The sequence below is a fragment of the Phragmites australis genome, chromosome 13 (assembly GCF_958298935.1).
Source record: "Phragmites australis chromosome 13, lpPhrAust1.1, whole genome shotgun sequence".
Taxonomy (NCBI): Eukaryota; Viridiplantae; Streptophyta; class Magnoliopsida; order Poales; family Poaceae; genus Phragmites; species Phragmites australis.
In genome coordinates, this window is record NC_084933.1 from 18,771,337 (window position 1) to 19,049,924 (window position 278,588).

General features: G+C 45.1%; 24 protein-coding genes, 1 non-coding gene and 1 pseudogene across 45 annotated transcripts; 20 read left to right on the forward strand and 6 right to left on the reverse strand.

Moving 5' to 3' along the window:
* Positions 1-522: 522 nt before the first annotated feature.
* LOC133888245 (mitochondrial phosphate carrier protein 3, mitochondrial-like) lies at positions 523-5,098 on the forward strand. Its single transcript, XM_062328410.1, has 6 exons — positions 523-1,014; positions 1,377-1,738; positions 1,811-1,854; positions 4,188-4,402; positions 4,487-4,611; positions 4,703-5,098. Exons 1-6 carry the CDS (start codon positions 718-720, stop codon positions 4,767-4,769), a joined length of 1,110 nt encoding a protein of 369 aa, XP_062184394.1. The 5' UTR covers positions 523-717; the 3' UTR covers positions 4,770-5,098.
* A 974-nt stretch (positions 5,099-6,072) lies between these two features.
* Positions 6,073-12,638, forward strand: LOC133888242 (zeaxanthin epoxidase, chloroplastic-like). Of its 6 annotated transcripts, none has more exons than XR_009903766.1 (17): positions 6,073-6,820; positions 8,662-8,824; positions 8,922-8,996; positions 9,079-9,179; positions 9,278-9,393; positions 9,516-9,727; positions 9,832-9,923; positions 10,103-10,217; positions 10,457-10,560; positions 10,936-10,981; positions 11,059-11,123; positions 11,237-11,323; positions 11,412-11,466; positions 11,693-11,781; positions 11,871-11,958; positions 12,128-12,268; positions 12,336-12,638. XR_009903766.1 is itself a non-coding variant. In XM_062328405.1 (16 exons), the coding sequence occupies exons 1-16, from the start codon at positions 6,309-6,311 to the stop codon at positions 12,212-12,214; spliced, it is 2,007 nt and encodes a 668-aa protein (XP_062184389.1). In that variant the 5' UTR covers positions 6,073-6,308; the 3' UTR covers positions 12,215-12,329. The 6 variants fall into 6 exon arrangements, 4 of the variants coding, with proteins under 4 accessions (XP_062184389.1, XP_062184390.1, XP_062184391.1 ...); XR_009903767.1 differs by having other exon boundaries at positions 12,390-12,638; XM_062328405.1 differs by lacking the exon at positions 12,336-12,638 and having other exon boundaries at positions 12,128-12,329.
* A 209-nt stretch (positions 12,639-12,847) lies between these two features.
* On the forward strand, positions 12,848-15,483 carry LOC133888244 (mitochondrial uncoupling protein 3). The gene is made up of 2 exons (XM_062328409.1): positions 12,848-13,382; positions 14,815-15,483. Exons 1-2 carry the CDS (start codon positions 13,008-13,010, stop codon positions 15,349-15,351), a joined length of 912 nt encoding a protein of 303 aa, XP_062184393.1. The 5' UTR covers positions 12,848-13,007; the 3' UTR covers positions 15,352-15,483.
* A 404-nt stretch (positions 15,484-15,887) lies between these two features.
* LOC133889844 (probable fucosyltransferase 7) lies at positions 15,888-18,245 on the reverse strand. Its single transcript, XM_062330325.1, has 2 exons — positions 17,564-18,245; positions 15,888-17,450 (listed from the first exon to the last, which is right to left on the reverse strand). The coding sequence occupies exons 1-2, from the start codon at positions 17,802-17,804 to the stop codon at positions 15,997-15,999; spliced, it is 1,695 nt and encodes a 564-aa protein (XP_062186309.1). The 5' UTR covers positions 17,805-18,245; the 3' UTR covers positions 15,888-15,996.
* Positions 18,246-19,083: 838 nt separating this feature from the next.
* On the forward strand, positions 19,084-19,222 carry LOC133889873 (small nucleolar RNA Z247). Its single transcript, XR_009903954.1, has one exon. It is a non-coding gene; the product is annotated as a small nucleolar RNA Z247 (small nucleolar RNA).
* Positions 19,223-23,170: 3,948 nt separating this feature from the next.
* LOC133889845 (probable protein phosphatase 2C 40) lies at positions 23,171-27,813 on the reverse strand. Its single transcript, XM_062330326.1, has 9 exons — positions 27,109-27,813; positions 26,829-27,000; positions 26,457-26,607; positions 26,307-26,370; positions 25,686-25,793; positions 25,109-25,234; positions 24,778-25,025; positions 23,777-23,979; positions 23,171-23,688 (listed from the first exon to the last, which is right to left on the reverse strand). The coding sequence occupies exons 1-9, from the start codon at positions 27,337-27,339 to the stop codon at positions 23,654-23,656; spliced, it is 1,338 nt and encodes a 445-aa protein (XP_062186310.1). The 5' UTR covers positions 27,340-27,813; the 3' UTR covers positions 23,171-23,653.
* A 1,447-nt stretch (positions 27,814-29,260) lies between these two features.
* On the reverse strand, positions 29,261-33,998 carry LOC133888454 (uncharacterized membrane protein At3g27390-like). The gene is made up of 9 exons (XM_062328709.1): positions 33,477-33,998; positions 33,244-33,352; positions 32,818-33,013; positions 32,577-32,710; positions 31,968-32,256; positions 31,758-31,864; positions 31,457-31,634; positions 30,100-30,545; positions 29,261-29,705 (listed from the first exon to the last, which is right to left on the reverse strand). Exons 1-9 carry the CDS (start codon positions 33,601-33,603, stop codon positions 29,537-29,539), a joined length of 1,755 nt encoding a protein of 584 aa, XP_062184693.1. The 5' UTR covers positions 33,604-33,998; the 3' UTR covers positions 29,261-29,536.
* Positions 33,999-48,180: 14,182 nt separating this feature from the next.
* On the forward strand, positions 48,181-49,572 carry LOC133889700 (probable carboxylesterase 12). The gene has a single exon (XM_062330156.1). It carries the CDS (start codon positions 48,196-48,198, stop codon positions 49,276-49,278), a length of 1,083 nt encoding a protein of 360 aa, XP_062186140.1. The 5' UTR covers positions 48,181-48,195; the 3' UTR covers positions 49,279-49,572.
* Positions 49,573-83,360: 33,788 nt separating this feature from the next.
* On the forward strand, positions 83,361-90,828 carry LOC133887990 (polyadenylate-binding protein RBP47-like). The gene is made up of 6 exons (XM_062328064.1): positions 83,361-83,794; positions 84,841-85,294; positions 88,665-88,720; positions 88,801-88,931; positions 89,023-89,119; positions 90,428-90,828. Exons 1-6 carry the CDS (start codon positions 83,429-83,431, stop codon positions 90,584-90,586), a joined length of 1,263 nt encoding a protein of 420 aa, XP_062184048.1. The 5' UTR covers positions 83,361-83,428; the 3' UTR covers positions 90,587-90,828.
* A 3,778-nt stretch (positions 90,829-94,606) lies between these two features.
* LOC133888625 (uncharacterized) lies at positions 94,607-95,407 on the forward strand. The gene has a single exon (XM_062328935.1). The coding sequence runs from the start codon at positions 94,711-94,713 to the stop codon at positions 95,227-95,229; it is 519 nt and encodes a 172-aa protein (XP_062184919.1). The 5' UTR covers positions 94,607-94,710; the 3' UTR covers positions 95,230-95,407.
* Positions 95,408-98,813: 3,406 nt separating this feature from the next.
* Positions 98,814-101,155, forward strand: LOC133889273 (dihydrofolate reductase-like). Its single transcript, XM_062329781.1, has 6 exons — positions 98,814-99,163; positions 99,339-99,437; positions 99,530-99,571; positions 99,697-99,826; positions 100,427-100,528; positions 100,876-101,155. The coding sequence occupies exons 1-6, from the start codon at positions 98,933-98,935 to the stop codon at positions 100,980-100,982; spliced, it is 711 nt and encodes a 236-aa protein (XP_062185765.1). The 5' UTR covers positions 98,814-98,932; the 3' UTR covers positions 100,983-101,155.
* A 227-nt stretch (positions 101,156-101,382) lies between these two features.
* LOC133889275 (rhodanese-like domain-containing protein 6) lies at positions 101,383-139,090 on the forward strand. The gene is made up of 6 exons (XM_062329782.1): positions 101,383-102,832; positions 103,219-108,955; positions 109,079-109,177; positions 109,269-109,310; positions 109,453-109,582; positions 138,818-139,090. Exons 2-6 carry the CDS (start codon positions 108,767-108,769, stop codon positions 138,928-138,930), a joined length of 573 nt encoding a protein of 190 aa, XP_062185766.1. The 5' UTR covers positions 101,383-102,832; positions 103,219-108,766; the 3' UTR covers positions 138,931-139,090.
* A 105-nt stretch (positions 139,091-139,195) lies between these two features.
* Positions 139,196-142,225, forward strand: LOC133889272 (pentatricopeptide repeat-containing protein At5g09450, mitochondrial-like; annotated as a pseudogene).
* Positions 142,226-159,526: 17,301 nt separating this feature from the next.
* Positions 159,527-161,065, forward strand: LOC133889741 (E3 ubiquitin-protein ligase ATL6-like). The gene has a single exon (XM_062330204.1). The coding sequence runs from the start codon at positions 159,734-159,736 to the stop codon at positions 160,820-160,822; it is 1,089 nt and encodes a 362-aa protein (XP_062186188.1). The 5' UTR covers positions 159,527-159,733; the 3' UTR covers positions 160,823-161,065.
* Positions 161,066-162,469: 1,404 nt separating this feature from the next.
* LOC133889710 (uncharacterized) lies at positions 162,470-163,223 on the forward strand. The gene is made up of 2 exons (XM_062330167.1): positions 162,470-162,872; positions 162,969-163,223. The coding sequence occupies exons 1-2, from the start codon at positions 162,768-162,770 to the stop codon at positions 163,221-163,223; spliced, it is 360 nt and encodes a 119-aa protein (XP_062186151.1). The 5' UTR covers positions 162,470-162,767.
* A 7,618-nt stretch (positions 163,224-170,841) lies between these two features.
* Positions 170,842-177,372, forward strand: LOC133888447 (uncharacterized). 9 transcript variants are annotated; one of them, XM_062328698.1, is made up of 12 exons: positions 170,843-171,223; positions 171,367-171,508; positions 171,810-171,911; positions 172,405-172,520; positions 173,025-173,290; positions 173,376-173,466; positions 173,541-174,706; positions 175,383-175,675; positions 175,859-175,930; positions 176,041-176,108; positions 176,188-176,377; positions 177,012-177,372. In XM_062328698.1, the coding sequence occupies exons 1-7, from the start codon at positions 171,110-171,112 to the stop codon at positions 173,913-173,915; spliced, it is 1,206 nt and encodes a 401-aa protein (XP_062184682.1). In that variant the 5' UTR covers positions 170,843-171,109; the 3' UTR covers positions 173,916-174,706; positions 175,383-175,675; positions 175,859-175,930; positions 176,041-176,108; positions 176,188-176,377; positions 177,012-177,372. The 9 variants fall into 9 exon arrangements, with proteins under 9 accessions (XP_062184686.1, XP_062184687.1, XP_062184682.1 ...); XM_062328696.1 differs by having other exon boundaries at positions 175,392-175,675; XM_062328699.1 differs by having other exon boundaries at positions 173,541-174,583; positions 175,392-175,675.
* LOC133889492 (uncharacterized) lies at positions 175,626-177,032 on the forward strand. Its single transcript, XM_062329994.1, has 5 exons — positions 175,626-175,675; positions 175,859-175,930; positions 176,041-176,108; positions 176,193-176,377; positions 177,012-177,032. The coding sequence occupies exons 1-5, from the start codon at positions 175,626-175,628 to the stop codon at positions 177,030-177,032; spliced, it is 396 nt and encodes a 131-aa protein (XP_062185978.1).
* Positions 177,373-187,536: 10,164 nt separating the features above from the next.
* LOC133888481 (histone H3.3) lies at positions 187,537-190,241 on the forward strand. The gene is made up of 5 exons (XM_062328750.1): positions 187,537-187,690; positions 189,160-189,252; positions 189,430-189,506; positions 189,592-189,682; positions 189,780-190,241. Exons 2-5 carry the CDS (start codon positions 189,181-189,183, stop codon positions 189,948-189,950), a joined length of 411 nt encoding a protein of 136 aa, XP_062184734.1. The 5' UTR covers positions 187,537-187,690; positions 189,160-189,180; the 3' UTR covers positions 189,951-190,241.
* A 6,679-nt stretch (positions 190,242-196,920) lies between these two features.
* Positions 196,921-199,356, reverse strand: LOC133889776 (putative WEB family protein At1g65010, chloroplastic). 2 transcript variants are annotated; one of them, XM_062330248.1, is made up of 3 exons: positions 198,883-199,356; positions 198,583-198,712; positions 196,921-198,461 (listed from the first exon to the last, which is right to left on the reverse strand). In XM_062330248.1, exons 1-3 carry the CDS (start codon positions 198,900-198,902, stop codon positions 196,995-196,997), a joined length of 1,617 nt encoding a protein of 538 aa, XP_062186232.1. In that variant the 5' UTR covers positions 198,903-199,356; the 3' UTR covers positions 196,921-196,994. The 2 variants fall into 2 exon arrangements, with proteins under 2 accessions (XP_062186232.1, XP_062186231.1); XM_062330247.1 differs by lacking the exon at positions 198,883-199,356 and having other exon boundaries at positions 198,583-198,875.
* A 9,608-nt stretch (positions 199,357-208,964) lies between these two features.
* On the forward strand, positions 208,965-220,610 carry LOC133888700 (uncharacterized). Of its 5 annotated transcripts, XR_009903814.1 has the most exons (16): positions 208,965-209,186; positions 210,108-210,173; positions 210,267-210,315; positions 210,425-210,564; positions 210,909-211,010; positions 211,093-211,152; positions 211,286-211,386; positions 211,477-211,558; positions 211,864-211,956; positions 212,049-212,113; positions 212,234-212,246; positions 212,334-212,414; positions 216,614-217,043; positions 217,141-217,261; positions 217,504-217,619; positions 219,923-220,031. XR_009903814.1 is itself a non-coding variant. In XM_062329037.1 (14 exons), the coding sequence occupies exons 1-14, from the start codon at positions 209,058-209,060 to the stop codon at positions 220,247-220,249; spliced, it is 1,212 nt and encodes a 403-aa protein (XP_062185021.1). In that variant the 5' UTR covers positions 208,965-209,057; the 3' UTR covers positions 220,250-220,610. The 5 variants fall into 5 exon arrangements, 1 of the variants encoding a protein (XP_062185021.1); XR_009903815.1 differs by lacking the exons at positions 216,614-217,043; positions 217,141-217,261; positions 217,504-217,619 and adding an exon at positions 220,128-220,610 and having other exon boundaries at positions 219,834-220,031; XR_009903816.1 differs by lacking the exons at positions 216,614-217,043; positions 217,141-217,261.
* Positions 220,611-224,642: 4,032 nt separating this feature from the next.
* On the forward strand, positions 224,643-226,657 carry LOC133889657 (7-deoxyloganetin glucosyltransferase-like). The gene is made up of 2 exons (XM_062330105.1): positions 224,643-225,364; positions 225,454-226,657. Exons 1-2 carry the CDS (start codon positions 224,851-224,853, stop codon positions 226,410-226,412), a joined length of 1,473 nt encoding a protein of 490 aa, XP_062186089.1. The 5' UTR covers positions 224,643-224,850; the 3' UTR covers positions 226,413-226,657.
* A 10,041-nt stretch (positions 226,658-236,698) lies between these two features.
* On the forward strand, positions 236,699-237,076 carry LOC133889493 (uncharacterized). Its single transcript, XM_062329995.1, has one exon. The coding sequence runs from the start codon at positions 236,699-236,701 to the stop codon at positions 237,074-237,076; it is 378 nt and encodes a 125-aa protein (XP_062185979.1).
* A 2,084-nt stretch (positions 237,077-239,160) lies between these two features.
* Positions 239,161-239,917, forward strand: LOC133887771 (uncharacterized). Its single transcript, XM_062327745.1, has one exon. It carries the CDS (start codon positions 239,232-239,234, stop codon positions 239,646-239,648), a length of 417 nt encoding a protein of 138 aa, XP_062183729.1. The 5' UTR covers positions 239,161-239,231; the 3' UTR covers positions 239,649-239,917.
* Positions 239,918-247,260: 7,343 nt separating this feature from the next.
* On the reverse strand, positions 247,261-251,121 carry LOC133888148 (probable protein phosphatase 2C 41). Its single transcript, XM_062328291.1, has 6 exons — positions 250,960-251,121; positions 250,624-250,837; positions 249,862-250,104; positions 249,507-249,783; positions 247,858-248,012; positions 247,261-247,758 (listed from the first exon to the last, which is right to left on the reverse strand). Exons 2-6 carry the CDS (start codon positions 250,660-250,662, stop codon positions 247,618-247,620), a joined length of 855 nt encoding a protein of 284 aa, XP_062184275.1. The 5' UTR covers positions 250,663-250,837; positions 250,960-251,121; the 3' UTR covers positions 247,261-247,617.
* An 8,645-nt stretch (positions 251,122-259,766) lies between these two features.
* Positions 259,767-263,795, forward strand: LOC133888697 (cryptochrome-1-like). 3 transcript variants are annotated; one of them, XM_062329029.1, is made up of 5 exons: positions 259,767-260,454; positions 261,088-261,306; positions 261,598-262,304; positions 262,409-263,130; positions 263,460-263,795. In XM_062329029.1, the coding sequence occupies exons 1-5, from the start codon at positions 260,106-260,108 to the stop codon at positions 263,509-263,511; spliced, it is 2,049 nt and encodes a 682-aa protein (XP_062185013.1). In that variant the 5' UTR covers positions 259,767-260,105; the 3' UTR covers positions 263,512-263,795. The 3 variants fall into 3 exon arrangements, with proteins under 3 accessions (XP_062185013.1, XP_062185014.1, XP_062185016.1); XM_062329030.1 differs by having other exon boundaries at positions 259,769-260,454; positions 262,409-263,156; XM_062329032.1 differs by lacking the exon at positions 259,767-260,454 and adding an exon at positions 260,481-260,931.
* An 834-nt stretch (positions 263,796-264,629) lies between these two features.
* Positions 264,630-270,104, reverse strand: LOC133888698 (ubiquitin carboxyl-terminal hydrolase 4-like). Its single transcript, XM_062329033.1, has 6 exons — positions 269,633-270,104; positions 267,812-267,928; positions 266,539-266,637; positions 266,037-266,222; positions 265,766-265,947; positions 264,630-265,451 (listed from the first exon to the last, which is right to left on the reverse strand). The coding sequence occupies exons 1-6, from the start codon at positions 269,753-269,755 to the stop codon at positions 265,052-265,054; spliced, it is 1,107 nt and encodes a 368-aa protein (XP_062185017.1). The 5' UTR covers positions 269,756-270,104; the 3' UTR covers positions 264,630-265,051.
* Positions 270,105-278,588: the final 8,484 nt, after the last annotated feature.

The following is a 278,588-nucleotide window of genomic DNA, read 5'->3' on the forward strand; positions in this document are numbered from 1 at the left end:
GTTAGCAAAGACAAAAATAAAAATGCCAATTACGGGAAAAGGCCTCAAAATAGCAAACAAGTAAGTTTTTTGACATCTAAATAGTATTTTAACATAGCATCTCAAGTGAGTGTTTTTTTTAAATATATCCTCTAAAATGAAAAAAAATTAATCAACCCGCAGTCCGGAGCTCCACCCGCGTCGTGGAGCGGAGGCGCTAGCATATACTTCAGTTTTTCGAGTTCATCAGTTCGGGAGGTGCGGGGCTACGAGTACACGGGGACACAACGGTCTTAATGGCCGCATTTCACTTACACGTGGGGTAGACAGGTGGTGGGGCCACGGATCCCAGAGGTATTTTTGCAAATTTTCGATTTAAGAAATATAAAAATAAAAATTCTATTTACGCCAGGCCTGGTGTTTTAACTGGGCTGGATCAGTTGGGTTCCTGCTTAACGTTAGGCCGGCCTATTAGGCCATTAAAACACCCGTAGGCCCATCGATGCTTCCTATAAAAGCAAACTCCTCTCTGGTGGCGGGGAGGCGGGGTGCCCTAACAACCCGCGGAGCCACCGGTCTCTCCCCTCCCCCGAGAGAGTGGCGGCGGGCCTCACGCCCTCACGTACAAAAGCAGCGTGCGCTCACCGCCGCTGCACACCCACCTCTCCGAGCCCCAGGCTTCGCCCCAACCCTAGCCCCGTAGGGAGGCAATCAAACAGAGCGAACCAGCCCGCCGCCATGGCCGTCTCCGAGAGCTCGCGGGATGCGCTGCTCCCCAGCTTCCTCTACGCGGCCCCGGCCGCGTCCTCCCATTCCCCATTTGCGGCCGCAGCTGGCGTGGGCGGCAGCCCTGTCGCCGCGCCGTCGGCGGCCGCGGGCCCCGCGGTGTGGGCGCGGGCGCCGAGCGAGCCGAGCAGGAGGATCGAGATGTACTCGCCGGCGTTCTACGCTGCGTGCACCGCCGGCGGCATCGCCAGCTGCGGGCTCACGCACATGGCCGTCACGCCGCTCGACCTCGTCAAGTGCAACATGCAGGTGAGCGTCTCCCGGAGCTCTGTTCGCGTAGTGGCTCGCCATGTTTCTTGAGTCTTTCGAATGTTGGTTCGTTTCGGATTGATGAGCGCGCGCGCCATCGATTGTGTGTTTTGTTTTTGTATCTGTTTGTTTGGTCAGTCGCATCGCTCGTGAGACCCATTTAATGATTCGTAGGGCTAGTTATGATGTGATCTGTCCGTGTATGGTTCGTCGGCATCAGTTGTTTGATGCGAGTATGTGATACTTGAAGCTGATACTGTACTTTTTGTGCAACGCTCAATAAATATGCCATCTCATTTTCAAGGAATAGCTGTCCTTGTGAACTGATTACTAATGAAATATTGTATTGGTTGATTTCTCAGATAGATCCAGCCAAGTACAAGAGCATCTCATCTGGGTTTGGTGTTCTATTGAAAGAGCAAGGAGCGAGGGGTTTCTTCAGGGGATGGGTACCTACCCTTCTTGGATACAGTGCGCAAGGCGCGTGCAAGTTTGGCTTCTACGAGTTCTTTAAGAAGTATTACTCCGACATTGCTGGTCCTGAGTATGCAGCCAAGTACAAGACTTTGATTTACCTTGCGGGATCTGCTTCGGCTGAGGTCATTGCAGATGTTGCCCTCTGCCCTATGGAGGCTGTGAAGGTCCGTGTGCAGACACAGCCCGGCTTTGCGAGAGGTTTATCTGATGGTCTCCCGAAGTTTGTGAAAGCTGAAGGCTATGCTGGGTGAGTTGAAGTGTGTGAACATTATTTCTGTACCTGTGCCCTCACTTTTCTAACACTATGTGGATTATGCAGACTGTATAAAGGAATTGTTCCACTCTGGGGCCGACAAATTCCTTGTAAGTACACATTTCCTGCCCCATTGTCACGAAAAAAAATCTCTTTCCTTCCTAATTTTTATAATGTTCGTGCTCCCTAGGAATCATCTATTGGCATATATAGTATATGAATTTTGAAAACTAGACTTAGTATAATAACATGGTGATCTAACTTATCTTGTCATTCAAGGATGACCTGTGCTCCTCTAGAGATGCTTACATTTGTTGTGATTATAATCTTATCTGTAATGTCAGTGATGCAATGGAAATGCATTAATATTATCTTAGAGACTCAATGATTTATTCTTAACTCTTGTATGTTATATCATACATATTTAATTCACTAAGATTGTGCCACTAGTTCTGTTGACACACATGTCTTGCGTTTGCGTGCACCTAGTTCTTGAGACCATATTATGATTCAAAATTGCAAATATAGATATTTCCAAACTGTAGCATCTCCGTTATAACTGGACCTAAGTCCAATCAGATGGTTTATATTGCTTAAGCAATTTTTATGCTTTAGAGTTCATGGATCATCAGCTGTGAATAATGGTGTCGTTTCTTACTGATGACAAGTCTTGCCGTCATTCATCAATGTTTATTTCACATTTTTTTATTATGGTGTGAAATGTTAGTTTTGCTAGAATATTAGTTCTGGTGCACATAGTTCTTCTTGAAATTGTACAATGATTTCCAAGATTTTATGTGTGCATATATAGATATTTCCACACTGCTTGAGTCATCTCCATTATAACTAGACATAGACTCCAATGAGATGGTGTATATTGCTTAAGTGATTTTTATGCTTTTGAATGCATGGGTCATCAGCTCTGAATAATGATCTCGATTTTTTACCAATGATAAGTCTTTTCGATGTACATCTTTTTTTTTATATCTCATGTTTTCTTACTATGACATAGCATTTGGTTTTGCCAGAATATTAGTTCTGGTGCACATAGTTCTTCTTGAAATTGTATAATGATTTCCAAGATTTTATGTGTGCATATATAGATATTTCCACACTGCTTGAGTCATCTCCATTATAACTGGACATAGACTCCAATGAGATGGTGTATATTGCTTAAGTGATTTTTATGCTTTTGAATGCATGAGTCATCAGGTATGAATAATGATCTCGATTTTTTTACCAACAATAAGTTTTTTCGATGTTCATCTTTTTTTATATATCTCGTGTTTTCTTATTATGACATAGCATTTGCTTTTGCGAGAATGTTAGTTCTGGTGCACATAGTTCTTCTTGAAATTGTACAATGATTTCCAAGATTTTATGTGTGCATATATAGATATTTCCACACTGCTTGAGTCATCTCCATTATAACTAGACATAGACTCCAATGAGATGGTGTATATTGCTTAAGTGATTTTTATGCTTTTGAATGCATGGGTCATCAGCTCTGAATAATGATCTCGATTTTTTACCAATGATAAGTCTTTTCGATGTACATCTTTTTTTTTATATCTCATGTTTTCTTACTATGACATAGCATTTGGTTTTGCCAGAATATTAGTTCTGGTGCACATAGTTCTTCTTGAAATTGTATAATGATTTCCAAGATTTTATGTGTGCATATATAGATATTTCCACACTGCTTGAGTCATCTCCTTTATAACTGGACATAGACTCCAATGGGATGGTGTATATTGCTTAATTGCTTAAGTGATTTTTATGCTTTTGAATGCATGGATCATCAGCTATGAATAATGATCTTGATTTTTTTTACCAACGATAAGTCTTTGATGTTCATATTTTTTTATATCTCATGTTTTCTTATTATGGCATCACATTTGGTTTTGACGGAATATTAGTTCTGGTGCACATAGTTCTTCTTGAAATCGTATATGATTTTCAAGATTTTATGTGTGCATATATAAATTATCCACACTGCTTAAGTTCTCTCTGCTGTTCTAGAGCTAGACTCCAATGAAGTGGTGTACATTTAAAAAAAAGCTTATCAGGTTCATGTTCTAGAGCTAGACCTTTTTAAAAAAATTTGCTGCGAATGAACACGGTTTAACAATGAATCAGGCAATACCTTGAGCATTGGAATTTTATGCTGTTTGTTGGCCCAAGTTTTTTTTTTGCTACCACAGTAATCTCTGAGAATTATTGCAGAATTAGATCTCCCTTGTGTGTAGGGTGTGTGCTATCTTTGTTGGGACTTCGAACATATGAATTTACTTGCTTTCTTGGACATATGTTTCCTTTTCTTTTGCTTTGATATTGAACACTGAGCTGTCAGCGAGCTATAGCACTTAAAGTGCTACTTCGATGTGAATCTTGAATACTTAGAAGGCTGGTCTTCTCCATCTTACGATTTTACACAATGCAGACACTATGATGAAATTTGCCTCTTTCGAGGCTGTTGTTGAGATGATCTACAAGTACGCAATCCCTGCCCCCAAGAGCGAGTGCAGCAAGCCTCTCCAACTTGGAGTGAGCTTCGCAGGTGGCTACATTGCTGGAGTGTTCTGTGCAATTGTTTCTCACCCAGCTGACAACCTCGTTTCCTTCCTCAACAATGCTAAGGGGGCAACTGTCAGCGATGTAAGTTTTATAATTATTGTCTTCAGCTCAAGAACACATGTTTGTCTTGGATTTTCACTTACCATAAATTTGTCGCTTGCACAGGCTGTGAAGAAGATCGGTCTGGTTGGGCTTTTTACACGTGGGCTCCCTTTGCGTATCGTGATGATCGGTACCCTTACCGGAGCCCAGTGGGGTATCTATGACGCATTTAAAGTCATGGTTGGACTGTAAGTATTTCTTTCTGTTGATACTGGCTCCTCGTCAACACATTAGCCATTAAGTTGTTTATGACAATCTTTTTTTTTCTATTTCGTCCAGGCCAACTACAGGTGGCGTTGCTCCAACACCTGCTGCCGCTGGAGAGCGGTTGGAGGCTAAGGCCTGATTCTACACTACCATATTTCTAACAACATTTTTTGCGCCATCCTGGATGAGATGACCAAATAGCTCACCATTCCCTGTCTTAGGAGCAATTTGTTAATTCTTTAGGAACGCTTAATTGCGTGCCTGCTAAAATCCGAGATGAGCTGCAAGCTCCATACTCGGTACTAATTAGAAGACGAGACATTTAGGAACATATTTAGTAGATGACCGTCAGGTGCATTATGATTGCTATGGAAACCATGGCATCCTTTTCTTTTTCTCATGTCACGATTTTGGAAGTAAAAAAAAATGTAGTGCTGCCTTGATCAAAGGTAGCTTTTGCTGGTTTGATCTGTCGTCGCTTTCTCGAGTATACTCATCGTTTTATTATTTTCTGAGTGTTGCTCGATGTCGAGCAGATTGTAATGATCGTGCTGTTATATCATTGTACTTCACTGAATGTTGCTCGGTGTCCGAACTAGTTAGAAGACAGGCTTGAGCTGTTGCCACTTTCTGCAGTATATTCATCGTTTGTGAGGGTTGATCTTGGAAGAAAATTATATGAGGTCCTTTGCAGAAAGGTTTTTGTGAGATTTTGATTCATGCTGTTTGTTCTGGATCGATCTGATTGAACACATATGAGAGAACTTTATATGTTATATAGAGATGAGAGTTTTTCTGTGAGATTCGATCTCGTATAATTGATCTAGCAGGCTGTTAAGGTCTTGCAGTTGATATTAGTGCGATGCTTGTTCTTGCCTTTCCTGTGTATATAATGGTACTTGTTTATCTCTTTCCTTTTTTATCTGTTGGACGTCGAAGAAGCAGAGCCGTGCTGTTTCCTTGGTTATCGATGCCGAGCAAAGTACGCGATGCAAGGAAGATCAAATATCTTGTAACTGTTACACTCAGAAGCGAGCCCAATGTCAGGAGAATCGGGTGGTGGCATACGGCTCTGGCGAAAGATCCCCAAACTCACCTGTGACGTAGCAACTTGCCACGTCTCCACGCGTGCTTCTCTTGTTGTCTCGGTGATCTTTTGTGGCAGCTTAATGCTACATGAACGTTTGCTACCTGCAGGAGCTATGCAAAATCTTTTCTTCAATCCTTCAGAGATATGGAGCGACTATAAATAGTTGACACAGAATTGTGAATGCACAGATAGTATTATTACTCGCTACTCAGTAACTGGGTCGTCACTATGGCTACCGAGTTCACTTGGTAAATTACGCTACGCTCAGCTACAGAGTTGCCACAACACCAGAGTTACACGCACAGAGGATGGTGAGGACATGGCAAGATAAAATCCTGGGCCAGCATGATCCGACCTTCTATAAGGTGATTGGCTCCGGTTCCTCCTCCCCTCACCACCACCTGTCCGCTCCAACTCCTCCCTCCTAGTCCTCCTCCACAACACCAACCCAATGGCAAGGTTCTAGAAGCAAAGAAACGCGGCCTCGAGCTTAACTCCTCCACTGCTTCGACTCCAATTGCTCAACGCCTTCTCCAACGCAAGCTTCTAGCTAGGTACGTAGCTGCCGCTCGGTGTGCGTGCGCGCCCATGGCGCTGCTCTCCGCCACCTCCCCCGCCAAGGCGCACTTCTCGGCGCTCTTCCTCTGCCACGACGAGCCGCAGCACGGCCAGCACCAGCACGCGCTCTCGGCCCCGCACCCGCAGTGCTTCGGCGGCAAGGCTAGGCAGCGGGCGCGCGGCAGGTGCGCGGCGGCAATGCGGCCGCCGGACGCGCCCGCGGTCGCGCAGACGGCGCCAGCGCCGGCGCCCGCGGGGGGTGAGGTGGGGAGGAAGCCGCGGGTGCTGGTGGCGGGCGGCGGCATCGGCGGGCTGGTGTTCGCGCTGGCGGCGAGGCGGAAGGGGTACGAGGTGACGGTGTTCGAGCGTGACATGAGCGCGGTGCGCGGGGAGGGACAGTACCGCGGGCCCATCCAGATCCAGAGCAACGCGCTCGCCGCGCTGGAGGCCATCGACTTGGCCGTCGCCGAGGATGTCATGCGCGCCGGCTGCGTCACCGGGGACAGGATCAACGGCCTCGTCGACGGCATCTCCGGCTCCTGGTACGCCCATTTCTCCCTGCAGCTTGACGTTTCGTTCACGTTCACTTGCTCTGTTGCTGTGTGCCCGTGTCTTTATACTCAAGTCAGTCAAGTGTGTAGTGTACTTGCCGTTCAGAAGCCGTAGGTACTACTACGCTGCTTGAGCCTTTGCATCTGTCGTCTGGCACTTGCAGCACCGTGGAACGTGGCAATCAATTCAGTAACCTGACCAGATGGGTCGCACAAGCATGCCACGCAGAGTAATCTAATCTATTCGCCGCCGTGCGTAATTTAGTCTGGCCATACGATTATTATTAGCCAGAACTTACAGGCATCGCCGACCTCACATCGACCACCACACGTGGTGCGCGCGGCGCACAAAACCAACCAGGGCGCAAAGCACCGTGTCGCCACGGCTATCGGGCCGCCCCGCCCGACGGGACCAAACGATCGAGTTGCCGCTGCTGCCATGGCAGTATGCCAGTATGGGTGCTTGGCCACCGCGGCGCGCGGCCTGGTCGGCCGGAAACGGCGCTCATTCTCCTTTCCCAGCAAGCAACCGGCCCCCGCCACGTCCCCTTCTCCACTCCACGACCGCCCAACCGCACCGGGCAAAGTTTCCACCAATGCGGCCTCACTTGTCGGTACGGCCCCTCTGCTCTACACGAGCCGAAAGCGAGACCGCAGTTTTGGCGCAGCTGAAAATTCCCTTCTTCTCGTACGCGTACGCCTTGTGTCTCTGCCACCCCCCACCCATAAAATTCGTTCTCTGATCTGGTGCGTTCATTAGAGAAGAGTTCATCAGGCTTGCCTCTTGAGGTGATTCCAACTCGCTGAAAACTTGGGCGGCTGCGTAGGACTCTAGCTCAGTTCCTCAGGTGAGCTGCTGAGGTTGACTAGAGCACTAGTAGTCAGCATCCCACCAAGAAAAGCTTCCGTTCCACCGCCATGCGGGCCTCTCCGACGGCGACCTCGCTCCCCTCCACCTCCCCGGCGTCCCGCTGCACCCGAACGCTCCGCCTGCTCGCCCTCCCCTCCCCCTCCGCGTCCACTCGGCAAAGGCGCGGCCTTTTCCCTCCTGGCCGCGCGAGGCTCGTTGCCACCGCGGCAATGCCGGCACCGGAGCCCAAGGCGCGGGTCCTGGTGGCTGGCGGCGGCATCGGCGGCTTGGTGTTCGCGCTCGCGGCCAAGCGGAAGGGGTTCGAGGTGCTGGTGCTGGAGCGGGACATGAGCGCCATCCGTGGGGAAGGGAGGTACCGCGGCCCGATCCAGCTTCAGAGCAACGCGCTCGCGGCGCTCGAGGCCGCCGACGCCGCCGCGGCCGACGAGGTTATGGACGCCGGGTGCGTCACGGGGGACCGCGTCAACGGCATCGTCGACGGCATCTCCGGCTCCTGGTAAGGGAGGAAAGGTCGTTCCGGAGTCAGAGCAAACTTCTTACACCAAGTCATCGAGGATTTGTTTGTTTTTGACTCTACGTCGAAAAAGGCTGAACCTTTTTTGGCTCGTTCTAGTGGAATTTTGGTGTCAAAGGGTTCATTGGTCTGCTGTGTTGGCAGTTAGTACGAGCCAATTGGTAGTCGTTTATGCTGACCTGCTTCACTAGATCATATCGTATTTGTTGTCGACACGCAAGTCTCTTACTTGTTCAGTTGTTCTCGAAAAAATGGTACATTTCCTGACAAAAAAAAAAGAAATGTTGCTTCTTTACTTGTGTTGATCTTAATGTAGTAGAAATCTTTTGGTGCTTATTCTACCACATTTGTCTGCATTTCCTTGCTATGTCTCCTTGTTGTTTTTGCTTTAAGATGGCAATTCATTTGCTGGAGGCATCCATTTGACAGTGCCAAGTTGGTATTCAGGTACATCAAGTTTGATACGTTTACTCCTGCAGCTGAGCGAGGGCTCCCAGTCACAAGGGTCATTAGCCGCATGACGCTGCAGCAGATTCTTGCCCGTGCGGTTGGTGATGATGCCATATTGAATGAAAGCCACGTTGTCGATTTTATAGATGATGGCAACAAGGTGAATGAGCAAATATATTTTAGTGGCCATGTCCGCAGAAATTTGGCTAAAAATGTTGCAGTTCTCTGACGTTGCAATGTTTGTCGGATGAGTGTAGGTTACTGCCATATTGGAGGATGGTCGAAGATTTGAAGGTGATCTTTTGGTTGGTGCCGATGGAATACGGTCAAAGGTAATGTGATTACTTCACCTTTTGGTCAGAAACAGGCACAGAAGAGAGACCTGATTTGCTTGAGGTTTTCTTCACTGGATAGGTGAGGAAGACACTATTCGGGTATACAGAAGCCACGTATTCAGGTTACACTTGCTACACTGGAATTGCAGACTTTGTGCCTCCTGATATTGACACAGTTGGGTATGTCGCATAGATCCTGGAATGATTAGTGTTATTTTCAGAGATTGTGAACTTTCATTGTGGTATAACAATGTGCTCCTCTTTTTGCTCTCGTGAAGGTACCGAGTATTTCTTGGTCACAAACAATACTTCGTCTCGTCAGATGTCGGCGCTGGTAAAATGCAATGGTATGCTTTTCACAAAGAAGCTGCTGGTGGCGCCGACCCTGAAAATGGTGAGTGCTTAGAGTGAAATGTTCGTGCTTAATTAGTGAGATGGACATCATAAGTTATGATGAAAATGAGACCAGTACTTTTGATATGCCCCGCACGTTTATCATCTGCTAAACACTGACAGGCAAAAAGAAAAGATTGCTTGAGATATTCAGCGGTTGGTGCGATAATGTCGTAGATCTGATAAATGCAACTGAAGAGGACGCGATTCTTCGCCGGGATATATATGACCGCCCACCTACTATGAATTGGGGAAAAGGTCGTGTCACCTTGCTTGGTGATTCTGTCCATGCTATGCAGCCAAATCTGGGTCAAGGTGGCTGCATGGCTATTGAGGTATGCAATGTTTTAGTTTGCCATGGCTATGGAATCTGATGGATATGTTTTGGTGTTGAGATCTAGTACTTATTGCAACAACACCCTTGCACTTGTCTTCATAGGATGGCTACCAGCTGGCTATAGAACTTGAGAATGCCTGGCAGGAGAGTGTCAAGTCTGGAACTCCTATGGACATAGTTTCCTCCTTGAAGCGGTAATTGCTTTGTATATTGTAGCAACTTAGTTTTATTTACACAGTATTGATTTGAGCATCCACTGGATTTTCTTCCAAAGATATCCTTTTCTTGTATGAATTTTGAGGTGTGGTCCGTACTAATATATTTAGTAACTTGACTGACAGACACAATATTTTTTTGCATATTGGGGCTGCAGTTATGAGAAGGAGAGAAGGCTGCGTGTTGCTATTATACATGGATTGGCAAGAATGGCAGCCATCATGGCTACCACTTATAGACCATATTTGGGTGTTGGTCTGGGACCTTTGTCAGTATGTCATAAACTTACGGCTTTATACTACTCAATGCATAGAGTTCGTTTCTGTCTGTCATCCGGACTAAAAATTAGTCTTCAAGTATGCTGCTAACAATTTTATTGGATTTCTGAAACAAGGTTTAGATTGTCTAATTATCATGCTCCTAAGAGCATCACTGAAGAACTGTATACTGAAATTATTTGAACTGCATACTAAAACTATTTGATCTTTATGAGGAAATTTGTCATCTGTAGTTTTTGACGAAGTTGAGGATACCACACCCTGGAAGAGTTGGCGGGCGATTCTTCATCAAGTACGGAATGCCTATGATGCTGAGCTGGGTGCTAGGTGGAAACAGGTAATTCTCATTTCAAGCACATGTGCAAATAGTACTCCCTCCGTAAAAAATGCAAGGTGTATTTTATTTTGGAGAAATCAAAATTCGTATATTTTGACCAACAATTACTCAAATTATAGGTATGTTTAGCGTATAAATATTATACAATTATATTCATATTTCAAAATGCTTTCACACTATATTGATTTTGTAGTTATAAATGATATATTTTGTGAGAAAACAAGTCAAAGTCTAATTTTCAAGACCATGCCACAATAAAATACGCCTTGTATTCTTGGACAGAGGTAGTAATAGATTTTCACTAGTGTTAAATGACCCGTTCCTGCTTAGCACATGTTACTCATCATGGAGATGAAAATTTCCATTGATGTACAGCTCAAAGCTAGAAGGAAGACCTTTAAGCTGCCGACTATCTGACAAGGTATGTTTTTATATGAACTATAGATATGAGTCAGTACCATCATTTAATATTTACTGACATTTAGAATCATGCTGAAGGCAAACGACCAGCTTCATCGATGGTTTGAGGATGACGATGCGTTGGAAGAAGCTATGGGTGGAGAGTACGCTCTTTGCTTCTTCTCTAGTTTCATTTTAGCTAAACAAAATGTTTGATTTATTCCTTGATTTCAGCACCTTTGACAAAAAATATTTATAAGACTAACACTATTTGCAGATGGTACCTCTTCCCCGCAAGCTCAGGAAACAGCAACTTGCATCCCATTTGTTTAATCAGGGGCGAACAGAGGACACTCTCTGTTGGGTAGGTCTAAGTGGCAAAATCATTTTCTTTCCTAATTGCAATCAATCAAGGCTTTCTGGAATAAAACACATGTCCTTTTTTTTGGCATAAGCAGATCAGATCCCAGTGACTCTGCTTCTTCCCTGGCATTGCCCTTGCCACAGGTTAGTTAAGCAAAATGATGACAGAGTTTTTTTAATGGAACTTCTTTCAGACTTAGTACTGAACTGTAATTGAGCAGCCACAGGATGACTGCTTCAGACTTAAGTCTCACTAACACTTGATTTTCTTCCTTTTGTCAATAAACATATTACCATCACATACACTATAAGCCTTTTTTGTCTATAAACATAATAGTACCAGCCTTTAATTTTCTGAACTTCCTTGCAGATATCAGAAACCCATGCTACTATCACGTGCAAAAATAAGGCTTTCTATCTGACTGATCTCGGAAGCGAACACGGTACCTGGATTACCGAGTAAGTTCTGAAAGCAGCATGGTGCTATGATCTTCCTCTATAATTTCAGTAACAAAGCTTTGCTCATTCACTTTCATGTGACTATCCAGCAACGAAGGTAGACGTTACCGCGTGCCTCCAAACTTCCCAGTTCGTTTCCACCCCTCCGATGTCATTGAGTTCGGTTCTGATAAGAAGGTAGCTAATTTTACTCCCTCTTACCGCCTTTTGCCTTTTTTCTTCACTTCTCTTTGGTTTGTTCCCCTTATGTGGTGAATCATTCAGCTGATGGAGTTCATCTCGTTGAGACCTGGATTGTTGTCAAACCTTTTCTTCTGATTTCTGATCGGCTTGAGCAAACCTGCAGGCCATGTTCCGGTTGAAGGTGCTGAACACGCTCCCATACGAATCCACAAGAAGAGGGGGACAGCAGCAAGTCCTTCAAGCAGCATGAATGGAGACATCAACCACGACTCCAGTCATCAGCCACAGTACTGTACAGCATTCGGTAAGCACGGGACACTGCATCACAGAAAAGGAGATAGAAGATACGTTGAAAAAGATCATTCATCCAGATCCCGAACCAGATTTTGAGTACTTGCGTCTAACGAATTGGAATTTCATTTCAGTTCTACGAAAAGAGCTGAGTTGTACAATTGGAATAGGCAATTTAGCTGTTGCCGGCTGTGTACATTGTTGTACCATCAAAGAAAATACTGCACATCAAGAAAGCAGATTGTAATTACGGCACGGACACTGTAACACAATGATCATGTAATATACGGATGTTATAGTACTTAGCATCGAGTCATATAAGATATATCAGTGTCCTTTGTCGAGCACTATCTCTTTGAAACACGGGAATTTCCTTTGACTCATGCGGGAATTGAAACTGTTTTCCTATAAATTTCTTGGAAAGTCCTGCAGAATTTACACATTCCATACCGAAAAATCATCCACGGGGAGTAGGAGTCCGTGCATCGATGGGACGACGTGGTTGCCATCGCCATGCGTCGCAGCCTCGCAGGCAGCCGCCGGGTCCACCGGTTCACGTCCTCCGCTCGCCGCCGTGGAGACGAGCCCATTGACGTGAAGGAACGACCACTGCTGGGTGAGTGGGCGCAGAGGATTTACGTGGACCGTTGGATCACTTTTGCTCGGTCTAGATTGACCCACATCCGGCTGGTAGAAACCCAGCGCTACACCGCGGGGAGTCAGCCGTCTACCAGCTCCCAGTTCACAGAGCCATGTCAGCCCGCGCCGCGGCCGGCGGCGAGGGCGGCGGCCGCCACGGGACCCTCTCCAAGGTCTCCCTCTCGTCGGTCTCGGCCGCCGCAGCGGAGGCCGCCACCTTCCCCATCGACGCCGTCAAGACGCGCCTCCAGCTCCACCGCAGCCCGGGGGGCGGGGGAGGGGGCGGCGTCATCCGCGTCGCCGGCGAGCTCTTCCGCGACGGCGGGATGTACCGGGGCCTCTCTCCCGCCGTCCTCCGCCACCTCTTTTACACCCCGCTCCGCATCGTGGGATACGAGCACTTCCGGTCCTCTCTCGCCAGCGGGGGGCGGGAGGTGGGCCTTCTCGAGAAGGCGCTCGCCGGGGGACTCTCCGGCATTGGCGCCCAGGTGAAATTTTCTTAGGTCGCTTCACTTTTCGTTTTCATTAGATCAACATCCAACCAAACAACCCATTGATCTACATACAAATACAATGGTCACAAAAGGTGACTTAGACTTGAGAAAGTCAGGGGAGTTATGAATAACAAATTCTAAATTCTAAATGAGAATTTGTAGATAGGTTGTGATGTCCTCACTCTCACAGTGTGACAAGTGAGACTTCTTCGCCTAGGAGCTTAAAATTTCCAAAATTTCAGAGAGTGTTGAGGGGGGGGGGGGGGCGCTTAAAATTTCCAAAATTTCAGAAGAGAGTTGGCAAAATGTTGATGCAAACCATACTTGATTCACATGCTTCTGTTTATTTTCAAGCTATCCATTTCAAACAAAGCTAAGTATCATCCTTTTCTTGCCTACCTATTTAATTACACATGGACACACATTTTAGCCAATAAAAGAGAGGCACTTTAATTGATCTCTGTAATTTATTCATCATCAGCCTCAATATTTAAGTAGCATTGTGGATGATGAAGCAGCAGATGTCTTGGATTTGTTCTTCGGTTGTTGTATGGTACAATGAGTCAATGACCACATCGAGCAGTAGCAGCAGTGAGAGCCAAGAAGCCGAGAACATCAGAATATGCTCAACCATCTATATGTGCTTGTATTCTTCATTACCCCCATACCATGACCATTGGTCCGAACACCCTCCGGTCCTACCTGAAACTTCGAGCTGCTGATAGGGCCATCTTGATAAAGGTACTTACCTCAATCAGGTCCTTCGGTTATAAAGATGGTTGGACAAAATATAAAAAGATGGCTTGATTAGAACTGGAGGGCAACAAATATAGAGTTAGATGCGGTGATACTGGAGAAGCTGGTGGTGCCCATGATGGTTATAAAGATGGTTGGACAAAATATAAAAAGATGGCTTGATTAGAACTCTCATGCAGGCCTAGACTAGTCCTCTCTGCTAGGTTTACCAACGGAACAGGAAATCAAAATAGACATCCTAAATAGGTCTTGATATGAGGTATTTTTTGTTGGTCAAATGAAAACGGATACGTCAGCAGATCAGCATATGCATTAGTCATCTATGCTTGACTAGGCATTTTTTTCCACAGAGTTCATTGCTAAACTATAGGGACAATCAGCATACTCTATTTTTCTTATGATAAAATGATATTAGTAGGAGACGTTCTAAAATCAGTATGGCATGGCATTGCTATTAGCTGACTGCTTGAAGTAAAATTAGGATCGTTACGATAAAATGATATTAGTAGAAGGGGACGTTCAAAATCAGTATGTCATGGCATTGGTATTAGCTGATTGCTTGAAGTAAAATTAGGATAGTTTAAAAGTTGCTAGCTGCTACAATTTCTTTGCGCATTGTATTGCTATGTAACACAATAGGTAATTTTCTTCCTGCTGCTCTGCAGTGCAGGTGGTGTCAAGCCCTGCTGATCTTATAAAGGTAAGGATGCAAGCAGACAGCAGACTGTTAAGCCAAGGTATTCAACCACGGTACACCGGAATCGCAAATGCCTTCACAAAAATCATACGAGCTGAGGGCTTTCTAGGACTTTGGAAGGGGGTTGTTCCAAATGCGCAACGGGCATTTCTTGTCAACATGGGTGAATTGACATGCTATGATCAAGCAAAGCATCTCATTATCCGCAAGCAGATTTGTGATGATAATCTGTACGCTCACACATTGGCCTCTGTCGCCTCTGGACTGTCTGCGACAACCTTGAGCTGCCCAGCGGATGTAATCAAAACTAGGATGATGAATCAGGGCAGAGAGGGAAAAGCTCTATACAGGAATTCTTATGATTGTTTGGTAACTACCGTCAGACATGAGGGCGTAACGGCACTGTGGAAGGGTTTCTTGCCTACGTGGGCGAGGCTTGGCCCGTGGCAGTTTGTGTTCTGGGTTTCCTACGAGAAATTGCGCCAAGCATCAGGTATCTCATCATTCTGATAATGACGGGTGGTTCTTATACGAGAGAGGCTTTTAGATCAAATAAATTTACGTTTCTGCACCTTCATTGCGGCTTCATATACGATATAAACCTGTTCATGCTCATTTACTTGACCGTGGGCTTTTATCATGAACCGTCGCTGCGGGAAATTGTGGATAAAATTGCTATGCTTCGCATTGTATTTTGACAATTTACAAAACTCCCCATAAATAGAAACGCCGTTGCTCCTTATTCGCTTGACCACATTCAGTGGCGGACCCAAGGATTTCAGGGAGCCTGGGCTGAGCGCAGGCCGTGCCTATACGAGCTAGATTTTGCCCAAAATTTGATCGGCTCAATTTACGAATTTCCTCATAACCTATATAGAAGTATAGAGGCGGGTTGAGACGGAGCCCGGGCGGGCGCCCAGGGTCGCCGGGCCCTGGGTCCGCCACTGACCACATTGTTTGCTCAAGCTCAGCATTTTTCTCATACCTTGCTGACATGCAAATTTTTTATGACTGATAACCTCACGTGCGAAGTTATGCCCTCCAAATTCTATCATATGTGTTTATTCATCACCTTTAATCACAGTATAATGGGAAAACACATGAAGGTATGGTGTCATGTATGGAACGCCATAACAGTATGTCAGGAGCTCTCACTCACTCCACCAACTGGACACCCTGCGGGAAGTCCTCGCAGTGCCGGATGTGGCGGACCATTCTGCCGGTGTCAGATTTGGCCTTCGCCCGGCAGTCATAGTTCGGCGGCGCGTGGAAGCACGGCTCGATGGTGGGGGCCAGCCGGCACGGCGTGTCGGGCGCCTTCCCGTGGGCAGGGCGCATGAGCACCCACGGCCTCAGCCCAGCCAGCCCCTGGCCGACGTACCCGAACGTCGAGACGGCGGTGGTGACCGCCACGTCCGAGAAGCTGAGCAGCACCATCTCCGCGAGCGCCTTCTGGTTCTGCTGCCGGTCACCGAAGTGTTGCGCGCCCAGGTGCGTCGGCTGGAACACGCTCACCGCCTCCCCTCCCGCCGCACCGTGCTCGTGGTACAGGTCCCTGAGCTTCTCGGAGTACTCGCTGTACAGGGACACGAAGACAACCGCCTTGCGTTTCTCCGGCTGGCCGTCTGAGCCCCCAGTGGTGGCGTTGGCAGCGCGCACGCCGACGCCGGGCAGGATGTTCTCGCGGTGCGCGCACGAGAGGATCTGGCCGTAGAGCTCGTCGGTGGAGATGGGCGCCCACTTGAACTTGCGCACCTGGATGCCCACGCGCTCGTCCGCCTTGGCGAAGTAGGAGTCGTGGTACCGCGTCACCATGCCCCAGACCGTGTTGCTCGGGTGGAACAGGTAACGGCCGAGGTGGTGGAACACGGCGTCGCGGCGCGGGAACATGCGCGCGAGCTCCCGCTCGTGCCGCCGGATAAGGAACAGGCCCGGCGCGAAGTAGTTGTCCGCCTGGAACACGAGCCAGGGCACGCGCGGCAGCTCGCTCTGCACGTCGTCGCAGAAGAAGAGCCGGTCGTGGGCCTTGTAGTTGTGCAGCAGGTGCACGTACAGCCACGGCGCCCCGCCGGGCGCCTCGCCACGGCTCAGCGTGTTACCGAGGCTCTCGCGGGTGTCGATGGTGAATCGCTCACGGATGGCGAAGTCCTTCTGCGGCAGGATCCACGTGGAGCCGGGGAACGGCTCGCAGAAGAGGTCGTCGAGGTCGTCGCCGCTGCTGTGGAGGAGGAGCACGCGGTCGGTGAGGAGAGCGTACAGGAAGGCGGAGGTGATGGAGAGAATGCGGTTGCCGAGGCCCGCGGTCGGGGTCCACACGACGTAGCTGCACCCGGAGGAGGGAGCTGAGGCGTTGGGCGGCGCGCGCAGGCGTTCGACGGCGCGTGCGTAGGCAGGGGCGCCGGGGGCGCAGAGGCGGTGGAGGGACTCGTAGCGGCGGAGGGCGGAGACGAGGTGGGGCGAGAGGGCGTGCAACGACGTCCGGCGGTAGAGCGCAACGCGGTAGCGGCTGAGGCAGGAGCTGTCGTCGAAGTCCGGCGAGAGGAGGCCGCCCAGGAGCCGGTCGCGGGGGTCCGGCACCGTCGCCAACGGACCGGCACCTTGCTGGGATCCTACCACACAGACCAGGAGATTAGGAAACCGCTAACAATTGCATGCATGTAGCTTAACAATTCCGGAGTCGGACTAGCTTGTGATCAAGTGGGAATATCAGTTTTAGACGTACCGGCGTTCAGGACGGCGCGGACACTGGCCGAGACCCAGGTGCCGGCGTCGCTGGAGGGCGTCCACCGGACGCCGAAGAGGACTGTCAGGAGCAGCGCGGCCATCACGCCCACCGCGATCACCACCGCCGTCCACCGAACCTCCGAGGAGTGTCCTGGTTTGATTTTGCTCGGCAGCCGCCGCGCTACCGTGCCATGACACAACGACGGGCGGGAATGGGATCCAAGCTTCTTTGCATCCATCACTGCCTACTGCTAGGAACGTTCGTTGCTGGCTACTAGGCGGGAATGGGTGTAAGTTCTCTCTCTCTCTCTCTCTCTCTCTCTCTCTCTCTCTCTCTCTCTCTTCTTCTCTTTTTTTTTTTACGGAAAGTGCACTTAAAGTGAAGCTTGCTGATTAGTTATTAGATTGCGGAGTTGCAGGGTCAATGCTTCGATCGTGACAAAGTCCATGTGGGCGCAGAGACATGCCGAACAGTACAAGTAACATTCAGTAATTTGAGCGTAATATATTTGTCAATGAACAAAGTCTGTACTCAAGAACCAGCACCTCACATACCAAATGCTTAGCAAAGCAGAGTAGTACAGAGTACAGACAGGCATGGCTGCACTGATCGTCACTCTTCGGAGAGAGAAGTGGCAGCATCAACATGAAACTATGCAAGGCGGAACGGAGCAAACATTTCCAAGTGTTGGAATACAAGGTATATTTGTGTACGTGTTGCATACGGCTGCAGATTGTGCATCGTTGTCTTGAGTCCTGACGATAGATATCCTCCTGTGTTAGATATTAAAGATCACCTAGAGATAAGATTCTATATCTAGGATAGTTTGTTTCCCAGTTAGTTTATTCAATCCCTGGAATCCAGGAGGACGTACGTTGTCAGATCTCTCTCTGTAAACGCCAAGGTAGATGTTGTTTCTACCCTATATAAACACGTACCCGGTGACAGATGAAGTCACCGCTTACCACGAACTTCACATGTTAATCAGAGCCTTTGCCTTTACCCCGCTAGATCGCATCTGAAGGTCCGCCATGGCTACTTCGTCCTCGAGTGCAGCAGCCATGAATCCGTTGCTTGGCCACCCGATGACAGAGAAGCTCGGCAAGACCAACCACGCTCTCTGGAAGGCACAGATCAGTGCTACCATACGTGGGGCTCGGCTCCAAGGATATCTCACCGGTGCTGCAAAGGCGCCGGAACCGGAGATTGCTACCATGGCGGATGGGAAGACGGTGAAAACGCCGAACCTGGCGTATGAAGATTGGGAGGCCTCGGACCAACAGGTCTTGGGGTACATCCTCTCGTCCTTAACACAGGACGTCTTGACGCAAGTCGCTGCGTGCAAAACCGCAGCCGAGGCGTGGAGTACGATTGAACAGATATATTCGTCGCATACTCGAGCGAGGTCGGTGAACACTCGTATTGCTCTCGCTACGACGCAGAAGGGCAACATGACGATCACTGAGTATGTTGCAAAGATGAAGGCTCTTGGCGATGAGATGGCTGCCAGTGGTCGGCCACTCGACGACGAAGAGCTGGTCCAGTATATCATTACTGGCCTAGATGAGGACTTCAGCCCCATCGTCTCCGCCATATGCGCCAGGATCGAGCCGATCATAGTCGGTGAGTTGTATTCACAACTTCTCAATTTTGAGACACGGCAGGAACTCTACCGAGGCGACACACAGGGCGGCTTTGCCAATGCCGCCAATCGTGGTCGAGGTACCATGCGCGGAGGTGGCACCAGCACGCGTGGCAACGGCTTTGGCGGCAGAGGTGCACAGCAGCAGCAGCGTGGGCGTGGCCGCGACAGTGGAGTTCGTGGTCGCGGGCGCAATGGAGGCACAGACAACCGTCCTGTCTGCTAAGTTTGCTCCAAGCGAGGTCATATTGCTATTGATTATTGGCATAGATATGATGAAAATTACATTACAGATCAGAAACAGGTTGCCATCGCCACAAACTCCTATGGAGTAGACTCAAACTGGTACATAGATACCGGTGCTACCGATCACATCACTGGAGAGTTGGAGAAACTTACTGTCAAGGAAAAATACAACGGCGGAGATCAGATCCACACAGCTAGTGGAGCAGGTATGGATATTAGTCATATTGGTCATACTACTGTTCATACCCCCAATCGTGATATTCATCTTAAAAATGTTCTTTATGTTCCACAAGACAAAAAGAACCTTGTTTCTGTTCACCGTCTAGCCGCTGATAATTGTGCTTTCCTTGAACTCTACCCTGATTTCTTTTCTATTAAGGATCAGATCACCAGGAACACGCTTCTTAGAGGGAGGTCTCGAAACGGGCTCTATCCTCTTCCCAGAGCATCCATCAAGCAAGCCTATGGCGCCTACAAAATTCCTTTCTCTCGGTGGCATGGGCGGCTAGGTCATCCCTCTCACTCCATTGTCAAACAAGTAGTCACTAAAAATAATCTCCCTTGCTTAGAAGAGTCTGTTAGTGAGTCAGTCTGTAATGCTTGTCAGCAAGCAAAGAGTCATCAGTTGCCCTATCCTACCTCATATAGTGTGTCTACTGTTCCTTTGGAACTCGTTTTCTCTGATGTTTGGGGTCCTACTCCTGAGTCTGTAGGGAGAAAGAAATACTATGTGAGCTTTATTGATGATTTCAATAAATTTACCTGGATCTATTTGTTGAAGCATAAATCTGATGTTTTCCAGAAATTTCAGGAATTTCAGACTCTAGTAGAAAGGTTGTTTAATAGAAAAATTCTTACTATGCAGACTGACTGGGGAGGAGAGTATCAGAAACTCAATTCCTTTTTCTCAAAAATTGGCATTACACATTATGTTTCTTGTCCTCATACACATCAACAAAATGGGTCTGCTGAGAGAAAGCATCGCCACATAGTTGAAGTTGGTCTCTCCCTTCTATCTCATGCTGCTATGCCCTTGAAATTCTGGGATGAAGCTTTCCTAGCCGCCACATATCTCATCAACCGTGTGCCTAGCAAAACCATTCAAAATGTCTCGCCTTTGGAACGTCTATTTCATCAAAAATCTGACACTCTTTGAGAATCTTTGGGTGCGCATGCTGGCCTCACTTGCGCCCATATAATTCCCATAAACTTTAGTTCCGATCCAAGAGATGTGTTTTTCTTGGTTTCAGTGATATGCACAAAGGTTTTAAGTATTTAGATGTTTCTTCTGGCCGTATATATATATCAAGAGATGTAGTCTTTGATGAAAATGTGTTTCCTTTCTCTGAGCTACATCCAAATGCCGGGGCTAGGCTTCGATCAGAAATTTTACTCCTATCCCCTAACCTTGTTGATCGCACCTCTTCTGGTCATGGGGGTGAACAAGATGTTGATCATATGACTGATAGTCCATTACCTTCTAATTTATCTGTGCCTAATGCTACTGACATTCTTTGTGAAGAAAACAATACAGAACCTGGAAGTTCAATGCAGGAATGGGGGGTCAGTCAGTGATTCACACGGCGGCAAACGGTGCTGATCTCTGTCCTGCTGTGCAAATCACTCAGGGTTCTACGCCGGTGGTATTAGGAGACGACGGTCCTGCTGATGTCGCTATCAATGATGCTGCTCCGCAAGGCTCCAGTGCCGATGACAGCAGTACGTCGAGGGAGACAATGGGACCTGCAACGGCAGTGGCTGATCAGTTGGTCTCCAGGCCGAGGACTCGTCTTCAAAGTGGTATTCGCAAAGAGAAGGTATATACTGATGGCACTATTAGATATAGTTGTTTCACTTCTACTGGAGAACCATCTAATCATATTGAGGCTTTGGGAGATGAAAATTGGAAAAATACTATGGCAGTAGAGTATGATGCTTTGATGAAAAATAATACCTGGCACCTAGTTCCACCTAAAACAGGACAAAATGTCATAGGATGTAAGTGGGTGTACAAAGTTAAAAGGAAGTCTGATGGTACTTTAGACAGATATAAAGCTCGTTTAGTAGCTAAAGGATTTAAACAGAGATATGGGATAGATTATGAAGACACTTTCAGTCCAGTAGTTAAGGCAGCTACAATTAGAATTATTCTGTCTATTGATGTATCTAGAGGTTGGAATCTTAGGCAACTGGATGTTCAAAATGCCTTTTTACATGGGTTATTAGAGGAAGAAGTTTACATGCAACAACCTCCTGGCTTTGAAGTTTCATCCAAACCGACACATGTATGCAAGCTAGATAAAGCTTTGTATGGTCTGAAGCATGCCCCAAGAGCTTGGTATTCTCGTTTGAGTAAGAAACTCCATGAACTTGGCTTTCAGTCCTCCAAGGCAGATAGTTCTCTGTTCTACTTTAACAAGGGAGGTGTTACAATCTTTGTATTGGTTTATGTTGATGATATAATTATGGCAAGTTCTACAGAAAAGGGGACCATAGCTCTATTGGAGGACCTAAAGGAAGATTTTGCGCTCAAGGATCTTGGTGATCTTCACTACTTCTTTGGAATTGAGGTGAATAAGGTAAACAATGGTATTGTTCTAACACATGAAAAATATGCCAATGATTTATTGAAAAGAGTTAATATGGCAACCTGTAAACCGGTTAGCACACCTCTTTCTGTTAGTGAAAAGTTATCTCTTCATGAAGGTTCACCTTTGAGTCCTAATGATGCGACACAGTATAGAAGTATAGTAGGTGCTTTACAGTACTTAACATTGACTAGATCGGATATATCTTTTTCTGTGAATAAAGTCTGTCAGTTTCTTCATGCTCCTACTACAATCCACTGGGCAGCAGTGAAGAGAATACTTCGGTATCTAAAGCAATGCACAAGGTTGGGACTTAAAATACATAGATGTTCAGAGACCCTTGTCAGTGGGTTTTCAGATGCAGACTGGGCAGGTAACATTGATGACAGAAGATCTACTGAAGTATTTGCAATTTTTCTAGGTTCAAACCTTGTGTCATGGAGTGCCCGTAAGCAGGCTACAGTGTCGAGGTCCAGTACAGAAGCTGAGTATAAAGCAGTTGCTAATGCCACAGCTGAGATCATGTGGGTGCAGACTTTGCTTGCTGAGCTAGGGATTAAGGCTCCACAAGCTGCTAAATTATGGTGTGATAATATTAGTGCAAAGTATCTATCTGCTAACCCAGTTTTTCATGCTAGGACTAAACACATAGAGGTGGACTACCACTTTGTGAGAGAACGGGTATCACATAAGCTGTTAGAAATTGAGTTTGTTCCTTCAGGAGATCAAGTTGCTGATGGCTTTACAAAGGCTTTGTCTGTGCGGCTGCTACAGAGCTTCAAACACAATCTCAATTTGGTAAAGTTGTGATTGAGGAAGGCTGTTGGAATACAAGGTATATTTGTGTACGTGTTGCATACGGCTGCAGATTGTGCATCATTGTCTTCGTCCTGACGATAGATATCCTCCTATGTTAAATATTAAAGATCATCTAGAGATAAGATTCTATATCTAGGATATTCTATATCTAGGATAGTTTGTTCCCTAGTTAGTTTATTCGATCCCTGGAATCCAGAGGACGTACGTTGTCAGATCTCTCTCTGTAAACGCCAAGGTAGAGGCTGTTTCTATCCTATATAAACACGTACCCGGTGACAGATGAAGTCACCGCTTACCACAAACTTCACACCAAGCACCTTGCTCATTTGCATTGTACGCTTGTCAAAATCTGCCTTGCCCAGGAATCATAGCGGTTTGCAAAAATCACCTTAAGATGTTAATTACAGAGTTGGATCATGAGAAATAGGGCAAGATTCTACAAGAGAACGGGCTACCTTGACCTTTAATTTAAGGTCTGCCCAGACGAATTACATGATCTCATACCTCTATACGATGAAGAATTTACATGCTCACTGGAGGTTGTGGACACTCTTTTACTAGCAAGCTCCTGGCCTGTATACGCAACTGCCAGAACCCCACTGAAGATGTTGGTTGTGCGAATTGCTTCCTACACTTCAGTACTGTATAACTCTCCCAACAGCTGACCTAATTCCATGCTATGGATCCGAATCCCTTCCATGAGAATCCATGTAACCAAGAAGTTCAAGAATGCCACAAATGCATTAGCACATTGTTAGGTGATTGCCTCATGATAACTCTTGGCCTTGGTCACTAATCACTTGACCCGCTATTTCTTGACGAGGAATCTGCAGATACGGGAATAGTAATATTTCACTACAAATGTGCCATCGGAATTGATAAATAGTATGAAAAGAAACTGGAACAAGGTCATACCTCGTGAATGACGCTTTCCCTCCATTGCCTCTTTCTTCTCCTGGCAACTGTGACAAAGGAAAGGACCGTCCCAGGGGCGCAGCTTTCCTGGCTTTGACACAACCTTGTGTATGGATATCCCCTGACCAGACTCTAACTCAATTTGACAAATTGCACATGCAAAGAGTTTGAACATATTCCGGACTGGATATTCAGAATCTAGCCTGCATTAACCGGAAATCAAATGTCAGACATGGCACCATGATCTAAAATTTTGGATGCTTCCGAGCCTCCCAACTCCACATGATGTTTTGAGAAGACGCTTGACAAAATCGCCATGACCAATAATTACTTCTTAAAGAGCTAGTGTTGTTGCCAATCAAACATCTATTTGTATTTTCTTTAATTATTGATGTTGAGGAATTCCAAAAAGAAAATACATGGAAACACTACAAAAGCACTAAAAGCTATGCCTTAGATTGAGAAGTGTGGGAGGAAGATTGCCTGCTTGATGAAATGTTAGCATAACAGCATGTACTAGTATAGCACCCAGAGGCCCACATTGTAACACTACCTGTATTAACCTCGCTTTAGCAATTTGGCCCAAAAGTGCTACACCCTGGTTTCTTTGAATAGTTTTTACAGGCGTTATATACTTGACAACCACATTCATTAGGCTCTATCAGGAACTAAACTTTATAGTCGAGGTATGGCATCCATCATTGTCAAATAATTTAACATAGTTTATGTTTCGGCACATACAATTTCTGCATCCAGAAGAGGTCCCTTCAGTTGAAGATGACAAGGTGTTCCGTGAAAAGGTAAAAACTTCCAGCTCAAATGGCATCACACAAATAACAAGAAATACCAAACCTTTTTGACTAACTACATGCATATTAGGACCACTAGTGAAAAGTGCTCCCTAAATGTCAATTCAACATTTGGAAAGCTTAGTGATATGATTATGGGTGAACTATTGTGCATCTGTTGTCAAGATGGGGTAAAAGGTACGAAGTACAAACCTCCTTGAAAGGGACGGGCATCCGTCCTCAAATATTTCCTCCACCAAACTTGGCTCAGAGCAATTTTCTTTATCGGGAAGAGATAATGGGTCAGATGTCATTTTCCTGAAAAGGAAATTTTTTAGAAGGACAAGGCCTTTTCCTGGCATTCCTGGAGATTCTATAGCGCATTTTGGTTTTTCTGGTGGTATTATGTCAATTACAATACAAGTTGTATCATCTCTCAATCCTTTTGATTCCACGGCTTCCTGCAAACAATGCACCAGTAAGGAACAGTATAATCAGAGGATTTGATTATACATGTTAAAAGGGGTGGAGTGGGGTACTATACTTTGACAATTTGATCCGCTGCAGCCTCTGGAGGAAGCCCTCGTGCACAACTAAAAGCCATTTCCGCAGTCAAAGCATCCCAAACACCATCACTTGAAATAATAAGCCGACCTCCAGCACTAGACAGCTACAGCAAGCATTACTAGACAATATTATTTTTCAAATATAGTCAAAATTATAACGGACAAAGTATTACTTCAGAGAAGATCACAGAACTACTGAATAATCCTCAGAAAGAAAACATAATTACAGACCTACAACAATGAACAAACTTTGGAAACAAAGAAAATGGGCTTGAAACAACCAGCAGTCAGTTTATGAATAATTCAAGATATCCAGATTGACAAAATGAGCCAACATCTGAATATGGTTGTAAATAATCTGAAGATACATGAAAATGTTTAGTTTGACCTCAAATTCCAGCAAACTTAACAAGGAAGATCTCACAATGAAAAAAATGTACAGATGATAAGAATATCAAAACAGCAGAACTTCTGGTACTTGAATCTGCTATCACTATGTTAAGTAGAATTCGGTTTCTCCAGAAATGGTGTGAAGATACTTATAGGACAGTTTACCTTCATCTGCTTCACATGAGGAACAGGAATGATAAATTCACCTACGTCCTGATCACCGATCGATCTTGATAGGCATAAACCACCAGGCCAACACCTAAGGGGGCCAATCTGGATAGATAGGAAAGGAAACAAGAATCAAGAAAAAGGCATGAATCAGACCCACAAACCAAATGGTTCTACTGTAAAGGAGAATCTATGGACGACATATAATAGATATGGGTATGGAAATGTGCAACGATGGTACTCATAGGTAGGTTGATTGATTAGTCACATAAATTCAAAAAATAATAATAAAACAAATAGATTGAAGAGTAGTTGCAGAAACATATATTTCTCAGTCAATCCAAGTGCATGCAGCTACCCTCCAGCAATAAATGAAGCCCCACTCACGCATTGAAAATACTACACGTCGAAAATAGCTCGCTATACACCAAATCAGTCACTAACAGAAAGCAAACTGCACAAGGCTCCAACTATAACAATTATATTGAACACTGCACCGAAAAAATCAACAATAGAAAGCACCTTTGCTATTTATCAAAAAATAAAAGCTCCTTTTGGCAGCCAACAGCATAAATTAGATAGAAAAACTTGAGTGACCACAAAAAGCAAAGAGCAAACCTCAGCTCCACCGACAACATTTAGCCTTCCAACTTCACCTCCACATTCCGTTACACGTCCAACCCTGTGAATCAAAGGCAACAAGTGATAAGAGCCAAACATATTATCCACGAGAGAACAACAGTAAACTGTGTGACAAAGCAATCTTACTCCTCTTCGCTAGCATCAAAACGGTGGTCAGCCGACAAATAGTATATGGAACCCTCAGCTTCAAGAACGCAACGTGAATCGCCAACTGATGCAACGGTTACAATGGACCCATCAATTATGACAAGGGTCACTGTTGTCCCCGACGAGTGCGCTGAAACACATACACCGAGCAGAGAAGGAAGGCTCAGCTCCTCTAGTACTAATGTACGGTGTACCACCAAACAATGCATACATATAATTTGAATCGCCTAAATATGGTTGGCCATAGAGATGCACAGTGGAGTAACAGATGTGGTGGTACTAAACTAGTACAGGTAGTACTAGCTAGGAAGGGCATCAATTACTCCCTTCCATCTATGGGAAGAATCTTACCTCTTGTTTGGAAATCCTTGTCGGTCTTGACGAAGCCGGCGACGAGCGCCCTCGGGAGCGCGGCGACCCACTCGTCCCTGCTCAGATCGGCAGGGACGCAGCTGAGCACATTGGTGAGGAGGTTCTCCTTGGCGTAGACCGCAGCGGCACTCCCGTTGTGTCCGTCGAACAGCTGCAACACCAAACCAAAGCAAGCACCGGCCCCGTCTCAGAACCCGAAGCATAGCATTGCGACGTCGAGCCGGGGAGCGAGTGGATCGAGAGGGGAGGGCGCGCTTACGGCGAAGGCGGAGAAGGAGGTGGACGGCGCACCGGGCTGGCGCTCGCAGCCGGGCTTGAGGAGCGCGAAGTCCTCGCCCTTCTTGGCCCGCCCGGCCTGCCCCGCCGCGACCCTTGGCCGCTCGCCCCCCGCCGCCGCGGACCGCTCCGCTGACGCCTCCCGCCGCAGCAGGTCCCCGAGCGCCACGCTCCCGGGCCGCCTCCTGCTCGCCGCGCCCCGCGACGCCGACATCCTCAGCCGCAGTCAGATCCCGGGCGCCCTCTGCGGCATCGGCCACTCGCGCTGGCGCTGGCCTAGTCCGGTCGGGGAGCGCGCACTCGCCCTCCCTTTCCACCTGTGCCGCGGCTGCTGCCTCCTCGCCTTTTTAGTGTTTGGCCGGGACCCCGCCCCAGCTCGGCGCGTTGCTGCTGCTTTGCGGGATGGGATGGTATGGGAGAGGAGAGGCGAGCGACCCGTCACATGGGGCGCGCGGTACAGGACGCGCAAATCCAGCCCGCTCCCACGCGCGCCGGCCTCGCCCTCGCCCTCGCCTCGGGATAAATGAAATCCCGCAAAAGTTGCAGGGTGGGGGGAGCCGGGAGCGCGCACTAATGACTGAGCCCGTGCTACACTGCGCGCTACTCTACTGGTTGGGTGTGGGAGCACAGACCCAGCACGGGTCGGGTCGGTCGTCTTCCAGCGCATGCGCGGAGGCGGTCTTCGCCGCGGACGAGGACGCAGTTTTTTTAAGGCTTCTCTCATCTGGTGTCGACTAGTCCGGGTCTTCCCGTGAGAACAAACAGCACTTGTCCTCGCAAATGCTGGGCTGGCGCTTGGTAATCTAACGCCGAGTCGCATCTGCCATTATGCTGTGCTGTTGGTGTGAAACTGTGGACCGATGGAACTCATGGAAACTAAGGTTGAAAGGGAAGCTAATCGAGAAGAGCTTTTCTTCCGGTTTTTCTTTTTGTATTTTGCGAGGATGCAACCAAGGGATTGACCGTCCGATTTTGCTTCGCGTCAACTTGGAGGCATCGATGCGAGCTGCCTCCATGACTCGATCCAGTAGCAACAATTTTGTACTGTTCCTGTCACCTCACTTTCGAGATTGGAACTGCAAAGCCTCTTGTTTATATTCTTCAAAGCCTCGAGTCATGCCTCTGCGTGTTCTCTTATTGGTTATCTTTGATGTTTCCTGCCAAGTTGTTGTCTCTATTTACGACTCGGTTGTGCAGGGCTGGCTGCTGATGGCCATGGCATGGAACGTTTCTGTGGGGGCACGTCAGCAGTAGCTCACGCTGCCCTGGTCTGATGGGTGATAGATGTAACGAGACTTTGTCGCCTACTGTTACTATCAAGCTGTTGATCTGTTTTACTACAGGATTTTCATAGGAGTTTCAGGCGATGAAACATCTCTTAGTGACAGCAGGCCAGGCATAACCAAGAAGAAGTTTGGTTTTGTGCGCCACTTTCAACAGCAAATCCTAGCTCTCCAGCTGGTGTCCTCTGTGTCCTTAACGCGGCAGATTCCAAATGGACACGCAAGAAAACACTACTGGCAGACGAGCAAATGACAGACGACACCATGGTCTAAAAAAAAGGATAGACGACACCAGGCCGGCGTAATTCCCCGTGAATCTCGCCAGGATTGGTAGAACGGAGAAGGAAATCGTTTAACAAAACCAGGAATGGATAAGACCGATCCAGCTATTGGATGGCAGTTGGTTACTTCGAAGCAGGTTGACAAATTAGATAGACTTTTGACAACTGGCTGGGTCAATAATCACATACTAATTTAGTGAAATTCAATAAAAAGATCAAATTTTTGAATTTTAATTTGATCAATAACCACTTGATTTCTAAATATGATGCAGACTAAATTGACCGATTACCGAGCAGTTACCGTAGAAGTCGAGGCAACCAAGCACAGGTTTCTCTGAAGATTTTGTATGGTTTTGGGCCTTTGGCACCGTCAAACTCAGCGAGTTCTTGCTTGCTCCTGTAGTGCATGCCAGGTGCCACCGTGCCAGCTTTAGACAGGCGCTCACAGAATCTCAGGCTCCTAGCATAGACATTGAATGAACCCGTGGGACAAAATGTTGCTACTTGCAAGAGCTGAACAACACATGTGCAAGAGGAAAAAGGATGCTACGAGCCTACGACTTGCAGGAGGTAAAGAACAACACATGTGCGTTGGATCGACAAGCAGTATATACAGAACTGTACAGTGCAATGACTGACTTGTGTCTGAAGCCTTGGCACATAAACGGCTCAGCATGTGCAACGGGCCTTTCTCCTGTAACGACTAGTACAAAACCTCCTAGGCTTGAAATACACAGGCACTGGCAAAACGGTGTGCGCTATTTACTGAAGAAAAAGAACAAATAAAGAAACTGGAAGCTATCTGATTCTAAAATGGCTTAATTACACTTCGAGATTGCTTCAATAATCACACTTCGAGTTGTGTTATTTCGAAGAACGAAATCGAGTGGCTTGATGCCGATGATCTGCATGAACTTTCCCTCTCGATGGAGTAGGCCATCAGCAGCTTCACGACCTGCCTGTATCTCCTCCTGTACGTTGGGAACTTTGACAAACTCCTCACAATTCCAACCATCCTGCCAATACACCAACCAGCAGCATTAGAACAAGGAGTGCCGGCATACATGAGGAGCATGATTACATGGAAGTATTTGTATTCACCGATAGATATGTGATGAACGGTATTCCACATTTGTACACAATTAATCCAAATATGATGCTGTTTCTTCATATTATATTACTAACATAAACAATCAAGTCGAATGGCCTTAGAAAAGGCATAAATATTGCTTGAATTTTTTTTTTTTGTGACTCAGGATAATAAGCTCATCGAAACAGCAATGGATTATACACAGAAGATGACGAAATTATCAGGATATCCCACTGTTTGTCATAAGAACTGCGTATAACAGTTCTACTGAAATGAACAGAAAGTATGGGTTTCAGAAGAAAACATAAGAGACAGAATACCTTCTACTGATGGCCTGAATTTGCGCTGTCCTCACAGGATCTTGGGGAATTTGGGCGCCATTATCCCACCCATTTGCGCTCGCGACATTACCAACGAAAACGGTCAACTTCTCCAAGAACCTCACTTCTTCCTCTGTTATATTCAGCGCTTGTATTTGCTCTTTCAGCACCAGGACAGGATGGAAGAACCAATCCAGCAACCGATCTTGGGGCCTGTTATGTTGGTTGACCTCGACACCATTGCCTAGCAATAGCCCTCCAGAACCAGCCTTGATTGATTGCAGTACAGAGCACAGCAAAGAATAAGAAGGTAGACCCAGGCTTATAGTTTCATGGTCACTTTCCTTTGCCCTTAACCACTCACTCAGATCAGCAGTTGTTATAACATTCAAATTCAAAAGATCCCTGCCCCTCTGTTCACATGACTTCATAATATTTTCCCATATCTGTAAATCAAGGAGCTAAATTAGGACTTCAGGCATGACTTAAGTTGGGGCACATTGTAAATTGTAAATCTATCTAATTTATAACTTCTTTGTTGTAGTAAATAATGAGGTATCAACAGTTTGCCAGTTTTGCACCCACAACTTGTAAAATATAGCAAAATATGGCCTATGGGGTTTGGAAATTGATATAAGAAATCCCTATGCTTTGCATGGTAGGAACATCTAGCGATCCTAAAAGAATTCCCATTAACAAATGTATGGGAATTGCTTGTTTTGTTGGCTTCCTTTCATCGATGAATCATGGTATTGCTTCGATTACAACTAGCTCACCTAAATCTATGATATCATCAATGCAACAATTAAAATGTCAACCTATCCCTATTCTTGTGTGTCCATTTCATTCATGACATTGCCTCAATTAGAACTAGCTCACCTACCTAAGATAGAGTGACACAGCAACACAAATTTGTTTGACTATCCCTTGTTTCACTGTTTCAAAGCGTCCTTTCATTTCTGGCATTTTTTTTTTCTTCTCAAAAACGCAGGAGTACTGCGATTTCATTTATGGCATAACCTCAATTGGAGCAAGCAAAGCTAATCTAAGATAGCGTGGACACAACAATAGATACTCCTATGTGCTTCTTTCTTTTACTTACGAGGGAATAAGGAATAGGCCCTTTGAAAGATGTCGGCTAATCTACTCCGTAGCTCTACATTGCCTTTACTCCGAGGACAGGGAAAATTTTGAGAAGTCCCAAATTGTACACATTTTAGTAGTTTACAAAAATTCCAGCAAGTTTCAGAGAATTTTCTAAGAGGGAAGTGTGAAAAATGACGTGTCTTAATAATTCGTGTGCAGACTGCAGGCAAGTTGGGAATGTTAAGAATCTAACTCATTACAAGGAACAGACCTGGACCATTTTGACTTCTTGTATAGCCTCTCTTACTGATCTTGCCGGAGCCAAATTTGGAACCAACATTGCTGGTGCTTCACTGGGACCAGTAGGATATTCAGCTCCTTTAACAGAGGCATTGGTTCTGACTGAGAATTCTGTGGAATTGGATGGTTTTCTCTTTCTGTAGGACGGCCTAATTGTTTGAAAAAAAGTTAAGCAAGGAAATGTTCAAGATATATAAGCAGATTGCGAGGAAGCAGCACATGACAAGTATATAAGAATGTTCAAGATCATAACAATCAAGGAAATGCAGTACTTTGGAAGAATTGTCCCTTCACGGAGGTAAAGCCAGTCATTGGTGTACTCATCAAACTCTGCAACCATGGCCACCACATAGGAAACTCCCCTCCGGAACGACTTCTCCTGCAATAGTGAGACAGCACGATCGTAAGTACATCACATAATCTTTCACACAGTAAGTGGTTCATAAGGACTAGCAATAATTCGTTGATGGTAAGGTAGCAACCTGGTAGACAATGACTGCTCCGTAGAGCCCCACGAAAATGCTTGAGACAATAGCTAACAGGACGCTCCCAACCACCACTAGGGGCCAGAAAAGGATAGCCAGGCCAGCAATCGGCACACAAACTGTTTCAAGGAATGGACCTTCGCGGCTTATAAGGTCGTGCAGCAATCTCTGCCAGCCTTTGAAGAGCATATAGGGGCTCTTTATCAGCGCAATCACCGTGTAAAGCGGTATGTCCACAATTAACCCCAGGAGGCCAACAGCAATACATGAGGGCACATCCAGCAACCTGCAGAAAATATTCAAGATGATCACGCATGCATCCAGCAGTTGCATTTTCCCCCTTTTTTTAAATCTACCAACTGCGATATTAAGTTTCAAGAAACTGTAATGTGTGTTGCGCAAGGATCATGATGATGGGATTGCTGCAGAATATGCTTCACTAACAGTGTAGCACGAGACATGACACACTACCAGAACAGGGTATTCTATGACAAAAGGCTAAGCATGTCATTGTCATGACAAACCAATCAATCCTTTTCGATAGGATTACAACACGTAGCTAATCCTAAACAACCAAGGAGTGGCAAGTAGTAGGAGGACAAATACCTTATCGAATGCGGCTCACGATTCAGGGAGCTCTCGCGCAGCTCCTCCAGGTAAACTGGATAGGAGTGGAAGCATATGTCCGCGAAGTCCCTAACCACCGTGCAGCTGCCCTTGATCGTCCCCCACGTCCCGTCCTGCTCAAACCGAATCATCAAGGCGTTGTTGGGAGGCATACCAAACATTGACAGCACCTAACTAATTTCAACTGTATTGTGCAGGAGATGCTCTTATTTTGTCTTACCACAATGCCATGCACGAACTTCTTTGTCTCGCTCTCCTGCCTGAACGCCTCGAAGGTGGAGATCCATGGCGTGAAGAAGCCGTACCCAAGAGCCACCAGCGCGCTCCCGAAGATGCCGAGCCCCAGCCAGAGACCGAACAGGACGGGCAGCGCGATGAGCACGGCTAATTTCAGGCCCGCGTTGATACGGTCAGTCCTGGATAAAGAATGCAGAGCAACAATGATCAGTCAAACAGTATGACCATTTATTCTCGCAAAGATGCAATTGCCAACAAATTAATCTCGAAAACCAAGGGAAAAGCAAAATCAATACTTGCCACCAAAACATTCAGAAGTAAAAAAGGATCGCAACAAAAGAAGAAAAAAACTTTTCTGGAGTAATTATTAAATCAAGAACACAGCGACAAGAGTTGTTCGGCGGCTTACTTGATGAGCGAGTAGATTGTCCACCAAACGTGCGCCGGGAAGAGCACGAGGATCACTCCGACGTTGCCCAGAATCATCAGCGCCGCGGCTACGGGGCCGACCACCATGGCTGCACATCAATTGAGTTGCCAAGAAAATAAGCACACGCAGGCGCAGCGGCGCGGAACCCCAAGCACGGCTCCAAATTGAATAAACATGGCAAGACGTGATTGCAATTTACAAGAAGGGCATGCCTTTGATGCCGCCGAGGAAGAAGGCGGCGCAGAAGGAGAAGACCACGTACGCGACCTGCAGCGACTGCTGCATCGACGCCATGGGCTCCGCGTAGTTGGCCGCCGCCCACGCCTTCACCGAGTCCATCGATCGGACGCCACCCGCGGCGCCCCCCTCGCATCCACCGCCGCCGCCAAGAACGGAAACGACGCCTCCGCGAGAACAAAGAAAATCCAACCTTGACCCGCCGCTTTTGCGGAACGGACGGAAAGCGCAAGGGAAGCGATAACAGGGAAAGAAGCGCCGCCGGACCTCTCGGGGGAATCTGCGACCGACCGAGCGGGCAGAGGCGGCCGGGGCGGGAAAAATTCAGCGGCGTGAGCGACAAGCCGTCCCTGGAGAAACCGCTTTATAGAGCTCGCTGCGGGTCAACTCGAGCCGGCGGCCGCGCCCCCCCGCTCGCGCGCCCTCGTGTTCTTGCTGGAGCAGAGGAAGAGAAACTGGGGAGAGAAGGTTCGCGGTTTTACTTTTTCGGAGTTTTTTTTTTGCGTGGGACGTTAACTGTCCAGATTCCAGAAGGGGTAGTTTTGTCTGTGCTTTTGGTGGGCCTCGGAGCGACTGACGGCGTCAGTTAGAAGAGAATTGGAGTTAACGGCGCACCTGGTAAAGCCGTAAGACCATCCCAGCGGTGGAAGCAAATTTGTAGAATCGATTTTTAGTGCTACAGTGCTATGGAGAGAAGATGGGCCAATACAGTAGCAATAATGTTCACGGATGCTGATAACGGGACCGGAGAGAGAAAAAGAGGAATAGAAAGTAAGAAATAGGGTAACGGCTGGATATGAAAAAAATAAAGGATACTGTAATAGTGATAGAGGATGCTGTAATAGTATTTTTTAGGATGAAAATTTAAGGTAGCTGCTGGAGATGGCTTAAGAGCGATACGATACTGGTGTTTATCATTTTTTTTTTCTTCTAAAAAACCCAGAATAACATAATAACATGCAGTACTCACGCAACGTCTACCAAGTACCGGACATATATAGTTTGAAGATTGATAAAGTTATCATATAAGTTTTGTTGTTAACGTATTATTTACCACGTAAAGAAATTTTTACATAAGAAGTAAACATATAGTTTAATCTCTTGTAGATAGAGGTATAACTAACTCCATAACTAACCAAGCCTTGTCACAAGCAATGAGTTGATATGCATCTTATCATGCATGTTGGGATTAATCTCTGGCTGTTGCAACTCAAAAATAAATAAATCTCTGGTTCTTGAATGTCTGTGATGTTGAATTTTTGGATGTTGCAGCTGCACAGAACATCTCCTTGTTCCTTTCATACCAACTGTTAAGTTTCTGGCGTGTAATCAACTTTTTTGTTGTTGTCAAAGTAGGCATATATCTTGTAATCTTCACACTTTGTAAGAACCACATAATATTTACATTGACTTGTAGCCACTTGCTGTCGACTCATATGTTTGTTCTGATGGCACTAGTTATCTCATCAATCAATCCGTTAAGCATCTTTGGCTTCCTCCTTGTAGCCTTCAGGGCTATGGGTAAAATCTCCTTCCATTAGTATGAAATTTGGTGCAATCTCATGCCGGTTTCGTTATAGAAGTAATCTATTAAGTATCTCGACTAGATTACTCAAATGCATTATCTAGCAGATTGCTTACATCTAAGGGATTTTAAGAGTTACCACCGATCCTTTTTTTATTTAACCAATAATAGTAATTTTCTCAAATTGAACAATTTTTGGAAAAATCAATGTTATTGGTTGAACTAAAAAATCGGTGAATAAACTTAAATTCACCAATTTACCCCCTACTTACGTGGATCAGTGCAGTTCAGGACAGGAGCAGTACAAAAGTTTGTGAGAGAATCTTGTCATCACCGGGTAGACTCATCCGGTCGGGTAACGGCGTTAGCTCGTCCGTGCGACTCGCCACCCTGCGTCCTTGGAGCCCGATTTGTCGTGACCCTGCACGGTCGCTTGTTCGCTCCTCTGGCTCGTGTGCCAGGTGCTGGGCGAGCACTGCTACGGCCTACGGCCCCTCAAGTGGTTGACACGTGCATCTCCTTTCGGCTTCGACAACTGTGGCATGGAACTTGTTGCGAGTACGATGCCACTGTACTGCTTCAGGGCCGAGGTATTCGAGCGCAGGACAGATTTACCAGGGGCACAGCACCCACAGGGCCAAGTGGATCGTGTAAAATCACCGTACAAGAGTTTTCACGTGAAACGACTTAACCCTTCACGAGGGCACGAAGATAGTTGATATTTTTTTAATTGAGAGAGTATATTTCTTAATATTATAATTAATATGTTTTTTTTATATTTTACAGAGAAGAAGGAGGAGAAAGTACTGTTCTCGAAGAGGAGAGATAGAGAGTTAATATTTGTAAGTTATTTTAGCAGTTCTCTACTCTACGAGATATAAAAAATTATAAATGGTGAAATTCGTATAAATTTTAAAAAGTATGATATCTCAGATAAAAGATAGTAGCTATCTATAATTATTGGAAATGCTTGTACTTACAAAAAATTTCTAGTTGCTAGTACGTAATGGTTCTTCAGGCTTATATTTTATATGGCGATCTCTCGAAGTGCTTGAGAAAATTTGTTTGCGAGTTGCAAATTCTCCCGATGCAATCTCGTAATGATCGCTCGCATGGTGGATTGTCAAAGAGCGAAGCGAAGGCGATTCAGCTTGTAACTCTGATTTTGCTGGTTCTCCATCGCGCCTCTAGCTCCAAAGGAGTAAGGGAACCACGATTTCGAGGGTCGGTGTGTATATTACCTATTATTATTCTAGAATCTAGTTAGGGTAAGATTAGGTTTTCCCATATGGATGAGTTCATATGGAAATTTTTGTTTGCTCTGCTTCTTCTCTAGCTTTGATGGAGTGTGCAACTCCATCCCTGATGAGGAGAGCAGGAGGTTAGTTTCCCTTAACCCTTCTACGAAGGGCTAGAAGGATCGACACTTTCTTGGGAGTGTTTTGTTTGGGTTCTTGAGGTCACTTTCGGTAATAATGGTGTGCTCTGGGTTATCCAGGTTCACTTTGTCGACATCGTTTTCTTGCCCGTCCAAATTAATCAACTGTCTACTCGGAATCCTTAGTATAGCTTCTGAATCCTAGTATAGACATCTCTTCTTCATCCATGACGAGTGGTGGATGGTGTACGGATTGAGCGATGATACTCTTGGAAGAGGGGTTCTTGATCTGTTTGTAATTTTTGTCATTTCTAAAATAACTTCTGTAAAACAAAGATGTTGTAATATGCTCCTTTAATATAATCGGGTTTCTAGCCCCTTCCGGGGGAAAAAAAAAGCGTCATCCGAGGTCCAGATGACCAAAACAATGACAAAGTACTATACGAAGATAATGACCACAAGCGGTTGGGATAAAATAAGCTGCCGTCAACGACAGCACAAAGATTGAACTAGCTTCGACCAACAGGTGACGCAACCTACCTTCAGTGTCCCTCTAGAAAACTGCGCGTTGAATTTTCTCCAGCTGCTCCTGTCACAAGGAAGAGATCTCCAAGTTGCAGAGAAGCTTCTTTGGAAACACCTGTCGATTCGCCTGCAGAAACATCACGGACTCGCATTCTGCCGACTTCTCCACAGTTTGGAGTAGTTTTTCTGGAATAGTTTGTGTTCTTCGGTTCTTCCTCCCAGTGAAAACGCGCCTTCACAGGCTCACACGGGCATTTAAAATTCCTTTTGGTTTTGGGTTGACGCGCGTAGGCGAGTCAGAACGAGCGTAGGAGGACTTGAGGTCTTGAGTCTTGATGATGTTACCTTGCTCCGCACTCCAGTCTGGGAAGAAAGCCAGGGATGGTGGAATGGGAAGTGGAAGAAAGGGAAATGCAACTTCACATACATTTGTGGATATATAAATTATTCAGTTCGTCTATTCAACCTATCTAATATCTATTTATCCATTAACTCTATAATTTTTCACACGTCACTTCATTATAAATGAATAGTGATGATAAGCACTACTAGACCAATGGAAATTTCCCTTCTCAGGGAGAGCTCAAAGCGAATGGTCGATTCACGCTTGAGAGATTTGCGGCAAGGAATTGTCGCGTCATTTCTTGACACCGAGTTTCAGCTCCTTTTATGACTCCGTGCTGACATTGCACTTGGGCACTCCGGCAATTTATAGGGACTAAGGTTATCTCTAGTAACTATCTTAAATTTTTATTCTCAAAAATACTATTACAGCATCATCTATCACTATTACAGCATCCTTTATTTTTTCATCTCCAGCAGCTACTCTATTTTCTACTTCTACTCTTTTTTTCTCTCTTCGGTCCCGCTGGTAGCCTCTGTCTACAGTGCTGCTACAGTGTCGCTAAGTACTGATACAGTACTGACATTATTTTCTTCCTCGACCCACTGACAGCTATGTGAACAGTGTTGCTACAGCTACAGTATGTGAATATGCTCTCTTCGCAGCACTGTAGCAACACTGTAGTACTGGATACCGATTCTGATGGAGTTGCTCCCTAGGGTTGTGGTCGTCGCTTCTTCACCTATCGTGGTCCTCGCGCATGGCACCGACCCTAGCAGCACTCCAGCCACGACCGAGGCACGCAGCGTCAACCTGAGGCCACCTCCGTGCGTCATCGGTTTATGCTCAATTCACGGACTAGTGTCGCTCTCCTTCAGCCCAACGATGAGCACTGCCAACCCACCGCCATCAGAAGTCCATATCCCCATCGACGTCGCCTCGGAGTTGCCATCCCCAACACCTGCGTTGGTCGTCTCGATGGCACTAGGGTCGGGCCGCCCTAGCCTCATAGCCGCCACGGTGGTGCGCTGCTCCGCCTCCGGTAGCGCCGCGCCTACGATCGACATTGTCCTGCTGACGACCTTCCCGACGATGCCTGACTCCGACCTCAAGATTAACCTAAATTGCACCATGACAGCTCGCCGTGGGATTCCTCCCTACTACACCGATGCGGCCGCCGGATCTGCTCACAACGACACCGAGGCCATCCCTAGTGCTCCGGCTTGCCGGATCCTCTGCCGCTTCGCAATAGTAGTTGTGAACCGCCGTCACAACCTCCGCCCAGGATCTTAGACCCCAACGACCATGGACCTTCGCATCAGGGCCCACACTGACAGCAGCAGCGACGACCTGACCTCCTCCTCCGATGGGGAGGAGTACATGTCATGTTGAGCGGCGCGATGGAGCAAACGAGGTGGTGCGGTGGCATAGCAGAGGCCTGGGTGCCGCGGCTGGGGCGGGGAAACACTAACCCTCACCGTCTCCCCCAACCCTTTATACTCGTTGCACGCATGCCTCCTTTGGGTCAGTTGAAAGGCCAATCATGCCCATGCCTAGGCACCTTTGCCTGCTTTTCCCTACGTCCCCGCACCTGGCCACATGGGCCAAAAGGTGTCTGGGCTGTGGCCCAAGTTGCTTGCGCCTCATCACGCCAGCGCCCTCTAATGGAGCCTAAGCCATTTTTGCATAAAACCCCCTAGGTTTCTATGCAAAATAGTCCAACTACCAGTACTGTTTACGTAATTAATTATCATGTTTATGCCCCTGGAGTTACTATAATTATATCATGTATTATTTAACGTTGTAATTTAACATTCCAGACCCTTTTTTTTGAAATATTATGTAATGTTGAATGTGTTTGCTTCATGTAATCCCTATAATATGCTATTGTATTTACGATCGTGTTAATTTTGCAATTGAGATTATTTTCTTGTAGAATTACATATTAATTCAAGCATATTAAAATGCAAAATCAGATGCAATGATTACTTTAATTTAATATTTGTGAAACACAAGGTAATTAAACTATGCGATCAATTGCACATTTGCAGATTATCCATAATTATAAGGTCTATATTTTGTCATCTTGACTTAATGACTACCTTAAAAGTATTCTTTCAAATATTATTCTTAGCATGACACAAGGTAATAGGAACAAAAGTGTCTACTGACAAATGTCAGATTATGCCTCCTCCTACTGAGAGATCTGCATCACATTTGGTGATTATTTTCAACGTGTTAGCTATATAATTTGAGGTCTACACAATGTAATTCAAGTCTCAACTTGACTTTACAAATTTTGCATCATTATTATAATATTACCATGATGATTTGTAATTTACCTATAGTAAATTAATCAAATCTATGTAGGTCAAGATGACCGGCAAAGAGTTCGATGAACTTGGGCTCGATGGTCACAACTACCCAACATGGGCTATGAACATCAAGGTCAGTCTTACATCATGTGGTATTGTAGCGCCACTCCAACCTCCCCAAGAGGGATATCAACTGCTAGAAGATCGAGTTAAATATGGTGCATTATACGTAATAAGGCACAATATCCATCCAGATCTCAAATCTGAGTATCTAATTGAAGAAAATTAGAGTATTCTATGTCTAGCTCTGAAAACAAGATATGAATGGCAGAAAGCAGTCATCTTGCATGATGCAAGTCATGAATAGACACATCTCCGACTTCAAAATTTCAAATCCGTCGGAGATTACAATCATGATGTTCATAAAATATGTTCTAAGTTGTCTTTTGTGAAAAAGAACCTACAATGCGGAAAAGATAGAGAAAACCTTATCTACTATACTTCCTGCTGATAAGATCTTACAACAACAATATCGTTCAAGAGAATACCAAGTTTATTATAACTTAATACATGTATTACTTCAGATGAAAAATTATGATGAACTCATTCTAAGGAATCATCATCAACATCTAATTGGCACAACTTCTTTACCTGAAGTACATTCTAATATATAGAATAACAACAAGTTTGATGGCTCTTTTAGACGCCAACCAACTAACTTTAAAGGTAAACACCAACGCAATAAGAAGCATAAGCCACGTGCACCGGAAAAGGGGAAAGGCATTTCTAAACCCAAATTGGCAAATCTAATATTTGTCGCAAGTGTGGATACTATAAGCACACCACTAAGAAATGCTGCATCTCGAGACATTTAATTGATCTGTATTTATAATCTGAGGGACATAACTGACCTTCTCGAGAACAAAGATATGAAGCACAATTCAATCTTCAAACTGATATCACAAATAAGGCTAGTTGTTCCTAACAAGTTTCATAAGAACCAAGTAACAACTAGGCTATTCATCGGCCAGAAGATCCCATAAGCACAGGAAGCATGATCGTCGAATTTGCTTCACATGATATGTTTCGAGACCTTATCTAATTTCTCAATTCCTTTGATATCATGTTATCTACGTCTATTAGTTGTTGTAATAATAAGTTACCATCATATTATATGCCATAATATTGTATCAGCACTTATGATACTAAATAAAGTTTATATATATTATATATATCTGATAAATAATTTCATATTAAAATTTTTATCTCTATATATAGATTTTTACAAGAGTTAATCCGACGGAGGAGGAAATATGTCTTATGGACAGTTACACCATAAATTCTATACTTAGAGAAATAAAATATTTACAAGCTGTTACTAAGAGACAGAGAAATATTTTGATAATCACTGGATGCGATGCAGTGATTGTTGGCTCCGATCATGTCATAACTACTCTCCATATGGGTACTCAAGTCATAATCGATGATGCTCTATTGTATCTCGATTCAACTCGTACTTTACTAAGTTATAGATATATCTGTTAGAATGGTTTCTATATTGAAACTCATGATGACAACAAAGAGAAATATCTTCTCTTAATGAAAAACAACGAATATGGTAAACAAGTACTTGAGGAAATTCTCTTTTTATCGTCAGGATTGTACTACACATACATCAAACTCATAGCAAATATTACATACAAGTTAATTTTTCAGAATATAAATGCATTCCAAACTTGGCATGATCGCCTTAGTCATCCTAGCCTAGGGATGATACAAAAAATTATCAGTAATTCCATTGATCATGATTTAAGTGATGCTAAATTCTCACAATATTTGAATTTTATGTGCACTGCATGTGCCACAGGAAAGTTAATTTTAAAGCCATCTTACCTTAAAATTCAAGTGAAACCACTCAAATTCCTTGAACGCATTCAAGACAATATATGTGATCATGTTTAACCATTAACTGGACTATTCAGGTAGCATGGTTCTTATATATGCATCTACACAATGGTCTCATATGTGTCTCTTGTCCACACGAAACCATGCATTTGCTAAAATAATATCTCAAATTATTAAATTTTGAGCACATTATCCTGGACATCGAATTCAATTATTTCGAATGGACAATGCTGCAAAATTCACCTCATGTAACTTCAATTACTATTGTATGGCACTATGAATTCAAGTTCAACATTTTGTCCCATACATCCAAACTCAAAATGATTTGACAGAGTCTCTTATCAAGAGAATTAAGCTCATTGCATGACATTTATTACAGAATTACAATTTACCAACCTCGTGTTGGTGTCATGAAATTTTCCACGCTGTTGACTTAATTCAATTGCGACCTACTGCATATCATAATACTTTTCCTCTACAATTAGTTCACAAAAATCAACCAAGTATTTTTCATCTGTGTAAATTCGATTGCGCTACATACGTATCAATATCACCACCATAGCGTACATCCATGGGCCCATACTGAAAATTGGGGATCGACGTGAGGTATCAATCTTCATCGATCATTAAATACCTTAAGCACTTCATAGGGGACCTATTCACACCCCAGTATGCTGACTATATATTCAATTAGGATCATTTTTCAGCATTAGAGCGAGATTTCAAGTAACAGAAAGAATGTTAGAAAATCAAATGTAATGTCAAAGATATTTCCGCCTCAAATCCATATGCTCAAGAATCTGAACTCCAAATTCAGAAAATCACCAATTTGCAACATATTGCAAACAGCATACCAGATACATTTACTGACTACAAATATGTCACAAAATCCTATAATCCTGCAAAAAAAAATATGCCCGAAAGAGTGGAGATACCAAGTAAAACCACTCAAGTCCATATTCAAAATAAGAGGAGGAGAAGTATGGTCACAAATGTGGATACAACTTCTCGCAAACGCCAAAAGAAATGGAGGAAGAAACCCTTTGAAGCAGTAAGTGCAAGTTAACCTCAAGTTGATAGACACCAAATGGGTAGTATACACCCAGTGGATGGGAAACATCCACAATCCAGCTTAATAGTGTACTCAATTCGTGATGCTGGGACATCGGAATATCCCGATCCAATCGTATTAGAAAATCACGAACAATCACCAAGGGTATAAGAGTTTTCCACTAACTATCTAGACATTGGAGAATCATATGACCAAAACACTATAATTGTCAACCCATACTTCTCCACAATGATTCAAGACCATGACAAAGTCTGAAAAATGCTTGGACTGGACTCAATAAAATGATGCAATCTAAGCAGGATAGCCTCGCTCACAAAGAGAGAGTTATTCACAAAAGTAATACATATACCTCCAAATATCTTTCCTGTGGGATACAAATGAGTTTTCTTCTAGAAACGGAATGAGAACAACGAGGTAATGAGATACAAAGCAAGGCTTATAGCACAAGGATTCACATAGAGACCTGATATTGATTTCAATGAAACCTATTCTCCACTCATGAGTAGAATCACATTCCGATATCTGATCTCATTAGTAGTTCAAAATCATCTATCTGTACAGTTGATGGATGTGGTGATCACATATCTATATGAGTCACTTGATTCGAACAGATACATGAACGTTTCTAATGGAATCCAAATGTAAATCGCAACATATATTATATGAAGATTAATAAGTCACTATATGGCTTAAAATAGTCGTGATGCATGTGGTACAATCAACTTAGTAAGTTACTTTTACAGAAGGGTTACTCCAACAATGATGATTGTCCATACGCGTTTATCTAGAAATCCTAGACAGGATTTTGTATTATCTCAGTGTATGTTGATGACCTAAATATTGTTGGCAACACATAAGATATCAATGAAGCACTGATCATCTAAATATGGAATTTGAGATGAAGGATTTGAATAAAACTAAATTTTGTTTCGGTTTACAACTCGAGCACATTCCCTCAAGAATTCTAGTACACCAAGCTGCCTATATCCAGAAAATATTGGAGAAATTCAATATTGACAAATCATATCTGTCGGTGAATCAGGAACCAGGGGTCCCCGAATCCCGAGGTCAGGCCAGCAATCCGCCACGTGGCGCCATCCCGCGGGGTCTCCTCTGCGAGGTAAAAAAGACTAAGTCCCGGGAGAGGGCGCTCGGGGCCACAGTCAGTGGTCCCCGAGTACCCAGGTTCCCCGATGATCTGTGAAGACTAAGTGACGGGAAAAAAGTGCTCAGGGAGGTAAACGATGACCCCCGAGCACCCAAGTCCCCCGACGACCAGGAGAACCAAGTACCGGGGAGGTAAACGGTGACCCCCGAGCACCCGAGCACCCCGAGGGCCCGCTGAAGGAAGTTCCGGGAGAGAGTGCTCGGGGCTGCGAGCCGCGGCCCCCGAGAACTCGGTTCCCCGAGGATCCGTACAAACATGCCCGGGAGAGAGTGCTCGGGGAGGTGAACAGTGGCACTCGGTTCCCCGAGGACCAAGAAAATGGCTTTTTCGGGAGAGAGTGCTCGGGGAGGTGAACAGTGACCCCCAAGCACTCGGTTCCTCGACGACCCAGGAAGCCCCTCCGTCAGTGGCCCCCACAGGGGTCCAGCGATGAGGTGTCAGCAGGTGAAAGGCCCGAGGTCGCATTTAAGAGCGCGCGTGGCCTCTCACCTCCAACTGCTCCCGCCACGCTCGGTGTCAGTTCCTGCCATATTCTGGCAGAATGGCGTGGGGACATTAAATGCACGGGTCCCATCCCGTGCCATCCGGCGCGCCTCGGGATAACGTCGCAAGGGCCGAAGCGTTCCGTCTGCCGCGCTACTGTGGCAGGAGAACAAGATAGGGCGGGCACGCCGGGCCGCTCTGCGGCTGCCCGGTGGGCCCTCTCCACGGCGCCCGTTGCCAGTGCCATTATGGCGACTGATGATCGGACGCGGGGAGCGTTTTCAACCCCTGGTCACTTCGCACAGAGGCTATGATGACGCCCTTTCCATTTATGGTGACTTGGAACTCGTGCCCTCCCATTCGGGGCACGCTATTGCCGGCGGGTATTTAAAGCAGCCGGCAGCACGGACAAAGACAAGTTGAAGTTGAAGCGAGACAGAAGTGAAGATCTCTCGACAAGCGAAACAAGTCTGGGAACTCTGCACGGTTGAAGAAGTTAAGGAAGTAGAGAAGATCGAGAAGTCCAAGAGCCCCCAAAAGCCAACAGATACACACAGACCGAAGAACAAGGAGCCCTAGGCTCTAGGATAGACAAACATTCTTGTAACCAGCAACATCCTTGATGGACATTCTCAGGGCATTTATAGCATCCATACAGGAGTAGGGTGTTACGCCTCCGTGCGGTCCGAACCTGTCTAAACCCCCAGTACATTTACTTCATTCCGCACTAGATCATTTCACCCAGCCAACCATCGCATTCATATCCATTTATTTCTCCGGCAAACATATTCAGAATCATCCCCCCGGCCGCATCTCTAAAAAGGGGTCCCTCAGGATCCTTACGACAGTAGTTAACCCTCCGATAATATCCATATAAAACATCTATAGTTGTTCAATATCTAGATATGGAGAAAGATCTATTTAAATCACGGGATGATGGAGAAGAGATATTGGGACTTGATGTTCCATATCTAAGTTGTCGGTGACACAGGAACCGGGGGTCCCCGAGTTCCGAGGCCAGAACAGCAGAGTGCCACGTGGCGCCCTCCCTCGGGGATTATCTTCCTGAGGTTCGAGAAGACCAAGTTCCGGGAGAGGGTGCTCGGGGTCATGAACAGTGGTCCCCGAGTACCCGAGTTCCCCGATGACCTGAGAAGGCCAAGTGCCGGGAAGAGGGTGCTCGGGGTTGCGAGAAGTGGCCCCCGAGCACCCAAGTTCCTCGATGATAAGAAAAGCTAAGTTCCAGGAGAGAGTGCTCGGGGCTATGAACAGTGGCCCCCGAGCACTCGGTTCCCCGAGGACCAAGAAAGGGCATATCCGAGAGAGAGTGCTCGGGGCTACGAACAGTGGCCCCTGAGCACTCGGTTCCCCGAGGGCCTGAGAAGTCCTTCGCCGGTGGTCCCCACAAAGGCCCAGCGGTGAGGTGTCAACTGGTGAGAGGCCCGATGCTGCATTTAAGAGGGCGCGTGGCATGTCACTTCCAACTGCTCCCTCCACGATTGTTGTCAGCCCCTGCCACGGCCTGGCGGAGAGGCGTGGGGATATTTAATGCACAGGTCCCATCGCGCGTCATCCGACACGCCTCGGGATAACGTAGCAGAGCCCGAGGCGCCCCGCCTGCCGCCCTGCTGTGTCAGGCTTGCTCTGACCGTGCGGACACATCGGGCTGCTCGGTGGGCCCTCCCTGCAGCGCCCGTAGAAAAACGACATGATGACGAACAAGACCGGACGGGGGCGCGTTTTCAACCCTCTCCGTCACCTCGCGCAGCAGCCCATGATGGTTGCTTTCCATTTATAGCGTCTTGGAACTCGCGCCATCCTTTTTGGGCACGCTACCGCCCCGGTCGATATATAAGCGGGGCGGGCTCCCCGGAGAAAGACAATTCAAGTTCAGCCAAGGACAAGTCTAGGAGCCTTGACGAGCACCAAAGCATAGAAGACAGATCAACTGAAGAACAAGGAGCCCGAAGCTCTAGACTTAGACAAATATTCTTGTAACACAGTAGATACCCAGAGAGACATTCTCAGAGCATTTATAGCATACACACAAGAGTAGAGTGTTACGCTCAGTGCGGCCCGAATCTGTCTAAAAATCCCCTGAGCATTTACTCCTTCCTGCATCCGATCATTCCACCTCCACATGCATCTCATTTACTCCCATTTGTTTCACCTACGAAGCGGATTCAGAATCACCCCCCCCCCGACCGAATCTCATAGGGGTCCCTCCAGATCCCCGCTTGAGGAGTTCATACTCCGACATCAGTGCCATTGGAGCTCTCATATGTATCTTGCAAATTGCACCAGGTCTGATCGTATTTGCAGTGAACTTGTTAGCTAGATACAACACTGCTCTAACTAAACCCCATTAGGTAGAAGTCAAGAATATCCTTAGATATCTCCAAAGCACCAAAGATCTTGACTTATTTCTTTCAATTTTTAAGAAACCAGGATCCAAATATGATTAAATATTGACGCTAGGTACTTATCAGATCCTTATAATATTATATTACAGATAGACTTCCAAAAAAAAAAAGATCTACCCTTCCATATCTTGGATAAATAGAGAGGGAGGGCATTGGTGGTGTTCTTACATGGTAAAACAATCATATCATAGAAGTCTTTAAAAAAACTATAGTGGCTACATCTAGCATCATTCTAAAATAATTATATTATATGAGGTATTACGTGAATGCGTGTAGCTTCGTAGAATAATAAACCACATACAATAGTCATGTGATATTGATTCCATTTGATCACCTACCATTATCTACGAAGATAATGCTATTTGGGTTGCTCGGATGCAAACATGTTACATAAAGAGCAATATCACTAAGCATATTGCCCCTAAATTGTTTTATCCTCATGAATTACAACAAAGTGGGGAGATAAATATTTTGCAAATTAAATCTTGTGATAGCCTCGCAGATTTATTCACAAAGTCCTTACCAACTTTGACATTACAAAAGTATATTTATAGAACTGGTGTGCGATGACTTCGAAATTTGTAAGGATCAGGAGGAGTCTCCTCATGAATTTAACATGTTCATACATCATATTGCACTCTTTTTCTTTATGAGTTTTACTTACAAATTTTCTCATAAGTGGTTTTTAATGAGGCAATATCTATACAAGATCATATATCATATCTTCTATTTTCTCTACTGGAGTTTTAAAAGAGGTATACAAAATATATCTATTGTTCTCTAAACTCACTTATGAGTTTTTTCCTTTTAAAATATTTTCTCATATGAGTGTACAATGAGACAATAATTAATATATCATGTATCATTTTCTCCTTATTTTTCTACTGAGTTTTAAAGGAGTTTTAACATCATATCACTATTACTCTTCTCTTTTCTTTCCATATGTTTTTAAAGGAGCTTTTAAGATAATATGTATACACATATACTAGCATCGATCAAGAGTGTTAGATATCAAACGATCTATGCTAACAAATTTAACAATATATTATTATTACTCTTCTCATATTTTTACCACTGATTTTTGAAGGAGCTTTGAAGGTGGTAGCTGAACTTCGTACGCTACGTACGTGTCGAGGCAATCGGTGCGTCTCACCCTATACGTCGAGAGGCGCAGCAGGGACATGTCTGCGTCGCAGAGATCCGTGCATCAACTGGTTACAATTACAACCCATTTTCCAGAACATGTGATCCGTGATCGCGAAGAGGAGGTATAAACCGATGAACGTATGATCGAGATCCACATGATGTGCATCTGTGGCCTCGTCATCCGCGCACCGGCCGGGCCGGGAAGTCTGTCGAAGTTTCCAGAAGCAGATGCGATGGAAAAGCAAGCTCGATCGGTGGAATTTCCCGGTTCTAGACGCGCATGCGTCGATTGTCAGCTAGCTCGGGCCGGTAGGGCAGAGTTTTGTGGTGGGTGGGAGCTTAGCTGCCCTGGGAAGTGACAGCATCCGTGACTCACCTGCGCCTGCGAACAGTCACGCATGACGTCGCGCGATGTGCGAATATCCTCGTAGTCTCCGGACAAGTGTTCTACAAATAGCTGCACCGCTCCAAACCGACGACGGACGCACGCCCTCGATCGCGCCGAGCCGCACCGGACAGTCGGGTAACACAATGTTGGCCGCTGCGGGGAACGACGGCACCGGCGATGACGAGGTCGTCCACGACTTCGCCCCACTCATCCGGGTCTACAGGAGCGGCCGCCTCGAGCGGCCCCTGGCCATGCCGTCCGTCCCGCCCGGCCGCGACGCCGCCACGGGCGTCGTGTCCAAGGACGTGCCACTCTCGCCCCACTCCTTCGTGCGCCTCTACCTCCCGCCCGCAGCCAGCGCGGGCGGGGGCCAGAAACTCCCCGTCGTCGTCTACTTCCACGGCGGCGGATTCGTGATCGGGTCGGCCGCGTCGGCCGTGTACCACCGGTGCCTCAACGACCTCGCCGTAGCCTGCCCCGCCGTCGTTGTCTCCGTTGACTACCGCCTGGCGCCGGAGCACCCGCTCCCCGCCGCGTACGAGGACTCCATCGCGGCCCTGAAGTGGGCGCTCTCGTCCACCGACCCGTGGCTCGCCGCGCACGGCGATCCCGCCCGCGTGTTCCTCGCCGGCGACAGCGCGGGCGGCAACATCTGCCACCACCTCGCCACGCACCCGGACATCCGAGACGCTGGCCTGAAAGGCATCGTGCTCATCCACCCGTGGTTCTGGGGCAAGGAGCCCATCGGCGGGGAGCCCCGGAGAGCCGCTAAGAACGGCGTGGGCCACAAGGAACTGTGGGAGTTCGTGTGGCCCGGCGCAGCGGACGGCGCGGACGACCCCGGGATGAACCCGATGGCGCCGGGGGCGCCGGGGCTGGAGAACCTGGCGTGCGGGAAGGTGATGGTGTGCGTTGCCGAGGGTGACGTGCTGCGGTGGCGCGGGAAGGCGTACGCGGAGGAGGCGTCGCGGGCGAGGGGGGCCGAGCCGGCGGTGGAGCTGTTCGAGTCGGAGGGGGTCGGGCACGTGTTCTACCTGTTTGAGCCCGCGTTGGAGAAGGCCAAGGAGCTGCTCGACAGGATCGCGGCGTTCGTCAGTGCAGACTAATGCAGAGTGAGCGTGAGTGCACGCGAGTGTGAGTAGAAGAAGGTGCACGCACGTCGCGGGTACGTGGCGCGACGCATCGATTCGTTCGTTTGCCGAGTGCCGCGTGCAGCCGACCAGACGTGCACGTGCGTACGTTAATAGAGATGGACACTTGATTTTTTTTTTTTTTACTCCTAGGGGGCAATGAACCGATAATTCTATCATCACGCTGAAACAACATTGCGCTTCGACACTTAAATGTATACGTAAGTGTCATCTATACAATAAGGCTAGGGTCCTTTGATGGAACCTGAACATCCTGGGTTTGAGTCTCTGATTCATTACGGATGCAGACATTTACAAAATGACTGTATATATATTATTAGTGTCCTGTTGATACAAAGACTAAAAGTTATACTTATTTCATCTAAAAAATAGCTGTGACCGATTAAGCCGTCGTTGTCTACTTACTCTACCGTCTTTCCCTTGTGAAAGGATTGGAAATGATCAATTGACAATCTCCAAACAGGTGGCTTGCCAATTCTCGAGTCCGTAGTGCGCCGCCGTCCGCTTGAGTTAACGCCAGCGCATGGGTGATGGAGGACGTGAGGCCACGAGGCTGCATGCAAAAGCCGTTGAACACTAGCGATGCGTTCGCCATCCAGGCTCCATCCCTTCGCACCGGCGGAATGCCGTCCTGCAGTGCGAGAAATGCAACTATAGCAGTGCAGTTCCTTCGCAAAATCTAAAGCAGTGCAGCTGCAATGAGCGAGTTTTTTTATTTTTATATTTTTTCGAGTTTAAATTTAAATAAATAGATTCCTGGTGAAAAGATTTGCAAAAGTAGGCGTCCACCGCCCTCTCAGAGAGCGGGTACGGGTGCTAACCGCCCCTTGAGAGGGCGGTAGGCCTTTCCGCCCGGGCCCCACAGCTAACCGCCCCCTCAGGGGGCGGGTAGAGGTCCTTACCGCCCCCTGAGAGGGCGGTAAGGGCGCCTCCCACCCGCCGCCCCGCGCCGGCCCTCCTGCGCCCTGAGTCTATATAAACCCCGAAAATTGGAGAAAGATCAGAAAATTCGGAAAAAAAGAAAAATTGAGAAGAGAGAGGAGAAGAGAGGAGAGGAGAGGGGAGGAAGAGAGATCGGCGAAGCCCTGCTGCATTTGGGCTGCGGATTTGGAAAAAATTTCAGGTCAATCTTTTTATCCTTTTTATTGTTGTTAATTAGTGCAGTAGTAGTATATGACATAGATTTTAGATAGTTAGATCTAGGGTTTAGAAAATTATAAAATTTAGTTAGAAAATTAGTACATTATTTTCAATTTGTTACCTGTAGTATATTATTTGTAGTATATTATTTTCAGTATGTTGTTTGTAGTATATAGTTTATAGTATATTACTTGTACATGCAGACGTATGAGTCAACAGTAGATGATAATTTACGAACCTAGGGTAGCATTTAAAAACTATTTTATCCGATAATCAGAAATATAGTTTGTTGTCTTAATATGTGTTATGTTTGCGGGTGTTTCCAGGAATGGGAGATAAATTAATTTTTCAGATATATTATGGTGAGGGTGAAATTATGTACGGTTCCAATGGTGTAGATCTCTCTGGATTTCGTCATGTTATGAAGGGGCTTAGTAAGGCTAATGAGAGGACTATTGTGGGGGTGTGCAAATGGCTCATGCGGTTTTTCCAACTGGATCCGCAATAATATGAGCTGAAGTTGAAAGGTGTTCTGAGCCGTGCTAGTCATGGATACTTTGGTGAGCTTGTTCCCATCGAAGCCACATCAACTTGGAGGTAGTATGTAGATATATGCTGTGAACGTGGCATGCCGCTTGTTTTATTAGCTGCGACGTACCTGAAAGATCAAAATGAGGTGAACTCTGAAGAAGCAGTAGCAGGACCAAGTGAGGCAGTGGAAGATGAGTCAGAGGCGGCTAATGTAGGGTCCAGAGAGGAGGTTGGTGATGTTCCAGACCTGGAGTCGATGGGTGTAGCTGATGAAGGGGAGCACATCCCTAGCATCATTGAAGATATGGATTTGGAGGATGAAGAGTTGGAGGAAGGCCTTGCCGATGGGGATTCTTCTGATGAGGAGGGTAATGCTGCAGTTCCTGCGGAGTGGCGGGATCAAGAATTTTCGAAGTTGGTGGTTAGCGAGGCTGACCAGACACCGTGGCCATACCATGAGAATGAGGTGTCACATGGTGCTATGTACCTTACAAAAGAGGCAGTTATTGATGCTGTGAAATTCTGATCGTTGTCTCTTCATAGGCAATTCAAGGTTGTTAAATCAAGTAAAAGAGAGTACGATGTGAAGTGCTTGGTTCCTGAGTGCCCTTGGCGGGTGCACGCATTTAGAGGGAAATGGGCAGACTATTGGCAATGCTCAATAGTTAAGGAACATAATTGTCATATTGAGGAAATAGAGTTCGCCCATCGGAACCTGTCTTTCTGCTTTCATTGCAAATGTTATGTACGGAGAGATTGTGGACAACCTAAGGTATGAGCCACGATCAATAATCCGTGCTATTGAGCAAAGGTTCCAGTACACAATAAATTATGCGAAGGCATGGAGGGCGAAACAAAAGGCTATTGAGATTAGGTTCGGTACATATGAAGATTCGTATCACAATCTACCTCGTCAATTAGCCACAATTTGTGCAAGAAATCCAGGCAGCTACTATGATATCAAGCATTACCCCTCTACTGATGTGGAGTACAACGGAAAAAGAGTGTTGCAGCGTGCTTTCTTTGCATTTGGTGCAACTATCAAAGCATTTAGATATTGCCGACCCATCATATGCCTAGATGGAACATTCCTAACTGGGAAGTATAAAGGGCAGATATTGTCTGCAATAGGGGTCGACGGTAACAACCAAGTGCTGCCACTAGGGTTTGCGTTCGTGGAGAGTGAGAATGGGGACAGCTGGTATTGGTTCCTAGAGCGGGTGAAGTATGCAATTGTTCTTGACCGACCAGCTGTGTGTCTCATTCATGATAGACATGCAGGATTGTTGCAGGCTTTGCTGGATATGCAACACGGTAGCGTGCGACGGGGTGTACCAGTACAGTGGCCAGATCTCAAAAGCAGGTGGTGCATGCGCCATATGGGTGCGAACTTCTACAGACAGTTTAAAAACAAAGAGTTAATGAAGCTCTTCAAGAAGTTGTGCAGTCAGAACCAACAACGTAAGTTCAACGCATTATGGGCAAGACTTGATGAACTGACTCTTAAACAAACTGCAGAGGCCGCACCTAACCGTGAGAAACCAATAGCTCTCGGTCGGCTCCCAACCGATACTCCACAGATTGTACGGAGATCTGGCTCATCTATTAGGAGCTTTTCACAGTGGATACGCAATGAGCCCAATGAAAAATGGGCTCTGCTGTACGACAGTGGTTGTGCCAGGTATGGAGTGATGACTACAAACCTTGCAGAGGTTTATAACTGGGTCATGAGAGGAATGAGGTCCCTACCACTAGTTGGAATTGTAGAAGGCATTTTGCATGGCACCTGCAAGTACTTCATTGATCGGTTTGCAGCTGCTACGGTTGTAATGGAGGACAATCGTATGCTTTATGGCCGGATGCTATGTGAGTACATGGAGAAGGTAAATAGGAAGGCCCACATGCATCGCGCAAATCAAGAGGGCACAGCAGAGCATAGGTTCAGTGTCTAGTGTCGGGATAAGGGTCGGAGGGGGGGTAGACGTGAGCGGCATGTTCAAGAGTGTGTGCTAAGGAGTGGGACATGCATATGTAGTTGTCAGAAGCCACAATTACTCCACAAACCTTGTACACATGTCATAGCTGCGTGCGCGGAGCACCATATGCTTCCAAGGCAATATGTGTCACAATATTTCATGAAAGATCAAGTACTGAACACCTAGAACCAGGAGCTGTATGGTTACGGCATTGTTGACACTTTTACAAGTAACCCAGGGCCTTCAAGAATATATGTGCCTGATTTGGGAAAGATGAAGAACGCACCGGGCCGAAGACAATCTCGGCGGATTCGTAACGATATGGATGAATCCGAGGATGGCCCTAGGATGCAGCGATGCAGTCAGTGCAATGAAGTAGGTCACACTTACAAATATTGTCCCAAAAGTGCAGGCGGTGATGCATCTGTTGTGTAGGTCAGCTAGTTTTGTACTTTGTATTAATATGTGTTAATTTCGCGTACGGTTAATTTGCAATCGAAGTTTGTTGTTCTTGTATTTATTTCTCAATGTACTAATGTACATGTCTTTCAAATGCAGAGATGGCTCAGCCTTCGACCCCAGAGCTTTTGGACCCTGCCCTGGACAAGAAGCATCGCAGCTTCTTATCCGCCGAGCACCAGACGGACCTAGGAGTGTTTCGCCCACGAGGCCCTCGAGAGCTGCTGACGGTAGACGAGCGCTGGACCCACAGGTACTTAGAAAAGCTGATGGTGTTACATATCATTTCGCTGTTGTTGTTACATATTATTGATGTACTGCAATACTTATAGGTTGGGAGCGGCCGGACTCCTACCGCTTTGCCGGTTGGTCGAGGCCCGAACGACGGAGGACCCCGAGGTTGCGGCCCGTCGTTTCTACTTCGATCGGTCGCTGATAGCAGCACTGGTCGACCGTTGGAGGCCAGAGACACATACGTTCCACCTACCGTGGGGAGAGATGACCCCGACCCTGTAGGACGTCTCCTACCTCTTAGGCCTTCCTTGTGCGGGAGCTGCGGTTGGGGTGATCGATATGCAGGCTGACTGGATGAACGACATGCATCAGCGATTTGGGCCGGTGGAGCGAAAGGAGGATGCACCCCCGTACGTGCCTGAGTTCTTAGCCGATGCACGAGGGCCAACGAAGAAGTGAATCCTATAGTTTCAGGTATGGTAACATGCAACCTATCGATTTCTAACAAATTATGTCGTAATGATTATTTCTGACACCAGTCATATATGCAGCCGACGTACATCCACCCACAAGCCAACGCATACGCGGTCTCGAGACATTTGGAGGCCTACCTCCTTTGGTTGTTTGGGTGGGTGATGTTCACTAGTGGCCAAGGCCACCTGGTTACGAGGACCCTTGTGCCGTACGCCTGGTCGATAGCGGACGCGCATGCAGAGGATGTACCGCAGTTCAGCTGGGCATCAGCTGTTCTTGCTGCGACGTATCGGGCGCTCTGCGACGCATGCATGAAGAAGGAGGCGCTAGCCACTTTTGCCGGGTGCCCACTTCTTCTTCAGCTATGGTCGTACGAGCATTTCGCCATAGGTAGGCCGGTGGTGGATCGCTCCCCGTACCCAGAGGAGTGGTATGGCGAGATGGAAGAGGACGCGCCGACAATGGCCTCGCTGTGGTGTCGTCGACGGGTACGTAATTTACATTAACAGTTTCGTTCGTACTATGTTACTCTCTAAATATCTGTATTGATATTTGTCACTCAGCCACACTGGGCCCACGAGCAGCTTCGCAGCGCGTACGAGCATTTTCGTACCCAGTTTGACAGGCTACGTCCTAACGATGTGGTATGGGATCCATACAACGTTCGGGCCGTTCATACACGTGCAGGGTCGGGATTGTCACCCTTGTGCACCCGTGACGAGGAGTACTGGCTCACCAAGGCGCCCCTTGTCTTCGACATCTACGTCGAAGAGTACTCACCACAGCGCGTCATGCGGCAGTTTGGCCGTCACCAGGCATTCCCGCTCGTCCCCATCCGTACAGTCCCCTTGCACGTCCACAGGTACATTTGATAAATTTTTGTTTGAGCGACCTTCGTTTCAGTTTGCCTTACATTTACCGTGGTTTCAATGCAGGTACACGCGGAAAGGCCAGCCAGCTGGCCACCTCTGGGCGGACCGCTTGGCCCCTTACGTGGCAACATGGACCTAAGTGCTACAGGACGTCGTTGATGAGGCGCGTCCCCACACCGAGGGAAACTTTACGGAGTACCTACGGTGGTACGTACCTCGTACGCGGACTCGTGTCACCTACACCCCTGATGATGTCCGGGGCCACGTCGCATCAACAACGGAGACATACCCGGTGCATTGTGACGAGGATGCCGCTTTAGCAGTAAGTCATTTTCTGAAGTCCGTACTACATATTGAATGAACATAACCGTATACTTTAATTGTTTACTATTGTTCGTATCCGCAGACAGATATCATTTATGATGTAAATAGGGATGCAGCTGCTGCCATGGACCGCGTCCGGCAAGGGCATCACCTAAGTGCGTCGGATGTTGCGAGCTTCATTAGACGGGTTTTCGATAAGACGACGCGCGCCCTGAAACTCACCTCCTGCCGATCTACCACAGATGCAGCAGGGCCGCCTCCCAGGATGAGTGGTGCACACGCCGAGTCGTCTCGGCCGTCAGACGTGCACCGACGTTCTTCAGTGTCGGCACCCACACGACCCCTACTATCACGTCTTGGAGGGTCCGAGCAACATGGTACGAATTATACTTTTGAAAATTATTGATCAATATCCTTTACTTATTGTTATTAAACATTCATTAGGTCCGTCTGCACAAGTCTCGACGCAGCCTCGCAGATTGAGCCCTGTACGTCCACAGTCAGGTACTCCGGGAACCCTTCTTCCTAATTTCTAGTACTTTCAGCAAAATAAGTTAGAACTGTGCTCAGGTTACTTCGGTGACAAGGCCGGTCCATCTTCGGCGGCCCCACACCCTACCCCCCCCCCCCGCAACGTACTACGGCACGTCAGCGTGGCCTTCTTCTGCTGCACCGCCGTACCACGCAGGTACAATTATACATTTTTTACTACTACTTTCAATACCATATTTGTTCGTATCTAACGTGATTATTTGTTCACAGGCCCCTCCAGCCAGTACACATGGACGCCTGCCGAGCCTTCACAGTCCTCCTACCCTAGTCAGGAGGATGAGGCTGGCCCCGACACCGCATACGACATCGTCCGTGACTTCTTCGGGGGCACACCTGACTACGACGTCCTTCAGCGGTCCCAGGTTTCTAGTGCACCGCTTCGGACCCAGCCCACGCATGACGAGCCCTCGACACCGGTGGTCCCTACTAGGCCTAGCAGACACGTCGGCCCACCTGACCCCCTCACCTACTCCAGGGGGCACGTGAGGGTTAACCAGCGGCATCGGGACCACGATGGGGCGCACGGACGACGACAACGAGGGAGGCATGAGTAGCATTTTACATTTTTTGTAACTAACATATGCGTATTCGCTTCGTGATGTGCTCATATGTATTAAGACACGTTCACTTTGTATGGTCGACTTAGCATTTCGTAAATGCATTTCATATTCAGACACGTTCAATGAACAAGTGACCACACCACTAAACTTTAACTATGACTTGACAACACAATGTGACAACACTACCTAGCTTTTTCAAATCAGTAAATGACAACACGTGTACCAATAAACGTGGAATCTCTGACCATGGGCAACGACAAAACTGTCCTATTCTTCAAGATGGAATCCGATGCTCCTCCCGCCAGCTACGCCCATGCCCTAATTCCTTTCTTTAAGAGCGAATCCAATGCTCCTGCCTCCCCCAACTATAAGTAGCCAAACCTCCTTACGGAGAAGCATCGCTCATTTCTCATATCTCTCAAGTGCAATATCTTCTTCAGCTCCATCGAGCCCACCAAAGAAACATTGGGGGACTACCGTATCTGAAGGTCTCGAACCACCAATGTGCTTCTATGGTGACCTTTGTAAGCTCCGCGAGTCGCAGGACATCTCATACACCTATGGACTACGCTTCTTCATGTGTGCCAACTACGAGTATGACAAGCCTCGCAATGCAACAACTGGTTATCGACCGGTACGGTAACAGATGTCCGCCTCATCTCTTCCGATTACGCACCCTCTTTTACTAACCGCTCATCGTGTTCCATTTGTTCAGTCCCCTCCACCGCTCTGTGATTTTATTCAGTGGCTCGACAATGAGCAAAATGACTCACAGAAGCTGTGGGTCGACATGAACATGAGGTGGAGAAGGGAAGCGTACGCACGTCGGGAGTATGAGCAACAGCAAGAGGAACTTCGTCTCAAGCGGGAGGAAGAAGAGCGCATGAGGAAGGCGGCGCACGACCGTACCGTGGCTCAGGCTCGAGAGGCTGAGAGGGAAAGGAAGCGGGAGAGAGCCCGCCGTGCTAAGGCGGCAGGTCCTGATGCCCTCCGAAAGGGAAAGTATCCTAGATGCACGCAGTAGAGAGTACCTAATGTAACCCGACATACTTTCCTTCCCTAAGGCATGTTATGATTAGGATCGGCACACTAATAAGGTCTTAGTGCGAATCGTACATGCCACCTTTCTTTCCTCATCGTGTCGTCGCGGTTACAGTGTATTGTAATATTTTCACCATGTGTTCAATACTATGTTTGTCCTCGTTCGCACCCATACCCACGTAAAATGCTGCAACTACTAATTACTGATTTTTTCCTCCCGTTATTACATGACCTACTCCAAATTTAATTTCTTAATTTCCTTACACCCCTTTTTTTTTCATTCAATTAAAAAATAATATATTTTTATAGGATAAAATGGAAAAAAATTAATTTTACGTGAAAAAATCTTTTCGCCGGGAATCTATTTATTTAAATTTAAACTCGAAAAAATATATATATAAAAAAAACTCGTAATGAGCTGCCCCGTTCAGCCAGGGTACAAACTTACAAACAAACAATTTCGCCGCGCGCGGGCCTGAAAGTTGATTCGGTCAAGGGCAGATGTACTGGGCCTAGGTAAAGTTAACTGGGCCAGGAGCCCAGGACAGGTGTACGGGCTAGTTAAGAAACTTAGGCTACAGTTCCTAAAAAAGAAAGAAAATTAGGATAGATGTTTGTTGCTACAGTAGTCCGTGTAGTGGGGTGGCCAGGTGAGCAATTGGGCACAGACTGGCGAGGGCATCGATCCCAGAAGACAGGCCAGAGAAAAAAAAACAGTGTTGCCTTTGGGTGCACCCTCTGGCAGGCTTTTCACTACCTGCCTGCCGCACCCACCGACTGGAGACAACGGCATCTCTCGGCGCGTTTGGATCTTTTGCTGGTGTTGTCTTAGTTTGGTCGAGCAAAAATACGTATGTTTGGATTCTTTGCCGGTTGCCTCGTTGCTTATGAAAGTAATCTTTTCCTTCGCTCGCTCGGACAAACCGATTCGACTCTCCTACGTCAGCAAGGCTAGGCGAGGCAAGGCCAGCGATGCTGACAAGAAAACCAAACGCGCCCTCATCTATCCACTCACAAAGACCGAGACCCCCTGTAGGATCTGTGCTACAGGCTAGCGCGTTAACGAACCGCAAACCTCGGACCAAACCATCCCATGATTTGACTCCCGAATCCAGCTGATCGCCCGACACCGCACTGTAGGGGCATGTACAGACTTCGGTTGTGTACAAGTCACATTCATATTATTTATGAACAGTATTAGAAATCTCTTCTCTTTTTCTCTCTCCTCTCCTAATCCTTTCCTTTCTATCCTCCTACTTAAAAAGTCCTCCCATACTAAACTTTTTCTTCCGTCCGTCGCTTTTTCGTCCGCCTCCAAAATTTCGTCGTGTGCGTTCCGCCTCGAATTTTCGGTCGCGCCCATGTGCCTCGATCGGTTTTCACCCTTCAGCATCTCTCGCTTCCCCGCGTCCGCATCCACCGCCTTCCGCAACCCTCGCGCGTCCGCCGCCTCCTCCTTTCCCACCGCATGTCCGCATCGGTCTCCCATTCCTTCTCCCTGACCTGGAAGCCGAGCTCAGGGTCTTCTTCTCTGCTTCGGCCGTAGATCAAGATTCAGGCGCCGCTGACATCCACACCGCCCAAGCGGAAGCGAACGTGGAACTCCCCCAACGACGCCGTCTCCACTCCACCACGCCCGCCCTCATCTTCCGCACACGACGGATGCGGCCGGCGCCTTTCCTTCCCCCGCGCACGACAACCATCTCCGCCGCTGCCATCTCCTTTCCCGCTTCTCCTTCCCAACGCCCGGCGCCTCCGCGTTGCCCCCTCCGTCACCAATGTGAGCAACCTTCGTAACCCTATGTTCCCGCTCAATTCGTTTTCTGTTAGGCGTATGGTTGAGCCCGGCTTGGAAGGTCCTATCCTCCCGGGCGTGTCTCTGTATCGTGGCCTGCGCGGCGTGATTAGCGTGTGGGATGGCGCATGCATACAAATCGTGGCGTGCATGGCGGGACGGCGAGATTAGCTCGTCCGCTCCTTTCCTTTCTCTGGATTTCCTTTTTTTTGCGTTGAGATGTACATAAATAGATGCTTAATACAATGAGAAAAGCTGTCCCGGTTGCACAGCACCAAAATCCAGTTTGTTTCCTGTGTTCTTGAGCATTCTGGTGAGTTCGTGAGTGAGTTCGCCGGAGCCGAGAACCTCGCCGGAGAGAGTTCTGGCTGACATTTGGTATCAGAGCCGTGACGAGGAGGGATGGACCACCATTCCGCTCCGCCGGGCGGTGGCCGTGAAGGGCGACGAGGTCGCCGTGTCTCGCCCTCGCCAGCGCCGCGCAGAGGGCGCCGCGAGGTTGTGATCCATCGCGCCGTCACGGAGACATCCGCCGCCGGGACTCAGTTCCCCATGCTCACGCGCACCAACTACCAGGAGTGGGCGATGCTGATGCAGGTGAACCTGGAGGCGGCAGGGTGGTGGTACACCATCGAGCCGGAGGAAGGCGAGGAGATCGTGTATCGCCACGACCGGCTGGCGCTCGCCGCGATCCTGCGCTCCGTCCCGCCCGACATGCTGGCCGGTCTCCGTGAACGGAGGACGGCGGCCGCAGCGTGGGCGGCGATCAAGCGGATCCGCGTCGGGGTCCAGCGGGTGCGCGAGGCCAACGCGCAGCAGCTCCGCCGCGAGTTCAGCGCCCTGGTGTGGAAGGAGGCGGAGAACGCGAAAGATTTCGCGAACCGCATCACCGGGCTCGTTGCTGATCTTCGACTTTCGGTGACAACGTCACCGACGCCGAGATAGTGCGGAAGATGCTGTAGGTCGTGCCAGAGCACCTCGCTCAGGTGGCGATCTCCATCGAGACCCTGCTCGACATCAACAACATCTCCGTCGAGGAGGTGACTGGCAGGTTGCACGCCGTCGAGCAGCGGCGCAAGCCGGCACCTGTCCTCGACAACCAGGGCCGGCTACTTCTCTGTGAAGATGAGTGGCTCGCCAGGCTCAAGCTCCGCGAGTCCGATCATAGGGGCAGCGGGAGCAGCTCCAGCGGCGCCAGCAATAAGAAGCGCGGCGGCCGCGGGCGAGGCCGTGGGCCCGGAAAGGGCGAGAGCTCCGGCTTCGGGCCGCGCGACGGCAGCAAGGCCCAGTCCGGCGGAGGACAGGCCCCCAACCGCGACCAGTGCAAGCGCTGCGGCAAATACGGCCACTGGGCCAAGGATTGTCGTAGCAAGCCCAAGGGCGAGGCCCACGTCGCGCAAGCTAAAGAAGACTCAGAGTCCACGCTGCTAATGGCCCGAGCCGCTGTCTTCCCCAACGCGCCATCGTCACCATGCGCCGCCGCGGCTCCATCTCCGTCCGAGCGCCAGCCCCTACGCGTCGTCGAGGGGAAGGTCTTCGCGCAGCTCGATGGCGAGACAGAGCGCGACGACAGCCTCTGGTACCTCGACAGCGGGGTGACCAACCACATGTCGGGCTGTCGGGATGCCTTCATCGACATACTCGGTTAGCAGTCCTTATCCTTCTTAAAATCATGAAACTAATCATATCTAAATCTTCTAGATCTCTCGTGCCCGCTCATATGAGTCCATCTAGAGGCAAGTTTCGCCAACTTTGCATCTCCCCACATCAATCATTTTTGCATCTTTTATTCTCTTGATTCGAATCTTTGCACGCACGTTACTAGACGAGCTAGATTAATACTTGTTTCATGCGTTATGTTATTATTTAATATGTTTTATCCGGTCAACTATATCTCTATTCTCTACTACTTAAAAATACGAAGTGATTCCTGAAGCTTCCTCCTGACGCCGACACGTGGATCCACCTCGCCTTTCGCCTGTCATCCCACGTTTTGCTCCCAATCTATTACCAGTCCTGTCACCTCCACAAATCACAGCCATCCTCGCTCTTTCCTCCACAAATCGTCACCGTCTTGGGAACGCTCTCATTACGCAAGTCTATATAACAGTTAGAGTTTTGTCTCTTTCTTTCTTGATTGTGCTGCCACTGTAGTCTATTCCATCCTAGCATCGGCGTGCATGGCGAACGTGAGACCAAGTCTGTCGGTGTATCAGGAACCAGGGGTCCCTAAGTCCCGAGACCGGGCCGGCCATCCGCCACGCGTCACCATCCCGCGAGGTCCGCCCTGCAAGATAAGAAGAAGCTAAGTCCCGGGAGAAGGTGCTCGGGGCCGCCGCCTCTGTTTCCCGAGCACCCCAGTTCCCCGATGATCCGCGGAGTCCAAGTACCGGGAAGGAAGTGCTCGGAAGGGTCCTCGCCTACCCCCGAGTACTGTAGTCCCCCGATGATTCAAACAGCCAAGTGCTCGGGAGAGAGTGCTCGGGGCTGCATGTGGCAGCCCCCGAGGACTCGGTTCCCCGAAGGTCTCACCCAAGTGCTCGGGAGAGAGTGCTCGGGGCTGCACGTGGCAGCCCCCGAGGACTCGGTTCCCCGAAGGTCTCACCCAAGTGCTCTGGAGAGAGTGCTCGGGGCTGCACGTGGCAGCCCCCGAGGACTCGGTTCCCCGAAGGTCTCCCCTAAGTGCTCGGGAGAGAGTGCTCGGGGCTGCACGTGGCAGCCCCCGAGGACTCGGTTCCCCGAAGGTCTCCCCTAAGTGCTCGGGAGAGAGTGCTCGGGGTTGCACGTGGCAGCCCCCGAGGACTCGGTTCCCCGAAGGTCTCACCCAAGTGCTCGGGAGAGAGTGCTCGGGGCTGCACGTGGCAGCCCCCGAGGACTCGGTTCCCCGAAGGTCTCATCGGAGTGCTCGAGAGAGAGTGCTCGGGGCTGCACGTGGCAGTCCCCGAGGACTCGGTTCCCCGAAGGTTCGCGCAAGATCGTCCGACGACCCGAAGGGTCCCATCGTCGGGGTGTCAGCCAGTCAAAGGCCCAATGCCGCATTTAATAGGCACGCGCGGCCTGACATCCTGACATCCTGACATTCTCAGCCGCCCACGCCCTAGTGTCAGACCCTGCCATGCTCTGGCAGGGGGGCGTGGGTCCATTAAATGCACGGGTCCCGTCCCGTTTCACCCGGGTGCCTCGGGATAACGTTGCCAAAATCGAAGCGCTCCGCCTGCCACCCTGCCCTGGCAGAAGAACAAGATAGGGTGGGCGCACCGGGCACCTCTGCGGCTGCCCGGTGGGCCCTCTTAATGGCGCCAGAGGACATCCACAATGGCGGGTGGTCGGATGCACGCCGCATTTTTCCACCGCCTCTGTCACTTCACCAAGACGGAATGATGACGCCTTTCTCCGTGTCGCCTTGGCACTCGTGCCCCCTCTTTCCCATTCAGGATAAGTCGAGGTCGGTGCGCCTATAAACGGAAAGGATGGAGAACACATAAAGACAGATCCCGAAGCTCTCGAGAGACAACCCGGAAGCTCCCTGAAGACAGACCAAAAACACCGCGAAGAAAACCCCCGACAACCCTCAAGAAGCACCCGAAGCCCAGATCAAAAGACGAAGAATATCACAAACAAGCTCAAGCCAAGCTAGAACACGAGAGCCTCAAGCTCTCTGTAGACAGCTCACCCCTGTAACCAGATACATCCTTGAAGAATTCCCTTCAAGGAGAGATATAACACTCACACAGGAGCAGGGTGTTACGCCTCCGTGCGGCCCGAACCTGTCTAAACCCCGGTGCACCCATCTTTCTTGCACTAGGTCGATCATCTCCCACCACCAGCCACTGCATTTATTTCCGTTCCCATTTATTTTCCAAACAAGCTCGTTCAGGATCATCCCCCCGGCCGAATCTCTAAAAAGGGGTCTCTCGGGATCCCTGCGACAGGAGTTCATCCTCCGACAAAGTCTTCAAAACCCTCGCTCTTGAGATCTTACACCAGGAGAGGGTGAATAAGGTTTTTGGGAAGCGCTCCGCGCGACTGCTCAAATTCTTCTCCACGGCTCGCTTTTCTAGTCGCCTAGCGCTGCCCGCTGTCATCGTCAACAAACTTAACGCGTCATCAGCAGGATCGATCGTGCCGTCAACACAGTACAACCAACATGTTCAGCAACCTCCATAACGCAGGACCAGTATGTAAAAATCATATTACTCGTACTTTATTTCCTACAATTCCTAAACAATGACATAAAAAGTTTGACAGAACTTTAACATCTGCAAGCTTTTCGATCCATGAGGTAGATAAATGTGTGTACTATCACCATAAGGGGGGTGAGAGAGTTATATTGTGTTTGTATGTTGATGATATACTGATATTTGGGATAAACCTTGATGTGGTTAATGAGATCAAATCTTTCTTATCTCAAAGCTTTGATATGAAAGGTCTTGGTGAGGCTGGTGTAATATTAAACATCAAGTTAATTAAATGAGAGAATGTGATTACTCTTACACAATCTTATTATGTTGAGAAGATTTTAAGCCGCTTTGGCTACCAAGACAGCAAGCTTTCTCCAACACCTTATGATCCCAGTGTGATACTTAAAAAGAATAAGAAAAGTGGTAGGAACTAACTGAGATACTCTCAAATTATTGGTTCACTCATGTATCTAGCTGGTGCTATAAGGCTTGACATTTCATTTGTTATGAGCAAATTGAGTTGCTTTATTTCTAACTCATGTGATGAACATTGGCGTGCGCTTGAGCAAGTCATGAGCTATTTGCTTGGTACTATGAGTTATGGTCTTCACTATTCCAGGTACCAATCGGTATTGGAGGGTTATAGTGATTTAAACTGGATATCTGATGCTGATGAGATTTACACCATAAGTGGATATGTCTTCACTCTAGGTGGTGTTGTTGTGTCATAGAGGTCTTGTAAATATAGACTATTTTGACGAGGTCAACTATGGAAGTAAAACTCACTGCATTGGACACAACCACTATTGAGGCAGAATGACTGCGTGAGTTATTGATGGACTTACCAGTGGTTGAAAAACCGGTACCGACTATCCTTATGAACTGTGATAATTAGATGGTTATTATCAAAGTAAACACTTCTAAGGATAATGACAAGTCCTCAAAACACATAAAGAAACGACTGAAGTCTGTCAGGAAATGAAGAAACTCTAGAGTGATAACCTTGGATTATATCCAAACGGCTAAGAACCTGACATATCCCTTTACAAAGGAACTATCATGAAGTATGATAGATAATGCATCGAAGGAGAAGGGTATGAGACCCATGTGAGTTATACCATAGTGGTAACCCAACCTATGTAATCGAAGATCCCATAAATTAGGATCTGGGAAGAACAAACTATTGGTCTAACTGGAGGAGAGTACCTTTGTTGTTTGACCCACTCGAGTGAAGATGTAATACTCTCAGATATCTGTAAGGCATATTGGTTATTACCTTAATGTGCTTTGTTAGCTTTAAGTAGCGAAAATGCTGACCTACTTGACATTCTTGAAAGAACATACCTATATAAGTCTGATTGTTGGTCGCAGTCTATGAGATTTAGGTAATCTCTAGTAAACTCATGAAGATACAATAGAGTAAGACTTATATGTTCCACCCGTGAGGTAACCAACTGGCAGTCAAGTATCAGTTATGATTTTAAGTAAAATTTGTTTGCACAAAACTTACATTTTAAGGCATAGTCCATTGTTTAAGTTGTGAATGAGTGTAGCTTGATGTTCAACTTAACAGTTTTTATTGAAACACTAGTATATCAAACAACAATAGGAAACTGACAATTTTTTATGATACTTTAAGATTTGCTGGAGGATTGTTAGAATTATTAAGACCGGTCTATGTAATAATTCCTAATAAATCTCAAAGGCTCGTATTATGGAGAAGTGACCCATATTGAGATCCACTCTCTATTAGTACCATATTGCTAATTGAGGTGGAGGTGGGAGTTTCTCTCTCTATATATATGTAAGGACCCAATCTCATTGGTAATACGTACAACATAGACTACTAATTGAGAGTAACTTTAAAATTAGAAACGCTCTCATTACGTGAGTCTATATAAAAGTTAGGGTTTTATCTCTTTATCTCTCGATTGTGTTGCCGTTGTAGTCTCTTCCATCCCGGCGTCGGCGTGCACCGACGAACGGGAGAGCAGGTCTCCGAAACCCTCGTTCTTGAAATCTTACACCGGGAGAGGAAAAATAAGATTTTTGGGAAGCGCTCCGCATGACTGCTCAAGTTCTTCACCACAGCTTGTCTTCCTAGTCGCTTAAGCGATGTTCGCTGTTATCGTCAACAAACTCGACGCGTCATCAGCAGGATTGATCATATCGTCGACACAGTGCAACCAGCATCTTCAGCAACCTCTATAATACAGGACCAATACGTAAAAAACATGTTACTTGTACTTTATTTTCTACGATTCTTAGTTTTGAGTATAGTAGATCTAGTCATATATTATGTTTTTATATATATATCTAGATTATGATATAATCATAGCAGTTTATCAGTTTTTCTCATAAATTATTTATAGATTAAATTAAACATAAATGTACTTTTTTTTCAACATAGACGCCCTAACCCTACCTCTATCGAGACTTGTACGTGGACGCCATCTCTCCTGCCGCGCGCAGCTGGGTCAACCGCTCGACCCAGCTCGTCTCTCCACCGGCGCCGGCGCGGCATGATTCGCGAGCTGTCACCGCGAGATCACGCTGAGATCCGCAGGTGGTTGCGCAGCCGACGATGTGCTCGGTTGGTGGACGGGGGCAGAGCCCAGGTCGGCAGAGCTCTGCGTCCATCAGTTGGCTTTGGTCCAAAGACGTTCGGAGGAACGGGAAAAATGCTCTCTATGTACCAGAGAAATTTCTAAAAGGAGACCTAGCTTCACATAAAAGTCAAGCAACACGGACGGGAGAAGCAAAGCACACGCTTTCTTGTTCCATCGATCGGGCGCATGGGGCTATCACGGCTTATGCAGCCGGGCCGTCACTCTCACACATGCCTTTTCCCTACCTGTCGATCTAGTATAACGGAAGGCCACGTTTGGATGGGATAGAAAGAAAATTAGGCTCCAGCTTTCAAAACAAGTTAACAACATGACTGCACATAATTTCGGATTTCAGATTTGATTTTCTTTTCCTGGACCGTTAATCGTTCTTTAGATCACTCCGGTACAAAACGTGATAGGTTTCACGCCAATAAAATTTTACATGGCATTACATATTGTTCGTTTCGGTAGAACATGTTGTGTCATGTTTTACATTTGGTGATGCTAAACTCATCCGATTGGTCGGTCAAATGCCATATTAAAAATCACAAGTACTAAATAGACAAACCATTTTAGATCTTATTATCTAAGTAAAGTCATATACTCCTATTGTTTTCAAACATGCAGAAGTAAGAAGTACGCCAGGGGCGAAGCCCAATGGGCCGACCGTGGTGCACCGGCACCAGGGTCCAAACTTTTTTTCAGTTACTTGTACCTATGTTTCACTTGTGCACCAGGTCTGCTCAAGGATGTGCACAAGGTCAGCCAGCAACCAGCCTAGGCGTGCAGCCTAGCCAGCCTGGTGCACGGCCCATGACGGTTCTCCTTGCCTTCTCCAGACTCTTCGCCTCCCCCTCGCCGCACGAGGAGCTCGGTCCTTCACAAAAAAAAACTGTGGGCACCAGGCAGTAGGGACGCCGGCTCCAAGCCTCCAAGGACCAAGGTAGTCTAGCTTTTCTCTTGTATGGATCATGGATGGCAGTGGCGGGTGGGCAGGCGGTCGTCCGTATGTACGCGGATGCGGAATTGCATATTGGTTCGTTCTTTTGTTGTTTCTAGCTTGCTCGGATGAACTAAATTGTTCCTTTCTTCTTTTCTTTATTAGATGGATCGATTCCTTTAGATTCGCTTACCTCCAAGCCACCGGAGAGGTCCACAGTGAGTCAGTGATCGTGAGTCCACACGGTTCTTCAAGCGGACAAGAAGCAAGGTACCAGCTGCTTGCCTCCGAGGAACACCCATGCGTAGAGGTGGTGGGTGGATTTTTTTTTTCTTTTCCTATTTGTCAGTTTTGGATTTCTAGTTGTCAATTGCTTCAAGATTTTGGTAGGATGCTCCATATTACAAATTTCCCTGAATTATGTTGATCGAAAATTGCCCTAAATGTTCAATTGCTTCGACATTAGAGGAATGCGTTTAATTTAGTTATATTGAGATTTTGATCACAGTACTTTTTGTGTGATCTAGGAGTTTGAAATGGGGGATTTGCAAATTGCAAAGAAAGGATTGGAGGAGAGGAATTGGGACTTTTGACTCCTTTGAGAACTGAACTCATTACAGTTATACAAAAATGTCAAGTAAGTTTATCTGCTTAATGCTTATGGATGCTTGATCGATTTATTTTTTTATGTTGAATAATGTAATTGAGTTTTTGAATAATGTGTGATGACAGGTAAACTTATGGAAAGATGGTTGAAAAGGAAAGCGCCAGACGATACTACTAATGTTGGGAATTCCTGTCAACAAGATACTGATGCTATGAATTCAGCTCCACAAGACATCAATTGGGAAGAGGAGATCCAATTTGATCCAAACAAAAGGAAAGAAATAACTACTTACCATCCTAATATCAGAGAAGTGGTAAGAAGAAGGTACTTACAAAATGGGCCTTGTCAACCTCGTACTCTTAATTTTCCATGGACTCGGATTGGAGAAAAAAATAGAAGGTCCTGAATGGTTTGATGAGTTTGGAAGTTGGCTTGAATATAGCGAATCCAAGGATAGAGTCTCCTGCTTTACTTGTTTTTTGATGAGATACTGCACTAAGAAGGAGGCCGGATATAAATCTTTTGTTGCAGATGGTTGGAATAGTTGGCATAATAAAGATAGACTAAAAGATCATGTAGATGGTGTTAGCAGCACTCATCATGTAGATGGTGTTAGCAGCACTCATAATATAACATTAAAAAATTATGATGCTTTGTTGCAAAGAGAACAACACATTGATGTTGCTATTCAAATACAGAGTAAATCTTCTAAGAATGCATATTTTGTTCGACTTAATGGCGCAATTGATACCTCCAGATTGATACTGAAGCAAGGGTTACCTTTTATGGGCCATGATGAGTCAAATAAATCCTACAACAAAGGAAACTCCAGGGAACTTTATGCTTGCTTAGCAGAACAGAATGCAGCTTTAGCTAAGGCATTGACAATTGATGCTGCAGACAATAGTATCATGGTGTCTTCTGATATCCAAAAGGACATTGTTAAATATTTTGCGGATGAGATTTTGCATTCCATCATTGGAGATATTGGTCATGATGTGTTTTGCTTGCTAGTTGATGAGTCCAGAGATGTCTCTTGCAAAAAACAAATGGCTATGGTCTTGAGATATATTGATAATTGTGGACTTATGAAAGAGAGCTTTGTTGGCCTTGTTCATGTGAAAGAGACAACTTCTTCCAACCTCAAGTTATATATTGATTCTTTATTTACAAAATTTAAATTGAGCTTGAAACAAGTAAGAGGCCAGGGATATGATGGTGCTAGCAACATATGAGGTGAGTTCAATGGATTGCAATCATTGATCATGAGAGAAAGTAATACTGCATATTATGTGCATTGCTTTGCTCATCAACTTCAACTAGTAGTTGTGACTGTCGTTAGAAAGCATACATGCATTGGTAATTTTTTTAGTATGATTTCTACCTTGTTGAATGTGGTGGGTGGATCTTCGAAAAGAAGGGATATGGTTTGAGATTTCAATCTTGAAGAAGTGCGTAAGGCCTTAGGTTGTGGGTTGCTTAAAACCGGGACATGATTAAATCAAGAGCAATATCTTCAAAGACCTGGAGATACTCGTTGGAGTTCTCACTATAAATCTCTTAAAAGTTTGGTTGACTTGTTCCCAACAATTGTCAAAGTGCTAGAATTTGTGGAGAAAAAAGACAGGATGGAAAAAATAGAGAACAAGCATGTGGTCTTTAAGTGTACTTCCAGTCTTTTGCATTTGTCTTCTATTTACATCTCATGTTGACTATTTTAATGATCACAAATACCATGTCAATTGCATTGCAACGAAAAGATCAAGATATTGTGAATGCTATTAACTGTGTGAAAGCAACTAGAATCCATTTGGATGAACTTAGAAGAGACGGGTGGGAGAAAGTCTTAGGTGAAGTGTATGCATTTTGTGACAAGCATGATATTTTCAAGTTGGAAATGGATGAGACATATATTAATCCAAAGAAGCCAAGGCAAAAATCTGGAATTACCAACAAACATCATTTTGAAGTTGATTGCTTTAATGACGTTCTTGATTGGCTACTTCTAGAGCTTGATAGTCGTTTCAATGAGACAACCTCTCAACTGCTTATTTGCTCGGCTGCTTTCAATCCAAGAGATTCATTTCATGATTTCAATGTGGAGAGTTTGATAAGCCTAGCTAAATTATATCCCAATAATTTTGATTCTGGAGAATTGAGGGAACTTAACCATCTTCTTTCTCTTTACATTGCTAATGTGCGGGAAGATGATAGATTCTCCAACATACAAACTATTGTTGAGCTTTCAAAGAAAAATGGTAGAGACAAGAAAACATATTTGCTATCCTTTGGTTTATCAGATCTTGAAGTTAGTACTTGTATTGCCTGTCGCCACTGCTACAGTTGAGAGATGTTTTTTGGCCATGAAAATTGTGAAAACATATTTGTGCAATTGTATTGGTGATGAATACATGAGCAATAGCTTCATTTTCTATGTGGAGAAACAAGAAATGCAAAAAATTACAAATGATGTTGTGGTTCGTCGTTTCAAGGTGTTGAAAGAACTTAAATACTAGACGGTAATGCATTATTTTTATTTGATCTTTTCAATTTAGTTTCTCATTCAAAAATGTTAAGTCATGTTTTTTTACATATTTTGTAGGCCATCGAGGTTGAATGGTGTATTTTGCTAATGCCGATTATATTTTGTTCATGATTTCGGCGTTATTTACCTTTATTATGCTATTATAACAAATGTTATGAGTTCCTTCATATTGTTAAGCATTTCTATCGTTACTTCTTTGTTATTTATACATTATGTTAAATTTTTATTATCATATATATGTTAAAGTGTGCACTCGGGTGGTTCATGCTCTAGCTTCACCCCTGCTTAGAGCTATAAGTAAAGATGTTAGTAGTCGGTACTGCTCCCTTATTTTCATGTAGATGTAGAAAGGTCCACATTACACCACGGACTTTAAAACATGGTGTTCAGCTGTTCTACTTTTAAAAACTAGAGCGCTTACACCCCTAAAGGCTGGCTTTGTTGCTCTTATGCAATGTTGGTAGCTTATGTCACTGATCTTGCCATTTAATTGTGAGTTTTTGGATGAACGGTATACTCCTTGTGTGATTTAGCAAGTTACAAACATAAATAGAAATACATGTCATCTATTAATTGAACAAGATATATAGTGTGATGAAAACCAACACTTGTGTCAGTGCCAGGGTTGTCGAATATTTAACTATATGGTATATATGTATAAAAAGTACACTATATACGGACGGGGTATGCCGTGAGCATACTTAATAACTTTGGATATTATGGAATTGGATACGCTCGGAATCCAGAACATGTATACTAGGAAGACCTCGATTGCTTACCCAACTCGAGAAGACTAGTATCTATGACCGATCTATCTACTTGAACGACAAGAAAAAGAACTCTCTATTGACTACGACTGGATAGAAGGCGGTACATCACCCCTATATAAGGGGGATCCAAACCCTCCGGGGGCAGAGATGACCAAATGGGCCACTCGGGCTGGCCCAGCACGGGCCCAGCTCGGTACGGCCCGACTACTGTAATGGGCTGTACCGTGCCGACCCGCGTGCCTCATCCTCGGCCCACGGCACGACCCATCTTTCACCGTGCCATGTTGGGCCGGCACGAGGCGCCCGACAGGCACGACGGAGGCACGCTCGGCCCGGCAACACTCCAAAAATAGAAAAAAATCAAAAATAATAGCTACAAAATTCCAAAAAAATTATAGAAAATAAATAAAAAAGAGCTTTATTATTATTGCTGGGCCGTGCCTCCCGGGCTATGCCGTGCCAGGTCGTGTCGTGCCCGTGCCGGGCTGTGCTGGCATGCTGTGCCACACGCTCGACCTAGGCACGGCCCGGGGCCTCATGCCGTGCCGGCCCGGTCCATCTAGGTTCAGACCGGGCCGTGCTTGGGTCGTGCCAACAGTGTCGTGCCTCGGGTCGGCCCATGTTTCATTGCCCATTTGGACATCTTTACCCGGGGGAGATATTGGAGGCAGGCATCAAAACTTTAGCGCACAAGGAACTCGACGACTATAGTCATATGTTAGATTAGATATGATCTACTCCTTGTAATAGGTTAGCCACATTACCTATACTCGAGTGAATACATACACATAATCATCCATACAGGACATAGGGAATTACTCCAACCGAAGGTCTGAACCTGTATACATTGCGTGTGCATCATCGACACATTATCAGGAACCCTGTTATTTCCGGACACATTATCAGGAAAAAATCATCGACAGCTGGCACGCCAGGTAGGGGGCTTCTGCTTTTCAGGATCGACTATATCTTGAGTGCACATCGACACCAGATTCTCCGACATTGGCTTCTACGACCACTTCGGTTTAATAGCGATCACCCTTGAATCGCCCCTAGTCAGATCGGAGATGGCATTCATAACTATGATCTTCCACTGAGACCATCAAGGTGAACCGATCCGCACCGGTATTATCGAGTTCATCCTATTGGACGCATACCGCGAGGTGGGACATCTCGAGTGAGATCCCAAGGAGCCTAATGTTCTTGTGCATGGACACCGACAGCGACGAGGGTGGCGATGAGGACTTTGCCAGCCAGAGCAACCGAACAGATCGATTCGTGTTCATGGCCAGAGGAGCCGATATCCCACCTGCTGACCCAATAGCAGTAGGTTCAAACACCGTGGTAAACAATGGCACAACATTTTTTGAGAATCCAGCAGCGGTAACCGCCACACATGGTACCGGTGTTGCTAGCGAAATACCACCAGAGACATCTACGGCTAGAGCTTTATGTGTCCCTGATGCAACTCTCCATCGAGGGACCGCATGAGGTTAGGTACCTTATGGTATTCAACGACGACTTCCGGTGGGCACATCTCCACCACAAGCGACTCAAGCATCGAGGAATGAGCCCTTTTAGAATAGTGAATGTAGAGTAGCATCGTCTCGACCACAGCCAAGTTTGGGCAACGATATTTTCATCACTCTAGATGCTAATATCCAAGGAGTCCATCTGATTCTAAGGTCCCTTATGGAGTTGGATCCAATGAATCTCTTAGCCCCTATGGTTAATCAAGTTAGGACTCTACTCGATGCGGCTCAGATCCAAGCTACTCGAGCGAACAATCCTAGCAACTCTAGGTGCCCCAGCCGGCAAGACTTCGGCTCGAGGAGTCATGGACGCGAGCATCCCTAAGTCAAGAGATCCCAGACGGGAAGCTCAGGTGATCGAGCTCAAGCACCACTTTGTAGGCTAAACTGTAACTACCCTACAAGGCGCAGGAACCAGGAAGACATAAGGAATCGTATTCCTCAGTATTGGCATGATCTATGTATAGTTATAGACAACCGCCATGAGGAACACCATGAGGACGATCGTCGTTATTACGATCATAGATTTCCAGGATGAGATGGATGGTGCAACTCCCCTGTTTGAAGAAACATGCGTGATAGTCCTTCCCACCTCCTCCTGAAGAATTCGATGGAGGCTACGAAGCTTTCATACATGAGCTTTGGTCGATACGATGACTCAAGAAGTTCAAGGCAGACCCGATCTAGAAGTATGATGAGAAGATCAACCCCAATGAGTGGTTACAGATCTATACCACAGTTATTTGAGCAGCGGGCAATGATAACAAGGTAATGACCAATTATCTGCTAACAACGCTCAATGGACCTGCCAGGTCCTGGTTGTTGAACCAGCCTCCTAACTTGATCTGAATGTGGGCCGAGTTTAAGGCTCAGTTCATAGCCAACTTCCAAGGCACATTCGAGCACTCAGGAACAGAGAATGATCTCCATTAGCTGAACAATAGTGAGAATGAATCACTATAAGATTTCATTCATCGGTTCAGCGATAGTCGTAATATGATCATAGACATCTCTAACGAGTCAGCCATCATTGCCTTCAAGCGATATGTCTGGGACACGGATCCGCTCGGGAAGATGGCTACTTGGAAGATCTACACGATCAAAAAGCTTTTCGAGTTGGCCGACAAGTGTGCAAAGCGAGCGGAAGCCCAAGTACACGCCAAGAACCCTCAATCTGGCAAGGACAAGCTCGAGTCCTCGACGAATGGGGGGAAGAAGAACAAACCCGACGACAAGCGCAAGAGTCCAGATATGACCATAGCCGCAGTCGACAGGAGCAAGTCGCGCAACACTTGGGACAACAAAGGCCTGAGTCGAGGTGGTGGGACATGGTGTCCCATCCATCCGACCAGTGAACATGACTTCGACGAATGCCATGTCTCTTCTGGTCACGGCTCTTAGGATATCAAGTTACCAAGACAAGATCTCAAGCATGATGAGCCGCCAAGCCACTAAGGCGAGGTCTCACCATTAACATCTCTTTCGGTCACTTGTGCATTATCTTCACTTTGGAGCTTTAGTTACAAAGACAAGGGCATCCGTGTCCCTGCATAATCTTCTTCCCACCTCTCCACACTAAGTCGGAGGGTCAATAAGTTACCAGCGAGTCACCAAGATTCTAAGACGCCAGCATACCTCTCGCTACACGATTGGATCACTCCTTGATCCACTCTCTAGGTTGCAGCACCTAGCAACATTTCTCTCTATACCTATAAGCATTAATCACTCTCTAATCTTGTGCTTAGTCACCTTGGATGAACACTTTAAGCACCTTGATGGCTTGGATGTCTTCTGAAGTGTGTATGAGGTTCTTTGGACTCCAGTGCTTTCAAATGATCGAATGGGTGGGTATATATAGCCTCAAACTCGCCAACTAGCCATTGCTCCAATTACTGTGAACACCGGATGATCCGTGATAATAGTAGTACAATTACCGGACCATCTAGTGAGTACAGTATTAACAACTAGCCATTAGAACCCTACTCAAATACATTCTAAACACAGGATTGTCCAATGTATCCTTCACTTCCATCACCAGACTATCCGGTGTATTGTCTTGCGCCAAACCGAGCCACTTCTTCTCTGTGCAATTAGACTGGTGTGTAAACCCTCTGATCATCGGACCTTTCGGTGTGTTGACTTTCATCTGCTTTGACATCTTCCTGGAAAACACTCTAATGTGTTGTCTTCTTCATCACCGGACCATCCGTTTGTTGAAATCTTTCATTCTCTCATTTGCATAGTTTCTATTAAATGCTCCGATATGGACATCCAGTGTGTAGTATTATGATCACCGGACCATCCGGTGTGGTCTTCATTTTTCTCTTCAGAGTGAAAACACTTCGGTGTGTATAGCGTTCTAAGCATCAGACCATTCGGTGAATATAACACACCCGGGAGGAATACTTTGGTGTGTACAAAATTCTAAGCACAGGACCATTTTGTGTAGTCATTTTTCCTAGGACTTATCCAATTCAGTCCAAATTTTGTCCTAACTTCAGTGGCTTCTTTATGTATTGCATCCATGAGACCTACTAATATATATTCTCGACAAACATATTAGTCCCAATCACTATGTTGTCATTAATCACCAAAATCACAATCATGACCTAATAGGGCCATTTTCGTTACATCAGTTATCTACTCCAAACGACAAGATACTCGAGCACTCATGGAATATTGACCAACTCCAAAAGTTTCATTCATAGAAAAGGTAAATTATGGGTAAGTCAGTTACATTTGATTCGATTAACTACTTGATTACATACTTTTTCTTTTCCGTCTAACCTGCGCGGCTAGTGCAAAGTTGACAGAAAGTATTCGCCTAGCTCTTGCAAATACTGTAGGTCCTACTTCCCCTTGAACAAGTTGGGGAACCTTCTATACTCATCCCTTGGATGACAACTGATCGCGCAGGGACTGGATGTCGACCGCCATAAAGACTAGGGAGAGTGGCCGATGCAAAGACCCTGCTGGAGTTGCTGACCGGTGCTAACGATGCCAAGTGGCACTCCGCAGGGCCCGAAGGCGATATGGTGATTGTCGATAGAGAAGACGACCGCATTTTCTCTACCATCGAAGGTTCAGAGGCTCCATCGCCGAAGACCTTGTCGGCGACCTGACCAATGACCTCATCAGGATCACCACCATCCTCATCTTCCTCTTACGTGGCTCATGTTGCCGACTCCTGTGTCGCTGGTTCCACAGCATCGGTGTCAAGGAAATGCTGGAGGTGACGTGTGAAGGGATGGTGACCTCCGATGGACATTATGTTCTTTCTCCTCTTGGGACTTTCGGTCTATTCCTCCTTGTCAGAGGAAACAATAATGACTCCCGGAGGAACCATGAAGAGGGGCCTTCAGGTGAGAAATCATATCTCTTCACTTTCTAGATCGGGCTTGGGAGACAACAGTGGAGTGGAGGCCATAGCTTCAAGCTCTACAAGTTCTATTGGGCATGTAGGGAGAAAGAAAGGAGATGAGGTGAAAAACCAATGGCCTTAGTTTTCTCTCTATTTATAGTCATGAAAACAGGTCGCACTATACACACGGAGCCGTCAAGATCTGATATCGCTGAGCGTGAGAGCAAGGCTGCCTCGGTTGCGTGGCACGTATGGCGGAGGTCGAGGCGTCGCTGAGACGTTGTGACTTGTCCAATCTCTACAAAGAGAGGTGTGCGGTCATTATTGCACGTCAAATCAAAGGTTGCGGTGAAAACGAGTATGAGCGGGAGTGGGTTTTTAACGCTCACCTACCCTGTTGTTGGAATACACCCGATGACCATAATATAATCTCAACCACTCGCTCAGGGGCTGGAGTCATCGAGTACGTGGTTGATAAATGGAAGTCGATGCTTATGCTCTACTATCCACTCGATCTAGCTATCGAGTGGAGAGTCGGGGGCTACATCATACTTTTTTGATGTTTCTTGCTTCACTTTCTCTCTTTGGGTTATCATACCAACCTGAGAGTCGGAAGCTACATCGTATAATGTCGGTGCTTATGCTCCACTTTCCACTCGAATTCAGTCATGGAGAGAAGGGACAAGGACCACGTCAAGTATATTTTGGTGTATATGATCTACTCCCTGTCTTGATTATCACATCAAACAGAGAGTTATAGGCTACATCGTATACTTTTGATGCTACGACTTTACTCTTTACTCGTTCCAGTCATCGAGTAGATAGTTGGGGGCTACAACACCATACACTTTCAATAACACAGGTATGTTCATTTCTACTCTTCGATCGAGTAGTCTTCGCCTCAACATAGAGTCGGGGACTACATGATCATACCATAGTTTTCATAAATTTTGTATATGTCTTTTGCAAAAGTTTATCTAGCTTTGCATCGACTGCTTTGGATAAGAACCAGTAGAGACATATGTTGTGTTGATGATAGACAACTACACCTAGTAAAGCATAACGACACAAGAGATTGTTAGACATCTCAGGCCTAATGACCAAACAAGGTTCTAAAGTTCTAGTCGATCTCATGTGTGTCCTCTATCAAGTTTATGTCCATACACCGATTAAGCACACAAGTCAATGAAAGTTTGCAAAAGGCCATCATTATTTTCTGTTTCTAGTTTTACACTAAGTCTTTTCCTTATTCTTACGGTTGTCTCGAGTGATTACTCGAGAGTCAAGCATCTAACATTTTGTCTAGTCGAGTTTTCAGATATTAACGGATACACAGTCATTTAGTATCGAGAATGGTTATAGCACGAACTTGTCAGTTGTTACATCGACTCATGTAACTCTATTTCATCAGCAAGGGAATAGCAGGTAGTAGCATGGTAGACAAGCAAAATGATAGTACTATTATAGATATTCCCAGATCATAAACCAAGTTGCAAGTGTTTTGAGCTAAACGTACCATTAGCTCGAGGGACTCCTCTCACTGTCATCATCAGGAAGGTTGAGCCCTAGTGACTCGATAAAGGCAGGGACTACAAGATCAACGCTAAGAACAAGTTTTGATGCTTCTTCAGTGGTACAGTTAAATCCCACTGTCACTACTGAAGTGCCGAGTGCAGGGTTGTAACTCTTGAGGATATCAAGCAATGTAGCGGCGCTTACGGAGGCTGATTGAGTCATGCGGTCGAGCGTCTGTTCCGTCAACTCTAGGAGTGCTGAAACCACAATGAAAAAATGATTCAAAAACCACAAACTCATGTTCAAATTTGCGGGTTGGAAACTCCCCACCAGATGCATGCCTCCATTCGACTAGATCGAGGGGAGGCACTATTCCTTCAACCTCAAGCTCCTTCAGTGTTGATTCTTGTATTGATGAGACTGTCCAAGTCTTGGTTAAAAACCTCGTCTCGTCTAGCGGCTTGGGTGAGGTGCCGACGGCATCCACGTCGGATTGTTTCTATGGCGAAGAAGGATCGGAGGTCTTTGAAGGAGAACTGGAATCCATGAGTCTAAATTTCTACAGCGGTGGCGTGTGTTTGGACAAAGAGAAAGGGTGGTTTGTGTGAAGAGACTGGCTATGAGAGCAAGGAATGATAACTACAATTCCGGCTAGTATGGGTAAATAGCCCAAAATTTATCATCTTTTTTGGCAATCACTCTCATTTATATGTCATCTTGATCAGCATGAAAAGCGGGATAATGGTGTCGTGCGAATCTCTGCATGCCCGTCTGATCATATTTAATGTGCATATACCCATTGTTTCAAATTTTGAAAGGTTTTTTAATTCTACTCAGAGACGGATGTCAAGAAGTCGATACCACTGGCCCTTATTGTCACATCCTAAATTCGTAAATATGTTATTAAGCATAATCATGTATCATGAGCATCATGTTTATTGTTAAGCATTTGAGGAGTTCTTGTTATTCTAATGTTGGATTTGTAATTGCTAAGTATTTTAAAAATACCCAATGCTAGAGTTTTCGTTTAGTTTAAGTCCTGCATAGGCGCGTCAGGTGAATCCATTTAAAATGAGTTCATCTTGTTGTAATCACTGTGCATAGTCTCATAGATTTTTCCGCAACTGAATTTGAGCTTATCTCTCTAGCATGTGGGACCCACTAGCTAGCCCCACACCTCACCCTCCCTCTCCTACTTGGCTGCAAAGTAGCAGTCCCACTCCTCTCCCTCAGCTCACTCTCTCCCTCACGTGCTCCCTGCCACTCCCAAACCGAGCAGCACCAAGGAGCTGCTGCTCTCTCCTCTCCCTCACTCAAACTCTCATCCTTCTATCCAAATCCCACCCCGAGAGTAAGAATCAAGGTATGCATGTCACCCCATTACAATCCCTAACTTCTTAGTTTTCCATCCACCCAATATTTTCTTACACGCATGAAGATTTGGAGGAGTTTCAACTCAAATTCGTCACCCTCTTTGCTCTAAAATTTTTAGCAGACTTCGTCCTCTTCTCCAAGCTTCTTCCTCCATTTTCTTCTGCACCTGAAGGTCTCTAGCCTCAACAAGAACCTTTGGCAAGTTCCCTAGGATCTCATGGTGGGCATGCACATTTTTAGTTTTGCTTTGGATGGGTTTTGCAGCGGCATTCTTGCTTTTGCGAAACATTGCTTCGTTCTTGATGACTTGGAGCTAATAGGTGGAATTTGGATGAGGTGGAATCTTGTCATGTCCTAAAATGTTAATCACATGATTAATCATTCATAATTGTCATGGCACTATGCTTATGTATATTTGTTTGATAACTTGAGTTTAAACATGTTTCAAAAAAATACTTTGGAGATAGTCTAAAGCTCCTTAGGGAAGCCCTAAATACTTTGAGAAGAGGAAGAATAGAAACAGGGAAAAATTAGGAAATTTCAGCAAAAGACCCTTCTAGCGGTCTGACCGACCCGTCCCGCGGTCTGACTGCCACAACACAGAGGCTCCACTTAAGAAAATCGGTCAATTCTCGCACACTCTCTCTCACACACATCCTCACTCTCACTCTCACTCACCCTTCACCCACACCAAGAGAGAGAGGAAGAGACCACCTCGACGTCCATGACGACGGGGGTCGATGGAGGGAACTTCCTAGAGCTTCTCGAAGGCTTCCTCGAGTCCATCCCCTTCATCCTCGTCGTCGGGGGAGTTCCTATACACGTTCATCCACCTCAAGCCCCTACACCACCCCAGAGCACGATCTCCAAATCAGAGCTTCCCCAGAGTGGATCTCTCCAATAGAAAACTTCCCTACACTAAGGTGAGGCATCCCCTACCGATTCCCCATGTCGTTTAGACACAAACTTAACTCTAGCCTAAGGCTTATCCATGGGGTGTTTTGAGTTTAGCTCGGTGAATATTGTCCAAATCACTTTTGAAGCACTCCACTAGTCCCATATAGCCTTTTGGTACCCTTCGTGGTTGAAGGTTTCATCGGAGCCTTCGCCGGTGGCCTCGCCGCTAGGGCCGATCTGACCCCTTGACAGCGGTCTGACCGCCAAGCGCCAAAACCTTTTGCAAGCCGACGGTCAGACTGCCACTTCCACGTCAGTCTCACCTCCAGCCCTTCAAGGCTATATGTACTTAGGTTACCTTGTTCGGGGTTTCAAACTTCAGAACCCTAATTATTTGGTGGTCTTTTGCAAATATCGAAACACAACACTCTATTAATTACCAAGCATGCATCATATGCTCACTTTTCCATCGTTTGATTATTTTTACAATGCGTTCTTGATTCGTTTAGAGAGAGTTATGCCGATGTTCCAAGTGAGTGAAGGCGCCGCCGGGCTACCTAAGTTCTGTGAGTGCGGTGCGGGCAGTATCAGACAACCGCTAGAGCAGCAAGGCAAACATCTAAGCATACTCAACATACTACTTTGGATCTCGTATTGTATAACTTGATAAATTACACTTTATGTATGTTTGCATGAGTAGTGGGTCCATTATCGGGTTTTGGTGGGGTAGAACCTATGTTGATAAATTGCATTACCTCTACCTCGACTTGTTGATTATTCATATCCTTGTAGCATTGATAACATTATTGATGTCTAACTTAAGAGTTATTCGAAATGATTAGCAGTCCCCAGTAGAAGTTGAGTTATGGTGCCACTATTGTTCACGAGTTTAGGGTTTACTTGTTGTTTACAAACATAATGATAATGATATGGGTTGTATGAGATGTGAGAATAATGCGAGATGTTGGCGGCGTTAGGGGTATCTTCTGCACCAGAGGAGTTCCTCAGTGTAGTTCGGGAGAGGAACTCGGATGCCATATATCACTTGCATCGTTTAAGCACCGTCCGTTGTTATAGTTGGCTCTAGCACTTTCCGTACTAACTATATATTGATCTAATGGTAATATAAGCCGAATACCTATGTAACTATGATCATTTAGGCTTGCACATCGACGGTGTGAGTGGGAGGGCTTGTAAAGACACTTGTGGTTACTCCGGGAGTTAACCTAAGTGGACTCCGCACCGAACGATGCCTGATTCAAATGGTTGTGGCTAATTGGGAAAGGTTGGCACAAGTACCCCTTGGGTGGGTCTATGTGGTCACTCAAGTCGTATGGTCCTCGAGTCGTATGGGTAAAATTGTATCCCTTGCAGGGTGTAAGAATAATTCGAATTATCGTGCTCTCGATCATAAGCATGCTTTTGTCCATTTGCAACAATCGTAGAGTTATGAATATGGGATGTGTGGTATGGCTGAATGAGATAAGTTTGAGATGGTTCGTTTTACAATTATGTTCATGAGATTGTTCCATTTACGTTTATATGCAAGCCAATGGTTACAGAGTAGAAATGTATATGTGGTTAAGTTTAGGTGCTCACACATAAGTATCAAGGTTGCTTACGCATGCGAACTTACTTAATCTTGTGTCATACTCTTTGCTAATGGCTCAATCCGTTGAAGTTAGGCTATTATATATACCCATTATGGATTAAGTCTTGCAAGTAACTTCTATTCACATTGCTCTTTCAGGTTCTACCGACGAGAAGGAGCTTTTATTTGGCTACTTCATGTACATCGATATAGGTGACGAGAATGAGTAGTGCAAACTATTCATGGGGCGAGGTTTTTTAATAGAGCCTAAGGGCATATGGCTTCACCTAGCTTTTATTGGTTCATAGATGTTAATCTTCCGCTGCGTAGTTTCTGTTTTCGTTAGGATGTGAACTGTTCTTTACCCTCCTAGCTTCCTTTTAGTATAAATTGTGTAAATGGTTAAATACTTAAGAACTTATAATATATTTTAATTACTCGCTCTTTCTTAAGCTTGGTTGTATGTTATATGTTGGAAAGACATGTGTTCCGATATTAGACACAAAATACGTACCAGGACTACCGAGATGGTATTCCAATTAATCATCGTAGTCATGATTAAGCAAATGATCATCTTGACAATTAATTGAAATACTATTTAGACGGTTCCTCACGTAGAGATTTAGGTTTGTTCTTGTGGGTAGATGGAGCCTAGAGCATTTGGGACGAAGAACATATCCATGGAAACATCGGTCAGAAGCTGGTGGTGATCGTGACTCGACGACGGCGGAAGTAGGTTCGATGGCTTGGCCCGGAGTAGATGCAAACGCGATGTTCGAAGCTGGCGCCGATGTTGCCGTCTCGCCAAAATGGTCGTCGGCACATGGGAGCGGGTGCGCGAGCTAGACATCCAAGAATAGCAATTGTCATAGATGTTGTGCCCGTTGGTGGCTCACCGAGCTTGCTCCACTTACCAAATCGACCGGAACCGAACCAAGGCCTCGACACGCCATGTGGTCGAAGACGCAAGCACCTGCACCTCTATCGCCCCGTAGATGTCATTAACTGCGTGCAACACTTCCTCGGTCACCGGGTACCACACTTGGCTGACGGTGATGCAAAGAAGACGGCTCGGGGTGATGTCTAGCCAGTTCGGTATTTCAACGAATGGGTAGTGAGCACTACCACCACGTATTCCTCCACCAACGAAATCCATGGTCATCGCACCACAGCTCCGAGAATCGACGACTCTGATACCTATTGTCACGATTCTATCTTAGTCACTCAACCAAATCGATCATAGAACCTCAAATCAACTCACATAGAGGATATTTTTCAACCGAGTGCAACATAGTATGGAATACAAACCTTGGGGAATGTAGAAGAAATTCAGATAGTAATAACACTCTAGTCTGATAGAGAGAATGGGATTGGGAATAGAGGAGCAGCAATGAGGGAGAAGAAGAATCGGAACAGAGGAAGGCACACAGAAGTCTGAGGAGGAAAAAGGAGATGTTTGTCTTCGTTGCCAAGCCGTGTCACTGTTGCCTCCTTTTAAGCTCGGTTCCCTCCAGCCTCAGGCCCACCTGCCAGCCCGGTAGTCGAATTGTCTAGAATCGCGGCCCAGGTCCCAGTAGTCCGTGACAAATTTTCAACCAGGGACGCAAAACGATAGATACACATCCGATGATAATAGGATCATCCTCAATCGATTCCCGTCAGGGTCTAGAATCCCTTTATGAAAAGATTTTCATTCTCTTCACAGTTCCCGCTACGAAAAGATTACTAAAATCATTCCCTTCAGAACGGGATTCTCTCTCATTTTCCTTTACGAATCCATTCAAAAAGAAGATGCTAAAGATAAGAGAAAATACAAAAATAAAAATAAAAAAGGAATCAGAAAAAGAATAAAATTAAAAAAAATATAGTTGAAGATGATCTAAATGTGTGCATAGAGGAATGTAAACACATACACGCCGTAAATTAGATTTTACCATAAAAAAGAGACCGACGCACATCGATACCTCACTCCCCAAACCACATACCACACTCCGGCCCCACATATCAGCCACCCACCCTCCTGATCAGACGACCGACACCAGATCTGAACGGCGCAGATCCGTTTCTAACCCAGCCGACACCAGATCTCAACGGCGCAGATCCGTTTCTATCCCAGTATATATGCAGCCTCACCCCACCCACGAGCTCCCTCTCGTTTCCGCCCTCCACCCCTCGCCAGCCCCACACCCCCACGCGACCCCTCCTCCTCGGCGGCTGCGGCGGCTATGCAGATGGCGGCGACCACCACCGACTCCCAGGCGGCTGTGCCGCCTCACCACCCCCACCCCCACCCTCCTCCGCAGCACGGGCACCCGCACCACCACATGCCGCAGCCGCGGTGGGTCGTCATCCCGTACCCGCCGCCACCGCCCATGGTGGCCGCGCCACCGCCACCGCGGCAGTTCACGAAGCACTTCGCTGCTGGGCCGCCGCCTCCGCCCCCTGCCTCTGGCGGGCGCCGCACGCTGACCCCGCCCATGGCCGGATCCGGCGGGAACGGGTGCGAGGAGAATAAGACGATTTGGGTCGGCGACCTCCAGTACTGGATGGACGAGAACTACCTCCACAACTGCTTCGGCCCCAGCGGCGAGGTTTGCGTTCTCTCCCGATCCGGACTTCTCCGTACTAGATCTCATGAGTACAGCTAGATTTGTCCCATTTCCATGTGTTAATTCGTCTGTTTTGCCTCGGATTCTTATAGAAGCTTAAATTTGCGCTTAGTTGTTTCTTGATGCGAATAAAGTTGCGATATTTGTAGAATTAGCCGTGGAAAGTTGCTTAAGGCGCCAAATTGAGGTCATTCAATGCTGTACGGATGGAATGCTCTTGTTTCTTTGGTCTTTTATATCTCTTCTTTCGTTTATTAGAGCTGTGTAACTGCTTAAAAATGTTTCTTTTTCCGTATTATGCTTTTTTTTTCTATGAAAGAAGGGGTCATCGTATCCCCTTAGAATTGGTGTATGCGTGGTGACAAACATGCTGACCTCCTGGTAGGATTTATGTATATAGTAACTAATTTGGAGGAAGTGGTCTTGATGTTTACAACAACAACAACAAAGCCTTTGCCCCAAGCAAGTTGGGGTAGGCTAGAGATGAAACCCACAAGATCCAACTAAAAAGATAATGAGAAAATAATAATGATAATAAAGGTACTAGTAAACATTTTGATGTTTGATAATTAATAAACATTTTGAATGGGCCGAGCTAGTTGCTGCACTTTGGTGGATACTGTATTAGTAAAATAACTTTTGGAGGAGCAAAAGTAAGCTATAATTACGGCCTTGGCCAATTATCTTTTTTGGGGGTGTGCTCACTGATGTTGACAGGAAGAGAAAAGATGCCTGATTATAGGATCACCATGATGGATACCGATACATTGCTTCTTCAGGAACAGAGATAATGAACAAAGCGGCTATTATACATTCTTGTTTTTGTACTAGTTAGTAGTAGCTACCAGGAATCTTTCTTTAAACATATTTACAATGGCAACTACAATAAGTTTATTAAATACAGAATCAAGGCAAAATGCTGATCAGCTCATCATTTATTATTTCTTCTTTCTGTTAGTGTGTATTTTTGCTCCCAGAACTCTCTGACTTGTAATTTTATCGTCTTTTGGTACTTTACTTTTTTGTAGGTGGTGACAATAAAAGTTATCCGCAATAGGCAAACTGGGCAATCAGAGGGGTATGGTTTTGTAGAGTTCTATTCTCATGCATCAGCTGAAAAAGCTCTTCAGAATTTTACTGGTCATGTGATGCCTAACACTGATCGAGCTTTTAAGTTAAACTGGGCATCATATAGCATGGGTGAAAAGCGATCTGAAGTGGCTTCTGATCACTCGATATTTGTTGGTGATCTAGCTGCCGATGTTACTGATGAAATGTTGATGGAGCTTTTTGCTGGCAAGTACCGAACGGTGAAAGGAGCCAAAGTTATTATTGATGCAAACACAGGCCGTTCCAGGGGCTATGGATTTGTTAGATTTGGAGATGATAACGACAAATCTCATGCAATGACCGAAATGAATGGTGTATATTGCTCTACAAGGCCAATTCGTATAGGACCTGCAACTCCCAGAAGATCTTTAGGTATGCGCATCTTTCATCATTGATCCGCAATATGAAATTGTACAACCTCTTTTCATTTAGTCATAGACTATGTAATATTTTGTGCTATATCTGGTCCAACTGTTACTCAATTTGACTTATTTTATGGAATGTTATTGTCATGTGGGGTCTTCATTATGAACGGCGCAAGAAAAAGGAGGCCTAGGTTGCAGCTGGCGCCAGGTTGTTAGCTTGAGTGTTAAGTTAGGAGATTTGGTTGTTAGTTGGTTTGTTGTACTCCGGATGATAATAGTTAGTTTTGATGTTAGGCGGCTAAGTTATATAAGTGCAGGTCAACCAATATGGGAGGGTAAGCAAGTTGAATCTACTATCCCCCTCTCCTTCTACCTTCTGCCTCCTAGGCGCAGTGATCGACCAAGGCAACTAAGCTGCGCCTTAGAGGTCCAGGGCCTTGTCCCATTACCTCGCGCGTATACGACCTTCGCAATCCACCACCCACCAATATTCCTGCCCGTGACAATCTAGTATTAGATAGCTTAGGTGTCGATTTCATAGAAGCGCTCACCAAAGCCATCACTGGCCTCACCGTGACGATCACCGCCATCAACAAGCGAGTCGCCACCTTGGAGCCCCTTGTAGCGCTAGTGCCGCACATCAAAGCCCTGGATGGCCTGCCATCCAAAGTGTCCAATCTACAAGTGTCAGTCTCCGATGGCACCGAGCAAGTCCAGGCCCTCAACCTGACAATCATTCGCGTGTAGAAGGCCGATCCATGACCACCGAAAGACCCACCAGGCGTCGAGGTGCACGACGTCAACACCGGCTCGTGGAACGGCATCCTCGGCAAGCACAACGATCACTCATCCCGCTCGGTGCACCCGCACCACAGCGGCCACGTTAGAGGCAATAGCGGCAAGGAACATGTGCCCCCAAGATTCTTCAAATTGGACTTCCCCAATTTGATGGCACGGAGGATTTGCTTCCGTGGTTGAACCGCTGCGAGTAGTTCTTCCAGGGCCAGTGCACGCCAGAGCACCGCAAGGTGTGGATGGCATCCTTCCATATGACCGGTACGGCGCAACTCTGGTAGTATCGGTTGGAAACGAACACTGGTGAACCATCTTGGCGGCACTTCATTCAGCTTGTACATAAGTGTTTTGGGCCACCAATGATAGAATCTCCTCTAGGCATGATCGTGATGCTTTGTCGCACGGGCACCGTCACAGACTATTGCAACCTGTTCCTCACCCTCGCATGCCGTGACGCGGAATTAATCGAGCACCAGTAGATCCAGTTGTCCGTGACCGACCTAGTCGATCCATTGAAGACTGACATGGCTTTGCACGACCGACGTCCCTCAACGACACGATCATGCTGGCACGGACGTACGAACAACACCATCTTCTGCTGGCTTCTTCCAGCGCCCGCACCTCCAGCTACTCCTTGCCAGCGCTGTTGGCATCGGTGGCTAGCAGTAGCGGGAGCACCACAACAGGCGCCCAGCCCAGCCTCCCTCGCAAACGCCTCACACCCACGGAGATGGCACAACGCCACACAGACGGCCTCAACTACGAGGAGAAGTACGTGTGCGGCCATTGCTGCAAGAAGCTATTCGTCATTGAGGTTGTGCCGACCGACGAAGACGACATTGTACTGGAAACGCAAGCGCTGACCATGAAGGACGAGCCCGAAATCTCGTTACACACGCTCACCAACATCAAGACCAAGGGGTATCAAACTATGAAGGTCTGGGCCGAGGTATGCGGCGTGAGCCAACACCAGGTTGTTAGCTTGAGTGTTAAGTTAGGAGATTTGGTTGTTAGCTGGTTTGCTATAGTCCGGATGATAAGAGTTAGTTTTGATGTTAGGCGGCTTAGCTATATAAGCGCAGGTCGACCAATCTGGGAAGGCAAGCAATAGATTGAATCTACTATCTCCCTCTCCTTCTACCTCCTGCCTCCTGGGCATGGTGACCGACCACGGCAACTAAGCCGCACCCTAGAGGTCCAGGGCCTCGTCCCATTACCTCGCACGCATACGACCTCCGCAATCCACCACCCATCAATATCCCTGCCTGTGACAGTTATCAGACCAGGCTTGGCCGTCGACCACTGGGTCATCAGTCAGCCTGTATTTATAGAAGTTATTTTAGTAAATGTGGCATGCACGGTAAATACTAACTTTTGCTGATTAATAGGTTCAAAGCTAGCCATTATTAAGTGGTTATTCTTACTGGAGTATAGATAACCAGCTGATTTACTCTACATCCAGTTGGCTAGCATGCTTATTCCTCGTCTGCGAGACTGCATATGCAAGTTTTTAACTTTGAACACTGGCAATCGTTCACTTTTGTCATGTCTGCAAGCGTTTGGGCCAAACTGACTGCCTGAACAACTCAACAGCCTGTACCAGGCCAGACGGTGCTTGGTCTGTCTTTTTTTGGGTAGACTGATGATCTGGTCTAGGTTTGATAACTATGATTTATTGAACGCATTTTAGCAAGCACAACTACAAATATTGGTTTCTGAAAGTCCAATTTGTTTCACCTCCTAGGATCCTAATGTTGTCAAGTCGTTCTTCCATTCTCCCTAGTTCTAACTTTTCTTCCATTCTCCCTAGTTCTAACTAGGTTTTTGGAATGCATCCCAAAGTTCTGGTAATACCTAAAAGTGCACTATTCAAACATGTTTTATGATTGTAATTGTAGAAAACTTCTGGTATATTGGCTTGTGATACATAAACTTGCCTTTTATGGCCATACTGTTTCAAAAAAACTGAGCTTTAGGAAACCTTACCATCTGATTAGATGGCCCCATTTGCAGTACCAGTCTCCTCAAAGGTCCACCTTGGCCTGCTGATGAGTATGCTACTGGTGTGGTTATCTTGCCATTCCATATGGATTTTCTAATGGTGCTGCATCTTGACACATTAGGAGTTTAGGACCATAAAACCTTTGGTTATGTGGCACAAGGCTGCATATCGTTGGTTTTCTGCTCCTCTAACCATAGAAACCACTGCTTTTCTCCATATTACTGCTGTGCTTTTATCTATATGTACTTTGTGCCTTTGAGGACCACATATGCAACTTATAGAAACCAATGAATAGTATGGGACAAGCAAAACCTAGTCCATGAAAATTCCAGGGTGGAGCTAGCACTGCTTTTACTACAGTGGCACCAGATCCTTTACAATTACTTCTTGAATAGCTAGGTTCCTAACTTCCTATATGTTGTTCTACAGAAGATCAATCAAAATCAAGCTAATGTTCCCAGAGCAAATTATGTATCTTGCATCTTCTTTGTAGAGGGCCTTATGACATTGGTTATTTTCGTTTCTGAAATCAGTCTAGTTTGATCATTTGCTCGCTCAACTCCATGACTATGGTACTCAGGTGATTCTGGCTCCTCGACACCAGGTCATTCGGATGGTGATTCTTCTAACAGAACGGTGTGTGGTACTGCTTTTCCGTGGTGTTTGTTATCTTGTAGTATGATAATTTCTAATCTGTAGTGTTGGACCTGCTTTAGGTATATGTTGGTGGGCTCGACCCAAATGTCAGTGAAGATGAACTCAGGAAGGCCTTTGCCAAATATGGTGATGTGGCCTCTGTAAAAATTCCTCTAGGAAAGCAGTGTGGCTTTGTTCAATTCGTTAGCAGGTATGCACCTGAGGCATGTACGTGTATTGCCTCTTATTTTATGTATAACTTTGCTTGAAGTGATATTTAAGCCATGCAACTATGTTTTTAGAACTGATGCGGAAGAAGCACTACAAGGATTGAATGGATCAGCCATTGGAAAGCAGGCAGTTCGCCTTTCATGGGGCCGCAGCCCAACACATAAGCAGGTTTGTCATGTGTAACATTGTTTTTCTCCTTTCCCCTTTTTTTGGTGATGATTATTCTTTATTTTTTGTGATTGCTTGTTATAGCATCAGTTTACATTGATCCAAGCAGTTTGTTAAAATGCAACTATTTCTATAGTTGGACCTGCTAACTTAACAACAATTCAGTAGTAAGTTATTGAGTATCCTAACTTTGGATGTGTCTGAAACTAATTTTTTCTCATGTAAGATCGTGTGCATCATATGATATGCTCTTTCCCATGAAAGGGTACTTTTTAGTGTTTAAATCTAATCAATTTTTGACTGACTGACTACTAACATGCTCATGTGGGGCTTGACACATTTCCACTTCCTCATTACCCTTTTGTCCTAGTATTGCTTTTATGGGATTTGCTTGGTTAGCTTGGGCACGATCTGGCTATCTAAAACACTATTCCACAACCAGTATCAGGGTTAAGCTTCACACATATGGACTTTTTCAGGAGCAGTTCATTAACTCTTGCAATTGCACTCTCCACATAAGTTTCATCCGATTGGTAGGGGAGAAAGCTGACTTTCAGAAACATTTTGCTGGATACTATTGCACTCTCCACTTATTTCTCTCGAACAGTTTGTGATTTATCATATTGTTGATCATTTACTAGATGTATCTGGAGCACAATTTCTTCTCTTTTAGCTTTTCAAGACTAAAAGCCAGTTCTTTGGAGAATTGTTAACTTGGTAACGAAAACAAAAAAGTGACTACCTTAGTACCTTACCGTAGTGGGAGACTGCCAATGATACTACAACTTTATGGAAATATCAAAGTTTACGTAATGAAATCGATGGCCACAGGACATTTTTTCTTATTCGAACTGTTCCTATTTGGTATCATGGCATGAAAGTTATACCCAGATAACATCTTTATTCTGGCTAGTGGTCTACTGGTCTTTATCATTTTGCTGCTGGTGTTTCTGGGTCTTTTGAATATAGAGAATTTTGATTGGTTTACGAGTGATGTCCACAGTGAATAACATCTTTAAGCATTAGTGGGATAGTTCTTAGTTTCCTAGTTGAATTGCCCCTGGCATTTTGATCCCTTGCGCAGGATTATTTGTTTTCCGTCAGCAAATATACGTCTTTTCGATACCATCCATCGTATCTAGTGGAGCATGTCAGGATGAGTTTAGTCTTCAACGATTTAGTATATCATACATATTTGACGTCTTTATGCTTGCCCAACACTTGTGGTAGTGAGTGAAGGTATGTGTTTTGTGAAATCACTTATTTCCTTCCTCCCCTTAAACTCATCATTTGCTTTTCTGTTCCCAGTCAAGGGGTGACTCCGGCAACCGGAGGAACAGCATGTACTATGGCACGCCGTTCTACGGCGGATACGGCTACGCCTCCCCCATGCCGCACCCGAACATGTACGCCGCCGCATATGGAGCCTATCCTCCATTCTACGGCAATCAGCAACTGGTGAGCTAAGGGGCTTCTCCGTTCCGTCCCCTCCGATGGAAAACAAGGTTTTGGTCCGGTGAGCGTAGGAGCGTCAGGTGAGAGGTCGTTATAGGTTATATCCTAAAAAGTGGGTGAGACAGGTTGCACGAATGGTATCTGTAGTGTCTGTGTCGCGAGAACGAAACCTCAAGGCTTGTACACCAGGAGTCATTGGTATTCTTTCAAGAAATTTTGACTTGGTAATAAATTAAACCATTGTTGTGCGTACACTTTTCTCGAATATGCGTAGTATTTTCTGTGTCAGTCGTTTAAATGCAGGTTGCTTTCTTATATGCGGCCAACTAGTGTGGACGCAGGACTTTTATGTTCGGATTGTTCGTACGGGACGGTTTTACAAGGTATTAGCCGCGGCTATCATTCATCGGGGGCGGTGGGTTACGGACATGAATCCTCTGATTTTGCTGAAGCCAAGTCAGGGGTGGCACAGTAATTCGTGAATGCATGGGCAGTAAAGTGCAGTTAATCACTGCAGCAAAAATACTGTAGAGGTTACTGTAGGAAAATACTGTTGAAACAGGTACTGTAGCAGTGTTGTGACAGGAAAATACGAACTGCGAGTTACTGTAACACACCTGACTTTGCTTCACGATACGAATCCGGTGGGTTACGTGGGTATGTATGGGGACTTTGCTCCGACAAAGTCAGACGATACGAATCCGGTGGGTTACGTGGGTATGTATGGGGTTTGCTGCCGCAAATCCTGATTAGCAGGCGCGCTCGCTCCGGTACTCGTGCCCCCTTGAGCAGGTCCAAACTTTTTATTTTTGGATTTTTTTTAATTTTCTTAAAAAATTTCTAAATAATTTTTTCTTGTTAATTTTTTCTTATAACTTTTAAGGAAATTTTTATTTAGAAAAGTTTTTCGCAAATGTTTTTCAAAAATAGAAAGACGAGGGAGGAATGTTTTTCAAAAATCAGAGAGTTGGGCTGTCGAAAAAATTGAGGGGGAGAAAGCAATTCGTGAAGGCATGGACAGAGGACAACGAGCTGAGGTCAAGGGGCAACTCGATGTCATGTTCCTCTCTGAATAGGTCCACGCATGTCCTTCTTGCGCCCTCAAGATTGACTTCTTCGATGTCACGATAACATGATCGGTATTCCATAAACAACAGCTACATCAATGTTAAAAGCTGTGAGCGAAGGCACAAATGGGCAGGCTAAAAGTTGAGTAGCAGCATAAGAAAGTTGGCTGCCAGAGCACTTGCCCCGGATGAGCCTGAGTATGTCTTGGACGTTAGCCTCGACGCCATGTTAGCATGACCGGCAGCACAACAACAGGGAAGGACTCTTCAGCCGTAAGTCTATGTCCAACTCTGGAGGTATCCAGTGCTACAGTACCCCGCAAAGTACTATACCACTGGAAATTAGTCTCCATCAGATACCCTATGTGGTGCTACAGTACCACCCGTATTGCTACAGTCGGAGAGAGGGTATGAAGCTTTACATTTGCTGGGTACTGTAGCAGTACGCAATACTGTAATAGTACTGTTCACAAGGATGACAGTGAGACCAGAGCTGGAAACACTGTACCAATACTGTAGCAGTACTGTTTACAGAGCTGACAGTGAGTCTGGAGAGAGGAAAAGAGCAGTAGAAGGTAGGAAATAGAGCAGCTGCTGAGATAAAAAAAAATAAAGGATGCTATAATAGTATTTTTGATGATGAATATTTAAGTAGCTGCTGGAGATGACCTTAAACCACTATTGTAAGGAGCTACAAGTCGTCTCTCTCTGTAAACAGACTAGGATAATCGTTTTCTCAGTCGGTTCTGCGATAGCGGCTACGAACTGACTGCACTAGGTCATAGTGGTCCTTGATGCCATCACAAGTCATCATTTGATGGTCAGACATCACTAGAAGGCTAATCGACAAGAACAAACTGTTTGATTCTTCTGACTCTAATTCACAAACTAAATCTAATGAAATTTATATTTTCATCAAAGGGTTACAATACAAAATTATTATAATAAATTTACTCACACTACTAGCACGGATCTTACTATGAAACATCTGAACAAACAACCTATTGTATGGATTGTCTGTATCGGCTGATCCATGAGGGGCTAGGGTCTGAATAAAAGGAGGAAGAAGAGAACAAAAAAGGTGAAAGAGGAAGAAAAAAGATGCAGAATTTTTAGCTCTGAATCACCACTAATTATCTATCAAATTATCTCAACGTTTGTTAATACATAAGACGACCAGCAAAATGGCACGAATGTACCTTATGAGTTTTGGGCAAAATTATCTCGCAATGTATACTGTTAACGTGATCATGTTACCAGACTACGAGTGCCTGATTTGTTTGAAAAGCCATATGATCCTTGCGCTGATTGACTGCCCAACGGTGCCGAGACGGAGCTAATGCTCAATTTGGCTCAGTTCGTCCGAGCCGAGCTAACATATGCTATGATCTATGAGTCAAACAGGCAAATGCCGCGCCCGCCGTATGCTCGCTTGTATAGTGGCTGCGCTCAAAGCAAATTTTACACGTGTCCTCTTTCTCTCTTTTCTTTTCAGTCCAGTTGTTGAATTAGAAGATGTTACTTAGATCAGAGTTTCACGAAAGTTCATAGAAAAATTCTATAGAATTAGCTTCTGACCACGCTTACGGCGAGGATGAATTGCTCAGAAAGTGTCAAGCGGTCATCGTTAGCTCACCCCCTTAAGCAACGCATGCAGCGCACAACTAATAATCAACACATCTCTTCTAAAAAAAGTGCACTTCTGCGGTTCTGCCAGGCCCATAGACGTGAGATCGAGTCTTTACACACTAACCATGACATCATGATCTAGCCAGTGGTTTTACACAACAAATTTAACGTCAGTCAGGTCCCAACGCGGATCAGATCAAGCAACAAGACCTTCTCCAGTTCACACCATGCTTGTGCTTAACCAGATGAGATGGCGTCAGAATAGGAGCCTGACAGCCTATCAGTACTCTTAGTGAGCAAGGAAGACCTGAAGACGTGAACCAAAGTCCGGGTCTCCGAGTCTTGGCGTGTGCCTTTTGGCATGTCTTGCACGGCGCATCCATCATCAAACGCTACGCGCGTTCATCAGCGCAGGGACAGAACAGAACGTTCCCAGGCACGAAGTCTTTATTACGCAGGAAAGGGCATTTCGATTAATTTGTGCGTGCCTACTTTGCTTGTCATGCGCACTCATGAATAGATAAACAATTTAATCCGAGCTTCAATATTCCACCTGAGATTTTATTCGCAACAAAATATGCCCTCGCTCCATCGCCTGTGATTTCAGTGCCTCGGTATGATCCATGTATATGCGCAAACGTGTCGAGACAAGGCAAGAAAATGTGCCATCTTCGCACGACATACATACCTGCGCGTGTAAAGAAAGAGATTAGAAATAAGGCGCACGTTTTTTTCGCTGGAGATGTCGAATTTATCGTCGTTGTCTTCAAGAGTCGATAAGTTGTACACTTGTACTCAGATGTGGTAATGTCGTCGTCGATGTCCAATCAATTGGTCCGAACCTCACGGCACAGGACTGGACATGAGGACACGAGTGCCGGGACCGGTGGATCTGGTGTTCGTGGGCCACCCTTTGTTTAGAGGAAAAAATTACTATGTTACTAGATCTAAAATGTGATTGATAAGATTTACTTAACATTAATTATATATATGTTAAATAATAAATATATATAATAATTTTATATTTAAATAAGATTTATTGTTTTGAAATTCACATTAGAAACAGTTGGCCATCTAGACGTGGCAGACGTATCCTCATAGAAGTAGCAAATTTTATAGTGCTTTATCCTATATAACATTATTTCTTCTTTGATAATTTATGTCTACTTTTTTTTTTTAATTTAATTATTAAATTATAAGATAAATGATATAAATAAAATCTTACGAGAATCCTTCTAAACATAATACTATATAATTTACTTTCCTCCGACTATACGCTGCATACAATTTTATTCGTTTAGAATAAGGCAGTCTTCTCTCTCTTCGGTCTGCATAAATAGCCCGTCTCGTCTCGTCCCCGAGCCACACTCCAAATCCCTGCGCTCCCCGTAGGTTTCGCCCACATTCGCCGGTCGGTGAGCCCCTCTCCAGTCTCCGTCCATGGCGTCTCCACCACCTCCCCAAGAAGACGCCGGCGCCGTGTGCTGCATGTGCGGCGACCAGGGCCTGCCGAATGAGCTATTCCGCTGCAGGTCCTGCCGCGTCCGGCTGCAGCACAGGTACTGCAGCGATCTGTACCCGAGGGCGACGGCGTACAGGCGGTGCAACTGGTGCCTGCGGGAGCTGCCGGCCCAACAAAGCGGAGGAGCAGGCCTCGCCGCCGCGGCTAGCAAGCCCACGGCCACGGAGAAACGGAAGGCGACGACGTGGGAGGCGATGCCGACGGCGTCCGACGGGGAGCGACGGCAGCACGAGGGTTGCTCGAGGAGGCCGCCCGCGGAGCTTGGCCAGCCAGTGAAGAAGAGGCACAAGGCCGACGAGAGGGCGCCGCCGCCGCGGCTGGCCGCGGTGAAGGCGGGTGATACCAGCGACAGCGAGAAGCTGATGCGGGCGGGGAAGACGCGGGTGCGGGTCAAGGTGCGGCGGTACAGGCTCCTGGCAGAGGTCATTAGCTGCTAGTAGGAAACCATGGAAATTAATAAAGAGTAAAGTAGCTAGAGAGATCGATCGATAATAAATGTACATATACCGAGCATGTAATGAGTATGTATCCGTCGTGCATGCATGGTGCCGGCGCTGTACAGATTCGGGACTTGGCCAGCGGCTAGTCGGTTGGTCGGTCGACAAGCCAAACAAACTGCATCCCAGTTGCGCTCGGAAGTCTTGGTGTGCAACAGCGCAAAAGACGTGCGACGCATATGCAGAACATCGCCATAGTATCATATTTATCCGTCTACACATGATGCAGAGGCTATGATAATATTATTTCATTAGTAAAAAAAAAATCATATTCATCCTTCTATTCAGACGGCATATACATGTGCATAAAGCTTATCCGGAATTGAAGAGCACAATCAGGAACAGTACTGGCTGGTACCTGCTCAATGACTCCCCGAGAAGTGCGTACTGCTCTGCAACCTTCAGATTAGAGCACCGAAAGGTGACAGTGACACCAAATTAACTCCGAATAGTATATAATCCAACGGCAGAGTATCTGATACCGCGTTGAAAACTTGGAAAACAAAGCACTCATGCCATCAGCTACCTAGGGGCCGGTTTACAATATTGTACAACAGATCCACTGCACAATGCATGGCGACGCGAAGCCGGCCACCGTTGCTAGCTGCTTCGTTTCCTGGTTGCGTCTGAGCCGAAGAACCGGATCGGTGTGCACGTAGGAGAGTGTCCTGGCTATTCGGTTGGTCCACACGGCAAACCAAACGGAACGCGTTGGCACACTGATCAGCACTGCTGCTGGTGGTGGCGGCGAGGTGTTTCCGCAGTCTTTCTCTCGAAGATCATTCGACTGCAGTTTGGAGCTAGCTAAGAGCATGTTTGTTTTTTATCCTGATTATAATCTTAGTTTTAAAGTAAAAATAGAAACATACAATTATAATATAAAACTTGATTATTACTTTCTACAAGCTAATTTGTAAAAAAAATTCCACACTTTACAATTTGATAGGAGCTTTCACCGAATCTATAGACTGATCTAAATTTTTATAATTTAAAGCTAAAACAAACATACTCTAAGCACATCCATCAAATCATTCCGTCCTTTGTTTCATCGATCGGTTGGTTAGTTCGCGTCTAGGGAATCATATGATTAGCGTCCAGAATCATGTCATGCAGACAGACCTGTGCCGATTCATGTCCATCTACTTTTGGAACGTATGACGCACCCCATGGGGCATGGATATTTGGGCCTAAATGGTCCAAGGTTTGCTGCCATGGTCATCAGATCAGATCCGCTCTGGGCTGTGAATGACGAGACGGGCTTCTTCAAGTCTGTTCTTGGGCCACCACTTGCTGGGCCGCGATGGACATCCTGGAATCGGTACATGTGGCACTGGGTCAATTGTAGAGGCCCAATGGCATATGTCACCGCATATAATTTTTTATTTATGTTTTTTCTCAATATTTACAATATTACACATCTGTTTCAACGAATTATATAAATAGACTATCGCCCGTTTATTGGCGAGATCAAAGTGTCACCTCGCTAGTAAAAAAATTAAAAAAAAATACAAAACATACTATTCAACTATGTGTCACTGGCTCGGTGCGATGTGCACGTCCGTTTGTGCTCGTACAGAGTATGTTCTATACGTTTTACTTTTCTTATTTAACCCTCAATTTTATCTAGAGTATAAGAGTGATTTAAAATTTTTATAAATAAACTAGAGCTCACTAGCAACCTATTTTAATTAGTTTTATCTAAAAGGCCTAAGCCAATATTCTTCAGAAAAACCTAATTTTATAACTTCTAGCAATTTTTTATGTCTCAAATAAACTCCTAAAAATCAGGAAAATTTCACTAATATTATTCTCATGTGATTTTTTAATTTAAACTAATAATAGGTTATTTGGTAAAAAAGTGAGTTCCTTTGTAATGAAGAAGATGCTTCTTTGAGGAATTTTAATTAAATATTAGTTTAGGCTTTCTAGATCAAATCAATTAAAATGGTTTGTTAGTGAGCTCTAATTTTCTCATAAAAATATTTATATTTTTAGACCACTATTATACTTCTAAATAAAATTCATAGTTAAATAAAAAATAAAACATATATATACACAGCTCTGTACGAGTACGAACTACCAAAATTGTTGTAGAACAGTGGTGATACCTCAAGATGTTACTTATTCAATGGGTGAGAGTAAAGTCTCGTCCACCGAACAAATGACAAGTGACCTGATCATATATTTTTTATTTTTTAATTTTCTAACCGGTACGGTTCATAAGGTGTCACCCATTTATAAGCGGCACATGACCTTGTAAATATATATATATATATATATATATATATATATATATATATATATATATATATATATATATTATTTTCTCATCGCCTACGTCATCGGAAGTCAGAGAATCTTCCTCTCAATAAAGAATAGGGAATTAGTTGGAACGTCTAGAAGACCTTGAAGTCAACTCATCTAGGAAAAATAAATAAATTCTAGAAGTCTAGTGAAACCCAGGAGGCAGGACGAGCGAACCCGTGGATGACTATGCGAAGCAACGACTCACGGCCGTTGAAACCACCTTTCTCTGCTTAGCCCGGCCGTAACAGGAGTCCACGGCCGTCTAAGCCACTCTTCTCCGTGCCCCTGCCGTGCTGCCGTTTCCTCTGCACGGCGTCACGAGTTCCCGACCAAGCAAGCTACCCCTGAACCGTATTCATCGTTTACGGATATACCAGTATCTAGAGTGCAAGAGGGTCGACTCTTGACCCTATTTAATTGGTTATAAATGAACTAAAAATTCACGTCTTATCCAATTTGTGAATTACTTATATAAACAAAATAATGATAGGAGGGTATCTTAAGCTATTGACACCCATAAAAGTATCAATTCTTGCTAACAGATGAAACATCATCTTCAGTCTCGTCAGCACGTGGACATCACGGGAAACACGATTAAACTCGTTGTCATCGACGTGGATTAGTTAGATAACTAATTGACATGTGAGTTTGCAATAAAAGAGGAGAGTTGATATGGTTCGGTCAGAGCCAAGAAACAACATGATGCTCCAACTCCTAACTACTCGCACCGCTCTAATGGTTGATCCGTCGTAGCCACTGGGTTTTTGAACTAATGCTACGCTAAGGAGATGTTTGGACAATTAGATCTGGATTCAAATTATATCCTTAAAATTTGAATTGAACTTGATTCTTAGAATTAGAAATTCCATGTCGTCAGTCCCCTCATGCAAGACCAAACAGCTACAGATTCCTGTACATACCTGCACCGCACATAACTGCCGCAAAAGGAAAAACCAGCGTCCGATTCACCTCCCCCCCCCCCCCCCCCCACGTGACGTACGAACCCCGGCGGGTCCCCCGCGCCTGGTGGACGTCACCGCGTACCTACACGCTTCGAAAGCGTCTGGCCCCTGCAGCGCCACGCGCTTCCCGCGGCCCACACGACAGGGACACTCCAGTCGGACACCACGCGGTCCGCGCCCCAATTAACTGCACGCTCAAAACGGGCGGCCACGAGCCACGCCGCGGGGGCACCGTCCCGTCCGTCCCCACCACACCGCGGCATCATCATATACCCGCACGCCGGTCGCAGCCACCAACCCAGCCAACCCGCGCCAGCCGCCTCGATTCAACACCAGCAGCGGTCCACGGGTTGCTTGCTCCCGGATTCCTGGTCATGGGCAGCCTGGGCGGCGAGGAGGGGCGGAGGCGGCCGCGGTTCCTGTGCCTGCACGGGTTCCGGACTAGCGCCGAGATCATGCGGAAGCAGGTGGTGGGCAAGTGGCCCGCCAACGTCACGGCGCGCCTCGACCTTGTCTTCGCCGACGCGCCCTTCCCCGCCGAGGGCATGTCCGAGGTTGAGGGCATCTTCGACCCGCCATACTACGAGTGGTTCCAGTTCGACCAGGTCCGCGTCCATGATATCCTCTGATTCCGCTCCTCCTCGCTTCGTCAATTTTTGAAATATTCACCTCGAATTTCTGACTTTTTATTTTATTTTATTTTTCCTTCGGGTGTCGGCTCTGCGGATCTGAGTTTAGCATTCTTTCCTGTGTGTTCACCTTTTTCCTTCTGTGAAACAGGGTTTTACGGAGTACATGAATTTCGACAAGTGCCTGGCCTACATCGAGGAGCTGATGATCAAGGATGGTCCCTTTGACGGATTGATGGGCTTCTCCCAGGTAGGCAGATTATAAGATTACCTCTCCTTCAAATATTTTGGTGATTAACCAGCTGTTTCATTAACTATTGTGAACGGTGATGTTCATATCAGGGAGCAATTCTGTCTGCAGCACTTCCCGGGCTCCAAGAACAAGTAAGTCAATTGTTGATACTAATCTTTACTGATGAAGTTAAGCTCTGCTACTAGACAGTAGTATGGACACTGGTAAAGCTACAGCTTTTGTTAACCTTATTGTTCTTTTTGTGTTTTGATGGCAGGGGCTGGCCCTGACTAGAGTTCCGAAGATCAAGTACCTCGTAATCATCGGCGGCGCCAAGTTCCAGTCACCAACGGTGGCCGAGAAGGCGTACGCTAACAAGATCAGATGCACCTCTCTTCACTTCATTGGTACTTTAATTTATTCACAAATTATTCCATTGTTATGCCTGTTAGTTTGTTGGCTGGTTCTTCCTAGTTTCATCGGTTGCTTCAAAGACCTTGCATTGGTGGAAACGTCATTGCGTACTGCTGTTTCTGTATGCTTTTATTCTAGCTGGCATGTCTGCTTAATTGAGGGAGATGCATTGCGTACTGCTCTTGGTTATCTTTATGCTTTAGCCGGCATGTGTGAGTCGTGCTTCCTTTGTAGTGATGTGTGCTTTAGGTACTATGCTACATAAACATTTCTCAAATTTTTTTTTGAGGTGCATAAAAAATCAAATGAATATGCCCACTTTGCTTCCATTATGGAAATTCCGTTTCTTGTTCACAAAGCAATTGCCTTACCATTTAACGTTCCGTCATGTATTGAACTATTGCTATTGTGCTAGAATGCTTTGATTAATTTATGCGAGCATATCATTTTCAGTTAGCTAAAATATGGATGCACATGGTCCAATTCTCTAGTCATTTCAGTTCATTATTTATTTCGGAAGGTTTATAGTTGTATCGGTGGTTAGCATATATACAGCGAACCGGTGTCTCTAATCGTTTTCATGTTCTATGCAGGTGACAATGACTTCCTGAAAGTCCATGGTGAGAAGCTCATAGAATCATGTGTGGATCCATTCATCATACGCCACCCAAAGGGCCACACGGTTCCAAGGCTCGGTAAGCTCCTATGCCTTATTGAGTTTAACGTGCATACTTACGAAATTTTGGTGCTTCACACCATTAAAGAAATTAAGAAGACATTCGCAAACAAACATGCTTGGAGACCATCAAAGTCGCATAGAAGTAGCTCAAAAACAAACTTCAGTATTTCTCTTCTTCAGTCTAATACAGGGTTCGACACCCCTTGGTTTGTGTACATGTGAAATTATTTCCTCCAAGAAAGTCTAGCGCTGATCTATAGATTTTTTACTAATCGAGCCATCCAGTAGTAAAATGTTCTAGCGTCAATATGAACGCCAAACTGCGAAACTAACCACAGCCTATGATTTTTCTTTGTCGCGCAGATGACAAGAGCCTTGAAGTCATGCTCGGTTTCCTTGAAAAGACTGAGAGGGAAACATCTGAGCATTCATCCACCGATGTTGACGAAAAGGAAGTGTGCTTGCGATAAGAATTTAGATTACAACTAGTATATGAATACCCATTATATTCATACTAGATACTATAGAATAACATACAAATTGTAACCTCGTTATTTATGAGGCACAGCTATTCTATACCTCAATTCAGAATATCCATCGTAATACCTTTTTCATCACTTCAACACGAATATCTCTGTACCAATGCTTGCCTCTAGTTACAGCACTTATATTACAAACATGGAATGCTACATCGCTATAACTAGCTCACGCGATGTGTATTGTTTACAGAGTTAAGCCCACTTTATCGTAGATTTAATCATTTAAAGGAACGGTATCCAGTGCATAAAAAATGCAGGTTTACCAACTTTCAGACATAGCAAGCTAACTGACGGGAAGAGATGCTTGTTGTTTCCGAGAGCAAAAGAGATGTATGGTAGCAGTGGAATTTTTCCGTCTGGAAAGAAGGAAACAAAAACACTATACAATAGAGAAATTCGGTGTTGCATCCTGGACTTCTTGAGGAAGAAAACTGTAGAAAACGAGTATTTTTTTTTTCGGCATCTGGTGTTCCCCTCGAGGGTTTAAGCCTTTAAGGTGCAAGGTGCTGTATTATCTTCTTCTCGGATGAAAAAGTAGAGCTCCTGCCCTTAGTTTCTGTATCTGTATCTGTACTACTAAAAAACATGTTGAACGTCATGTTCCGCCGATTCCCGTTTCTCTCCGGATTTTCTGCCCGATTCTCGTTTCGCTTGCACATTGCCGTTTCCACTCCCTCATTCCCGTTCCCTGGCCTAATCCTGCTCCCCATCGCAACGCACGCGCCACCGCAGCCCTCATCCGCCTCTCCCCCTATCACCTCCCTCTCCAATCCAATCCCTCGTGCAACCTCCCTAACCCGCAACCCCTGCTGTCACTCCCTAGAACCACAGCAGTGGCGATGCACCACCAATCGCCATCGCCTCCTCGCCTGGTCTCCACGCCGCTGCCTCCCTTTCTAGGGTTTTGGTTCCATGCGATCTCTCGACCACAACGACCGGGAACACTAGGAGCGCCTCCTCTCCGTTCGGATCTTGAGTCGACGACCCAATGGGCAACGACGGGCAGGACAAGGGCAAGCGATGGGACGGATCCGCCTCTTCCGGGGCGGAGGAGGTCGCGCCGGTCTTCCCGGCGTGGGCGTGCACCCCGGGCGAATGCCTCGCGGAGCTGGGTGTCTCGGCGGACCATGGGCTGAGCTCCGAGGAGGCAGCGATGTGGCTGCAGCTGTACGGGCCTAACGAGCTGGAGAGGCACGCGCTGCTGTCGGTGTGGAAGCTCGTGCTCGAGCAGTTCGATGACACGCTTGTGCACATCCTGCTCCTGGTGGCCGTGGTCTCGTTCGTGCTCGCGCTCTACGACGGTGCCAAGGGTTCCTCTGTGGGGTGCGGTTGCCCAGGAAGTGGAGGAGATGGATTTGGCGTCGGTCAACGAGGAGCTGGACGAGATCGATGGGCAGGTCAGCGATATCCTCTGCGCATTGCAGTAAGCTCAAACGATCTGACTCGCTGCGATTTGGGCTGTTCGTATTTGTTTATGTTACCCACGAATGATCGTTACATCTCGATTTGCTTGCTGTGATCTTGCGAGTGGATCACAAGTTTGGAGAGCAAATTGTTGACCTCCAGGGGAAAAAAATGTCTTTTTCAATGTCCGCGGGTTCTGCTTTTGGATCTCTGTAGAAATGGTAGCATAACATGGCGAAGAAATAGAGGTGGATTGATTGATGCATTGGTTGAATTGTCTGCAAAAATGGGTTCCAGAAGCTGGACAAGATCAAGGATGCCAACCACTCGAGTAGGCAGCTGGAAGCGCTTACTGATAAGATGCGAGACTGTAAAAAGTGATTTGTTCTCTCTTAGTTTGATTCTCTTTCTGTACTAAGTAGTTTCTAGCAACACCCTCCTTCATAGAGTAGGGCAGTTGGAAATGCTAAACATAAATGCGGTGCTTGTACAGAAGTGGCACTGCTTAGCTCACGTTAATTTGGTTTTTTTTTCTTGCAATCATTTCTGTATCTTATCACAAATATTCTGCATTGCATATTACCTTGTTCCACTATTCTACTGCTGGTGAGTGGTGACTACCTGCAATCTCTGCTTTTAGAATCTCAGTGATGGGACCAACCATCACTTTGCAGAACAAACAAATATGTGGTCACTTAATTTTGATGTTGAATGAGTAGCTTCATGAAAGCTGACATTTTGCTCTTTTCATGTGGTTTTCTAGACTTATCAAAGACTTCGAGCGAGTTTCAAAAGGCGAGGTAGGGCGTACTGATCCGGAGAACGCAAAAAATGATGCATGACAGAAAGCAGTCAATGGTACTATTGTTGAAAATTGTTCTATGATATGTGAATTTATACACCTTCCAATTCTGATTAAACAACTTCTACTAAACCATAGTTTCCCTTGCTTTGCAGATCAAAGAATTAAACTCTTATTTTGCTCTTAAGAAACAATGAGTTTTGACCTATCTCCTTGCACCATATTCTCATAGTATATCCAACTTTTCCTTATGCATCCATAACAAGTTGAACTTGTGTTACTAACTTCTACAACATAATTATCTTTCTCATAAACTTTAGGGCATGCATATCCCATGTTGCAACCGTGCTTGCTTTTTTTTTTGCTTTCATCGCAACGCACGGGCACTCAACTAGTTTTTTTTAAAAAAGAATATTTTTTAGACCATTTGGACAATGCAGTCCCTTGGACAGGAATTTCCTACAAGATTCCTACCTTCACTACTACTTAAAAAGACTGCAACGAATTCTTCCGTTTGCCCTTCGCCCGCCTGCTCATCATGCCGCTCGTCTGCTCAATCCTCATCGCTCTGTGATTCCACTCGTCCGCTCATTCGTCTGTCCCGCTCCTACTATACGTTCAACTCTTTTGTTCTGCTCTCCCTTCTCCCGTGTGCCGACAGGTGGACCCTAGCCGCTCCCTCTCTGTGTCACCCTTCAGGAGATAACGCGTTCACACAAATCTCGCGTCCGTCCTCCACCACCATCGCCAAAGCATCCCCCTCCCTCCCCCATGCCGCATCCTGCGCAGTCACGACCGTCGTGCTTCTCACCACTACCGCACTTAGTACTACGTCCTCCCGGCCTACCAAGTCCTCTCCTCCCTTTTCATCTGGGTTGCCACCTCTCTACTCCTCACCTCCCTTCTCTACGTTGGCTGTGGCCACCTCCTCCCTGCCTAAGAACTGCCCCAAGAACCCATCCCGGAGCCCGTACCCAGCCCCCACTACGCTCATTGGTAGATCCTGATCCCGCTGCCCCCAAAGCCCTTAGATCCAGTCATCTCTCTCGTCTGTCTTGGATGGCAGCGAGAGGAAGGAGGATGCCGACAAGTAAACCAACCAAGAGTTGGAGCTCCTCTGGCTGTAGATTGTGAAGCACCCGGCGAGAAGCCCCAGCACTAGAGAAGATTGTGGTGGCGTTCGGTGGCCATGACACACCAGAGAGTGTCATCGTCACAACAAAGACGGGCGACGTCACAACCATTGGGGGCTCATTCGAGCAGTTCCTACTCAAGTGGAAGCCGCTTGAATTGAGGTTCGAGGAGGCATTCGGTGGCCACCACACACCAGAGAGAATCATCCATGTAGTTAAGATGGGCGGCGTTGCGACCATCGGAGGCTCATTCTAGCAGTTCATGCATAAGTGGAAGCCGCTTGACCTGAGGTCTGAGGCGGCCGACGCAGGTAGAGATGCTGACGCATGGCACAACAGCATCTAGCAGCAGGTGGAGGTGGACTGGTGGTAGCGGGTGGGTGGGACGACAAATGGAGTCCCCTCCTCGGCCTTCTGACGGCACACCACCCTTCCTTGTCCACGCCTCCCCATCTGCTTCTGACTCTGCCTCCTCCCTGGATGCCACACCAAGCAGCATCTGGAGGTGGACTGATCATGGCGTCGGCGACAGATGGAGGCCCCTGCTCGGCCTCGTGACAACGATGAAGAGCATGAAAGCCTTTGGATCTCACGCGAGCTGCAGTGGTGGTGCTCGCCGCCTGCCCCGAGGAGTAGCACAATCGACGTGAGCTTGAGGACCTGGTGGCTCACCACCAGCCCTTCGGAGGAGCTGCTAATTCCAATGGTTTTCGGTTTTGCTGTTGCGTAGGGCCCACACTGCCGGGTTCAAAGAAAGCGAGGGTCACCTATGACGGGGATGTTGCTCTCTCCCTAGATCTGGACCACTCCACGTCATCGGCTGGTGTTGATTGATCACTCACACATCACATTTAGTTATTTGTTTGATCGACATTGCAGTACATCAATTGTAAATAACAGTCGGGGATTCTTTGCAGTCCATGCCATCAGTTGAGTTGTGAGAATTTTCAGTAGTAATTGGGTAATTGTGTCGCTTTCTCACTCAGGGCTAGTTGGGGGATGCTACAAGTTGATTGATACCCCAATGAGCAACTGCATAAACTGCAGCTGTTGTTCTTCATGGATGATGACTGTAAATATTCAGTATGTTCATGACTTCATGGAAAAAAATGTTTGACATTATCTATAGCATGACCTGTGTATACTTTTAATTACTGGATTAACGTATTCTCATCAATGTGATGACATTAGAGCGATTCGATGCATATTTCTTTTTCTTGTGACATTATGTCCCACTTCCAATGATGTTGCTTGTTATAACTCATTTCTTGGATAACATTTTACTTAATTCATTACTGGAAGCAAGCGATGTCATTTTACCCCTGCCTTTATTACCTTGCCACCATATTGTCGCCAAAGATTCTCGTAGTTGTTAAGGACATCAAATTGGAAATTTCTCTTATCTATCGCATGTACAGGTATGCGGGGCGATTATACATGACACAACCTACTAATAGAAGTATTTGGAACAATTAGATGGTGAATATATGGTAGATATATTATATATGGTAGATATAACAATTAGATGGTGAACAACCGAATTGGTGGAGAGTTATAGTACAGAGAAAATATGGTTGATATATGCTTAGCCTATCACCGTATTATTTATCATATGCATACCGACTTGAGTTGTTTTGTTGTGACAAAAATGCCTTATAGAATACCAGAGAATTGTTTGTAATGCAGATTTTCCTACTAGGCTATACATTAGTTTTTCTGAAATGATTACTTTATCATAGTAAAATATTTGCCTAATTATGTTTACATTAGTTTTTGATCCGCCAGCAGGTGCGAAAGAAGTTTGAGCCGGTTCTTCACTCCAAGTGAATGGAGGCTCCCGGATTTTCAATCAATGATCTCCTACCTATGTTGAAGAGCAACATGTACTACTTTATTTTCTCTAAAAAAAACAAGTACGAATTTTGCTTCTTCTCACATTGTGATGATTGAACTGAAAATTGAATTTTCATATCGGATGGTAGTGCCTAAGTAGTTTTGCAAACTTTTGAAGAGAGATCTCGTTGTAAACTGATACATGATCGTGTAATGTATTTCCTACTTATTAGTAACATTTTAGCATGTTAATGATTTGATTTTTTTCAGTATGTATGCAACGGCATGGTGGAAATTATTTTTCCATCAACAATTGTCTCTAAACATCACACCCCCACCCCCAGGCGCCATGGTTGCAAATGACATGCTGCATGAGAAAAAGAGGCCACCACAAGCTCATGTTGGAATACTTTATTTTTGGATTCAAGCTTCTCTTCTCATCTAATATAAACTGAACTACAGTGCTTTTGATACTGGGTTCTACTCACCAGTGTGTGTCTTGCTCACATACACACTGAAAAAGATACCAATCCAGTTCATCTCTTCTTTAGGCGGCTCACCCTTTGTTTTTCATGAAAATATTTACCATTTCACGGTGTATGGCAAGAGGAGATAAGATCCACTTCTTAACTGGAAATATCAGTTTGTCCTGTGGTCCTTTGATGTGATATTATGTTGTACCTTCAACTTTATATTTGCACAGCGATGTGAAACATTTAAATAATGACTAGCTGGATAAAGTTTATGTGAGGAATTGCTTTCAGATATGAGTTAATATAGTAAGATGAGTTAAGATCCGCTTCTTAATTGGAATGCCTTTCAATTTGTCTCCTTCTAAGCATTAGTGTATTTTCTTACTATATTATTAGATTTTGGATTATATGTATTTAGTCTATTTAATTTCACTGTTTTGACATTTAGAACAATGTACCTCTAACTGTAATTAAACTCTATTATAATATTCTACACATCTCACTTGCCAATGTTTCTTTTGTAGTATGTCTTATTATATAATTTTCTAGCATTAGGCTCATCCAGTGTTGCCATTTTCTATACTTAATGATTGTTGTGTTCTAGGGCTTTGATTTTTTTTCCTCTGAAACCTTGCACACTTGCCGAAGTTTTTCCCCTCATGCAACTTCATTTCTTGTGTCTTTCCATCACTCTTGCTGATTTAGTGACCCATGCCTTAGCTTAAGATGACTTCCAATGGTTATGCAGGTGCTGTTTTTGCCGTCGTGTAGCCATGGAGATGTTCGCACAACAATTGTGTGCGACACATGGAAATTATTGGCCACTATTTTTTTCATTGTAAGGCACAGATATTTGATAAGGTATTAATTTTGTATGATGTCCTTTCAGGTACTACTTGTTCTTATGTGTAATGATGGATTGATATCTTGGCACAATATCTTGCAGCTTAGTAAAGCACAGCTAGCTAGGCTTGCTTGTTCTCTTAGAAATGCATAAGTCATAGATGTAATGGCCTCATTTTCTGGTTCATTAACTAAAAACATCTAGCAAGAAGAGGTACCTATCGATTGGTTGTGTGGTGTGCATTACTTCACCTAATCAATTATATTAATTTGTGAAATATTTTTGTTTCTGTTGTAACGAATGGACATGCCTAAACTCTGAAGTTCGTCACTAAATCATTCGTTCCAAAGAAACCTGCAGATAAACGTAGCCTTCCACCACCTAACTACAACCACACCATGAGCACACATCAATATGCCATGCCTTGAAATATGGATGGGTGCTATACGCCGGGGATTAAATTTTGAAGTTTCATGAATTTCTGTAATTTCAGAAGAAACGAAATATCTATTATCATAATTTTCTTTTACTAATATATGAGATTCACAGAGTAGAGAATAAAATTTTAACGAAATTTTGTGAATTTCAATCTTTTTACCTATAAACGAAAAAAATGTAAAACAAAATTGAAATCCCTGCTATACGCCACGAGCCCATATCAGTACTCCCTTGGTTGATGAATTATGGTTGGATGCATACCTCCGGATTTCCACAATAATAAATCGACAAGCACAGATCCCGTACCGTGCTCTGCCGTCCAGCTTAAACAAGACGCGGGACATGAAAGCAATCAACCGATCCTGAATTCATAATTGATTAATCACGTGGGCTAAGACGAGACGGAGACACGCCGCGCCCAGTCCGGCTGTCCGGCGTCCCTTCCGATGGAAATCCCAGCGTCAATCCAAGCTCCAAAGCGGTGGCAGACCATCATCTCCGCCGCAGTGCCATCTGCTTCTCCAATGCGGGCGGACAATGCTCCCCCGGCACCTACCCGCCCACGCACATGCCGCGTCGCCCCCGCGCGATCGTGGTCCAAGTCCAACGGCCCCACCGCGCGCCGCCGGTGGCCAACTCCGCCGCGCCCACGGCCTCGGAGCCGCCTTCGAAGCTGGCGTGCCGAACCTCCGGCGACGGCGTGATGACGCGCTGCGGCTGATGCCCGGTGCGGTCGGGTCGGGCGTCGAGCGGGAGGGCGGCGGCGGCAGCGGCCGCCGCCGTGGTTCATGTGCCTGCACGGGTTCCGCACCAGCGGGGAGATAATGCGGCGGCAGGTGACGGGCAGGTGGCCCCCCGAGGTGACGTCCCGCCTGGACCTCGTCTTCGCCGACGCGCCGTTCCCCGCTGAGGGCGCGTCCCCCGTGGCCGGCGTCTTCGACCCGCCCTACTACGAGTGGTGCCAGTTCGTCAGCGAGGTCCGTTCCTGCCCCTCCGTCGCATATCATTGCGGCCGTCATCATTTCCGCGGCGCGGTAGACTTTATCTTTCCAACCTGACCTGGCAAGTTTCTTCTGTGCTGTATCGGATCTTGGGGGCAGGATTTTCTCAAGTGCAGGAACTTCGACAGGCGCTTCTCCTACGTCGAGGAGCTTATGGCCAGAGAAGGGCCGTTCGACGGACTGCTGGGATTCTCCCAGGTGTCTGATTAGCTAGCTTGCCGTTAACACTTCCCCAATGCATGATCAGTACTCCACTGACTGTGATTACCATGATGCATGCTGATACCAGGGTGCCGGCCTTTCTGCAGTGCTTTCTGGGCTCCGGCAGCAGGTAAAGCTGAGTCCGTTGCATGCTTTCCCGGTGGAGCCTGCCTGTTACTGGTGTGATGTGATGTGATGTCCAACTGCTTGTGCAACATTTGTTGCTTCTGGTTGCAGCTTGATTTGCTATCCTGCTTTGAATTTTCCGGCAGGGTCTGGCTTTGACTGGGGTTGCTAAGGTGAAGTACGTGATACAAATAGCCGGGGCAATGATCCAGTCGCCGGCGGCGGCCACGAGGGCGTTTGCCGGCAAGATCGTGTGCCCATCGCTTCACTTCATTGGTACTACTTCCATACTTTGATACTTTGATTGTGTTCTCCCCTAGTCTGCAGAAGATCACAAAGCTGCTCATTCTTGGCTGGTTTTATTCAAATTTTGTCGGCCACTTCAGAGTGTGTGTCAGCCTACCTCCGTTGGGGAGGTCTTCCAGGCAGGAGCACCACACGGGCTTGAACCGGGTGTTCACAAATTCAGGTGGGCATAAGCCCCGTAGTTACCCATAAAAAATAGAAGTGCGTGTGTTTTTCTTATGCGTCTTCGTTAAACGAAGAAGGGGCAAACAAGAATTGTTTAGGCTTTTTGAACGTGGGAAATTTTGCTAACTTCGAACAAAGCACTCAATCGGTGGCTCTTCGGCCCTTTGCCTCACCTCCGATGGCGCCTAAGCGTGCCAGTGCGCGCATGCATGGGAAAAGGAGCCTTCATGTCCCTTCATGCGCACGTGTGAAGGGGGAGGGGGCAGTGCAACCCCATGGTTGGCGTCCCCACCGGCAACGGCGGTGGCCTCGGCTGCACGGTGCGACGGCTCCGGGATGACTTTCCAACGGCCACCACATCCAAGGCGACAACGGCCCTCATCACGACGCATCGATGACCCTCATCGCAACGTGGCGACATCGGCTCTTATCGCGACATGGCGACGTGTTCGCAAGCGACGCCGCACACCACGGCGGTGTAGCCTCCGTCCCATCAAACACGGCTGCTCCACGCGACGCGACCGACATGGCTGATGCGGCCCTCCAGAATGGCCCAGCTCTGGCGGCTGGCTCGACTCCAGCCTATCCAACGGCGGCTGTGACCCTAAGCGGTAGGCGGCGGTGCTCATGGAGCGCGGCTATGAGCCCACATCGATGCTGCCCTCCGCACTTCGTGGCGTGACCCTTCGGCAGGTGGCGGCACGACCACCCATAGCGGCGGTGGCAACACGACGGGGGGTGGTTAGGGTTGCAAATCCTAATTGGCGGCTGCCTCCTATTCTATATGGGGCGGGATGGAGGGAGCCCACCTAGGCTTTGGGCCGAAAGGCTTCCTGGGCTACGGCCCATGTGTTTCTTAGCTCGTGCGTGAAAAGAAAAAACCCTGCTACTATTCTTGGACTAAATAGTAAATGGGCTTAGGCCCAAACTCTTTTTCACCTGAAATTTAATACATTGAGCTGATTATTTCCATTTAGCCTATCTGAGTCCCAATAAATAGTACATACAAATAGTATTGTGTATTATTTATATTATAGCCCCTATAATTGTTTATAATTATACAAGTTTATGTACTTTTATGAATAAGCATTTCTAACCCATTGAGTGCTAGACTTGCAACATGTTCACTGTGTTCACATCCACGCGTTCCCAAAAACATATTTTTACCTTTCCATACTTTTAAATTATTGCAATTTACTTTATAATGCAATTTAATACTTTTCACACTCCTATTTTGATTTAAGCCCAAAATTGCTTCATAAAAGCACAAAGCATTTAATTCAAAGCGGATTTTCATGCAAAATTTTAAGTGTTACCTCAATTAAATATTTGTGGAACACAAGTTAATGAAACTATGACATCTACTCTATATTTATGATTATCCACTATTATTGTGAGGTCTACATTTTATCATATTGACTTAATGATTACATTCAACGTGTTCTTCCAAATATTCTATTTAACATAACATAAGGTAATATGAATATAGGCATCTACTGATAAATGTTAAATTATTTAGTGATTATCTTTAACATGTTAGCTACATAATTTAAGATCTACACTATGTAATTGAAGTCTCAACTTGACTTTACAAAAAACTTGCATCATTATTATAACATTACCATGATGATTTTTAATTTATCAATAGTAAATTAATCAAATCTATGATCAAATTCATATAGGATATAATGACCGGTAAGAGTTCGATGAACTCATACTTGATGGTCACAATTATTTAATATGAGCAATGGATGTCAAGATCAGTCTTACGTCTCATGGAATAGTAGTGGCACCCCAATCCTCCTCAAGAGAGAGATCCACCGCTACCAGATCAAGTTAAATATGAAGCATTATACATAATAAGACACCATATCCATTTGGATCTCAAATCTGAGTATCTGATGGAAGAGTGTCGGAGGGTGAACTCCTATCGCAGGGATCCGGAGGGACCCCTTTTTGAGATTCGGCCGGGGGGGTGATTCTGAATATGTTTGCGGGAGAAATAAATGGATGTAAATGCAATGGCAAGTGGGATGGAATGATCTAATGTAGAAAGAAGTAAATGCACTGGAGGTTTTTAGACAGGTTCGGGCCGCACTGAGCGTAATACCCTACTCTTGTGTGGATGCTATAAATGCCCTGAGAATGTTCCTCAGGGATGTTGCTGGTTACAAGAATGTTTGTCTATCCTAGAGCTTCGGGCTCCTTGTTCTTCGGTGGTCTCAGCTTCTGTGTTCCAGAGTTTCTCAATCTCTCAGAGTGCCGTACTGAGCGCTGGAGAGCTGGATCCGATCTTCCTTGTCCGTGCCCGCCGGTTCTCTTAAATACTCGCCGGCGGTAGCGTGCCCCGAAAGGGAGGGCACGAATTCCAAGGCGCCATAAATGGGAAAGCAGTCATTATGGGTTGCTGCGTGAAGTGACGGGAGGTTGAAAACGCGCCCCCGCCCGGTCTCGGACGTCATGATGGCGTTCCGCAACGGGCGCCGCGGAGAGGGCCCACCGGACAGCCACCGAGAAGCCCGGCGTGCCCGTTCGGTCTTGTACGCCTGCCACAGTAGGACGGCAGGCGGAGCGCCTTGGGCCTCGCGATGTTATCCCGAGGCGCACCGGATGACGCGGGATGGGACCCGCGCATTAAATGTCCCCACGCCCTTCTTCCAGGATGCGGCAGGGACTGACACCGAGCGTGGCAGGAGCAGTTGGAGGTGACAGGCTACGCGCCCTCTTAAATGCGGCATCGGGCCTTTCTCTGGCTGACACCTCACCGCTGGACCCCTGTGGGGGCCACCGACGAAGGACTTCTTGGGCCGTCGGGGAACCGAGTGCTCGGAGGTCACTGTTCACATCCCCGAGCACTCTCTCCCGGAAACGTCCTCTCTTGGTCCTCGGGGAACCGAGTGCTCGGGGGCCACTGTTCACGACCCCGAGCACTCTCTCCCGGAATTGACTGTTCGGATCCTCGGAGGACCGAGTGCTCGGGGGCCGCTTTTCGCAGCCCCGAGCACTCTCTCCCGGAACTACCTTCCTTGGGTCCTCGGGGTATTCGGGTGCTCGGGGGCCACTGTTCGCGGCCTCGAGCACACCCTTCCCGGTACTCGGCTTTTTTGGTCGTCGGGGGATTTGGGTGCTCGGGGGCCACTGTTCATGACCCCGCGCACTCCCTTCCCGACACTTGGTCTTTGCATATCATCGGGGAACTCGGGTACTCGGGGACCACTGTTCATGGCCCCGAGCGCCCTCTCCCGGGACTTAGTCTTTTTGTACCTCACGGAGATGATCCCCGCGGGAGGGCACCGCGTGGCGGATTGCTGACCTAGCCTCGGGATTCGGGGACCCCTGGTTCCTGATTCACCGACAGCAGCCCCTGGGCCCATTGGCAAGCGATGGCCCAGAGACTGCGGATGGGGCCTTCGTCGTTATCGAGGCCGAACCATGTGGCGCCATGTGGCGTACTCCCAGGCGCTGGCCTCTCTGGCCCAGGCTTCTGGTACGGCCCAACGGGGAGCCGAACGGTCGCGCATCCGCCCTACTTCCGAGGATCGTGATAACGAGGCAGGCGGCACGTGATAACAAGGCAGGCGGTGCGCGTGGCAATTGCGCAGATTGAGGGTAGTGCGCCTGGCAACTGCTGACATCCGCGCGGACCGAGGGAGATTCGCCCGGCGCTCGCGCCGGTCGAGGAAGTTCGTCTCGCCGAGCGCGTCGCGGTAGGCGTCGTTTGAAATCCCTGGGGTACAAAAGGAGGAGGGGAGCGAACCGCCGCCCCTTTACGCCATTTTCGCGATCGAGACTTCTTCTTCTTCTTTCTTGCGCTCCAGAGCCCTCGCCCTCCCTTAGGCCAATCAGCACACCCTTCCTCCCCCACCGCCCAGCACACCCGCACCCCGAAACAATGCCGAGGGCAGGAGGCAGCCGCCATGACAAGGGGGTCGACAGCATACTGCCGGAGTCACGGTTCGTCAATGAGGAGGCGGCGGACAAAGTGCGGAAGATGATGGTGCCCGAAGGCCAGCGGGAGGCCTCGGTGGTGAGGCCGGCGAACTTCCTGCCCGTCACAGACCGGCTGGAGCGCATCATCATCTTCGTCTCCTTCGTGGCGACCGGGCTGGTGCCGCCGTTCTCAACCTTCTTCCTCCAGATCCTCGACACGTTCGGGATCCAACTGGCGCACCTCAGCCCGAACTCGGTCGTCATCTTGGCGATCTTCGCGCATTTCTGCGAGATGTTCGTCGGGGTGCCGTCGTCGGTGTCGCTATTCCGCCACTTCTTCGTGCTGCGGCCGGCCGGGAAGAAGAGGGGCTTCTCCACCGCAGATGTCGCCGGCTGCTGCAACTTCCGGTCGCGGGACAGCTTGGCGGAGCTGTACATCCCCCAAGTGCTGCGGAGCAAGTGGGACGACTGGCGGCGCGACTGGGTCTACGTCGACGTCAGTGCCCACGACCGCCTCACGTTGCCGGAGCTGGCAGCGGAGCCCCAGAGGTCAATCTGGGAGGCGGTGCTGGCGGAGGATGAGCGGATGCGGCCGGTCCTGGACCGCATCGACTACCTGCGCCAGGCCGGACTCACGTCGGTGATGGTGGTGGTGGGCTACCTGCGCCGCCGCCTGGCGCCTCTGCAGGAGCGGGTCCGCCCCAACTGGATGTACACGGGCTCCCAGGACATCACCAGGACCCAGATCGGCGAGGACTGGGACCTGGACGAGGCGGCTGTCACGTCTTGAAATCCGTAATTGTGTGTTTTAATCCTAAAACATGCAATTTCAGCCTCATGTTCCAGTTTGGGTCACTGGAGCACTTCACTTTGAATCAATGAGGTGGGAGAAGGAAAACTAAGAGAAATAAAGGAGCTAGAAGTAAGTCTGGACTTTCCTCTAGGTAAATGGGGCCCACTTGGGTGGAAAATATCTCTCTATAGTTGGGCAACAACACTCTCTCTCCCCCTAAAAAGAAGAAACTTGCCCATACGTACTACTCACCCACTCCACCAGATAAGGCTTTTTGAGGAAGCAAGTTGGAGTTGGCTGTCTCTCACTCTCTCTCTTAGGCTCCCTTTTTTTCTCCTTTTGGATCCCTACCTCTGGGAGCAAGATCAAGGTACGTATGTGGTACTCACGTGACCACCAGCTCAAGGACTACTCGTCCATCCAATTCATTTTCAGTTTCCCCGAAGGAATTCGAGCTGGTTCTGAACTTGTTTGGTGTTCTTTGGGTGAAGCAAGGAAGCAGCAGTTTTTCCACTCTTCTCCGAGCCATTTTCCGTCGTTTCCTCCTTCAACTGGCGGTCACCAATCTCAGCAAAGGACCTTGGGTGAGTCTGCTAGGCTCCTATGGCAAGTATGCTCATTTTTGGTTGGATAGATCTTGAATCTGGAACTAGGGTGGCAAAGTTCTTAAAGTTCTTCAGTCTGGGAACAAATGAGGATTTATGTGGATTTAAGTTAGGAATCATGTTGCTAGGCGGTTGAGCAAAGTCTAGACCCTGTACACCTTTCTAGGCATTTTTACTTTTGATTTAGAGAGACTCCCAGGTTAGTTTAGCCCAGTTTTTCCCTTCGTAATGGCTGCTGTTCTGGAGCTGCACGAGGCTGATTTTACTGTAGCGCCGAGTACTGTTCACCCGAGCACCCGAGCACCCCGGGTACTGTTCACCCGAGCACCCGGGTATGTTCACCCCTGGGGGTACTGTTCACCGAGCACCTCAGTACTGTTCACCGAGTGCCCCGGTTACTGTTCACCCGAGCACCCTTGGGTGCCGTTCGCCCGAGCACCCGGGGTACTGTTCACCCAGCACTCCGGGTACTGTTTATCCCGAGTACCCCGCGAGTACTGTTCATCTCGGGCACCCCGAGCACGATTTATCAGGCTTTCCTGATAGCTGATAGCTTGTAAAATTCGTAGTTAATTCGTACGAACTCCAAACTTTATGAGACCACTTGGAAAATTCTGGTTTGGGTAGTGTGATCTGGGAAAAATATTGTCATGTTTTGTGGAGCATATTTTTCTTATATGGTCGCATTTCATACATGCTCATTACATTGCACGCGTTGCTCTCTATAGTGAACGCCGATCCGTCGATCCCGGAGGCCGTGGGCGATCGTGAGGCGTCCCACCTTTCTGATCCAGGGCAGCAAGGCAAGCATCGTTCATATTGCACCGTGTCTACTTGAAAATTTAATATGTTATCTACGCTTATGTATACATTGCATGTGTCGGGTACTGAGTTAGGTAGAACCTATGCCGATGCATTATCCCATTTCGGTCACGTGTCATGTGTTGTTCCTAGGAGCCTAGTGGTGTCATCGAGGTCTAATTTTAGTTCGCTATGCTTAGTGGTACTTAGGTTTTCCGGTAGAAGTCGACGACGGCGTCCACCGTTGTCGCGAGCCTAGGACTTATTACTTGTTCACACTTATGGTTGTGTTGATGATGAGTCGGTTTGGTGAGTGGTGAGTTGAGACGAGGTGTGGGCGGTGTTAGGGGTGTCATCTGCTCACGAGGAGTCCTCAGGCAGTTCGGGGAGGGAACCCGGACACCGTAGACCGCTTGCACCGGTTAAGCACCGATCATCGGTGTAGTCGGCTTTAGCACATACCTTACTCACCACATGCTGATATAATGGTAGGCGAGCTGATTACCTTCGCAGACGTGGTCATGTGGGCCTCGTCATAGACGGTGTGAGTCCGGTTTGAGTCCGGGCTTTTAGCGGTATTAGTTTGCTCGGGGAGTAGTTCTAATACCGCCTCGCCGAGCTATGGTTGATCCACATGGTTGTGCCTGGTTGGGAAAGGTTGTCACGGGTACCCCCTTGTGTGCATCTTAGCGGGTGGCACAAGCCGTATGGTCCCTGTGTCGTGTGGGTCCAGGAGTATCCCCCTGCAGGGTGTATAATCAGTTCGAACTGCCGCGCTCTCGGTCATGAGCATCGCTATCGCTTATCTCCACCGAGCGACCATGTTTTGGTCGTAGAGTTTCGATGTGGGTTGTGGCATGGTTGGATTGGGGTGGTTTGGTCGGTATGTGGTTGGTGGTTTGGTGGGAATGGTTTGCTTTTACACACTTGTTGTTCATATATCTGTTCTGATCAGTTGGTTGGCAGGGTTTGAGTCGGTGGTTGGTTAAGTCAGTTGCTTACACTTAGAGTCTAGGTTGCTTACCGCTTAATGAACTTAAACATGTCTTAATCCTTGCTACAGCTTCAAATGCATGATACTTGGAGTCGAGAATATATCTACTCATACTGTGTAAGACTTGCTAGTACCTTCGTACTAAGGGGTGCTGCCCTTAAGTTGCTTTCAGGTTCACAGGTTGGCGAGGGAGAGGCAGTGTTCGGCTACTTTGTGCCTGCCGATCAGAGTGGCGGGCAGGAGTAGCACCTTCTACTCCGAACTCCGGCGCTTTTGGTATGGAGCCTAAGGGCATACGGCTCCATACTCTTTTGTTGTATAGGTTTTTCTTCCGCTGCTTAGTTGTCGTTGTTCCTCTTTTGTTGTAAATTGTGGAAGCAGTTGCATGTTTAATAATGGTAATCCAGTTTAATTATTTGCTCTCTATTAAACTGTGTTGTGATATTTGAGTTGGAAGGCATGTGTTCCGATCCTGGGCACAAAACACGTGCCGGGACTACCGGAATGGTATTCTGGTTAATCGTCGAGGTTGTGATTATGAATAATGATCCTCCTGATGATTAATTAGAATACTATTTGGACGGTTCCTCACAGCGGCGCTGGCGGGCCTGCTCTGGGTGGTGACCGGGGTGGATGACCTTTATGGCTAGCTCTCAAAACAAGATATGGACAATAGAAAATAGTCATTATGCCTGATGCAAGTTATGAATGGTCACATCTCCGACTCCATGATTTCAAATCCATCGGAGATTACAACCATGTTGTTCATAAAATATATTCAAAATTACGTTTTTGCGAGAAAAAAACCTATAGATGTAGAAAAGATAGAGAACATTTTATCTACTATGCTTCCCATGGATAGGATCTTACAGCAACAATATCATGCAAGAGAATACCAAGTTTATTCTGAATTAATCCATGTATTACTATAGAGCGAAAAGCATGATGAACCCCTTATAAGAAATCATCTTCAGCGTCCAATCGACATTGCTCATTTACCTGAAGTACATGCTAATGTCAAGAATAACAACAATTTCGATGACCCGTTTTAGATGTCATCCAAAGAACTTCAATGGTAAACACAAACGCAATAAAAAACAGAAGCCCTATACACCAAATTAGTAAAAAGACATTTCTAAATCTAAACTTGACAAATCTATTGTTTGTCGAAAGTTTGGATGCTACGAGCACACCAAAAGAAATGCCGCACCCCCGAGATATGTAATTGATCTATATTTACAATATGTATGACGTAACTGACCTGCTCAAGAAACAAGATATGAAACACACTTCAATCGTTGTTCACAGCATGTTCTACGAGAACCAAGTAACAACTAGACTCTTCTACAACCGACAGATCCAATGAGCACGGAAAACATGTTTGTAAAATTTGCTCCGCATGACATGTTTAGAGATCTTAACTAGACTCTCAATTCCTTAGATACTATGTTATCTACGCCCCATTAAGTGTTGTAATACAATATTGTATCAATACTTATGATATTAAATAAAGTTTGCGTGTATTTTATATATCTGATAAAAAATTTCATATCAAATTCTTCAATTCTATATATAGATTTCTACGAGAGTCAATCCGATGAAGAAAGAAATGTACCTAGTGGATATATGCACCACAAATTCTATACTTAGTGAAACCAAAATATTTTCAAAATCTTACTAAGAGACAAGAAAATATTTTGACAATCACTAAACGCGATGCAATTATTTTTTGCTCTAGTTGTGCCATAATTAATCTCCCTATGGGTATTCAAATCATAACCAATGATGCTCTATTGTATCCCGATTCAACCCATGCCTTACTAAATTATAGAGATATCCATCAGAATGATTTTCATATTGAAACCCATGATGACAACAAAGAGGAATTTCTCCTGTTAATCAAAATAACAGATCTAACAAGCTTCCCTATATACCATCTGGATTATATTATACATACATCAAATCCATACAATATATTGCATATAAAATAATTTTTTTTTATCTTGATCAAATCAAGATTTGGCATCATTGCCTTGGTCACTCTACCTTAGAGTTGATGACAAAAATAATTAACAATTCTATTAGTCACTTTATTCGCAAAATTTTCAGATTTATGTGCACCGTATATATCATAGGGAATTTAATTTTAAGGCTCTTTTACCTTAAAATTCATAATGAGCAACCCATGTTCTTGAACCATTCAAGAACATACATGTGACTCTATTCAACAATTTTATGGACCACCTAGATAATATACAATATTGATTGATGCATCAATAAAATAGTCACATATGTGTCCCTTATACATAAGACACCACACTTATGCTAAACTCATTGCTCAAATAATAAAAAATTAGAGCAAACTATCCTGGACGTAAGATCACATCCATTCACATGGATAATGTTGTTCCTTAACATGCATTCAATTATTATTTGATTTTGGACACTATTGCATTAAGTACTCTATGTGCACATTCATAATGATCTAGCTGAATCTCTTATCAAGAGAATCAAATCATTTGCATGACCAATCAAAGAATTGCATGCTAACATCTAGTTGGTACAGGCAGCTTTACACACTGCATCATGAAACCAAATTCATCCAACTGCAATCATACGAATCCCTCCGTTGCAGTTAATACATGGAAATTTGGCATCAACCAAGTATTTCCTATCTATGAATCGGTTACATTATGCATATATCGATATCACCACCGTACAACATACATCAATGGGTATTAAGGATCCATATGAGGTATAGTTATACGTCAATCATATAATACCTCGAGTTCCTCACATGGGACTTATTCATTGCCAGAATGCTCAAAATATTTTGAGGACAATTCCAGCCATTAGGGGGAGATTAATACCACAAAGAATACCAAGAATCATAAGAGAATGTCGCACACATTCATATTCAATCCTCATATCCACATAACAAAAAATTTGAACTCCATGTTCAACGAATCATAAATTTGCAACATATTATAAATAACCTGTCAGATGTATTTACCGACACCAAATATGTCATAAAATATTACATTCCTACTAAGAATATGCCAGAAAGAGTGGAGATACATAACAAAACCACTATCGAGGGTTAATTCCTAACAATGATTCTAGGGTGTATCGGTTGATGGGCACGTGAATGACGGTTGCGGTGTGCGTGTGTTTGTGATGAACTAAAGAACACAGGGGTTATCCAGGTTCAGGCCTCCCAAAGGATAACAGCTCTACGTCCTGTGTATTTTATTATCAGTGTTTGTGAACTGGTTACATATGAGTTTTCTTGACTCCTACTTCTTCCCCCTTATACATCAGTGGAACGTCATCACACCTGCCTCCCTCGGTCGCCTGGCCTGTCCCAATGCCGTGCGCCGTAAGTTTGTCTGCCAAGCCGTCCCATCCCTGCGCTCCGTTAGTCTACCTGTAAAATCATCCAATTATCCGGTCAGTTTGCAGATCCTGTCACATCCGTCGTGTGACGTAAGTTGATATGCAACACCCCACTCTGTGGTAATTAGTGCTACAAGACAGGGTGTTGCCCATCTACGTTGGCCACGACTTTGTTCGCTAGAGCAGGTGCTTAGGGAAGAAAAATACTTGAGTAGACACCAATAAATATGATTAGACAGATTAGGTGTGGGCCTCCCGCGACCAGCAAGGGCTGGTCACGGATCATATTATATAGCAAGAAGGCTGTCTGTGCAAGCCTTACGCTGGTCGTGCGAGCCAAGAACTGGTCGCTCGATGGGCCAGGGTTTAGCAAAAATCCCCCACCTGTTGCCACATTCCTCGTGGGGCCCATTAGCTAGAATGCCCCCTTACTCAATACTCCGACAACCACTAAACTCCTAAATTAAAATAAGAGGGGGAGAAGTACGATCACAAAGGATAAAGTTTCTTGCAAGCTACTGTGAAAACAAAAGAATCCCTTCTCCAAGACAGTAAATGCAAATCAATATCAAGTTGATAGACACCTTATGGATATTTACTATCCAAACGCCTATAGAAGTTCAACATCCAAATATCCAGCACAAATGTGTATACAAATTCAGGTGTTGAATCATGGGAATACCCTAACTCTATTGTTTTGGGAAATATATAGAGTTAAACAGGATAATATTTCCATAAACTATATTAATTACATAGAATCTACCAATACTAAATACTACAAATTGTCAATTCCTTCTCAAAATGGTTGTACACCTTCAATTGGATCAAGACCAAAAGTCATAGGCAGAGTGTTTCATCACTCAAATTGGTCAAACCAAATGTGGTAATTAAGGAGAATTGCTTTCGCTCAACAACACAATATCTTTCGCCAGAAAGTATCGGAGAAGGAAGTATTACAACATAGTTTTTTTTACAAGCACACCGACATGACAAGACTATCCTAAGGTCACGTCCTACAGCCAAGCGTGGCTCTGATACCACTCCTGTAAGACCCGCGTTGTCGGGATCTCCTGTGCCTCCTGTATCAGTCCCTGGATTACGTAGCTGATACGCACAGTACAACAGTTGTAGTATCACAGTCAAACTTCGTACAATACATTAACACACAGTGTACTTTAAGTTACAAACCATATTGTCCCTTACAAATATGGCCTAGCGGCCTTCATGAAAAGCACAGCGGAAAAGGACCCAAGCCACAAGCAGCGAGGGTGCGAACACGATACTTAGACTACTCTTCATCTCCGGCTTCGCCCCCGGCAAAGTCGGCATTATCTTCTTCATCTGAATGACAACAAGAGTGAGTACAAAAGGTACTCAGCAAGCCCTATACTGCTTTCAAGGGTTTGATAGATGCATAATGAAATATTTCAAGGATAAGGCTTTACGGAATAGTTTTAGCGTAAAGCAATTTATGCAGGTATTCAGTTGTATCATCAATGATTAACTTTAAAACCGTTTTAATAGTTCAAAATCAGTAACAAGTTTTATCTGGGGGTTTTCGGTCCTGGGAGGGGCTATACCTCACTCCTCAGTTCCTTTTTATCACATCTGGTGCACACCTAGTACCACACAGCCTCTGGCGATATCGAGCCAGGAAACATCATCATACGGACATCTAGTCCACCCACTCACTCATCAAGACACACGCACCCTGAGTCTAGTCAACGCGATTGCTGCTTTCGCATGTCCATGACCGTGGACACGGCTATTCGAATAGTTTTACACTCTGCAGAGGTTGTACAACTTTACCCACGCGATATGCTCAGCCTCCCACTGTTGCATGCAGGGGAGCGAATCATACCGAGACCCTCCATAACACCTTTCCTGCCGGGCTTTTCCACGAGACATGCCCAAGTACCAGAGCTGCATGCTTCCGAAGGCCAGCATCCCTTTTTAAGCCTTGGCCGGTACTAGAAACCTCCAAGCATGCGGGACATGATAGTACTTGCCTGCTCATTGCTCTCAGCCTCCTGGTATGATGTCCGACCCAGTCCAGTGAAAGGAAAGTCAAGTCCTGCCCATACAGGACGTATGGTTGTACGTAGTGGCTAGGCTAGACGGGCCGCAATGACTCGGTCCTTAAGCGGCCGGGGTAGGCATCTTCCAGCACGAGTATTCCCACAATACCACATGCCCCCAAGAGCATCCCTTCCCACAGAGGACTACTCTACCTGCCCCTACCCAAAACAGTTTTCACTAATTTTTACACACCACCCACCATATCCCACACACTGACAAGGATCTCACATCCATCACGAAATTCATATCCATCAAGGATTTATGGTATATGACTTGTCATTGGATAATGATAATTTATCATCTCCGAGGAGATGCAGTTTAAAAGCGACGCCTCTGAGGAGACGTATTCAATCCTAAGCATGCTAGATATCAAGACGTCTTCCATCGTTAATATAGATAACAATAGGTAATCCTAGGGTGATATGTATTCTGGGTGAAGTTAGTTATGGCATGACAAGTGTTGATAGGATTAACTACTACAAACAATTGCAAAAGCGTAATACATAGCACATGCAGTAGTATTCCCAGTTTTAGTTGAGCATGTAGATTATCGGAAAACATAGGTTCAATATGATAAAGGAAAATAGGACTTGCCTTCTCCGGAGTTCTCCTCTTGATTTTGCTCAAAGTCAGGATCCTCCTCAGCCCGAATAATCCCAGCACAGATCTCGCAAAACAATTGTCCTTGTTCCTGCTCTTGCTCCTCTGTAATTCACAACTACGATCAATATGGCTAAACTAAAGAAGAACCGATTAACACCAATTGAAAAGCCAAACAAGCCCTAACAGACAACACAAGTTGGCCAATGAGTAGATCTTGATTTTTAAGGAATTTAGGCGAAGGAAACGCCGAAATTGGAGCCAGAACGGAGAAGTTACGGCTCCTGGAAGATTTAATTCGGGAAAATATGAAAAAGACACTATTCATAGGTGGGGCCCACTGAACAGTGAAAGAGGCCCATATGAACAGTGACCAAGTGGGACCCACTTGGGCTCCATCCGGGCCTGGATGGGCCGGGCCTGGACCTAGGTCGGGCTCGGATCTACAGTAATGGGCCCGCACAGTGCGGCCTACAGAGTCATCGGGCCGGCGGCCTATGGCCTCTAGAACCTAGGCGGCCCAGGAGGCATGGCCCATTTGCGGTACGGGCCGGCCTGGCCGACTGGCCGGCCGGTGGGCCAAGTGGGGGTGCGCGGCAGGGCAGCCCACGGCGCACGCGCGCAGCGTGCGGCGGAGGGGAGGGGGATTTGGCGTCGGCGGCGAGGGCTACGACAGCGTGGCGCGGAGAAGCTCGCCGGCGACGAGTTTCTGCTAGGGTTTCGCCGCGAGAGCTAGACGCCGGGGCACTACGCGGCACGACGAACTCGACTGACAGCACGGCGACGACGGTGAGAGGCGGCGGTGGTGTCAGATCAGCGCCGGAGGGGGGGGGGAAGCGGCGGCGCGACAAAATTTGGCAGCACCTCCCCTGCACGGGGAGGTGTTCTTCCTGCAAGAAAACGGGGCTCACGGTCCCGAAGAATTCGGCACGATGGCTGGTGAACACATACACGACACAGGCACGTGCCGACGGCGACCAGACGCGGTGGCCGAACCACAAACGCGTCGGCGTGCGGCTATCAGCCAAATTGGCGCATGGGGTGGCCTACTTAGCTAGCCTAGGGACTCTAGGGAGGCTAGGGGGCTCACCAGTGAGGTCGGACGGTGGCAAGCGGCGGCTGTGGTCGGCGGTGGGGACGATGAATGACGGCGGCTCGGGCTTTGCGCGAAGGCAGCTCCCGTCGAGCTTTTCGGGCCAACGGACGGTGGCACGCGGGCAGCGTCGGCTTAAGGTCCTCCTCGGCAGCTCGTCGGCGGTGGCGTATGGTCGACGGCGAGTAGTGGCGAGGCGAGAAACGGGGCGGCGGTGGTGGAAGTGGTGAAATGGGTAAGGAGGGAGTGCCGGCATGCTATTTATAGATGGGAGGGGAGGCGGCACTAAGGCGAGGGCGAGGGACACGCGAGCGGGCGCGGGTGTCCACCGCGGGTCGACGAAGGTGAGGTGGAGCGCAGCGAGGCGTGCGACGCGGCGGCGGTGGCCTGTGGCCGGCCGACGCGCGGCAGGCTACCGCAAGCACGCGTACTGCGGCGCCAGCGCAGTGGCCGGGGCAGGGGCAGAGAGAAGGGAGAGGCATGGGCTCGGGGCGGAGCTGTCCTGAGAAGAGCGGCGGCCGGCGACGTGGCCTGCAACGCTGGCGGGGAGAGAAGGGAGGGGGGAGAGGGAAGAGGGGTGTGGGGCGGGTGGATGGGCGAAACGCGGCATCGGTGGATGGCCCGGAGCGAACGCGCGCGCGGGCGCGCCCGGCGCGCTGGCGTGCGGCCGAGTGGGCCAGGAAGGCGATGGCGGCCCTTGCGGGGAAGGAAGCGGCCGAACGGGCCGGCAGCTAGCCTGGGCTAAAAAAAAGAAGAAGAAAGAAAGAAGACCAGTTGGGCCGGATAAAAAGAGAGGGGAAAAAGGAAATCGGCCCACTGAGAATTTGGAGGAGAAAAAGAAAGAGAGAAAAAGAGAAAGAGAATCAAATATATCTTTGGAATAATTCAAATTGGAAATTTGAATTTGGAACTTGACTTTGGATTAAGATCAACTTCAATTATTTATTTGGAGTTGATTTAATCTGGATCTCTGAGCTTGGAGATAATTTGATTTAAGCTGATAAGAGTCTAAGAGTAGGTTTGAATTGAGAGACATTCAATTCAAACCTCCACACAAAGAATCATAAAATCCAACAATGCATGACAGTCAACCTAATGCAATGATCATGCTAGAAATTGCACTGGTAAACTTTGGAACAACTAGTCAACTCAATACCTCCAACATGTATGAAGGTGCATGTACTGGTATACATACACATCCCCGTACATGTACTTGCTTACTTAATTATCCTCAAAAAGTTTTAATTTGGAGCTAATTCTGTAATTATACAATATGCTAAACACAGGGTGTTACAGATCTACCCCACTTAAACGGAATCTCGACCCCGAGATTCAGAAAGTTCCTTAAAGAGATCAGAGAACTCCTTCTTTAGATCATCTTCACGTTCCCAAGTTTTCTCAGCTTCTGTATGATTACTCCATTGTACTCTACAGAACCTGACAGCTGTCCTCCTGGTTTGACGGGTTGTCACATCCAAGATTCGGATGGGTCTTTCCTTATATTGGAGATCTTGCTGTAGACCCTCAACTTCCGAGGGAATCTGTTCTTCTGGTACTCTCAAGCATTTCCTTAATTGTGAAACATGAAATATGTCATGTATATCTGACATTTCTGCAGGAAGCGCCAACTTGTAAGCCACTGTACCAACCCTACTCAGTATCTTATAGGGTCCCACATACCGCGGTGCCAGTTTACCATGAACTTGGAACCTCCGAGTACCTCTTATTGGGGACACCTTGAGGTAGACGTAGTCTCCTACTTCGAAGGTCAGGTCCCTCCTTCGGTTGTCTGCATAACCTTTCTGTCTGTTTTGAGCCGTCTTAAGATTCTCCCTGACCTTGGCAACCTGTTCTTCAGCATCCTTGATTAATGCAGGTCCGAAGAGTGAACGCTCTCCTACTTCTGACCACAGAAGGGGTGTTCTGCACTTCCTCCCATATAATGCCTCAAAGGGTGACATCTTCAAACTGGCTTGATAACTGTTATTGTAGGAGAACTCTGCATATGATAGGCTTTTCTCCCAGTCCTTGCCATAGGTGATTACACAAACCCTCAGAAGATCTTCCAAGATTTGGTTTACCCTTTCTGTCTGACCATCAGTCTGTGGGTGGTAGGCAAAACTAAAGTCCAATTTAGTTCCCAAGGTAGTATGCAGACTCTTCCAGAATCTTGATGTAAATTGGGGACCCCTATCAGAAACGATCCTGCTTGGTATCCCATGTAGCCTCAGAATATTATCAATATACAAATGTGCCAACTTGTCTCCACTAAAGGTTGTCTTGACGGGTATAAAGTGGGCCACTTTAGTCAGACGATCCACAATAACCCATATAGAATCGTTACCCTTCTGAGTTTGGGGTAACCCGACTATGAAATCCATGCCGATTTCATCCCATTTCCATGTCGGAACCTGTAGTGGTTGCAGTAATCCTGCTGGCCTTTGGTGTTCTGCCTTGACCCTTTGACAGGTGTCACACCAAGCAACGAACCCTGCTATATCAAACGTCATCCCTGTCCACCAATACTTGACTCTCAAATCTGTGAACATTTTGGTGCATCCGGGATGAATGGAATAGGGAGAGTTGTGGGCTTCATCCATAATCAACTCCCTAAGATCATCTTTATCTGGCACACATATCCTATCTTTGTACCAAACAGTACCTTGTCGATCTATTCTGAAACCAGGTGCTTTATTCAACCCAAGATTCTTCTTGACCTTCAGAATTTCACTATCTCCTATTTGAGCTTCACGAATCTTTTCCTCTAATGTTGGACGCGCCACTAGAGTGTGGGCTTGCCCTTGTACTATATGTAGATCTAAATGCTGAATTTCCGCAAAAAGCTCTGGCCTTATCTCCTGCATTTGTAGGCCATGACTATAGACTTTCCTACTCAAGGCGTCAGCCACAACATTAGCCTTGCCTGGATGATATTGGATACTTAGATCGTAATCCTTTATCAACTCCAACCACCTTCGTTGCCTCAGATTCAACTCTGACTGAGTGAAAATGTACTTTAGGCTCTTGTGATCAGTATAGATCTCGCACTTATTCCCGAGAAGGTAATGTCTCCATATCTTAAGTGCATGTACTACTGCTGCCAATTCCAAGTCATGAGTTGGGTAATTTTCTTCATGCGTCTTTAGCTGTCTAGAGGCATAAGCCACAACCTTGCTGTCTTGCATCAGCACACAACCCAGACCTTGGCGTGAGGCATCACAATAGACCACAAAATCCCTCTGGATATCCGGTAACTTCAATACTGGGGCTGTAGTCAGCCTCGTCTTGAGCTCTTGGAAACTTTCTTCACAGGCTTCATCCCATTCAAATGTGGCATCTTTCTGGAGAAGCTTCGTCATTGGTTTGGCTATCTTCGAGAATCCCTCAATGAACTTGCGGTAATAACCTGCCATTCCTAGAAAGCTTCTAATTTCCGAGACATTGATTGGTTGAATCCAGTCAACTACTGTCTCAACCTTGGAAGGATCCACTGAGACTCCTTGAGCCGTCAAAACATGTCCGAGAAATGCCACTTCTTGAAGCCAGAACTTACATTTACTGGATTTGGCATAAAGCTGGTGTGCTCTTAGCCTTTCCATAACCACTCTCAGATGTTGTTTGTGCTCCTCTGCACTCCTTGAATAGACCAGAATATCATCAATGAATACTATTACGAAGTTATCCAATTCATCCATGAATACTTTATTCATCAGATTCATGAAATATGCCGGGGCATTGGTTAGTCCAAACGACATAACTGTAAACTCATATAATCCATACCTCGTCACAAAGGCGGTTTTCTGGATATCACTTTTCCTGATCTTCATTTGATAGTACCCAGATCTCAAATCTATGTTCGAGAAATATATAGCTCCTCGGAGCTGATCAAATAGATCATCAATTCTTGGCAGTGGATATTTATTCTTAATGGTTACTTCATTCAGGGAGCGATAATCCACACACATCCGTTGACTCCCATCCTTCTTTTCTACGAAAAGAACTGGCGAACCCCAAGGTGAAGAACTTGGTCTGATGAAGCCAATTGCTAGCAACTCTCTAATCTGTTCCTTCAGCAACTCCAGTTCATTAACTGGCATCCTATAAGGTCTCTTGGCAATTGGGGCTGTCCCTGGTAAGAGATCAATCACAAACTCCACCTCTCGATCTGGTGGCATACCAGGTAATTCATCAGGAAACACATCTAGATACTCGCATATTACTGGCACATCTTCAATTAACTGCTCGGCCATACTGTATGCCATTGGGTCAGTCCGGGGATTCTTGGGCTCAAACTCTACTTTGACCCCTTTGTGATTGACTAGTGTAACCTTTCTGCTTGCACAGGCTATATTGCCCTGGTGCTTGGTCAACCAATTCATTCCCATAATGACATCTATTCCATTTGAATCTAGAATTACCAGGTTTGCTAGAAACTCTACCCCACTTAAACGGAGTTTAACCGGGGGGCATCCTAAACGACACAGGATATTTCCCGTAGGGGATTGAACCATCTTAGGGTTCTTAAGAACCACAGTAGGCAACTTATGAAGTGTTGCAAACTTTGAAGAGACAAACGAATGCGAAGCCCCAGAATTAAACAAAACCGTTGCAAGGGTTGAGTTAATGGGAAACTCACCGAGTACAACTTCCGGTGCTTCCTGAGCTTCTTGAGCGTCAATGTGATTGACGCGGCCTTGTCCAACATTCCTGGATTGACCCGCTGACCGATTTCCTCCTCGTCCTGCTCCTGCTGCTGGGGCTGAACGGGCTGGTGCATTGTTCGGGTTAGCCTGGGGGCAGTCCTTCATATAGTGCCCTGGCTGGTGGCAGATGAAACAAGTCCTCTGCGTAGCCGCTGGCGTCTGAGCACTGCTCTGTTGAGACCTTCCTGTATTGGAGCTGCGAGAACCTGAGGCTGCTGTACGGGATATGGATCCCGAAGCTGGATACTGCATGGTCGGCTGTTGTTGATACTGGACTCTCTGCCTCTGGCCAAATTTGGTTCCTTGGGACTTATTGCCCTGTTGTTTCCGGTCAGCAAACTTTCTCTTCTTTTCTGCCTCGAGAGGTGCGCAAGCCTCCTCTAATAGGAGAGCTTTGTTCATTAATGCATTAAAGTCAGTGTAGAACACTGGCAAAAGCCGCACATACAGGCTGTGCCGCAATCCCTTTTTGAACCGATCTTGTTTCTTCTTATCAGTCGATATCTCCTCCGGCGCAATCGAGAAAGGCGGATGAACTTCCGAATATACTGATTGACAGTCATTGGCCCTTGTTTCAGCTCACGGAACTCGTCAGCCTTCATCTCCATAATCCCAGTTGGCACATGATACCTTCTGAACTCCTCACAGAATTCCTCCCAGGTAATGGCCTCGGTATCTGCTGATGCCTCGCAGTAATTCTCCCACCATTCTGCAGCTGACCCAGTGAGTTGGTGGGCAGCCAGCTTCACCCTTTCCTGGCCTTCACAGTTGATAACCTGTAGCTTCCTAGTGATCGCCCTGAGCCAGTCATCAGCCTCTAGGGGATCATCAGTACTATCGAAACTTGGAGGTCGAATCCTCATGAACTCCGCCATTTTGCTTTGAGGCACATAGCCTCTATTGTTCAGGCTAGCTTGGGCAATAGCCTCCATCAGTCGAGTCTGATTTGCCATTACTGTTACAAGATCATTCTCTGGTGGTGGGGGCAGCTGGGTCCTCTGACTGCTGTGGTGGCTCTGGAGAACTTCATGACTGGGCTGTGGACCAGCACTCCTATCTCTCCTTCTGTACTGTTCTCCTGAATTCCTTCCTCGGGATCCATCAGTACTACCCGAGCGAGATCCTCTCCTATGGACTTCACCAATAGGTACTATCTGGCGTTCCGCACGATGACGGGCAGATCCCTCAGACGAGTCCATCTGTTTCTGTGATAAGAGAGGGAGTAAAAGCTGAGATACAGCTATAAGGCAGGGGCAAGTAAGGTAGAAGCAAGGACATCCTTGCTAGTCACACAATCAAAGATACAACAAGAAGCAACACCATATATCATATACAAGCAACATGTTCTAAACAAACCTAGGACTATCTCAACTAGGTCACTAGTACAAAAGCTCTCGATCTACAACGGCAAAAGCGTGCTTCGCAGAGCATCTGACTACATGGTTATCTACAATAAAAGCTATATCAGGGCCTATTCCAACTGCTAGCTACACGTTATGCGATGTCCTCAAGTGTCGCTTGGGGACCTGTCAGCGGTACTGCCGATGGCTGACTTAGTAGGTGAGTAAGTCCTGGCTGGTGTCGAGGTGGTGGCGAGGCCGGTGCCCCCGTTTATGTCGAAGTCGTTGTCGTCGTCAACGAGCTCACGCTCGCTGGGGTCCTCCTCCTCAGAGCCGTCGACTGGTAACTCTATGTCACCGTCCTGGATCGGCTCCGCAGGCGCTAAACCTCCAGTGGCTGCTGGGACTGGAAAGGGTCTGACCCGGCCATCTGCTATGGCCTCTGTTATGCGAGCCGGTAAGAGGGGAACACCTGCGATGAAGACGTCCCGAGTCCGACTCACCGGTAGACGGTAGGTACTCTTCCTTGCGGTAGTCCTGGTTCGGGAGCCACTCATGGCGTGCCCTCTGTTGAGGTCCCGTGTGTGGGCCCTCACTGCTCTCTGCCAACCCTCACTGTACCTCCTTACACGGTCCTCCGCATCTGCTGCCTGGACTCTGGCCTCGTCCAGCAAGACACGGAGAGCTCGCTCCCGTATCTCTGACTCCACTGCCCTATGACGGGCACCCTCGAACAGCCGGTAGTAGTCGTCATACAAACGCTCCTGGGCGTGGACGTACTGAACTGTAATTACTGCAGTGGTGTCGTCCTCAACGTCTCCACGTCCGGAGTCCTCCATCGCTGACATACTCGCTGGAAGGTGCCTCATAGGTCCGTGAGTCACCTCCCGCACGTGAATCCCACAAATGTGCTGAAGGGCCTGATTGGCCGCCAACTGGTAGGTGTCAGTGAACCGGACGCCTACGGTGTGGACGCGCCACGGCTGCAAACTGACGTCTCTCGAGCAGTCGAACACCTGTAGGTACACCTCACACATCTGGGAGCCACACTCCTCATACTCGCGCCCAGTGTACTCGGGGCGTTTGGTGTACCCCAAGCGCATGCAGGCTTCCCACAACATCTTGGGGAAGTACGGCACCCGCTCACAACGGACTGTCGTCCAGTCCTCGTCCTCCATCTGCCAGGAAAAAGGGCAGATCAGAACCAGAACAACAACTCTAACTAAATAGCCAGAAAGTATCGGAGAAGGAAGTATTATAACATAGTTTTTTTTACAAGCACACCGACATGACAAGACTATCCTAAGGTCACGTCCTACAGCCAAGCGTGGCTCTGATACCACTCCTGTAAGACCCGCGTTGCCGGGATCTCCTGTGCCTCCTGTATCAGTCCCTGGATTACGTAGCTGATACGCACAGTACAACAGTTGTAGTATCATAGTCAAACTTTGTACAATACGTTAACGCACAGTGTACTTTAAGTTACAAACCATATTGTCCCTTACAAATATGGCCTAGCGGCCTTCATGAAAAGCACAGCGGAAAAGGACCCAAGCCACAAGCAGCGAGGGTGCGAACACGATACTTAGACTACTCTTCGTCTCCGGCTTCGCCCCCGGCAAAGTCGGCATTATCTTCTTCATCTGAATGACAACAAGAGTGAGTACAAAAGGTACTCAGCAAGCCCTATACTGCTTTCAAGGGTTTGATAGATGCATAATGAAATATTTCAAGGATAAGGCTTTATGGAATAGTTTTAGCGTAAAGCAATTTATACAGGTATTCAGTTGTATCATCAATGATTAACTTTAAAACCGTTTTAATAGTTCAAAATCAGTAACAAGTTTTATCTGAGGGTTTTCGGTCCTGGGAGGGGCTATACCTCACTCCTCAGTTCCTTTTATCACATCTGGTGCACACCTAGTACCACACAGCCTCTGGCGATATCGAGCCAGGAAACATCACCATACGGACATCTAGTCCACCCACTCACTCATCAAGACACACGCACCCTGAGTCTAGTCAACGCGATTGCTGCTTTCGCATGTCCATGACCGTGGACACGGCTATTCGAATAGTTTTACACTCTGCAGAGGTTGTACAACTTTACCCACGCGATATGCTCAGCCTCCCACTGTTGCATGCAGGGGAGCGAATCATACCGAGACCCTCCATAACACCTTTCCTGCCGGGCTTTTCCACGAGACATGCCCAAGTACCAGAGCTGCATGCTTCCGAAGGCCAGCATCCCTTTTTAAGCCTTGGCCGGTACTAGAAACCTCCAAGCATGCGGGACAGGATAGTACTTGCCTGCTCGTTGCTCTCAGCCTCCTGGTATGATGTCCGACCCAGTCCAGTGAAAGGAAAGTCAAGTCCTGCCCATACAGGACGCATGGTTGTACGTAGTGGCTAGGCTAGACGGGCCGCAATGACTCGGTCCTTAAGCGGCCGGGGTAGGCATCTCCCAGCACGAGTATTCCCACAATACCACATGCCCCCAAGAGCATCCCTTCCCACAGAGGACTACTCTACCTGCCCCCGCCCAAAACAGTTTTCACTAATTTTTACACACCACCCACCATATCCCACACACTGACAAGGATCTCACATCCATCACGAAATTCATATCCATCAAGGATTTATGGTATATGACTTGTCATTGGATAATGATAATTTATCATCTCCGAGGAGATGCAGTTTAAAAGCGACGCCTCTGAGGAGACGTATTCAATCCTAAGCATGCTAGATATCAAGACGTCTTCCATCGTTAATATAGATAACAATAGGTAATCCTAGGGTGATATGTATTCTGGGTGAAGTTAGTTATGGCATGGCAAGTGTTGATAGGATTAACTACTACAAACAATTGCAAAAAAGTAATACATAGCACATGCAGTAGTATTCCCAGTTTTAGTTGAGCATGTAGATTATCGGAAAACATAGGTTCAATATGATAAAGGAAAATAGGACTTGCCTTCTCCGGAGTTCTCCTCTTGATTTTGGTCAAAGTCAGGATCCTCCTCAGCCCGAATAATCCCAGCACAGATCTCGCAAAACAATTGTCCTTGTTCCTGCTCTTGCTCCTCTGTAATTCACAACTACGATCAATATGGCTAAACTAAAGAAGAACCGATTAACACCAATTGAAAAGCCAAACAAGCCCTAACAGACAACACAAGTTGGCCAATGAGTAGATCTTGATTTTTAAGGAATTTAGGCGAAGGAAACGCCGAAATCGGAGCCAGAACGGAGAAGTTACGGCTCCTGGAAGATTTAATTCGGGAAAATATGAAAAAGACACTATTCATAGGTGGGGCCCACTGAACAGTGAAAGGGGCCCATATGAACAGTGACCAAGTGGGACCCACTTGGGCTCCATCCGGGCCTGGATGGGCCGGGCCTGGACCTAGGCCGGGCTCGGATCTACAGTAATGGGCCCGCACAGTGCGGCCTACAGAGTCATCGGGCCGGCGGCCTATGGCCTCTAGAACCTAGGCGGCCCAGGAGGCATGGCCCATTTGCGGTACGGGCCGGCCGGTGGGCCAAGTGGGGGTGCGCGGCAGGGCAGCCCACGGCGCACGCGTGCAGCGTGCGGCGGAGGGGAGGGGGATTTGGCGTCGGCGGCGAGGGCTACGACGGCGTGGCGCGGAGAAGCTCGCCGGCGACGAGTTTCCGCTAGGGTTTCACCGCGAGAGCTAGACGCCGGGGCACTACGCGGCACGACGAACTCGACTGACAGCACGGCGATGACGGTGAGAGGCGGCGGTGGTGTCAGATCAGCGCCGGAGGGGGGGGGGGAAGCGGCGGCGCGGCAAAATTTGGCAGCACCTCCCCTGCACGGGGAGGTGTTCTTCCTGCAAGAAAACGGGGCTCACGGTCCCGAAGAACTCGGCACGATGGCCGGTGAACACATACACGACACAGGCACATGCCGGCGGCGACCAGACGCGGTGGCCGAACCACAAACGCGTCGGCGTGCGGCTATCAGCCAAATTGGCACATGGGGTGGCCTACTTAGCTAGCCTAGGGACTCTAGGGAGGCTAGGGGGCTCACCAGTGAGGTCGGACGGTGGCAAGCGGCGGCTGTGGTCGGCGGTGGGGACGACAAATGACTGTGGCTCGGGCTTCGCGCGAAGGCAGCTCCCGTCGAGCTTTTCGGGCCAACGGACGGTGGCACGCGGGCAGCGTCGGCTTAAGGTCCTCCTCGGCAGCTCGTCGGCGGTGGCGTATGGTCGACGGCGAGCAGTGGCGAGGCGAGAAACGGGGCGGCGGTGGCGGAAGTGGTGAAATGGGTAAGGAGGGAGTGCCGACCTGCTATTTATAGCTGGGAGGGGAGGCGGCACTAAGGCGAGGGCGAGGGACACGCGAGCGGGCGCGGGTGTCCACCGCGGGTCGACGGAGGCGAGGTGGAGCGGAGCGAGACGTGCGACGCGGCGGCGGTGGCCTGTGGCCGGCTGACGCGCGGCAGGCTACCGCAAGCACGCGTACTGCGGCGCCAGCGCAGTGGCCGGGGTAGGGGCAGAGAGAAGGGAGAGGCATGGGCTCGGGGCGGAGCTGTCCCGCAAAGAGCGGCGGCCGGCGACGTGGCCTGCAGCGCTGGCGGGGAGAGAAGGGAGTGGGGAGAGGGAAGAGGGGTGTGGCGCGGGTGGATGGGCGACACGCGGCATCGGTGGACGGCCCGGAGCGAACGGGCGCGTGGGCGCGCTCGGCGCGCTGGCTTGCGGCCGAGTGGGCCGGGAAGGCGATGGCGGCCCATGCGGGGAAGGAAGCGGCCGAACGGGCCGGCAGCTAGCCTGGGCTAAAAAAAAGAAGAAGAAAGAAAGAAGACCAGTTGGGCCGGATAAAAAGAGAGGGGAAAAAGGAAACCGGCCCACTGAGAATTTGGAGGAGAAAAAGAAAGAGAGAAAAAGAGAAAGAGAATCAAACATATCTTTGGAATAATTCAAATTGGAAATTTGAATTTGGAACTTGACTTTGGATTAAGATCAACTTCAATTATTTATTTGGAGTTGATTTAATCTGGATCTCTGAGCTTGGAGATAATTTGATTTAAGCTGATCAGAGTCTAAGAGTAGGTTTGAATTGAGAGACATTCAATTCAAACCTCCACACAAAGAATCATAAAATCCAATAATGCATGACAGTCAACCTAATGCAGTGATCATGCTAGAAATTGCACTGGTAAACTTTGGAACAACTAGTCAACTCAATACCTCCAACATGTATGAAGGTGTATGTACTGGTATACATACACATCCCCATACATGTACTTGCTTACTTAATTATCCTCAAAAAGTTTTAATTTGGAGCTAATTCTGTAATTATACAATATGCTAAACACAGGGTGTTACACTAGCTCTATGTGTTACAAGGTCTTCGACTGTCTGAAGTCTTGAGCTTCCTTTCTTCCGTCCCTTACCCAGCTCTCTTTTCTACGAAGTGTCCCCCCCCCCTTATCTACCGGGGGGAAGCCCTCCAGGGAGTGCCCGGAATGGGGCACAAGTTCCCGTAAACAATAAATGGAAAATAACCATCATGGGTCTATAGTTGATGTTACAGAGGGTTGAAAATGCATCCCTCGGACGGTCCCGTCGGTCTTCACGTCCCAACTTTAGCAGGTGCAGGGGGGCCCACCGGCCAGCCTCTCAGTACCCTCTCATGCCCGTCTGGTCAGAGTAGGTCTGACATGGTCTGATGCAACAAGGCGATAGGCGATAAGCCTCAAGCCCATCGAAGATATCTTCAAGCCATCTTTCTCCTTGGGCCCCGCGAAGGGAAATGCGATGGGACCTGCTGTATTAATTGTGCACACACCTTGCTGCCAGGCGGTGGCAGGGGCTGACGTATTCAGTACAACAGGCATGGGGAGAGTGGTTGGATGTGACCACCCACGCTCCCCATTAAATGCTGCATCGGGCCTCCCACCGATCGACACCTCATCGTGGAGTCCCTGCGGGGTCCACCGGCATGGGGCTTCTCCAGTCCTCAGGGAACTCTGGGTACTCGAGGACCAACTACTCTTGGCTCCGAGCACCCTCTCCCGGATCTGGCTCTTCTCGGGTCCTCGGGGAACTCTGGGTGCTCGGGGACCAACCGTTCTTGGCCCCGAGTACCCCCTCCCGGACCTAGCTCTTCTCAGGTCCTCGAGGAACTTTGGGTGCTCGGGGACCAACCGTTCTTGGCCCCGAACACCCCCTCCCGGACCTGGCTCTTCTCGGGTCCTCGGGGCACTCTGGGTACTCGGGGACCAACTGTTCTTGGCCCCGAGCACCCCCTTCCGGACCTGGCTTCCCTCGGGCCCTCGACGAGGTGGCCCCCGAGGGAAGGCGCCATGTGGCACTACGCTGTTCTGGCCTCGGGACTCGGGGACCCCTGGATCCCATATCATTGACAATATAGAAGTTCATAAACACCTGAGAAGGCATCCAAGCCACCAAAGTGCTTCAAGTGATCATCTAAGGCAATTAAGCACGAGATTAGAGGGTGATTAGTGCTTATAGGCCTAGAGAGTGTGTTGCTAGTTGATTGCTGCCTAGAGAGTGGATCAAGGAGTGATCCAAGCTTGTACCTCTTGGTACGCTGGAACCTTGGAGTCTTGGTGACTCACCGGAAAACTTGTTGACCCTCTGACTTGGTGTGGAGCGGCGATAAGAAACATGTACGGGGACACGGAGACCCTTGCCTCGATGGCTTACGCTCCGAAGTGATGACGGCGGCAAGAAACCGAAAGAGAGGCTAGTGATGAGACCTTTCTTTGGTGACTTGGTGGATCATTTGGGTGGAGGCTTTATCTTTGTGACTTGGTGGCTTAAGAGTCGTGACCGGGTGTCGACCAGGAGTATATCCTTTGTGGAGCGTTAACATGGACTTGGGGTAACATTCATGCCATCGATACTATAGGAAAAATCCTTGTGTCGAGTTTGCTCTCTCTACCTTATTTACGTTTTCACATTTATATTTTTGCAATTTACCTTCTTAGATAGGTTGCAAGTGCTTTGATCGGTAGAGTAGACATACTGGATAAATCTAGAGCACATCTAGATAGAATTTGATATAGGTTTATCTTGTGTATTTTTTTAGCCGAAATATTTCTAAGCGTCCTAATTCACCCCTCTTAGAACGTCACCGATCCCTCACAATAGTGATCTAGTATTCTCATATGAGTCATCAAAATAGATTCCAGTGTCTACTTTCACCTATCATTCTGAAACATCGTATATATGTGTATGGCCTCGTAGAATGATCAACAACATACAACAATCATATGGTATTGGTTCCATTGAATCATCAACCATTATCTATAAAGATAATGTTACTTGTGTTGCTCAGATGTAAAAATATTATATAAAGAGCAATATAAATAAACATATTGCTCATAAATTGTTCTATCCTCATTAATTACAAAATAATAGAGAGATATAAATCTTACAAACTAAATCATATGGTAACCTCGCTGATTTATTCACCAAGTCTTTATCAACTTTCACATTCCAAAATATATTTATGGAATTGGTATGCAGCGACTACGAGATTTGCAAGGTTTAGGAGAGTTGATCCTTGAATAATAACATGTTTATATTATATTGCACTCTTTTCCTTTATAAGTTTTTCATATATGGTTTCTCATATAAGGTTTTAATAAGATAATATCTACCTTATTATTCCTATTTTTCTACGAGGTTTTTGAATATTTTAATATGATCCATAGATCATAATAATTGTTCTCTAAGCTCACCAATGAGTTTTTCCTTCCTATATTTCTCATGTGAGCTTATAATAAAATAATAATTAATATATATCATATCATTTTCTCATTAAATTTTTCATTAGATTTTAAAGAAGTTTTGATGGCATATTAATATATTATTTTCTCCTTATATTTTATCATAGGGTTTTAGAGTTTTCAAGAAAAAGTTTACAATTGGAATAATTAATCAAGGTGAAGTGTTAAGAATAAACATCATGTGATCAATTAGGTATCAACTACAAGAGTTATGTCTATTAGAAAGATGTGTCTTCTCAATAGATATATCCTCTTATCATGTCCATTCAATATATATAAATATATAAATATTCTTATCAATGAATATAATAATAACTCTTTATTCTGTATTTTCTCTCGCTATATAATTACTTGTAAGACCATCTCCAACGGTTTTCCTTTAGGATCTAGAATCTCTTCACGATGAGATTTTTGTTCCCTTCAACGCTCCCACGGTTTCCCTTCACGGTTCCCATCACGAAGGGATTCTTAAGATCATTTCCTCCAGGATGGGATTCTCTCTCCTTTCTCTTCGCGATTCTCCTCGAAGGGAAACTGTTGGAGATAACAGGAAATAAAGGGAATGAAAACGGAAAAGAAAATCAAAAAAGAACGAAATGAAGAAAATATGATTGAAGATAGTCTAATAAAGAGCATGCAGAAGCATTCGCGGATCCACTTATCATACGTCATCCCTGCGGCCACACGGTTCACAAACTTGGTGAGATCAGATCGCTCGCCTCACGCTTGTAAAAAAATTCAGACCACGCTCAGCCTAAATCACTAAAACTTAAGCGTGGAAGCACCCGGATAGAAACGTAAATAGTAAATTGTTGGCTGATGATTACGTTCAAGCAACCGTTTTTGCTCTAGTGACTGCTTGGTGGTGTTCATTGATTGTTGTGCTTTCTAATGAATCCGTCTGTGTTTCTTGTAACTTGCAGACGAAAAGGGTCTCCAAGTTATGCTCAGGTACCTTGACACGATTGAGAGGGAGCTGTCGGTCTATTTGTCAACTGTACCACTTGGAACTCGGAAGCTAGCATATGAAGTTTAGAAAGTTTCACCGAATTTTCGTGCTGTAGAAACTGAGTCAATTTTTACAGATTTTTCAAATGGTACTTCGAATTCAATCCCACCATCATCTCCATAAAATTTTATCTTTCTTTTGTACGAAGAAAGGCAGCTGGCAATCTTTTTTCATGAACTTGCAAAACCAGGTCAATACATTTCATAGGGTGGTTTTTTAAGTGGTTTCTCCACCGTGATAGCCGGTGTGGCTGTCACATGGCGATGAAAAAATTAAACAGTGAAAAGTTTATTTTATTTTGTACATACTATTTATTCTCCTATTCTATTTTTCACTTCCTTATTTTATTTTTATTTCTTTTCAAATAGTGGGAGTTAATTTATGTTAACAACTAAGGGAAAAATACAAACCAGAAGGAAAAAGTAACGTGAAAAATATACAATCATCATCACATAGTATTCACGTCAACTGCCATGGTGACAAAACCAAATTCAAAATTGCTATATATGGTTAATTGATCTGGTTTTGCAAGTTGAGAAGTTAAACAGATATTTTCATTTCTCATGATATTATGTGGCTGCAGATCAAACTTTAGGGGTTATATGGATTTTTCCTATTTTGAAATATCGTGGGCCTGGCCCATTTTTTAAGGCCAATCTGGCCAAGTCCAGAAAACTTGGGCCTCTTGGTCTACACACGATAGTGAGTGATTGGTAAGGTCGGTGGCATATGACCAAACCTATTTATTTGAGTTTTGCTCGACGCAAGTGCTCACTTATCATATAGGATTAAATTCTAAACATGGTCATCCTTGGATTAGATCCTAAGTAAGGTGTACGTATGTATTCAGTGATACTATGTGTTTCGCACGCACTTAGGGTGTAAATAATACTTTGTGTGGTCTGTTTGTGGGGTGTGTGTTGGTCTACCTAATTGATTTTTTGCCACTAAGGGGACTTCACTTATTTGGTAATCTATTCTATAATTATTAACTTAGATGATTTTATTTTTTATTAATGTGAGTAGTATCATAATTAAATAGTCAATTTTTTGGGTGGCCAATCATCAATTTATTCCGGTTAAAGAAGCTCTGCCCGACGGCAAGTCACGGTGCGCTCTAGCGGAACACGACGGAGCGCACGAGATGGCGGCGGTGCTTCTCCGAGCCGCCGCCGGCGCCACGCGGTACTGCGCCGCCCTCCGCTCCATCGTCGTGGGGCGCAGCCCCTTCTCCTCTGAAGCCACGGAGCCGCTCTCCGTCGTAGTGACCCTGTACCCCGTGGCCGCCAGTGACGACCACAGGAGAGCGGGCGCGGCCGCGCGGGCCAGGAGGAGGAGAACGACCTGAGGAGCCGCATCTTCCGGCTGGGCCTCGCGAAGCGGAGCGCGACGGCGGCGCTCGAGAAGTGGGCTGGAGAGGGCCGCGCCGACCCCGCGGCGGAGCTCCGCCGCATCGCCCGCAACCTCAGCCGCGCCCGCCGCTACAAGCACGCCCTCGAGGTTCACCCACCCTCAGAATCCTGATCTCATCTGATTGCTCTGCCAGTCGTAGACATCGTGATAATATTTTGTGAATTTCCTGTGGGCACACACGATGCGATCTGTTTCTTCCTCCTTTGGAAATGGTTATGGCATGCAGGCGATGTAGCTTTATCTAGCTGAAAACTTGAGCCTATTTTCTGACTCTAGTGCGGCAAATGTGATGTCTCCATAGCCCGTACATTACATAGGACGTAGCTATTAAACTAAATTGCGACGTGGGTTAATCCGAAGTGATGTTCCATATTGGTCACTTTCCACTCTAGGAAGCTTCAGTGCAAGCTTTCATGTGCATTAGCTTTGTAGCCCATTGACATTATTGATGGAGAAGATTACGGAGAAGTTCATCTAGTATTAAGACTGATGTAATCACGAAGGCTGTAGTTTACGACCTTAGTATTGGGAATTTAGATTCATTAAGTAAATATTTCTCTCAAGTATTTTGTGTTGTGCCATTTTTAATGTTTGGTGATTTTAGCCATTATGTGGTTTTATAAAACGCGATGAGCCATTTTGTCTTTAAATTATACCAAAAACATTGGTGACCATAAAAACAGAGTTAGCTGTCAAACCTTCACCTTGCTGAAGCTTACTTCACATATCAATTTACCCTTGTTTTATTTAGTATTTTATGCTGATACCCTTGCAAGATGCTTACAATTTGACAGTTGTTGTTTGGCCCTCAAGAAAATGAATTGTCAAAAGCATCAGTTATTAACTGCACATTTTACAGGTAGCAGACTGGATGAAGGCACATCATGAGTCTGATTTATCTGAGAGTGACTATGGAATGCGCATCTCTTAATTACCAAAGTTTTTGGGACCAATGCAGCTGAAGATTTTTTTGAGAAGCTTCCACCTGGAGCAAAATCGTTAGAAGCCTACACAGCACTTCTCCATTATTATGCCGGATCAAAGATGACAGATAAATCTGAAAGGCTGTTTGAGAGAATGAAGGATGCTAAGCTGTCTACAGATGTCCTGGTTTACAATGAAATGATGACCTTGTACATTTCTGTTGGGGAGCTTGATAAAGTTCCGATTGTTGCTGAAGAGCTGAGAAGGCAAAATGTTTCACCAGATCTTTTCACATATAATCTCCAGATCAGCGCAGCTGCTGCTTCCATGGATCTTGAGGACTTCAAACGAATTCTGGATGAGATGTCAAAAGATCCAAACTCAAACGAAGGATGGGCACTGTACCAAAACCTCGCTGGTGGAAGCTGAGGCAAAGATTAGTCAGAGGGAGTGGATAACTTGTGATTTCCTTGCTTTTTTACATATCGGTCTTGGCAATCGAGAGAGAATAAAGGACATATGGAAATCGATGCTGATGACTTCGCAGCGGATGACGAGCCGGAACTACATCTGCGTGCTCTCCTCGTACCTAATGTACGGGCACCTGAAGGATGTTGGGGAAATCGTCGACCAGTGGCAGCGATCCAAAGCTCCAGAGTTCTACATCTCTGCCTGCAACAGGCTGTTCGATGCCTTCCTGAATGCCGGTTTCACCGATACGGTGAATAGCTTTAGGGAACTGATGCTGCAAAAGAGTTGTATACTGACAAGTTGGGCAAATGTGGCTGAGTGATGTGGTTTTCAACTGCTACTTTGTTGTGTGAAGCAATAATGATGTATTGGAAAGCAATTTTCTCGTTATTTTGGGCAAGATATTACATTATATATTGTTCGGTCCGTGGCATGATGAAGCATATGTATTTCCTTTTTTTTAAGACCTGCTCGTGCAAATCCTTGTGACTCTCCTGGCCTAACTACGTGATGCTTTGTTTAGTTGTACACATTTCTTAATTTTCAGATGTCTGAGATTTAGGAGGTGCCATTAGCTGACCATGTGAATATGTGTGAACACGTGATGGCCGCTTTGGTTAGGGCTTTGGGGTTAGTGGTGGCAGTTTCTTAGTGCGGATTTGTTTGTTGTCGGGATTAGAGGAAGGTCAGCGAGCAGAAGGCCGGCCCAACGGTGGAGGCAGGTGCAGGGATAGAGCGACGACGCGACCGAGGCGTCACTGGCCGTAAGTGGCGGAGAACGACTGGATGGATGGTGATGGGGTGGGGCGAGCACACTGAGGGCAGAAGGCCGACACGGTGAGAGGAGACACACGAGAGAACATGGGTTGAAGAATAGCATGGTGCTGTCGGATGCCGAACAAATGGCTGAGTATGTCACCAAAAAGAAAAAAGAAAAATAGATGTTTGAAGTATAGCATCTGCCTTAATTCTACATGGATGTTAGGTACAGAGACTCCACGCACCAGATGATTGTGTCAAAAATCCAAAAATAGACAACATACGACATCATCTTTGCCAAAATGGATAATATGTCGGTGTATTTACAAATTTAGCATCTGTATTCAACACTTTGTTCACCGAAAATCCAATTTTGGTATACGAGGCACCGAAAAAGGGTGGGCCCGACCGTTTTTGGCACTTAGTTGCTGAAAACGGCCTGTATTCGGCACCTGAGATGTTGAATACAAGCCAGCGTTCTTATCACCACTCATGTGTGTTGTTGTTGTCCGCGTCTTGCTCATTAGGTCATACAACAGCACTGGCCAATATTTTTTCTTGTGTCGGCAGCGGCGTGCTGTTGTTGTAAATTTGTTTCGATGTAATTTTGTTAACATTTCTTTATTCTCTTAATATAAAATTGTGTGAGTAAGTTTTTTTGAACAATAGTAGTTGTTAAGCATAATTATTATATAACCCGGTACAGATGTTACATACGCTGATAAACATTACATGGGACATATGTTTTTCGATGCTGCGCGAATGGACCCTAACCATAAAGATATGACAACAATAAATATTGGCATGTATAGTACGCCTAAAGAATAATTTAATAGCATGCATTAGAGAATAAAAATAAATCGAGTTACAATATAGATGCTCTCTACTGAGTGTACCTAGGATATTTGTCCTTCCTTAGAGCATCGGGACCCTCCGCTTTAGCGCGACGAGTCATCTACCGCTTCCTTTTCCTCTCTTCTTCGCGAGCTTCAGTCGCAATGTGCTCCTCCACTGCCTTCCTCATGTGCTCCTCCTCCTGACGCTTGAGTCGTAGTTCCTCATGCTATTGTTCGTACTCCCGATGTTCATACACTTCCCTCCTCCACCGCATGCTCATATCGACCCACCACTTCTGGTGCTCATTTGCTCCATGCCCAGCTATTTCATAAAGTCATAGATAGGTGGAGGAGACTGGATAAATAAAACAAGAGGGGAGATTAGTAAGACAGTGCATGAAATCATATAGAAAGTATCACATAAGTGATCTATGTCATTATACCGGTGGGTACTCATATGGTCTATATCGAGGCTTGTCATACTGGTAGTTGGTACACATGAAGAAGCGTAGGCTATAGGTGTAGGAGATGTCCTAGGACTTGCAAAGCCTACACGGGTCGCTACAGAAGCACATCGGTGATTCAACCTCCTGATGGATGAAAATATCTCAATGTTTCTTCGGTGGGATTGGTGGAGCTGAGGAAGATATTGCAGTTTAGAGAGCTGAGTAAGTAATGGTCTATCCATGATTGAGGGTGGGGTTATTTATGGTGGTTGGGAGTTGATGCATGGACTGAGTGCATGGCATGGGTGGAGGCTGGAGCATGGGATTCCTTGTGAAAGCTAGAAAAGTTGTGGCATTGATGATTGGCATAGATTCCCTGTGAAAGCTTGGTATGGTCATTTCATTCTGCAAAAGTTCAGCAAAGATTTATTGTTGCCTCTTCATGGAAGGCTAAGTCAGGATAGAGATGTTGTCATTTAATTTATGATTAAAGCTTTGCCGTGTGGTCACATCAGCCTATTTAGAGGTTTTGTCATTTCACGATTAAAGCTGTCGTGTGGTCACTTTGTGTCTAAAGCCTAATTCATGACAGAGGTTGTCATATCATACTTGAAGCTCTATTGTGTGGTCACTTCTTGTCTAACGGCTGAGTTAGGATAGAGGCATTATCATTTAATTTATCATTAAGGCTCTGTCGCGTGGTCACTTCGTGTCAAAAACTTGAGTCAAGACAAATGTGTTGTCATTTCATGCTGAAAGCTATGTCATGTGGTCACTTAATGTCTAAAGCCTGATTCACGACAGAGGTGTTGTCCTGTCATGCTTAAAGCTCTGTCGTGTGGTCACTTTATGACTAAAGAGTGAGTCACGACAGAGATGATATGCTGGCAGGAAGGTGTTGTCATTTCATGCTTAAAGCTGAATTGTTTGGTCACTTCATGTCTAAAGCCCGACTAACGATAGAGGTATTGTTTTGGCAGCAGGGTGTGGTTGCAGCAGGGTGTGTTTGCAAGTGATGTTGTGAACGACTATAAAAGGCAACGTTGAACTGCATATGTTATCCCTGCCCCAATCACAAGACGAAGTAAAGAGATGGTGAGCTTTGGTATGCATACATTTGCTATACCACCACCAATGTGCAAGTGCGGTATTGCATGCGAAATGAAGGTATCCTATGAGCTTGAAACCTATGGGAGGAGATTCTTCCGGTGCTCAAACTTTGATCCTTCGTCCATGTGTCATGGAGTATTTAATTTATGTCATTTTTCGCATGATTCATCAACTTTTTACCTGGATAGTAACTAAATCATGCATACAGTCGTCTATTAGGCTTTGTGACTTCATAATGTGGATCGACTTCAACATCAAAGCCGAGGACAAGGAATGGATGAACCTATTGAAGAAACAGTATATGGAAGACATCAAGATGAAGCGACAAGTGGAGGAGACGAAGGAGAGGTTGAAGAAAATGGGCGAGGACTTTGCGAGGTGGGAGGAGGAGAAAGAAAAGTCATCTCGCGGGAAGGGTGGTTCAACAAATACAGACCATTGAGTTTGTTACCACTAATGTATTTCACGAAAGGCATTCATATGTCGTATGCTATGTGTGTTATCAGTTCTGTATGACTAGAAGCAATGTATTCTGATATACTGCTGAAAGGAGCGGTGGCGTCTGAAGAGGGGGGTGAATTAAGACACTTAGAACTATATCAGCTCCAAAAACAACACAAGATAAACCTATATCAATTTTTATCTAAATATGCTCTAGGTTTATCTAGAGTGTCTACTCTACCGATCAAATCACTTGCAACCTATCTAAGAATGTAAATTGCAAGAATGTAAATCCGGAAACGTAAATAAGGTAGAGAGAGCAAACTTGACACAAGTGATTTTTCCCGTGGTATCGATGGTATGAATGCACCCCTAGTCCATGTTGGAGCTCCACAAAAGATATATTTCTGGTCGGCACCTGGTCACGGCTCTTGAGCCACCAAGTCACAAAGACAAAGCCTCCACCCGAATGAGCCAACAAGTCACCAAGGCAATGTCTCACCACTAGCCACTCTTCCGGTTCCTTACCGTCGTGATCACTTCAGAGCTTGAGCCACCAAAGCAAGGGTCTCTGCATCCCTGTACACGTGTCTTATTGCTGCTCCACACTAAGTCAGAGGGCCAGCAAGCTTACTGACGAGTCACCAAGACTCCAAGGTGTTTGCGTACCACTTGGTACAAGGTTAGATCACTCCTTGATCTACTCTCTAGGTAGCAATCACCTAGCAACACTCTCTCTAGGCCTATAAGTATTAATCACTCACTAATCTTGTGCTTAATCGTCTTCGATAATCACATTAAGCACTTTGGTGGTTTGGATGTCTTTTCAAGTGTGTATGAGCTTCCTCTAAACTCCAGCTGCATGCCACACCTTCAAATGACTGAATGGAGGGGTATTTATAGTCTCAAACCCGCGCAGTAGTCGTTAACCTAACGGCTCAGAAAAGTTGTTAACACCGGATGATCCCGTGAGAACACTAGTACTAACATCGGATCATCCAGTGAGTACACTCTCACAAACTAGCCAACCGAGCCAATGCAACCCTCTCTGAAAATAATGCTTCGGTGTGCACAGCCTTCATCACGGGACCATCCGATGAGTTGAACTTTGTTCTGCCTCTTTGCACTGTTCATTGTCCGGTTTGTGCAACACATTGATCACTGGACCATCCGGTGCTTTGATCTTCAACTTCAATGTCTGCAACCTTCTCTGGACAAAATGCTCTGGTGTGTATCTTCTCGGATCACCGGACCTTCTGGTGAGGTCTTTAGTCCTCTCTCCCTTTTGTCAAATATGCTTTGGTGAGTTCAATACCCAAAGCATCGAACCATCCGGTGAGGCAAATATTCCTATGAATTCTCTAATTCAGTCTAACTTTGTCCCGGCTGTGGTGGCTTTTTCATGTATTGCATCCATGAAACCTACTAACATATATTCTTGACAAACATGTTAGTCATATCGACTATATTGTTATTAATCACCAAAATCATAATCATAGCCTAATAGGATCATTTTCGCTACAACTACCTTAGCCTAATGTAATATTTCATTGTACCATTGTGTTTGTAATTGAATAAATTGTGCCATGTCATGTAACATTATATTCATGTGCGAATAGTTTTGATGTGGAAAGTTGCAAGCCAACAATTTATTTCCTGACAAGACAACACGCAGATACGTTCGAAAGCAGCTAAGTGATGCTTTTCACATGTTGGAAAGAAGTATGCTTCGACAATACGTTAATATAATACACTAACCATCACATGCATTAGACATGAAAGTCACAAATAGTTCATAGCATAGTACGGTAATATAAGAAACTAACCCTATACCTATTGAATTGAACTAATATAATGGAAAGGTACACAAATTAATAGTTGTGTAATAGTCTGAAAAAAATGCATTGCCTAAGCATACGAGTAAAAGAGACTACACCTGACCCCTACCCTGGCCCATACCCTGAACCCTTCCTCTAGCACGCTTTGGCCTGTGTGCTGATGCTTGGACGGCTGCCTCCTCCTCCACCCGAGGATGGTCATTGTGGCAAACCTATGTGGTCGTATCAATGCGGAAAATACCTGTATCACAGCGTGCACAAACAAGTTAGTCTTGCCACATAATGTGTATTAACTCAGATAATATGGAGAATATCTAGATCATCTAAAAATGGTGGTGGAAAGTGTCAATGCAAAATAGCGGAAGAATGCTCATTGTGCTAGTCAATGCTGTCAGGGTAAGATGGTTGCCGTCTCCGATGAGGTGATGGGAAGTTATAAGTATGGGTAATAGCAAATCCACCATCATCTTCTGGGTTATCAGTGTCCTCCAGATATGGAGACCTCGGAGGGAGGGATCGTTGTGACATGAAATCATCATCGTCGTCATCTTGAGCTATCACAGTACGAGCACGTCCTATTACATTGTTGGTTGTACACCATCTCGATGTGGTGCGTGAACGTCCTCTTGTAGTATTACTTAAGCCTTCTTCTATATTGCTACTACAACGTCGAGGCATTGGTGGTATGAAATCATCATCCTCATCGTCCTTGTCATTTTCTGCTTGAATAGTAGAGGGCACGTTTATACCCCTTAGGTTCAATGATCTTCGTCGTCTTCTACGCGAACTAGGCATCACACCCCCACCGAAGAGCATATACATCACCAAGAAGTTTGGAATTTCTTTGTTGATCAACTCTGTGTATTTCGGGAACACCTAACGCAAAAGAGGAGCATTCAAATCACTGGAAAAAAGATAAGTAGTGTGACCAAATAGAAAACAACGAACCTGAATGTGCGATGTATACCTGTCGGTGAATCAGGAACCGGGGGTCCCCGAATCCCAAGGCCAGGCCAGCAATCCGCCACGTGGCGCCATCCCACGGAGTCTCCTCCGCGAGGTAAAAAAGATTAAGTCCCGGGAGAGGGCGCTCGGGGCCACAGTCAGTGGTCCCCGAGTACCCAAGTTCCCCGATGATCTACGAAGTCTAAGTACCGGGAAGAAAGTGCTCGGGGAGGTATACGGCAACCCCCGAGCACCTGAGTCCCCCGACGATCAGGAAAGCTAAGTACCGGTAGAAGTGTGCCTGGGGCCACGAGCGGTGGCCCCCTGGGCACCCAAGTATCCCGAGGACCCGCTGAAGGAAGTTCTGGGAGAGAGTGCTCGGGACTGCAAGCAGCGGCCCCCGAGCACTCGGTCCCCCGAGGATCCGTACAAGTGTGCCCGGGAGAGAGTGCTCGGGGAGGTGAACAGTGACCCCCGAGCACTCGGTTCCCCGACGACTCAGAAAGCCCTCTGACAGTGGCCCCCGCAGGGGCCCACTGATGAGGTGTCAGTCAGTCAAAGGCACAAGCCGCATTTAAAGAGCACGCGTGGCCTGTCACCTCCAACTGCTCCTGCCACGCTCAGTGTCAGTTCCTGCCACACTCTGGCAGAAGGGCGTGGGGTCATTAAATTCATGGGTCCCGTCCCGTGCCATCCGGTCCGTCTCGGGATAACATCGTGAGGGCCGAGGCGTTCCGTCTGCCGCGCTGCTGTGGCAGGAGAACAAGACAGGGCGGTCACGCCGGGTCGCTCTGCGGCTGCCCGGTGGGCCCTCTCCACAGTGCCCGTTGCCAGTGCATTTATGGTGACGGACGACCGGGCGTGAGGCGCATTTTCCACCCCCTGTCACTTCGCACAGAGGCTATGATGACACCCTTTCCATTTATGGTGCCTTGGGACTCGTGCCCTCCCGTTCGGGGCACACTGTTGCCGGCGGGTATTTAAAGCAGCCGGCAGCACGAAAAAAGGGGAGGGCGAGTGGAAAAAAGGTTGGAGGAAGTAAGTAGGAAAGAGAAGAGAGGAGAAGATCGACAGCACCCAAAGCCAACAGATACGCACAAACCGAAGAACAAGGAGCCCCAGGCTCTAGGATAGACAAATATTCTTGTAACCAGCAACACCCTTGAGGGACATTCTCAGGGCATTTATAGTATCCATACAGGAGTAGGGTGTTACGCCTCCGTGCGGTTCGAACCTGTCTAAACACCAGTGCATTTACTTCGTTCCGCACCAGATCATTCCACCCCGCCGGCCATCGCATTCATACCCGTTTATTTCTCCGGCGAACATATTCAGGATCATCCCCCCGGCCGAATCTCTAAAAAGGGGTCCCTCAGGATCCCTGCGACAAGAGTTAACCCTCCGATAATACCGGTTTGGAAACATCGCTATCAATCTTTGCCTCATAGATAAACCTAGCACATAAGGAAGGTAGGCTCGTTCGCACACCCTAAGTTACCTTTGATACCGCTCATGTAATAGAGTCCTGAGGTCATCGATGGTTACATGGTTACATGTTGGACCGGAGCGGTTAACGCAGAATAAAAGTGTCTTGTATGCAATTTGGACATGGCTTGAATTAGGTTGTTATCTTTTAAGGGATCATCATTCTCTTCACGCACAAACTGCAATGAGGTATTAAGTGCTATATCGATCGTTATAGGTGTCCATGGAAAGCCTGAACTAGAAGACCCGTCTATAGATTTATTGATCCTTGACTGCAACGTTATGGCTTTGCATAGCAGCACAAATCCCTGATTATCTAACAAACATTAAACTAATATTAAATATCATAATTAATATTTAACAATGCTTAAGAAATAACTATTGCCATAATTATTTGGCAAACATTAAATAAATTAAAAGTAATTACATTAACAATACAGTGAATTAGACATAATAGGAATGACTTCTACATTAAAGTGAATAGTATATATGTCTTGAACAAGTACAAGTGCACCAAACAACTGCACTAGCTACTCAGCAACAACGACGACGCACGCAATCCTCAGGAGTGTAAGCATCTAACAGTTGTGTGGCCCTCATCCCAGCAGCCTACGCTGGCCCCTACCTCGTGTGCCTTTACTCATAATTATCATCATCCTTTCATACGGGACCCGCTAACTCGGCATTGCATGTACCATGACGAAGGATCCTCATGCGGAAGTGTGGATGCCCCTAGAATGTGTTCTAATGGAGTCCGATATGCCAAAGGCTCGCCCTGCTGGTACCACTATGAACCCCTATGTGCATCAGGATATTGTGGGTATTATCCGCTGAGGAGATCGATAAAGCTTGCAGCCTGCATTGCAGTAGTCCAGTCAAAATCATGTGTGTCGCTCCAATGAAATATCTGTTGTGTGTAGTCAACAACGTTCTCGTGATGAGTCGATGTTGCAGGTGAAGGTGCATCGTAGTCTAAGGAGGTTGTATACACTGCAGAGCTCGTGAACCCAGTGTACACTGCTCGGGCTCAGAAGCCTGTGTGCACTCCTCGTCCTTAGCACCGGAACGTGACACATGATGTTTCAAAGCTGAAGGTGCCTCTCGCAAGTGTGCCCGAACGTGTTTGTCATGGGCACTAGACGAGTGCTTGCTGTTGGAGGCACATGATAGGTCCATGGTTTGTAGGTCATACCCCTCCATCGCGGGGCACAACCACCTAGACCACGTTTAGCAGACATGAAGCGGGACCCTCTCTTCCTCATGTAGTCTTGGAGAGGGTTCCGATCTCTCCACGTTGATAACTTGCTTGCTTCCACACAAGCTTGCTCTGCCTGCGTATGCATCTCGTACGCCTCTTCGGTATGTATAAGATGAGGGTCATGTCAGTAATACAGAGGTTTAACCAATAAAAATCGTTATAAGTATTGCATCACTTACCACAACATGAAGAAGGCAGGCACGATCATCGTGGAAGGGTCTGGGAGCCGGCTCTACAAGTCCACTGAGTAAGGTGGCACACGTGCATGGATGATACCACGAAAGGTACTCTCAGTATGTGGCATCATCGTATTGTCCAGCATAAATGACATCCACCGCGGCTGACTCCGTCCACCTCTGTATGTGATCGGCATTCATGAATGCCCAGTCTTGCATGCCTCCTCCCCCCTGTACGCTCCTCCTATATGTGATATAAACAATTATAATTTATTAACATGGATCACCTAAGGTACTAATGCTACCTACAATAACATACTTACTCGTGCGCCCATCCGGAGTCTCGTGGGGGAGGTAGTGATACCACCTGTTAGTACCTAAACTGCCTCTATACACGCTCAGGAGAATATACTTTCACATTGTTCATATACAACAAGAAACATCTAGTCACCCATAAGTCTGAGTCAAGCCAACAAGAGGATGCGATGAGCCCTTCAACCACAATTTTGGCCACTCGTGTCATACATTATGGATTCCACTCCATGAGATCGGTGCTGAGGATGTCCAAATCACTGATCACACAAGAGTAGCTACCATGATCTTACTACTGGCTCCATCTCAGCTTGGCATGAATCCACCGATACCTTATCGTAGGCCTCATGTCATCTACAATGCCATAGGGCATGGGGACTTGATAGTAGCTCTTGAGCACCCTATGCCAACAAACCGAGAGGTACTCCTAGCTTCATAGCTGTAAGAGATGTAGGCATCCTGTAACAGATCCCTTCTTCTTTGACCGTTGGGTTGCAGCGCATAATCCTCTGTAGGTTGCAGCCAGCATGGCATATCCTCAACTGTATGATGTCGGCTCATAAGGACGTGATGCGAGTTGACTCGCTAACCACACAATATGGGGATGACATAATCGTCTTCTGTGTTGCAGAACATGATGTCTCTCAGCAGCACGTACAAGTAAACCTCATAGTGCAGTATAATTGTAGCCTCGTCTGCATCCAGTGGGCATAGACCGAACTGTGGTAGCCCATGAATCCAGGACAAAGAGACCCAACATTCTTCATGTCATATTGCACACTAAACCTACAAGATGCAGAGGGTCAATGAAGCTTGAATAGCACTACAACATTTGAAGTGCATTACATAACAAATAATTACCTGCTCTCAACGTAACCCTTCCACTACTCCTTGACTGGTCGCGAAACTACTAACGAGCCACCCCTAATTGGTAGCTCGGTCAACATGACCACATCCCTCAGTGTTACGGCTATCTCGCCAAAAGGAAAGTGGAACATGTGTGTCCCAGAATATCACCGGTCGACGAAATATATGAGCAGTGGCTCCTCAATCAGCGAGAGAGGTGTCCTACCACAGCCCACCATGGGAGCAACAACCATCAAGAGAGCGAAAGGTAGAAGTCCTGCTCGTTCGAGTGCCTCATATAATCGAGGGTCTAACTCCTTAATCGTGTGGACACTCTGGGCTCGTAACGGAAGCAACTGCAAAAGGTATCCAATCCATGTACTGAGTTAATAGCAAATTATCGTGGTAATTAAGAAGCACATATAATCGTGGTACCTGCTGCCCTGTGAAAATCATCCTTCCCTATGGTTATCATCGTACCGCTACTGAGGAAGCTCGAGAGGACCACCATGAGCCATAACAATAATTTCAAGTTTCCTAGTTTAATAAATAGGTGAATAATAAATTAGAATATATTATAATATTCATGGTTCAATAAATAGGTGAAAAACAAGCTGCATGGTTCAATAAAAAACATCGTCTATGATGTCAGTACCATACGATACATTACAAAATATGTAGCACAACTAATAGGTGAATAACAATCTAGAATACAAACCATATCTGCTTATAACTTCAAAAAACAAAGTAAATTGCAACAACTCTAGAACAGTGCATTTCGATAGTGGTAAGATAGTTTATTGCCGGGTCGGGCTAGTCCTTCTGTTATGGCTAGGTTATTTGCAAAGTTTGCATTTGCGTAGGCCATCAACAATATCTGCTTCATCCATGTCACCTTGCAGCCTCGTGGATCTAGGCCTTGTAATATTCGTGCATCATGCTCGGGGATAAGGTACCCACCTACGCCCCTCGAACGCTTTGTAGCTCCTTTCGATGTTAAGGACTGCATCTTTGGAAGCCATGAGCTCCTCAATGCATCGATCGTGAAGTACGGTGATACGTAATATGACTCGTCGTTGCTGACCATGTCCCTACAAGCGGCTAATACATGTGAGCACGGGATATGGTGCAGTTTTGGCATATCACATATGCACTTCACCTCGTGAGGCCCAAGTTGATATTGCTGCATAGCGTCCCTTGCGATATACACTAAAGCATACCTATGGTGGCACATAACCTCAAATTCATTGTCGTCTAGGTTGTAGATCCCCGTCCGATGAAAGTGTGCTTTGTTCTTCCTTCTGGATACGATTACCACCAACTTAGGCGCGAACCGCGTGCTGCACTTCATAGCAGCATTACCATGGCCTCAAAAGTAGTTCGTTGTTCTATAGAATGTGAGCTCAATGATGGCACACAACGGGATGCCACATACTCCATTTATGACCTTTTTGAACGCATTCGCTATGTTCATTATCATGATAGTGTATCTAACATGTGATACAATAATTTTAGAAGTCCTATTTGCATAAGAAAGGATAAAATATGATCATTAAAATTCTATGTGCTAACCTGACACCGTCAATGTCATGTATTAGGGCCCAATGCTTTGTTGGCTTCCCCGTTATCCACTAGCTAAATGTAGCACGTGAACGGCTAACGATAGTTTTGCCCCCAACCATTTGCGTCCGCAGATGGTCCTTCTGTGCTTCCTGCTCTTCCATCATCTTGTGAGTGGTCTCATTTTAACTCTCTTCATATCTCTTTGAACTTCGTCTGCTGGTTCTGAAGACACAACCCTTTGAATCTCTTTATAAGAGACTTGCTGCGGTACCTTGTGTATAGGTTCGTGACTAAGTGTCACATGTACCATCTTCTCTCCACATCAGGCCATGCAATGGAGTTATTTGTGCTATCATGCAACATGTCCAACGCATGCAGAATGCCCTTGTGTCCTCACCAACATGAGGAACCATAGCCAGTTATCATTGTTCTCACTCTTAACCATTGCAAAGGGGAGAGGAATGATCTGATTATTTGTATCCACCGTCATCGTTGTCATAAGGGTACCATGATACTTGCCGCTCAGAAATGTATGTTCCACGCATACAACTAGTCTACCATGTCTGAAAGATTCGATGCATTGTCCAAAGGACCAGAATAACCTAATGAGGTATCAGTCAATGCAGCTATATGACCCATCCTCTAACTTGATCGGCTCATCTGCCATGACCCACCAAATCCCTGCATTCGTCATGGAAATCTTTTGCAGTAGCCTCGGAGCATAGTTGTAAGACTCTTCGAAGCTTTCAAACAGCATATTCAATGCCATCTGCTTCACTCGCCACGCTGTGTGGTAATTGATCAGCATACATGTCTTAGTCTGCATCTCCCCCATAATTGATTTTGGCAACAAACATATGTTCGTGTCGACTAGCGTGATGAGGAGTTAGGCTATGAACCTCACATCAATAGCGCGGCTCACATTCCTAATAGCCTATTCGCTATATGTATGTGGGGTGCGTCTACTGATCATAAAATAGTTCTCGTATTTTTACTTATGTGCTCATACAAAGTAAGGACAGTTCGGATGCTTGATACACCTGACCTCATACTCTATAGGGTTAGACCGAGCGAAGTTGTGGTCTCTTCTTATTATTATAGCATAATTACTAATAAAGTGGATGATCCCCCCCCCCCTGTTATGAAGCCATTGTTCGACCTGGACGTCGCAATTAATGTGTTATACTCAATAACAACACAATCCAGCAGTCCAGCACCACGAAACTACTGGATCGCCGGCACCGAGTCATCATTATTAGTAGCTTCATCATCCCCGCTACCACCGGCTTCATCGTCCATGCATCATGCATCTACCTCAAAAGGGTACACTCTAGCTCTCTCTCTATCGGAACTGTTGTCCCCGATATGCCATTCATTCTCTTCATGCATCACATGTTACACTGATTCTTTCATGCTAGTCACTGCATCACCTTGCACCAGTCGTGGTATTATGTTTATGACACTCTCATTTCATAGTTCTCCTCCAATACCTTGCATGAGTACAAAGCTCATGTGTTGTTCCTTCTCATCTTGATCAACGTATGAACAATGATCGAGCTGTTTAGAACAAACCATGGCCACACACCCTTTAGGACAACAGTATGGGATTGCTGCTTCACACGTAAAAGGCTCATAACATGTGATTTCAAACCATCTAAGTCAATAGGTAGCTCAACCGGACTCTCTATGTACTGGCTGTTCTAAGTAGTTATTTTATTACATGTATGTTTGTTTAGTAGATACGGTATGACTTTCCATATTTATTATGAAGAACGTCGCACAATTTTGTAAGCGAGACTCGTAACAATGTAATTAAATCATCAATATTGAATTCAAATGAATTTATTAATATTTATGATTGAATTAAAATATTTAATAAAAATTACCTAAGTATTAATATACAAGTATTGTGATTAAATATTTAATAAGTATTAATGCTTTTTTCCTAGAATTCACTTTACAAAATTTCAATTTGACAATTTATTTTAATCAAATCTTTCTATTCAACTCAAAAAAATTGAAGCTTTCTAAAATTTATTATCCTTTCCTTTTTCTTTCCTTTTCCCTTTTTCCTCTCTTTACTCTCATTGCATCGATGCCCTACTTACATCTATAGAAAACACGCATGCACTAGCCCATCACCCTACGCCACCACTTGCACAAAGTGCCACCAGGAAATGAGGCACCCATGGCTATGTGGGGCCCACCACTATGCATCTTTACTGCTACTGCACACTATTACGGTTCCACTAAACCTAAGTGATTAAGCTACTTAATTAAACTAATTAAATTAATCAAATTAATTGAATAAAACTAATTAATTCGATTAATCATATAACTCTAATAACTCTGATTAATTTACGTAAATACTCAAATTTATATAAGTAAACTAAGCAAATAATCTAAGTACTCTAATTTATCAAGTTAATGTAATGAAATAAATGTAATTAAACAGATTAAACAATCTACTTAATCTAATTATTATTATTATTCTAAGTAAATATATAATCTAAGTATTTACTGTAACTTGCGCTGCTGCTCCTCGGGTTACTCTTCTCTTATTGATGCTCCTCTCCTTGCGCTGCTGCTCCTCGGGTTACTCTTCTCTTATTGATGCTCCTCTCCTCGCGCTACTGCTCCTCCTCACCTCGCGATGCTTCTCCTCTCCTCACGCTGCTACTCCTTCTCGCCTCGCACCGCTTCTCCTTGCCTCGCGTTGTTGCTCCTCTCCTCTTTTCCCGCGCTGCTGCTCTCAACTGAAGCCTGCTATCATTATATAGCAAAACACGACGCCTGAGGACAGCAACGTGTGGGCTGTGCGACAAGTGACAAGACACAAACAACAATAAAGTGTGACAAGACTGCTACCGACACAAGCACATGCATGTGTTCGGCACCTCAGGTGCTGAATACGGTATTATGCACCATATTCAATGTCGAATACAGGCCATTTTTGGCAACTCAGGTGCCGAATACCGTACACAGTGCCGTATTCGACACCTTAGGTGCCGAAAACGGTCGGGCCTACCCTTTTTCGGTGCCTCGCGTATCGGAATCGGATTTTCGATGAGCGAAGTGCGGAATACAAATGCTAAATTTGCAAATACATCGATATGTTATCCATTTTGACAAATTTAATGCCGTATGTTATCTATTTTTGTATTTTTACCCATATGCTATCTATTTTTGTATTTTTACACCCGACAGTGTCATTGAGCACAGCCCCACTTTGATAACCTCAAAAAATTTAGAATAGTTTTGATGTCAAACACTCAACACACGCTTGACATCCCTTGCTACAGTCAGGGTTCAATTTATCGACGGTAACTGTCGGAGGATGAACTCCACAAGTGGGAATCCAGAGGGACCCCCTTTGAGATTTAGCCGGGGGGATGGTTCTGAATCTACCTCGTACGTGAATTAAATGAGAGTAAATGAGATACAAGTGGGATGGATGATCAGATGCTAGCGGAAATAAATACTTAGGGGATTTTAGACAGGTACGGGCCGTACAGAGTGTATGCTATAAATGCTCTGGGAATGCCTCTTTGAGGATCTCTTGCGTTACAAGGGTTTCTGTCTAAGTCTAGAGCTTTGTTAGCTTGTCTGCGTCTGTTGAAATTCTTGAACTTGTCTCGGTCTTCTCCAGCTCGTAAGCCTTGGTCTACCTTTTCCGGCCCCCTTTTCTCCGGGGCGCCCACCCCCTCTTATATCCGTCGGGGCGGCCTGGCGTGCCCAAAAAGGATGGCGCTAGTCCCAATGCGTCATAAATGGAAAGCAATCATCATGGGCTGCAGCTTGATGTTACGGGGGGTTTGAAAACGCGCCCCCGTCCGGTCCTGTCGTTGTCATCCCGCTTTTTAGCGGGTGCAGCAGGGGGGCCCACCGGGTAGCCACCGAGCAACCCCGCGTGCCCGCCCGGTTAGAGCAATCCTGACATAGCAGGGTAGCAGGCGATACGCCTCGAGCCCTGCGATGATATCCCGAGGCGCGCCGGATGACGCGCGATGGGACCCGCCGCATTAAATGTCCCCAGGCCTTCCTGCCAGGCGGTGGCAGGGACTGACAGCAGGCGTGGGGGGTGGTTGGAAGTGACAGGCCACGCTCCCTCTTAAATGCAGCATCAGGCCTCTCACCAATTGACACCTCACCGTCGAGCCCTTGTGGGGTCCACCGGCAAGGGGCATCTCAAGCCCTCGGGGAACTTTGGGTGCTCGGGGACTACTGTTCATAGCCCCGAGCACTCTCTCCCGGATATGCCTTTTCTCGGTCCTCGAGGAACTCGGGCACTCGGGGGCCACTGTTCATGGCCCTGAGCGCCATCTCCCGGAACTGTGTCTGCTCGGGTTCTCGGGGAACTCGGGTACTCGGGGACCACTGTTCATGGCCCCGAGCGCCCTCTCCCAGAACTGTGTCTACTCGGGTCCTCGGGGAACTAGGGTGCTCGAGGACCACTGTTCATGACCTCGAGTACCCTCTCCCGGAACTTGGTCTTCTCGGATCTCGGGGAGATAATCCCCAAGGGAGAGCGCCACGTGGCACTCTGCTGTCCTGGCCTCGGGACTCGGGGACCCCCGGTTCCCATGTCACCGACAGTAACCGATCGAAATTTACGGTTACCGAGCTTACAACTTCGTTTCGGTTTCAGAAACCGAATGGTAACCAAATTTGAATTCAAAAAATTCAAAAAATAAAAAAAATCAAAAAAATCCTAGAAAGCTAGAGACAATTCTAAGAACTTCTGTGAAAATGTTTTTCAAAAATAATGTCATTTGCGTCATATTCTATAGGGAGGAAGTTTAAAAAAATAAAAAAAGTTGAAGCGTGCGGTTTAGTTATTAACTTATGTTAAGAAAAATCTTAACATGCAAACAAAAATTTTTTATGACATATCTTAAGACGATCTCTAAAATTGATTTCACTTCATTTAGAGTTTTATTAATTTCTCCATAATTTTTACAAAGTTCACAAGCATAAAGTCAATATGTTAAGAAAAGCGCTGTAATTAATTTTTTCATGTCTACAATTATTTTTCCTACATAAAGCATACTATAAATAAACTAATAAAGTAGTTTCACTAATTTTAGAGGTGTGATGGGTCAGTTATGAATTAATCTAGTCGTAACACACTTACACAATCTTGCATGTTAAAATAACTAATTCATGAGTTCATGTATTTTTAGAAGACATAGGATCATGTAAGAAAACTAATAAAATTAGTTTCATAATTTTTGGATTAGCAAAGAGTAAACTATGCTTTTAACTTTGTTTAACAAATACATTTTCTCACAGAAATTTTTTGATTTTTTTATGAGTATAAACACATTTATCATGTAGATCATGTTAAAGGAAACAAATAAATTTATTTCACTTGATTTGAAGCTCAGATGAATTAGTTATTGATTTTCAAGATTAAGTTAATTTTTAGGTTTTTTTTTAACTTCACTGAAAATCGAGAAAACCGCTCGATAAATTGAGAAAACCGAGCGGTTACCGATAATACGAAAAATTCGAGAAAACCATTCTAAATGAAGTGAAATCAATTTTAAAGATCAGACCGGTTACCGAACGAAAAATATAGTATTTTTTGTCCAAAATTTAAATTTTAACAAATAAATTTTATACGAATTTTAACCAAATTTTAAACGGTTACCGGTATAACTACGTATTTTTTATTACAGCTGAGACCTGTTACCGTTTACCTAAATGTAACTAAAACCATAGCCACAGTACCAGCATGCCCTGCATCACATCACACGTCACAGTGACACGCTAAATTAGTCAAAAAGATCAAACCAGATGTAGAAAAGGGAAAGAGGAGCCGAGGAGGCACGTTTGGAAGAGCAAAAAGGCGAGCACCGCATCGCCGAGAACGAGAGGCGGGCAATTCGGGCGTGGGATTTAGGCGAGCACGGCAGTTTCTCCGGTCGTTAAAGCAGAATCCCATCGCAGCAGACAAGCACTAGTAGTTTCGTCCGATTCTGTGTGCCTCCCTGCGTTTCGAGCGATGGGGACGCGAGAGGTAGTCCTCGTCCTCTGCCTCCTGGGCGGCGGCATGGCCGTCGGCGACGCGCAGTCTTCGCCGCCGCTGCCGCAGCAGCAACAGCCGACCCCGTTAGGGCGCACGATGTCCACGTTCATCACGGTGGCCATCATCGTGTTCTTTTTCTTGCTCTTCTTCTGCGCGTACATCAACCAGTGCCGCCTCGCCGATCCCGGCGCGCACGCCGCGGCGGGCGCGGGAGCGGGGGCCGGAGGGCCGTCCAGGAGGGGGAAGCGCGGGCTGGACCCTGCGGTGGTCGCCACGTTCCCAATCGTGTCTTACAGGGAGGTCGTGGAGCACAAGATCGGCAAGGGCGTGCTGGAGTGCGCCGTGTGCCTCACGGCGTTCGAGGACGGCGACGACCTCCGCCTGCTGCCGCACTGCTCCCACGCGTTCCACCCGGAGTGCATCGACCCCTGGCTCCAGGCGCGGGTCACGTGCCCGCTGTGCCGCGCCAACCTTGAGAAGCCGGCGTCGCCGGAGCAGGCGGCGCAGCGCCAGCCTTCGCCGCCGCCGGAGGCCGTGGCGATACCGGTACAGGAGGATGAGGAGGAGGACAGCGATGAGGATGATCGAAAGGAGGAAGTCATGGAGCTCGAGATGCTGCGCAGCGCGCGGCAGGCGGCGAGGCTGCCGAGGTCGCACTCGACGGGGCACTCACTTTTCGCGGCGGCGGCAGCCGCCGCGAAGGAGGGCGACCACGAGCGATTCACGCTGCGGCTTCCGCAGCACGTGAGGGAGGAAGTGCTCAGGTCTCGCCGCCTGCGGCACGCCACGAGCCTAATCAACCTCTCGGACATGAGCTCCGACGGGAGCTCGAGAGGTGGACGGCGCGTAGGAGGAGGAGGAAGCTTCGGAAACGGTGGAGGCGGCGGGAGCAGCCACGGCGGGCGACGGTGGCAGGCGTTCCTGGTTAGGACGGTGTCGTGGGCGCGAGGCGGAGGCGACGGCTCGGTGCGGAAGGGACGGGACGTGTCGACGCGGAGGGGAAGGGACGGCGGCGAGTCGAGCAGAAAGGGCGCGGCCTCGCCACCGGCGGCGGGGCGGCCGTGATCACCTCGATCCGGCGGCGCCACCATGGCTGGAATGCTTGGCTGTAAAATTTGACAAGTTGTGCTTATTTTCTTTTCTTTTCTTAGGAATATTTCGTGATAGCGACCTGAATTTTCTAGCTACTTTATAGCTTTTACTTTTGCAAAGCAAAATTGATTTGGCCTGTAGATTATGTGGAATTGATAATTGACAAAGAGAGAAGAACTCGAGAACCATGGGGGTTCTCACTTCTCTTTGGTTTTCCCCGCCGTTCTTTACAATCTGAGCCTTCTTTTCGTTTTGATTTGAGATTATAGATAAACCTTTCTTTTTGTTTGGAATCGACGTTACGTTCGTGGAAGAAGCATTTTCCTGCGAGCTTGAGCTTTAAGCTAGTGATGTCTCTTTAATAATTCTCTACGATGTTCTTTCTCAGTAATGGGATTGCAAATCATGCTGCTCTTTTTTTTTTTTTTGCCTTTTGTTTTTCACGCTTCTATTATTCACATTGCCTGAAATCAGGTGAGATTTTAGACGATGTTTACCTCCGATCGGAGTTAGAGAAGAAGGATTTTCAGGTTCAAATTTAGAAAGATTCTATGCATTCACAGCTTAGAAAAAACTCTAGAGGAGGTAGGTTGTGGGCGAGGCGGTAAGGTGGTGGGCACGTTGCTGTTTATGGGAGGAGAGGATCGTCAGTGGGTTAGAGTAGGTAGGTGTATCACGGCGTGCTAGGATTAGCGTTATGGGGACAGTAGTAACAAATTCGATGGTGTCTTCGTCGTTGGAGATGAGTGGGGCAAGGATGGGGTGAACACATGAAAAAAAAAACAGTAAGAAAGAAGATAAATAGCTGCACGATTTGATTGAAGGTTGAAGAGAATATGTCATCCGTCAGTTCCATGTCCGGTGTCGGGTCCGGTGGACCGAAAAGGGCGCTCACTGCGTGTGAAGTTTAGCAACCGCCTTTGTTGTTGGCTGTGTCTGTGTCAACCTACCTTTGAAAGATTCATGTGGGGACAAATGCGAGCTCCTATAAACAACGGGGAAGGTTCGTGTGCTGAACAGTGACTAGCATAAAGAAACAGCAAAGAAATGGAAGGATAAGGGCGTCGCACCATTTCAATCAAAGGCACGGCCGCGTCGCGTAGTGGCTAATGGCTACGGTTGACGTCGCCACGACGGTTTGTTGTAGAAGCGACGGGAATCCACGGCACCGATTTGTTAAGAGAAAAACGGATATCTAAACTCCTATGTGTGAAACGAGTGAGGCGGCGGCGTGCCATCTGCCCGGCGCGGGTGCCGTGGACGCATGGCAGAAACATTGATGCCGCGAAACAGAAACCCCCACCATCTGGTTCAAATGCTCATGTACGGCGCGAGGCTCGACAGAACAACAGGCAACGGGGCTTTAGGCATCCACGACTGGACATCCTTGCGGTTGTGCGTGCCCAACCTGCCTCTGTCAACGGAGCCGAAATGTCTCGTGCTTGGGCACACAGCACACTGGAACTGGTGCTTGATACACGTCAAGATAGCTGCATTGCCTCCAGGTAAGCACATCCCACCCAATCAGGCGGATTCAGAATTCAGATTCAGTTCTTGTACTGCTGTATATACAAGTAAGTGCACCGCGACAGCGTAATCCATTCTAGATCGTTGCAGGCAGACACATCCGCTGATCCACATGCCATGATTGCTAGTGGAGCTCTGTTCCAACGTCCAAACCATGCATAAAACCGCGGGCACACGGGCCGTTTGGGCATCTCAACTGACAGTAGCTGGGCATTGCTAGGTGAAATATGGCCGTTCGCAGAGGAGACTTGGACCTCACTAGCAAATCAGAAAGATCCGTGAGTGGAAGTTGGAACCTCCGAGTTCGCATGCAACGATAAATGCAGCCCTGGGAGCGGACGAGTTCGTGCACCCAGACTTCACGTACACCTATCGGATACGGGTAGTCGAGATGGCCTCGGCGAGGGCGAGGGCGACGGCGAGGGCGAGGCTGATCGGGTCCCCGAGCCTGCACTTCGCCGCGATGGCCACCGGCGGCTTCTCCCTTCATAGCGCCGTGAGTCCCCTAACAAAACCTCGTTAGGTTCCAGGGTTCAGGTAGGGGTGTAACGCGCGCACGAGCTAACGGGCACGTCGAGCCTTGCCGTTGCAGGGGAAGCAGAAGCAGCCGAATCCGCCGGACTGCAGACTGACAAATCACTGTGAGGGACAACGAGGAGTCGTCCACGCCGTCGGGATGAACTCGGAACCGAGCGAGCTCCCTGAACCTACCATGGAGAACTCGGAACCGAGCGAGCTCCCTGAACCTACCATGGAGAACTCGGAACCGAGCGGCCTCCCTGAACCTACCATGGAGGAGACTGCCTTGGGAGCTGGCCTTGGCAGTGTGATCCGATCGGGAACGTGAAGTGACCAGCTATGCACACCAGCTCCCCATAACATCAATTCGAAAGAGTGTTCTGCCCATGCTGTAAATTATATTTCGACGTCTGTGATGTGTGCCGCATGCCGGCATGATCTGACCTGCATGCAAACGCTACAATAAATCCAGCGTGTTGTCAGATAATTCTTGTGGTGCGTAGAAAATTATCTACGGAACTTTGTGGTGTGCATATGCTTTCGCCAAACTTGACACGGTTGTGACACATGATTTGTTTTGAAACTACACTTTTGCCATCACTGCGCAGCACATACCTAGAAAACACTGTTTCCATTCCTGAAACTAGCGTTTTAGAAAACTGCTAAGATATTGGTCTCGTGAACGTAACATGAATGTTCTAATCCTAACACTTCAGAAAGGAAAAAAAGGAACTCAACCACAGGGAGAGAGGCCCCCTGGTGTTGCCCTAAAGGTAGGGGTATCCAATCGTGGATGGCTAGGTAGAGAGGAAAAAAGAATTGTAACAATAATTCAAGAAATAGAGCAACCTATTCCTGAATGTGCTATTTTCACAATAATGTCCCACACACACTTTGAAGAAAGAAAATGCAAGCAATTTCGAGCACACTTCAAAGACAGAAAACAATCAAAAAAGATGCTGGGCACCATCTTGAATTGCTGATGATCGGATATGTCTAATCCAACAGCTCCAAACTCAGACTGTGCTGCACCACATTGTAAGGTAGTAGCAGGGACTAGTTCCAATCAGCATATACACTGTAAAGTCACGGATAAATTCACTATATAGCATCGAATAACCGTCTAATCATAATATGTCATCTATTGCCAGGATACCATATGAGATCTAGACCCACATGTCATTAACTAAATAAAGACATATAGGTAACATGGTAAGTTATTCAGCGGTAAATTGTAGAATTTTCCTAAAGTCACTTTCAGTTCTACATTACTTGTGTTTGTTTTTTTTCTTTCAAAATGACGATATAAGATCTGTTGATTTTATTAAAGAGGGATGAAGATAGGATACAGGTTAAGACGCATCAAATGCGTGCCCGAACCCCGATCCTCTCAAGGGAAGGGGTTAGAAACAAAGCAGCATGAAAGAACCACCTACAAACGTAGGAGCAACTGGAAACAAACTACTAGCTTAGCGGAGAAGAAAAGCTGCACAACACTGCTCAATGTCCTCTTTGGTTTTGGCGGCCACTTGAAGTATGGAGAGATGCTCGTTCTGAAAAATTCTTCTGTTTTGTTCTTTCTAGATGTTCCACCAAAAATAGATGACGATACCGTTAAACTCCAAGCGGTTGAGTTTATCTACCTTCTTCGAGGCCGCACGCCACCAATCAATGAGGTTGTGGTGTTGATTTAGCGCAGTAATGTTAGTTAACCCATACCATGAAGCAATTTGACTCCAAACGGCAGCAGTGAATTCACAGTCTTTGCCCAAGTGAAGGGGTGGTTCCTCCTCTTTTTCGCACATCTTGCATATAGGGTCAGGTGGCCAGCCCCTTTTGTTTAGGTTATCTGCCGTCAATATCTTGTTTTGCACGAGCACCCAACTAAAGAATTTGTATTTGAGCTCCGTCTTTGCTTTCCATATCTGATTCATGTTGTATGGAGTGGACGCTCCTGTAAATTGAATTTTATATACGCTTGGTGTTGTGTATTCCCCATTTATTGCCCACCTCCATCTATTGTTTGCCTTGTGTATGAATAGTAAGGAATTCTTTGTGCTGGCAGTAATATTATCCCAGATGTACGTGGCCAGAGAACGTCTATGAAATGTTTTAAACGTTGTTCGTAGTTGCTATAGTATTAGTGCATGTTCTTATATCATTTTGTATTACCGAGCTGTGCTCAGAAACTCCGATTATTTGACTAAATATCTTCCCCTGTGTGCTGCACAATCTCTCCTAGGAAACTCCGATTATTTGACTAAATATCATCTCTTGCGTGCTGCATAATTTCCTGCAACCACTTTGAAGAAAAAGGAAATGCAAGTACTTTCAAGCACACTTTTAAGATTAGAAAAGCAATCTAAACCAAAAAGGAGAGGCTGATCGGCACCCCTTGACCGCAACGGCTTTTGAATTTGATGATCAGATAAGCCTAATCCAACAGCTCAAAAAGCTCAGAATGTGATGTATTAAAATTGTAAGTTAGAGACTAGTCCTAATCAGTGCATACAATTCAGGAAAGGAAAAAAAAATCTTCCCCGCGCATTTCCTTTTTCAATTTCAATGAAAGAGGACATAAGGGGCTAAGGCTCTACTTAAATGCATGAGTTTTCCTACATTTCCATAGAGATCAAACCATTTTCTGTAAGCTTCTGCGTTCCAGTGGGACGCCAAAATTACGAGGCAATGATACCAAGAGGACTCATCCCTCGCGCCTACACTTCTTGGGCAATTGTTACTCATGCACATGAAGGAAAACCAAGCAAAAAAAAACAGTCGTTCTTTAATCAGAACTGCAGGGAAGAACATAGCTATACAGTGTATGTTTCGAGACTGCCTCTTTCTCTGCTGCGGCGTTGGCATTCGCAACGGGATCGGCTGGTGTGTTTGGACCCGCGCGCGGCCCCCGGAGCCGGCGGTGACGGCGGAGTCGGGCACATTGAAGCCGCAGAGCGGGCAGTTGGCGTGGGCGCGGAGCCAAGTGTCGATTCAGGGCACAAGCGCATATCCATCTCCAATCCCGTGGCCGCCCCGCCGGGGCTCCCCGGAGCTCCGCCACCGTAGCGCGGGGAGGGTTGTGGGGGAGACGGGAGGAAGATGAAAAGGGGGAGATAGGAACAAGGTGTATTCTGCAAATATCTACTACCAGTTGCCTGCTTACTTTAACTCAATCTGGACCGCACGTATGGATCTAACGGCTACAAAGAGTTCAAAGTTTTCTAAAGCAGTCCTACATTGGATCACGATTATTAACCCTCACGATCCGATATTTTACAAATAACTCTCTAATTTAGATAGCGACTATTAATCATGAGTCAATATTTTACAAATCAGTTCCTAATAGGATCGTGACTATTAATCGTGATCCGATAACTTACAAATCAGTCCCTAATTTGGATCGTGGATATTAATTGCGATCCAAACTTTTGCAAATCAGTCCCTTTGGATTACGACTTTCGTAGATTACCCCTCCATTACACGGGCTGCTTTTTGGCTCCCGCCCGGCTGGCGCCGCCGCCGGATTCCGCCCCGTCGTTGCTGACGGAGACGGAATCCCCTGTCTGGTACGCGCTCGCAGATAGATCGCCCAGCGGCGCGTTGGGACCGACCGACCGACTGACCGGTCCGCCACCGCCGCCCTGTGCCCCCGTCCACCACACGCCGTCGGGGCTATCGTCGCCAGCTGGCTGCCGATCGATGAGATATGTATGACCATAGGGTGCTTCCGTCTCCTGCTTATCATGGTCACCATGCCCGTCAGCTTTTTCTTCAGGTCTCCATCGAATCCAACGTGTAACCTTGGAATCATAAGCGTCAGAAGTCAGCAATGGTTTAAGTTCCTGACTTCCTATACCAAGTCATATCAGCTTATGCCTCAGATCAGATCAAATACCACTGCAAATTTCATCGAAGGTTAATCAAGCGAAACACTGTTCCGCTACTGCGACAAGCCGTTAAACAGCTCATCAGGATGCCGCACCATTCAATTCAACCAAGAAAATGAAGGCAGAATATGCAAACCAGCGGGTAAGACGTAAGGATGCGTCTTCATCGGTCCGAGATTCAAACCCTAGGTTTACACCTCTATTAAAAGGTCTTTAAGAAGATACTAGGTAAGAAAATTTGGTGCTAAAAAAAGAATATACTGTTTGATTCGCGTTTAAATTTGCTGAGAGAAACTTGATTGGAATGTGTGTTTTCATTTGGAGCAATGTACACATGCTAAAAAGTTTCTTACAAAAATGTTACAAACCTCTCCTCTATTCGAATTATTGACTTGAGAGAGGATATCAGTTTGGATTCAATTAGCATCAGGCACGGCATTGTTTGTAAAGCGTTTGCAAAGCTTTGGGGTGTTTTGAGGCATGTAAAATTAGAGATGCAACTACCTGATACGACGATATCTATGATTAACTTAGCTAAATACTAGATAATTTGTCACATCACTGCATATGCCTATCCGACCCTAAATCTAAAGACATCATGTAAGTGTTACATCCCGCTTGTCAAATCCCTAATTCCCCCCCCCCCCCCCTCTCTCTCCTTCCTCTCTCCTTCTCTCTTCTCTCTCCACCCGTGACCGGGCTGCCACCACCGCTGGCGCTCCTGCTGCCCCGCCGCCTGCCGCGCAGTGCCGTCCCATCGCCGCGCGCCGCGCCCTCTCCTCGCGCCCCGCGCCGTGCCTCGCGCCCCGAGCATCCTCGTCCCGCGCGCTGCTCCTCGCCCCACCGGCCGCTATAAAGGCCGGTGAACAGTGTCTTCGTCCCCATCCCTTCCTCACTCCTCGCTCTCTCTCTCTCCCGAGCACTCACTGCCGCCGCCGCCCTCTCTCCGAGAACCTCGCCGCCAGTGAGCACCACCCCTCCCTTCTCCTTTCCTCTCCCTCCTCTCTCTTCCTCTCCCCGAGCGTACCTGGAGCTCTGGTCGCCGGCCGCCGCCGTTCTCCGTCGCCCGGCCGCCGCTGCCTCTCCACGCCTAGCCGAAGCCACTCTCCCTCCGGCCGCCGCCGCCCCCCGCTGGTGGCCTGCCGCTGTCCCGCCGCCGGCCTCCGCCGCCGTCGCCCCTCTCTCTCCCTCCCGATTCCTCTGTGCCCGAGCCGAGCCGGCCGCCCTCTTCTCTCTCTGCTCTCTCTCTCTCTTTTATACTCCCCTCCCGTGTGGCTGACATGTGGGCCCGGCTCCTTGAGCCGAGCTGCCGGCTGCCGAGCCCACCGACGCGAGCCACCGAGCCGAGAAACCGAGCCGTGAGCCGCTGAGCCGAGCCGAGCCGAGAGTCTGAGCTGCGAGTCGAGTCCAGTCCGAGCCGACTCAGCCGAATATTCCAGGAATATTCTCCCCTTTTTCCTTTTTCTGAATTTTTCTCCCGGCAAAACTTCTGAAGCCCGTTTCTCCTCCGTCCTAACTCCGTTTTCGTCGATTCTTCAACTGATATTCATCTAAATTCGAGATCTATCCAATCATGCCAATTTCGTAATTTTTGTAAATTGTTTGGCCATTATTTGATTGATTGTGACTTTGTCGTTGTTGCGATTATTAGAGGAGGGAGCATTCGAGGACGACCCCGAGGACCTGGAGTTTGAAGAAGGAGCAGACGAGGACTTCAACGAAGGCAAGTCCTGCAACCGTTGACCATGTTGATCCTATATTTTTCAACACAACCCGTAGAGCCATTGTTTCAAATAATAGGAGTATGCATGTTTAGATTATTAGTTATGATTCTTAAAGAAATGCTAGAATAGTTATGACCCAACTTGTTTATCCCATGTCTTGTCATTATTACCATTATTCCGTTGAAACCCTAAAAGATTCCCAACATCAACTATAATGATTGCTTGAAAGATTACTTGTTTACTAGTATGCTTAGGATTGCTTTGCTCAAAAGAAAAAACTAGATTATTTACATGTGATAACCATGCTTTACAATGTGAAATGGTGTGTGCTTGGTGCTTGGTGCGTGTAACACTTGTGTTCTTGGAAAAACTCTAGAGTAGTGTTGACGAGGGTGAGTAAGGTGCCCCACAAAGGTGGGAGCCACCTTGGAGCAAGGTTCGCCTTTGTGGTGTTCTTGCTGGGAGATTCTTACCTCGGTCGTATAAGGACCGGTTCGCTGTGACATCTCACCTAGTATCCACTCGTACAACCACATGGCCTGTATGGGTAGGATTTGACCTAACCCCTCTGACCTCTGACTTAGTGCGGTACCCACCCGGAGGCCGGTAGTGGCAATGGGGATCAGGAGAAGACTTGGGTAGTGTGTAGCCCAAGGTCCGGCTGGTGATATTGTTGAGGCTAAGTCAAGCCTTGGGATTGCTAAGTGATCTTTCCCGTGTTTCTTCTAAAGCCCCTGGTATCTTAGTGTCCCATGGGTGGATATTGTGGTTTCGTTGTGAGGTCGTTACGTCTCGTTACGACGGCTTCACCAGTTGCTAAGGTGGGAGCCTGTGCATATCTTATGGGTAAAGTATACAACCTCTGTAGAGTGTTAAAACCTATCTGAATAGCCGTGTCCTCGGTTAAGGACATGCTATGGTTTGGTCACAATGATTAGCTTTTTGGCGTGAGTAACTCCTTGGCGTGTGAGTGGGATGTGTGCCCGTGTTTTCTAAAAGAATGGTTTTGGCTTTGTGCCCTAAGCCTCCTGGACTGTGTGTCCGGTGGCAAAGTCTTGTGGGAACTAGCGGGACGGATGTATCTCCCCCAGGGCCGTCAACCCCCATAAGCTTAACCTATGTATTTCTCTTGGAAGTATTTTTATTAAAAGTTAGTCTTTGCAAAATGAACCCTGCATCAATAAAACTAGCTTTCCGCAAAACCTAAAAGACTCTACAGCCTTATCCTTGATCTACCTTAAGCATCTAATTTCTCCGCTTGAGGTAGGACTTGCTGAGTACCTTATGTACTCATACTTGCTAATTGTGGATCCAGATGATCCAGAGGCTGACTTCGTCGAAGGAGATAAAGATTAGAGAAGCTGGTTTCGTCTGCACTCAAGCTGCCTGTAGGGCTTGGGTCGCTTTTGTGTGTTTCCGCTGTATTTGAGGGTTTGTAAAATTATGCCTTCGGGCTTCTATTGTAATGAACTCTGTATTGTATTTTATTATCGTATTTATTCGATGTATGACTATGATGTCTATTTTTGTTGGAGTTCGTGCGTACCAGCTACTGATCCAAGAACTGGTATGAGCTACACGAGGTGACCCTAAAGGAGGGGTCCGACACCGCTACTCTATATCTAAATAGCTAAAAACAAAATAAATTCATTTTGTTTTATAAACCAAACACTCCTAAACTTTTCTCGCGGAATAATGACAGAGGGCGGAATAATGGCAGAGGATAGGATAGCTTTGCTTTCATCCTCCGTTTGTTCTTTTTTACCTCGGGGGATAGACCTGGTGGGACGATGACAAGAAAAGTGACGTCGCCAAGCATGTTGTGATGTGATATGGTTCGTCCGATGGCTGTCGTTCCAGCCGCTCGCGCCTACCCACCGCTTGGACATGAACGCAACCCGGCACCTGCTAAGCCGCCGTGCCGCCGTTCGTCTACCGTAATTCTCAATGAAAGAGTGCTGTGAAATTTGTCTTTTTATTTCTTATTTTATAAATAATTGTTTGATTTGATTTTTTTTAAAAGCTAGATGTTAACATCCTCTATGCTACAATTTTTTTAAAGAATTTTTCATAACGATTTTGATAGCATTTTGAATTTTGAAGCATTGTAACGTAATATTTTTTTTTATTTTTAAACATATTATATTTCCAATGGGAGGTAGGAGAAGGGCGACGGGAGTATATATCTGTAATTTTTAAAACGGATTTATATATTTACAATTTTTATTTAAAAAATGAAAAACGGCCGATTTTGCTGTCCCCGGTTTTGCGTGTTCGCTGGGCCCAGGTATCTGTTCCCGCTGGCCCAAAATGTTGCCCAATCCAAAGACTGTTGGGCGCCGCGATCCGCGAGCCCACGCCACTTCTCTCCCCTTCGATCTTCTCGTTCGTTTCCGGCCGTTTCCGCCTCTGGCCAACCCACCCTGGCGGCGGCAGAGCGGCACGGCACCGCGCACAGGCGCAGCAACCATCCCGCGGCCCGCGCTCTCCTCCTCCGCCGACCGCCGCGCTCGTAGGCTTAGCGGGAAGGCGGGTTCCAGAGTCTAGTTTCTTCTACAACTCGGTACGAAGCCCTAGGCCACTCGCCAGCTAGCGGCGGCACCATGACAGGGGTTGTGAGCTGGTACGGGCCGCTGATCGACCTCTCCGCGGCCGCCAGCCATGTCGGCGGCTTCGTGCAGCTGCTGGCGTCCGTTCGCCGCGTCCTGCCCCACCAGGTGATACGCAATCCCACGTCCTTCTCTGGGCTAATTTGAGACAATATTTGGGGGTTAAAGTATAGACTATAGAGTGGCGGCTGGTACATTACTGATACATATGAACACATCATGAGGCTTCATCTCTTCCTCTCCCTTCCTAGGAACAAAATGCTACAACTGGGAGGACATATCATAAAACCATCATTGAAGTCGGTGACGATACAAGGTCCAGCTTCAGTGTGTCTCTGTGGTCCTCCAAGAATAGTTCGACCATAATCGCTGGTGATGTCTTATTACTGCAAAGTAAGGATCATATCTGTCTCCTCTGTAACCTGAATCTTACATTTAGAGTGTTTCCAACTGTCATTAAAAAGCTTCGTGGAATGAATAGAATGCTAAATTCTTTTCACATGTACTACTGTAACATGAATCAGTCGTTTCGGGAACCATGAGATTGATTTTCTTTTCGATTTACATAATTAGGTCTGTTTGTTTCAAATTTCAGTTTAACCTTGGTAAATCCATCTAGTATATGTGTATGCCAACATAATTAGGTCTGTTTTGTCCGCTGCTAAATTGGAAGCTTATTATTATTTCGTTTCAGATATTAGGATAGTGGAATTTAGGAATGGTCTGGAGGGAAGAGCTTCTCAGATATCTGCAGTCCAAGTATTGTTAAACTCTAAGGACTTGATGAGCCCTGAAGGTACTCTTCACTTCGATTTTTGGTGCACTCCTTAATAATGTTCTGTTCCCAAAGGCAATTGTATCTTAGTTTCTCTGATTTATACCATATAGGGCACATGAAAGCATACATTGGCTAGTAACAGTAAGGCTTTGTTGACACTGTTGTTGGTTGAATAGAGACTCAGTTCTGTTTATTACTACTGACAATTATTGTTGCTCAAACAAGGGCTTGCTAGAGTTTGAAGCTATGATGGCTTCAGGTTGCTGAAATCTTTATTTTTCATCTATATCTTGTGTGCTAATTTGTTATTTATACTTTGTCTGGGTTGTTCTCTCTTTGCAAAATCCTTTCCTGCCGAATTAATTCATCCAAACTAAGGTGCAACTTACTATCAGGCGTTCTTAGTTTATATTGATACCTATTCTTTCAAGAGTTTCTCAGCAGATAAATGAGCTTAATAAATTATTTTTTCAGTACTCTGGCTTATAACTTAGCATGTACTCTTTTGTAGGAATAGGTGAGCTAATAACTAGTTGTAAAGTGGGGGATTCTACAAGATCAAAGTTAAGAAAAGTGGCAGAGTGGACCCTACACACTAAATGTGCTCTTAGGGAAAGTTATCATGAGGTAAAGTATGCTGAATCAATGCAATTCAGTTTAACTGGGGGTATGGGATAATGTATTAAACTGCATACTTAAATCTTCTTTCCTGCCCTTACATTTTCACTTAGAACATTTTCACTTAGAGGCTCAACCACCGAGTTGCCATCATATAAATGAGCTTGTTAATAGATTTCACAATACAAGAACTTTGCATGTGGCTTCTGTGTTTTACGTCATCTTACCTTGGAATTACACCGATTAAAAAACAAACAAAAGTTGAGGCCCTTGATGATTCTTAGTTAATATCCTTTGCATGTGGCTTCTGTGTTTTACGTCATCTTACCTTGGAATTACACCGATTAAAAAACAAACAAAAGTTGAGGCCCTTGATGATTCTTAGTTAATAAGTACCCTAGTGATAGAATTTGAACATCATGTTTGATTGTCATCTTGGTATCATACTGTATTGAGATTTTCTTTAAAGTTACTCACACTATGCAGTAAAACTCTTATAGTAGTATGCTGCAGTTGCAGGTGATATCGAAGAACTGGAAAGCAAAAGAGAAGGAATCAACATATTTCTTGTTGATATCAGAACTACTCTCTCAGAGCAAGACATGTAATGTGAATGTTTATGCATGTATTGGCAAGATTGTTTTAGTAACTTCTCCAACCTCTCACTTCAAGGGGCACTTGTCAGTCATTGACAAACACTCCTTGAAAGAGCACCATGATATTGTCCGAGATTTCATTACTGCCGGATGCAAGTTATGTGGTTCACCTCTACATCAAACGTAGGTACCTTAGTACCGTGTTGCCATCTGCTTATACATCGAGAATTATAATGCTCTTCTCTTGATGTAATGAATGTTTATGCAGAAGTCTTCATGGGGAAAGCACTTTTGCAATTGATTGTCCTAACAACCCAAAGTATCTACATGTTCTTGGCCAGATATACAAGCCATTTATGGTAAGACGTCATACAACCTGAATTTTTTTTTCTATTAAAAAAAAGATGTAAAACTATCTTATCATTATATGCAGATATATGTCTGTGACCAATCTGGACAAGTTCCTTTGCTTGTAAGGAATAAAGCTGCGGAGATCTTATTTTCTAATATCATTGCAGATGATGTATCTGAATGCTACAACAGCTACCAATGCATGCTGTTAGAAACCTATGAGTCTGGTAACTCGAGCACTTCTGGGATGATAGATGACACTGGCAACAAAGGGATGGCAAAAAGGAGAAGAATTGAACAAAAGCCTAATTTCCATCTTATTTGGCTTATTATGATCAGATGTCTGCTGAACCAAAGAAACAACAGTCCGTTTTGCTTCCAGATTTCCGTCAACCCTGAGAAGAATGTCGAGGATGGACGTTTTGAGTTGGTTTCCTTGACAATGCCAATACCGTGAGATGGTAATTTTTCATGCAACACATGGCTTAGTTTGAATTTGAATTGAGTTGATCTATTTTAGAAAAAACACTGAAGGCCTTTTTTAAAGAAAAATTGTTTTAGTTGCTCATTGCATCAATTGAACTCTTGCTGATCTGCTGGTCTGCACGGCAACATGGTTAGGTTGACAGAACCATCAGACTTTGACTACACAGTGTGGACATGGTTCGACTTAGCAGAAACTGTAACTGGGCCATTTAATAGTAATCGGGCTGTCTGAAACCCATTTTTCACAAATACAAGATGAGACATGCTGTCAGGAGTAACATAGAAGCAAGTAGGTGATGCAGTACGATGATGGTAAAGATCTGAACCAGGATCAACATTCAGAAACAGCAAGTAGTTTATCCCATTGCTATACTGTCTGCACCGAAAGCTTTTATTTTTCATCACCCCTCTGCAAAGAAGTCCGTGCTGATGATGTCATTGTTACTTAAATAGCATCCTGCCTTATAGTTACCATGGTTAGCTGCAGCCTGCAGCACTATCCTTAAACTGAAAAGGCTTGTCCAGCACTGAGCAGGAGGCAGATAGTAGTGGTTCAAAAATCTGTTGACAATTTGACATGAAGGTTTTTACTCAACCAATGAGATGGTTATGAGGTGTTGTATGTGCTAAATTAACATGGTAATCCATCCCTCATGCTAACAAGACGATGGAATTTACAAGCATTTTATTTATCTGCCTTGAGGGTGCAAACTTTTTAAGGCAAAGGAGTTGGCTAGATCACTCTCTGCTTTTCATTTGTTGGTACGGTATACTTCGTCTTTCAACAACTTCCTGGCTCAGTTTTCAGGCTTCTTACAGAAGCATGCTTTCTAATAACCATTTCCCTGCATCTGATATACTCCAGATATGCCTGTTTGTTCATGTTGTTCTATTTCTTGCCATTAACTTGCTTATCACTCTTCCATGGAATTCTATTTTTGGATTGCTGTTTCTAAAAGCAACGTGAAGAGAAACACAACATGGTCGTTCAGTTAATCGAAAACTTAACGCTCTATCAGTCTAACTGAAGTTTATCTAGCTGAATAGTTTTTAGCTGCCAAAACTTGTGTTCTGTTACCCATTAACATGCCTAATATTGTTATTGTGCTTTTTAACTCTTGACTTGCTCATATGTTGTTCAGAATTGTTATCTTATATATTAGCATTTTTCTCTGAATAATCTAGTGTTTCATTTCTTATATGAAAGAAACTTTACTTCAAGGTTTCTTACATCAAAAGGTGATAGACAGCTGAGCTTCAATCATAATTAATGTAAAGTTTTGCTCAACCTCCTTTCAAAGTCAACCTCTTCTTTGCAACGCAACCTATAATGATGCTTTGAGAAGATCAGTTCTATGTTCTTTGTTGTAGTAAAGGTCACTATTATCTTCATGCTGCCTACCAGTCGTCACGTTCCCCATTTATATACTAGTACTAGTTGTTGCAGATTGATTAATTTTACGCTAAGCACTGAGCAGAAGAAAGCAACACAAGCATATTGCCCCAAGAAATATACTTGCTATACTCGCCAGAGTATCTTCGACGTAGAAGAAACCTGTAATCCTTTAAATCCCATGGATGCTCTCAAATCTTCAGTTACTTCCAAAGGCTTTGGCACTTCATACTGAACGCAGTGGTATCTGCATCGGCTCATCACCGGCGAATTCTTATTAGCTTAACGATGAACTCTTCAAGCATGAACAACGCCTTCCCGATCAAAGGAGCTACGCAGTAAGTGCATCTCTCGCTTCAAGCTTGTCGTATTGATCCTTGTATGCACATTCTAGCAAATATGTTTTTGGTCTTTATGTTTAATAGCTTGGATATTGATCATGGCATGCATGATCAGTTTCAACAAGCTTGTAGCTTCTGTACAACGACTTTGGGCATAATTTTTAACCTGTTTTGGTTCAGAATTCCTGCAATTAGTCCTGGCCCTGCAAATTCGTCAGGAGGAAATCTCCTAATACCCAACATGCCTCCATGGTGAGTGAAGACTGAAGAGCAGTTCATGCGTTTCCTCGTTAACTTTCAGACCTTTCTAAGTTTGTTAGATCAATTCCCTTCTCACGTTCTCAACCAAATGAACTTTTCAGGGCCAAGTGGGTAGTTAGTGCCATCATAGTTGCAATACCTATTTACAGAAGGATAAGAACATCGGAAGGTAAACCAAGATCGTTTTCACCACTTTTTGATATCATCTTAGCATGCATTAATTTTGATTGCAACTTCTGCGGTGATAGATTAGAGAAGATGGCAGAGGTGACGATCGAGGTGGTCGACACGGTGGCAGAGGTGACCGAGAAGGTGGCCGGCGAGATTGCCGAAGCGTTCCCCGGCAACGAAGGTCTCAATGAGGCTGCCTCGAAGATTAAGACGGTTACAGATGCGAGCAAGGAGGATGCCGAGAAAGCCGAGGCCCTAATCCAGAAGGTTAGTAGGTTAATTACGAAATCTAATGCTACCTGAGTACGTTACCTTTCGATTACGGCAGCTGCTGATGTTGTTATTGCTTAGTTAGCTCATGGCAGAGTCTTGCAAGTTACTACTCCTACCAGCCGTTCGTTGCTATATTCGGTAGTTGGAGATAGTTGCTGATCTGTAGATTGTAGTCTTACTGTCTAACTCGCAATGTGATAGTGACATGCATGTTAAGCTCTGAGTTATGAATTGCGAAGGACAAGTGGAATAAAAAACTCATTTTATAAGAGCAAAACAAAACTGCTTTAAGCTGAATAGCGTTAGATGCAAATAACTTAATACGAGTGTTGAGTAGGAGTAAGGTAGTCTGACGTTTCATGCCATGTGCTTGGTTTTGCCAGATCTGTTGCTCGCCACACTTTCCCCTTATGACCCTCTCGTCATATTGTCATTTTTCTTGTCATACACCCTAAGTTGGGGTGAATAGTTTTCTTGCTTACAAAATATTACTTTCGATGCTTTGCCAATACAAGGTGTGTAGTAAAGTGTATTGTCAAATTAAACAAGCACTCCATGTGTCTACATGAAAATACTTTATCATTCATACAGAAAACGGCTAATGATTTCCCTGGGATGGATGGAGCAGGTTGACGAGATAAAGAAATAGGCGGATTCAATAGTCGATCCTATAATTGACAATGTGGTCAAGGATGAATCTTAGGAAAACAACCCAAGGAGAGGAGACAAATAAAATAGCAGCCGATGAAAAGAAGCAAACACTTGTTAGCAGTAACAGAAGAAACTACAGAGGCAAAAAGACGCGATTCATGTCATTTTGCCTTTTACCTCTCTTGATATTTTCTAGTCATGTGCTTGTACAGTTACTGACTTTCTACGAACCACTAGAAGTCAAATCTGCTTGCTGCCTATGAACTTCGCCGACAAACAGTGTTCCTGTACTTACTGTTGTGCTGTAATTACAAAGGAATGGTAATTTGGTAAACTCTGTTCTTTGTCCAGACAAAAAGACATCATTCCAAATGATCCTCGCATTTGCATCCATGCCATATTGCCATGGAGCAGAAATTACCAGTTCGGTTTACGGTGCGCTAGAGGCCAAGCAGCAGCGTGCGGTTCAGATCTTGCATCTCTGGCTGACGTGCGAGACCTGACCAAAAAACCGAAGCTGAGCTCGCGCCAAGCGAAAGGCCCCCTGAGCCGCCGGCGCGTTCGGCGCGGCCATCCCACATGGGCGCTGCGGCGGCGGCATCGCGTCCTACTGGCACGCGCCTGGAAGTTCCCGCGAACCCACAGGCGCACATGCATTGCGGCCCCTCTCCGCCTCTCCGGCCTCACTCCATCGGCGCCCCCAGCTGTCGCCTGCTCGGCTCGACCAGCCTGGACGTGGCGCGGCCCTGCCATGGCACCACCCACTGGCTGCTGCTACTCGTCGTAACCTGGCGGTGCATAGCTCGCGAGCACACAAGCTTTCGATTAGTTTTCTATAGCTCGCCGCAAGGTGGCGCAGAGGTAGCTCGTTGCTACGCTGCCGCTCGGATCGTGGCCGGGCCGGCCAGAACAGTTCACGGCACGAGGGCAGCCTGGGGTCTGCGCAAAGAGCCGGCAGAACTACTGTGTACTGCTGTGGAGCAGTAGTATATGCTGGCACCTAGGGGCGATGAACCTGACTCGATCAGATGGCGCGTGCATTTTCTGGGGTCAGAAATTCTGCTCTTTTGACAGTCAGCACGAGGTTTTCTGAAAATATATACTGAATCAAATGAGCTCATGCTATAATGTATTCTCAGTGCATGTGGAGCGCCAATTGTCATCATTTCCTTCTGATGCATATTCGCGTACGGAAACTAATATATCCTAATCAAGCGAACTGGTATCAACTACTATATACTAAAATCCCTGGATCCTCTGAATTCTCACGGCCCCTGCCCTTGGACCAAATGGTTTCAGTTCCATCTTTTTCAAAGTCTTCTGTTTTTTTTTCCTTTGGTTTTATTCTGTGATCCTTCACTTAGTTGTGGTGCGTTTTTTCATCGTTAATCAACATAGGCTTGGAGCTAAGAATCTAAGCAAGAACACGAAAAAGAAACTAAAGGCGGGACCCGATGATGAGTAACCTAGGAGATTCGAATGACAAGACCAATCAAAAATTGATATTCGTCAAGGTAAGTCCTAACTTCTTGATCATTCTGATCCCATATTAGCAATATAATAAAATGATAAACTAAAATATGGTAGTTATACATGCATGCTATATAATCTTTCTCTTTAAATGCTAATATTAGTTATAACCCATTTACTGAGCCATACTACAATCACTATTCACAATATTCAAATAGTAACCCTAGAATACTCCTAATACCTGATATAATGATGTTAGATGAAATCGTGTCAACTAGTATGCTTAGGTTTGGTTACTTTACTCTCTAAGAAGACGCTTGCACTCTCCTTGGAGAGTACTTAATCACTTATTATTATGATCACTTCTTTGCAAAGGAGTGAAATGTGTTGATGTCAATGGTGGAAAATAGTACTATGTTAAGAAAACCCTAAAAAGTGCTTTGGCAGGGGTTAATGGGTAGTCCTTTGAAAGTTGGAGGTTATTTACTGCATTTATTCCTTCGAGAAAGATGTCTATTGGTAAGAAAGTCCTCAGAGGAGGATTGCTGATATGAAGATATTTGCCCCGACCATGTAAGGACCGAATCGTTGAGCTGTTGTGCTAAACTATCATGTGCAACCATACATCCTGTTATGGGTAAAACTTGATCTCACACCCCATTGGCTAAGCTCAGTACCCACCTTGGAGGCAGGGATGCAATGAGAACTTAGGAAAAGACTCGTTACTGTGCATAGTACAAGGGTTGACTGGTGACATTGCAATGGCCGGACTCGAGCCGCGATTAATCCAATGCTACAAACCCCTGTTTGTCCCGTGGGTGGATTGCGTAGCAACATGCAAAATGGGTACGGGATCTCGGTATGACTTGCTCCTCCGCTTGCAACGGTTGGTGGCTGTAGCAAAAATGGCTATATTAGGTCATGATTGTGATTTTGGTAATTAATAACAACATAGTCATTGAGACTAACATGTTGGTCAAAATATATGTTAGTAGGTTTTATTGATGCAATACATGAAAAAACCACCACAGTCGGGACAAAGTTCAGTTGATTTAGAAGAAGTCCCGGAAAAATTGACTACACCGAAAGGTCTGGTGCTCAAAGAGCTATACGCACCAGCATTTTTGTCAGAAGAAGCAAGAGAAGTTTTCATACCCTGGAAGGTCCAGCGCTCAGAGTTGAAGACACCGGAGCATTTGTTGCAGAGAGGGTCCAACAGTGGAAGACCGGAGATCAACACGTCGGAAGGTTCGACAATGAAAATATGCACACCGGAGGCTTCACCAGAGCATTTAACAGAGTGTGTAAAAAATCCTAAAAATATGATGAACACACCAGAATGTCCGGCAATGAAGATTGTGAACGGCGGAGCTTTTTGCACAGAGAAAAAGTGATGCAGTCAGGCTCAGGTCAACACACCGGATAGTCCGGTGATGGAGTGAAGGTTACACCGAAACATCTGGTATTCAGAAGAGCTGCTGAGTAGAGTTCCAATGGTTAGTTTGTGATGGTGTACACACTGGATGGTCTGGTGAGTACAAACTGTCTACACCGAACCATCCAATGTTCACTGTAAAGTTGAGCTATTGGAGCAACGACTAGTTGATGTGTTTGAGGCTATAAATACCCATGCACTCGGTCATTTGAAGGTGCTGAAGTCTAGAGAACCTTATACACACCTGAGAAGACATCTAAGCCATCAAAGTGCTTAAATTGTTAGTCCAAGATGATTAAGCACATTATTAAATAGTGATTAATACTTACAGGTCTAGATAGAAGTGTTGCTAGGTGCTGCAACCTAGATAGTGGATTAAGGAGTGATCCAACCGTGTACTGAGAGGTACGTCGGTGCCTTGATGTATTGGTGACTCGTCGGTAACTTGTTGACCTTCTGACTTGGTGTGGAGCGGCGACAGGAAGATTGTGCGGGGATATAAAGACCCTTATCTTTGTGACTAAAGCTTTGAAGTGAAGACGACGTATAAGTTGCCGGAAGATAGGTTAGTGGTGAGACCTCGTCTTGGTGGCTTAGTGGCTCATCATGCTTGAGTCCTTGTCTTGCTGACTTGGTAGCTCAAGAGTAGTGATCAAAATAGACTTGACAATCGGGAGCATATCCTTTGTGGAGCTCCAATGTGGACTAGATTTGGCTTGTGTGCTAACGATACCACGGGATAAAGATCTCTTGTATCGAGCTTGCTCTCTCTACCTTATTTACGTTTCCATATTTACATACTTGCAATTTACCTTGTTTGAGTAGGTTACAATTCTTTTGAGCGGTAAAGTAGACACACTCGATAAACTTAGAGCATATTTAGATAGACATTAAAATAGGTTTGTTTTGTAAAGTTTTTGGAGCCATTAGTTTTTAAGTGTTATAATTCACCCCCTTGTTAGGATATCATCGTTCCTCACAATTGGTATCAGAGCCTTGTGCTCTTGATAGGCTTAACATCGTAGAGTTATGACATCCAGAGTTGGAATAGATACTCATAACACTCCACATTTCGACGTCACTAATTTCTCCCAATGAGAAATTCTAATGACTTGTTATTTGCAAGCTAAAGGTTTAGATGTTTCAAGAGTTACTGAAAAAGGGATGAGACAACGTCTCATAAACAAGCAGAGACAATCTAATACTATTACGAAGAGTATCCTTTTATCATCTCTTAGCATCGATACTTTCAACAGTGTATATTCTCTCACCAATGCACATGATATTTCGACTAACCTCACTAAAATACATGAAGGCACAAAGTATGTGTGCAATGAGAAATATCATGTGCTTATCACTAAGCTCAATAGCATCAAACAATTTGCTCATGAAAATACTAATAACATGTACTAACGTTTGAATATTCTTATCTATGAGATTAATGGGTTAGGTTTGACGCAAATTGAAGACACTCAAGTGATAAGAAGAATACTTCAAGCTTTTCTTCGGAAGTACAAGCTAATTGTCTCCATCATCTAAGACAACCATGACATGAGCAAGATGACTCTAAGCTAAGTTCTCGACAAGATCATAGCCTATGAGATGACCATGAGCATAATGGTTGAAGCTTCTACCTCATCTGACGCCAAGAACTTTACCCTCACAAACAAGCAAGCATCATGCTCACACATGAAGGCAAAGATGAGAAGGCAAAAGTAAGAGTCAAGCTTAAGCGAAGATGATGGTGATGAAGAAAAATGAAGAAAACGATGAAGAAGATAAGTAAAGCACCTCAAGTGATGAGAAGATGGATCCCAATATCGTCAAGCTCATCTCACAATTGGAGAATAACATGAAGACGATCAATATCAAGATTGATCATCCAATTTACATGAAAGACTTGGTCAAAATAATTGATCATATCAAGAAGAAAAGGAAGACTAAGAACAAGAGTGAGACAAAGGAAATCAATGATATTCATAATACATTTGTTTCTAATTATAAACAATTGTTAAGTAAATTTGAATTCCTAAACAAGTAGCATGAAGAGTTTAAGGCAAAATTTGAGTGCATTGAATATAAATCTAAGGCCCTTTTGAAGCAATCTATCTATCTTTAATTTCAATCCTAAGTTAGATACTTCCACTTCTTGTGATGATTTGATTGATTTATCTAGCTCACCCATTTGCAATGCGACATGTGTTGAGAATGTTGTTGTATAATCATTCAATGAACTCATTGCACAAGAGAATGGTGAGCTCAAACAAGAAGTGGAGAAGCTAAAAAGGATTTGTCAAGATTAAAGGGCAAATGACATGTCCAACCTCCTCAAAATAATTGTGATAGCATGTTTAACAAGCTTACGGATGGGTCCACCGTGACATGCTTCAAGTGTCATCAAGAAGGCAATAAATCCTTCCATTGCAATCAAGTCAAGAAGGATACCAAGTAGAATAAGAATTTGATGAATCTCTCCAATAAGACCTCCAACATCTACACAAAACATAACTACAAGATCAAGACTAAGAACAACTACTATAAGGTCAAGAAAAAGGAAAATGGCAAGGTGTTTGCACACATTATTAAGAGAAAGGACCGAAGGTAGAACCAACCCATTTTGGTGCCAAGGAAGTCATTACCAATATGAAGTGGTTTCAATCGGTTTGGGTTCCAAAAAAGATTTGAAGTCCACAAGTCAGCTCGGAGATTTTGAGAGTTGGCTCACAAGATGAAATGAAGATTCAAGAAAAAAAACCAAGTGTTGGAATTTTCTGGCCCGAGCTCTTGTGATTGGTCCATTTGGCTGGTAATACAAGATTGAGCGCATTGATGAAGATCATCATCACCATATACCCAAATCACCATTCAAAAGTGGTAATGGTACTATATGCAAATTCTTTTCAATTGATTAGTACATTTGTCTTGTCTAGAATTGCATGCTCTCAATTCAATTTATTGCAATGACTAGTATAGGTTTTTCATATGTTAGGTTGCTTATGTTTCTCTTTTTCTTATGAGCAACCTATATGGTTTATTAGTTGTAAATTACTTATATGACACTAGTTTTTCAATTGATATCCTTTATGTAACATAAATCAATCTATATGATACTCTCCATATTGTTATTAATAACAAGTGCATATCTCTCACAAGTATTAAATATTTGTATACACACATTTAGAGGGAGTATATCATATGGGTTGTGATTTTGAGACTAACATGTGTTTTATGTAATATTTTTTGTAGTTTCATGGAGTGATCAACAAGTTCTCGAAGGTATGCAATACTTAAATGCATAAATTGGTATCATTGTCAATTCATTTTAATATTTAACATACCTTCATGGATGATATGACTTAAACTTTCTACCTCTACTTATTGTCTAGTTGTGCATATATTGCTACATTCCTACAAGTGGTATTCACTAATGGGTTTCATTATATGTATGCACACATATAGGGGAGTTTAGATTATATCATGTGAGTTTCATGAATTATAATCCTTATTTATCTTTTTTAATTGATATCAATGTCTCCCATCCTTATAATTGGTATATCTTTTCAGTTGGTATCAATTTCTCATAATTCTTCATAAGTGTTATCATTTATATGGATCATGTTTTTATGAAGCTCTGCTCTAATATTTTCCTTGAGTTTAATATGTGTTTGTAACCTTTTTAAGATTATTGACAAAGGAGAAGAATTTTGAGACCAAAGCAAGATGCAAGAGAAGCAAGAGGGATTGTTGACAAAGAGGAATTATTTCGGGTTGACAAAGGTGAAGAAACTCTTGCATTGATTGATCAAGGAAGATAGTGAAAATGGAGAAAAAAGAAGAACTATCTACATGACAGCCACAACTAAAAGGGGACATAATGTTGAGGGAGATTGTAGCAAAAAGGGAGATATAATATTGGTAAGGATATGATTGTCCTTACAATTGGTATTATAATTTGTTCTTGCCATGCATCGAAGCAAAGAGGTATAGTCTTTGATATTTTGAAATCATGTATTTTCTTAATTGGTATCATTTGTCTCTTGCTTTGTTTATATTGTCATAAATCACAAAAGGGGGAGATTGTAGCGAAAATGACCACGCTAGATCATGATTGTGATTTTAATGATTAATGACAACATAGTCATTGGAACTAACATGTTTGCCAATAATATATATTAGTATGTCTTATGGATGCAATACATGAAGAAACCATCGTAATTAGGACAAAGTTCGGTTGAATTAGAAGAAGTCATAGGAAAATTGACTATATTGAAAGGTCCGGTGCTTAGAGGGCTATACACACCGGAACATTTTTTCAGAAGAAGCCAGAGACGTTTTCATACACCGAAAGGTCCGGCGCTCGAAGTTGAAGACATCGGATGTTTACACTAGAGCATTTGTTGCAAAGAGGACGCAACAGTAAAAGACCGAAGATCAACACGTGAGGAGGTCTGGTGATGAGAATATGCACAATGAAGGCTTTGCCATAGCATTTAATAGAGTGTGTGAAAAATCCTAAAAAGAGAATGCTGTACACACTGGAAGGTCTGGCAATGAAGATTGTGAATGCAGAGCTTTTTGCACGGAGAAGAAAAGGTGGTGCAGTCAGGCTCAGGTCAACACACTGGATAGTCCGGTAATGTAATGAAGGTTACACCAGAACATCCTGTGTTCAGAATAGTTGCTGAGTGGAGTTTCAATGGCTAATTTATGATGATATACACACCGGATGGTCAGGTGAGTACAAATTGTCTACACCAGACCATCCGGTATTCACAGTAAAGTTAAGCAGTTAGAGTCGGCTAGTTGATAGGTTTGAGACTATAAATATCTATCCACTCGGTCCTTTGAAGGTGCTAAAGTCTAAAGAACCTCATACACACCTGAGAAGACATCCAATTCATCCAAGTGCTTAAAGTGTTTGTCCAAGTCAATTAAGCACACAATTAGAGAGTGATTAGTGCTTATAGGCCTAGAGAGAAGTGTTGCTAGGTGCTGCAACCTAGAGAGTAGATCAAGGAGTTATCCAACCGTGTACTGAGAGGTACGTCAATGTCTTGGAGTCTTGGTGACTCGCCGGTAACTTGTTGATCCTCTGACTTGGTGTGGAGTGGCGGCAAGAAGATTGTGCGGGAATACGGATGACCTTGTCTTTGTGACTAAAGCTCTGAAGTGAAGACAACATATAAGTAGCTAGAAAAGAGGTTAGTGGTGAGACATCGTCCTGATGGCTCATTGTGTTTGAGGTCTTGTCTTGATGATTTGGTAGCTTAAAAGTCATGACCGAAAGAGACTTGACGACCGGGAGCATATCCTTTATGGAGCTCCTACATAGATCAGGGGTGGCTTGTGTGCCATCGATATCACGGGATAAAAATTTCTTGTGCTAAGTTTACTTTCTCTACCTTATTTACGTTTCCGTATTTACATACTTGTAATTTATCTTGTTTGAGTAGGTTGCAATACTCTTGAGCGGTAGAGTAGACACACTTGATAAATCTAGAGAACATTTATATAAAAATTAAGATAGATTTATCTTCTGAAATTTTTGGTGTCATTAGTTTTTAAGTGTCCTAATTCACCCTCCCTCTTAGGATGTCACCGTTCTTAACAGAGGCTGAGCATATCATGTGAGTATAGTTAACAACCTTTGAGAGTGTAAATCTATTAATGGAGATGCGAAGTTACATATTCACAATAATTAGATTTGTGGTGTGTGTACCCCTTGATGTGTGAGTGGGCAATGTGCCTGTGTTTTGAAGAAATTCAGCTATATGTTGTTGAAATTGGTTGAACTAGGTGTCAACCAGCTAAAAGATGGGAACCGTTGAGGATCAGATAGCTTTCTCCTAGGGTCAACAACTTATATCAATTAAACGTGGCTTTTGTTTAACTATTTCTAACTAAGTATTATACCTTAATTCACATTGCATGTAAAACTAGCTTTGCGTCTTAACTATAACCTATGACTTTATCCTTGGTTACCTCCCTTATGTATCTACTCAACTTCTTGAAATAGTGTTAGGACTTATTGAGTATCTTTCATATTCAGTCTTGCTGCTTTCATATTGTTGAGATAGAGATCAACCTCGAATCCAATAAGGTTAAAGAGAAGAGTCTAAGATCACTTCCGCACCCAAGTTGCCTATGACATTGGGTTGTTCTGTTTTGTGCCGCTTTGTTTTGCTTTAGGCTTTTTTGCCTCGTTGGTCAACCATGGATTCGTCTATGAGATCATTGTTCGCTCTTTTCAAGTAACTATTTTATTCGAAATATGTATTGGTATAGGAGCATATGGGAACCCTGATCTCAGGTTCCCCTATGCCTCCTGGTGAATTCTATACGTATCAGCTACTTCATCCAAAGATTGATACAGGAGGCATAGAGGAACCTGAGATCAAGGTCCAACAAGCTTCCCAAGTGGGTATCGACTAAGCTAGTGAGGTATGCGACCAAGACATGCCCATATAAGATATGTGGTTGCACAAAAGTTACTTAACATGACGACACAACGATTCAGTCCTTAAATGGTCAAGGTAAGTGTCTCCTAACAATTTTGTCAGTGACTTTTATTATATGGCAAAATACAAGTGTTACACCTTTGTTTGTTATTATGTAGTTGAGGCATTCATATGCCACTAAGATATTGACCAGAGTCAGAGGGCATGTGACAAAAGCTGACTGCTCCTCTGAGGTGATATCCGGCAGAACCACCTTAAGCCTATTAGCAAACGTCTTCAAGATAATCTTGTAAATGATATTGTAAAGGCTAATCGAACGTAATTGCGTAAGGGACGTAGGGTTACCCACCTTAGGAAAGTACAATGAATGTATTATTTACCTATAGAGAGATATCACCATCATTTAGAACTACCAACACTTCATGGGTAATATCTGGATCACCTAACTCATAATTGTGTTGGAAGAAATGTGCTGGAAAACCGTATGGCCTAAAGTTTTTGTCAAAAACATACGAAAGAGTGCCTCCTTCACTTCGCTCTCCCTAAACGAGCGGTGCCAATAGAATCAAATTCATATCTAGAATTAATTTCACTGTAACATGGTTCAAAACTGCCTTCATATTATGAAGCCTTCCGAAAAGTACAAATTTGCATATAACTGCTTCGCCATGATTTTCGTCTCATCATGGTCGTCGGCCATAGAGCCATCCGGCTTTCTTATTTTTTTCTTCCTTCTATTTGCTTCTTCTGTAGGAGGCCCGTGAAACAGGGTATTGCCTCTTTTATTTGGGTCCAGCAGCTCCCCTGTCGTTTCTGGGCCGCCAGTGATACCCGCAGCCCAACGCAACGGTAGCTCGCGATCCGTAGGTTGATCGCGTGGGCAAAGGTGTCCCCACAGGTCAGCAGAACATCACCTTACTGAACGTAGAAAAAAAAATCGACGCCGTACACGACGTCCGCGTATAATGACCCCGCTAATCCGATACACTGGAGTAGTACTAGAAATCCGCTATCCCCGACGTCCAGGTCGTAGCCAATAGGAGCGTGGCGTTCACCGACCGCGATCCGCGCCACTGCAAGGCCGCTGTTAAAGACCGTCGGATCTTGCCGGGCCAAGCACAAAAGCACCCGATCCTCGCCGTCCGCTCAAACCAGAAACGCGGCCGTCCTCGTATATTATGCCCGCCCAACCGCCGCCTTTTCTTTATCTTCGCCGGTTTTAATCTCAGGCTGGGAGGAAAATCGCGGCTCGCAACCTCTCTCGGTTGATTTGGGATTTGGGAGGCGCTAGAGGTAATCATGCTCGCATGATCCCTTTCGATTCCGCAGTTTGGTTCCTGTGGTTGATGATCCGTTCGTGCTAATCTCTCCCTCGGGCGTTTGCTTTCGTGATTATAAAGGCGCCGCTAATTCGAAAATTAGGCGGTTAGGGTTTGCGTGCGGTCCGTTTATATGATTGTTCGAAGGATTTCTGGGTTGCTCCTGCTTAATCTTGTGTGGGCGCGGTTGCCTGTTCCTATGTTGTTGAATTTGCGGTTCGATAGTATACCGATCTACGCGGTTGCGAATCGCATGTTTTCGGGAACCTAAGAGGCCTGCGGCTTAGGCGTGAAGCATTCACCGCAAATCTCTAGCTTCATTTGCGCTGTTGCGTTACCAATTTTTAATTCGCGTGCATGCTACATTTCATCTGTGAAGGTGGGCCCTCATTTAGAGAATTTTGGTGTCTGAGATGTGGTTGAGTTCATACCTAGAAGTCGATGGTAAGAATGTGGCTGAGCTGATACCATCGTATATTAACCTCGGATTCCACATACGGTTTGGTATCCTGTATGGATTGCCAAAATGGTTTTGTGGTATCGGAACTCTGAATGTTTAGATATTAACTAGTCATACAAATAGTATAATTTAAATGTGATGTTTGTTTATTGCTGCATGAAAAATAGTAAAGTTAATGTTTTAATTTGGAAAGCTGTTAATTGTCGTGTTCAAACCTAGCAATTGCTACCTGCTAATGTGACACCATTTGTACTTGCTTAACTTGTCAGTATTGAGCTATTGATACATCATGTCTTGGGTGGCAAACATTAGCATGTTATGAATGAATCAGTTTGTTGGTGCTCATTTTATCTTGGGAGAAACTGAAACAAGAGATAGACTTTGTCAAGTGATGTTGGAGCATGATAATGATGATAAGAAATTGGGTTCTGTTTTAGTGGACTGGCTTATTCTCTGTTCATTTAGTGTCAAAAATGTTGGTGCCTATGATGTTTTGATTTACATATTGTCATACTGTAATTTTCAAAGTCATACTGTTATGTTTAAAATATTTGAATTTGGTAGTGCACTTATTACTTTATTAGTTTATTCTTGCTTGTTCTAATTGGTAAAATTACATTCCTGCTGTTGTTCAGCGTGAGTCATCTTCCAGTACGTAGTTTCGGAACGAAGGACCACAGTTAGAAATGAACTATGGATTTCTTCGAAAGGGGCATAAAAGTTGTGATAATTCCCTTGGTCTATTCTGATATAGTATTTTTCAATGAAAAATCAAGGTTAGATATACACTATAGATACCTTCTGAAAGATCATGAGAGTTGTCTTCTATATTTTCTTCCATGTAGATAGTTCTATTGGGCCATTCTGCAATAGGAAATCTGAAGGATTATCTGGACTTCTGCATAGTTGTTAACATGATGTGTTATAGGAATAATGTATAAACATGTCTTAACCATTTATTGGATCATGTTTTCTGTATTCAGGTATCCAGACTTTGTTGACTCATGGCTCGTACTAAGCAAACCGCTCGCAAGTCCACCGGAGGAAAGGCTCCTAGGAAGCAACTAGCCACCAAGGTTTGTCTTGAATGTGTTGCTCCTGTTTTGCAAAGTTTCTATTACTGTTTGACTGTTGAGGTTGAATATCCATTGCTTTGAAGTTCACTTTTTGTGTGATAAGTATCTGACTTAGTTATATAGGTCATGTTGGTATTGTTTCATGACAGTAGTATACATGGTTTTGTTCTTTGATAGGCTGCCCGTAAGTCTGCACCCACAACTGGGGGAGTGAAGAAGCCTCACCGCTACCGCCCTGGGACTGTTGCTCTTCGGTCTGTGAAAATATAATTCTATGGTTTTTATTACCTTCACGCTTTAGATAAGTGTTTCTAAATTGAAGTTCTAAATCGTCTGCAGTGAAATCCGCAAGTACCAGAAGAGCACTGAGCTGCTCATAAGGAAGCTTCCATTCCAGAGGCTTGTTCGGGAGATTGCCCAGGATTTCAAGGTGAGATTTGTTTTCACTGTTGTTATGCTCTAGTTATCTCATGATGCATTTATTATTTAAATTTAAAACGTTTTCTGAACCTGCTCTATTTGTGCAGACTGATCTGCGTTTCCAGAGCCATGCAGTGCTTGCTCTGCAGGAGGCCGCGGAGGCCTACCTGGTGGGTCTCTTTGAGGACACGAACCTGTGCGCCATCCACGCCAAGCGCGTGACAATCATGCCCAAGGACATTCAGCTGGCTAGGAGGATCCGTGGTGAGAGGGCTTAGGTTCTCTGCTACTGGGGGTGGCTCTGGTGTGCATCTGTTCGATGTTCCTGCTTTTGTGGCGCTGAACATCTGTTGGTGTCTTGAACGCTGAATAGTGCTAATGTTTATTTGTAGTGGTAGGATGTCCGTGCTGCAATCTTACTACGTTGAGATCTCTACTATGGTCTAATTTGCTAGTATTCGCACTAAACTGCTAGTCTCGCCCATTTACGTGATGGGTGTGTATCTACGCTTTATCTAAACCTTGAATTGACATGTCAAAATGGTTGATTGTGTCAGTGGTTTGCATTATCTTGAGCTGGGGTATTGTGCGTTTCGTAATCTGAAATCCGAATTCATTCGCGAGGGGAAATTGTGCTCTACTGGGGTATTGTGCCTTGCCGATTCATGCCTGCGTCGAATAGATTGCCATGGAGTGCTCTGCAAAGCTGCTCTTGGGTTTTTTTTTTTTTTTGAGATTTGAGTGATCAGGCCAGTATTGTCTCCACATGGGGGCGGTTTGTAGTGTAGGACAGCCTATTACCTACAGGATTGGCGCAGCCAAGGCCGGCAAACTGCTGTATACTGCGGTCGCGGCTGTCACCGTAAAAAGGCTGCAGTTGTGCTTTAAAAGACCCGAAAGTGCCATCTTTTGGCACGCGCTAAGACCAAAATGTTTTCTGACCATACCTGACTGGCCGGTCGTCCATCCCAATTGCTTCCGCGTATTGGACCAATCCACCATTCTCCTGCCATTGCTGACGGTTTCCTCAATCCATTGTTCCTGAGTCTCCTGAGTGAGTGGTCCGCTCCTTTGTTCACCTTCCATGATATGACTCGAGCCACCTTCCTTCTTTGACTGAAGGACGCTGGAGGCCTGCCGCGCTTGTAGTCCGGTAGTGAGTAGTGACGGCAGCGCTTCTCGTGCGGCGTCCACGCTGCCAGTTTGTTGTTACAGAACGGTGCCTGCCGTCGGCCGACAAGAAGGAAGTCTGCTTCTTGTGCATAGGGCTGTCAAAAAAGAGTTCCCGAGCTATCCAAACTCGATTTGCTATAGGCTCAATTTAAGCTCAATTTGAGATCTTAACAAGTTAAACTCAAATGTAGCCACAAGCTTAGGAGCCTATTGAGCTCGAACTCGAATAGCTTGTCAAAAATCGGTGAACTCCAATTATTTTCCATCGAAGTAAAACCGGTGTCCATTTACTTTAAACAAGTTTATTTTTTTAACCTCATCATCCAGACTACGTACACATGCAACACATAAATAGAATTATTAAAAAAAAAGCTTAAGGCTCGTGAGCTATTTAAACTTGATTTGCTCTAGGCTCAATTTGAACTCGGCTTGAGATCATAACAAGCTAAGTTTAAATTTAATTATAGATTTGATCAGATCTTTAATTCGAATCAAACTCGACTCGAGTTTCTATCCATGGGAGGATCCACCATGATGCATGGGTATTCAATTGAATACCCAACTTTTTTGCAAAAAAATTGAGTATATAGCACATATACTACGTATATATATCTTTGCTGCTTCAATCCATCAGACCACTCAGCAAATCGTGAGCCCAAGTTACTATCCATCCTCCACTCGACCTATTAACTGAAAGGGAAAACCGCAAAAAAACCCCCAAAAATTTGATTTTGTTACAAAAAACCCCTAAAAATTCAAAAAAATAAAAAATCTCAAAACAAAATTCTAAAAAAAACTAGAGACAATTCTAAGACCTTGTGTGAATTTTTTTTTCAAAAATAATATCCTTTGCATCATATTTCATGGAGAGAAAGTTTGAAAAAAAAAAAAGAAAAATGTGCCGCTCATTTATTAACTCATGTTATTTTAACTTTGCCATGTCTACCATTATTTTTCCTACACAAATAATTGTTTGAGTAAACTAATAAAAGTGGTTTCACTAATTTTGGGGGTGTTATGGATTAGTTATGAATTAATCTATCTGCAACACATTTACTCAATCCTGCACGTTACAATAACTATTTCAAGATTTCATGTATTTTTACAAGATAGAGGATCATATAAGAAGACTAAAAAAATATGTTTCATAATTTTTGGATTAGTAAATAATTAACTATGCATTTAACTCGAATTAATAAATGAGTTGCACGTTTTTATTTTTTTTCAAACTTACTCTCCATGTAATATGATGCAAAGGATATTATTTTTGAAAAAAAAATCACAAAAGGTCTTATAATTGTCTCTAGTTTTTTTTAGAATTTTTTATAATTTTTTTAAATTTTTTAAATTTTTGGACGTGTTTTTGCAACAAAATCAAACCTGGGGGGTTTTGCAACAAAACAATTTTTGGAGGGGAAAGTTAAAATCCAAGTGACTTTGGGGGGGGGGGGGGTTGCATTTTTTTTCCTAACTGAAAAGAGCCCACATAGCAACAAACATCAGGAGCTTATGATCTCTATGTTGTGACTGCCCAGTTCGGCAATCAGCAGTTGAGCGTGAATTTTTTGTGCAATTTAAGGATAGTGATCATTAAACGCTTCCAAGCCATAAAAGAACACAAAGTTAAATTGTAATTTTCTTTAAAAGCTTTGTAATTTCTTTTAATTAGTTGAAACTTCTCTACTATGAACAATTTATACTTTAAAATTTACGCTACTATGAACTTCTCGTATTTTGAATTGAACATTTTTTTTAATACTGAATACCCAATCGTCAAATCCTAGGTCCGTCACTGTTTCTATCAAACTCAAACTTGAAACGACCAGCTCGCTCTACTTACGCTGGCGCTGCAAACGCACGGTGCCACTGCCACGCATGGCCATCCGGGAGGATTGCGCGCGCTCCCGTGCGGAAGTTGTCGCGCGAGGATGGCTTCCTGCCAAGACAAGCCCGACCAACCCGGCTGAGTTCAGCGGCCTTCAGGCAGCTTCCACACAAAATAAATGTGACGAAAATCGTTCCGAGTCTGTATATCTTGTGTCTACAACCTGTTTAGGTCAGATCGGATTAAGTTCTTTTTGTGCGTTGCGTTGGCCACGTACAGCTGACAGCCCACGTACTAGAGAGCCCCGACGGAGGTGTGCTCAGCTAAAGAATTCTCGCCCTCTCGAGCATCAACATGTGGCAACAAAATGTACTCGTAAGCGAGTTGAAAAGCTTTAAATTGCTGGGCAACACCGTGTCTACCAATTTTCAAGAAACGAAGTAAAGGCGTTTTAGTACGATGTGAATCAGCAGCATGTTTTCACACAGGTTTTCCGGCAATCATGAAGGCATTGCCTAGGGGCGCTTTTCTGGCAACCCTTTCACCGGGCATGGGCTGCTAACTGAAAGTACAAGACTGCAATCGAGTCAAAGAATAGGCACAAGATCACGTGTGATGCTCGTCTGTTTTCTTGGCTTAAGAGGCGCACGTATACTCGGGGTACAAGATCATGTGCTGGCCTAACATTTTAATAATAAATGTATATTGCTAAAAAAATTATTCGATAATCATAGGAAGCTAAGGGTAAAAACAGAATAGATAGTTTTCGATTCAATCCATATAGATGCAGATGCGGGTACGATTATATCTATCTATGCAATACAATCTTTTGAATTATTCTACTAACTATTGTCTGCTATATTATGCTCATTTGATAAAAAAAATTTATATGCTAGTGTGCATACCTCTTACTTGCGTGGAAGTAATAGAAATAGCTCTTGGTTTCTTTTCCTTATAATCGAATTCTATGATATGCATATCTTGTTTTATATCTACTTGCATATATGCTATTTGTTTGAACTCCTTTTAAGTTTTTCATTGCTTCTTGTAAATGCATGGTGACTGGTGCCAATACTCTAAGTGAGATTTTGACTATACATATGAATATGTATATTCATGAAAATTTATCCTAGTAAAGATGATAGATAGCTTTAGAATAGAGACGAAACCCATATAACCTTAACACTAATATGTATGATTGCTATCACATCACCTGTTGCTTGCACGCTCGTGTGAGTGAGTAATATTCGACTATTTTAGTCTGTTTTTAGTCTGACTCCAACTTCGAAACAACCCGTATTTGAATCCATATCTGCAATATCCACTCCTAACTCTAAATTCGACAAAAAAAAAAATGGATGTGGATATAGTAAGAGCATGATCTATCCAAATCCAATATGTTTCCACCCTATCAGAAACTAATTGGAGCTTTGAGATGGTGACGTATGGTAGTGAGAAGAGACTTAAGAGAGTATTAACAGTCAGTTGAGTTAGAATATATCATATAATTATTAGAGAATATTTACAGTACACCATGATACTAAATGGTGGAGAGTATTATTGTTGTGATCCAACCGTCCATTTTAGTAGATATTATTGTAATTATCTTGGTACCTTTAGGGGTAATTACGTCATTGACTGACCGGACTTTGGACCTTCGTCACCCATACCAACCGACGGAGGGTGAAAACCCTAATAAATGAAATGAACAGAACAAGTGAAAGCTTATCCGAGGAATAAACTAACATTTTAACCTTCCCTAATTAAACATATAATTTACAAGTTTATTATGGTTTTTTTCCAATCCTACCCTTATGATACTCATGATACTCTTTAATGATATCCATGATACTGGTGAGCGATAGAATATCATTGGGTCAATCTAAACCACCGGATGAAGAAAATAGACGACATGCACTCATTTAGGTGTACCGTAAAAGTCTTCAATTATTAAACTTTAATAACTACTAATATCAATAGCTATTACATATAATATATAGTCAACTTTTTTAAAAAAAAATAGATATGCATATATGTTCCAAGGTGTGCCCGCCACTGGTGACAACCATATTTTTGTTGGGAGATATGTCCCTCCACACGAAGAAATTGATAGTGCAAGGTGTGTGAGCCGTTGATTGCCACCGTGATGGGCAATGGAGATACACTGAGAAGAAAATCCTAGCTCTTATTATTCAGGTTGAGAGGAGGTAAGCACAGCGGAGCTGAGCAGCGGCTGAGAGAGAAGCCCATAGAACAACAAAGGAGAGAGAGAGAACATAAGGGAAGAAGAGGCTTGCTGTCCAGATCGGTATGTCTTGTGCAATCTTCTTCAAGCTCTTGATTGGATACGCAAACGTGGTTGGATCGGCACCAAACTTGGTGAGCTCATTCTATACTTAGATTACTTCGATTTTGGTCCGTGGGTTTGACATTTTGGTTAGTAGAGCACCGGATTTGCAGGGGAGTATGACAGCTCTGTTAGTAGCAGATTCAATACTGAACAGTTTTGGTAGAAGATCAATTTGGGTAGTGAAACGGTTTTCGATTGTGCTGAAATTTTGACTGTGTACGGGGAACTCGTGGAACTACCTGCCTACCAAATTTCGTGCAGTTTGGATCTGTGGTTTGCTCAGTGTGAGTTGAATTTCGAACGGGACAAAACGCAGTCTCTGTTGTATCTTGCTTTAGTGTTGTTGCTATTGTTGTTGTATCAAGATTGTGGTTATCTTGTTGGTGTTGCTGCTGTTTTTTTTTTCGGCCATCAAGAGAGACTCTCTCTGACATTTTTTAAAATTTAAGTTAGTGGAGTATTGAATCCTGACTGGCTAAGAACTTGCTGAAATCAGCTTTTTAGAGAGGTACCTATAAACCGGTACGCCCCGGGTTTGAGCCCGGGTGGCTGACCTCTCTACTGGAGAAACTAGCCAAAGTGTACATCTAGAGGTTCTAGAGAATACTCATTGTTTTATAGTGAAGAGGTTGGGAGTGGGCTGCTTGCCCTGTGGTTTTTACTCCTCTCGTTGAGAAGAGGTTTTCCATGTAAATCATTATGTTGAATGTGCATGTTGTGTTGTTTATTCCACTGTAACTGTTGGTTTAAACTATCTGAAAGTTCATCACAAGACGAGAGATTAATTGTGCACGTTTGCTGCCCTTTATTCCCAACAATTTTTTCGATGGGCATTGAGTAGAAGACGCCGAAAGTGTCTCATTTTACTTCTAGCTGCGGAAAGCACCGGAGGCACAACGCTTAACTCGGTTTACGTCAAGAGCCATGCGCCGTGATATTTGCTTGATCGTTATCCTGCTTACTGTTCAAGCAGAAGTGAGCGCCAGCGCTTGTGGAAACAGTCAAAGATATCTTTTTAGACGAATTTTTATGAAAGCCTTGATGTAAGGAAGCATGGAGAAAGAGTGAAAGGCCTACTCTCTTTTTCGCCTACTCGATAGTAATAGCCTAATGGGTTCTGGAGAACCAAACGATCCACATTGCTAGGCACAGTCCGTTCTGTTTTGAACCTATGTGTAACCTGGATTTACGTGGTATTTTCCTTGAAAAGATGATGATAAGACGCACCATCTTTGGGAGAGACGAACATCCGCTGAACTCAAAAGGTTGCTAAAGGATTGTTGGCGAGGCATCAAAGCACGCGACTTCAGAAATTCATGTAATGGGATCTCTTCCGGAGTTCTGGTCCAAAGTTGAATGTAGTACTGGATTACTGCATCGATTCGATCAATGAATTGAGAAAAAAAGTCAGGGAGAATAATGGAGACGAAAGCAACAACAGTTCACTAGATAGGACTAAGGATACGTATCAGCAGAGACAATCTCTGGTATGTGTTCCTTTCTTGGCATTGCATGCTAGGCAAACGAAAATAACGCTGTGCAATTTTATTTTCCAAGCTAGTATATGCAAGCTAGAAGGTTCGGAGCATATTCCAGTATCCACCCTTCTTCTGGAAAAACGAAAAAATATGCAGTCCTAATTAACGTGTGCACTGACAAATGGCAGTTTTAGTGAAACTTGACTTGTCTTCATGGTTCTAGAATCTTAGATGTCAAAAGGAAAACTTTGAAACATATACAAAGTTATACCTTCTTCCAATCTTGTTCCATTACTTTCAATTCGATCTTTTTCAATCAGTGTGTCATCCATATAACTAAAAACTGCTGAACTTACAGCACAAAAAGTGAAAGATACCGGCGATTGTAGAAGTCATTAAAACTTCAGCGCAAAAGTAAGCAATTTGATGGAATAATCTTTCATTTCTTCTGTATTCAGATGAACAGAACAAAACTACAAGTGTCACAATGAAAAATTTAAGAGTGTACTGGCGCCAAATTCGCCTTGTAGAGGCTTTTCCTTCTGAATAGATCCCCGAACTTGCGAAATATCGGCCTCTTCTTCTTGTGCTTCATGTCATCATAGTGGCTCTCGTCAATGTGATCGAATTCGTCGTCGAAATCGTCCACCGCCGCATCTGCTGCGGACTTGAGATCAGCAATGTTGCTCAGCGACGCGAACACCCGGTCCTTCGGGTTCAGGTTCCCCATCCGCGCCGACTGCGAGAAGCCGCCCTTGAACTTGGCCGGCTCACCAATTGAGTACCTCCTGCTGCCAATCCTTGGCTTCTCTGCCATCCATCGCAGCGACGCCGCCTCTGGTGTCCCGTTCTTGCTGGAGGCAACACCGTTTGGAAGGTGCTGATCGAAGCGGTGGTCAGGCACAGGGTCTGTCCTCGTCGACGTGGGCGTGCTGCACGCCGTTGTTGTCGCGGCGAGGAGGCTGTTGAGCTCCTTAAGGCTGCCCTGCGCCGCGGCCTCGCTGACCTTGATGCACTCGTACTCCTGGCGGAGGCTCTGCAGCGCGCTGTCCTTCTCGGCGACGACGTCGTTGAGCCGCGCGTTCTCGCCCCTGGCGAGCTCGAGCGACTCCTTGACGACGTTGGCCTCGGCCACGGCCTGCTTCAGGATGTCCCGCAGCCGCGCATTCTCATCGCGGATGACGCGCTGCGACTCCACAAGCTTGGTGTTCTCCTGCCGGCCCCGGTTCACCTCCTCCTCGGACGCGCGCACGCACTCGAGGAACACGCGCTCCTTGTCGCCCCACGCGGCTGCCGACTCCTCGGCCTCGAGCCTGCACCGGTCGTGCTCGTCGGACACGGCGCGCAGTCTCGCCTTGGCGGCGGTCAGCTCCACGCCCAGCCGTTCGGCCTCGGCATTGGCGGCCTCCAGCTCGGACTGCGCCTCGGAGAGCCAAATCTTGACCTGCTTGGCCTCCATGGTGACGTCGGAGAGCGCGACGGAGAGGTCGTCCAGGGCCTTGCGGCTCCTCTCCTCCCCCTGCATCGCCGTCCGGAGCTCGCTGCGCAGGACCCTAATCTCCTCGTCCGCGCCGCCGAACACGAGGTCCTTGACGCTCCTTTGCTCCATGCCGCCGCGCCGGGTCGCCGCGACCGCGGCCTCCAGGCCCTTGTTGGCCTGCTGCAGCGTGGCGATCTCCAGCTTGGCCTCCTCGAGGGAGATCTTGGTCTGCTCCAGCTGCTTCGTCTGGTATATCAGCGACTCGAGCATCTTGCGCTCCGACTCCTTGGACTTCTCCACCTCCCGCTCCAAAAGCTGCACCTTCTCCGCGCCGCCCTTCGCACACCTCTCGCCATCCCTCCTCAGCTCCTCGAGCTCCCTCACCGCCCGCGCCTTCTCCTCCCGCTCCTTCCTAAGCTCTTCCTCCAGCTGCGCCACCCGTTGCTGCATCGCGCCGCCTCCGCCGCCCACACCGCGACGTCTCTGGCGGACAACAAACCAAGAACCACCGTTAGAAACAACTTACCCCTGATCACACCAAAGCCGTCAGCTTTGGGTGTAACGTAACGTAACGCAACATAGCCGTAACCACAGAAGCCACTACCTCCGGGGACGGCGACGCCTTGGAGGAGCCGCCGGCGGATGACCGGCTGCGCTGAAGACGATGGGACGGCTTGGGTTCTTTGGTAACGGACGAAGCAGTGGCCCTGAGCCCGGCCTCGAATGACCCGGATCTGCGCGGCGAATCCCAGCTCATCAAATCGAATCGGCGGACTAAATAGTCAAACAATTAAAAGAGCACGGCGAGAGGAGTAGAGAGATCCCCGAGCCGAGCCGAGCCGGAAAAGAAGGATCTATAAGGAAGGCTCGTGCGCGGGCAGGCAGCCAGGTCTCGCAGTCTCACCTCGGCCTGGAGGACTGCATCTCGGGCACGCGGGGGCGGGGCGGACTCCGAGGCGGTCCAGGAAAAGAATCCGTTCCCGCGGGCGACAGGCGTGTCAGGGAACCGAATTAGAAGGCCCTGCCGCCCCTGCGCAACATGGCGCAATTAATACCAGGCGACTGAGGCGCCGAGGCGGCGAGGAGGGAGGGGAAGGACCGGAGCAGAGTAGCAGCAGGTTGTGGTGGGGTTAAGTGGAGGTGAAGCCACGTGGAACTAAACAACGGAGTCAGCTTGGATTTGTTTAAACTTGTATGGTGCGCGTCGTCGCGGGCGAGGCCGCAAATGGCGGGTCGTGGACTCGTGGGGAGGGAGCCCGTGTGTTTGCCGCCTGGCGCCGAGGCCGGGTGCGCGCGGTGCGATGGAGGAGGGGGTCAGCGGCGGAGGTTTTGTCGCGTTTGTGCGGGGTTCTTTTGCTGGTTCTGATCGAGCCGCGCGGGGCACTGGCAGTGGCCGTTGTGCTCGAGCGGGAGTCCGGCCCGTCCCGGCGTCCCGTGCGCTGGGTTGCCGACCGGCGCATGGAGAAGCTGCGGGCACGTGAGAGGCGGCCCGTTCCAGATCGTGTCGCGGTGACGAACGGTCGGCGGCAACCTTGACTGTTGAATGGGGTAGGCTAGTCTAAGTTTTCAGTGCAATCGTTGCTGCAACTTTCGTTGAAATTCCTGCGAATCAGTCAATCAGATGATAATTCTGCTATTACTTTGCAAATCCCTTTTTCTACTATAGAAATATAAAATTATAGTACTACTAGACCATAAGAAATCGTCCGCCTTGATGAGTGATGATAATTGTGTACTACAGAGTTCAGACAAGGTGAGCTCAGATTCGATTGGAGTTGAAAGTGTGGAGAGGATTTGAGGCCGGAGTGTGACAACCGACAACATCAAGCTCGGGCGTGCCGACGAGTAAATGACTAATGAACAAGTCAGCACGCCTTTTTAGGTGTAGAAGCAGGGCACAAGGCACAGCGTGAACCATGATGAGCTGATTGAAGACTGTGTGCCCGAATAATCGTGGGAAGGAAGAACGTGCTGATGACCTCGTAAGGGCAGACGATCAAAGCATAAACAAGTCGAAATTAACATGTCACAACGCCCGCAATTATAGGCGGATAATTAAGTAACACATGGCCTTCAACTGCGAGCGTTGCTTCACGCATGCCAAACTCGGAAGTCAGCTCCACGAGAACATATCATATTGGCTGTGTTAAGTTGCCCAAAATTGTTTTGACTTGCGTCGTGGGTATGTATAATTTTGAAATGAGATATATTTAATTATTTCTATCTATTGTTATATCTATTTGGCGGATATTAATATATAGTCTCATTCTAACACGAGAGTGAAGCTCGATTTGAGTTTCACTTCGCAGTCTGATCCAACAGATGTAAACTATTGTATTCGCTAATGCAGTCGAGCTCACTTGTTAGTGTCACAAAATTATCTCCATACGAGTAACCAATCATAATCTTAACTCTTGCATCTATCCATACAACCTTAGATTTTGTCAACCAAACAGAAACTTAGCTTAAATTGTGTAATACCCAAAAATATTTAATTCATTTGTTGAACGCAGAACCCGTGAGGGAGTACAAATTTTGACCTTTTAAACAGTTGCTCGATTGGACGATCGGAGACCGTAAATGTGTAGATCTCGTCGAGACAATTCTGTTTTGTTATCTAGCGTCGCTGTCGGTGTATCAGGAACCGGGGGTCCCTGAGTCCCGAGGTCAGGCCAGCCATCCGCCACGTGTCACCATCACGCGAGGTCCCTCCTGCGGGGTGAGGAAAGTCCAAGTTCCGGGAGAAGGTGCTCGGGGCCACAATCTTTGGTTTCCGAGCACCCCAGTTCCCCAACGATCCGCGGAGTCTAAGTACCGGGAAGAAAAGTGCTCGGGCTGGTGCCAGGTCATCCCCGAGCGCCCTAGTTTCCCGATGACCAGAAGAGTTAAAGTTCCGGGAGAGAGTGCTCGGGGCTGCGAGCGGCAGTCCCCGAGCGCTCGGTTCCCTGAAGGTTCCACACAAAAATTGCTCGGGAGAGAATGCTCGGGGCTGCGCGTGGCGGCCCCCGAGCGTTCGGTTCCCCGAAGGATCGGGCAAGAGTGCTCGGGAGAGAGTGCTCGGGGAGGTGAACAGTACCCCCGAGCACTCGGTTCCCCGACGACCCAGAAAGGCTCCCGAGGGGCCCACCGATGAGGTGTCCGTCAGTCAGAGGTCGAAGCCACATTCAATGAGCATGCGTGGTCTGACACATCCAACTGCTCCCGCCGCAGTGTCAGTCCCTGCCATGCTTTGACAGGGGGGCGTGGGGCTATTAATTGCACAGGTCCCGTCCCGTATCATCCGGTGTGTCTCGGGATAACATCGCCAGGATCAAGACATTTCGCCTGCCGCCCTGCCGTGGCAGAGGAACAAGACAGGGCGGGCACGCTGGGTGGCTCGGTGGCTGCCCGGTGGGCCCTCTCAACGGCGCCCGTTGCCAGGGCGTCCACAGTGACAGATGACCGGATGCGCGTCGCGTTTTTCCACCGCCTCAGTCACTTCGCCCAGAGGAGATGATGACGCCTTTCTCAGTCATGGCGTCTCGGAACTTGTGCCCCTTCCTTCCCGTTCGGGGTATGTCGCGGCCGGCGGGTGCATAAAAGGATCGGCACACAGAGGAAGAAGAAGAGGAACAAAAAAAAACCAACGAGGAAGACAAGCCCCACGACGAACCAAGCAAGCAAACAGAGACATTGTGAACAGGCTTGAGCATAGCTCCAGCCGAAGAACAAGGAGCCTCAAGTTCTTAGATAGATCATCTTTCTTGTAACCAGCTACATCCTTGAGAGGTCTCCCCCGGAACAGTTATTGCACCATACAGGAGTAGGGTGTTACGCCCCCGTGCGGTCCGAACCTGTCTAAAACTCCGGTGCATTTACTTCTTTCCGCACTAGGTCGTCCCCCTCCACCGGCCTTTGCATTTACTCTCATTCATTTCTCCGACGAACTTATTCAGGATCATCCCCCCGGCTGAATCTCTAAAAAGGAGTCTCTCGGGATCCCTGCGACAGGAGTTAATTCTCCGACAGTCGCGTTTGGGCACTCGATGAGTATGTTGCGAGCCTAATGAATCTAGACTGTTAGTTAAAATGAAAAAAAAAAGAAAAAAAGAGGAAGATAAGGCTCTAGTGGGATCGACTCCCGCCTAATCCCACCTCCAGTTCACCTAATCGCCTCTAGCTCCGTCTAACTCGCCCCGCCTCTAACCCTAGCGCTCGACCGCTACCCCCGTCGCCCAGCCTCCGGTCACTGCTACCGCTGCCTCCGTCCCTGTTGCCACCTGTCGTCGCGTGCCTGGTCTCCCACCCCGTCGCTTGGCAATCGGTTGCTAACCGGGGGCGCAGGGGGAGCAGGAGGGCGTGGGGGAAGAGTGGGGTGTTGCTGGGGGTAGATATGAAGGTAAGAGAAAAGAAGAAAGGAAAGAAAGAAGAAGAAAGATTGAAGAAGAAAGAAGGAAGAAGAGGAAGGAGGAAGAGGAAAGGGAGGGAGGAGGAAGGAGAAGGGAGGAGAAGGAGGTTTTACATGAGTTTGCCGATCTTCTTCGCCGGTTTTTGGTTCTGCTCCGAAGGTAACCTCTTCGTAGTCCTCAGAGACTTGTAGGTAGTGGAGATTGGTCGTCCAAGTCATCGGTTGAGTGCATTGTTGGTCCAGTTAATGAATAGTGCATCAATTCAATTTGAGGCCTAACCGATGTCGGATATTAGTATAGGTTATAATGGAAGTTGTAGCTTTTGTCATACGCTTTTTGATAGCGTTGGCGTTGTTCTTTTTGGATAAGCGGTTTAGACATTTTTGGCTACTCTGTGTTGGTGTTCGATGAGAATTAGCCTATGCATTGTTTCTTGTTTTTCGGTCTTCGACCGAGCTAGAGAAGGTTCTTGCTCAGCGTCTAGCAAGCTAATTGGTAGATGTCTTTTCATAGTCTTTGGTTGTCAGGTTTGCAGGGGTTTTGGGCATATAAGCATGTGCATTCTTTTGTTTTATTGTTGCGGTGCCTTAGTGCTAATTGAGTGTTTGTTCAGGTGGTGCCGTTTCAAGTCGCAGCTAGTGCCCGCCTTCATCGTCGATGACGGTAAGTGAATGTAGCGGATGACTATGCTTTAACTTGTTATTTGGTTGTTTCTATTCTTTTAATTGCAATATATTCATCTAACCTAATAAACTGATTATGAACTTGTTACCCTATTTTTTTTACCTTTAAGAAGTTTACTCGATTATTGATTTATGAAGTGTAATAAGTGTGATATGTCACTTGTAGTTGTTCATTACTATATTATGTAATTCTTGAAGTCTTAAATATATCTTCAACGTTATGTTGTTGGTTATGCATGAACTATGTCATACATATGAATCTCATGTATTGGAAGTTTTGTCATTATTTTTTGTCTTTTTACAAATGTCTATATATCATTGCTATCTTGGATGATTTTGCTATTAGTCATATGTCTAGAGATGATAATTTTAAAGCTAATGACTTACTATAATAAACATCTGGTTATCAAGTTGACATAGACAAATTTTTTGTGATTGAAAGACTAATGTTTGAAAATGTTGGTCATTGTATAGCCGTACATGAGTTCTTGGGTTCGGTTATGTCTTATTCAGTGAGAGAAAAGGTTGAAGTGGTTGAATCTAAGGATTGGAGAAGGCCCTTAATTGATTACTTGAATGATATAAGCAAAAGTGTTGATAGAAGGATTCGGCGATAAGCCTTTAAATATATATTGTTGAATGATGATTTATATCGCTAAGTTGTAGATGATTTGCTTCTTAAATGCTTGGATTCAGATCAACCAAGAATTGCTATAGGATTGGCACACGTCAATCAGCTCGCAAAATGAAGTGGTCATTGAAAAGAGCTAAATTCTATTAGACAACTATGCTTGATGATTGCTTTAGTTATTATAAGGGATGTGAGGCATGCCAAAAGCTTGATGATATTAAATTAATTTGTGTTGCTATGATGCATCCTATTATTAAGTCATGATTGTTTCGAGTTTGGGGCTTGGATTTCATTGGTCAAATATATCCTCCGTCATCTAAATGTCATCGCTTCATTTTGATGACTACCGACTATTTCACCAAGTGGGCTGGAGCTATTCCTCTCAAGAACATGATGCATAAGGAGGTGATTAATTTTATTTTGGAGCATATTATCATATTAGGTACGTGAATTTGTTGAGCCATTAAAAATTAAGCTTCTCAATTCATCTCTATATTATGCTTAGGTTAATGGTCAGACCGAGTCTAGTAATAAAATTTTGATTAAGCTTATCAAGAAGAAAATAAATGAATACCCTAAAAGATGGCATGAAATTTTATCGGAGGCTTTATGTGCACACCGTATTTCTAGATATGGTGCCACTAAAGTAACACCGTATGAACTTGTTTATGAATAAGTGGTTGTACTACCTGTTGAAGTAAACCTTGGCGCTTTGAGGTTGGTCGACCGGAATAACTTGTCAGCTGTAGATTATTATGATCTAATGATAGACAAGATTGATGAAGTGACGAAATGAAAAAATTGCAGGCTTTTAGAGAAATTGGGAATGACAAATTAAGAGTAGCCAAAACCTACAACAAGAAGGTGAGAGCAAAGTCATTTCAAATTAGAGATTTTGTATGGAATACTATCCTGCCGTTTGGGTCAAAGAATAATAAGTTTGGCTAGTGATCTCTGAGTTGGGAAGGTACATACAGAGTTGTACGTATCGTCCTCCTCGAATTTTTTTATTTGTTCGAAACCTTGCATGGAGAGAATTGTATAGAGCTATTAACGGTTGATACTTGAACAAATATTATCCTAGTGTCTAGCAGAGTACTTAAATAAGATACGATTGATGTTTTGCTTACCATTGTCTCGAGGTACAACTAAGGATATTGTTTTGCGTAAAACATGTCTGTTCACAAAAAATAAGTGGGCTTGTGTTGATGATAAGATTTAACATATATAGTGGTCATTACAATAATAATTGGCTCAACAGGATATCATTGGACTTGGTCGAATCTGTGGGAGGTGACCTTCGAGTAGGTGAACACAACCAGTGACCACAACTGGTGGCCACAGCTAGTGACCATGACTAGTGACCACAACCAGCAACCACAACCAACAACCACAACCAACAACCACAACCAGTGACCACCGACCAGACGACCAGTGACCACCGACTAGGTAACCACAACCAAGCGACCATCAACAACTGTGAATTTCAGCAGTTGGTCTCTGAACAGATGGAAGAACCGGTTGGATTCGAGCACATGTATACATCAAGCAATGGGTCTCTAAACAGGTAGTCAAAATAAGAAGGTAGTACGTGAGCAGATGTTTGGATCGAGTATGTAGTCGAATATAAGAAGGCCGACCTGTAATAAAGGATATTCAGGTATATATATGAGAATTTACGTTGTTGAATAGGAAAGATGTGTTAGTTATAGAAAGTTTAGAGATCAGAAAGCATAGCCGAATCATATCTATAAGTCTTGTTCGATTTGAATTAGAAGTCCTGATCTTGTACGGCTAAAACATGTCATCCTTTAAATACGAGAGGGTCATGGCCGATTAAGAATCATTATCCAATCAATCAAACATAATTTACATTATCTTTTATTTTGTCTAATTTCTATAGTCATAAATGTAGTTTTCGAGTTTGTCATTACGTAGGGTATGAGCGATCAAGATGGAATTTACCACTCCTTAATAATGGGAGAGATATCTCTGGACCTCCTTAAGGTAGTTGGATTGAGAAAGTGTATAACTATGGTAATATGATTAAAGAGATAATCATGACGAATTCACTACTTGATCGAGTGAATGGTTGGGCTATCACAAGGTTGGCACGTATCTCGCCTTGAGCTTGACTGGTATCGTGAGGCGAATGGATCAGTGCATGTGTATATCAAGGTTCAGCTGATATGATCTTTTGTGTATACTCGGGAGTCAACATGTCCTGCTAAGGACCACAATTGATTTCGGTTTCGAAAATATTTTCAAGTCGTTGCCGTTTGTACATGAACCTAACGGGTCAAACACTTAATGGGTTGGAACAAAACATACGAATTGGATTCGTATATGGGTTTTGATTGGATTGTAATCCACGAGAAGTTAGAGTCCTAAAGGGCTTCTAACGTGGGAGCACATTGGCAAGCTCTATATTAGGAGAGGTGTGGGTAGGGCGTGCGAAGGTTGAGCCACTCCGAAACTCTAGCCACAACCTTCCACACGATCTCTCAAAACCCTAGCCGCGCATGCGGTACTAGCACATCGGTGCTCGGCGTTTCTGCCCAGTACGTGAGGATATCCATGAATGTGACGTGTTCGGGACTGGTCGAGGATACGACAGACCTGATAGGGAGCTGGTCGAGGAGCACGACCACCTGCTCGGAGCTGGTCGAGGAGCACGACCATCTGCTCGGAGCTAGTCGAGGAACTGATCGAGAAGCTGCTCGAGGAGTTTGACGCGTATGATATTAGATCGGTCTACATCAATTCTTTTTCCGCTGCACTGCGATCGAGCGGTAACGATCTATGATCTCTTACTTAGTATAATTTCCTGAATGGATATGATAGAAATTTTTAATTTTAGATTAGCATAACCTGTCCGTTCTCAACACGCACGAGCCCAAAAAATCAGACTCAGCAGAACTACTGCCACCACTCTTCAGCCGTCTAAAGCAAGACCAATCGGTTCCCAAATTCTCTACCGCCAAACCCTAGGAGCAGCACCAGCATATAGAAAGGGCAACTGAACAGGCACCGGTTTCAGCATAGGCCAAAAGGAGAAGACCCAATCAGTTATCCCAAGAAAGAAATATTAAACATTAAAATTTATTTAAATGACAACACTGACAACGGTGATACAAGACCAGCAGAAAAACACCCGTATTCTCCTCCTCTGGAAAAGCAACAAGAAGCAGGGAGATGCCTGCCAAGGAGAAGTGAGCCGTGTTGGCTGATACTTCCAGCACCATCACCTCGTCAGTCGGGTCGTCACAGTGTTCGTGTCAGCTGCTGCTTTTTGACCCAGCATGTCTGGATCTACAACTCTGAACCCCATGCTGGGATTCCCAGTTTAGCATGCGCATGCAGTATGCCCATGATTCGTAAAGGAACTCGCGAACGGCGATCCAAGAATGCGTTGTCTTGCAGAAAAGGGGAGGGCACAGAATAGGCAACTGCACGGTAAGGATGGAGTAGTGGTTGGGCAGCGCCGGCCTCATGCGGAAGGTGTGCTGTGGTGTGCTCCTTCGGGTGCTGGAATTCGTCTCCCAAACCAGACGTCAGACGCCTGGAAGGTTCTCGTACGCATCGTGTGAGCGTGGCCATGGAATCGCCTATTGAGCGTTACGATGCATCGCCACTTCGTCTTCAGAAAATGTACACGCTCTACTTTTTGAACGTGTTTTCCTGGATTCGTTCTATCGGCCAAAGAATCTCCAATAAAATAGTCAATTATTAGCTATAAAAATTGATCATGTAATATACAAATAACCCAATAGATAACCTTTCAAATGAACTAGCTATATTATTTTCTATTAATTTAATATAAATCCACCTATAATAAGGTGTTAAAGGTATACATGTATCTTAGATTACGCTATAGGCTGGCTACACGTTAGTAGCTAATTTTTCTCTCTTCTTACATTAACACTCAGCCTCATAGACTAAAAATATAACGTGAACATTCTTATAGGTAGCTAATATGGATTATTGGAGATGCCCTAATGAGAAGTGCTATATGTTTACAGTTCTATATCAGTTAGAGCTTTTTGTATGTAGTAAGATATGCTAATAATTTCTCTCCTCCACTTTTTTTTTTTGCCGTTTCTTGATGTTATGATACATATAAAATTTGTTGCATCACAGATGTGTGTTATGTCAGCTTAATGGTTGTATTTTGTAATAAGTGATGGTCTGATGTCTTCATGGAGGCTGAAGCCGGGATTTAATTCCATTATCTGAAAAAATCAGTTAGAGCTTCGTTAATTTGGTTGTGTTCTAAGGGTTGTAAATTTCGACTCGGAGGCTAACGATGCCTTTGGGGAGGGTATGGGGATACCCATGCATGCCTATGCCCAAACTCATACTTACCTAGCAGCACCATTCCTGTACCCTCTCTGAATTACCCATGGGTGAAGTAGAATGGCACGGGCAATTAATTTGGGTATAGCTACACCTAAAGCTCGTGCGACACACCATCGCCCTTCTAACATTTTCTCTTTCTTCCTCGATTCATTCATATGCTACATTGAACATGGCAACGCAAGGAAGCAAGTATCTGGCAACGCAGAACTCATCCGCAATTCTGCATCACCTAATCTTGAGTTGTAGTGTGAATTGAGACCGACGTTACGTGGCGAAGAAGAAGAACCTATCGAGAAATAGGAGGATGGATTGGATTAGTAAGTTTGTATACGCAACAAACTGATTGGAGAGAAATAGAGTGATATGAATTTAGTGGAGAACGGAATCAAACAACTCCTAAATCATGAAAATTTGTCCAAGCAAGCTAGGGTTACTCACCATTCGCAATGAGTCATCGTGTTCTCCGCGCTGGTCCTTCGAAGCGTTAGTATGGGGACGGCTACCTGCTGGGCAAACCGGCGGTATACCTGTACCTTGTCCTTTGCGAATGGGTCTGCCCATACCCTATCCGTTTCACGTGGGTATGGGTTTGGGCAGTGAGCCCGGGCACCCAGCGGCATCATTACCGATGCAATACAGTATTCCATTTTGAAACCGGTCTTTACTCTTTTTTTTTACTGGAGGCCCGTGTAATTCAAGCCCAGCTAGAGAAATGGCAAAGCGTTGAAGACCTCACAAGTTTAACTGGACTAGTATTGTTCTATTTAGGATCAATAATTTAAACTGGACTCCAGTTGGAAATGAAGGCCCAGCATAGCACATCTCACAGGCCCAGCATAGCACATCTCACAGGCCACATCGAGGCCCAAGTGCTCAACCCTCGCTTCCTTCCCTTTTATTTCCCCCCTCTTTCCTCGCCATTTTCCCCCGAATTCAGTCGCGCAAACCTCCGGCTGGAGGCGGAACCGGATCAAACCGGGCGCAAGAGGTGGAGTCGCGGAGTAGGTGAAGGGGGGCGATGGAGGCGCTGCTGGAGCTCGAGAAGGTGCAGAGGGTGATCTCCCTCATGAGTTCCCGCGGCCTCTCCGACTCCGGTGGCGGGGGCGCTGCTGCCGACCGCTTCCTTGCCCAATTCCTCCTCTTCCTGGTACGTTTTTTTAGGGTTGCCCCTCTTCCTCCTCCGTCTCGGCGTATCCAATCGACTCGGATGTATGAGCTAGGCATGCTCGTGCTTGTCCAGTGCGCGTGCTCCCTTACGGCGCGGATGGGGTCCTCGCGGAGGGTTTCGGTTTAAGTGTTTGTGCGCGTATTTGCTGTTCGTTTTGATGGGTTTGATTCGTTGAGGAGACGAGCGGCTGGGGTTTTGCGCACGCGTAGCCTTGGTGAAGTGCAACCCGGCGTAGCCTGGTGCCTGTGTAACACGCTCTGGTCTAATTTGCGACATTTTGTGTGACTTCACCCGATGAATTTGATTAGGTGGTATGTTGTGCCGGTCTCCTGTTGATTGGTGATGTGTGTTCGTTAAGGGTTTTGCCGGCCCGTGTGTGTTCGCCGGGTCTGATGTTTTCTCGCAAGTCGCAAGCCACATTTGTGTTTGTGCTCGTGTTGGCGACTTGAGTTTCAGTAAGCGAGGTTTAATGTTAATGATATCACGACCAAGACAGGCATGAGTTTTTGAGACTTCTAAATCGACAACCATTGGAAACTTACCCGATTGCTGATTTACCCTATGGGTATGGATGCAAGTGTGTACCCTATGGGTGGTTGGTCAGCACTTAGTTCATTTTTTTCCTTAACGTAATTGGGTGGAGTGAATCTTAGTTCATTTCTTTGAGTTTTGCGCCGAGCCAATGACCCAGAAAATACAAAACTTGCATCCCTACCATGGGCCATGGGACAGTGCCTTGTGTAATTTTTTTTTTGGGGACTTATTATCATTGAACTTTGATAATGTTTCATCTTGAAGCGCTAATTCTTATTTGCTATGCATACTTTTATTTGTTTTCATTGCTCAATTCAGTATCTCTTGCTGACATTTCAAGTATGATCAGAAATTTCTTCTGTGTAGGTCCAACCGTTTGATTCACTTAGCATGGAGAAGAGGTTCCTATTGGTCTCAGAGCTATTAAGAAAGGTAATTTTAGTGACCCATCGCCACTTCCTGGTTTACTTTCCTTATATTCATGTGTTTGCTTTGCTGCAATCATAATTGAGACTCTTTTATAAGGTGACTCCTGATACTATGGAAGAAGTGTGGCATCTCACCAGTCCGGAAGGTACTAGTTCTAATGATGATCACCCCTTTACCTCATGAGTTTATCTAGCAAATTTCTTGTTGATTGGAACTGGAACTCTGATAAGACAATAGGACCCTTTCAAATGCAGCTGATCAAGATATATCTTCTGGAGCTTTACTCCAGCCAAATAAGAAGTTCAAGATGCATGCCAAGAAATTAACTATCCAAGCTCCGCCTATGGTTGGTTTTGATGCGACGACAAGAGCTAACTCCACGCTTGAAGATTTTGTATGTATTCTTTGGTAGTTGGTACACCCAAAAGCCTTAATTGCAACACTGTCGTATTGTCATACTGTCTTTTATTTGAGGTCCTGTAATTTTGCATGTGCAACAAAACAATTGAACCCGCTTAGAGGCATTAGGTTCATGTCAAAACAAGGCAAATTAACACAGAATGTATTTTGCTGTTTCTTTATTAGTCTATAAAGAAACTGGGTCATGTGATGTTGTAAATTTTAATTTTCCTTGTTCAAGCATGTCTTCATTCTTTTTTTTTTATTGGTTATGAATATATCATGGGGAAGTCCAGATAATGATGATTCCTTAAAGCGATATTTTTTCTTAAAAAACAGTGCAGGTCGTACTTTATGTTTCATGGTTTGGATGTTAACAACCCACAATCAATTTTCAAGTATCTACCTGTTCTTTCTTTCACAGAGAGCTACATATATCAGGTTTTTCTCCTGAAATGTTCTGCAAACTTTCTTCATATGGTTTCCATTTTCCATTGAACAAACTCAAAATTTCTTGTTGTAGTTAGATGCTTCAAATGAAGACTGTTTGCATCTAGTCCCAGACAACAGCACTTCTTCAAAAGTAAGAATTGGACATTTTATTTGGTTATCTAATGGAATATGAGATAGAAATATAGAATGTAACTTGTGCTGAATCTGATCTACATAGGTCTTATATTATAGTGTGTACATTGACCGCCTTATTTACGATACAGGAGGTGGTAAGGAAAAAAGAAGCTCTCAATGAAACATCCTGGTCTCAAACGATTGGCCCCCTTGACAATCTTCTCCAGCGTCAAGGATTAATGACAGATCGGTTGGAACCTTCTCCTCTATGTACTTGTACATATGTAAAATATTCACCAATATTTTATTGAATTTACTCACTTTATTCTCTTGTTTTTAGCTTGCGAACTGAACTCAAATCAGGCATTCATTATTGGTCTTTAGAGAGGAAGCTTTGTCAAGCATTACTAAGAAATGAAAAGGTATGTTGATACATTTATTTTGCTGCATGCTGTAATTGAAAAACAAATATGTATGCTGATAATATTGGTTTATAGTTTGTAAGATCATCTGTTGAATTTGATCAGATCAGTTGACCCATCAATAGTTTTTCTTGGCAAAGTTTTACACTCCTGATACTTTAAAGAGCAGCTGACGGATTCAATCCATTAATAACATGATTTTTAAATTTTGTATTTCAAATTTATTGAAACAGAACATTTTTTGTGCAAAAAGTATTTTCCCCTTCTTGGCAAACTCAACTATAGTGCTCTTATTTTCTCTGTAGATCTCAATTGAAGATGTGATGAAAGCAATCCATCTCAAATCATTTGATTATCGAGTTCTTAATCTGTTGATGTATCAGCTTACTGGTCAGCAGGTATGTATGTTTGTGTATATTACCTACTAAATTGTACTCCTATACTTCTGTTGTTAAACCTGGGATCTTTTTCTCTGTTGTTTATTTTTTAGGTCAATGAATTGCATATGGACTTCTTGTCAATTTCAGAATTTTTGGTTGAGATATCTGATGACCTGTGAGTATTATTTGAATCTTATCCTTACATGCATAGTTAAATTATTGCAGTCTCTACTACAAGTTATGATATCAATTGAAACAGCTGTTGCACCAGTGACTTGTTTTGAATATCTTGCAGGTATGATTATGAGGTAAGTTGTGCTAACGATGTTGCCACTCTAAGCTTAGTTGTACTAATGTATGTCTAACTGTTGAAGTAGTTCAATTTTGTTTCATAGGATGATGTGATGAACAATACTTTTAACATCCTTCGCATGTTTACTGCGATATATGGACCTTCAGAGGCACCAAATTTGCTGGTGAGTAACAAATAGTCTCTCTCTGACTTAATTGTACATTTCTCTCCTGATAATACCACTCCTGCACTCCTATATTTCAAACGCTATCAGCTATTCAATTTAGTTCTGCTTGCAAAATCGTGAGTTTCTTAAATGTAAGCACCTTGCGCACATCGTTCTGATGTTTTTTTATAGGGGCAGTTAACCTTTTTTAATTCAATATTAAGATACTATTATTGAGTACCTGTTTACGTCCCCAATAGCCAAAATAAAACGGGGAGAGGACTTTTGATGTGATCTTTTGAGGATTTTATTAAGATGGATTCTATCTCTTGCAAACTGAAATTTAGGTCCAATCATGCAAACTACTTTGGTTTGAACTAAAATCAATACCAAGTTTTGAATAAATTGTGGGAGTAGTTGTTATGTATGTAGCCTACTGTGAGGAACGGTGACCTCTTAAGAGAAGGGTGAATTATGACACTAAGGAACTATTTAGCTCCAAAAACTACACAAGATAAATCTATCTTAATTTTTATCTAAATATACTTTAGGTTTATCTAGTGTGTCTACTTTACTGTTTAAGAGGATTTATAACTTACTCTAGCAAGGTAAATTACAAGTATGTAAATGCAGAAACATAAATAGGGTAGAGAGGCAAAATTAGCGTAAGGGGTTTTTATCCCGTGGTATCGATGTCATTAATGCAACCTCTAATCCATGTTGGAGCTCCACAAAGGATATATTTCCGGTCGCTAAGTCTTTTCCGGTCACAGCTCTTGATCTATCCAGTCAGCAAGACAAAGTCTCAAGCATGATGAGCCACCAAGCTACTAACACAATGTCTCACCACTAGCCTCTCTTCCGGTCACTAGCCGCCGTGATCATTTCGGAGCTTGAGCCATCAAGACAAGGGTTTTCGCGTCCCCGTACACGTGTCCTGCCATCGCTCCACACCAAGTCGGAGGATCAACAAGCTTAAGCCACCAAGGCCTAAAATGCCGACGAGTCATTAGGACTCCAAGGCGTCGACGTACCACTCGGTACAAGTTAGGATCACCTTTTATCCCTTGTTCAAGCTGCAACACTTAGCTAAAATTCACTCTAGGTCTATAAGCACTAAACACTCTCTAATCTTGTGCTTAATCGTTTTGGATGATCACATTAAGCACTTTGGTAGCTTGTAGGTCTTCTCAAGTGTGTATGAGCATCCTCTAGACTCCAGCAGCATGTCACACATTCAAATGATTGAGTGGATGGGTATTTATAGCCTCAAACTCGCGGACTAGCCGTTGCTACAACGGCTCAACTTTACTGTGAACACCGGATGATCCGATGAAAACAGTAGTACAAGCACCGGACCATTCGGTGTGTACATCAGTGGATACTGGCCGTTGGAACTCCACTCAAACTTCTTATGAACATCGGATTCTCCGGTGTATACTCAAATCTATTATCGGACCTTTTGGTGAGTTATCTTGAGCCATCCGAGCCTTTGTATCTTCTTTATGTAAATTGCTCCGGTTCATTTATTCGGTGTCCATTCCATTCACACTGAATCATCTGGTGAGTTTTTTCCCTGAAAATGTTTCGGTGTAACTATCTCTGTGATCACTGGACTATTCGGTGATTTCATCTTTCTTCTTCAACAGTTGCATCCTCTCTGATAGGAATGCTTCGGTGAGATCATCCGGTGTGCACAAACCAAACACTATATCATCTAGTCAACTAATCATCGCTCCTCAGCACTGCAAGAATTGCTCCAGTGTATATCTTCCATTGATCATCAGACCATCCGATGGGTTGTTCCATTTTTCCTCCTAAGCAGAAACACTCCGGTGAGTACAAGGGTCTTAACACCGGACTAGGTGCCTTCTTTCTTCTTTGCTGAGAATACTCTGGTGATTGCAGCCTTCAGTACACCGGACCATCTAGTAATAACAAATCTTCTGGAACTTCTACAATTCAACCAAATCTTGTCCCGGCTGTGGTTACTTCGTCATATATTCTTGATAAACATGTTAGTCTTACTAATTATGTAGTCATTAATCACCAAAATTACAAAGCTACAATCTCCACTTTTTTGTTGATTGATGATAACACAACCATAACAAGTGGCAAACGATAAATGATACTAATTGACAAGATCATAAAAGAGTATAAAGTTTTACCATATTACTTGGATGCATATTCTTATCACATAGCCACTCTTTGTTGTGGCTCCTCCTTTTTTAATGTCACTATCTCCCTTGATCGACCTATACAAGAGCTTCTCTTTTGTCAATTTAGACGTCTTATTTTGTTTCTAGCATCTTCTTCTTTTCCTTCTTTGTTAACTTCGGTATTACTAGACATCTTACTTGTTATAATCTCCTCCACATTGTTCATCATGTTTTTGTCGTCAAAATTCTTTCCCTTTGTCAACAATCTCTCAAAAAGGCTATAAGCATATATTGAATTCAAGGAAGAATCGTTAGAGCATATGAGAGAGAGTTTCACAAATCGTGATCCAATAAAAATGATACCAATTGAAATGAAAAAAAAATAGACCACAATTCATAAAACTTGCATAATATAGTCTAAACATCCCCTATATGTGTTCATACACATGATAAGAAAGAAACATATGCATAACTAGATAATATGTAAAAATAGAAGTTTAAGCCATATTATGAATGGATGTAATTTAAATGAACAAAATGATTTGACAATGATACCAATTGAAGTCTTTAAGTATTATATATCCCCGAAGACTTGTGGGATACTTCATGAGATTACAAAAGATATAACTTGCAACATATGTTAGTCTTAAAATCATGACCTATAGGATATACTCCCCTTAAATATGTGCATACAAGTGTTGAATACTTGTGAGGTATATGCACTTGTTATCGATAACAATAGAGATTTATCATATAGATTAGATCATGGCATATAAAAAATACTAAATATTAAACTAGTGCCATGTAAAGGACCTATAACTAATAAACCATGTAAATTGCTCATGAGTTAGAGATAAATATAAGAAATCTGCCATATGAAAACCTTAAGGAATCTGCCATATGAAAACATACACTTGGTATTGTAATAAATTGAAATAAGCATATGTAATTCTAGATAAGTCAAATGAGTTAAAAGCAAAATAAAATGCATGGATAAGAATCTAGCTACACTGACATCTTTTAACTTTGGATGGGGATTTGGGTATGTGATAATCATGATCTTCATTAATGTGCTTATCTGATATATTTGGCTTCTTTGCTTGAATCTTCACTTCATTTTATAAGCCAAGTCTCTAAATCTATGTGGCCGTTTCGGATTTCAAGTCTTCTTTGGGACCCAAACCAATTGGGGTCTCTTCGTGTTGTTGATGACTTTCGTGGGTACCCAAATGTTTTGGTTCTACCTCCTATTATTTCTCCCAACCATGTGTGCAACCATCTTACAATTTTTCTTCTTTTTGAGCTTGTAGTGGTTACTATTTAATCTTTGGTGTAGATGGTGGAGGTCTTGTTGGAAAGTTTTATTGCTTTCTTCTTCTCCTTAGTCTCTTTTTTTATTTGTTTGTATTGGAAAGACTTGATGCCTTCTTAATGGCATTTGAAGCATGTTGTGGTGGACCTTTCTGCAAGTTTCTTTACCATGGTAGTTTGTTATCTCGAGGAGGTTGAACATGGTTCTTGCTCTTTAATCTTGTTAAGTCTTTTTTAAGTTTTTCCACTTCTTTGTTTAGCTTATTATTTTCTTGTGCAATGAGTTCATTGGATGGTTATACAAGAACATTCTCAACACATATTTTATTGCAAAGAGTTGGGCTAGATAAATCAATTAAATCATCACAAGAAGTGCAATCATCTATCTTAGGATTGAAATTAAATAGAGAGATAGATTGCTTCAAAAAGATCTTAAATTGAGGTTTAATGCACTCAAATTTATCCTTAAGCTCATCATGCTACTTGTTTAGAAAATTGAATTTACTCAATAATTGTTCATAAGTAGAAACAAAAGAAAGATGAATGTTATTAAGTGTATTGATTTTTTTAAGCTATTTTGATTGTCTTTTAAAGGCTCTTTGTTGCTCATTGATCAAATGAATGAGTTCATCATAGGAGGGATAATCTTCATCAGATTTATCATTACTTATATCGCTATTCATATCTTTGACCACAAGACACTTATGAGATTGCTTGTATGTCGACTTGTGTAATGATGATCTTTAGGAAGAGTTCTTCTTGGAGGGTAGGATGGTGAAGCTTTTATCACTTGAGCTTGACTCGTCATCGTCGTTCACCCATCTTATTAAGCTTGCAAATGCTTTAGCTCTTTTCTTTTTATCTCTTATTCTTGTTCTTCTTCTACTTCTTGATGTGATCAATTGTGTTGATCAAATCTTTAATATAGATAGATTGATCAATCTTGATATTAATCCTTTTTATATTCTTCTCTTTCTTTGAGATGAGCTTGGTCATCTTTGGATCAATTTTATCATCACTTGATGTGTTTTAATCATTCTCTCCATCACTCTCTTCATTTTGATCACCATCATTTTCACTTGAGCTCGACTTTTACTCTTGCCTCCTCATCTTCGTCTTCATGTGTGAGTATTGAGCTTGCTTGTTTGTGAGGGTAAAATTCTTGGCGTTGGATGAGGTATGAGCTTCCACCTCTGTTTATTATCATCTCATGGGTGGTGATCTTACTGAGTACTTGACTTGGAGTCATTTTTTTGATGTTATTGTTGTCGTAGATGAGGGAGACTATCAACTTATACTTTGGAAGAAGAGTTTAAAATATTCTTCTCACCACTTAATCATCTTCAACTGGCATCAAACATAACCTAATGATCTCATTGACAAGAATATTCAAACGTGAGTATATGCCATTAACATTTTCATGGGGTAATTACTTGATGTCATTGAGCTTAGTCACAAGCACATAATATTTTTTATTGCGCATATCATTTGTGCCTTCATGTATTTTAATTAGACTAGTATAAATATCATTGCATTGGTGAGAGAATAAATACTATTAAATGCATCAATATTTAAATATGATAAAATGATACTATTTGTCAAAGCATCTAACTGTCTCTCTTTTTGGGTAATGCGAGGTCTCATCCTTTCCTCAGTGATCCGCTAAACATTTTGATCCTTGACTTGCAAATAACAAGATATTAGAATTTTTCAACAGGAGAAATTTATGCCATCGAAAAGTGGAGCACTATAGGTATCCATTCTAATCCTGTACGTCACAACTCACTAGACGGTGAAGTCTAACCGATCAAAATGAGATGGGGTTTCAAATGCTACTTGAATGATGTCTCCTTATGAAAAGTGTGAACCTAGCTATGGTATCAATTATGTGGAACGGTGACGTCTTAAGAAAGGGGTGAATTAGGACACTAAAAATCTATTTAGCTCCAAAAACTTCACAAGATAAACTTATCTCAATTTTATTTAAATATATTCTAGATTTATTTAGTGTGTCTATTCTACCGCTTAAGATGATTTACAACATACTCTAGCAAGTTAAATTGTAAATATGTAAATGCGGAAACGTAAATAGTATGGAGAGATAAACTTGGCACAAGAGATTTTTTATTTTGTGGTATCGATGGCATGAATACCATCCTTAATCCACGTTAGAGCTCCACAAAAGATATGCTCCTGGTTGCTATGTATATGTCTCTTTTGGTCACGGCTCTTGAGTTACTAAGTCACCAAAACAATGTCTCAAGCAAGATGAGCCACAAGATAAGGTCTCACCACTAGCCTCTCTTCTAGTCACTTGCCGTCGTGATCACTTTTGAGCTTGAGTCATCAAGACAAGGGTCTCCGTACACGTGTCTTGCCGCCGCTCCACATCAAGCCAAAGGGTCAACAAGTTTGAGCTACCAAGGCCCAAGATGCCGGTGAGTTACCAAGACTTTAAGACGTCGACGTACCATTCCGTACAAGTTAGGATCATTCCTTGATCCTTTTTTCAAGCTGCAGCACCTAGCTACAACTCACTCTAGGCCTATAAGCACTAAACACTCTCTAATCTTATGCTTAATCGCTTTGGATGATCACTTTAAACACTTTGGTAGTTTGAATGTCTTCTCAAGTGTGTATGAGCTTCCTCTAGACTCCAGTAACATATCACACATTCAAATGACTAAGTAGAAAGGTATTTATAGCCTCAAATACGTGAACTAGCCGTTGTTCTAATGTCTCAACTTTACTATGAACATCGGATGATCCGGTGACAATAGTAGTACAAGTACCGAACCATCCGGTGTGTACATCAGTGGATACTAGCTGTTGGAATTTCATTCAAACTTTTTCAGAACATCAGATTCTCTGGTGTATACTTAAATCCATCATCGAACCTTCTGGTGAGTTATCTTAAGCCATCCGAGCATTTGCATCTTCTCTGTGTAAATTGCTTCAGTGCATTCATCCGGTGTTTATTCCATTCACACTGGACTATCCGGTGAGTTAAATCTTCTCTTCTTTTCCCTGGAAATGCTCTGGTGCAACTATCTCTGTGATCACCGGACTATTCGGTGACTTTATCCTTCTTCTTCAACAACTGCATCCTCTCTGGTAGGAATGCTCCGGTGAGATCATCCGGTGTGCACAAGCCAAACACTATATCATCTCGTCAACTAATCATCGCTCTTCAGCACTTGTAACTCTCTCTGCAAGAATTGCTCCAGTGTATATCTTCTGCTGATCACCAGACCATCCGGTGAGTTGTTCTATTTTGCCTTCTGAGCAGAAACACTTCGATGAGTACAAGGGTCTTAACATCGGACTATCTAGTGTCTTTTTTCTCCTCTGCCGAGAATACTCTAGTGATTACAGCTTTCAGTACATCGGATCATTTGATGAGAATAAATCTCCTGTGACTTCTCTAATTCAACCAAACTTTGTCCTGGCTGCAGTGGCTTTTTCATGTATTGCATCTATAAGACCTTTTTACATATATTCTTGACAAACATATTAGTCTCATTGACTATATTATCATTAATCACCAGAACTACAATCATGATGTAATATAGTTATTTTATTAATCACCAAAATCACAATCATGATCTAATATAGTCATTTTCGCTACACCTACCTTCCTACATAATTTCAAGCTCAAAGTAAATCTATGCTAGAAATTAGGAGAAGTAAAAACAAAAACTTCCTGACGTGTCTTGTTTGTTCCCCAATTGATAACTCGTGGATTCGGTGTACATATCATTCACTGAGCCAAAGCCATCATGTATGGAGTATGGACACGAATAGCTGACTGAACTCGTGGGAAATTTTTGGAGGTTCACAAACCCAGTGAGAAAATAAGTACTTAAACATAGGAATAAGTTTTACTACATCCATTTTTCATCCTATAGAAATAGGTTTATCTATCATACCGGTGACTTAATTTTTTTACTTACGGTCTTGTGGATAGGTTTTACTTCCGGTTGCCCCAACACTAGACATGCTGATCAATCACATGTGGAAGTTTTACGATGGTTATGCTTGCCATGGCTGTTGTAGGCCAAGTGCATAGGTGAGGCTGAAGAGAGATATGAGAGCTTCTCAAAGAAATTGGACCCTAGTCTATCAGGTAGTTACTGGAGAAGATGTGAGGAAGCTACAAAGGAAGGTATCTTCTCTGTTCATTTTTTTTGGTTCGTTTCTTCATCAGATTTATTTTTATTTTTGGTGTGCTGAAGCTGTCATGTTTGCCATCCTCTTGCAGGTGGAAAAATATCAGGTCATGCATATGGGACATGGAATATACCTCCTTTGATAAGTGATGAAGAATCATTCCGACTTGAAAGATTAAACAAACATGATGATTCTGCTGCGACAGTCAGATGACAAATTTCATGCTCCAAAGAGCTCTTTCCTAGCAAGGCTTTACATAATGAGTGTCCGTGCCGTCTGCAAGCATGCTAGTTTAACGTGGAGCAATGCAAAGGCCATTTTTTGTACCTTTGAATGAAGGTTAGGCTCAATCAAGTCGAAGTTGTTGTGTCCTTTCCTTTGTGGCACAAATTCCATAAATCATTTGCAAAAGGAAAACAAAGAAACAATCCGTGGGAGAGGGATAGTCTTTTGTTTCTATTCGCATGCTAACAGAAATCGGCCCCAGAATTTTTGTTAGCGTCAGTTGGACGGGTGAAGTGATTTACACAAATCGTTCCTCAATGCATTCTACAGCAGCCTGTCTTTTTCACGAGTTTTTGTGACTTGTAGTATAATATCCTCCACGTCGCCATCAGCTTAAGTGATCGATGCCTGTGGGCTATGGCTACGGGCAACGTGCCACTGGAGATGGCGTAGTTTAAATATTGATAAAATCATTGTAGATATTTTCAACAAATATATAACGAAAGTAATATCTGTGTAAGACACAATATAATCACGTTCGTTAACCATTCAAGTCCAGGTTTGGTTCTCACGTCCATAAATTGTCTGATCTCGGTTGGAGTGTCAGCTCGTGGAGTGATTTTTCCCGGCCCTGCATGCATCACTTGTAATCTTGCAGAGAACGATGCATTCCGATTTGATGCCTTTGTCTGGTTGTACCCTCCAGGATTGCTGTAGATCGCATATTGTCTGTCACATATATTTGCATATTAGATTTATTTCAGTAGCCGTCTCGCGGAACACGAGTCCCCATAAATTGAGGCCTCAACTTGCCCATTCATTGGCTCCACGCTAGGCTGGCGGAGGCTCATTTGCAACATCCAAATATTCTCATTTAGCTTGTTGGCTAGCCAATGTGCCTGCTTCGATCAGTTTATCAATACAAAACTGTAGCACCGATCTCGTGCTGTGGTAGTATAAGTGGATTTGTGTTGAATATGGAGACACTGACATATTTAATAGGGATTTTTATCTGCAACACTGATAAAGCGTAATTTAGTTCATACTACACTATACTTCTCGTTTTTGTCCCAGTCGTATCGTAAAAACATGAATTTAGTTCGCACCACACTGTACTTCTCATTTTTGTCCCAATCGTATCGTAAAAACATGACTTGATTCATAATACACCGTTCGGATTAAAATAATCTTTTCTAGCCTGAGAGGAGAGAGAGGGTGTGGTGAAAGGACACTTCCGCCCTTGGCCTCCCGTCTCACCCATTTCTCCTCTCTCGCCAGCATCTTCGGAGGGGAGAGGGGCGAAGCTGGAGGGAGTGAGCCGGGGAAGGTGGTTGATGGAGATGGGGCTCATCGGAAGCGCGAGAGGGCGTGGAAAGCTGGTCAGGACGGAGGGATCTTTGGTGGCGGCTTGAGGTGCGAGCTATGGGCGACGTGGTGGAGCTACGAGATGGGAGCCCACACGACGGCGGAAGGATGCACGGGCACGGCCAGGACGATGCGCGCGGGGGCGGCAGAGGGCGTGGCGGCATGGGCCAGTGACGCGATAAGTACGGTGGCGACGCGACGCGTGCGGCACGCTTGTCGGCAGCACGCACGCGAGCGGCGACTGCACGCTGTTACAACGCATGCGAGTGGCGGCCTGGCGTTGTGGCAGGTTTGGTTCACCAGCATTGCGGTGTCTGTGCTGCTTGCACCTAGGGAAATCCATGAGAGCCAACTCTGCTCGTGTCCAGGGAGATCCATGAGGGCCAAATCTGCCACATGCGGATGACGTATGGGCGTGGGTAAGTGGCGGAGGAGCTCGTCATGATGCTCCTCGGCTAAGCTGGAGGGAGTGAGTTAGAGGAAGAAGAAAGATAGAAGCAACAAAGTCTTTTCACTCATCCTCTCTCTTCTAAATAATTATTTTATACGATGTGGTGTCCTACATACCAAACCACAAAATTGTAGTGTCTCTTAGGCAAAGTCGACAAATAAAATGTCCCAAGAACTAAACCACGCTTTTCAGTGTTTCTGACAAAAAAAAATCCCTATTTAATAAATGGATTTGTGGTGAACGATGGAGACACTGTTCCTTGCAACCGGTATCGCAAGTAACCGAGAACTTGTAGCACTATTTTTCTCACGCTGGCCCACACTTGTATCTACCTGTCTATCAGTACACGTATGTATATGCTATCCTTGATTACGAAATGATTTGTCAGTTGTCGTTGTCTTGCTTTAGCCGTGGGGCGTTTCTGTGTTTGCAGGATCTCTCCAGCTTGGGTGTGGCGTGCGATCCCATCAAATGTGTGGAACCAAGAAAGAAATAGAGATGGGTTGTGACGCGTGTGTGCCCGTGCCAAACTGAACGCAGTTTCTTGACATTTTACCGAGCACCAGGCGTGTGGTTGCATGAATATGCCAAGAAACAGTTGGACATGCACGATCTCGTATTAAATGTTGCAAACAAATGTTTTGTGTCGTCTTCCTTTTCTACGGACAAGATCTTTTCTTTTTTCTTTCTTTTTTAGGTTTGCTTAATTTGCTTCATGCACTCGTGACATAACAGATATTAGATTCACATCACAACGCGGGATATTCTACAACAACAACAAAGCCTTTTGTCCAGAGCAAGTTGGGATAGATAGAGATGAAACAAAGAACATTTTTGTTAGGCGAAGAGCGGTAGAACTTCGAACCTTTGGATCCCTTTTAGATTTGTGTTCCGTAGGCAATGATCTCCTTGTTGGACGATGACAGTGATCTCCGGCGAGTTTGGTTTAGGCTAAGAGTCCAGGTTAGTACGGTGGGTATAAAAAGAAGATGGGTCGCTGAAGGCAAGGAGTGAATGCCGAAAGGCGTATAGGATGGGTGGTGTGGGTTGTGCAAAGAATTGGATGTGGTTTGGGGCAATAGTAAGGTATTGGTGACCAATTGAAGATGGGGAAGGAGGGAGGCAACTGATGTGGTGATGTTGGGGTGGTTAGAGGATGTCGTCAATGTTGATGTAGCGACGGGAAAGTTAAGGTTCATGAGGTGGTTTTTTTACGAAAATATTTCACATATGGTCATTTGTACTACTCTACTACAACGATGTATTTTGAGCTACCTTATCTTAGGTGATTTCGGCCATTTGATCTCTTGGTTGTACAACACAATAACATGGCTTTGAAAATATCAGAAAATTCTACCCGAGAAAATATCAAAGAACAAGAGAAACTCCAATTTATTTGTCAAATTGAAGCGATTAGATCAGATCGCAAAGAATCCTTATGTATAAATATCTTTTTGAAAGTCAAAAATACGTGTGCCTATGCGACGATAAATAGATGCCAGGCGAGTCAGTGTCTGCACGCAATCAAAGTTGCGTTAGCGACAGATACATGTATCGTAACCATACTTGTGACCATCACGTTCTGGGATTATTGCTGTCAAAATGAAGATCAGGCAGCCACACCAGTCACTGCTCGAACAATCTGAAGGCTTGAAGCACCCAATCAGGGAGCAATATAGGGCACGTTTGGATCCCTTGCTTGAAGGGATATGTGTTTGGTAGCAAGTCTAAAAGCTTGCTTTGCTAGGCAAGCTAGCTTGGGAAAGCAAGAAAAAACTTGTTGCAGGAGGTGAGCCGATTTCGCTCTCCGACTTGAGCAAGGCAAAGCGCGTGGAACGAGGAATAGTACGTGCAGCAGGTGGATAGCATGTGAGCAAGGCAAACACAACCAAACGCTCAACTCCACACATGAGCAAAGCAACCAAAGGCCAACCCCTTTTCTTGCCTTGTCTTGCCCATCTAGGCTAGGCAATCCTTGCCCAGCTAGCAAAAGAATCAAACATGCCCATCGTAACAATATGACACCGTAACCTATTGTACTTTTTTCTTAGATAATGAAGCCAAATGCACTTCATTCTAAGCATCATTCAATCTTCAGATACAGACATTGTGGTATATTTTTACACACTTTCTATTGTTCAGGTGCCCGAAAATTGGAGTTTGTTCGGTTGATGAGTGTGAACGTTGTGTTCTTCTCTGGTGGGATTTCTCTATTGCGTGCTTATAGGGAGGTGGAGCGGATAGGTGGTGGGGATGCCGCTGACCGTAGGCACTGGAGGACCGCTGGATGGATGGTGTTAGGGCGGGGACGAGAGGAGATGGTCTTAGCGGTCTTGGCTGGCAGCGGCAGATCTAGTGTTGGGCCACCACCGGAGAAGAGTGTAGGAGGCAAGAGAGCGTGTCGTGCTAGCGTGTTGAAGAAGAAGAACAGTGTCGCTAGAGAGGGGTAGTTCTAGAGGAAGAATAAACGGGATGACCGCTAGATAAAGATTATCGGGCTCACAACCATCGATTGAAAAAAAGGCAAATATCATAAGTCTGGAATATAGCATCCTTCCACTAAATCACAATCTGGTGGCATTGTAAATCAAACAGAGAAAAAAAAAGAGTGAAGTGTCCAATAACGAGTACTAGGAGCTCTATATATAGCAGCTCCTATTCATCACTCTTCTCACACAAGAAAAAACACAGGCGCAGTGTACAAGTAGTGTACTATACAGTGGACACAACTTTCACAGGCACACTTGCACTCACCGCACAAGCGCAGATCGACATGGGCTCTATCGCTGCTGACGCCGACAAACCGCACGCCGTGTGCGTGCCGTTCCCGGCGCAGGGCCACATCACGCCGATGCTGAAGCTGGCCAAGATCCTCCACCACCGGGGCTTCCACGTCACCTTCGTCAACACGGAGTACAACCACCGTCGCCTCCTCCGCGCCCGCGGCGACGGCGCGCTAGACGGCCTCCCGGGCTTCAGCTTCACCGCCATCCCGGACGGCCTGCCCCCGTCCGATGCCGACGCCACCCAGGACGTGCCGTCGCTCTGCCGCTCCACCAGGGACCACTGCCTCCCGCATTTCAGGACCCTCCTCGCCGAGCTCAACGCCTCCCCCGACGTGCCGCCGGTCACGTGCGTCGTTGGCGACGACGTCATGAGCTTCACTCTGGACGCCGCCAGGGAGATTGGCGTGCCGTGCGCCCTGTTCTGGACGGCCAGCGCCTGCGGCTATATGGGCTACCGCCATTACCGCACCCTCATGGACAAGGGCATCTTCCCGCTCAAAGGTTGATTAACAACACTCTCACACGGCCACCGCACGAGCCTTAGTGTACGGTTGGTGCTAATGTTTTTTAAATTTTTGTTGAGGATGCAGACGCGGAGCAGCTGACTAACGGGTTCTTGGACACGCCGGTGGATTGGGCGCCGGGGCTGAGCAAGCAGATGCGGCTCAAGGACTTCCCGAGCTTCATGCGCTCGATGGACCCTGACGAGTTCATGTTCCACTTCGCGCTTATGGTGACAGAGCGGCTGGGCGAAGCGGACGCCGTCCTCTTCAACACCTTCGACGAGCTCGAGCCGGCGGAGCTCGACGAGATCCGCACCTTGATCCCGGCCGCCGCGTCCATCCACACCATCGGCCCGCTCGCCTTCCTCACTGAGGAGATCGTGCCCCCCGGCGGCCAGCTCGACGCGCTGGGTTCTAACCTGTGGAAGGAGGACCGCTCCGTCTTCGACTGGCTCAACGGCAGGGAGCCCGGGTCCGTGGTGTTTGTGAACTACGGCAGCGTCACGGTGATGACCAATGACGAGCTGCTGGAGTTCGCGTGGGGGCTAGCCAACAGCGGCTACGACTTCCTGTGGATCGTCCGTCCGGACCTCGTGAATGGCGACGCTGCCGTGCTGCCGCCGGAGTTCGTGGATGCTATCAAGGGGCGCGGCCTCCTGGCGAGCTGGTGCCCGCAGGAGGTGGTGCTGCGTCACGAGGCGGTGGGCGTGTTCCTGACGCACTCCGGGTGGAACTCGACTATGGAGAGCCTCTGCGGTGGGTTGCCGATGCTGTGCTGGCCCTTCTTCGCCGAGCAGCAGACCAACTGCCGGTACAAGTGCGTTGAGTGGGGAGTGGCCATGGAAATCGGCCACGACGTGCGGCGGGAGGCGGTGGAGGAGAAGATACGGGAGGCGATGGGCGGGGAGAAGGGAAAGGAGATGCGGCGCCGGGCGATGGAGTGGCGCGACACCGGCCTCCGCGCGACGCGGCCCGACGGGCGCTCGTACGCCAACCTCGAGAAGCTGGTCACCGACGTGCTCCTCTCGAGTGGCAAGACTTGTTGATCTACTTCAGTCTACTGTTACTACTCATTGTATGCATACCGCTACTAGGATGCGCCATTGCTGGGGTTCGTGGTGTTTGGTTGTCCAGGTCAGTACCGGAATAAGGGTGGAGACACTACGTTAACAAATGCGTATACCTTCTATTTGCTTTTCTTTGCAGTGCATGTGATCCGTTGTTTGTACAAGTATTTTGCGTACAGTTACAACTTTGTATCTAAACTATGAAATTTGTTTACGAGCCACAATCTAAAGAGTTGTACAAGATATGGTGCTTAAGGAAAAGTTCTTCTCTCTAATGCAAACTGGCGTTTATAAAGGTTCAACTATCTTGTTAGCACACTTTAAGACCAGAAGCAAACTTAAGCACATTTTTCTCCTTATAAACAACCACCCCATATAACGTGGCACAAATAAACTGGTTTTTTACGCAAACACCTCCTTTAAGAATCCTTATTGTACTTGAGTTTTAAGAAAATGATGCTCTGTATAGGATGAGGGTACTAGAGATGCACCAATTTCAAGTACTCCCTCTAATCCTAAATATAAGTCCATTTATATTTTTTCTGAGTCAAACTTCTTAGTTTTAACCATCAATAGTAAACAAACATAAAGATTGAAAACATAAGGTTGATATATAAACTACTCCGTCCCATAAAAAATAAATGACATTTTTTTTATTTTTTACTGTATTTTTAAACACAAATCAACATGTATGATTTTTATATTTTCAAAATAAATAATTTGAAAGTTATTGACGGTCAAAATTTTAAAAATTTGATCAGATGTTAATCAAAACTTCAAATATGTATAGCCCGAGGGATTTTTTTACATAAATTGCTTTTTTACACAAATATGTACCTCCTCTAAACATCGTGATCAAAGAATTGGTAGGAGAGTCGTCGAGCACTTCATACACAGACGAGACGAGCCGAGCCAAAAGGTGTTAGCGTGCGTTCGATACTAACTCCAATCAACCAATATAATTTGTTCGCTGTTCTTTTCCATAGATCCAAACAAGCAAACATGGAGACCCCAGCATGCAAGTCTCAGTTCGGGGCCAGTGCGATTTGACGTGCATGGATAACACGCAATGAACTGATGCCTTGCCTCAGGCCTCAGGCATGCTCTGACTTACATGATGCTATTTAGTCGTTCCATGAATATGTAAGATAGATTAGTGCAAAATATGCTATGAGGGGAGTGAATTATTGTGAAAGTCAAATTAATTTTAATTCACTCTAAATAAATATTAAATTTAATCGTGAAATCAATTCAGGATAGACTTATCACGTCACTAAAAGTAATATACAGAAAGATCCAACCATCACATTCCCCTCAGTTTTCTAGGTAGAAACTAGATAACCGTGCGAAACTATTCTAAAAAGAATCAACTCAATCGAATATATGCATCAAGAGTTATAATTTTTAAAAGCAGACTGTTACAGATGATGACGAAAATAGATTAAACTTAAATAGTGCAATTATTCAAGAATTACAAAAATATCGCTGATCAAACTTTTCAAAATGTTACCTTATATGATCTAGCATAATTTTGGATAGATCAAGCAACGACAAATCACGATGATCTAGAGATGTACAAAAAATCAACATGAAATGATGAAACATAAAATATGGAGAAAATTAGGAAATTTAATTTTTATTATATAGATAGATTCACAAGGTACATCTCAAATCCTACATCTAGATTAGTTCTCCTCTAGTATATTATCTCTCTCAGTTGATCTACTATGCTCGTCACGGTTCCTTTTATTTACCGGGCCGCTACAGTCTCCAACTCATGCGTGACCGTGACTGTGCCGACGCCCCGCTCCATAGTGCGCACGCCTGGGCCAATAGCGGCATCTCGTCTGCCCGCACGGGCCACCTGGCCAGCTCGCCCACGTGCCCGCCTTGGGCCAACCGCAAACCAACAGCTAAAAAATCATTAATGCAACCACAAGCCTTCCTGAGCCACATGCATGAACCGTGCAAACAGCCATACATGCCTTTTTTATTCGGGCTTTTTGGTCACAGCAGGCCTCGCATGGCCTCATCAATGCATGCATGCTCATGTGACCCACATGCAAATTCAATTCTGCTACCCGCACCCCACACGGCCATATGCGCCCAGGCCTTTGAGATCTAGATGAGCAGGTCTAGCCAGGTTTTGCCTCACTCGTCTCCACACGTATATCTCCTGTTTCGTCCTAATTCAAGATCGGATGAATTTTTTTTCCCTACCTCGTCCCATGAGTCTCGATTTTGATCCGACCCATCTTATCCTATTTCAATTAAAATTATTAAAAACTCTACATCTAATTTAATTAAAAGATAATAGCTATCATAATATACAAATTAATAAAAAAAATGTATCTAAAATTACGAGACCTATCGTAACATAAAAATAGTTATATACATATATTAGTTTACTAAAAATTTTATTATAAAAGAATAATAAATTTCTTAATAAATCTGTTAAACGTACAACGTACATGTAACATATATTTCGAGAAGAGACGGAGCGGAGAACTTTGTCTCGTCTTACCCTACCCTGTCTTGCACCAATCGAGACGGAGCTAATAAAGACCCAGCGGATCAGATGGAGACTTAGACCTCTACCAGGCCTAGTCCTGTGCGACCAGGACTCCGCGCACGCAACGCAGGCACCGAGCCTGTACGCTAGTGACGCAATGCACTCCACTATAGTCTAGGGGCGGAGCTAGGCAATCGGGGGCCATACTTCGGATCACGAATCGTGTTCTACTTTTGATTCTCGTATAGCTTTCATGTGTCCCTGCATTTTGATGGGTCTATATCTGAATGTGGGCAGGATCTTGGATGAAGTCTAGCTCTGCCCCTGTACTATAGCCATACAACTTACCTCCGGTTTGGATAAATTTTTTTCTATCTTTTCTCTTAAAAAAATTTGAAGCTATCTAAATAGTTAGCTTTTGATCTCGGTTTCGGGTAGTTTTTGATTGGCTGAGAAAACGACTGTGATTGAAATAAATTAAAAGCTAAGAAGCAGATTGAGATGAGCTTTTCTGTCTTTTAGTGTGCTGAGAAGCTAAAAGTTTATTTTAAAAACCAATAACCAAAATTCAATACCCACAACCGCTTTCTCAGCTAGTCAGAAGCTCTAAAACAACAGCCTATCCCAACGAAACCTTAGTGTATGTCTTCTGATGTAATCTATCCTCATCATATAATAGCTTAGCTCCGCCTCTGCATTATACACCACATAACTTTAGTGTATGTCTTATGATGTAATCTATCTTCACCGTATAATAGTCTATACATCTTCCGTGTATGTTTTATAGTATAATTATGTTTACGTATATCCGTTCTCTAGCCTAAATATCTCACGTGACCTTGTGACCGTCTTGACCATATTCTCTCCCTTAACTTGGTAACAGACTGTCACTGACCACATCCATTCTTAGACAACAGCAGCGCGTGAACAAAACAACCAATCAATTTAGAGCATAGATTCTCACAAAACTTAAATGACGTCAATCTATAAAATACTACTCACATGAGTGTATTGCACGTATCAAACCCACAGATATAATTATACTATCGTGAACATATTCAAGCTATCACAAGCATATTAGCAACGTATGAACATCAATAATATCGTAATGTTGAATAACGTTGCATTTTTTGCGGATTACACAATAAAGATAATTTCTCACAGAATACATTATTAGTGTGTGGTGTGTGCTGCTGGGGGATCCAGGCCCATGACAATATGAAAATCTCGAGTTTTTTTTAAATATTTTTTAATATTAATATTTAAATAAATAGACTCTAGATAGAAAAAATTATAAACTAGACACCTACCGTTCTCGGATTGGACGGTTAGATACTAACCGTCCGATCAGAGGTGGTAAGCAATCCGACACACTGTGCAAGGACTAACAGCACTCTGGTGCGGGGGTTACTGACCGAATGGACAGTATTATGTTGAAATCACTGTTCATAATAATATTTTTTTCTCACATCTTCTTTATATAAAACTATGGTTTTCTGTTGCTTAAAAATCCTAAAACTTTTTTATACGTGTTTCATAATTCATGTGCAACCCATTTTAATTGAATTCACCTAAAAAGTGTGTGTAGAATTTAAACTAAAATTCTTCAAAAAAGACTATTTTTATAACTTTTAACAACTGTTAGGGCCTCAAATAAAATTCCAAAAATCTGAAAAAATTCACTAATATTCATCTTATGTGATGGACTAATTTATAAAATTATTTCTACCCTAAGCTATATGGTGAAAAAGTGAGTTACTTTGTAATGCTCTATTCACATAAAATAATAAAAATACATATAAATAGAGTATTACAAAGGAACTTACTTTTTCACCATATATACTAGGGTTGGAAATAATTTTAAAAATTAGTCCATCATATAAGATGAATATTAGTGAATTTTCCCAGATTTTTGGAAATTTATTTGATGCCCTAACAATTATTAAAAATTATAAAAGTAGTCTTTTTTGAGAATTTTAGTTTAAATTCTACACATGTTTTTTAAGTGAATCTAATTAAAATGGGTTGCACATGAATTATAAGACACTTAAAAAAATTTAGAATTTACTGTAAATAGTAACTTCAACAAAACACTGTTCACACCGTGTAACCGCTCTCTAGGGGCCGGTTAGGATATCAAAAGTCTATTTATTTAAATATTAATATTAGAAAATATAAAAATAAAAAAACTCTAAAAATCTCCTTGTTCCATCTCCGTACTTCTTGGGCAGTTTGCTTGCTAAAGCCCAAACAATATGTGCCGGCCCAAAGTGCACAAAAAGAGCATGAAGTGTAGTTGGAGTCGGTCTATGGTTCTACAGAACAATGCTTTATGCTTAGGCTTGTTCCTTTCATCCTCTTGTTTGGAGCTTAGTACTGAAACTTCCAAGTTATCAGAACGCGTATACGTAGTTTCCACGGACAATACTTTCTGATGGCGGCAAAATGTGGCCTGACAGCATTAGCACCCGCTTTCACTTTAAATATTTGTTCAAACGACACGAGAATGGCATGCGTTGATCCCCCATTGTGCCACTTTCCGGCCGCGGAAAAAAAATGATCATTCTATCACGACAATTAACACATGAACGACACAATGTTGGAATTTGGATACATTATATTACGTCAACCATTGAAGTTGCAGCCTCCGCGGTCAAACACCACCTACGAGCTTGACAACGACGTCTCGATCGTTCTCGGGGAAAAAAACAACCACGTCCTCATGATACGTGTTCGACCTCGAGTGTCACTGTAGCGGAAAATTGGTGGATCAAACCACTCCATGATTGCGCTGTCACAAAGCTTTTTCTTCCCATTGATTTATTGACTAACTAGAAGCATCCTGTAAGCAAGAGAGAGATGGAAGAAAGCAACTCTTGCATGGCAGCCTCGTGGTTTGAATTTTTACTCTCAGTACCTAGCAAGGATAAATTTAACAATTCGTTCCGCGATGGGATAAAGCTAACTACAAGTTTCATGTTAAGCCAGTGACGACCATCGATCTCACATGGACACCTACTTGAAAAAGATGTGCACATGACAAGGTTATCCCCAGTTGCAGCATGGGAAATATAGGATCTCTCAACGACCTCTCAGTTCACGCGCTGCGCTGTCATCTACTCCGGCCCATTCCCATCGGTCGGGCCGCGTCGATAACCCCCAAGTCCCAACCAACATCGGTCATCGCTATGCTCGCATAGAAGCATCGAGCCCCCGGCCGCGGCAGCCGACCCGGACGATGATGATACGCACGCGAGGCCGTTCCAGCGTGCGCGTGTCGCCCAGCAATCTTCGGAAAAGCCGACGGGGATCGGAAGTGCCGCCCTGTGCGCGCATGTACTACCGCAATGTCAACGTGCGCGCAGTTCACGCGCTCTCGCATCAACGCTCCCAAATGTTGACATGTATCAGTTCGGAGGTAGGTGTCATGTCTCGATAGATATGCAGCCACACTCGTGCATCACATTTGCCCGCTTATATATTGGGTGTGTCAAGTGTCCTTGTTACACTCATTGAAGCTGTAGTTTAGCTGCACTGTGGAGCTAGCCTCACAAGTACGTGTGCGACTGTTCAGCCATGGCTTGGGATGCCAGAGCCCTGGAGGCGGCGGCGGCCGTCCGCGCCGTCGATGCCGGCACCGCGAGGCGGTGGTCCGGCACTGCGACAGTCCCTGCTGTGCCCGTGGGCGTGCCGGTGGTGCTTTGGAGCGACGACGGGAGGATGAAGCAGGAGCTGATCGCGTGGGCCAAGGCCGTGGCGTCCATGATCATCAGGGAATCAATGCAGTGCTAAGTTGTATTGTGCTACCTCTGGTTAATTCCAGGCTCCGCCACCGGTGGCACACCTTCTTAATTTTCCTTTCAATTTTTTGCTCGAGTCATTTCTTGACGGAGCGCGAATAAACTAACACGATGAAGAATGCCCACATTCGCCGCGTTGTGGTGCTTCTCGTTTATGATCAGTCGATCATTTGGGTTCTATATATTTCAGGAAAGAATAGAATATATTTTCATAAATGTTTAGCTAGAGGGAGATTGGACGACACGAGTTTTGTGGACACATGGGTTGGTGCATTACCCGAAAACGGAAATTTCCTGACGGGGGGCATTATATTCTAATGAGTATGGATAAATAAATGTGACGACGATATGCAATGTCGTATTGTTGGTTGCGATTTTAGAGCGGATACATTATTGATTGGATCTGCTCCACGTCAAGTGTTTGAGATTTTTCTTTTGCCTCAGTCACTTTTCTTAACCGCTGCAACGTCTATAAAGAAATACTGCAACAAACAAAAATATTTATTGCAACATATGAGAAAATATATCCATTTGTCTAATTTTGCAACAAACATAAATATCTATTGCAACAAATAAGAAGAACTATTGCAACATATAAAAATATCTATTGCAACATACAATAATACCTATTGCAGCGGGTTCCGGATATGAAAGGTTTGGTTTTTTTCCTGACATCTTGGTCCTAACGGTGACATCACAAATGACGACAGCCAATTGATTTTTGTATTTGAGCCTAGCCTGGAACTAATCGATCTTTAGCTTCTAGCCCGAACTTTCTTTACAGGGCGCACATCATGTATCACAACTCGTAAATATCATGCACGGCAATAGTGTAAAAATTGTTTTTCTTCTTCTAATAATGGAATAACATTCTGGCATCAACATCCACGTAGCCAATAGTATGTGAAAATCGTTGGAGGATCCGTGGCCATGTCAATCTACCCATACGACATCTACTTTTCGTAGTTATATTTAACACTTCTTGGACAGTGCCGGCTCAAAGTGGCCGAAAGAGCACGAGGTCTACGCGGTAGAGTAAGGCTACAATTCTATATACTACCTCTGTTTTCAAATAATTGACACTGGTATACTGTAGCAACTAAGTAACTTTGATCAATAATAATTTTTAAAATATTTAAGTAAGTAAAATAAAAATAGTATTGTTAGATTTGTCATAAAAAAATAGTTTAAGTATGTTGTATACTTAGAATGATTTATGTGTGTATTTGTAAAAAATTGACGGTCAAACATTTGATGCTTGAAATTAATGATGACAGTTATTTGAAAACGGAGGTTGTACGTTAGAATGCTTTATGTTATGTCTGTTCCTTTCAGGCTTTTTTGTCTGTACGATATATTATCAGCATCATTTTGAGGGTAATACTGAACTTCGAAGTCAGAAAGCAAAGTCAGAAAGCGTAGTTTCCACAGACGGTACTTGCTGATGACGGCAAAACATGGCCTCACAGCATTGGTAACCCTTTTTTTAGAGGCATTGATAACCCTTTTTAACTTCTTTCAAATTACACGAGAATGACATGCTCAAAGGGCCTGTTTGGAAGGCCGGTTGTGGATCCAAAACTTTACAAATCATTGATAACTTTGACTTTACTATTTAAAGGTTGACTATTGATTTTTTTATAAATATATGAGCAAACATTTATAAGTGTATGTTATTATGATATTACTTTTGATAGCATATTGAGTGATACTTATGTTATATCAACAATTAAATATTTGAAAAACTAGAGTTAGTCAAAGTGTGAATAGTAAAAGTCAAAATTATCAAATACTTTCTCCGTTTTTCAATACTTATCACTTTGACCATTTTATTTGTTTTCAAATACTTGTCACTTCATATTTTTTGAGATGTACTTTCCAATTTTATTCCTACAAAATTTCTCTTATTCACTTATTTACGGTAGGTTCTAAAATATTTTAGCTAGTTTCTAAGGGTGTTTTTGTCATTTCACATTTAAAATTTGTATTTTCTTTGGTATGCCTAGGTATGCGTGTTTGATCAAAAGTGACGAGTATTGAAAAACGGAGTGAGTATTTATAGACGGAGGGAGGAGCAAATTACATGCCCGGATATTTTTTCAGCTTGGGTTGGAAAAAGGTGTTTGGACGGTTGACAGTGCAAATTTCAACACCTGGTAGTTCCTCAGAAGAAAAAAAGTTTCAACCCTTCGTGGTCCAACACCAGATACATGTAATCGATTAGTATTTGTGTAGTGCAAAATTTGGGATCAAACCACGCCATAGCCCATGGATTGCATGGGAGAAACTTATTCAAAAGAAAGGAAACGGAGGTTTGGGCTTCAAGGACCTGCGGCTTTTTTGCCAAGCTTTATTGGCTAGACAGGCAGTTGTTCATGGACTGGATTTGCTCAAAAAAGGAATTGTTTGGAGGCAAAATATATGGAAGGGTAAGGTTCCACAGAAGGTCAAAAAAAAAAAATCCTGGAAATTAAAAAAAAAAAATCCTGGAAGTTAAGCTCGGGACTCGCTACCGACGAAAAGGAACAAATGTAAGCGAAGACTTGAAGTAGATGAAATTTGCGACCCGTGTGGCTGTGGCAATGAAGATTCTTTTCATGCAGTTGTTGCTTGTCAGAGAGAAGAGATTTGAGAGAAGCTATGCGATGACACTGGCAGCTCCCTCCTGAAAGCTCATTCACTCAATCAGGACCGGATTGATTCTTACTTTTGCTACATCGAGTACACTCTGATCAACGTGATTTAATTATGCTGTTGCTTTGGAGAGCTTGGCAAGTTCACAAGAATATTGTGCATAATGCAGGTCGTACAAGCTTAAGAGAGTCAGTTCATTGTCTGACTAGCTACAGCTCTGTTTTGTTGCAAATCCAGTAAGCAACACAACCTGAAGACACCAAGGGAAAGAAGAAGATTTGGGACCCGGGTACCGGAGACGATATTTTAAAGCAAGTGAAGGCTTCAAACCTGAAGAAGAAAAGTGGATGGGAAGCGCCGCGAGATGGTGGGGTAGAATGTCCTAGGATCCCAACAAACTTCTATGAGGCGATGAGGTGATGCGGCGGAAGTTCGTGTGGTCGGCGGCGTTCCACGTGGCTCGACGGAGGCATTCCCCTTCCTCATCGGCGGGGAATGCTTTCGACGCGGATAGGATGGCGAGGGGCCGGGCAGTTCTTTCGCGTGGGATCGAGGAGTTGACGATAGTCTTTCGGCCTCCGAAGGTGCCACGAGCTATGCGGGTTTGGTCGGAGCTACTGCCTTCCGGTTGCAACTTCGAGATGCTGCCTGCATCCTGATGATTGGAGATGTGCTAATGGCGGATTTGTCGGCGATGGCTCCTGGTGGTGCAACTGATGATCCGGTGCTGATCATCACGGCTCAATCAAAGGTAAAACTAATTTCTGTGCATACAGGGATTCATTCGCTGGTGGAGGTGGAGCATTCCTCTCGTGCAGTCGCTATGTGTCGACATCCAACTGTTCGAAGATGGAAAGGGCTGCTGCCGAAACTGTGTGTGTCGCCACCGATTGCTTTGGCCGACGTGATGCATAAATCGTTCGGGTCTCTTTCCGGCACTCATCACAATCTGTATTTGGACGACAGCACCCAGAGCCTAGCTATCGGTCGTTCTGAGGTGGATGACGACCTGGATTTTTCGCTTGTTCAAACTTCAAAAGATACAGATCCTGAACTGGGCCGGATTGATTGTTTTCATGGCCCATCTACCTGGGCTATTCGGAACCCTAGACTGGCATCTCTTCGATGATGTCTCTGACACCGAAACCCTTTCTGGCATTGATCCATCTTTGGCAATAGGGGAACATACACGGAGGTGGTCATGGTGTCTCGTGGGGGTAGTTGGGCTTCCGGTGGTTTTGACGGTGGCAAAGAAGGCTTCAACGGAGCTTTCAGTGACGGCAGGTAGGCGGAGTAGGGAGGTGGTGGCGGCGGACAGCATGGCGGTTCGGGTGGCAGCCGCCCGTCACGTGTCTACAACTGCCCTGGCCATCGATCTAGGGGGGCGTGATGGTCGTGGCGATGATCGACGTAGTAGTGATGGTTGCCCTTATCTATCCAGGGGGAGCGGCCCTGATTTTGTTCATGGCGACGGCCGTGGTGACTATCGAAATTGTTGCGACGACCGTGATGATGGCAGGGACAACGGCGACAGTCATGGTGATGGCAAGGATAACGGAGATGACCACGGCGAAGGCAGGGACCGCGGTGATGGCCGCGACATTGACATCATCCGTCCTGATGGTGATGGTAGGAATTGTGTTGATGTATGTGATGATCTTTATGTGGTGACCATTGCCGGAGCTTCCGGCAACTAGAAGAGAAAGCGATTTGATGCTTTCTGACATGAGAAAGGAGAAGGTTTTGGCATGGATGAATATTCCAAATTTAGAGATAATTCGACCAAGGCAACAAGGGCAAGATGAAGAAGCTTGTAATCTATTGCGAGATATGTTAGGAGGAACATTTTACTCCAACTTGCCCTTTGCTGCATGGTCCAAAATCAGCGACAACCTTATGTGATTTCACTACAGTTAGACTGGGTTTCTTCCAAATACCGTTCGAAGGGGCCACAAAGATACCTAAAAGGGAGTCAACTATGGCTTTGATCCGCATCACGGAAAGGGTGGTACCTGTTGAATTGGTGAAGGCGGAGTTGGAATGGCTGATCCTTGTAAAGTGGCAATGGTATGTTCAGGAACACGGCAAAAATATGTATGTGGTGGCTTTCCCTTGTGGAGTGGAACTCCAACGGATGATTGCAATCAAGAAAGTTAAGAGTGACAACGACGAAGGTGTCATGGCTTTCGAGGAATGGGAGCAAAAGATTGAGCCCACAGAGTATCTGCAGAAGGTTTGGGTCAAGATATATAGTGTACCTTTTTAAATTCGCTCTTTTTTTATCTTTGTTGGCTGTTGGCACTATTTTTGGGGCCACCCAAAAGGTTGATATGGTGACTACTAGAAACTCTGGTGTGATGCGTCTCCTGGTTGTGGTGACGGATGCTAAGCATATTTCAGAAGCTACTGATATTGTGGTTGATGATGGCATGATGAGATCTTTTTTAAGGTTGAATCGGTTGTTAGTGGTGGTGGCGGGTTGCTAATCTAGATACTTATGATGGAGATGATGACATGGAAGATGCGAAAGACAATATTTATTGGTTGCAAGAATGACTGGTGGTTTATTCATAGGTTATATGCCGAATAATATCATATAACCACTTCAAAATAATTATCTCATTTTGTTTTCCTATTAGTAATAGGCTATAATGCTGTAACGATACAATAAGAGTTGTACGCATCGTCAGATGCAAAATACCAGAACGTTATCTTTTTTTTAAAAAAATGCCCACTTATTGCTAGCTAATGTACAATGATCATAATCCTCGCTCTCTTTTACCTAGAAAAAAAAACCACGCCATAGCAGTACTATCGCTTTGCATTATCTTCCCGTTGATTTATTGATGTCCAGTAAACATAAGGGAGATGAAACAAACAAAAAAAAAATGATTCGCCGTGGTTCGAACACGAAGCTCAGCTGCCAGGATAAACCTGACATTTTCTTTGCGATGGGATAAATTTGACAACGTGGTGCCCAATCGGTCGCAATCCTCTAGCATTGCCTTGACACCTAAAAGTAAGAGTACTCCAGTAGGTCACTTCCAATACATAATATCTATAAATATTTCTTAAAAAAGAGAATAAAAAATACATACTAAAAACAATCCTTCAAATATATAATATATATAGCATGTATCTAGAGAGCTTTCTATGATTAATATATAAATACGAGAACAGATACGGAGAACACTACCTATCTCTCAGGTGTATATTTGGTTGTTCCTTGTCTCTTAGATTTTGAGCCTACCTTGTTTCTTCTCTAAAACATCAGCTTGTCACGTCATATTTCATCCTATATAAACATATATTCAATATCTAAAACATAAGCTAAGATAGAGCATTAGCAGTAGCCGTATAAACCCAGGGGCTAGGCCGGCCACCATACGTGCTAAAACAATATTATCCCCAGTTGCATTGATCTCTCAAACTGCCAACGGCCTCAGTTCACACGCGGTGACGCCACGCCACCCATCATCGATCGGGACGTACGCGTCGACGACGATCCCAACAGGCAACAGCGCACCACGCCTCGTGGCCGTGCGCTCATAGAAGCATCGACCGCGACCCCGCTGATGCGGACGATGACGCTATACCTGCGCGCCCGCGGCCTCGTTCGCGTCGGAACTGTGTGATCGCGCGGGACCAGCGGCCCCGCCTCCCCAACCGCCGATTTGGGTCCCAGCGCGCGCGTTCCATGCGCACCTAACGCACGCGCCTACTGCTAGTATTTAATGACTCACCACCATTTAACTAATCTATAGTATATAAAACACAATTTTATATGCCCACCCGTGCAGCGTGCACGTACATTAGGATTATACTGATACGCACGTGCTACTCGTGCATCATATGCCCACCCGTGCGCCTCTGGCATATATAGAGAGTGTCGAGTGTCCTGGTTGCACCAGCCGAAGCCAACTTAGCTGCAGCAGTGCAGACTGCAGAGCCTCTCAGGTCTCGAGTGCTAGAGCTAGCTTCAGCTTCCCCATCTTGCACGGACGCAAAGCTACTCCTGAAGCGACTTGGCGGTGCGACGGCTGTTCAGCCATGGCCTTGGACGCGAGGGCCCTGCCGGCGGTGTCCGTCTCCGCCCCCGATGTTGGCGTGGCGAGTGCGTGGTCCGAGAACGGCGGGGAGGCTTCGTCCGCGGCGGTGTCCGTGGGCGTGCCGGTGCTGTGGAGCGACGAGAGGAGGATGAAGCGGGAGCTGGTGGCGTGGGCCAAGGCCGTGGCATCCATGGCCATCAGGGCATCGATGCAGTGCTAAGGATTAGGCGTAATTATTTCGTGTAGCGAGGAAGTAAGCTTTTTTTTTTCTTTTCTTCTGAGTCCTTTCTTGGCGGAGCGGATCAATTTAGGCGACGAAGCATGCCCGCGTCTGCCGCGCGGTGGCGCTTCTCGGCCATGACCGTTGATCGATTCGTTTGGCTTGTACATGTTTTTGGAAAGGATGGAAGAGAATTTTGCCGAAGTTTTTCCCGTGTCGCCGTTCGAACTGTCAGAAAGAATGTTCCCTTTGGATTTGCCGAGTTGTAATTTCACCAAAAATTATTGGCCGGTTTTTTTCTTTTCTTTTGGGAAGCAAAAATTGGCTTCTGGGCTTGTCTTCCTGCACAGAGACTGGGAAGTTGTGCTGTTGATCTCTGCTGATTATCGACTATCAAGAGTGCTCACCAGTGACGAAGGCTCACTAAAATTTCAAGGGCTAAATAACAAAATATTAAAAATATTCTAAGTGCTAAACCATTAGACTAATATATGGTATAATTTATAACCATCAGAGAGTAATACATTAATATTTTTTCTATTTAGTTCAAAATACATATTTGAGTGAGATTTATAGATTATAATATCTAGAAACAACTCTAAAAAATAGTACTGTATATATATAAAAAATTATAACTAGACATGATCTCATGCTAATAGCCATCACAGATCAACTCTGTGACACTTTCATCCTTGAAGTCGTTTATTACGTTTTCATAGTTATATTTATCTACAATTTGACTATTAGTATGTACTAGCAAGCTATTGAAAAAAAATCAGTTTTCATCTTATTATGAACCTAACAGCATTTGTTCTTAACTCGCAGGTATTTGGGGTTAAATAAGCTCTAACCTAAATAAAATTGGACTGCATACCCGGTGTTTAAAACATTTTTTGCGAAAAGACTGAGGCCACGGCGTAGCCTGACTATCCTCCGTCACTGGTGCTAACAGAAACACCCCAACTGTGACGCTGGCCTATCGACCGATGACAGTTCGAGCTCGTGCGCGGACGCATTGCAGGCGGTACCCCCGCCCTCTCCCACGTCTACTGCATGTTTCTCAAACCTCCCATTCTGCGCGTAAGTACGTAACCGGACACAGCTACCTTCAACGGTTTCTCTGTGGCGTCCTTGTTGTACGCTGAGAGCTGCGCGTGGTACACGGCTTTGTCCCTGACTGAAAGCGGTGTAAATTAGTGAATCTAAAGGTCTCACCGATCTTTTTTTAATTAATAATACTATTTTTTAAGTTATGTAATTTTTTAAAAAAAAACTAGTGTAATTGATCAAACTAAAGAAGATTGGTGAGTATCTTAGTTTCACTAATTTACACCTCTACTAACCGACATCAGGAAACGGTTCTTGGCGTGAAAAAGGCACGCGCGAAGGCAACAAAAGTGTTGGCTGACATGAAGTGCCCGGACTGACTCATATGGTGTGGGAGCATATGATAGAACGGTATAGAGGAGGATGGGATGGTGGTAGCAGAGGGGTGATGGATAGGCACGGCAAGCAGGAGAGTGGTGCAGCGAAGGTCTCCTTCTATCGGTTGGTATTGAGTCTAGTGTCATCTTTAAGTTAGCGGGTACAAGCATATACCCTATTTCATCCCCATCATAGAGTTGAAGGGGCGGGAATGGAATTTTGGGGACTCGACCAGACCATGTGAATAGACAGAGGATGATAATGAAGTCTGGCATTCCTCTCCCAAAGCGGATGAGGAAAATAACATCGAACAAGCATCTAACACTGAGGAGTATATATGGTGGATTATTTTTTTTTCATTTTTTGTCTCTAAAACTAATTTGTTTTGGTATCTTTAGGTGATGGTAATGTAATTATTATACACGTCCAGGCATTTTGACCTCTTATTAGTGTAGATGCTTGAAGTTATATTTCTATTATCTAAAAGAAAACCTAGATAAGATAAATTAACGGGTTGCTATAACTTGCCTGGATGAACTCTCACTCGATTTTTGTATTCTCCCTCTCCACCTCGCTTTCTCCCTCTCCGGTGAGCTTCAGCCGGCTTCTCTGCCTCCGGCAAGCCCTTCTTTTGCAGTTCCGGTGAACTCTGACGAGCCTTTAGGGTTAGGGTTAGGGATTTAGGGTTCGAGGACTGGGGTTTTGGGTGTGTGGGCGGTCTTAGAAGAGAATGTCACAGACGGTGGTCAGACCGGTGGTGGACTATGGCTTGACGGTGCAGCAAGGTGGCGGGGGCGCCGTCGTAGCTACGGGAGGCAGGATGGCGGTGCGCAGGGTTGGCGACAGGGGCAAGGACGATGATGGTGGCGATGGAGGTGGCGGCGGGAGGCGGTAGCGAGGAGGCTGCTGCGGGTGGGGTAGGGTCTCACTGGAGTGTCGGGGTCGGTGGAGGTTGGTGGGCGGTGCAGCGAGACGGCGAGGGCGCCCCTGGTCGGGGTGGTAGAGGACTGCTGATGGGGAGAGTCGGCGATGGGGGTGTCAAAATGAGATGGGTTAGCGAGGGATCGGGTAGCGGAGGCGGATCCAACGGTGGGGAGTTGCCGGAGACACAGAGGGAGGGCGGGCGGGGGCGAGCTGGCATGCAGCTAGTGAGATTGAGCGGAGTCGGCGGCTGGTGAGATCGAGTAGAGTAGAAAGAAAACAATCCTTGGATTGGGATAAAAAAAAAGCAGGATCGGACGGCCCACAATTCGAGTGAGATTTGGATTAGAATTGCCCGGGCAAGAGGTAGACAGCCCTAAATTTAATATTTTTTGCGACGGGATAAATTTGACTGCTAATTTGATGTTAAGAGAGTCACGATCGTCTCACCTGCACACGTAGTAGTACAGTAGTAAAATATAAGCCTGTACTTGCTAAAACAAGATCACCCCAACTCCCAACAGCTGCAACCTGGGAGTCGATTCCCAAACTGCCAACGACCTCTGTTCACACTCGGTGACGCCCATCGCCATCGATCGGGACGATCACAACCACAATAGCGACATCACTGACGCCCCATCGCTGAGCGCGCGCGTGCAGCCCCGTTCCCGTCGCAAAATGTGACCGCGAGCCCGCGCGTTCATGCTACCTATGCCCCGGGGCGGCGGGCACCGGCCGTTTGATCTCAGCCGTGTATCGTCCAGCGATCTCCGGTAAAGGTGACAAGAAGCGCCACACCTGCGCACGCACGCGACGTGAACGTTTCGCGTTCACAATGAGACGTATTCACATCCACATATAACGTATCCCACAGTCCACACACAGCGTCCACGTACAGTGGGATCGTATTGATATGAACGTATTGCTTGGGCATCACATGTATAAATCGCGTGCCTCTGGTATATATAAACACTATCTAAGAATACACTCTTATGTGACGATGTGAGTCACTAAAGTTTTCGTAATAAAAAAATAGAGCATATCGAGTGTCCTAGATGCAACAACTAAAGACAGCTTAGCTGCAACGCAGTGTGCAGAGCGCAGAATGGAACCTCTCAAGTGTTAGAGCCAGCTTTTGCTTATCCATCTCGCACGGACGCACAGCGACTTGGTGGTGCGGCAATCGTTCAGCAATCAGCGGACATGGTTCTGGATGCAAGGGCCTTGCCGGCGGTGTCCGTGCCCGCAGTCGATGTCAGCACGGCGAGGCCGTGATATGGGAATGGCGGCAAAGATTCGTTGTTTGCGGCCGCGGCGGTGGTGCCGGTGCCCTTGAGCGACGAGAGGAGGATGAAGCGGGAGCTGGTGGCGTGGGCCAAGGCCGTGGCGTCCATAGCCTTCAGGGAATCGATGCGGAGCTAAGGGGTTGCAGGAACCTACTGTAACACCCGAGATTTTTCTGAAATTCAGAGTGGACCGCGGACTCTATGTGAGGGTAAAATTTTGATTTTTAGAATTGTTGATCGATAGACGACCTGAGACAATAGATGTGAAGATCTCGTTAGGATGATTTCATATTGCTATCAAACGTCTTGTTTGAATATTTGGTGAAACCGTAGTAGGTCTAATAAATTTAAACTGTTAGACTGAAGAAAATAAAAATAAAAAAGAGAATAAAGCGGGCAGAATCCGTCATCACCCTCTATCCCTTCCATTTGATTGGGCCCAACCGCCTCCCTCAAACTCTATCCTAGTCGCCGCCCCTCCATCGGAGCTCGCTAGCCGCTGTCACCCAACCTTCTATGGATGCCGCCTGCCCCACTACCGGTGGAGACCAACCGATGCTTGCCATGCCTGGCTACTGCTGTTGCGCCACCGTCCAGCCAAGGCCGGGGGCTGGGGTTCATGGTGTGGAGAGGAGCAGGGAGGAAGGGCCAGTTGGCCAAGAAAGAAAGAAGTAAGAAGAAAAGGAAAGAAAAAATGAAGAAAAAGAGAAAGAAGAAAAGTGAAGGAGGAAGAGAATGAGATATTTCGCGAGTTTGTCAGATTTCATCGCCAATTTGTGCTTCCGCTTCAAAGATGATCTCTTCGTAGTCCTTACACTAGTATAAAAACTATTTTCAGAGGCGGATCATAACCCGTTTTCACAGGTGTTTATTGCATCCACATGTAATCGAAGACCTATGGAAATAGACGATTTTCACACGTGCAAAAGAGGCCGCCTATGGAAACAGATTACCACAGACGATTCATTTAAGGAACCGTCTGTGAAAATCTATTATCACAGGTGGTTCACTTAAGGAACTATTTGTGGTAATTCCTATTTTTACAGGCGGTTCTTTTTAAGTCGACCGTCTGCGATAATCGGTCCCCGAATTGTCTTCCTTTGGCACGAAAAAAGCAAAAAAAAATTGGCCCGACCAAGCACCCCTGCTGTCACACCATTCTAAGTCACAAGTCACACGATTTTTCACGTGAAATATGCGCACATACGGTTTTTGGCACTCGAATCCGAAACCTCTTAGCTCGTGCAAACCCTCTAACCATCCCACCATAGAACTAATAGACATACAAATAGCATATACAATTATTTTGATATCTTCTTTGAAACTTCAAATGATTATTTAAATTTATAAATGGCTTCAAATGAAAAACTTTTCAACTACGAAGTTGTAGATCTTGTCGAGGGCTATAATTTTATTATAAAGTTTGTCCTCATCTAACCACATATGAAAAATTATAATTTTTTTAAAATAAAATATCACTCATTTCTATATACGGTTCACATAATGAACCGTCTCTGAAAATGATCATCCATTATTACAAGCGGTTCACATAACGAACTACCTATAAAAATGATATTTTATCTATACGGTTTCTTATATAAAACGTATATAATAATTATCAATTATCATATACGGTTCATATAAGGAACCGTCTGTAAAAAATTATTTTCATAAACAATTTGTAACCATAGAGCCCTAGCCAACTCCTAGATCAATTTTTCAAATGAACTAGCTATGTAAAGACATCCTAGATATCTTGACTTTTTCAAATGAACTAGCTATGTAAAGACATCCTAGATATCTTGAAAAATAATTTTTTAATAGTGTTATATACTAAGTAGATAGATGGAATTATGTCGTTAGATTAGTGTTTCCATGGTCTGCTTATGGTAGTCTCCAGGCGTTACACCTACTTATGTCGAGGAGCCATCGAGACAGTATACTTTTTTCTCTGAGACCTTTCTGCCGGAGCGGCCCAATTTACACACGAAGCACGCCCCTGCGTCTGCCGCGCGGTGGTGCTTCTCGATCATGAATTCATGATCCATGGATCGATCGATCATTCGACTTGTACATGATTTTGGAAAGGATCGAAGAGGGTTTCACGGACTCTTACCGTGTATTCGTATGAACCATCTTATATATCTCAGATTCGGAATGTATTGATTTGCTTGTTCTTGCCGAAATTAGCCGATGGGTTTGGCAGTCTGCACAAACGTTGTGTGAAGTTGTGCTGTGATCTCTGCTCACTATAGAGAGTGCTCTGAGAAACAACCTAGCTGCGACGCCGACCGGCTGCCAATCGATGACAATTCCGACGCGTGCGCGCACGCCCAATTCTGCCGAGTTTGAGCTAACGCGCGTGGGAATTGCCAGAGGAAACACCGCGTAAGCCCCTTGCAAATTCGCATGCCAAACTGCTAGTGAGCTGCATGTAACTCTCATGTAATTCTTCCAACTTCAGTTTGCAAAGCTGTAGGCGTCGTTCTACCCAAGAATTTCGCATCGAGCAAATGGCATTTGCCATTTGGGGCTCCCTTTTCCTTCCTACAGAGAACTTGTTTCTCTTCGTCAATTGCTCATGGAGTTGGAGTTTGTCCACGGGCCCTGCATCAGACTTCATACTATTTTATGAAGAATTTTTCACTTGGTCTGAACAGGACCAAATTTTGGGGTGGGCTGAGTTGGGTTGCAGTTCTCCACGAACCGGTTCAGTGGTTTGGGGATCGCGATTATTCTTCCCATTCCGGGTGGGCCAAACTAGGTCTCAATTATTCTGGCAAAGAAAAAATCCATTTAATCTCTAAAGTTTTTGCGTGGTCACATAACACCTTGAGCAAAGAAAAGGTCTACCCATCTGCACCTTGGAAAGCCAGGTCAATCCATCTCATATGATGGTTTAAAAATGTTTTAATAGTGGGGAGTAAATTTTTGTTACAATAGGAGAAGAAATGGCAGGTAAAAAACAAAACAAAATTATCACTATTTAATTTTTTATCACCATGTAACAACCACGTTAGCTTAGCTGATACGGTGAAGAAACCACTATAAGATGGTGTGTATTGACCCAGTTTTGCAACATTAGGGTGTTAGGTAGATCTTGTGTTTCCTCTAGGGTTATGTGGCTCGCCATCAAACTTCATGGGGATAGACTGTTTTCTTCGAGCAATCCTATTTCCAGCTTGGCTGAACTTTCGGTTCTACGATCCAGTTTGGACATGGTCTTACTATACGGAGAAATATTTAACTTTTTGTCACTTTACTGAAACGGTAATTCCTTGCTGAGATTGATAAATAGGTCCTCCGAGTCTATGAAAGTAGACCCAATGGCAAATTTATCACACTACCGGATGACAGAGTGGCAAAAAATCAAATATCTCGTAACTATAGTTTCACCTTGGTTGTAAGCTTTACTAGAACCCTGCCACTTTAAGTCTTTAACTAAGCGTGTCTCCTCAGCACCAGTCGAAAATCTCACCATCTTTCGTTCATGGCTGCGGACGTGGTTAGTGGAGGGGGCTTTCGGAATTTAGGGGTTACGACAACTGCCAGCTGCTTGGCTTAAAGAAAGGCTCGGGGAGACGGCCGGATTGGCTGTGGGTTGAGGAGTGGCGGTGGGGCGAGACGATGAGACACCGGAGACGGTGGAGGCCGGTGGCATGGGGGAGCGAGTCGGTGTTGTGCGTCGGGAGGTAGAAGAAGATCAGTATCAGGCAGCTGTGGACGGTTCAATCGATATCAGACGGCTACCACGCGTCGTCTGGAACCGAAGTTTCAGTCGAATGTTGATTAGCTCCTCCCTTGACTAAATCGCAACCTGACCAACGAGTGCAACATACCAACAATGGTGGGAGACTCACAGCATATCTACTCACGGGAGAATCACCACTCGCCAGAGGCGGAATGGACGGTAGGAGGCAAGGATGGATTTGGTCGTAAAACCTTATGATTGGTCTTTGGGTTAAGTACCTGGGTGCTACTAGAAAGAAACTTGGGAATCTTGCTATTCTTTTAGGAACTGTCCAAATGACTACCTAATCTACTCTCACAAATTCACAATGGAGCACGAACTTCCAATATCTGCAACCATTATTTACAGATGAAAAGCTAATTAGACAGCTTATGGGCCCTCACACATGTACCTTTGAATCGCCAAACAAATAATCCTAGCATACTTGTATATGAACTTACAATGGAGCCGACAAATCATTTACAACCAACATCCCAGTAATTAACTAATTATTCTTTGGATTACCACTACAGTCGTCGGGCGGCCTAAGTCTGCTGTTTAACTCGTGCTCGCGGTGACAATCCTCCGTGAGTCACCTGCCATCAATTTACACCTTGAAGCGAACAACAATGCACGATATGTCATCTTTACTCTCTCTTTTTAGCGCTTCAGCGGTTAATTTCTTGGCAGCTGCATATGGATCCTTGAACCTTTTGGCCAAATCAACGACTTCCTGATTGTTCATTACCTGGTCGATAAAGAAAAGTATTAATAATGCATCCCTGGATATGATTCCGATCAGCTATATCCTGGTTCTTTGGACAAATTTAGAAATATCAAGCCACACCTTCCAAAGGCCATCACTCGCAAGGACAAGTAGCTCGGCAGTGTGATCAATGTCTTTGACTTTTATATCGGGCTCTGATCTCAAGAGTGATTTTAGATTCTTGTCTCCAAAAGCTCTGGAGACAGCCAACTGGCCGCATACTCGGGGAACATCTCCTGAAACTTACATGGTTAGATTCAATAGGCTGTAAACAGAAAATGTTAAATTACATAGTTGATAGTTATGGTTATTTTGTAAAGGGCACATAGTTCTGCGTAGTCTGCTTATCTAGGTACAGCATATTAAAGAGTAAAGGGCAGCGTATTAAAGGACATAGTTGATAGTTATGCTTAATCTGCTTATCTAGGTACAGCATATTAAAGAGTAAGAATTGCACTGAGAATTTCCACATGAAAGAAGAATTACTAATCTGGTCTTCCTGCGACTACGATTACATTGGAAACTATGACATATGCTAGCTTCATTTTTTTTTCCCAGGTGAAGTGAGTATATGTTTTCTGCAGAAAGGTAGTCATGGAAATGTGTATGAACTTGTGAATAAATCTTCAAGTTAGAGCACTGCAAGGGGTACAGCAGTTATCCTCTAATATTTATGTTGTTTCAGTAACCAATGAGTTGAGTGCACACAGAAACTATTGCACATAACAAACATGTGATATAAGAAAGCATAGAGGTAAGGGGCTAATGGTATACTATTGTCCTCAAAAATCAATAGTGAGGAAATAATCTAGGAAGCTTTTAGCCTTTTGACCAGTATTCCTTTTTAGGGAAATTTGACCAGTATTTTTAGCCTTTTGACCAGTGTTCCTTACACCTTACAAGAGTTAGGACACCTTAAGATTAGCTAATATAGGTCAGTGCTAAAATTCCATAGTCAAGTTCAAATGATTCCTCGCAGTAGCTGCATAAGACTTCTTTTTCAACCAGAGAGCGACTGCATACATTGATTGCTGCCATGTTTCATATAAACTACTGAAATATGGTATAATGGTCTGAAAAATTGCACTGCCCTTAATGACATAACACACTAGTTGTTTCAAAATACCACAATACAGATACCAGAACTTCTGATATTGTTTTCATATGCAATGTCTCATTAAGCCATTACCAGCATCCTCTTGCTACAAAATGTAAGCTTTTTGTTAAATATATATCTTGCCACATGGAAATATTATAGCAATCATAACTTATGCATAGATCTCCTTGTACCGTTATTACTTTGATTTTTTTACTATTAGTAGTACCTTTATTATCATTATTGTTTTCTCATCATCTTTCTAGTTGGATATTGTGGGTTTCATCTCTAGCCTACCCTAACTTGCTTGGGACAGAGGCTGTTGTTGTAATCATAACATACTTTGGACCGTCTCAATCATAAGCTAACCACAAGGTGCTGTACGATCAACACTTCCAAATAATGAAATAATTAGTGATAAAGATAAAAAATAGAGTAATCATGTAACTGAACGACAAGTACTAGTAAACACCTTTTTTATTTTCCCATATCTAAAAACTTTTTACTAAAACTCTGGTTAAAACATTTCACTGGGATTGCACGTTTGAGATGTTCAGATGCTCTGCAGCAAGACTAGGACCAACCATTTAAATCAAGGTAGCAAGTTTTAAGAACCAAAGAATTGAGGACACACCTGGCATGTTTGAAACAAAGCCACCTCTATTTTCAATTACGCTACGCTCAACATTTGGATCATGGTCTATTGACATCTGTATGGCCTCACCACCTATTAAAAGGACAGCTCTTGAATCCCCAACATTAGCTACCCACAACTTCTTGCCATTTACAAGAATGGCAGTTACCGCAGTGGAGCCACCTTGTCCCAAATCTGGAGTATGTGACAGAATAGCTTGGTCTGTCTTTTCATAAGCTTTTGAGATTGCTCTATCTGTATGTGTCCAAAACTCCTCCTAAAATAGCACAATAAGAATAAGATCACCACAGTGCTAGTGAAAGAATCCTTGTTGAAACAAAAGCTAAAAACTTACATCATTCAAAATATTTGAAAACAAATTCTTCTGTAAGTATGCAGCAACGGTGCCTCCTAGATGACCATCAAAAATGGCAAAAAGACCAAGCTCATTTCCTTTCACTTCGACAAGTTCCGCAACATGATAGTCCTCCATTGGATGATTTGTCATCCCTCTTACAAGGTTATAGCCATAGCAGACCTTGACTTGGCCCTGACAGCCTTTCCCTTTACCAGATGCCGTTGACGCGTGCCCCATCAACTGTAATACAAGCAGAACAGTCAGCAAGAGTAGCATGGCTGAATTTGAAGTGCTAGCATATTATAGACTGCAATTATTAGAGCTCATAACTTAGTTAGAAGCCTCATGAATAGATAGTCCATGAACCGTATTACTTTTGAGAGTGCTCTCGGGTGGAGCTTAGAGCAGGTATGGTGCACAATTGGTGAAACTTGTGTCATTAGAAGTCAAGGATAATAACGACCTTTCATGTCAACGAAGTCAATGGCAATCGGTAGTAATTACCACCGAGGCATACTACATAGTAACTTAAGCATATTTTTTCTAATAAAGGTAAGCTATAATATGAAAGCTTCATCTTTTTTAGGATGATACAGTAAAGCTTTATTTTAAGAAGGAAAAATATAAAATCTGCTCTTAACTGTCATCCTACTACATAATTAATTGGCAAAAGCTAAAGAACAATTCCATACATACGAGTGCATGACACAATAATTGATGAAATACGTGACGACAGCAACTGATAACAAGCGAACTTACCTCAGAGCAGCCGGCGCCGAAGCAGCAAAACCTTGCCATATCTTAGAAATCCCCTCTCGGTTCCAATCCTGGAACAAAACTTGCAAAATATAACAGAAACGGAGGGATTCAGAAACCCCCACCCCCACCGAGACCTCTCCCACGACACCACGAGGTTCGACTTCGGTCACGAACGACGTCCCAAAATCGCTCGCTTTTCATGGAATTTTGCAACCTGCAATCAAAAGGGGAAGAAAATTTCGATAAAAGCAGATCCAGCAGCGGAACCAGACGGAGAATTCAGCAGCAGATGCGGGAAAAAACTTGGAAAAATCGCGGGTGAACAGATCAGCTTACCAATCGATCCAGCACGCGTAGAACCCACAGATTCTTAGGGAAGAGCAAGAGTCCAAAGCCCGGAGCTTTGAGCGGTCGAGGAAGTGAAGAAGCCGAGCTTCTCTTTGGGGCTTCGTTTTTATTAAAAATATTTTATCGTCGCGTTTGCGCGTCGGGACAAAGAAGTCTACGGGAGAGGCCTTTCAGCACTCAACAGGCGGCGCGGACCCGGTTCATAGACCACTCCTTGCCAATCGATTCAAACACGAATCTCGAGGCACCAGCGACGGCTACGGAAGCCTGAACTCTATGGACCGCGTCTGTACGATGAGACAGCTCGGTGTCGACAGGGGGAGCAGAAATGGTCATACCCACACGCGTCGGGTGGGTCTGAGCGAGGTACTTCTCCTTTGGTGACTGAACTGTAGACCAAACAAGTGGGCCCGAACTGTCATTGGCTGCTGTAAGGCGGAGAGCGAGTGGGGGTAGCCGGTAGCCTGATGCGGGAATTGAAGACTTCGGGGGATGCGGGTTGGGCGCCGGTTTGACTCGCGTGTCTACTGGCCAAAACGAGTGCTGGTCTTCCGGGAACCGGGTCTATGGACTAAAGACAGGAGGCACGACGCGGACAGGCTGAGGCGTTGGTTAGCGTCTGTTTGGCATAGTTTTCTCATCTAAATTTATTGGAGGTTGATTATGATTATTTAGGGAAGTGAATTAATAGAATTTAATTTTTTACTCTTAACATCTAGATTATTTTAGAAAATTACTCTTATATATTTTAAAAATTGAAAACTATAAATCATCGTTTAACGGAACTTTTATTGAGTCTAGTCTGTAAGTTGATATGTGAGCCCGCCAGATATGAACTTAGTCAGGTAGTGATGGGTTTTGGTTACGTGGGCCAGGGTATGGTGAGCGGTAATTTGGTGGTTAGGGTGACGACTCGAAGGTTAGACTGCTGCATCACACAATTAATTACCTAGGGTGATATTATGATACCTGTAAGTTACCGAGGGCAATGTAGACTCGTTTGGACTCATATCCTCTGCAATAATGCAAAGTGCAATTGTGTGCACAGTAAACATGAGCCTGATACAGTATATCAATGCAGTGATTGTAGCATTGTTAATGTAGCATCCATAACACCACCTAGCGTATTTTACTGTAGCACATCTGCATTTTTTTTGTCACTGCAGAGGATCCCGATCAGGCTCGTTTGGGTTGGAGGAATTTTGGAGATAATTTATAGGACCAAGAAATTAAGAATCCTCGGTTTTGAGCACTGTTTGTGTCACTTTGGTTTCTTGTATTTTTGGAGGAAGCAAAGCATCTCCTCTGAGCCAAAGGAAAGTTTCACATGGTTGGTAGAAAGCCAGCTGAGGTAATTAAAACCTTAGAAACAGGAGAAAAAGGTTCCTGCGAAAAAGAATTAAAAGGAACGGAATGCCTCCTGATCTGAAAACAAATTTCAGTTGACACCTCGTCACCGACGTTGCTTCCATCTCGCCGATGAGGTTCAGGGTTCGCAGGTTAGGGTTTGGGGTTTGCATGGGGGTGGGCTTAGAGGGAGGGCCTTGGGTCGCGCAGTGGGCAGTGGTAGGGTGGTGAGGCGTCGTCGTAACCGTGGATCACACGTGCGGCGCGTTGTGCGGTGCTAGCGGTAGGGTGACTAAAATAGGTTAGTTGCTAGCATGCGGTGTCAACGGGTTTGACGATGAATAATAGATAGTTACCATATCCAGATATCTCAGGATTTTTCATGATTCCTAAGACATATTTCTATCTCCAAGAAGATGACTTCTGGATGAAAGAAAGCTACCCGTAGGTCTAAGACGTCCCACAACCGAAAAGATTTATCTTCAAGAACAGAAAAGATGAGTCTAGATGACATACGACACTCCAATATATATACGGAGTCAGGGGCACTGCGAAGGACACGCACAAACGAAAAGACAAAAAGCCCAAACAATTCAAATACAAGCCAAGAAAAACCAAGCAAGGAAGTCATCGAGTAGGTTTAAATTCATCTAAGCTGGTCACATTCCACATTGTAACATGCTCAGATCAATACAAGTAAAACATGGTGTAAGATTATTATCCTCTCGGAGGTCCGAACCTATATAAAACTCCATGTGTGTTCTCTCGTGATTCATCTACTCAAAATATACCCTATTTTTTTAACAAGTTCGTTAGATCGGTAGTTCATAAATTGTCGACAACTGGTTCCGTCCATGAGGATCATGACAAAATCCATTGAAGAAACTACACAGAAGATGCCATCGACATCGCCTAAAGCTTCATCGAGAACTAGTTTTTTCTAATGAATGGTTGTACGACAACTTTACTCCTCTTCCCTACGAACCGATGATTGATCGGGTGAATTTCGATGATGAACTTTTCGACAACGATTCAAGTAACAAGGTAAGTCGATTTATAGATCAATGTACTAAGGATTACAACATCGGTTTCGAACCAATCGTCTGCCAAGATAACTGTGAATGTCCAATTTACAGCAATTCACGATCAATCCCCGTAATTTTTGACAACTCAAATTGTCAAGATATCCATGATAGATCTGGACACCTTCTCTAGCAAGGGTTGCCCCTGAGAAGTTTTCACTATCGGAAATAAGGGTGATGATATGCGTAATCATGACGACGATCCTACAAACAGACAGGGACCTTCGGCTCTGGGTGCGGGCAATGGTTAGCTCCAGGCAAGCACACCACCCCCGATCCTTAACATAGCCCTGGTCTTACCATCTCCCAAACATCGGCAGGGGGCTGACCGTTTCAAATCCATAATGGCTAAGAGGATCCTCATTCTACAAGAGACCCTCATACGCCCTCCAACCAGAGATCTAGCTACCTAGCCGGCAAGGATTGAATGAACTTAGTGGTCGACTTAATAAAGGAGATCATCATCAAAGCCAAGAACTCTCATTTGGCCCAAGCCGGAGACAGACCTAATTAGGGAAGACCAGGCAATACCCCGTTGCAAGACGCATCAGACCTGGAGAGGCGTAACCCGAGGAAAAAAGCTTCATGGGATCACAATGGGGTGAACAACTACCGCTGGAACTCGCTGGTCAAAGGTCATCCAATCAATGACTTGTGCGAGGTCATCAATGACCGGCGAAGGCGCTCGAGGGCTTTTGAAGATGCTTTGTCTACCCCTCATCTATCGAATTGGGGAATATCCCAATATCGATCCAATCGGGACCGATCTCTAATATCCGTGGGAAAGACTCTCAGGGATACTAGAACTAAGCAAGGCGCCATCAACGGATGTTTCTCTCCAGATCTGTGGAACATAAGCTGGCCGATAAGGTTTCGCTCTGAGACGATCGAGAAATACAATAGAAACACAAATCTCGTTGAGTTTCTTCATTCTATACCACAACCATCCAAACGGTTGGTGGGGACAAGAAGGTAATTGCAAATTACCTCACTATTGCCCTTGAAGGGGCAACCAGGACATGGTTAACAAATTATCGACATGATTTGCTCATGGCAGCTGCAGGAGACAGGGGAGGCAAGATAGCATGGGGGAAGCAAGTTGACGTGCTGATGTAGAGAGAGAAACACAGCTTTAGATTCGATTGAAGATGGAGTGCAGTTGGATTGGCATCCAACGACCACGAACATCGATTGAGAAAGAACGAAATTTTAATCAGTTGTTACATGTCACACCCAAAAATAAAAGGATTCGTTCGCTAATGCTAATGGAATCTAGGGAGGACCTCAGTATGGAAAGAAAAAAAGGGTGCGGAAAGAAGGCACGAATGAACATGGTTGTTGACCAAAAGGCTTTTTTTTTAAGAAGTCCATGTGACCTACTTCAACTCTTGCACTACTCCAATTTGGCTCCCTCAACCACAAAACTAGACACGTGGGCTCCCGCAACTATTGAAACTAGGTGTTTTTCCTCCCTGCATGGTTTCCACCCCAATTTTCTCCAGAAGCGGTTCCTTCGACGTAACGTCACTCCGTGACGTCGTTGTTCACATGTGGGGCCCACTAGGAGTTAGGACCACATGTCCGCGACCAAGTCATGGTGATGTTGCATTATATGATCTCCTTGTGTTTTGTTTGAGGTGCCATCAACTTGGTACCTACCGATATCCTTGTTGATGATGTGGATCGCATGTGGATAGTATTTCTATGCTGCACCTCTTCACTAACTCCGACGAGAGCTCCACCACGCCCGATCGTTGTCTGAAGTGAGCCCTGAGCTAATCTGTTGCACCCAAAGCATCGCACCAACATCAGAAATCCAACCATTGCCTCCCCTTCATTCCCCGACTGCCAGAACGCTACCCCGACGGCCACCCTCCTTCACCATGGTTGAGGGTCGACATCTTGCTGCAGTTTTGTAACCCTCCCCCAACGTTCATGCTACCCTCACCCTCTAAATCCTATTGCCAACACTAGGGCTTGGCTAACTCTCGACGTATTCGTCGGTAAAGACATCACCTTGAATGATGAGATGGTCTATAGGGCGGTGGGGGTGGCGGCTTGCTCGCATCTTGTTCCTATTAAGTCTAAATTGAGTCTTAACATGTTGATTTGGCCTTAGATTACGAACACCTTCATTATGCAGAAGTGTGAGGACTTACCCAATGCAGATGAGGTAATAATGCCGTGTCGATCCGTCGATGTAGAGCCACAACAGGGATCGGTTCTAGTAGCGCAATGCCGACCGTCGATGTAGAACTTGTGGTTGATGTCGCGGTAGCCGGCATGAAGTAGATCGGTGGTGTAGTCATACACATCGGTGCAATAATCGTGGTGGTCGCCGGTGTGGTGAAGTGGTTGGCATGGACGATCTGGCAGTGGCAACCTTCGCACCATAGCAACACTCTTATGACCGGCTAAGTTAGGGATGTGGGGTGAGCTCTAGACCTTGCATGACTAGTCAAGCCAGGCGCAGGACTCCCCCTTCTTTATTTATAGCGCTGCATGGATATGAGACCGCAACCATCAAGTCGGTTGCCCCTCAACAGAGCGCATACGTGGAGTCCAAGCTCCCCTCTTTCCTCTATTCAGTTAGGATAGGTTAGAGAGAGAGCTGAGATCATATCCAACAGTTCCTCCTCCTACGCATGGTGGCCATCAGGAGTGTCATTGCTGCCATGCCAAACTATTGCTCTGGCTCACCGCGGCTGTAGGAGCTTCGCGGCAGATGGCACCCATGTCTAGTGAGAAAGATTATCGTGTTCATGGGAGAGGTGCAGTAAGGAGAGGAGAGGATGCCTCTGAGTTGTGCGAGGCCTAGGGGCTGCAATATCCCCTCCCCCCCTTTATTGGGTGGGGATGTAGTGGAGATAGCGAACATCGAGGGAGAAATAAACAGAGCACTGCCATGGAGGCAGCTCGGTTCATCTGGGCATTATGTCGATCAAGTAATAGGAAAGGAGCCTATGCCCGTCGCAGATCTTGTCTGGATCCGCTCCGACTATAAAACCACCACCATTAGGACCCTCTCAGCCTCCTCATTTCCATTTTGCTACTCACACGAGGTCCCTAGCCCTTCTCCTATTGTGGCCATGAAATTGTCTAGCCAGCCATGAAGTCCCCCCTGTTTCTATACTGGATCGAAGAAGAAGAAAGTCTCACCTCTATTCCACGACAGAAATAAAAACAATTATCTGTTCAATGAGCAGGAAGATGATGTTTATATGGACGTCATGTTAGCAAAATTTATATATGTAGGTGCCACAACCGGGTAGAAACTGCCTAGAGAGGAAAAACATCCAGTTTAGCTTTAATAGTTGAGGTTGTCCGATGTCTGGTTTTGCGGTTGAGAGGATAAAATCAAGAGATAGGGAGGTCAAAATGAGTTTTTCCAAAAGAAAATCTCAAGAAAGCTTCCCCAGCTAACAAATTTATATGGGCCGAAAATAGGGAGCAAAGGTACATGGGAGAGAATAGGGCCTAGTATGACAGCCCAAGGACCCAACAAACGATACACAGGCTACATGGGCTGTCACAATGCTCATTCCATGCCTACAGAGTGACATTGATAATTCTATTATGAGGCCGGCCAATTTTCCTGAGGCCCAACGCAGAAAAACGGCGTGGGGCGCCAGTGCAGGGGATCAACGCGGTGCGTGGCACGTCAGCTAGCTGTAGATGTGGACGACGTCCCCATCGGCGCTCGCGCGAGTGGCGACTGCCGAGTGCCGACGCCGACCCCATCAAAACCAGCCAGGGTCGGATCGGAGGGGCGCCGTCAGCCCGTGCGCAGCGCATCGCAGCTCGCAAGGTTGCGCGGACCAGGGAGCTGCGCCTCCCAACATCATGGAATGGAAATCGCGCGCGGCCGTGGCCGTCGCCCTCGGCGCGAGCGACTTTATGCGCCCACCCACGCAGAAGCCCAACGGGGCGGCGATCGCGACGCCCGAATGGAATGCCATCCGCGCCCGCCCCGCACCGATCTCGTTCAAATGTACCACCGTACGTACGCGGGTGCAGGACACCTCCTGGCTCTCAACCTTTCTCTCTCTCTCTCTCTCTCTCCGTACGTACGCGGGTGCAGGACACCTCCTCTCTCTCTCTCTCTCTCTCTCTCTCTCTCTCTCTCTCTCTCTACGTGAACTCTGCCTTGCTGCCTCTCGGCTCGTGCAGCGCTCGCGAGTTGCATGAGGTGGCTGATGGAACAACGAAATGACCATGCTCTTTCGATCTGTGCCCTTCCTATTTTGGAGCAGGATCGGCAACACTGCTTTCGTGCTTTTCGGAACATGAGGTGACAGAGCTGCTGCGTCTGACGTGCCATGATCATGTGCACGCAGGCCATCTCCAGTGAGAAATGAAAAGCGTACTAGGTCTTACGTAGTGTCAACATGACTCGAACCCACCATTAGAGGACATCGAACCATAGAGAAATAGAGAAAGGAGTCGAACCCAATCTTCACATCGCACCATGAGGACATACGTGGCTGACCTTTTTTTCCCCATGCATCGACTCGTTCCTGGAGATGGCCTTATGTCGATAGGTTCTCTTGTCAGGAAGTGTGTTGTCGCCTGAAGAGAATATATTCGTCACTTGGACCTGGTTCCATAATCAGCAGCCATGCGTTCCTGCCGGCTGATCCCATGTGTCGAAGTTTCGAAGCCCTTTTCACAAATAATAAAACTTGAACTAAAATGTAGCAAGTCATGTTAAGACCTGGTGTTACATCAAGGATCTGTCCTATGTTAGAAGATGGGTCCCTAAATTGGTACAAGAAAAGTTTGAACCAACGGGGCAGACTTTTTCAGAGAAAATGTAGTCTCGAGTTAGGTAAGAGATTGGAATTTGCATACCTAAAAAAAAGGAGAAAGGTTAGGGTACATTATTTTGAGCATCAGTTTTGCTATGTGCTTCAAATACCTTGCTCCAATCTTCAGGGGATGCTATGTGTTATTGTATCTCTTTTTACAAGTTACTTTATTCTTTAAAATATATTCCCCATCTATTTCAAATTTTCAATAGCGATACTTTTATTTTAAAATTCTTTAAATAAATTTAATGTTGCTTTGAATTGCTCCCTTGATTATCCTCTCCATGCTCCTGTGTTGCTGTTGATATACGATCTAATTTAAGTTACGATGAGAGAGGTCTATTGGAGCGGAGGGATGATAATAGCCGATTTGTTTCCTTTTTTTACTCGAACTGATTTATGCCACATATAAACCTCTTGTAAGCTGCAACAATTGTACTGACAATTAGTTGTAAATCCTAAGCATCTGATAAACGTGTTAGGCTCGTTTGGTTGCTCGGAGTATTCCGGATTCACAGGCAATTCTTGCAGAACGGCATACAAACTACAGCGATGGAGCTGAAACGTTCATGGAATGGGGCCGATTCACCGAAACGGCTGTTTCTCCCGATTCAGCTGTTGCAAGATTGTCTCAAAAATCCATATTTTCAATCTCTTTTCTTCTCTTCAGCTGTTGCAAGATTCCTTAAAAATTCATAAGCAACCTATTTTAACTGGTTACACTTAAAAAGTTTGAACAAAGTTCAAATTAAAATTCATTAAAACATTCTATAAATTTTTAGAGCTTTAAAAGGAATTTAAAAATAGAAAAATTCGCCAATATTCATCTTAATTAATGGATTTTTTTAAAATTATCTTCAGCTCTAAGTCATATAGTGAAAATTTAAGTTTCTTTACATAACCTTATTTTTCATGAATTTGATCAATTCCAATTAAATTCAAATGCATGCAATAATTGCTCAAAAATGATTAGAGATGATGCTCATGCTGTATATGTATGTCAGTTGTTGTTATTGTAAAAAACCCTAAAAAACAACATATCGGTAAAGAGCAAAGTTGTCAATTACATCAGTATCTTCTATTTCAAAAAACTGACTCCAGACAGCTAGCTAAATAGTTTTCAAAAATAATTCTGATTCACAGAAAAATATTTTCAATGAGAATCTAAAACCAAAATATATCTAAGAGAAATCGGATCTTACCAAACACAACACACCCTTAGTATGCTTGTAGATTCCTCTGGCAATTTCCCATGTGAAGCGGGTGACTATTATATTCTTGATCATGCTCAACTTGTGGCACGACACATTAAGGATATCATACAAGCGAAATTTTGTCCCATTTGGAAGACTATAATTTTTCACGAATCGTATGAACCAAAATTGTTTCAACGAATTTTCTACGCTGTAAACAGGCTTTTGCCGATTTCACTTCATAATTAAATTTGGCTCTTGCCCACACAGCTCAGCCCGATTTTCGGCGCACTACGGGACTGGGGGAGGGTGAGGGTCAGGACCAGAAGATAAATGGACAAGGAGAAAAGTTAGATAAAATCCAACCAGCCAATCCCGATATCCACATCCTCTTTCTCCATTGGACCAGAACTGTCCCAACCAAAACCAGAAACACCTGCAGCAAGAGAACACCAACACCAAACAAAAATATAATCAAATTACACACCAGAAATACGAAAAAAGAGAGGAGACAAATATTACTAGACCACCTCGTGCGCGCACTCCTCCACTGTTCTTGGGAATCTCGAGCGGAGGAAAGCGGTGGGTCGTCTCGATCTGAAGTCTGAACTGCCCGCGGTTCTTGGCTTCATGGTTTCTTGACGTCCTCTTGATCCAAGAACTCGGGGGGTTTCTTGGACAGGTGGTTTCTGGATTGGCCGTCCATGTCGGTCTCGTCATCGTCCATGTGCGGTGGGGACGCCGGGATGAGGAGCGTTGTGTGGTTCCGGAGGGACCTCAGGGTGGAGGACAACCCGGCGCTGGCGGCGGCGGCGCGCGCCGGTGGGGAGGTGGTGCCGGCGTACGTGTGGTCGCCGGAGGAGGACGGCCCGTACTACCCGGGGCGCGTGTCCCGGTGGTGGATCAGCCAGAGCCTGAAGCACCTGGACGCCTCTCTCCGCCGGCTCGGAGCAGGCAAGCTCGTCACCCGGAAGTCGGCCGACGCTGTCGTCGCGCTGCTCCAGCTCGTCCGCGACACCGGCGCCACGCACCTCTACTTCAACCATCTATATGGTTTGGTCCTATCTTTGCATATCTTTGTGTTAGCTCAGTTTTTTTTTTACGAAAAAAAACTTTTTTATATTGTGGTGGTATCCAGGATTTCCCTTCTTGGTAAGTTCATGCTTCAAGGCTAATTCTTGAACTTGGCTTGACTAGATGAAACAAAGCAAGCTAACTTTCCTTTTGTTTTCAGTATTCATTTGATTTCCTTCAAGGCTCCAAGTCGAGCGAGATCTACTCCACTACTTTAACTGTATATTATTTAGATAGTAATATTAGTGTATCATAGTCTTAGCATACCTCCACAACCGCATGTCGACTGCTTCCCAATTTAGCAACCCATTCTTGGCAACCCTCCACATGTCAAGCGAAGTGATTCACTGTTCAGCAATATAAACTTTCTCTATCAAGTAAAATCCCAGTGTTTCGCCCATCTCCCTCATTAATTCTCAAAAGTTCTTTGCTTCCCGAACTAACCATTCCAATGAGGTAATAGCCATATGTCCAATTCCAGATTTAATTTAGGCACTTGTACTTTGTGTATACTCCATCAATTGCTTGTCCTGGAGCTAAGGGCTCATGCTTTAAGCCTCTGAGACCACCTCATCTAACTCCACAATCAATGTGCCACGGCCATCTTTTCAGATCCGATCTCACTGGTCAGGGACCACCGGCTGAAGGAGATGCTAACGGCGGAGGGCATCATCGTGCAATCTTTCAATGCAGACCTGCTGTACGACCCGTGGGAAGTCGTCGACGAGGAAGGCCAACCATTCATCATGTTCGCGCCGTTCTGGAACAGGTGCCTCAGCATGCTGTATGATCCGCCCGCGCCACTTCTGCCCCCGAAGAAGATCAATTCAGGTGCTTGGAGATATGAATTCAAAAGTTCTAGCTTCTACTTGTTCAGAATAACCTACTAATCACTGATGTTGTTCCTGACTTCCTATACATCATGCACTGTATAATTTTGCACCCAGAAATCTTTACACTGAAAAGAAGATTATGCACAACTAAAATGGCATATATATGTGTTCATGTGTTCCGAACAGTGTTTCAGTAACTAATCATTGACCAGTGGTCATTAGTGTAGTTTTGGCTAATCACTTAAATCATATTTTAATTCCCACAAGGATTGTGCTGAAATTTCAACAGGTGACTTATCAATGTGCCCATCAGACGACCTTATCTTTGAGGATGAATCGGAGAGGGGAAGCAATGCTCTTCTGGCACGAGCATGGTCACCCGGGTGGCAGAACGCAGATAAGGCGCTGTCGGCTTTCCTGAACGGTCCTTTAGCAGACTATTCCGTGAACCGCATGAAGGCAGATAGTGCAAGCACATCCCTCCTTTCACCTCACCTGCATTTCGGTGAGCTTAGTGTGCGCAAGGTCTTCCACCTAGTTCGAATGAAGCAGCTTGTGTGGAGCAACGAGGGCAACCATGCTGCCGAGGAGAGCTGCACCCTGTTCCTCCGTTCCATTGGCCTGCGGGAGTACTCACGGTATCTGAGCTTCAACCATCCGTTCAGCCACGAGAGGCCTCTCCTGACGCACCTCAGGTTTTTCCCCTGGGTGATCAATGAGTGCTACTTCAAGATTTGGCGCCAGGGAAGGACTGGGTATCCTCTTGTCGATGCCGGCATGAGGGAGCTGTGGGCGACAGGGTGGTTGCATGACAGGATACGCGTGGTGGTGTCAAGCTTCTTTGTCAAGGTCCTTCAACTACCATGGCGATGGGGTATGAAGTATTTTTGGGACACTTTACTAGATGCTGATCTCGAGAGCGATGCACTGGGCTGGCAGTACATCACTGGCTCTCTTCCTGATGGCCGAGAGCTTGACCGTATTGACAACCCTCAGGTGCGTGCAACTGTTTATTTCTGAATAAAATGAGGAAATTCAGTGATGACATATAGTACTGAGTACTGATGCATTATCATGTGAATCCAATTTTTCCACGCCAGCTTGAAGGCTACAAGTTCGACCCACATGGGGAGTACGTCCGACGGTGGATTCCTGAGCTCGCAAGGCTTCCTACGGAATGGATACACCACCCATGGGATGCACCTGTGTCCGTGCTGCAAGCAGCAGGTATTGAGTTGGGCTCCAACTACCCTCTCCCCATAGTTGAGCTAGACGCAGCCAAAGACAGGCTTCAAGAAGCCCTGTCAGAAATGTGGCAGCTGGAGGCAGCATCAAGGGCCACACTGAACAATGGAATGGAGGAAGGCCTTGGCGACTCAGAGGTCCCACCGATTGAGTTCCCTCAAGAACTACAGATGGAAGTCGATCGGCAGCCAGCCCAGGCAACAGCCAATGTGCTGGTGACTGCTCGGAGACGCGAGGATCAGATGGTACCTACCATGACAACTTCTCTGAATAGAGCTGAAACGGAGGTTTCTGCCGGTGAGGACAGTGTGGCTAGAATCAATGGCGTTCACCGGCACAACATCATTCAGCAACCTCAGCACCGTAGGCGAGACATTCTTGCGCCATCTGTTTCAGAGGCTTCGAGTAGCTGGACAGGGAGAGAAGGTGGTGTGGTCCCAGTTTGGTCGCCTCCTGCAGCATCAGGCCATTCAGAAACTTCTGCTGCCGATGAAGCTGACATTGCTAGTAGGAGTTATTTGGATAGGCATCCACAGTCGCACCAGTTGATGAACTGGAGTCAGCTATCACAGTCATTGTGAGTTCGGATGCACGGTACCCTCAGTAAGTTGCATCTATGTTGCACTTGCATTGCAATTTTGTAACTTTCATGATAGTATGCAAGATCAGTGTGTTAGTTAACACTAACATAGCGCCTAAATAAAGGGTGCTTCGTGTGTCATGGAGCACGTGTGTCATGGAGCATAAGGCTACGATAATGTAAATAAATCTAGTGACATAATCAATCCTATGTCATATTCAGTGTAAAACGAAAAAACTATAAATTAGAAAAAAAAACTAGCTACTGCATTCAAGTCCCAAATCATTTGACATACAATCTAATGTCTGTTGAACCGTGAACCGCAGGACAACATGCTGGGAGGTGGAAAATTCCGTGCAGCCAAACTTAACTGGTTAGGGTCTCCTCGATGATGGAATTTCTATGTTAATTGTGCAATCAGTTACTCATCTATAGCAAGGCAGCTCCCTGAATACGATAAGTAGTTGTGTAAATCTAATCCTCTATAACTTGTGTGATATAGCTTTGTTGGAGTTGTTGGGAAAAAAAAGAAGATCCGTATTATTGATCAGACAATGAAGTTATTATCCCCTTGTTTTGTGTTTGTATTTCTTTGGAGGAGTGCTATGTATAACTGTACATTCCCTTGTGTTTCTCTGTTGACATCAGCAATCTTTGCGTAATGTTGTCAGTCTCATACTTGCATTACTGTGTTGGGCTGAGGAATCACGGTTTTGCGCTGCCGAAATTGTGGACTAACCTGCTTGCAATGGGGATTCGCTGTTAATGTTCCTTCACATTACATGATGAATACGCTAAAAGAACTCTCTCAGGAAACACATCACCAATATAGCACGAAGCAATCAAACCGATGCAAACGAATGGGGGAGTGATACTACATCTCTTCATAGTCGGTTTGATCATTCCCAGCTCCGCTTGTGCAGCGTCGAGTCGCGGATCGGGAATCCCTCCCTTTCGGGGCAAGCCAAACCAACTAGAATGCGAGCAAAACATCGGGGCCGGCGCGGGAACCGGCCGGCGCCGCGAGCCCATGACGCTGAGGTGGCAAGCGAGATGGGCTTGAGGTGACAAGTATCAGCTCGCCGGCGTCCTCGTCGTCAGCTGCTCGGGCCGCCGGACCTTTGCAGTCTCCCTTTTCATTTCCTGAAAAGTTTGCAGTCCCCTCCGTTTCTCTCTGTCATCGTTTTTCCTCGTCCTATCGATAGCCTTGTGGTGGATCCCTCGCTCCTAGCTACAGTATCTTTTATAGCGCTGATCACTTCTACTGAACATGGGAATTCTTTCTCAAGCCAACCAATATGATCCCACCTACGGTTGAAAATAATACCGATGAAGTCAAAGAACTTTTCTTGCCACAACCACAAGGCCCCAAGAATCTAGTCGAATGCCTTGTGAAAAAGATGATGAATAAAAAATAAGGAATTGATGGACTGTTACATATGGCAAGCATTTTCCCTCCGAGGGCACAAAATTGGAGCGACAAAAACAGTAACATGAATCCGCAACAGGCTTAACTGACCAACTTCCTAAAGATCATACATGTAACATGATTCTAATGAGTATATGGTTCCTATGCAGTTTCCAAAGTAGTACATCAGAACTTGCAAGGGAATCCGAAGTTCAGAACTAGAATCAATATACGGTGTGCTCAAAAGCAACGTTCCATTCTTTAACAAAGATGTTAGTCCTGGGAGAGAAACCTGGTCAGGCGTGCTTAACAAAACCTTATTTCATCACTGGGAGCACGATTCCATTATCCCCTGTACACTGAAACCACCCAAAACCTGGTGTCCTCACTTCATACAACCTCTTCGATTGGCAATTTCCCATGGAGGTAATGAAATAGCTGTGTAGGTACAAGAGTAAACTTGCATGCTCCAAAGAAAAGAAAAGAACAGGGAAGGCGAAGAAAACCAATCTAACTCTTCCCACCAAGGCCCTCGTAAAACAAGATATATCCATGATCTGTGTTGCCTGAGTATTCATGTGAAGAACCGAAGAATGTTTGAAGGGTCTGCTCTTCAACCATCTCGACGTTTTCATCATCGAAGAACAACCAGTGGTTGTGGCTTTTAACAAGGCTTACATAATGTCCATGGTTGGGGCCACTTCCAACATGGACCACGACAGCAAAGAGGGAGTACTCAGTGTCTACATCATCAGATGTATTACTGAGCTTCAGCTCCATGGGGAATACAACCCGATATGAAAGCTTCTTATACCGGCCAAGCTGCTCAATGTACTTAAAGCGCTTTAGGTGGATCACCAATATGTGGGGAGCCTTCTTGATCTTCATTCTCTTCTGTGCTTCTTGCAAACTGGAATGGGAACCAATATTGGAGTTCAGCAGTAATGAAGAACTAAAGTCAATATGATGGTCCTTTCCATATGGTAGCTACAAGCCTACTACTTGTAATTTTTTCAAAATCTACAGCATAAAATGGGCTGTCATAAAGGGCTGAGGGAACAGAGGTCACTCAGGGGTGAGGGCTTTATGCTGTTGCACAGATATACCAAATCGAGGTGCCAACAAGTAACATGGAGATGACCAGTAAAACCAAAAGCTCAAAACAAAGAATGCTGATGATGAAGACAAGAAAAAGACAACCTAAGAGAAATATGGTATAGTTACCTGCAGCATTTGTCACAAAAGAATTTGTCCTCAGCATTTAAAGTCTCTGTAGAGCAGAAATTTTTCAGGCAGCTTGTGATAGAACTATTTTGTTCAATGTCAACACTAAGATCAAGAAATGTTTCATCCCTTGCAGTTACTGTCTCGCATCTTAAGCATCTTGTTTCGTTGGTCAATATGCCCTGTGAAGTTTGCATGCATACAATGATGACAATGAATTGAATCTAGAAGAAAGATAAAATATAAGGCACCGTTGAATGAGTTTAGTCACCTGAAAATTCTTGTGGACCAGGGTAACCGGTGGCTCTTTTCTAACTCCATTGGCTAAAGGTTGAACTGGACCATTTGGAGCTTTTTCAGGAGATAATGATTGAAGGGGGTCCTTCGCAGCACTTGACTCTTTTTCCAGAATATCAACAAGTTCATTCAACAGGAAATTTAAGAACTCGTGTGCATCCTACAGCGCAACCATGGAAGCACATGCTAGTCAAGAGAAGTACAAGCTCTTTTCTCCAACATTTCCCGATTTCAGTTTAAGAGATTAGTTCCATCCCTGAAGTGACTCCTTTTGAAGCTATCATAATAATTAAACCATTCCACAATAGCAGATAAATGCAGTACTACACTACAATAATGAGACCACAATCGCTCATATCCATTACTTACTGTTAAAGTAAATGTTGTTATGTTGTTTGTTTTATGTTGTGTCAATCCAGCAACATGAGGCTACAGCAGATCAGATGAAATATACAGCTATAACATGTGCAGGTTACCTGGTGCATGTAGCTGCGAAACAACTCATTCTGTTTCTTCACTCTCTGAACAAAACGTTTTGGAGCAATAACGCCGGTCTTTTTCTTTGCTTGGCTTATCTACACGATATACAATGAGCTCTTGTTAATTCATTACTAAATGCTAATGGCAATATTTCGCAGAAGTTTGACATAACATACAAAATACTGTGCAGTAACACACATGGAGTGAAACAATGAATTGATGGCTAAGATATCTAGTCAACTTTATTATCTACTTTACTACATGACATCAGGATCATATTATATGCCAGTTAATTAATAGTAGAACGGTACTCATCACCCTACGCAAGTTGTCCAACAACTAAGTGCAATGTGTAAAAGCAGCACCATACATGCTTGGGTAGCATTAAGTATGACTGAGTGTGAGAATCATTATTCAAACCTCCTGCGAGGCTGCGACAATGCTATCCAAGCATGTCACAAATACATGCATCCATGGTAGTGCGTATGTTGCATGAAATTCAACACATAGCATATGCAGCTATAGAAAAATCACCACTATATGGGATTTTCAATTCTTAAAATACAAAATCTAAAAGAAGATGATCTGGCCGAATGTAGCTTTTCGGTTTTCATCATTATTATCTCACATTAACTATGAAGCAAACGTAAATGCCCAACAGTAAAAATGCATTAATGGCAGGATAAGGAACTTGGAATCCCAGATAAAGAACTACATAAACCTCTATTGGAAGTGTTATTCAAAGTAAATTATACACAAAAAGCCAGGATACAGCGTGTATTAGCACTTCAATGCAACTCATACAAGTTGGTCTATAAGAATGCAGCGTACATCCTATCAGGAAAAGGAGCAATTAATTGGAGATTTGAACATCTTAAAATGTCAAAACCAAAATAGTCATCTGCCACTAACAAAAATTTCCAAGTAGTAGCTCAGAGAATATAAGAAGAAAGAATTGATTCCATATACATTGCCAATCAGGTAAGCTCTACATAACTATCATGTCACATAGAAGCAACACAGAATATAAATTCATCAACAGGTAGTACCATACTACATGAAACCCAGATAAAGAACTACAGTTTCAGTCAACTTATGGAATCATCGTTTCAACATCCAGTGAAAGTGTAACCAAAACAAGCAAATACAATCACAAAAGACAAAATTGCCAAGAAATTATGCCAGTCCATGCTAATTTTCCAAAGTAACAACATTCTAGAACCAGAGCTACATATCAGTAGGTGAAAAATTATCCAATCTCCATATTACCTGCATAAAAAGGTCAGCCAAACAAGTCAAAAGATTTTCCTCCGCGTCTCCAGGATTTTTGTTATTTGCATAGTATTCCAGTAACTGCTCCCTGAATGGAATGCAAAAATAAAGTGCCTGAAACAAAAGTATCACCGTAAGGTTCATGTAAATAATGCACTTGACAGAAATAATACCATGCTTACTACAATATTTCACGCAGGGTTAGCAAATGAAAAGTAGATACAGCAAGCGATATATAGCCTAGACATTACTACACCAAAGGATTTTACCCGATGGGGAAAATATTAACCATTAGGCAAATATATGTTACTACAGGATCTGCTTTGTCTAAGCTGCCTGAACATTCGTAATACACATCAAAACAACATTCCTGGTCTATTATTTTATGATGAACAGGGTTGTGAGGGCTATTTCACTCCGTGATGAAAATTTGACATAATGTGTCCTACAATACAATGGTGGGGCGGCAGTGTTTGAGAAAGTGAGCACACCACATGGGTGAACAACAGGATTGTTTGTCACTGATTTTCTTCATACGGTGGCAGCAAATAATGAATGTCTGCAACTCTGAAGTAACACCTCTTATGCAATTGTGATAACTCCATGACAATAGCTTGTTAGTAAACCATGGACCTAGCTAGTTGTTGCAATGTACTGTCAAACTACAACAGAACCTCTTTAAATCACTGTGCCATCCACTGCTTGCCAGACAGCTAGCAATTTGCTACAATTTATCCTATCAAAAAACAACAGAGCCTAACTAATTGATTACATCTCATACTGCTTACTTGCAAATCATCAACATCAAAATCTTCCAACAAAGGCAAAATGGTGTATCTGTGTATGTACTAACAGGAACCTGAATCAAATAATGCAAATATTGGACAAAGACAATGAGCTGTGGATGTAGCTGCCTACCTCAGTACCTAATGTTTGTACTCAGAAAAGGAAAAAACTGAAAATAAATAGTTACCTAATACACCTCCAAAGTGGAGGCTTTCCAACTCAGAAACATATACATATAGGCATTACACAGACAATTCTATTTGGCAAGTATTGCACGAAGAGATTGGATCTTTGCAAATAAACACGGGTAAGATGAACACCTCTTGTTCAATATTTTGGTTACCATATGTGTACATGCAACTAACAGATTAATATGTTCCATTCGGTGGATTCTAGGAGCTATCATATACACGGGCGCTCCTGAGATGCAAGAAGCTTGTGCTTACCTTCCAAACAATAGTTTTATGCTACTGGCTGTAATCTGTATAAATGCTAGAATGGTAAGTGTACAAAATGGCGGGTATCCATACATTCTTATATATCTCATTAGACCATGAAACTATTGATGTGAGTATATCACTAACATAATCAGATATTCCACATGTCACATAACTCGGAGTGGTTTCTGTCATCGCATTATCAAAGGATTCCAACCATATTAGCACATGTCACGTTACACTAGCACAATCTCAAATCAATCTCGAATCCAGTGAGCAACTACTAGGCGAACAGTTTCTGTCATCGCATTATCAAAGTATTCGCAGCACATGTCACATTGCACTGGCACATCTCGAATCCAGTAAGCAACCACCAGACCAATACAATCATTAGCGTATCTACGTCTGCAAGGAAGCCAAGGCAATCAAAACACACCGCCTAAACAAAGTAAGGAAGGCACCAAACCAGACCATTTCAGAATGGATACCGCACGGGTCACCACATAGCAAGCTACCGCGGCTACCAGTATCAGACATAGCATACAGGGAGCAGCAAATCTACAAGCTACTGGTATCAGAGACAAAGCATGGAGACCTGAAGTACACTGTTGCAGTAGCAGGTGTTGCCGAAGTTCTCGAGGCCGAAGTAGCGCTCGCCTTCCGGGAACTGGTCGCCGAGGGCCTTCTCGAGCTTGGAGCCGCTGGCTCCCATGACCATCCACCGGTCCCACCACCCGGAGGCGGCGCCGGTGAGGTACCGGAACCCTGACCCGAGCCCTGAGCGGCTCCTCTCGGCCGCCGACGAGGCCTCCACCGTGGGCGATCGCACAGGATTTGCCGTCCTTGGGTTTGGTGGCTCCCCGCGCGCGCGCGCGGCGGAGGGAGAAGGGTAGGGCGAGGAGGAGGAGGGGAAGGCGGGAGGCCGATGCGAAACCCTAGGTTCCGATCCGGGAGGGCCGTGCGGCGAAGAGGAAGAGGAAGCAATTGCAGCTGCTCGCTGTTGTCGCCGCTGCTCCTTCCGTTGGGGATTTTTCGCCCTTTTTGGGGTGAAAATGTGGACTCGCTTGATTTAGATCGGCTTCGCCTTGGTGGTTCTTCTTGCAGTTTGTGTTCGTGGGCAAGAATTTCACTGGACCTGTGGGGCTCGGGTCTACCTGTATTTCTTTACTCGTTTGTACCGCGCAGATCCGAGCAACTGTGGCTGCTGTGATCTTGGAATTCATCGTCAAACCGACTAATGCAGCTTACCTATGGACAGTGGCAGATTTTAGTGGAGGCTAAATTGGGCCACGGCTTCCTCGGCCTAACTATGGCATGTTGAAAATGTTGTTGACTCTAGCTATAGATTCTGCTCCAGCTTAGAATTGGCCCAGTCTGCTTTGTTGGCCTTGCTGGGAATTGGTCCAAGCTCCGTCACTACCTATAGATAATTGGATAATTAGATTGTATTTAGTTGCCTGAATTTGTCCTAACTCAGTTCAATGGATACATATAATTTTGAAAAGAGATTTATTTGATTGCTTGCATTCACAATTGTAGTCTGGTCTGATAGCTGTAAATCTGTAGCCTGGCTCGATGAATGTAGCCTTCTGCAACAGCTCATGCAAGTGGTCCCATATATCAGTGCCACAAATCATCTTCATACGAGTAATTAATCACAATATTAATTCTTGTATCCGCTTATGTGATCTCAAATTTAATCAATCAAACAGAAACTTAGTTCAGTATGTCCAGACATATACGATCAATCACTCTCTTTTTTAACAAATATAACTCTGCAGCATACTTTCTCTTAGTCTATATGTACAGTCCATACAGACCAGACCTCGTACGAGCTACCAATCATACCTTCAGTCACTCATATAGCACAAACTCTAGTATGATGCCTCTTTGGCACAATTTCATCTTAGGTTTTTTAGGTGCCGCCAAGTAGCAGGATTCTATAGCATTTCATACAGTTAAAGCAGATCGAACTAAACCTAGAAGTAGAAATTACCTTCCACTGAGAGCTCCATCCTCACCTGTGCATAAGTAGAAACGGTGAAAAAAAAAGATGCAACACTGCCAAAAGAAATATATACCCACTTGGCAGAAATAGTATATTTGGAGATAGATGGTTGCAATGGCGCAAAAATAGTATATTTGGAGATATATGGTTGCAATAGCGGGCGTAACATTTTAATAATAGAGGCCATGCTCTGCCACACTGACACATCTCCTCCCCGCTACGCTCGTGCTTGCGCCGCCACAATAGCGTCCTGTCGCGCTCGCGTCATTCCTCCCTGCTACACTTGCACCGCCGTTAGGCTCGGTGCCATAGTCCTCCATCTCATACGTGTGTTTTGGTGTTGGGCCACCAGGATGTCATTGCACATTTAGGCAATTGGGGATTGGACATGGATGACTCGTTGTGTTGGGCTTCATCTTCAAAACTCCAAATGACCATTCGATCATATTACGAAGAGACGAATGCAAATAGTTAAACATTTCCTTCTTACCACTAGGACGTGGGCCTTATCGAAATTCCGGTAAATAATAATTCACTCTTTTGAATGGAGCTAGATACCCCACTCAATTAGGATAACCAGAGTCAATGAGATAATATTTTCCTAAAAAAAGAACATATAACATGATAAATACTTGACAACACTATAGTGAAACGAGAGTGGATAATATACAATATACCTTGTGGAGGATGTGGAAACTTATCATCATATTTGTGTAAAACATCATCAAACATCCTCATATCATATACCAAGCCCGGCCATCCGACAACAACAAAGGTGAACCTCATGTCGAAGTCACATATAGCCAACACATTCTGCATTGAATATCCATTACGTCCTACATGTGCAACTCCTAGAAGAAGGCGCAACAACAGGTGCGTGTGTGCCATCTATTGCACCTATGTAATTATTGAAATGTGGCGAAAAATGGAGATCTTCAAGTCTATGATGCACAGTCTTAAACTCTGGATCTTTTGGTTTAATAATATCTGCAGCAATGAGGTTGATACTATCCAACACTTGACAAATTTTCCTGTTAATAGTTTCAGTTGACCTCTCGAACTGGTTTTTAACTTGGTTACATGACTATGGTGCCCCAATAGTCCATAAAAACATACCTAAAGATTCAACATAACTCATGGCTCTAGTTGACTTCAAACCCTAATTTGACACCAACAAGTCATGTAGCCTATCAAATAATGGTCTACTCATCCTAAGCATATTGTAGCACTCCGTCGAATTGTTCAAGGTGTTCATTATCCAATCAAAACCTAAAAGAATAGATTGTCTCCTCTTCCTCTTGTTTAAGAACTTGTCACCATAGTATGTACTAAAAGCACATGATATCGCTCCATAATGTTCAAGACGTCGTTGTTGACTAATTGCAATCTCAAATATTGCATCATCATCATCACTACCACTTGAACTCATCTACAAACAAATATAAAAGATAGGTTATAAAATTAAATAACAGCATTAAGTAAAGTAAATAACAAAATTTTTCATCCTTTGATAAGTTTCCAGCTGCCGGTAATAAACAAGGGAGGAAAGAAGTGAAAAAAAAAGGAAAGAAAAACTTGACATGCGTAAACATATATGCCACATACAGAATAATGGAGAAGTGCAAAGTGATTTCCATAATGCTATTTGTTTCAAAATAAAATGGCATAAATTTCAGCTTTAACAAAAAGTTTACTAGCCATGAAATGTTCTTCACTTCCTTTTATTGCTCCAAACTCCACAACCAAACCCATCACTTCCTTAATGGATTCCAACCTCATTGAACCTTGCAACACCTTGTTAGATATAGCACTAGAAGACTGCATATTTTCTAAAATACCTTTTATTATCTTAACCATAGGGTTCTTCTTATGCTTCTTGGTGCTATAAGTATTGGGAGGCGCATTTCTCTTCAATTCATTAGCACCCTTCTTGCTGTTTTCCTCAAGACCTTCATCATCATCCAACTGCTCCTTGTCGGCCTCTTTACTAGCATATTCTCCCACACCTTCACCTGGAACACAAGAAGAAGAACTATCAACATGACTTTTCTGAAACATCCTTTCAATTTCTGTGAGATTTTCAAGTGGCCCATTCCGAAGCTTTTTCCATTATGCATGTCCCTGAAAACCATAGAGTATTATGCACTTCAAACTTGCCCACAATACAAAGAAATATAACAAAAGGATATAGAAAAGTGGTTACCCTTGCATGCTCTTTCCATCAACTGTCGCTTGCTACAACTATTCCTTTAGCATCATCTTATTCAAGTCATGTTGCTTTATTAATGGTTAACCAAAATTTATACAAACCCATCGGTCCATCCCATCGGTTCTTAAATTGTAGCTTTGTGTGTCTCTTTCCTGTCTTAGCAAAGAACTTGTCATGCAAATTTTTATGTTTTTTGCTATTTAGAATTCCAAGAGGCCTATTCCCAGCATCTATTTCGTCCACATAAATTTCACAAAACACCCTATTATGAAAGATGTCCTAATTTGCCTTATTTGCAACAAATTTCCCAGCATCTGTTTCCTCCATCTATTTTTTTCACAAATATTTATACAACTAGTAAGAAATAAAAAATCATATTGCTCATAGGTGAAAAGTCCAAACATATTGCTCACAGGGAAAAAAAATCAACATATAAGGTAGAGACATGACATGCCAAATAGTTGAGATATATTGTGTCAAAGCATAGCCACCCAACATTTTATTTGAGTCTGGTGACATGTTTCGTAGTCAGATAGTCCATGTGCATCATAAACATTGGCATTGCCTCTAAAGGACTAGTCATAAGGAAAGAAGCCCACCAGAAATAAACAGAGAGAGCTGGTGCGAGTAGGGCTTCTCAATTCAAAAACTAATAGCTTGGGAGTTAAGGCATTCCCTCATGTTTAAAGTTGTAGCTCCCATTTTACATAATGTACCTCTGAATGAAGATGTTGAAAAATCAGACACTTTTACCCATCGGCCTTATTCAATCATAGCAAGACTCTTTTACTCTATCGGTCTTATTCAATCATAGTTTGAGGGAGTTATGCCATCATACTTAAAATTGTTCCTAGCTCGTTGCACAAACATTGTGAAATAGACCCAAACAAACATGCAACATGGCTTCAATCCCATGGCAGCTGAATATTTAACTCCTAGCCAAAGTGCAAACTATTTATAGATTTTGCGAGGTTGAATTTACACAACATATCATGGCTATGTCACATAAGCAATGATGCACAAATCGAATTGAGCATATGTTGAGTCTCACTACGACCGTACCTAACATACAACCAGCACTATATAGTGTTGTGTATAGCAAGGAGAATACACGCCTCAAATTAATTGCAAATCGGTTCCCTCTGAGTTTTTGCAGTCCATAGAGCTTGTACCTTGAAAAGTGTCACGTGATCAGAACACATCAAGGCAGTCAATCAAAAATTAACTCAACGAGCAAAAATTAACTCAACATGCAACAATTAGATGGAGAATGGTTCGTGGATAAGATGCTTGAAGTTAATAACAAAAACATAAGAGATTCCAAGTTGCAACTAGTACTTCACTTTAAGGTCAAAGAAACAACAGAAAATTTCTTGTGGCCTGTATATGCCTCCTCCGGCTGAAAATCACAGAGTATTTAATAGATCACTCAATCATGTGAGCTCACCTAACTACGACTGAATCAACAGAAATTTTCTTGTGGCATGTATATGCCTCCTCCGGCTGCTTGCACATCAAGGGCTTTTGATTTTCAACACATAAGAATGCTAATTGATTTCAGTCAATAGGAGAGAACTTCTCATGCCGACAGACGACTCATACCTAGAGCTGCCCGATGGGGATGACAGGAAGATTGCCGGTGGCGAAGCTTGTCAGCACGGACGGCTGGACGACGGCGGGGCTTGATGGTGTAGGGTGCTGGACAGCGGCGAGGCTTGTCAGCGCGGACGGCTAGACGACGGTGGGGGTTGACGGCGCAGACTACTGGACGGCGGCATGGGCTTGATGGTGAACCCTAAGAGACGTGGCCGCGTGCGATGGGAATCGCCCGAGAGCCAAACGGGCCGAGCGGGGGGGGGGGGGAGGGTCAGGAGGAAGATGGGTGCTTTTATACCCAATGACATTTGTGGGTAATTTTGCTATAATTGTATGCCCATTCTCATATCTATAGCCCTCACAATCAAAAAAGCACATTTTCTCTTGATTCTGGATTATGCCACAATCTTGATTGCTATTGTGGATTATAGATTATGGAATCTAATTGTTTGTTTTTATTCTAGTTTTTAAAAACTATAATCCACAATCATAATAAAAAATAAAAAGACCCTTACTCTGTATATACAGTCCATATAGACCAGACCTCGTATGAGCTACCAATCATACCTTTAGTCACTCATATAACACAAACTCCAAGTATGACACCTCTTTGGCACGATTTCATCTTAGTTTTTTAGTGCCACCAAGTAGCATGACTCTATAGCATTTTACAATTAAAGCAGATCGAACTAAACCTAAAAGTAGAAATTACCTTCCACTGAGAGCTCCATCCTCACCTGTGCACAAGTAGAAACAGTGAAAAAAAAGATGCAACACTGCCAAAAGAAACATATACCCACTTGGCAGAAATAGTATATTTGGAGATAGATGGTTGCAATGGCAGGCATAACATTTTAATAATAGAGGCCACCCTCTACCACACTGACACATCCCCTCCCCGCTACGCTCATGCTTGCGTCGCCACGGTAGCATCCTGACACGCTCGCGTCGTCCCTCTCTGCTACGCTTGTGCCACCATCAGGCTCAGTGCCATAGTCCTCCATCTCATGCGTGTGTTTTGGGATTGGGCCACTGGGTGTCATTGCATATTTGGGCAATTAGGGATTGGACGTGAACGACTTGCTGCGTTGGGCTTGACCGCTTGGGCCACTGGGAGCTATGTGTGTTGTAGTGAGAAAAAGGAAAAGGTCTAGGGGACTAAGGAAAATATTGTTAGCTCAACTGACTCAGTACCAGGTGATGCTGCCCAAATCTTTCGGTACGTCATCAACCACTGCATGCCTTACCGAGTCATCTAGCACATCCTCAACTACTGCATGCGCTTCACCGACTCGCCATGCATGCCCTTAACCGACTATGTGATCGCGTCCACCACGGGTGTGATTGGTTACTAGTATGGATCTTATTTGCAGGCCGAGGGGAAGCTGTTTGGGCGGAGTTATATTTATTGAAAAGAAGAGTGTTTAGTTGGTTGTATCTGTCTGGATAACCTAAGCTGAGTTTTTGTTTGGTTGACCAAAATCTGATGTCGTATGAGTGGATACAAGATTTGAGATTATGATTGTTTGCACGCATGAAGGTGATTTTATGACACTGACAATTGGACCCTGTCGGTGACATGAGAACCAGGGGTCCCCGAGTCCCAAGGCTAGGACAGCAGAATGCCACGTGGCTCCTTCCCTCGGGGACTATCTCCCCAAGGTCCGAGAATACCCAGTTCCGGGAGGGGTGCTCGGGGCCATGAATAGTGGTCCCCGAGTACCCGAGTTCCTCGAGGACCCGAGAAGGCAGCTTCGGGAGAGGGCGCTCGGGGCCATAAACAGTGGCCCCCGAGTACCCGAGTTCCCCGAGGACCCGAGAAGGCAGTTCTGGGAGAGGGCGCTCGGGGCCATGAACAGTGGCCCCCGAGTACCCGAGTTCCCTGAGGACCCGAGAAGGCAGTTCCGGGAGAGGGCGCTTGGGGCCATGAACAGTGGTCCCCGAGTACTCGAGTTCCCCGAGGACCGAGAAGAGACATATCCGGGAGAGGACGCTCAGGGCTATGAACAGTAGTCCCCGAGCACCCAGAGTTCCCCGAGGACCTGAGAAGCCCCTTACCGGTGGACCCCACAAGGGCTCATCGGTGAGGTATCAATTGGTGAGAGATCCGATGCTGCATTTAAGAGGGAGTGTGGCCTGTCACTTTCAACCACTCCCCCAGGCTTGTTGTCAGTCACTGCCACTGCCTGTCAGGGAGGGGTGGGGACATTTAATGCGACGGGTCCCATCGCGTGTCATCCTGTGCGGCTTGGAGATATCGTCGCTGTGCTCGAGGCTTATCGCCTACCCCCTGCTGTGTTAGGTCCACTCTAACCGAGCGGGCATGCGGGGTGGTTCGGTGGCTGCCTTGTGGGACCCCTCCTGCAAATGGCTAAAGCCGTGCGTAATGGGCGACAAGACCGACCAGGGACGCACTTTTCAACCTCTGTAATGCTGAGCTGCAGCCTATGATGGTTGCTTTCCATTTATGGCTCATAGGGACCCGTGCCCTCCTTTCTGGGCACGCTAAGCCTCCTCGACGATATAAGAAGGGGGTGTACACTCCGGAGAAGAGGAGGTTAAGGTTGAAGATAGACGAAGACAAGCAGACAAGCTAACGAAGACAGGACACACAAAGCTCGAAGCCGAGCAGAGGTTCTCCAAGACCGAAGCTCTAGACTTAGACAGAAAACCTTATAACACAAGAGATCCACATAGAGGTATTTCCAGAGCATTTATAGCATACACATTGGAGTAGGGTATTACGCTCCGTGCGGTCCGAACCTGTCTAAAAATCCCTTGAACATTTACTCCCACTAGCAGTCGATCGTCCGTCCCGCCTATATCTCATACACTCGCATTTAATTCACATACGAGGTAGATTCAGAATCATCCCCCCAGCCGAATCTCAAAGGGGGTCCCTCAGCATCCCCGCTTGAGGAGTTTATCCCTTGACAAACCCACATGTATGAGCGGATGTAGGAGCATGCATCCGTCAAGTTATTCTATGAGTGTATATTTGTATCCATTGAGCTAGGCTGAAATAGTATATGTGGGCAATCAAACACGCTTCTCTTTAAGATTATATGTATCTGTTGATTCAGGTTCCTTCCGTATGGGCAACCAATCAGCCCCCACTTTATCGAGTCTCCAAGTCACAACCGCTGCATGCAATGGAACATTAACAAATTGCACATGTCGCTATATTTGATTGTTGCATATAAATACATGTATTGTTCTTATCAATAATTAATACACTTAGTGATTATTCCTAAATATGATATATACTCAATTTTTTATGATTTTTTTTTTGGATATACATATGTAGACCATGTCCTCACTTGTGCCCGCCCATGATGGTTGTTGATGGTGCTGGCCAACGATGCAAGCTCCGATTTGGGTGGGGGCAAAGCCCTCATAGATCACAATGAAGCAAGATCGGAATACACTTCTTATTGCATTGCCAAACCTCAGTGCGTGGGATACTTTTGGAAGACAAAACTCAAGATTATTACTCAGACCAAGCTGTGTGAGCGAGAAATTATGTTACACACTACTAACACTAAGGTAGGAACTTAAACGAAGTACATTTAGGACAATTTTAACGCATTATGCATGGGAAATCTAGATGCCACCTCATATATTTTCAAGCTTGGAAGTAGCTTTCCTTCGGCTTGCAACACACTCCTACTGGTGAAAAGCGTAGGATAAAATCAGAAAGAAAAACCACATGCGTACAGTCGTTTTTATGTTCCTTCT

Bases quoted from the DNA above. Each gene is read 5' to 3' on its own strand.
- LOC133888697 (XM_062329029.1), top strand. From the start codon at position 260,106: ATGTCGGTCTCGTCATCGTCCATGTGCGGTGGGGACGCCGGGATGAGG. The intron at 260,455-261,087 runs GTTTGGTCCTAT...CCATCTTTTCAG, and splicing joins CTACTTCAACCATCTATATG to ATCCGATCTCACTGGTCAGG. The intron at 263,131-263,459 runs GTGAGTTCGGAT...CGTGAACCGCAG, and splicing joins AGTCAGCTATCACAGTCATT to GACAACATGCTGGGAGGTGG.
- LOC133889275 (XM_062329782.1), top strand. From the start codon at position 108,767: ATGTGCCTGCACGGGTTCCGCACCAGCGGGGAGATAATGCGGCGGCAG. The intron at 108,956-109,078 runs GTCCGTTCCTGC...TCTTGGGGGCAG, and splicing joins GGTGCCAGTTCGTCAGCGAG to GATTTTCTCAAGTGCAGGAA. The intron at 109,178-109,268 runs GTGTCTGATTAG...TGCTGATACCAG, and splicing joins GACTGCTGGGATTCTCCCAG to GGTGCCGGCCTTTCTGCAGT.
- LOC133888245 (XM_062328410.1), top strand. From the start codon at position 718: ATGGCCGTCTCCGAGAGCTCGCGGGATGCGCTGCTCCCCAGCTTCCTC. The intron at 4,403-4,486 runs GTAAGTTTTATA...TCGCTTGCACAG, and splicing joins AGGGGGCAACTGTCAGCGAT to GCTGTGAAGAAGATCGGTCT. The intron at 4,612-4,702 runs GTAAGTATTTCT...TATTTCGTCCAG, and splicing joins TTTAAAGTCATGGTTGGACT to GCCAACTACAGGTGGCGTTG.
- LOC133889700 (XM_062330156.1), top strand. From the start codon at position 48,196: ATGTGCGAATATCCTCGTAGTCTCCGGACAAGTGTTCTACAAATAGCT.
- LOC133888481 (XM_062328750.1), top strand. From the start codon at position 189,181: ATGGCTCGTACTAAGCAAACCGCTCGCAAGTCCACCGGAGGAAAGGCT. The intron at 189,253-189,429 runs GTTTGTCTTGAA...GTTCTTTGATAG, and splicing joins GGAAGCAACTAGCCACCAAG to GCTGCCCGTAAGTCTGCACC. The intron at 189,683-189,779 runs GTGAGATTTGTT...CTATTTGTGCAG, and splicing joins AGATTGCCCAGGATTTCAAG to ACTGATCTGCGTTTCCAGAG.
- LOC133888148 (XM_062328291.1), bottom strand. From the start codon at position 250,662: ATGGCAAGGTTTTGCTGCTTCGGCGCCGGCTGCTCTGAG. The intron at 250,105-250,623 runs GTAAGTTCGCTT...CTTGTATTACAG, and splicing joins TCGGCGCCGGCTGCTCTGAG to TTGATGGGGCACGCGTCAAC. The intron at 249,784-249,861 runs GTAAGTTTTTAG...GTGCTATTTTAG, and splicing joins TTTCAAATATTTTGAATGAT to GAGGAGTTTTGGACACATAC.
- LOC133889741 (XM_062330204.1), top strand. From the start codon at position 159,734: ATGGGGACGCGAGAGGTAGTCCTCGTCCTCTGCCTCCTGGGCGGCGGC.
- LOC133888447 (XM_062328700.1), top strand. From the start codon at position 171,110: ATGACAGGGGTTGTGAGCTGGTACGGGCCGCTGATCGACCTCTCCGCG. The intron at 171,224-171,366 runs GTGATACGCAAT...CTCCCTTCCTAG, and splicing joins GCCGCGTCCTGCCCCACCAG to GAACAAAATGCTACAACTGG. The intron at 172,521-173,024 runs GTAAAGTATGCT...AGTATGCTGCAG, and splicing joins TTAGGGAAAGTTATCATGAG to TTGCAGGTGATATCGAAGAA.
- LOC133889492 (XM_062329994.1), top strand. From the start codon at position 175,626: ATGAACTCTTCAAGCATGAACAACGCCTTCCCGATCAAAGGAGCTACG. The intron at 175,676-175,858 runs GTAAGTGCATCT...GTTTTGGTTCAG, and splicing joins CCGATCAAAGGAGCTACGCA to AATTCCTGCAATTAGTCCTG. The intron at 176,109-176,192 runs GTAAACCAAGAT...GTGATAGATTAG, and splicing joins AAGGATAAGAACATCGGAAG to AGAAGATGGCAGAGGTGACG.
- LOC133889776 (XM_062330247.1), bottom strand. From the start codon at position 198,735: ATGAGCTGGGATTCGCCGCGCAGATCCGGGTCATTCGAGGCCGGGCTC. The intron at 198,462-198,582 runs GTAGTGGCTTCT...GTTGTCCGCCAG, and splicing joins AGGCGTCGCCGTCCCCGGAG to AGACGTCGCGGTGTGGGCGG.
- LOC133889273 (XM_062329781.1), top strand. From the start codon at position 98,933: ATGGGCAGCCTGGGCGGCGAGGAGGGGCGGAGGCGGCCGCGGTTCCTG. The intron at 99,164-99,338 runs GTCCGCGTCCAT...TCTGTGAAACAG, and splicing joins AGTGGTTCCAGTTCGACCAG to GGTTTTACGGAGTACATGAA. The intron at 99,827-100,426 runs GTACTTTAATTT...TGTTCTATGCAG, and splicing joins CACCTCTCTTCACTTCATTG to GTGACAATGACTTCCTGAAA.
- LOC133888244 (XM_062328409.1), top strand. From the start codon at position 13,008: ATGTCAGCCCGCGCCGCGGCCGGCGGCGAGGGCGGCGGCCGCCACGGG. The intron at 13,383-14,814 runs GTGAAATTTTCT...TCTGCAGTGCAG, and splicing joins TCTCCGGCATTGGCGCCCAG to GTGGTGTCAAGCCCTGCTGA.
- LOC133888700 (XM_062329037.1), top strand. From the start codon at position 209,058: ATGGAGGCGCTGCTGGAGCTCGAGAAGGTGCAGAGGGTGATCTCCCTC. The intron at 211,011-211,092 runs GTTTTTCTCCTG...TTCTTGTTGTAG, and splicing joins CAGAGAGCTACATATATCAG to TTAGATGCTTCAAATGAAGA. The intron at 211,559-211,863 runs GTATGTTGATAC...TTTTCTCTGTAG, and splicing joins CATTACTAAGAAATGAAAAG to ATCTCAATTGAAGATGTGAT.
- LOC133889845 (XM_062330326.1), bottom strand. From the start codon at position 27,339: ATGTCGGCGTCGCGGGGCGCGGCGAGCAGGAGGCGGCCCGGGAGCGTG. The intron at 26,608-26,828 runs GTAAGATTCTTC...TATGTGTTTCAG, and splicing joins CAAGGATTTCCAAACAAGAG to CGCACTCGTCGGGGACAACA. The intron at 25,235-25,685 runs GTAAACTGTCCT...TGCTTGCTGTAG, and splicing joins CTCATGTGAAGCAGATGAAG to CTGTCTAGTGCTGGAGGTCG.
- LOC133889844 (XM_062330325.1), bottom strand. From the start codon at position 17,804: ATGGATGCAAAGAAGCTTGGATCCCATTCCCGCCCGTCGTTGTGTCAT. The intron at 17,451-17,563 runs GTACGTCTAAAA...TCTGTGTGGTAG, and splicing joins CCGCGCCGTCCTGAACGCCG to GATCCCAGCAAGGTGCCGGT.
- LOC133888625 (XM_062328935.1), top strand. From the start codon at position 94,711: ATGGCGTCTCCACCACCTCCCCAAGAAGACGCCGGCGCCGTGTGCTGC.
- LOC133889710 (XM_062330167.1), top strand. From the start codon at position 162,768: ATGGCCTCGGCGAGGGCGAGGGCGACGGCGAGGGCGAGGCTGATCGGG. The intron at 162,873-162,968 runs GTGAGTCCCCTA...TTGCCGTTGCAG, and splicing joins GCTTCTCCCTTCATAGCGCC to GGGAAGCAGAAGCAGCCGAA.
- LOC133889657 (XM_062330105.1), top strand. From the start codon at position 224,851: ATGGGCTCTATCGCTGCTGACGCCGACAAACCGCACGCCGTGTGCGTG. The intron at 225,365-225,453 runs GTTGATTAACAA...TTGAGGATGCAG, and splicing joins GGGCATCTTCCCGCTCAAAG to ACGCGGAGCAGCTGACTAAC.
- LOC133888242 (XM_062328405.1), top strand. From the start codon at position 6,309: ATGGCGCTGCTCTCCGCCACCTCCCCCGCCAAGGCGCACTTCTCGGCG. The intron at 6,821-8,661 runs GTACGCCCATTT...GTTGGTATTCAG, and splicing joins GACGGCATCTCCGGCTCCTG to GTACATCAAGTTTGATACGT. The intron at 10,561-10,935 runs GTAATTCTCATT...ATTGATGTACAG, and splicing joins TGGGTGCTAGGTGGAAACAG to CTCAAAGCTAGAAGGAAGAC.
- LOC133887771 (XM_062327745.1), top strand. From the start codon at position 239,232: ATGCCCACCCGTGCGCCTCTGGCATATATAGAGAGTGTCGAGTGTCCT.
- LOC133888698 (XM_062329033.1), bottom strand. From the start codon at position 269,755: ATGGTCATGGGAGCCAGCGGCTCCAAGCTCGAGAAGGCCCTCGGCGAC. The intron at 267,929-269,632 runs GTCTCCATGCTT...CTTTTGTTTCAG, and splicing joins ACTGCAACAGTGTACTTCAG to GCACTTTATTTTTGCATTCC. The intron at 266,223-266,538 runs GTAACCTGCACA...GTTGCGCTGTAG, and splicing joins TTCGCAGCTACATGCACCAG to GATGCACACGAGTTCTTAAA.
- LOC133887990 (XM_062328064.1), top strand. From the start codon at position 83,429: ATGCAGATGGCGGCGACCACCACCGACTCCCAGGCGGCTGTGCCGCCT. The intron at 83,795-84,840 runs GTTTGCGTTCTC...ACTTTTTTGTAG, and splicing joins GCTTCGGCCCCAGCGGCGAG to GTGGTGACAATAAAAGTTAT. The intron at 85,295-88,664 runs GTATGCGCATCT...TATGGTACTCAG, and splicing joins AACTCCCAGAAGATCTTTAG to GTGATTCTGGCTCCTCGACA.
- LOC133889493 (XM_062329995.1), top strand. From the start codon at position 236,699: ATGGCGGTTCGGGTGGCAGCCGCCCGTCACGTGTCTACAACTGCCCTG.
- LOC133888454 (XM_062328709.1), bottom strand. From the start codon at position 33,603: ATGGACTCGGTGAAGGCGTGGGCGGCGGCCAACTACGCGGAGCCCATG. The intron at 32,257-32,576 runs GTATTTGTCCTC...TATTTTCTGCAG, and splicing joins CGTGAGCCGCATTCGATAAG to GTTGCTGGATGTGCCCTCAT. The intron at 29,706-30,099 runs GTATTCTGTCTC...GTGTATTGGCAG, and splicing joins ATTCAGGCCATCAGTAGAAG to GATGGTTGGAATTGTGAGGA.